Source organism: Lontra canadensis, unplaced genomic scaffold (assembly GCF_010015895.1).
Source record: "Lontra canadensis isolate GAN:19392208 unplaced genomic scaffold, GSC_riverotter_1.0 scaffold26, whole genome shotgun sequence".
Taxonomy (NCBI): Eukaryota; Metazoa; Chordata; class Mammalia; order Carnivora; family Mustelidae; genus Lontra; species Lontra canadensis.
Genome location: NW_022631020.1, coordinates 3,265,935 through 3,554,292, shown reverse-complemented (window position 1 = coordinate 3,554,292; position 288,358 = coordinate 3,265,935). Strand labels below are relative to the sequence as shown.

The 288,358-nt window shown below is 44.3% G+C and overlaps 3 protein-coding genes, 2 long non-coding RNA genes, 2 other non-coding genes and 1 pseudogene across 11 annotated transcripts in view; 5 read left to right on the top strand and 3 right to left on the bottom strand.

The window, feature by feature from the left end:
* The first annotated feature begins 25,705 nt into the window (after window positions 1–25,705).
* Window positions 25,706–25,812, top strand: LOC116871559. The gene has a single exon (XR_004383430.1). It is a non-coding gene; the product is annotated as a U6 spliceosomal RNA (small nuclear RNA).
* Window positions 25,813–73,447: 47,635 nt separating this feature from the next.
* On the top strand, window positions 73,448–198,486 carry CLDN10 (claudin 10). Of its 3 annotated transcripts, none has more exons than XM_032864148.1 (5): window positions 73,448–73,868; window positions 182,739–182,900; window positions 182,989–183,070; window positions 197,367–197,474; window positions 198,154–198,486. In XM_032864148.1, exons 1-5 carry the CDS (start codon window positions 73,655–73,657, stop codon window positions 198,275–198,277), a joined length of 690 nt encoding a protein of 229 aa, XP_032720039.1. In that variant the 5' UTR covers window positions 73,448–73,654; the 3' UTR covers window positions 198,278–198,486. The 3 variants fall into 3 exon arrangements, with proteins under 3 accessions (XP_032720039.1, XP_032720040.1, XP_032720038.1); XM_032864149.1 differs by having other exon boundaries at window positions 73,449–73,811; XM_032864147.1 differs by lacking the exon at window positions 73,448–73,868 and adding an exon at window positions 173,929–174,191.
* Window positions 164,970–165,076, bottom strand: LOC116871556. Its single transcript, XR_004383427.1, has one exon. It is a non-coding gene; the product is annotated as a U6 spliceosomal RNA (small nuclear RNA).
* Window positions 197,044–248,265, bottom strand: DZIP1 (DAZ interacting zinc finger protein 1). 3 transcript variants are annotated; one of them, XM_032864145.1, is made up of 21 exons: window positions 248,087–248,264; window positions 247,420–247,980; window positions 240,599–240,683; window positions 237,788–237,912; window positions 235,519–235,680; window positions 231,678–231,815; window positions 229,951–230,013; window positions 224,315–224,455; window positions 223,794–223,842; window positions 222,567–222,623; window positions 220,132–220,188; window positions 214,964–215,023; window positions 209,744–209,886; window positions 209,145–209,307; window positions 208,646–208,772; window positions 207,989–208,042; window positions 206,261–206,454; window positions 204,392–204,522; window positions 203,353–203,527; window positions 201,466–201,564; window positions 197,044–197,148 (listed from the first exon to the last, which is right to left on the bottom strand). In XM_032864145.1, the coding sequence occupies exons 1-20, from the start codon at window positions 248,120–248,122 to the stop codon at window positions 201,488–201,490; spliced, it is 2,598 nt and encodes an 865-aa protein (XP_032720036.1). In that variant the 5' UTR covers window positions 248,123–248,264; the 3' UTR covers window positions 197,044–197,148; window positions 201,466–201,487. The 3 variants fall into 3 exon arrangements, with proteins under 3 accessions (XP_032720036.1, XP_032720035.1, XP_032720037.1); XM_032864144.1 differs by lacking the exon at window positions 197,044–197,148 and having other exon boundaries at window positions 201,221–201,564; XM_032864146.1 differs by lacking the exons at window positions 197,044–197,148; window positions 214,964–215,023 and having other exon boundaries at window positions 201,221–201,564; window positions 248,087–248,265.
* Window positions 244,372–259,567, top strand: LOC116871462. Its single transcript, XR_004383408.1, has 3 exons — window positions 244,372–244,452; window positions 244,791–244,792; window positions 259,549–259,567. It is a non-coding gene; the product is annotated as an uncharacterized LOC116871462 (long non-coding RNA).
* LOC116871461 lies at window positions 248,639–250,743 on the bottom strand. Its single transcript, XR_004383407.1, has 3 exons — window positions 250,430–250,743; window positions 249,646–249,743; window positions 248,639–249,278 (listed from the first exon to the last, which is right to left on the bottom strand). It is a non-coding gene; the product is annotated as an uncharacterized LOC116871461 (long non-coding RNA).
* On the top strand, window positions 256,446–256,906 carry LOC116871460 (annotated as a pseudogene).
* A 10,379-nt stretch (window positions 259,568–269,946) lies between the features above and the next one.
* Window positions 269,947–288,358, top strand: part of DNAJC3 (DnaJ heat shock protein family (Hsp40) member C3) — a 58,807-nt gene continuing 40,395 nt past the window's right edge. Inside the window, exons 1-2 of the mRNA XM_032864143.1 lie at window positions 269,947–270,163; window positions 286,500–286,610. Of these exons, the coding sequence (XP_032720034.1) occupies window positions 270,082–270,163; window positions 286,500–286,610 (193 nt within the window). The 5' untranslated portion in view covers window positions 269,947–270,081. The remainder of the gene's footprint in view (window positions 270,164–286,499; window positions 286,611–288,358) is intronic.

Below are 288,358 nucleotides of genomic sequence, written 5' to 3'. Positions count from 1 at the left end.
AACCTGTGACCTCGGCCAAAAGCAGGATTTAGCACAGATTAAACTGGTGGAGCTCCAAGACCTAAAGAAAGGTGGCGGGATTGCAAGAACAGCTCTGACTTGGGAAGATGAACGCACGCCATCGCTGGCCGCAGGCGTTTTCCATCTCACAGGTTGCACTGCGCCGAGGAACACCTGTGGGCTTTTTACTGCCCTCCGAGACTGGCGAAGGGGCTGTGGAAAGAAGAGAGCCGGCTTTATGATTCCTTTCATCGTGGCCTCAGAGCCTAGCACAGTAGAAGTGGCCAACAGAGCCTGCCTTACCGAACACCAGGATGTGCACTGCCGGGACCTTACTTCACTTCCGACTCCAACAAGGCCGGAGTCAAGGAGGTGTTATGACCCCTGTTTTCCAGATGGGAGAGATAAGGCTTAAGGACAAATCTTTTACACCGTCCTAGAGTCATTAATGATGAAACCCGACGGGGACTCAGAGTCCAACCTGGTCTGTCCCACTGGTGATGGTCAGTGTGTGCAGAAAGTGCCAGGGGGGATGAATGAATGATTGCAGGGCTTCTAATGAACAAAATCTCGGACTCCTGCTCAACGACATCGGTTGTCCTGTGGCCCTCATTGCCAGTGTTCAGCAGCTTCTCTCCCCTCCACCCTAAACGAAGGGGGGGGGGGCGGAGAGAAACAAGGTTACATGGTATTTATAGCAACATCACTTTGTTTTTAAGATTTTATTTGAGAGAAAGCAAGCACAGGTAGGGTGAAGGTCAAAGGGAGAAACAGACTCCCCGCTGAGAGGGAGCCCCTCGAAGGACTCTATCCCAGGACTCTAGGACCATGACCTGAGCCACCCAGGTGCCCACAAAATCACTTTTTTAAAAAATATTAGGTGAATTCTACCCTCAAGGGGTGACTCAAGCTCACCACAAGAGATCAAGAGTCACACGCTCTACGGACTGAGCCAGCTAGGTGCCCCAAGATCATTTTATTTTTTGGTAATTTCCCATTTCCCGTGGCTAAAATGGTGTTATTGATCATGGCTTTTTGGTTACCTGAGGTGGAATAGGTAAAAGGAATTAAGAATCCACTCACCCTGATGAGTATGGAGTAATGTACAGAATTGTTGAGTCACCATACTGTGCACCTGAAACTAATAGAACACCATGTGGGGCGCCTGGATGCCTCGGGCGGTTAAGCATCTGCGTTCTCTCAGGTCATGATCCCAGAGTTTTGGGATTGAGTCCCCCCTCGGGCTCCCTGCTCATTCTGGAGTCTGCTTCTCCCACCCCCTGCTCATGCATACACGCTCTCGCTCTCACTCTCTCTGTCCCTCAGGAACCAGATATTCCAAAGGCCCATGTTTCCACCAATTTAAAAAAAAAAAAAAATGGCATTTGGGCGCCTGAGTGGCTCAGTCATTAAGCATCTGCAGTCGGCTTAGGTCATGATCCCAGGGTCCTGGGATGGAGGCCCACATCAGGTTCCCTGCTCCTCGGGACGCCTGCCTTGCCCTCTCCCACTCCACCGGCTTGTGTCCCCAATCTCTGTGTGTCTCTCTCTGTCAAATAAATAAATAATCTTTTAAAGAAATGGCTTTTTAGTTTCAGTTATGCAAGATGAACAAGTTCTGGAAAACTGAGAGAGCAATGTGACTATCGTTGGCAATACTATGTTGTATGCCTGAAATCGGCTGAGAGCGTCAATCTTGGGTGTTCTCAAGAAAACAAGGAAGATGGTTAAGCTGTGAAGTGATGGGTATGCTGATTGGCTTGGTTCAAGGACCTCACACTATGTGTGCCTAACGAGTCATCAGGTTGTACAGCTTAGAGAGATACAATTTTTGATTTTCAATTATACCTCAGTAAAGCAGGGAGGGCAATGGCTTTTAAAGAAAGCTTTACTGTCTTCAAACATTTTTTATAAGTCAAATGTGTAAGAATGGCAAAATGTTGATAATTTTTAATTGATAGGTGATGGGGGTTTATTATGCTATTTCCTTGATATTTCATGTATGTTTCAGAATTTCTGTTACAAAAAGGAAGACTATTAGGTCTGAATATTGTAAGAACACTATGAGTATTCAGTTACTGCCTTTCCGTGTGAGCTTTCTCAGATAATGCAATCTATAAATCTAAACAATCAGCCCTCCCCTGATTACAGTTCTCTTTGAAACTCCGTGAATTTTCCAGCCCTGTAAATGCTCAGCCACCAGGTCTAGTCAAAGATAAAGACCTGGGGCACCTGGGGCACACTGTCGGTAAAGCCTCCGGCTCTTGCTTTCAGCTCAAGCCCTGAGATCAGGATTGTGAGATCAAGCCCCAAAGTGGGCTCCACACTCAGTGTGAAGTCAGCTTGAGATTCCCCCTCTTTCTGCCCTTCCTTCTCATTCTCTCTCTCTAAAATAAACACATAAATCTTTTTTAAAAGGTTGGGAGGCACTGAGTGGCTCTGTCGTTTAAGCATCTGTCTTCAGCTCAGGTCATGATCCCATGGTCCTGGGATCCAGCCCCGTGTTGGTCTCCCTGCTCAGTGGGAAAGTCCACCTCTCCCTCTCCGTCTGCTCTCCCCCTGCTCATGCTCTCTCAAATAAATAAATAAAAATCTTAAAAAAAAAAAAATGAAGACCTCTCACTAAAGTTAGAAGCCTAATGACTTCCTTTGTCACCCTGCCCCAGGCCACTCTCTCCAGTCCCTGCAACTCTCAGAATGACAGCAGTCTCCAAACTGCCAAAAACACCCTGTCCCTTTAGCTTCTACTGAGTTTTGTTTTTCGGTTTGGTTTTTTTTTTTTTAACTAAGATCTTTTGAAACCTTTTACCATTATTTCCTGTCAGTGAGCTAATACGGTATTTAGAAGGTTGACTGAGATCCAGTGTTGAATTGTAGAGAGAAGATTAGATTTGGAGCCGGGGACCAAGGATCTAGACTTTTCACTCGTTACCTAAACTTCTGACCCTTATTTTTCTCAGGTCTAAAACAGGAATCAAAATTCTCCAGGCTTCCTACTTCCTACAGAGTTACTGTGAGCCTCATAACTCATGAATGTACTTCATGAAACATAAGACAGCATGCAAATAAAAGGGTTTTGGGGGGTGGGTGCATAGGTAGCTCCGTCCGCTAAGCGTCTGCCTTCGGCTCATGATCTCGGAGCTCTAGTTCTGGGATGGAGTCCCACCTGGGCCTCCCTGCTCAGCGGGGAGTTTGCTTTTCCCTGGGACCCTCCCCCATCTCATACTCTCTCTCAAATAAATACATAATTTTTTTTTAAATTTTTTGTTTCACTCATTCAACAAATGCTCAGTGAATGCCTTTCAGTATATGACAGGCACAGGCACAGAGTTTGCAAAGCTTGACCTGCACCTGTTCGTTGATCTTAAATAAACAGTTCAGTACTATAAAGAGGCAGTAAAGTTGGAGAGGAAGTGGAGCAGTTGAAAACCTCACACTTTGCTGGTGGGGATACAAAAATGTACAACTGCAAAATGACATTATCCAGGAATTGTACTCCTCGTATCCATGGGTTTGGAACCATCCCAAGAGGACCCCCCACCACCACCACCTCAGCCATGTAATCTGAATTTGGCTGTTGTACTTAAAGGGCAGGGACAGACCCAAGAAAGAGGCAGGTCATTCCAGCTGGAAGGCAGCAGTGGTCGCAAGTGAAGAGAACTTACATACAAAGCTTGTCTTGGGGGGCACAGCAAGACAAAAGCAACCCCACACCCACCAGGCAAATCTTTTTTTTTTCTTTTTTTAAGATTTTATTTATTTGAAAGAAAGCAAACATGAGGGGGGGAACGTCAGAGGGAGAAGCAGACCCCCTGCTGGCAGGGAGCCCAATGCGGGACTGGATCCCAGGACTCCAGGACTATGACCCAAGCTAAAGGCAGTCGTTCAACCAACTGAGCCACCCAAGCACCCCCCCATCACCAGGCAAATCTTAACTAATTTCACTCACATAGAACAAACAAGTTCTCTCAACACCACATCATTACATCAGGGCTCTGTCCTGGGGGCAGCCTCTGGCAGATTTTCAATGTTCAAAAAGCATTTGGAAAAAAGCAAGTGGAGCCCACATTCCAAGGACAAAGAAGTGGGTGAGCAGACTCCGATTGCTGGGGCACAGCTCATGGGTCAACTGGCAGTCATGTCTTTTCAATGACATACCGCAACACTCTCTACCCAAGATAAATGAAAACATGTGTCTCAAAACTTAAAATACAAAACCAAAAACTTAAATGCAAATGTCCTAAGCAACACTATCCATAAAAGCCAAAAAATATATGTTGGGGTGGCGGGCAGTGAGAACCAAATGTCCATCAACTCACCAATCGAGGAGCGGATAAATAAAATGTGGTCCTACACACAATGGAATATTATTTAAGGAAGGACACGGATGCATGCTATAACACGGAAATCATAACATTATGTTATATTAATTATATGTTATGTTAACATATAACAATTATAACATTGAAAATCGTACGCTGAGTGAGTGGAGCCCGTCATTGACTACTGAGGAGGGATAGTGAACATCTAGAGGGAGACTCCGTCTCCTCCTACTTGGTGATTTATTCCCAAACCTCAGAGACATGATGCGAATTTGTGCTTTTACAAACTATAAATTACTAGGTGGTCCTTGGGATTCCTCTCAAATACCCAAAGCATCAAGTGTGAAATCTGTAGTAGGTAGACGCGCTAATAATACAGTACTAAAATGGCCCAGCTGGGCGGCACCTGGGCTGTTCAGACTGTTAAGCGTCTGCCTTCTGCTCAGGTCATGATCTCCAGGGTCCTGGGATCGAGCCCCACGTAGGGCTCCTGGCCCAGCAGGGAGTCTGCTTCTCTCCCTCCTTCTGCCTCTCCCCTTCTCATGCTCTTTCTGTATCTTTCTGTTTCAAATGCATAAATAAAATCTTTTAAATAAAAAATAAAATGGCCCAGCTGAGACAGAGCTGCTCTTGAAACATTTTTCTCCCAAGAAATATGGGACAAATGGCATCCGCCTTTTAAACATACTCCAGTGAGCATACACAACAGGGCACAACTGCTCAATGGGTCCCCCTTCTAGTAAGTCGCCAGCTCCATATCCTCAGGGGTGGACGCCCAACTCAAATTTAGCCAGTCATAACACGCTATAGTCATGGCCAAAGGGATGGGCCCAGAGACAAGTTCATGGCCCAAAGCAGTCAACCGGTTTTTTCTCTTGAGATTTTTTCCCCTCCTGGAGCTAGAAAGAGAAAACCTCACTTTCCTTTTCTGACCGGGGAGTTAAAAAGATATGACCCATAACTGCTGGTAGCCATGTCTCCCACATACGTGGAGAGGCCTGAAAGAATAAAGCAGGTATCCATGGGAAGGTCACACAGTCAACAATTATTTAGTAAACACCGACTGTGTGCCAAGAAGAAGTGTTCCAGGAAGTAGAGATACCTAAGAAAAAGATGAATTAAAGAAAGAAAGAAAGAAAGAAAGAAAGAAAGAAAGAAAGAAAGAAAGAAAGAAAGAAGTAATATGAAGGACAGTCTTGGTGCTGTCAGATCTTTGGGGTTCCTGAAGCTGATAGAATCCTTAGTGCCATAACAGGAGCTATCGCTCTCCATCATAGTCTCTGTCACATCTTCAGGTCAAAGGCAGCTTTTTCTGCTTAAAGGTCTTTTTCTGGCTACAGAAGCACATTGGGCCCATTTGCAAGGCAAGCCAGGACCCTGTAATCGACCCCCAAATGATGGGGACCAGGTAGATGAATGCTCCAGTCTCCTCGTCTGACAGCTGAAATATTGTCTCCCCTTGCTGTCTAGCAGGATGGAGCCCAGCTGTAAGCCCCGGCTTGCCTGCTTAGACACCCCTGCTTGGCCTCCTCCTTTCTCTGTCTCACTTCTCCATTCCCTACAAATGTTTTTCTGGGATCACCTCCAAAATAAACTACACCCACTCAAGTCTTCACCTCAGGTGTGCTACGGTGGGAACCCAAACGAAGACACCGTAACCCTTGGGTTGTCCAATAGAACAGCACTCCTCACACGAGGATTCTGAAGCCTTAAAATGCATGTCATCCAAATGGAGATGTGTTGTGAGTGTAAAAAAATAAACACTTTCAAAGACAATATAAACAAATATTTACCGTCTCCTTTATGACTTCTTTTTTTTTTTTTTAAGATTTTTTATTTATTTATTTGACAGAGAGAGATCATAGGTAGACAGAGAGAGAGAGAGAGGGGGGAAGCAGGCTCCCCGCCGAGCAGAGAGCCCGATGCGGGGCTCGATCCCAGGACGCTGGGATCACGACCTGAGCCGAAGGCAGAGGCTTTAACCCACTGAGCCACCCAGGCGCCCCCTCCTTTATGACTTCTTACATTTGTTACATACTGAAATGCTAATGATATAGTTTTGAATATAAGTGTTGTCCAGAGCCGACAACCAAGAAAGAATTCTTGAGGTGTCTTTGGTGCAAAAAGGTGATTTTATGAAAGCCCGGGCACAGGACCCAGGGCAGAAAGAGCTGCTCTGGAGGCACCGGGGGTGGCTCAAGCAGTTCAGCCTCTGCCTTCGGGTTGGGTCATGCTCCCAGGGTCCTGGGCAGCAGGAAGCCTGCTTCTCCCTCTCCTGTTCCCCTTGTTTGTGCTCTCAGACACACGCCAGCTCGCGCTCTCTCTCTATCAAATAGATACATAAAATCTTCCCCCCAAAAAAGAGAGTTGCTCTTGGAGCAATTAATTTTAGACTATGAGTTTGAAGGAGGCAGACCCTCAGGATGCTGGCGGCCTTGCTATTATCAAGCTAAGTTTGGATTTCCCTCTAGCGAGTCATTAACAGTATGGCAGCTGGAAGTTTCCTGGAAGAATAACACCCATATCCCGACCCAGGAGTGGGGAGGCGGGAGAGTCGCGGTGTCAGCTTGCGTGTCGTCTGCCGCTGGCCTTCCACTTCCTCATCAGTAGTATTTTGGACACACTGGTTTAAAAATATCTTGCTAATACTGGTTTCAATTTCTCTCATTCTTTTTACATTTTTTTTTTTTAAGATTTTACTCGTTTGAGAGAGAGCGCGCGCGCACAGTAAAAGTGAGAGCGCGGCAGGGGTGGGGCAGAGGGAGAAGCAGACTCCCCACTGAGCAAGGAGCCCAGCGCAATGTGGGATCCATCCCAGGACCCTGGGATCATGACCTGAGCCAAAGGCAGACGCTTGACCGCTGAGCCACCCAGGCGCCCCTCCTCTTTACCTTTTTAAAGTGACAACTACAAAACTTAAAATTACAGATGTGGCTCACTGTGTATTTCTGCGGACAGCATTGCTGTAACCAATGGATAGGCTCTAACACCACTAACTGTTGTCCTACTTAGAAAGCAAATGAATAAGATTGGTGCTGTTTTACCAATGACCTTGAAAGTGCTCTACTTTGTAAAAAGAAGGCATCCTTAGGTTTCAGAACTTTTTTTAAAAAAATTTTATTTATTGGGGCACCTGGGTGGTTCAGTGGGTTAAAGCCTCTGACTTCGGCTCAGTTCACGATCCCAGGGTCCTGGGATCGAGCCCCACATCTGGCTCTCTGCTCAACAGGAAACTTGCTTCCTCCTCTCTCTCTGCCCTGCCTCTCTGCCTACTTGTGATCTCTATCTGTCAAATAAATGAATAAAATCTTATTAAAAAAATTATTTATTTGACAGAGAGAGTGAAAGAGAACACAAGTGGGGAGTGGGGAGGGAAAAGGAGACTCCCCTCCAAGCAGCGAGCCCGATGCGGGGCTCGAGCCCAGGACCCTGGGATCATGACCTGAGCCGAAGGCAGACCCTTAACCCACTGAGCTACCCAGGCGCCCAGAACTTTCTTAATAGTAATGAAATACTTGGGGCACGTGGATGGTCCACCCCTGCTCCCCCTATCCCTGGTCAGTGAAGAGTCTGCTTCTCCCTCTGCCCCTCCCCCATCCTTACACTTATGTTCTCTTTCACTTGCTCTCTCTTTCCTTCAAATAAATAAATAAAATCTTAAAAAATAATATAAATATAAATACATAGATATATCTGCTCTCACCTATCAAACCACCACAGAGTTTTAAAAAGGAAATACCCCATTTTGGGGCACCTCGGTGGCTCAGTTGGTTTAACGTTGGACTCTTGGTTTCAGCTGGGGGTCATGATCTCGGGGTCCAGAGATCTAGCCCCGCCTAGGCTCCATGTTCAGAGTGAGTCTGCTTGAGATTCTTGTTCCCTCTGCCTCTGCCCCTCCCCCCTCAAAAAAGATCTTTAAAATCATTCAATCATCTATCATCAATCAATCATGAATCACTTTAAATGAGTGCACACCTACTGTACATCAGATACCCTTCAAAGTACTGATGGTCAAGTGTAGAAGATAGACAGTAAACAGTAAGGTAGCAAGTAAGTAAATGAATGAGCAAGATAATTTCAGGTTTGATGAAGACTAGGAAGGAAAAGCAGCAGCGAACGAGAGTGCTTAGAGATGGCCGGCGAGCGGATTTACGTTGGGCAGTTAGGAACACTGCTCAAAGGACAGACTCGAGCTGAAACATGAAAACCAAGGAACCAGGCTTGTGTAAATCTGAGAGCAAAATACCAAAAACCCGAAATTAAAATTAAAAATCTACATCATTACATGGTATAACGTAGGGAGAGAAAGCAGCTTTAGACAAAGACGAGAGAGAGAACTCTTCTCGGATCCTTAAGAGAGGGGAGGACACACAGCAAACCACCCCTCCCAAGAATGGGGAGGCAGACAGGTGAATCTTGGGTACCCAGGCTCCCCTGGCCAGAAGGAGCAGGGAAGGGACCTGAACAGTAGCTGATTAACTGCTGGAGGCTCAGTGTGCACAAGCCTGAAAGTTAAAAAGTCCAGGGGGACCCAGTCATGGAGGGAACCCCACAATATGGTGAGATTTCCTTCATCTTACCAGGAACCTACAGTTCGCATCAGAGAGAAATCCCCTCGGGCTTCCCGCAGGGGCGAAGGGAAAAGGAACCATTTTTGAAACATACCAGAATGCTCAAATCTTAACAAGGCCTTGCCGCTAGAAGAAACAAAGGTAAGAATTATATCCAACTTCTCGGAAATCATGCAAACAAAGAGAGTGGAGTGCAAATGTTAAGTGCCGAGAGAAGACAAAGCGCCAAACTCTGTGCCCTGTGAAACGGTCTTTCAGGAGCAAAGGTGAAATAAAGACGTTCTCAGACAAACAAAAAGGGAGGCATTTTTTTGCCAGTAGACCTGCCTTGCAAAAACAAAACAAAACAAAAAATAACGTTAAAGGACGTTCTCTCGAGAGAAGGAAAATCATGGAGGTCAGAAACTCAGATCTACATAAAGGAGTAAGTGAAGGAACAGTTGTGCAAAGGGACAGATAACTGGTATATCATAAGCTCTGCACAGAGGGCTACAGTGGAAGCAGATCTTACAAGAGGCACGTCTTAAGAGCAGTGGTAAAAGCAACAGAGAAGTGGCCAGGGATCCTCGCAGACAGGGTGTTGCCCTCTGCTCCCCATTTTTCCGCTTTCACTTCTCGCCCATGGTAATCACGTGCTTACACCTCATCGATGGACTTGGGATCAGCCATGTCTTTGACTTGAATATTGATTCATTTTCACAGTGCTCGCTGACTCAACTATAGATTCTGCATTCCTAACAGCTGACTATGCCTGAGCCCTGGTGAATGAGACAATTTTTTCTTTTTCTTTTTTGTTTCCTACTTCCTAAAGCGGATTTCACTAGATTCTTCCTGGTAATGGTTATTTTACCACCGACCACAGTCAGCAAGAAGGAGGAAATGAGATTAAACTTGCAGCTGGGGATAAAAAGCCAGTGAAAAGGGACAGCTGGCCTTTAGCCCAAGGCTGGTAGCTTTGCTAAGAAAGCCTGATATGCCACCTTTTCAGATAAGCTGGTCTGTAAGGACGCATGTAACCCACGTCAGGTATCTCTGCCAACTTCAGAATCAAACTATGTGGTACGGTTTGCTGGTACCCAGGAAGAGATGCTGCTCTCTAAACTGAGACCAAATTCTAGCCCAGAAGTTACTACCTGTTTCACCAACTGGGGTGTACGTGTGCAATTTTTCATTCTTCAACAGCCTGACTGCTTAAGTCTTCACTTGTCAACCGAAACAGCCAGACTGGCTCCGTCTAGCCTCTATCTGCGTGTGCTATGGGACCTCTAACTTTACTCTGCTACCCTCAAGCCATTTTTCTTTTCTTTTTTCTTTTTTAATATTTATTTATTTATTTATTTGAGAGACAGAGAGCACACACGTGAGCAGGAGAGGGAGAGGGAAAGAATCTCAAGCAGACTCCCTGTGGAGTGCAGAACTCAGTGCAGGGCTTGAGCTCATGACCTTGAGATCATGACCTGCGCCGAAACCAAGAGTGGGATACTCAACCGACTGAGCTTCTCAGGCGCCCCCTAAAACCACCTCTCTTATGTGAAATTTATACTTTGGTCCAGTGACCGAATATCAAACATTGCCATCCATCCCTGCCTACCAACTTGTTCAGTTGCTATAAAACAACCATTTCTGCACTATAAATGAAAACACTGGTTTGCAGATCGATTTGAGTGTTTTATTATATTTTCCTGCAATGTTTAAAATAAATAAATGGCAGGTGGAGAAAATTAATATGCTAACATTAACTAGCAATAATGCAATTAAGGCAAAGACGGAGAAATCATGAAGTGGGCCAAGGGTGGTTCCTCTTCCGTCTGCTTTGGATACATATTGGAAGTACGCTGGTTGAGTGTATGTTTAATTCTCAAGATTGAGAATATTTTTTAAATCTTAGAAATACTTATAGCATCCTTATTCATAATTGCCCAAAGTTGAAAGCAACCAAGATGTCCTTCAGTAAGCGAACAGAGAAACAAACTGTGGTACGTCCGAGACAACAGAATATGATTTAACACTGAAAAGAAGTGAGCTAGCAAGCCATGAAATGACGTGGAAGAAACTTAAATGCACATAAGTGAAAGAAGCCAGTTTTCAAAGGCTACAGACTGGTTGGGTCTCACTGTATGACATTCTCAAAGAGGTAAAACTATGGAGACAGTAAAAATATCAGTGGTTGGCAGAGCGTATAGGTTGGGGGGGAGGGGCATGAGTAGGCGGGGCACAGTGAAAATGCTCTGTACAACACCATAATGGTGGAGACGTCATTACACAATTGTTGAAGCCCGAACAATGCACAACACCAAGAGTGAACCCTAAAGTAAACTAGAGACTTTGAGTGACCGTGCCGTGTCAGTGTACGTTCCTCCTGTGACAAATGCACCACTCTAGAACAGGATGCGGGTGGGGGGGAGCTATGTATGTGTAAGTGGGGCTGTATAGGAAATCTCTGTACCTTCCCCTCAAAAAAAGAAAGAAAAAGAAAAAAGTCTATGAAATACTAGTAAAATATTAGTGAATATTAGTTCACTAATTATTAGTGAAATTATTAGTGAATTAATTTAGAAAAATTATTAGTGAATAAAAGGTCAAGTGTAATAATAGAACAGGAAAGGGAGAGATTTTTTTTTCCCCAGGGTCTTGGGATCCAGCCCCATGTCTGGCTCCCTGCTCAGCGGGGAGTCTGCTTCTCCCTCTTCTCCCAGTTTGTGCTCTCTCTCACTATCTCTGTCTCTCTCTCTTAAATAAATAAAGTTATAGATTGATATTCCATATTAATAAAATGTTCAATGATCCCTTAGAGAAATTCACAGGCTTATACATCATCTGATAGAGATACAACTTTCTTTGACGCAATCAGAAATTAGAAAGCCAGACATAGTGTTTGTCCTGTCAGTTTTTGAAAAATAATTTATGAAACAACACCAAAGTTATCATCATCATCTTCTTTCCAACCCTTGCCAATTTCATCATGGGGTCCATTTTTTTCTCCATTAAAAAATTTTTTTTCAGTTTTTTAAAAGTGGTTTTAGTTAAACTAAGAGACATAGAATTTGAAGAAATACACTTATAAGATTAATTTGCATTGTCTGTTATTAATGTTCAATCATTCTGGATATTCAGATACATTGTAGGACATTCAGGGATATAAAAAAGCTGAAGTACTTTCTATACATAAAGAAATTTTGGAATTCTTTTTTTGTTTCCTGAGGGGAGACTTCCCTTCCTCCTCTTTGGTTGCCCTTTCAGTTGCACTCTGGGAGAAGCTGTACATATAAAAGTAGCAAGTTGCATCTAAATGAAGTTCTAGGGACACCTGGGTGGCTCAGTAGGTTAAGTGTCTGCCATCAACTCAGGTCATGATCTCAGGGTCCTGGGATGGATCCCTGCATCAGGCTCCCCAGTCAGGGGAGAACCTGCTTCTCCCTTTCCCCCTGCCTGCTGCGCCCCATGCTTGTGCGCTCTCTCTCTCTCTCTCTCTCTCTGTGTCAAACAGATAAATAAAATCTTTAATTTAATAAAATGATGAGGAATATATGGGTTCCTATTTGTAATGCACTTAAAATAATGCCTCAAACATAGTAAAAAAAAAAGTTTTTTATGAAACTTGGATTAAAATAAATATATAAATAACATATTTGTTATATGGGGGGAAAATGAAACTGTTATCTGTGGAGTCACACTTTTGGCTTAAAGCTTTTACTATAATGTGAGCAATAAAAATGAAGTCCATTATGTTTCAATATTAAAACAAAAAATGTTCATTTTAATGGGCATTATTCTAAAATACATTGTTGATGCCCTTCTAAAGGTGTGTGAGACAGAATGACAAATGTTATTTTTTATTCTTATTTTTTTAAAGATTTATTTATTTATTTTAGAGAGCAGGGGGAGGGGCATAGGGAGAGGGAGAGCCAGTCCCCAAGCAGACTTCACACAGGAGCCTGAGTGCGATCTCAATCTCACGACCCTGAGATCATGACCGGAGCTGAAACCAAGAGTCTGTCACTTAAGCGACAGAGTCACCCAGGCACCCCAACAAATGGTATTATTTTGTATCATTACCAGCATACATTATTACGCCATTTGGTACAGTACTATTAAGGCCTAATGAAACACAGGTATAGGGTTTTATGGGTTTACTTACACATATTTAATAAAAGCCATTTAACTCTTTAAAGTTACATTCCTGTTTTTCTCATATTTTTATTTCTTCCCCCTTTGCTAATAATATTTCACTTCTCACTATTTTTTTTTAAAGATTTTATCCATTTATTTGACAGACAGAGATCACAAGTAGGCAGAGAGGCAGAGAGAGAGGAGGAAGCAGGCTCCCCGCCGAGCAGAGAGCCCGATGCGGGGCTCGATCCCAGGACCCTGGGATCATGATCTGAGCCGAAGGCAGAGGCTTTAACCCACTGAGCCACCCAGGTGCCCCACTTCTCACTATTTTTAAGGTAAGATTTACTAGGCTTTAAGTAAGAATCTGAGGATCTCTGCTAGGAATAATTATTAGCTCGGGCAGATAATTTTGGCAATTTAGATGCTTCTTGGTCTCAGTTGTCTTCTTTGTGACTGAAATTGTCTGAAGAAAGATGCCTGGGTGGCTCAGTTGAAGGTCCAACTCTTGATTTCAACTCAGGTCATTATCTCAGCCCTGCGGGCTCTGAGCTTAGAAGGGAGTCTGTTCCTCTCCCTTTGCTTCTCCCCCTGGCCCCCTGCACACGTGCTCTCTTTCTCTCTCAAATAACTAAATAAAACTTTTAAAAAAAGAAAGAAAGAAATTGCCTGAGGAATGACAGCTGGAGAAATGAATGTCATTGTAATGTGCTTTGGTTTCCTAAGAGCTTCATGAATGTTCCCAAACGATTTGTGAAAGTTTCCTCTTCTTTAAATACAAACTATTTCAAGAATACTAAAAAATCCACAAAATTTTACTTTAACGAATGTACATATATCCCAAGAGGATTATATAAAATGATGACATTTGCCTAGATTTACTTAAGAATGTTTGTTAAAGAAGTAAGATGGGAACAAACCAAAAAACTAACGGAGGGAAGGCAAAGACTGAGCTCCGAGGCCCTCCAACATTTCCAGGCAGAGAATCCACCCAAGGAGACTGAAGGGGACAAAGATGTGGTCACGGACATGAGGACCGTGTTTCTAGAAGGAAAGGCTGGAACGCATGCTTTTGAGACGCTAGTAAGTTGACGACAGAGGAGTAATGATGAGATTGGGCAAGGCGGGGCTTTTTGGAAAATTAAAGCAGTACTTCAAAGAGAAGGAGACAGAAACCCCACACAAATGTATTGAGAGAATGGCATGTGAAGGTGTGGAGACCGTGATTATACACAACTCCTTTGAGAAACTTTGCTGTGAGGAGGAACAGAAAAGAAATAATTACAGGCGTGGAGTCCTTGAGAACATATTCATCGGCAATGTGGGCTATTTGGCGGCCAATCTCTAATAAGACGGTGTCGTAGATGCTGCCGCACCTGCCCAGCAGCCCTGGGCCTGTCCCAGTTCACAGGACCCTGACTTCCTGCGGCTGCGGCCAAAGCCTTTCTCTGTCACCCGCGTCAGCTCTGCCCAAGCAGGAGGCAAGCCAGGAGTCCCAGGGAATTAACATCTCCTTCTGCCGCCTTCTCCAGAAGCCTCCAATCAATGCACTGACCAGAGCCAGTGTACAATGTTAGCCTTAAAAACAAAACTGCCAGTTCTCTCACCAGCGAAGATGAGTTTATTTGGGACTAGCAGAAAAGTTGCAATCCAGCACAAGCAAGCTACTGCAAAGCCACAGGCAAGTCCCCAAAACAAAGCAGAAGACAGTCTTTTTTTTTTTTTTCTTCCATTTGATTTATTTATTTGATACAGAGAGAGAGATCACAAGTAGGCAGAGCAGCAGGCAGAGGGACAGGGGGAAGCAGGCTCCCTGCTGAGTGAGAGCCTAATGCGGGGCTTGATTCTAGGACCCTGAGATCATGAGCCGAGCCCAAGGCAGAGGTGGCAGAGCCACCCAGGTGCCCCAGGAGACAGTCTTTTAAAGAGGAAAACAGGAGGCTGAGAAAGCCTGATACAAAGGAAACGTCCATGAGGATGCCTGGGGGGTGCTCAGTGGGTTAAGGGGGGTCGCCTTCTGCCCAGGCCATCATCCCGGAGTCCGGGGATGGAGCCCTGCAGTTGGGCTCCTTGCTCAGCGAGGAGCCTGCTTCTCCCTCTGCCTGCAGCTCTCCCTGACTGTGCTCACTCTGTCCCTCTCTGAAACAAATACATTAAAAAAGAAAAAGAAAAAAAAAAAAAGGAAAACCCATTAGTGTGAATTGGGTGTTCCATGTAGAGCGGCTTCTGATTGGCTGCGCTGCGACTGCCTCCCATTGGCTCAGCTGTTGCCAGGGGAGGAGAAAAGCCTTCCTTCCTCCTGCAGGGGGAGAAAAGTAGTATCCAGAGCAAGGTGGGTCTCTCCCTATTGGGTCGGCCATTGACAAGGAGCAAGAAGGCAAGGGCACTCCGGGCGCCAGCCTCCCAACTCCATTCTAAACAAGATTTCCTTTGATTAATTTTCACATTTCTCCCTTTTAATCAAAATCTTTCCTTGAACGTCTCTCTAATGAATAGTCAAGTTCTTTATATTTAGTAGTTTTGTCCCGTAGTGACAAGAAGGACCTTTCCTGGTATTCCTATCTTATGGCAGGAGGAAAGTGCAGAGCTGCTGTAAATCACTTAAGGCCTCGTTTGAGTAACCAGGAGGGTGAGGAAAGAGAAAAATCTTAGGAACTTTCCATCTAAAAATCTATATCTTCTCAAGGCCGTAAGTGTTGGGGATCACCTCATTGTTGAGTCAACGTCACCTTCAAGGTCACATTGCTTTTCTTTTTTAAAACAAGTTTGACAGGCAACAAAATACAAAACTTAAATTATGATACATAAAAACAGAAGACGTAGCATAATTCCAAATTGTATGATGGTTCTAAACTAGGACTCTAAGTCCGAAAGTGGCCAACTGAAATATTTATTGGCACTTACTCTGACACAGGAGAAAGGTTCTCCTTGCGAAGGCAAACCATAGTCACGTATACATCCTGGAAGTCTCTGTGTAAAGCAGGTGTGAAAGCAAAATAGCGAGTATTGCAAGCACACACTGAAGGAGGTAACCAAGCCCTTCTAGGAAGGAACAGCATACACACAAGTATGAAGCAGAGGTTGATGAACATTTTGCAGAGGGCAGAATGTCTTAAAATGGCAAAGACGTCTTAGAACACTATTGTTATCTCAAAATGAGTATTTGGAACTAAATATGTTATTGCTAATTCAGCTAGTAGGGTTGCAAATTCAGAGACCATGAATTTGGAAAAGAATCCAAAGTCAGTTACTAGTTGGGATGAGGGGCGCCTGGGTGGCTCATTCGGTTGAGCATCTGACTCTTGATTTCGGCTCAGGCATGATCTCATGGGATGTGAGATTGAGTTCTGAGTTGGGCTCTGCACTCAGCGTGGAGTTTGCCTAAGATTCTCCCTCTCCCTGACCCCCTCCCCTGCTGCTTGTACACACACACACACACACTCTCTCTCTCTCTAAAAATAAGTGAATAAAATATTTTAAAAAAATAGTTCAGGGCACCTGGCTGGCTCAGCCGGTTAAGCATCTACCTTCAGCTCAGCTCAGGTCTTGATCCCAGGGTCCTGGGACCAAGCCGTGCATGGGGCTCCCTGCTCAGTGGGGAGTCTGCTTCTCCCCTCTGCTCATGTTCTCTCTCTCACTATCTCTCTCTCTCAAATAAATAAACAAAACCTTTAAAAAAAATAATTCAGATGAAAGAAGACTTTTGTGAATTCTGGACCTTCTTACCTTCAGAAAAAGCAATGAAAAATTAATTTGTCTTAGGATCAATGGCCATAATCAAAAGATTTTCCGCTTTCACAAGGGCTTAGGAAATGCAGACAGAGGCATTGTCTTCCCACGAGAGAGAGAAACAACAGCAAGAAAAAAGTATACAGGCCTGGTCTGAACATCTTGGGGAAGGGTCTTGTCAGATGCCATCTGCTTCAGTTCTGGTAAATCTTTGCTTTCAGGACACCAGAAGGAGTGCGGGTCCATTCAGGATTCGGTGCTTTCTTTAGAGGTGTTTTGTGAATTCAAGAGTCTCTTCCCTGGAGTTCGGCAGCTCAAGGGTTGGTTACCAGTTCCTGAAAAAGGGCCCTTCCAGCGAGGTTGAAGAGTCTCCCTGGAGGTATTTCTTCTAACAGTTGCAAGGTACGATGCTTAAGGTCATCTGTCTCCCAGGTGTGCACTGTGAAGATTGCTCTCCCAAGGTATAGCTACATTTAATAGAAGCACTTAGACCTTTACACTATTGAAATATATCTCCTTTATCAACGTTAAGTCAAAAGAAGCAGGGGCCAAGTATACTGGACATTCCATGGCTATCTCAGTGGGTGAGAGTTTATGAGTTTCCAAGGGGTAGGTCTGAGATCTAGAAGGACCAATGGCAATGGTTTAGGCCAACATATTTGGCAGCCTACAAACTTTGCCTGTTTAATAGGGCCATTAATTAGTGTGTTTGATTAACCCTGAGGATTGAGGACGACATGCACAATGAAGATGGTGTAAAACCAGCCAAACAGCACAAACTTGTTGAAGCATGTGACCAATGAAATGGGTTCCCTGATCACTATGAAGTTTGAGAGGGATTCTTCGAGTAGGGATAATGTTTTCTAACAGAAGCAGCATTGACTCTCTGTAAGAGAAAGCTTTGGTCCAGTGACAAAACATACAAACAATGGACTAAGACATATTTATCCATGAAAGGGGGAAGTTGTATGAAATCCAAACTGTTTGTATGGACACTTTCTCATGGATTATACTTTGGGCAGGTGGGACAAGAAAGGTCAGCACTTTTCGTGACCTTATTAATATTTTCCCACCAACATTGGTTCATGAATGCCAATAGACCAATAGTTTAATGCATGTACAGTGTTAATTAGTGCTGATTTTGGAATTTCTGGTGGGAACAGATTGTTATTTGATCCAACCAGAGTTTCCTTTTTAGCAGGCCAACAGTTATCAGATTTCCAATATTGCTTTTCCCACCCTGGGGTCAATTGTTGGATATCTCACTAATTTTTCTGAGACTATCTTTGGGAGAACATCTCTCCAGACCATGACAGAGGTCTGGCTATTGATTTCCTTGAGGGCAGGGTTCTGGGCAGAAATATCAGTGAAATGGTTTCCTTTGGCCTCCAGGATGTTGAGTCTGGAATGCCCATGGCCCTTAATAACAGCCAGAGCAGCCAGCAAAAGTGTGGCATCTGACATAAATTGTGAACATAGGAACCATTTTTAATGTTTTCCCCTCTAAGGTAAGAAAACCTCATTGTTTCTATAATATTCCAAAGTCATGAGCTACCCCGAGGGCATATCAACCGTCTGTATAAATGTCTACAGTTTTACCCTCAGCTAAGGTACCAGCACATCATTCTACCTCTTGGGCTGAAGTAGCCAAATGTAAAAGTGGTGTTTGAATAACTCCAAAAGGAGTTGCAATACTTCGCCATTACACTACTGGCCATTATCACTTTTTTTTCTTTTTTTTTGAGAGTGAGAGCTAGGGCAGAGGGAGAGGAAGAATTTTAAGAAGGCTCCACAGTGGGCACAATGCCCAAGAGCAGGCTCGATCTCACAACCATGAGATCATGACCTGAGCCAAAATCAAGAGTCAGATGCTTAACTGACCAAGCCACCCAGGTGCCCCTACCATTTTCATCCTTCAAATGAGAACCATCAGTAACCCACGAAAAATCTGTATTTAGTAGAGGTTTCCATAAACTGTCACAGGGATTCAGAAGGTAACCTGTCAGCATGAGGGGTTCACTTGGATCCAAATGTAGTCCTTGTTCTGAAATCAGATGCCTTAAGTATTGAACCTGAGTTTAAGCAAACTGTATTTTATTTTGAAAACTTTATGTCCTTTTAAGCCCCAAAGGTTTTTTTTTTTTTTTTTAAGATTTTATTTATTTATTTGAGAGAGAGAGAGAGCACAGGCAAGTGGTGGGAGGGCGGTGGCAGAGGGGAAGCAGACTTCCCACTGAGCAGGGAGCCCCAGGTGGGGCTGATCCTAGGACCCCGAGATCATGACCTGAGCTGAAGGCAGACACTTAACCAACTGAGCTACCCAGGCGCCCCAAGGCCAAAAGTTTTAACAGGTGTATTCTGTCTCCTGTGAGGTTTGAGAAGGGGAGCAGAGAAGCAAATCATCTATGTATTTTAACAACGTAGAGCCTGCCAAAAACTTGCTATCATTCCAGTCAGCTTTCAAGGTGTGTGTAAGGAAGGACTCTCTATGAAACCCTAGGGTATTACTATCCAGGTGTATTTCTGTTCTTCCCAAAGGAAAGCAAAAACATTGGCTGTCTTTATCAGCTGGAACATGAAAAATGCACTGTATAAATCATGAAATCTTGCTTTCAGTGGAATTGGATATCAGTAGAACATGGGGCTTAGGAACAACAGACTGTTAAGGGATAATAAGGTCATTTATGGCTTAGAGGTTGTGGACAAACCTCCAATCTCAGCCATTGGGTTTTCTCAGAGGTAAAAGGGATATTACAGGGACTATTGTAGGGAGAATGCGGCCCTGAGTTTTGTAATCTTCTCTCTTGGGCTCGGGCCTTAAAAAGCTTATTTGTAGAGTTTTGCTCAATTATGGGAAGAGGTTTTGAGGACCTGTTTGAATTTAGATGGGAGGCGCACTGGGGATTTTGCCATTATCAGTTGAGGATGCTGTCCGTAATGAAGATGTTCCTATGGTTTGGACATAGGAACAAACGACCCGTGTTCTTCAGACTCCACTATAGAACCATCAAAACATGGAACAAGGGGCCCCTGGGTGGCTCAGTGGGTTAAAGCCTCTGCTTTCAGCTCAGGTCATGATCCCAGGGTCCTGGGATCAAGCCCCACATCGGACTCTCTGCTCAGCAGGGAGCCTGCTTCCCCCTCTCTCTCTGACTGTCTCTCTGTCTACTTGTGATCTCTCTCTCTGTGAAATAACTAAATAATAAAATCTTAAAAAAAAAAACCATGGAACAAATAAAAGATGTCAAGGGGCCATTTAATTTACCTAGTTGGCTATTTTGATAATTATGGTCAAATTTTAACATTATTCCCCTTTTGGGGAGAAAGAAAATTCTAGCATGATTCTTTTCTAAGAAATCTTGGCCCAATAAATGAATAGAGGCAGAGGAACTACAAGGATAAGAGAGTGTAGCCCTCAAAGGGCCCCCACAAAAGGGAATAGGTTCAGACAGAAATCTGCTGAGGTTTGGGCCCCCACATGGGAGCTGTTTGAGAACTGAAAGAAGGGGTAGCTCTATGAGAGTGGAGTCAGACACTGAGAGTGTAGCTAGAGCATCTAGTCCTAATCTGGAGGGGATTCTTGGGGCCCGGTAAGAGGCGAGGATTGGGAAAAGGCTCTGTAGCTCCTCAGATACCCTGACACTGGAAATTAGGAGGACCTAGACAAACTAGAAAGCTGAAGGTGTCGGGGTGCTAAAATTTGTAACAATCTTTTTTTTCCAATGCCCTGGATCTTTCCAGTAACGGCAGAAACTAGATGGTTCCCTTCATTTGGATGCGAGGGAGTTGGTTTGCCAAATTAACTACATGTGAAGTGAACAGTTTCCCATTCCCATCCTGCTCCTTCTAACTAAAGGAGAAAGAACTGGGTTTAGCTTATTAATAAACAGAGTTAAATGCTGCCTCCTTCTCAAAAGAAGAACAGAGCTTTCTGGGGTTTTTTGTTTTGTTTTAGATTTTATTTATTTATTTATTGAGAGAGAGAGAGAGAGAGACAAAGAGAGACTGCAGGCTAGCAGAGGGAGGAGCAGGGGGGAGGCAAGAGAGAATCCCAAACAGACCCCACTCCAGGGGTGTGGGACTCAATCCCACAACCCTGAGATCATGACCTGAGCCAAACGGAGAGTCAGACACCCAGGCGCCCTAAGATCAGAACTTTGTTAAAAGACGATTTGGAGTTGATTGTAATTGTTAAGAATGGGTTCATCAGGCTTCTGTGTTCCAGCCTGAATTTTCTTCAAAGCAACAGGCTTGGAAAAACTACTGTAATTGCTCACTGGGTATTTCCAGCAAGTGTTCTAGCATCTTGCCAAAAGTTAGGTGTCTGTGTCTCTAAACCCCTTTCAGGATCTTCTCATTGGATTAGTTTTATCCAGTGTTTGGCCCGACCCTCACCAACAAGCATGTGAGCAAATTGATACGAATCTTGAGAAACCAGTTGCTAAATTTGAACAAGTACGCTAAATTCTTCAGCAAACTTACGAGGGCCCTCAGTCACTTTAGGAAACTCTCCAACTAGGGGCTCCTAATTTGGTCTTAGTCCAGGGAACATAACAAATATGGGGTTTAGTTAGATCCTCAGAAAGCTTAACTTCAAAGAGGCAGGTTTCAATAGGCAAAGGAAAGGATGCCTTGTGGGCTCAGTTAGTTAAGTGTCTGACCTCAGCTCAGGTCATGATCCCGGGGTCCCGGGGTCCCTGCATTGGGCTCCTTGCTCAGTGGGGAGCCTGCCATTCCCCCGGCTGGTGCCCCCTCTCTCTCTGACAAATAAATAAATACAATCTTTAAAAAAATATATAGACAAAGGAGAGGGGGATGAAGGGGAGAGGTACAGAGGCAAATGGAACTTCAGAAGAGAGAACAGAGGAAAATTGCAGGAGCAGGCCTAGCACAAAGTCTGCAGAGGAATGGTGGGGGGAGGGAGCAGAGGCCTCAGAGGACAGTTTGACTCCTTTCAATTGTGTGTCTCCGTTAACTTAGCAATAATGTTTGCGAAGGCTTTTTTTTTTTTCTTTCAAAGAGACAAATTTAGAATCCTGAAAACATTTGGAAGTCCCAAAGCACCATTTAAAATAGGCATCCCAGGGGTACCTGGGTGGCTCAGTTGGTTGAGCGGCTGCCTTTGGCTCAGGTTATGATCCTGGGTTCCTGGGATCCAGCCCCAAATCTGTCTCCTTGCTCAGAGGAGGGCCTGCTTCTTCCTCTCCTTCTGCCTGTCGCTCCCTTGGTGTTCTCTCTCTCACTATGTCTCTCTGTGTGTCAAATAAATAAAATAAAATATAAAATAAAATAAGCATCCCAGCCTTTCCCCCTAGAAGTTGCAGCATTCCAATTTAGAGTAAAACAAGTTCAAGATCAAAAATTTTCCCATCCTGACCTTTGAAGTTCTAATTTATTTCTCGTTAAGTCAGTCTATTTAGTTACAAATGTGCATGTGGATGGACATAGTTTTTAAATATAAAACCAACAGATTCTGGGGTGAGCTCCAAGTATTTTGACAACTGGGATCCCATCTCTTAGAGGCTTTTCTCTAGAGTAAGGAGGAACATTCTTATATAGCACAATTTCAACAGCAACAGCCTGGCTCCAGAAGGAATCAGACCAAAGTCCTATACTGACCCAGTACAAATAGTCCAGCCCCTAACAAGAGTGAAGCAAAAGGCTAGCACCACCCCAAAAGCACTGTCTGATCCCACAAAAAGAGTTGAATCAAAGGCCAACACAGTTCAAACCGGCACAGTTCCAGCAGGAACAATCTGATTGCAAAAGGGGTTCGGACCAAAGAGCAAACAAATACTGTCTGTGGAAAAAAAACCCAAAACAGATCTCACATAAATTTCAAAGAGCTCAGGGGTGCCTGGGTGCTCAGCTGGTTGAGCATCCGCCTTCGGCTCACGTCATGATCTCAGGGTCCTGGGATCCAGTCCTGCGTGGGGCTCCCTGCTTGGCGAGGAGCCTGCTTCTTCCTCTCCCTCTGCCCCCCCCCCCGCTTGTGTGCGCACGCGCGCTCTCTCTCTCTCTGACATACATACATACATACATGCATGAAATTGCCCAACCCAAGAACACACACGTAAAGTATATCTAAACTTCAAGGGCTAAAAACGGCACACACACCGCATAATTACCTATAGCAGAATAAATTCTTGGTCAGAATTAGATACTTCTGTCACACTTAAATGAAAACAATAGCTTTTATTGACCTACCTAACAGCAGCATTTGCTGAATATATATACTTACTACTCTATTTACATGTAAAATGTAAACGAACCTTCGGGAGATAAGGGGAAAAGAACGCTGTTGGTTCAATTTTCAGCCTTTAAAAAAATAAGCTCTGTAAAACCCATCTGAATATAAGTCAAGATTTAGATGAAGAAAATAAATGCACTCAGCAATGTAACCAAGTGTGGTGTAAACATACAATAGACTATTATTCAGCCTTAAAAAGGAAGGAGATCCTGACACGTGCAACAACATGGATGAGCCTTGAAGTCTGTGGTACTATGATTTATAATTAGAAATATCTATTTGGGGGGCGCCTGAGTGGCTCAGTTGGTTAAGCCTCTGCCTTCGGCTCAAGTCATGATCCCAGGGTCGTAGGATCGAGCCCCACCTCAGGCTCCCTCCTTGGTGGGGAGCCTGCTTCTCCCTTTCCCTCTGTTGTTCCTCCTGTTTATGCTCCCTCACACTTTCTGTCAAGTAAATTTAAAAAACTTAAAAAAAAAAAGACTTTATTTATTTATTCGAGGTCAGGAGGACAAGCACAAGCACGCACAGGGAGCCGAAGGCAAAGGGAGAAGCAGGCTCCACACTGAGCAAGGAGCCCAAGGTGGGGCTCCATAAGACCCAAGCCAAGGGCAGCTGCTTAACTGACTGAGCCCCCCAGGTGCCCCTAATCAGTCCTTTTGGAGTTGTTTTCCTAGCAAGTCCCTTTCCATCACACCTGAGTGCATGTTAATGAGGTGGCTTTTGGAAAGCCCCTAAGGATGGGGGCTGGTTGTCAGGGAAACCAAACACTGGTTAAAGGGTTGGTGCTTTCGCTCCCACCCACCACCTGGCGGATGTGACAGGGGCTGGAGGTTGAGTTCCACCACCAATGGCCAGTGACTTAATCAATCATGCCTATGAATTAAGCCTCCATAAAAAACAACAACAGCAATAAAAAAAAAAAAAAAAGCCCTACCTGAAGGAGTTTGGGGAGCCTCTGGGTGGGTGGACATGTGGACGAGCTGACCAGGTAGCGCACCTGGAGAGGGCTTGGCTGTTCCATGGTCCTTCCTCCAAACCTTTCTCTGCCTATCTCTCCCACCTGGCTGCTCCTGAGCTGTCTCCTTTTTTTTCTTTTTTAAGATTTTATTTATTTATTAGAGAGAGAGCACGAGCCAGGGGAGGGGCAGAGGAAGAAGTAGGTTCCTCGCTGAGCAAGGAGCCTGATGGGGATGAGGGGCAGGTGCTCAACCCCAGGACCCCGGGATCATGACCTGAGCCGAAGGCAGCCACTTAACCAACTGAGCCACCCGGATGCTCCTAGTTGTTTCCTTTTTGTAAGAAACGGATATTTTGGTTACTGAACTGTCTTTCTCTATTCTGTCAGCCACTCTAGAAGATTACCAAACCCAAGGAAGGGGTTCTGGGAACCCCGATTTACAGTCAGTGGGTCAGAAAGCCCACTGACAACCAGGACTCTCCATTGGCTTCTGAAGTGGGGCTGGTGGGGGGGTCAGTCTGGTGGGCCTGAGCCCTTAACCTGTGGGGTCTGGGACTAATTCCAGGTAGATAGTGTCAGAATAGAGTAAAGTTGTAGGGCACCCAGCTGGTGTCCAGACCATCAGAAAATTGGTTGGCGTGGGGAGTAAACCCATACATGGGTGGCCAGAAATGTTGGAGGCACAAAGACAGATACGGTGATTTCAGTCAGATGAGGTACCTAGAGAAGTCAGATTCACACAGACAGAAATTAGAATGGTGGTTGCCACAGCTGCGGGACCGTGGCGTTAGGGAGAAGTGACAGGAGACGAGGAGTTACTGTGAAATGGGGACAGAGTTACTGCTGGGGAAGATGAGAAAGTTCTGGAGACCCATGATGGTGGTGGGTGCACCACAATGTGAATGAGCTTAATGCCACAGGACAGTACACTTAAAAGTGGTTAAAAAGGATAAATTTTATGTTATGTATATTTTATCACATAGGGAAGAAAAAGAATCCTTTTTCTTCTGCACTTCTAGGTTCTCCAGCTGGGGCCTCAAAATTTCAACTGATAAAAGATAGATTAACAGGAGAGAAATAATTTGTTCATAGGTGTGGCACAGAAATCCAGTGATAAGTCACTCAAGGAGGTCATTAGAGTAAATATATGGAGAAAGCCAATGGAAGAGAAGATAAACCTGTCCCAAGGTCTGTTTACAGCCCCAACTTAGTGCCCACTTTCTATCTTCCTCATGGATTGAACCCTTCCTAGGAAGAGGATTTGTGACAGACCTCATTACTCAGAAGTTTCTGCTTTTAGGGATGCCTACGTGGCTCATTTGCCTTCAGCTCAGGTCATGATCTCAGGGTCCTCGGATGGAGTCCCGCGTGGAGCTCCCTGCTTTGCAGGGAGCCTGCTTCTTCCTCTCCCTCTGCGTGCTACTCCCTGTTTGTGCTTTCTCTCTCTCAAATAAATAAATAAATAAATAAAATCTTAAAAAAAAAAAAAGTCGCAATGCAGAGATTGTTTTACACACTCTCAGTGTGTAAAATTTAATGGGACAGTCCGGGTGTTTCTCTACAAGTTGGGGGTCTAATGTGCCCCAGTCACCCCCAGAGTGGTCTGCAGGGATAGTTCTGAGCTTTCTCCTCTCTGGACCGCCTCCCTTATGTGCATCCAGAATCCTCAGTAAAGCTCAAGGTCATGGAGGCTGGTCAGAAGAAAGGCGGGCATGGACCAAAGGGCCCGCCCTAAGAGGAAACCACCCTTAAAAGGACTCGACAGGTGCTCGCTTTGGCGGCACAGATGCTAACATTGGAACAATGCAGAGAAGACGAGCACAGCCCCTATGCAAGGATGACACGCAAATTTGTGAAGCGTTTCATATTTTTTTCTGGGGGATAAAAAAGGATTTTGCACTCACCCTGGAAGGAGCCCTCCACCCTTTCCCGTGTGAATAGACCAACTTGTTTGGGTGACAGGTGCCTGGAGGGTTAATCAGATTAAAACAGCTCCTGCCAACGAGCCCACAAAAATTTCTAGACTTAGAAACTCCAGTGACCACCCTACCCTCTCGGGGAGCTTTGTACTATCGCTCAATAAACTTGGCTTTGCTGCCCACGTCTCTGTCTAGTCTACACCCCTTCCTTCTTCGAAGCGGCGTGACCAAGAACCTCGGGCACTAAAGAAAAAATAAATCCGGCAACCAAGGTTGAGGTGACGGGGAACAGGGCCCATTTCTGCTCAGCCCTGCCTTCCAGCCGCCTCTTCCTGCCTTCTGGGCCGGCCCTGCCGTTCCCCAGCTGCTGAGGGGAAGCTGGAGCTCGGTAGCCTGTCCACAAAGTGGAGAATTAGAGAGATTTGGGTTCTGGGGAGCCTGTGTCACCAAGTCACTTAAAACGGGTTCTGCCCTGAGAAGGAGGGAGGCCTGAACCTCTGCCTCTGGGGCTACATTCGAGGCTGGGGCAGCCACTGTACAGAGATTTTGAAGGAAGACTTCTCGAAGTGAAGTTGTCCTCCCCCAAAGAGGCCTAGACCCAGATCACAGAGTAAAAGCCACAGGCATCGACGACGTAGCCTCACAATCCCGACCATGCCACCTGATACTGGCCAGTTTCGCAAGGGCTGGGTCTGTAATGTTCTAGAGTCTGGTGCCTCCCCATCCAGACCCCGCCCTTCCTCCTTCCTCCACAGCAGAGACTCGGAGCCACTCAAAAGAGAAAAAGTCTTGTTAAATTTTATTCCTGAGACATGGGCCTACAACTTCCATAACAATCCGTGTGGTTCTAAACTGAGCGTTCAAGGTTACATAAATCATGCGTAAGACTGGCCTATTTGCTATACAATTACAGAGTTCAGAGACTCCGGTTACCTGACTATTTTTCTGTACAAGGGAGATAATTTCAAGTTAAACAGTCTTTCCTCCAGAACAATGGAACCTATTCATTGACCTAAGAAGCCAGCCTTGCTCTGTGGGGCCAAGCCTCCATCCGAAACCAATGACCACACACGTCAGTAATCTGGAAGGAAATTTAGGGGAAATAGGAATCCTTTACATCACATAGACAGACAGACACAGGGTCTGTCTGAAAGAAATTTCTGTGAAGAAATTCAAAGGGCTGAAGGAACAAATGTGATTAAAGATAACACAACACAGAAGGACTAAAAGTGCGTTGGCACCTCAGCGTAGAAAGGCAAAAACCTATGCTAAGATCATTAAAGTAGTTCAGTGCCAGCAAAGTCATGAGACACAGTGCACTTGCATTCTGGACAACAAAGCATGACGGAATTTAGGATGGCACAAAGGCAGCGACTCTTGAAGACACGTTCTTCAAAAAACAGTGTTGAGGTAACAAGCCAACTATCTGAGAAAGAGAAATTTCGATACAAATTTACATCAAACATGTATATATGATTCAAAGATTTAAACATTTAAGAAATGAATCTATAAAAGTCCTAGAAATAAACATAGGTGATTTCTTTCTAATAATCTTGGCTTAGAGAAGACTTTCATAAGAAGGCATAAACCCAGCCATCTTCAAGAACAAGAGTATTACAGTGGATTCGGTAGAAATAAAAGTTGGCTGCACAGGGAAAGGAAGGGGAAAATTGTCTCTACCGGCACCGTCTTCCAGCTGGACTATGAATTAAATTTACATGAGGCATCTTAGCAGAGGAACAAAAGTTTTATTATGTGCACACAGAGGCCCAATAACCAAACAGAGACATAAAGAAGTGACCAAAACAGGCAGTTTTTTTAATACTTTTTAGACAGAAAGACAATAAATCTGTGAGAAATTGATAGGATGAGAAAACTGAACTTTAGGAGATCCGTTAGTAAGGAAATGTAAACATAATTTTGCTGGGCTAGTAAATTAGGAAAGAGTAACAAGGATTGTCTACACAGACTTTTCGGCTCTAAATTTCCCCTATTTGGTGATAAGGATGTCTCTTGACCTGCTGGCACAGTGAGGGTACGTTTCACATGGGAGATTTATTTCCTGCTGGGAGAGAAGGTGGTTCTCAGGACAGTCTGAATGTCCTTGCACAGCCTCTTAAGTAACTTTTATTTAAAATCATCAATATTCCCGGGGCACCTTGGTAGCTCAGTCGGTTAAGCGTCTGCTTTCAGCTCAGGTCATGATCCCAGGATCCTGGGATTGAACTCCACATCGGGCTCTCTGCTCGGCAGGGAGTCTGCTTCTCCCTCTCTCGCTTTCCTCCTCCTCCCCTTGTACTGTCTCTCACTTTCTCTTTCAGATAAATGAAATCTTAAATAATAATAATAAATCATTTGGTTTTATGATGTGCCTATAAAATAAAATTTAAAAACAAATCATCAATATCAGGGTGCCTGGATGGCTCAGTTGGTTAAATATCCGAATCTGGTTCATGTTATAATTTTGGGGTCCTGGTATTGTGCCTCGCCTCAGGCCGTACCCCCTCTGCACCCCTACCCCACTCCTGCTCTCTCAAATAAGTAAATAAAATCTTTTTTTTAACTTATTTGACAGAGAGAGAGAGAGAGATCTTAAGTAGGCAGAGAGGCAGGCAGAGAAAGAAGGGAAGCAGGCTCCCCGCTGAGCAGAGAGCCCAACACGGGGCTTGATCCCAGGACTCTGGCATCATGACCTGAGCCAAAGGCAGAGGCTTAACCCATTGAGCCACCCAGGTGCCCCAGTAAATAAAATCTTCTAAATCAATCAATCAATAAATAAAAAATAATCAGTATGCCAAACTGGTACATTTTGAGGCAGTCTGCCCTTGGTCCCAACAAGGGCAAAGATCACATAAAGAAAAATCAAAATGTAAATGATAGGCCAGGAAACAATAATGGCAGGACATACAGGACACGTAAAAGGGGTTGTTTCTTTAACTTACAATGATAGCATAAGAAGCAGAAAGTAAAATACCAGCAACCCAATTGAACATTTAACAAAAGATCCAGAAGGCCCTTCATAGGGGGAAAAAGGCAAACTGCTTATGAACCAGAGAAAAGATGCTCAACCTTGTTCATAATTAGGGAAATACAAATTAGAACGACAACAAGATACAATTTTTCACCTCACAGAATACATAAGATTAAAAAAAATGTATTTGTGTAACAATGACTATGGTGCAGAAATAAGCACCTTTATAAATCTTGGTGAAAGTATTTTGTTAGGGATTTACTTATTAATTAATTAAATTTAAAAGACTATTTATTTATTTGAGAGAGAGCACATGAGCACACAAGCAGGAGGAGCGGCAGACTGAGGGAGAAGCAGGCTCCACGCTGAACAAGGAGCCTGATGCGGGGCTCAATTCTAGAACCCCGGGATCGTGACCTGAGCTGAAGGCAGACGCTTAACCAACTGAGCCACCCTGGCATCCCTAACAAAGGATGAATGGTTTGGTTTTGGTTTTTGGGGTTTTTTTTTTTTTTTTGGTTTCTGGTTTTTTGTTGTTGTTGATGATGAAAGTTTTTAAAAAAAAAATCTATCAAAATGTTAAGGGTCATATGTTTCAACACAACTTTGTCCTTCAGGAATATATCCTAAAGATGTAGTCACATATGTGTGTTAGCAGCTCTGAAGAAAGATGTTATCACAAAATTGGTTGTCACGGTGCAGACTGAAAACAACACGTGTGCTCCTCAGGGGAGAAAGGGTGAAATTAACACGGGGCATTAACCCAATGCAATACTAGGGAAACAAGAAGTATGAGGTGAATCTCTGTGTGTTGACACAGAAGGCTGTCCAAAACACATCACGAAATGAGAAAAGCCAGAGGGAGGATAGTATTTCCATGTGTGCTATTTGTGGAAAACTAGAGCCACTAGCATACATCACCCACGCATGCATCTGAACAAAGGACCTCACAGCACCTAACAGTTGTTGCCTCTGGAGAGGGTGGCTAGGGGCTAGGATGCGGGAACACTTACCTTTCCTTAATAGGTTGTTGCTGCTGTTGTTGTCGTTTTTTAACGCACTCAGAACATCTGAAGTGAGCAATCTCTTTAATTTAGAAAGCATTGGCCACATGCTTTTCTGTAATCATCTTGTAGCAACTATCCAAATGAAAAATATTTTGAGGGCACCTGGGAGGCTCAGTCAGTTAAGCCTCTGCCTTTGGCCCAGATCATGATCCCAGGATCCTGGGATCGAGCCCTCCCTGCTCAGCGGGGAGCCTGCTTCTCCCTCTCCCTCTGATCCTCCCTTCCACTCATGCATGCTCTCTCTCTCTCAAATAAATAAATAAATCTTTAAAAAAATATTTTGATCATGACTTAATAGAAATGTGTGCGTTGATGGGGTCTGGGATGGGTGAGGAGTGGGGTGGGACAAAGGAATTTGGAACAGCTATTTTGTTGTAAAATATATAGATAACCAGACACCTACTACAGACACCAGATAACTCCTTCTAATCAGTCCAGTTTATCTGCAGCCCACAATATGTGAAATGTAATATCTTCATTTTTATTCAGATCTTATTTTAGAGATAAATATATTTTGCATGATATGACCATGCTTTCTTTTAGCTAATATTACCTGACATGTAATTAATGTTCCTGTTTTTTTCCCTTCCAACTTAATGGGTCCTTACGTCTTTGTAAACGGTATGGGTCTGGCTTTTGTTAGTCATCCAACATGACAATTTCTTTTTTTTTTCCCCCTAAAGATTATTTATTTATTTGGCAGAGAGAGAGAAATCACAAGTAGGCATAAGTAGGCAGAGAGGCAGGCAGATAGAGAGGGAGAAGCAGGCTCCCTGTTGAGCAGAGAGTCTGATGTGGGGCTCGATCCTAGGACCCTGGGATCATGACCTGAGTCGAAGGCAGAGGCTTAACCCACTGAGCCACCCAGGCACCCCTGACATGACAATTTCTTTCTCTTATTTGGTAAAATCAACTTGAACTTCTATGATAACTGATGTATGTGGACTTATTTCAACCATTTTATTTTTTACTATATTTTCAACATTTTCCATGATGAGCCCATATTACTTTTAAAGTAAAAAAAATTGGGAAGCAAATTAAAATAAATTTGATTTAAATCATAAAACTGATGAGGGTGGTGATGAAAAACACCATTCTCACTGGCCATCCTTGCTTTCATCCTGTCCAAAGATTGCACTAAAGACCTCTAGAGTGTGTTTGCCCTCTAGCCAGTCGTTAGAGTAGTGAGGTTTCCTTTTATGTCCACACATGGCGATGTCCCCACCTGGCCCTTGATTCCTTAGGGCGTGGGAGGAAAGGGGAGGGGTAAGTGTTGGAGTGAGCCTCCCTAACACTCAGGGCCTTATCCTGCTATTGAGTCTCCTAGGATATCAGCAGGATATGGCCCCAAGGTTTTTCCTCTCCTGGTTTCCCCAAACAGAAAATGCCATCCTTTGTCTAGACGGGACTTTGATGGATGGTGGATACAACCATTTTAAAACCTCATCTGAATTTGATGAAAACGTCCTGCAGCCACTTAAAATTTAATTTGTGGAGGTAATGTTTGTTCACTCTTGGTTCCTAGCCTAGATGCAATTTGGCCTCAGATACCTTTTGAAGTGCTTAGTCTGAATTTAATTTCGAAGTGCCCTTTATTTTTTGTTAAGTTCTTGGCGCTGTTTGCAATGCTTTTCCATGTTGGTCTCTGTCTTTGTTTAATAGAGTTTAAAACATTTTTTTTTCTAACATAGTATAATGCTTCCCCAACTTTTAAAATCTAGGCTACCCTGTAATACAAAAAAAATGTCAATTTTTTTTTCAAATAAATTAAGCCCAAGACCTAACAATAAACTGAAGCAAAGGGCAGCAACAGCTGTATTGTTTTAGAATGAGACATAGGTCTATCCAGGACGCTTTAAAATCTAATTAATGGGGAGCTAAGGATAGGGTGGCTGGGTTACAGACATTGGGGAGGGTATGCGTTATGGTGAGTGATGTGAAATGTGTAAGCCTGATGATTCACAGACTTGTACCCCTGGGGCAAATAATACATTATATGTTAATTTTAAAAATCTAAGTTTTGGACAAGTCCAGCCACATAATTTGTAGAGCCCAGTGCAAAGTGAAAACGTGGAGTTCATTGTTCAAAAAGCAAGACTCCCCAAATGATGACAAGAGAGCATTACACCAATCTCAGGGTTCTCCAAACATGGGACCCTGAGCTAATGCATAGGTCACATGTCCACAGAGCCAGCCTTGGCTCTGGATGCTTCTGGTGTGTCCCACCTGTGATTAGATCACTGACCTTGCCTCTTGGTCACAAGAAGGCTGCAAAACCTCCAAACATTACATCTTATCACGCTGTTGCAGGATTTGTTTTCCTTCCGTGCCCATGGTTCTTGGTCACACCTCCTGGAAGAATCAAGAGGTAGACCAGACAGAGGGATGGGCAGCAAAGCATGGTTTATTGAGTGGTAGTAAAGCAAAGTTTACTGAGTGACAGTCCAAAGCTCCCAAAGAGGGAGGAGACCTGAGAGGGTTGCCACCTGTTTTTAAGTCTAAGGGTTTTTATGGACTTCGTTGGCAGGCTGTTTTAATCTGATTAACCTCGACGCACCCGTCATCCAGTCAGGTTTTAGTCATCCGACTATCACGTTGGAAAGAGTGGGGGGGCTCCTTCCAGGGTGCCTGTAAAACCCTTTTAAGAGTGGTTTCCTCTGAGGGCAGGGGCTCCTTGCCCCTGCTTGCTTTCTTCCAACTATCCTTCAACACCAATATGTAGAGGAAGAAAAGGAAAGGAAAAAGCCCACTATCTCTGATTGATGTCTCTTTTTAAAAAATAATTGTTAAAAGGTTTCCTCAAGGGACACCTGGTTGGTTCTGTCCGTTAAGCATCTGCCTTCAGCTCTGGTCATGATCCTGGGGTCCTGGATTCAAGTGCCACATCGGGCTCCCAGCTCAATGAGGAGCCTGCTTCTCCCTCTCCCTCTGCCCGCTGTTCTCTCCGCTTGTTCTCGCTCTCTCTTTCCCTTTTTGACAAATAAATAAAATCGTTAAAAAAAAGTTTCCTCAAAATTGTCCCCTGTAACAGATTTATCTCCACATCGCATTGGGTAAGATTGGATCACACGTCCCTTCCTAAGCCAATAACTGACCAGGGAATAGAATTCCTGAAAGGCCTGAGATTCATCTCCGGAGGTTGTTGGAGGCCCCTGTTCTAAACCACAGGCCTGCAGAGCATTCTGGTATATGGATACCAGAACAGCACTGGAGCTGGGCCAGCAGGGCACAAGGGTGACCCCCCGAATTGCCTTCTCACCTGCCCCCTTGGCCAGGCACTTGCTCAAGCTCTGACAACTGAACTTACCTGCACAGGATTTTGACTCGGGAACTAACGACGCAAACAGGCAGTTTTGGTGGAATCCATTCTTGCCCAGGTGGTGTTACCAGCGCAGTTTCCAGGTGCGGGGGTAACAGCTCTAACGGGGTCCAGCATCCGGGAACGTGGGAGAGGCCATGTCTGTGCCTGGTGGCAGTAACAAGGGCAGCTTTACAAGCCCAGTTGTCTACAAGCCTACAAGTTGTTTACAAGCCCAGGGTCTGTTCTGAAAACAAAAGTTCCACAGTGGCCAAAGACAAGCTTTTCCTACTTCATAATAAAGCCGAGTTCCAGTAATCACATTGATTGTTCAGCAAAGATGTGGTAGCGCTGTCCTACGTATGGGTTACCTGGGGATGGGATGAATCTATGTGGCGGAGTTTGGATGTTTGGGCAACGTGTTATAGTCTATGCAGCCTGAAGATAACGTACTACTACTAGAACAGAGTAGAGGTCTCTACTGACCGCTGCCGCTTGCACCCGAGTGTTTCAGCCCTCATCCTCAGGTGATCCTGATTGGACTTCATAATGAATAAGGGACAGGTGGGGCTAGGTAGGGAGAGATAGATAGGGGCCTCCGGGATCAGGCTCACAGAAATCCCCAAAATGTGGAGGTATAAGGAAACCAGAGATCAGAGAACACACTGGAGCTCCCTGCCCTAAGTGTCTGAGAGGGGAAACCTTATTTATGACAGTCTCCTGTGGTCAACAGAAAATAACCAGACCCTAAAAAGAAGTAAGGCATTGAAGATGTTATCACTAGTCCTTACTCAACAATGCTGCCAGTAGCGAAGTCAAAAAGATTTAAGTTCCCTGGTTAGCTTTCTATAAAAGACCAACCCGAAAAAACCTCAATGACAACCCTTTGGGGACCCCTCTCACTCCTGAGAGCTTTTCTTCTGGATCCTTGCTTAATAAAACTCTATCTAGCTTTACCCACTCTCCTTTGTTCACAAAATTCGTTCTTCGACCCCGTGAGACAAAAACCTAGCTCTCCTGCTTCACTGAAAGTATAAGGCAACCCTAACCCATGAAGAAATACCCACATGGAAAAGCCACATGAACCTCCAGAAGGCTCAGGGCATCTTCAAGCCTTCAGGTGCCTACCGGTGATTATGGGATGGACTCTGATTAGAAGGACAAGGATACCTGCCTTGCACTCCTTCAAAATCCAGTTCATTCAGCAGAGTGATTTCCAAACCAGATTTCCACTAAAAGCAGGTGTCCACACATTGTCTGAACATGGCAGCTGTGATATTCTCTGTATCACGCACTGACAGTCCCTTCCTCTAAAGATGCTCATGGGTTTATAGTTTAACTGGGCCATGTGGGGGGACTCAAGACAGCAGCACGGAATGACAGCATCACCCACTGGCATGAAGACGGTGTGTTCACTTAGTGTCTGTGGACTGTGCTCGGTCTTGCCTTTTCAACGTGTAGTGACAGCTCTGTCCCCTTGTGGGCCACGACATAGAAACATGACCATGAGGCATTTGCTTTGTTTGAATGTGCCTGGCTCTCACACAGAGGAAGCCTAACGTCTTCCTCTACTTGCTTTCGCTAATTTTCCCAACACAGGAATGATTCCATGCTACAAGGAAATGTTTATCTTGAACATCTCAGTTAAAATCTCAGTCTCAAGACTTTAGGAGAATAATTTTGTAATAGCTACAAGCCACCTAGATCTTATATGAAAGAAATAGTATCCTGACATATGAATCACACCATTCCAAAGACTTCAGTCTGTCGTCACAAATAAATAGGCACTTTTTATTACTTATAGTAATTGTAAAGCTCTGTAGATCAGTGCCTTGCCTGGTTGTAATGTTTACACAGATTGTCTGGGAATCTTGTCCAACTGTTCATTCTGAAGTCGTAGGTCTGGCTGGTGCCTGAGAATCTCCATTTGTTACCATCTCCCAGGTGATGTTATTGCTGCTGGTTTGTGGGCTGTACAGGGTACACAGCTCTAATCTAGCTTTAAAGATTGTATTTGTTTATTTTAGAGAGAGAGAAAGAGAGAGTGAGCAGAGGGAGAAGGAGATAATTTCCAGCAGACTGCCCTGAGAGCAGAGCTTGATCCCACAACCCTGAGATCGTGACCTGAGCCAAAAACCAACAGTCAAGTCCTCAACTGACTGAACCACCCAGGCGCCCCAAGAGCTTTAATCAATCTTTCCTCATTATTTCAAGTGAGCTTTTAAGAACTCTCCAAAAAATTAAACCAGTGGCTATTAATGTTTTCCTCTTACTACGAGGACATCTTATTCTGTTTAGAATATAATAAATAAACATTTTGGTCTCTGTAGTTCTCCGTCTCTTTCTGAAGATGGACAGTACTTACTAGCACAGGAATCTGGAAACTTTATCTGATACAGAAAACCTTTGTGTACTCGAGCTCCAGAAATCAGGCCAGGGGCCAGAGTTTGTAAAACTGGCTGAGGTTTCCATAGCAGCTTCAAGGTTTTGCCACTTGTGCTGCTAGGTGGGATAGGAAAACTCCAGAATAAATAAACTTTCCAGGTGGCTTTTGTTCTGGTTTGGTTCCTTAGCTCCAGCTGGTGGGATGCCACTGGCAGACATCCATGTTGTGCCCACAAGCTCCCACAGCGCCAAGGTGGACACGAAAGCCCTTTGTGGGCTGAACCCTGTTTGACAGCTTCTGAACTCTTCCCTATTATGTGCGTGTTGTTCTAGTAGAGGATTCCTCTTCCCCTTCAACAGTTTCTGACAGGATCGTCTGCGTCCTCGAACAGCTTCTGAGGTCGTCGGGGCCTGTTGTCTGATCTTGTGTGTCACACGCTCATCTGTGTAATCCCTCTTATCTTCTTGAGCACCGATGGGAACGGCTGGTGTTGGAAACTTCCATATTACTGGAAGGCAGGGCGCCTTCATGTAACAGCCGGACGCCATTTTTGTGTCCCCGTCATGCCTTTGGTATGGGGTTGCCCTCCCTCCTTTACCTCTTGGCCTGGAAGAAATAGGAGGCCACACAAAGTGCAAATAGGAACGAGAGAACAGGATTCCTGACTTTTTAGTTTGAAGGGGGCTGGTCCTGGCATAGACAGTGGGGTTTGTAAGAATGGTCCACCAAGTTCTCCTCCACGGGACGGAAATGAAAACTCAGGCTGGAGGGGAGCCAAGGCTTGGGAACTCAAGGCAGAGAGTTGGAGAACCCTGTCACCCGCTGTCACCACCTCCAAAGCTCCAAAGAGAGGGCAGGGTGAGGGGGTGGGCACCAGAGAACCCCTGCAGGTATGGCTCCAACTTTGTCTCCTTGTAGGAGCAGGGTGGGCTGCCAGTGCTGCACAGCACGTTCCCGTGCCTTCAGCCTGTGTGATGAGTAAGTCATTTCCAACCTGGAGTCTGGTAAAATCAGGGGAGGGGAGGCAGCGGTCCCATGAGCCATGGTAAGTGACCCATGAGCCAGGGTAAGACAGCAGGAGAGAAGCTGAAGCACGAATTGTCCACTCGGAGAGACCCAGTTAGTGCATTCCTTTGAAATCCCATAGCAGACCTGATTTTTAAAACAAAATAAATTTTAATTAATTTAGTTTTTAGAGAGGGAGAGAGGTAGGTGGAGAGGCAGGGGGAGAGGGAGAGAGAGAATCTTAAGCAGGTTCCATGATCAGCCCAGAGCCTGACACGGGCTCAAGCTCACAACCCTGAGATCATGACCTGAGCCAAGATCAAGAGTCAGACATTTAACCAACTGAGCCACCCAGGCACCCCCAGACAAAATAAACTTTAAAAAACACCTACCCTGGGGGCGCCTCGGTGGCTCAGTGGGTTAAAGCTTCTGCCTTCGGCTCAGGTCATGATCTCAGGGTCCGGGGATCGAGCCCCACATCGGGCTCTCTGCTCCGAGGGGAGCCTGCTTCCTCCTTTCTCTCTGCCTGCCTCTCTGCCTGCTTGTGATCTCTGTCTATAAAATAAATAAATAAAATCTTTAAAAAACCACCTGCCCTGGAAAGCTGAAACAAGACTTTGCTAAAGTTGAAGGGACAACAATAGAAGATTAATGAATTCTTCTTAAATCTAGATCATCTGATTTATAATTAGGTTAGATTTATAATCTATTTTTTGTCCTCCACATAATACACAGAGACACTGTTTCCATATTGAAGATGCCGTCTTAACCCATCGCCTAGGAGCCCACCCGGTTCTCTATGCACCCTAATGTCTAAGCCCTTCCCCTCGATTTAACTAATATCCAATCTTCTTCCTCAAAGGGAGAATATGGGTCACCACTCATTTCAGGAAACATCACAAAGCAAAACAAAAAAATAAAAACAAACACAAAATATTATATTAATACTTTCTCTATATGAGGCCTTCTGGTATAAGGGAAGGAATGGGTCTCTTTCTTTTTATGAGGATTGCCTTATGGGATAACAAAGGAAACAGTCATTAAAGGTGAGGTAGTCCCTTAATATTCTATTTTTTTAAGATTTTATTTATTTATTTGACAGACAGAGATCACAAGTAGGCAGAGAGGCAGGCAGAGAGAGAGAGAGGAGGAAGCAGGCTCCCCGCTGAGCAGAGAGCCTGATGCGGGACTCGATCCCAAGACCTGGGACCATGACCTGAGCCGAAGGCAGAGGCTTTAACCCACTGAGCCACCCAGGCGGCCCATTCCCTTAATATTCTAATAGGGCCATGCTGTAATGGACAGGAAGAAATAAGACCCTCTTCTGCCCCTAAACTGGGATGTGACATTTCTTAGAGACCTAGGTGTAAAGGAGCAACACTGGGTTAGTTAAGGAAATTATTTGTTTCTTAAATATAAGTATAGTCTGCATCGTTTCCTTGAGGAGTGGTACCTACCGTTGGAAACTTCTGTTTTACCTCTTGATGGAAGCTAGGTGAGTTTTATAGACCTCCTTGTTCTATAAGATCAAAGACTTAAAGAAGAAGACATTCACAGACCTCTTGGGGGTGGGATTCTGGTATGGGGACCATTGTCCTGGAGACCCATACTCACATTAGATCCAGAAGCCACCAACATCAGAGCATTTGCTCTTTTTGACACCCCTATGCTACTGACTTGCGGCCTGAAAAAGTTCCCATCAGCCCAGACCAAGTGGTTTAGACTGGAGACATGTACAACCAGCTAGGGGAGTGGAAATTGATTTAGGTGATGATGAGATGTCTCTATTGGGGTGATGGGTAGAGAGTCAAAGAAGAGAGGTGCAGAAGGGCCCCCCATAAAAAACCAAGGATAAGGGGGAAATGTTGGCATGGGGAGTGCCCGCTGAGAGACCTTTGGCAAAGGGCCAAATTCAAGGATTTCCATTTTATACTCTGGGAAAAGACAAGTTGTCAAAAACTTCAGGCATTCTTCTCCTGCACTGAAATACATTTTTGAATTTATTCCAACTCTTGAGTTAACTAAATTAGAAGGTCCCTGCCTAGTGTAGTGTTGCAGTTTCAGGGAGGCTGAGAGGACAAGATGGTGACATGGGAAGGGAAAAATAGTGTCCCTCCTCTACTAACCGACCTGCGGGGAAGAGAGCATCAGTCTTTCAAGTGGACCGTGACTCAGAAACTCCAAGCCTTGACCAGCAGTTCCGTGAGAGGTGAGAGAGCAGGGAGGTGAGAGGAAAATTCCACACAGTATCAGGGAACTCTCCTTAGTACGCAACTCAAGAATTCTGGTAAGAATGAATCAGTTGTCCATTACTGCATAACAAACCACCTCAAGACATCAGTAGTTTAATTTTAATTTAATTTTATTTTTTTATTTGTCAGAGAGAGAGCAACTACAAGCAGGGGGAGCAGCAGGCAGAGGGAGAAGCAGGCTCCCTGCTGAGGAAGGAACCTGCTGCAGGACTTAATCCTAAGACCCTGACATCATGACCTGAGCCAAAGGCAGAGGCTTAAATGACTGAGCCACTCAGGAGTCCTAATATCGGTAGTTTATTTATTTTTTTTTAAGATTTTATTTATTGATTTGACACAGAGAGAGAAATCACAAGCAGGCAGAGAGGCAGGCAGAGAGAGAGGGAAGCAGGCTCCCACTGAGCAGAGAGCCCGATGCCGGGCTTGATCCCAGGACGGTGACATCATGACCTGAGCTGAAGGCTTGGGTTAACCCACTGAGCCACCCAGGAGCCCCTGATATCGGTAGTTTAAAATAATTACTTAGGGGTGCCTGGGTGACTCAGTCAGTCAAGTTTCCAACTTTTTTTTAAGATTCTATTTATTCATTTGAGAGAGACAGAGATGAGAGAGAGAGAGAGACAAGAGAGAGACAGAGAGAGCACAAGCATGGGGTGAAGAAGGAGGGGAAGAAGGAGACTCCCCACTGAGGAGGGATCCCGATGTGGGGCTCCATCCCAGGACCCTGGGATCATGACCTGAACCAAAGGCAGACACCCAGCCATCGGAGCCACCCAGGCACCCCTAGTACCCAACTCCTGATTTCAACGTAGGTCATGATCTCAGGGTCATGAGATCAAGGCCCACATCAGATTCCACGCTCAGGAGTTTGCTTGAGATTCTCTCTCCCTCTCCATCTGACCTTTTCCCGCTTGCATGCATGCAAGTACTTTCTCTCTCTCAATAAAAATAAAAATAAAAATAAAAACAAAATAAAACAAAATAATTGTTTGTTTAGTACCGTTGTGATGATTGGTTAGGCAGCTTTGTTGCTGGCCTCACATGGGCTCACCCATATGCCAGCAGATAGCTGGGAGCTCGGCTGGCCCCAGGTGTCCAACATGGCCTCCCGTACCCTGTAGCCTGAGCTGGCCAGGACAGTTGGAAGAGCAGGATGACCAGGTTCCTCTCTCCATATGGATCATCTCAGGCTACCTCACAGGATAGGGTTCAGGGAGGGACTGAGCTGAGGTCTTCTAAAGGATTAGGAGAAGGTAGTGAGCAGGTCAAAGGCGGAGAGGCTCATAAGAGGGAGGGACATGATTTATAAGAGGGAAGAACATATGAAAGACCCTGTCAGGCAGGAGGAAGTGCTATGCTTTCTAGAAAAAAGAAAAAGGAATAAAGTTAGTTTGGTTACTGCACAAGATACCAGAAAAGAGGGAGAGTGGGTGCCCCATCACAGTTCAAGGAGCTAAGGATCTTCTTTTTTAATCTTCTTATTAAGAATAATGGGAAACCACAGAGAGCTTTTAAGCATGAGCTGATTTGCTCTTCTTAAGAGCCTAGTTGGGGCACGTGGCTGGCTCAGTCAGTAGAGCATGTGACGCTTGATCCTGGGATCATGAGTTCAAGCTCCACATCGTGGGTAGAGTTTACTCAAAAAAAGGAAGAAAAAAAAGAGCAAGGTTATATACGTGAGATACTGCAAGGGAACTAGAAGCAGGGTTTCTAAACCTTGGCACTATTGACATTCTGGACTAGACAGTTCTTTCTGGTGGGGGTCTCGTACCATACCCTGCAGGATATTTAGCAGCACATCTGACCTCCTCGCCAGTAGCACCCCAGCCCCGTGTTATGGCAACCAAAAATGTGTCCAGACTTTGCCAGATGTCCCTGGAGGGCCAAATCGCCACCAGGTGAGAACCACAGGGAGTGAATGCAGGGCTCGTGTGGCCACTATTGCTGTGATCTAGGAGAGAAGTACTCACCTCTGAGACGTGGGTAGTAGAGGTGGGCCTGGCATAGGCAGCTGGGATTTGAGAGACAAGGAAACCAACCTAGAGTGTCTGGGTGGATGGACCCACTCCAAGGGTCCAGTCCTCAACCTGTCTCTCTGCCCCACTCCTTCAACATTCCGACATGCTCTGGCCAAAGAATCTGGTCTTGTTTTTGTTGGGAAATAGTCATGTTCAGATGGAAGAGAGAAAACATGGGCAATATGGAGTTGCTTTGCACCCCTTTGTAGTTTGGGGATGTCATGCTCATGGAGGGCTTAAGTCTCCTGAAGGAACTGATTGAAGATCAGCAATTCAGGGTATTTTCGGGTTTGTTTTTCAATGAGGTTTGGAGAGCAGAGCCCGAGAAGTGATGACAGTGGAGAGAAGATTCTGGAATGCAGTTGCAGAGGTCACCTGCACACCTTACCGGTGACGGCTGCAATGACTCCCGTCTAGCCATCATCCCACCTTTCCACAGAGGCCAGCTTGTTCCTTTTTTTATTATGAGTGCCCTCCTTCGCCTGGTTTTTACACAAAGACTAATGATTCTCTATCCTTTGCCTGCCTGCAAGGAAGTATTATGAGGGATTGTGAGTTCCCAACCCTAAAACACTTGGAATCCATTCACTAAAAGATCCTGCCCTTATTTCTCTACCTATACAGTGCGGTTTTCTGTAAGAGAGGAAAGGTTGTGTTTTCTCCTCCTACGAAGGAAAAAATAGATACCAAAATCCCTTTCAAATCAAAGTTTTGTTCTTGAGTCAAAGGCACCTCCTGAGCTTCTAGCCAAGTCCAATGAAAAGGCTTTGTGAGGTTATCTAAAGCTATTAGTTTCATAAAGGTCATGTCTCATTCATGCCGAGCTTGAGAAGCGTATCCTTTCTTTGCTTCCGACAAGCAGGGGAAATTGAATGCAAAATGCTCGTTGCGTTTCTCCCCTACTCTCATTCAGTAGTCCGTTGCATGTGGGCGATTTGACTCCGGAATTGATATCATTAAATCCATGGCAGGGCAATCATATCAAAATGCAGAGAACAATATGAAAAACCGAAAACCGATTCTTCTCTGCAGGGTCAGGAGGCCAGCGCCTTTTCATCGACCTCCAATTTCTCTTCTGGACAAAGGTGACCATGGAGCATCACCACCAGGAACCCAGCCGGCAGCTGGGACTCAGTCCTACCCCTTCTCACTGAGAAGGGAATGCGAGGCTCTTTTTTTAAAGTAAATTCCCATTAGTCAATGTGGAAAAGATGGCAGAAATTAGAAAATCACCACATAGCAAATCACAGTAATCATCGGTGCAGGCAAAAATAAGTGCTAACACTAGTGGGCACAATCATGATCAGAAATAGGATATTTACATAGTCTCAGAGGGTATCCGCACAAGACTCTTACTAAGCTCCATGGGAAAATAGTAAATTTACGGTGGAGAGAGCTTTGATCCAGGTGATATCATTTTACTTGATAAAATAGTAAATTTACGGTGATCCAGGTGATATCATTTCAGATATATCTGAAAGCTATCTAGATCATCCTGAAATTATCTCTATCTTCCAATAGGATTTCAACTTGAGGGGCACCTGGGTGGCTCAGTCAGTTGAGTGTCTGACTTCAGCTCGGGTCATGATCCTGGAGTCCTGGGATCGAGTCCCATACCAGGCTCTCTGCTCATCAGGGAGTCTGCTTCTCCCTCTGGCCCTCATGCTTTCTCTCTCTCACTCTCTCTCAAATAAATACGTAAAATCTTAAAAAAAAAAAAAAAGGAGGGGGTTGGATTTCAACTTGACTGGTCCCAGGGGTGCCCAGTTGACACATTGCTTGGAGCTAAGATTAGCGTCTGAATGGCTGGCCTCAGGAAAGTAGGCTGCCCTCCCCAGTGTGGGTGGGCATCACACAACCCTTTAAATGCCTGCCTAGAACAAAAGACAGGAAGGAAGGATTCACTCCTTTTCCCCTGCCTCACCACTTGAAGTGGACATTTCAGCTCATCCTCCCATGCCCTCCGACTGGGATTTGTGCCATTGGCTCCCAGGTTCTCAGGCCTTCAGATGTAGACAGAATTACACCTTTTCCTGGGTCTCCAGCTTGCAGAAGACAGACAGTGGGACTTCCCAGCCTCCATAATCGTGTAAGACAATTCCTCATAATAAACGCCCTGTTATAGGTGTGTATATATCCTCTTGGCTCTGCTTCTCTGGAAAATCCTGACTAACACATGACAGAGGAGAAGAACACAACACATTTCTACAGCATTCCCGCCAAAATTGCATTACCTGGATTTAATCACAAGAAGACATTTGATAAGCCCACAAGTCACCAATGACCTTCCTGTTGCAAAATTCAATAGTCATTTCTCATTCTAGGTTTTGCTCATCCTACCAGTGTCACATGGTTTTGTGGAACATCTATGTTTGGATCACCTTTTTCTCTTGCTTCTTATGGCATAGCTCTCTTTTGGTTCTTCTCCTACTTTAGTCACCTCTTCTGATTTCTGTTTATCTTCTTACCCATGAACTTCTCTTTCTCTCATCTGTACTGACCCCCAAGGTGATCTCATCCACTCCCGTGACTTTGCAACTTCAGGAAGGCCAGAGGTTACATGCTCGTTCCAGCCAGCAGGGACTGAAAAGGGAAGAGGGGCACCTGGTCAGCTCACGAGGTGGGCATGCGAGTCTCGATCTTGGGGTTGAGAGTTCCAGCCCCATGTTGGGTGTAGGGATTACAAATAAATAAATAAGTAAATAAACACACTTTTTTAAAAAGTTCTGTTATCGTGGAATGAGAGAACAAACATTAAGAAACAACTTCTGCTGGTGGCAAATCTTTTTTTTTTTAATTTTATTTTTTATGAACATATATTTTTTTCCCCAGGGGTACAGGTCTTTGAATCGCCGGGTTTACACACTTCACCGCACTCACCATAGCACATACCCTCCCCAATGTCCATAATAACCCCACCCTCCCTCTCCCAACCCCCCTCCCCCCAGCAACCCTCAGTTTGTTTTGTGAGATTAAGAGTCACTTATGGTTTGTCTCCCTCCCAATCCCATCTTGCTTCATTTACTCTTCTCCTATCCCCTTAACCCCCATGTTGCATCTCCTCTCCCTCATATCAGGGAGATCATATGATAGTTGTCTTTCTCTGATTGACTTATTTCGCTAAGCATGATACCCTCTAGTTCCATGCACGTCATCACAAATGGCAAGATTTCATTTCTTTTGATGGCTGCATAGTATTCCATTGTGTATATATACCACATCTTCTTTATCCATTCATCTGTTGATGGACATCTAGGCTCTTTCCATAGTTTGGCTATTGTAGACATTGCTGCTATAAACATTCGGGTGCACGTGCCCCTTCGGATCACTACGTTTGTATCTTTAGGGTAAATACCCAGCAGTGCAATTGCTGGGTCATAGGGTAGTTCTATTTTCAACATTTTGAGGAACCTCCATGCTGTTTTCCAGAGTGGTTGCACCAGCTTGCATTCCCACCAACAGTGTAGGAGGGTTCCCCTTTCTCCGCATCCTCGCCAGCATCTGTCATTTCCTGACTTGTTAATTTTAGCCATTCTGACTGGTATGAGTTGGTATCTCATTGTGGTTTTGATTCGTATTTCCCTGATGCCGAGTGATATGGAGCACTTTTTCATGTGTCTGTTGGCCATCTGGATGTCTTCTTTGCAGAAATGTCTGTTCATGTCTTCTGCCCATTTCTTCATTGGATTATTTGTTCTTTGGGTGTTGAGTTTGCTAAGTTCTTTATAGATTCTGGACACTAGCCCTTTATCTGATATGTCGTTTGCAAATATCTTCTCCCATTCTGTCAGTTGTCTTTTGGTTTTGTGAACTGTTTCCTTTGCTGTGCAAAAGCTTTTGATCTTGATAAAATCCCAATAGTTCATTTTTGCCCTTGCTTCCCTTGCCTTTGGCGATGTTCCTAGGAAGATGTTGCTGCGGCTGAGGTCCAAGAGGTTGCTGCCTGTGCTCTCCTCAAGGATTTTGATGGATTCCTTTCTCACATTGAGGTCCTGCTGGTGGCAAATCTTATCACACTCCCAGTTTAGCCAAGATAGAAGTCAGATACAACTAGAGTAGAAGTAGTGGATTATTATAAGGTTAATCAGATGGTAACTCTAAATACAGCTGCTAATCTAGATAACAGTTTTTCCCTGGAGAAAATCACTTTAGCACCTGCTACTGGATATGGATGTACTGAGCTATTTCATTCCTGTACCCCAACAAGCAGAGAACACCAAGGCAGTTGGCTTTTATCTTCAAGAGCATAGTATGCCTTCATAACGCCAGTATAGGCTGACATAAATTTCCGGCATTATGACACAACTTACTTAGCGGGGACTTATCATCTCATTGTTACACAGAGGATCCGTCTGGCCCACGACATTGAGAACATCATGCTGATTGGACCTGCAGAGCAGGAAGTAGTGGGCTTTGCACAGAATATTTCTATTCGGGAGAGGTCAGCGACTAGGACATAATGACAGCCACACTGAAGGACAGAACCAAATGAGTTGATGGGAAATCCTCCTCATGGGCAAAAATTTGAGTGGTACATACATATCGTTACCCACTTTGTCTGGAAATCTTGGCCTCAGAAAGATAACCCGAGATAAAAGACAAAGTCTTTGTCATTTCCCTTCATCCCTCCCTCCCTCGCTACCTCCTTCCTTCCCTTCCTTCTGTGCTTTTTCCTTTCTCTTTCTTTCTTTTTAACCTATTTATCTTGTCTAGCTATCTATCATGGCTAGACTTTTAGCTAGGTGGCGGGAATTCATGGTTGGAAGAACAAGTATAGGGAAGAAATACACAGGTGGAGGGATGGAACTTGGGCACAGTCCCTCAGAAAGATGATATTTTTGTCCCATGGGAAGACTCCCCTGGAAGTCCTTCACTGCTGAAGATGTTTGCTACTGGGGTATCTCCACTCCAGGACAGATCTTTGCTTGGCCACTTCAAGACTTGCTCAGTGAGTTCATGAACAAAGTGGCAGAGCTGCTAGAGATGGAAGCTATGTCTGGACTCAGTAACGCAGACTTCATCTCACCAGGCTGGGCTTGCTGCTGTGACTACTGAACGTCCAGCTTGCCCGCAGTGGCAGCAACCAGCCCTGACACCTCAGCGTGGTACCATACGAAGGGTGTGCAAAGCCGCCCCAGCCACCTCATGGCATGTTGGGCCTCGGACCTTTCTATCATCGCGAGAGCAGCAGTTTGGCCATGCATGTCCTGGATTTGGATTTGATTTCCCTCCGCACCGTACTTCTGCCAGCCCCACCACCAGTGAGATTTACTGAATACCTTATTCAAAGTCATGCATTACATTCCACAGTTGATCCTGATCAAGAAACTCACTGATAGCAAAGGAAGTAATGCAACGACCTGACAATGCCCTTTGAATCCACTGGTCTGACCATACACTCCATCCCCAGGTTGCAGTTGGACTTAAAGAATAAAGAATAGTCTACTAAAAACAAAACAAAGCCAAACCAAGAATAGTCTACTAAAAATCCAGTTTTGTCCTCAGCTGGGCAACACCTGACCCAGTTCTGTTGCACTTAGCACTGGCTTGCAAATTCTCTGTCAGTTTCACTACATCAGGTCTAACTGGCCCAGGTCCTAAATTCTTTCTTCCAGCTTCATCCTGCTGTCACCCAGACATTTTTTTCACGTAGTGGTTTTGCTTCCCCTTGTAAGGAGGACCTTCATCTACATACTACCTCCCCCAACCCCCAACCCACTGTGCTGAGAAACTGCTGCTGTATCTAGCCTTCAGAACTATGAGAAAACAAATTTTATATATGAATAGCGGACACACAACACCCAGGTTTGGTACTTTCTTATGGGGAAGCTAAAATAGCCAGAGTCATTCATTCATTTCTGAAATATGTATTGAGCACCACATACCACCAATCACTCTCAAAGACACTGAGGATACGGAAGTAGAAAGGACAGAGAGGATCCTTGCTCATATGAAGTTTCTAGCCTAGTAGAGGAAGACAGATATAAACAGGTAAACAATAACTTCGGATAATGGGGAGTGCTATGAAATGAATATAATAAGTAGGACAGAGTCCTCATAAGGATACCAGTCATTGAATTTAGGGCCCATCGTAATTAAATGTGACCTCCTCTTAACTTGATGACATCTGCAAAGACCCGGTTTCCAAATAAAGGTCGCATTCACAGGTGGGAGGATTGGTGTTTGAACTTCACTATATCTTTTGGGAATCACAATTCAAACCACAACAGGTCAGGACTGGGAGAGGATGGAATCTTTGTAGCAACAAAAAGTCTCAAGACCCAAATTATGAGCCAAGATACACAGTCCAACTGCAGATTAGCAACCGAGTTCTAACAGCTCTTGCAAACAACCAATCCAGTGTGAACTAATGAGTTTTCACTGGCAAAATGGGTATCTTCTAATTGGCACTCTGGGTGCTAGAAATGGACCCTCATTGGTGAATCAGAGGTATTTAAGGTACGTGGATAGACTAAAATAATTTGGACAGCGTCATATAAACCTTACATGAGCAGGTTGTATATAAGACTTTGAAGGAATTTTCCCTCTCTTCTTGCCAATGGATCCCGAGACATGGTTCTGAAATGTGTGTCCAGCCATGATTTCAGAGAATTTTGATTGTCAGTGGGTTAACTAATTCTTGTCTTTAAATTGCTGTCATCTGTCTCAATTCAACCTTAAAGCTGAGGGGTAATCCAAGTACATACGAGGACAGAGAGCTGAGCTTCATGGAGCTTATAGAACCGGTTAGGTGAACTGTTTTTATGCTCGTTTGCTCATAAATGTTTGCCCAATAAACGACATTACTTGTGGCAGAATCCCATCTGCAATCAGCAATCATTAAGATTTAGTAGAAGGTTGTGGGGGCAGGGGTTGACCTTCCTCTACATTTTGACTTGTGGCCGCTACACAGACGGAGTCAGAAATTCCAGGAATGAGGCCACTCCAGCAAAATCTACTCTGTGTTTCTCTTTGAAAATCCAAAGGTAAGGATGACTTAGCAAAAACATTTTGATAAAGAGGAGGGTTCCCCCCCCCCCCCCCGCTAGGAAAGGTGACCAGGATTTATTGATCTTTACTGAGTTCTTGGAACTCAGCCACTGTCAGACGTGCTGCTCTGGGGCATTAAGCTCAGTCACATTATGCAACCATCGCCACCACCCTTCTCCAGAATTTCTTCTTCTCCCCAAACTGGAACTCCGTATCCACCGAACACTAACTTCTGTTCTCCCCTCCCTTGCCCTCTGGCAACCGCCCTTCTCCCCTCGATCTGTGAGATGTCCCCTGGGGAATTTGCACAGCCGCATGTGGGGCCTTTCTTTTAAATTTTTAGCTCTGGTCACCCCACCTTTTTCATTTTGTCCCCTCAATTCAAGGGATTTCATGTGCTTCCTGCCATTATTAATCTCGGGGCTACCTTGGCGTCCCCATTTGGCGTTCAGATTCCCGCTGTCTAGGTCATCAGTTCTCTGTATTTTTCCGTATTAAGTCCCTCTGTTTAATATACGAGCATGGTCTCTGTTTTCCCAACTAGCTCCTGACTTCGACAAACTGAGAACAAAGGCATCAGTAGAGAAGGAGAGGAGAGAGAGGAAGGCAGGGCAGGGTGGGGGGGTATTTAATTGGAACCACTGACACCCTCTTCCACTCCACCCTGAACCTGCAGAAGCAAACTTAAAACCAGTAGATAAGGGGCCCCTGGGTGACTCAGTCAGTCATCATCTAACTCTTGATTTCAGCTCAGGTCATGATCTCGGGGTTGTGAGATCGAGCCCCGCATCAGGCTCTGTGCTCAGGGTGGAGCCTGCTTATGATTCTCTCTCCCTCTCCCCCTCCTCGCATGCCCCTGCTCTCTCTAAAACCAACCAACCAACCATGAAACATGGAGCTCCCACAGAGAAAGCAATCTCCACTGAAGACCATTACAATTTGTAAAACCTCAATTATCAGATTAAATAGCAATTTAGACATAGCTGAAAAATGGCTTAGGAACCGGGAAGGGAAATCTGAAGCCATCCAGACGATGGCACAAAGCAAAGGAGAGGTGGAACGTATGAGACCAGAATGAGAGGAAGGGAGGAGGATGGGCAGGCTTGATCGCAGGGTTCTGATTTCAAGCCCTACGCTGGCATACTTAAAAAAGAGAGAAAGAGAGAGAGAAATGGTGGCTAGAATGTATGAAATGTGAGGAGACATAAGGGAGAATATAGGTAAAGTAGGAATTTTTTAATAGAAATTGGGAATTGCCCAGAACTAGAGTAGCAGTTTCCATCTCAAAGAGGATAAAAAAAGGACAATAGAATATGGTAAGTGTAATGTTTTCTACTTATCATATATGTATTATATGTATTATATTATTACATTTATCAATCATAAGAAAGATTTTTCAGATTGGACAAGAAACACCATCTAACTATATGCTATTTGTGAGAAATCCACCCAAAATGTAATGAAATCAAAGGTTTAAAGTAAAGGAAAATGATATACCAAGAAATCATTCCCCCAAATAAAGTTGAGATAATAATATTAAACGTTACAGACTGGGTGGCTCAGTCAGTTAAGCATCTGCCTTTCGCTCAGGTCATGATGCTTGGGTCCTGACATGGAGTCCCACATCGGGCTCCCTGCTCAATGGGGAGCCAGCTTTTCCCTCTGCCTTCTGCTCCCCCTGCTTGTGCACTCTCTCTCTCTCTCTCTCTCTCTGAAAAATAAATAAATAAAATATTTTTTAAAAATTGTATACTGGTTAGAAATTAGAAAAATGTCTCCTCAAAATCTTGTTTCATAAAACTCTCCACTTTTCCAGGGGGTGCCTCCCGCATTTATCACAACTAGATGCATATAATTTCACCCACAGACATTCCAGAATGCAGCTTTAAGAAATAAAGACTTTTTAAAAGATAATCACACCTCCATTATCACACTTGATAATCACCTAAATATTATCTAATATCCAATCGTCCTGAAGCTGAATGTATATTTTCACCACGATATTCTCAAGAATATCTTGAGATGGGGCCCCTCAGTGGCCCAGCCAGTTAACCGTCTGCCTTCTGTTCAGATCATGTGTGATCCCGGAGTCCCAGCATTGAGCCCCAAATTAGGCTCCCTGCTCAGCAGGGAGTCTGCGGTCACCCTCTGCCCTTCCCCCATCCCCCATGCACTCACTCTCCAATAAATAAATAAAATCTTAAAAAATAATAATAAGGGCGCCTGGGTGGCTCAGTGGGTTGAGCCTCTGCCTTTGGCTCGGGTCATGATCCCGGGGTCCTGGGATTGAGCCCCGCATCGGGCTCTCTGCTCGGCAGGGAGCCTGCTTCCTCCTCTCTCTCTCTGCCTGCCTCTCTGCCTACTTGTGATCTCTGTCTGTCAAATAAATAAATAAATAAAATTTTTTAAAAAAATAAAATAAAATAATATTAATAATAATAATAATAATACCTTGAGGGGCGCCTGGGTGGCTCAGTGGGTTAAGCCTCTGTCTTCGGCTCAGGTTATGATCTCAGGGTCCTGGAATCAAGCCCCACATCCAGGCTCTCTGCTTGTCAGGGAGTCTGCTTTCCCCTCTCTCTCTGCCTGCCTCTTTGCCCACTTGTGATCTCTTTCTGTCAAATAAATAAATAAAATTTTTTAAAAAAGTAAAAAAAAAAAATCCTGAGAAACTTTGTCAGATGGTTTCTAAAGTCTTAAAACAAGATCTCACTATAGTTTTCTTCTAACCCATCAGCTTTTATGAGCAAACGTATTTAATTTGGCCTTGGATTTCTTTCTTTATTGAACCCAGGAAATTGTCCCAGTGATCACTGTTTCCTTTCCTAAATCGTTACAAGCCATCAGTTTCATAATGTACTTTGGAATTTTACAAGATAGATTTGTGGAATGATTCATTTCTTCCCTTTGAAACGCTGGAGAAATAGCTCAATACCTCCCCTTTTGTCATTATTATCCAGTAACATAATCAGATACTTTGTCACTCAACATCTGAGGTAGAAATTAAAAATAATTTTTTAAAAAGACTTTATTTCTCAGGGCGCCTGGGTGGCTCAGTTGGTTGGGTGACTGCCTTTGGCTCAGGTCATGGTCCCGGAGTTCTGGGATCGAGTCCCTTATCTGGCTCCCAACTCCGTGGGGAGTCTGCTATAAAATAAAATGCTCTCATGCTCTCTCTCACTTTCTCTCAAATAAATAAATAAAATCTTTTTAAAAAAATTTATTTCTCTATCTGACACAGAGAGAGAGAGCACAGCGGGGGGAGCAGGAGGCAGAAGGTAAGGGAGAAGCAGGCTCACCCGCCCCAGCAGGGAGCCAAATGTGGGGCTCGATCCCAGGACCTGGGATCATGACCTGAGCCAAAGGCAGCTGCTTAACAACTGAGCCACACAGATGCCCCTAAAAATAATTTAAAAAAAAATTTTTTTAAGTTTATTTAAGCAATCTCTACACCAACCTGGGGCTCGAATTTATGACCCTGAAATCAAGAGCTCCATGCTTTACCAACTAAGCCAGCCAGGTCCCCTAGAAATTAAAAATAATTTTGAAGAGAGGTATGAATATAGCAAAACTTGCAGTGTTGGGAGGATGCTACCAAGTGGAGGTCATGGGCCACCAAAAGCAACTTGTCCTACCCGTCACAGTTGTAGGGGACCTGGATCCAGTGAAAACGCTACCATGTTTGCGTTTGCTGCATGCTACATACCCTACTTTATAAAGAGATGTGGGGTACCTGGGTGGCTCAGTCGGTTGAGCGTGTGTCGTCAGCTGAGGTGATGATTCCTGAGTGGCAGGATCAAGCCCCACATCGGGCTGTTCCTCAGCCAGGAGTCTGCTTTTTCCCTCCACCCCTCACCCCTTTTATGCTCTCTTTCTCAAATAAATAAATAAAATCTAAATAAATAAATAAATGTCGGGCACGTGGGTGGCTCAGTGGGTTAAGTGTCTGCCTTTGGCTCAGGTCATGATCCCGGGGTCCTGGGATCGAGCCCCACATGGGGCTCCCTGCTCTGCAGGGAGTCTGCTTCTGCCTCTGCCCTTCACCCCACTCATGCTCTCTTGTGTGCCCCCCCCAGATAAATAAATAAAATCTTTAAAAAGAAGTAGAGAGATGTAACAGAGCAATACCTCAGACCCTTATGCCATTTGTATCCTCACCCACCTCCTTGCCCTTCTGAGTAAAGCTCCCTGAATATCAAGGAATATGCTTTAAACAACCTGTAAGTTGGTTTTAGAAAGATTTCAGCTCTGGGGTGCCTGGCTGGTTCAGTGGGGGGAGCACATAACTTTAGATCTCCGCGTTTGGAGTTCAAGCTTACTTAAAGATAAAAATCTGTAAAAAAAAAAAAAAAAAAAAAAAAAAGGAAAGAAAGAAAAAAAAAAAAAAGAAAGGAAGGAAGGAAGGTAGGTAGGTAGGTTAGGTAGATAGATTTCAGCTCTGAGACAGAACTCTGGGAGACCTGAATGGATTTGAGGGCAAAGTCCAAGGACAGATCCAAGGGCAGACAGGAAAGGAAGGGGTGAGACCCCGGAGGGCAGGGCAGGGGGAGGACCAGCTTGCGGTCCAGAGGTGACTCATTCGGACTCTTCATGACCTTCCCTGTCAGTCCTGGGCTCACTCAAAACTCAAGAGGCTCATTCTGGAGCCCGGGCAAGCCTTCTCCCGACCTCAGTGCTGCTCTTCTGGGGAAGCCGTGGGGGGGGGGGGGGAGGGGCGGGGGGGGTGTATGTAGGTGCCGCAGGTAGGGAGGATCCGGGTCAACTCAACTTCAGACGCATGCGCAGTGGCGCATCCGGAAGTCGGGCCTGCGCAGCCCTCAGTGAGGGCGCCAGGGAGAGCGTCTTCCCTCCGGCCCAGGCCTGGGGGCGGTCTGGGCAGACACCTGCCAGGTTGTGACAGGTTGCCCTGTGACCTGCAGGGCAAAGTTCTTAATTCATTCGCTCACCTTCCCCAGGGCCCTGGCCTGTGCGGCTCTGATCTGAGATCTCAGAGATGTCCCCATACCTTGTCAAACTTCGCCAGAGCTCACTTGGGCCCAGGCCATAGGGACTTCAATTAATCCCATCCTTTCCGTGTTCTGGGATTATCCTTGAAATCAAGACCTTCCTTCCACAAGGAAATTGAGGGCTCTGTTATTATGAGTGAAAACAGAAGCGGCTTGTTAACAACATCAGTTCTTAATTACCTGCTCTTTGTTTTATGGCTTGGCAAGCTTTCCTGATGTGAAAGAGAGGGAAAAAGGATGTCTTTGCAAAAAAAAAAAAAAAAAAAAATGTGCTAGTGCTCTGAATCGTTTAACATACAGTCCGTGTTTAAAGCTGGTCTGCGGGTGGAAAGAATCAGCTTTGTGGGTCTCCCGGCGGCAAACTGGGTAAACTCGGGACCAGGAGCCATCCGGGTGCGGAAGTGATCTGTGTGGACAAAACAGGGCCTACAGTTCGGTATTTTCCTCACCATGAATAAACTATCCTATCCAGGCCTTCTGGAGAGGCTCCACAAATTCATCCCTCCCTCCCTCCCTCCCTTCCTTCCTTGCTTTTAATTGTGATAAATATACATACCATAAAATTTACCATCTTAACCATTTCTTTTGTGTGGAGTGCAACGTGGGGCTTGAATTCACGAGCCTGAAATCAAGAGCCTGACACTTCGCGGGCTGAGTCACCCAGGCGCCCCCCAACTTAACCCTTCCTAAGTGCACAGTTCCACGGTGCTGGTCCTTTCACGCCGCTGTGCGACCGATCCCCACAGCGTCTGTCCCCTTGCGAACTGAATTACACACCCGTTGAACAACTCCTCCCCCAGCCCCCGGCCCCTGGGGACCACCCTTCTCCTTTAGGGCTCTATGAATTTGACCATTCTGGGCGCTTCGTGTGGGGGGAATCCTGTAGTATTTGTCCTTTTTTTTTTTTTTTTAAGGTTTATTTATTTATTTATTTGACGGACAGAGATCACAAGTAGGCAGAGAGGCAGGCAGAGAGAGAGAGGGGGAAGCAGGCTCCCTGCTGAGCAGAAAGCCCGATGTGGGGCTTGATCCCAGGACCCTGGGATCATGACCTGAGCTGAAAGCAGAGGCTTTAACCCACTGAGCCACCCAGGTGCCCCAGTATTTGTTCTTTTGCATCTGCCTTATTTCACTCCGAGTATGTACTCAAGGTCCACTCAAGCTGTAGTGTGAGCCTCCATAGATTTTTCCGTCATCCTTTGGACATTTTTCTGGGCTTTCTCCTTTCCTCCACGTTCATCCAGTTGTGCTAACAATGGATGACTCTGTTAATTAAAAAGTTTATTCTTGGGGGGCCTGGGTGGCTCAGTCAGTTGAGCATCTGACTCTTGGTTTCAGCTCAGATCATGATATCTCAGGGTCATGAGATCGAGCCCCACATGGGACTTCACACTCCGTGTAGAATCTGCTTGAGATTCTCTCTCTCCCTCTGCCTTGCCCTTCCCCCCAGCCTTGTGAGCATGTGCTCTCTCTCTCTCTAAAAAAAAAAAAAAAAAAACAAAAAAAAACAAAAAAAAACTGATTCTTTTCAAAGGGAGAAGCAAGAGAATTGAAGATAAAAAGGTATAATTGAGGTCTGAAAGCATTGATGCATCAGCAGAAATGGGATGGAAAGGGAATGGCAACACAGTACAATTGGGGGTGACAGAAAGGGACACTGGTCACCATGGCCCCAAGAACATTCTGAGGGGAGAATCGTCCTTGTCACCTGTTCTGCCTCCAAGTAAAGAAATGGCATTTTTATTTATTTTTATTTTTTAAAATATTTTAAAGGAATCTCTATGCCTAATGTGGGGCTCGAATCCACAACCCCTGGGTCAAGAGTTGCATGCTTTACTGACTGAGCCAGCCAGGCCCCCCAAGAAATTATATTTTTAAATTGATCTGTTCAACCTCTAATAATTCTGTAGTATTTTCAATTACTACCTGTCTCAGATGATAAAAACCTACTATTTTTGTTGCTGATAAAATGTTACAGACTCGGGGCGCCTGGGTGGCTCAGTGGGTTAAGCTGCTGCCTTCGGCTCAGGTCATGATCTCAGAGTCCTGGGATCGAGTCCCGCATCAGGTTCTCCGCTCAGCAGGGAGCCTGCTTCCCTCTCTCTCTCTCTGCCTGCCTCTCTGCCTACTTGTGATCTCTGTCTGTCAAATAAATAAATAAAATCTTAAAAAAAAAAGTTGTCCAAGTGAATTCTTCACAGAATTGCAGGAATATGTAAGTTGGAATTCCTATGTATGGGTAAGCCTTAGCCAGCTCATGCAGTGTTATAAATAGTTTCCTGACTTTCAGTAGCTTACAGTGATCAAGGTTTGAGGTATATTGGCTGGAGGTCAACTGAGGTTCTGCTCTTCCTTCCACAAGCAGTCCTCTCTGGGATATACTGGTCTCAAGGCAGATGGCAAAGAATGATGGAGGAACCAGGGGAAGGATCTTAAAACTTACTCTACTTAGAAGCAACACATATTGCTTCGACTCACCTTTCATTGGCCAGAAACCATATATGTCCAAGCTGGAGCTTGCTGGCCAGTAGTAAGGAACAGAGACAGAAATGCAACCTAGTAATCCCGCAAGGTCAAAGAATGGGGAGCGGATTGAGCGGCAAAAGTGGCCGCATGAACTATGTTATACCTTCTTTGCTAATAACTGTTTATCCAGTTAATTTTTTAAAGATTTTATTTATTTATTTGTCAGAGAATGAGAGAGGGAGAGAGAGAGTGAGTATACAAGCAGGGGGAGTGGCAGGCAGAGGGAGAAGCAGGCCCCCTGCCAAGCAGGGAGCCCAATGTGCAGCTCAATCCCAGGACCCCGGGATCATGACCTGAGCTGAAGACAGATGCTTCACTGACTAAGCCACCCAGGTGGCCCAATATCTGTATCTTTCATCCTAATTTTGTAGTGAGACAGTGTAGTGTGGTGGGGAGTAGGGGGCTTAGGAAGTTACAAAATACAAAAAGTACAAACTTCTGGTGATGAGAAAGATCAATCCCGGGGATGTGAAGTGCAGAACGATGACTGGCTAACCATACTGTGTTGTGTATTTGAAGGCTGCCAAGAGGGAAGATCTTAAAAGCTCTTACCGCAAGAAAACAAATTTGTAACTATGAGTGGTGATGGAGTCTCGTTGACTTTCTTTTCTCCCCCATCTCTTCTAGCCCATTTCCAAGCCCATAAGTTTCTACTGACAAACTGCTTCTTGACTCTACCTCTCCCTCTCTCACACCACATAATCTGCGCTGCCATCATCTTCTGCCTATGGATCCACAACCGTCTTCTCAAAAAAGCCTTGTTTTACTATTAGTGAAAGAGGATCTTGAAAACCCCAAGAGATCTGTTTTTGGCCATAATTTGAAGAGCTTAAAATGTCGTTATTTGGAATTTGTGATTTGAAGGAAGAAAGGATTAAACACGGTCGTGCTTTACTCAATAATTCCTAGTTAAGTTCCTATAAAACATTTTAAATACACAAACACACACGAAGACGCATAAACACAGCTGGGCGCTAAGTGTGTAGTTTTCATTGGACCAACTGTTTAAGGGGGGTGTTCTGGGTCTGCTGCATTGGAAGGGAGAGGAAGTAGTTCTGGGCTTTTCCAGGTGATCTGGGGTGCCCACTCCCACCCCAGCATGTGTCTTGGGATTCTGGTTTGGGTATCCCCCAGGACCTGAATGAAGCAAACTAGAGAGTGGAATTCTCTTCATCCATCATCTGCCTGGTAATTCTCAAACAAAACCCAGAGCACCCTCAGCAGAGACGACGAAGTATAAACAGATTTCTTTTCTTCCTGCCTCAATGACTACAATTTGATACTACTTTTCTCTTCCCTTCAGCAGACAGACAAGACCATGTCAAGCAGTCTAGCAGGCATTAGAGTAAATGAGCATCTCGACATATAAAAATTGTTGCCTTTGGGTGGCTCAGTGGGTTAAAGCCTCTGCCTTCAGCTCAGGTCATGATCTCAGGGTCCTGGGATCGAGCCCTGCATCGGGCTCTCTGCTCAGCAGGGACCCTGCTTCCCCCACCTCTCTCTGCCTTCCTCACTGCCTACTTGTGATCTCTGTCTGTCAAATAAATAAATAAAATCTTAAAAAACAAAAACAAAAAAAGACAAAAATTGTTGCCTTTTTATTGTCGAAAAAATGTAAACCATGCAAACAAAACCATCGCTTTCATTCGAAATGAATGGCATACCACAGGTCACCCAAATGATAGCCAGGATTAATTTTTCTTAGGGGTCCCTATTTCTGATCATTATTACAGCCTACAATACTGTTCAGTTGTTAATGGAAACAAAAATGTTTAAAAATTAATTTTAAAATATGAAAGGGATCTATAAGTGGTCCATGCTGCAAAGCCAATTGCTTTTTGCTTTTATCTGCATATATAAAGAAAGGAAAAAAGAAAAAGCCGAGTCATGCTGAGTACCACTCATGAACTTCCTTTTCTTTCTCCTTTTCCTTCCTCTTTTTCAAAATAAATACATCATTAAACTGATAACCTGGAACAACCCCCATCAAGTGCCTCCTTATCCTCTTTAATGCGTGTTAATCAGTGGTATTTTGTCTGGGGACAGGAGAGCAAAATCCAGTGTTAGCAATCCTGGGTGCTTGCTGGGGAATGAGCTCTTGTCTGGGCATTACTGCTCCGGCAGCATATCTGACAGGTACAGACAGAATAGAGAAGAACGAAATATTTCAAGGGCTTTATGAACCAGCTGTGGATAAGTCAGTTCAACAGTTCAAGAGATTATGCCTTCAGTTTCCCCTTTCTACAAAATGAGAAGTATTGGAGATAACTGAGTGACCGGTCCTTTGTGGAGCAGAATCAGACAGACCTAGAAGCACAGAGAACAAACTGATGGTGGCTAGAGGGGGACGGGTTGCGGAATGGACAAAGTGGGCAAAGGGGAGTGGGAGATACAGGCTTCCAGTTGTGGAATGGCTAAGTTATGTGAACAAAAGGTACAGCATAGGGAACATCATCAATGACATTGTCAGTGCTGTATGGTGACAGATGGTAGCTACACTTTGGTGAGCACTGCATAAGATACAGAGAAGTGGCTTTTTAAAAAATGGTATTTAATTAATTAGCATATAGAGTATTATTAGTTTCAGGGGTAGAGTTTAGTGATTCATCAGTTGCATAGAACAACCAGTGCTCATTACATCATGTGCCTTCCTTAATGCCTATCACCCAGTTACCCCATCTCCCATGCCCCTACCCTCCAGCAACCCTATTTTTTTCCTAGAATTAAGAGTCTCTTATGCTTTGTCTCCCTCTCTGATTTCACATAGAGAAGATGAATAACCATGTTGTATACACGTGAAACTAATGTAACATCGTGTGTCAAGCATATTCAAATTTTTAAAAAATTAAACGACCTTTTAAAAAAACTCTTTTGTGTATGCAAAGTCTCCTTGGTGTTCCCTTCTTTTTTTTTTTTTTTTTTTTTTTTTTTTTAGCAATCTCCACCCCCAATGTGTGGCTTAAACTCAACAACCCCAAGATCAAGCGTGGCGTGCTCTACCCGCTGAACCAGCCAGATGCCCCACCTGCAGGTCCTCTTATTTTCTCAATAAGAAAACTAAAGTGCCTGAAGTGGCAGAACCCTGGCTGGAGAGTAAGCTATGTGATCCCAAAGTCCGCATTATTAACCTCGACTCTTTACACTGTCTCCCTGTTCTCAGCCTTCATTCACTTCCTCTGCGTGATCATTCTGTCGGTGTCCCTTCTCAGGGTCCCCACCCCTCCATCCTACCTTTCTGCTGCCAACCCAAGCTTGCAGAAGAGCGGGACTGAGCGACAGCCGTGGTGTCTCACTGGTGCGTGCTGCCACCTCGTGGCCGAACAGGGCAACTGTACGGATGAACGGTACATCTCTTTGGGAGGCTTAGGGCTTTATTTTGGCGAAACAAGAGAGCTCTCTAGCCGATTTTTTTCCTTTTATTTAAAGAGAGTAACATCAATGTGAATTTTCGCAAAAAATTCATGTTCCCGTTTTAATGGACTCATACAGCACGAATAAATTCACATGTCAGTGGAAATAGAAAAGGGGAGATCGGAGGAGCCAAAACATGGCCAGGAGCATTTTATCATTCACGTAAGACTGATGCCTCTTTTCCTGGCATTAATCAGGGACACAGAAGTACAATCATGCCTGAGGTATTGGGATAGTAGCAATTCTTTTTTTTTTTTTTTTAAAGATTTTATTTATTTATTTGTGAGAGAGACAGTGAGAGAGAGCATGAGTGAGGAGAAGGTCAGAGGGAGAAGCAGACTCCCAGTGGAGCTGGGAGCCCGATGCGGGATTCGATCCCAGGACTCCAGGATCATGACCTGAGCCAAAGGCAGTCGTCTAACCAACTGAGCCACCCAGGCGTCTGAGAGTAGCAATTCTTAGAAGAATGTAGCATTGTGAGAATAGATCTCCCTGCATATGTATATTCCCAATTTCAATAAGCGTCAAACCTAAGACAGGACTATGGAAACCCAGCTACAAATGCGCTTATCCTTCCTCACACATTGGATAGAGTCATGGCCCCTGCCTGGGGCAATGATTTCAGGACAGTAGGAAGGTGCTTTGTTCTCTCCAAACCTTTGGTATGTGATTGTGAATGCTGGGAATGCCTTGGATAGAGACCAAAGCTGTCTGTCAAGTGTCATGATGTGTGTTTGCTATATTATTTGGTCATAGTCCCTTCTGCTATAGAAGACAAGACAAATAAGCAAGATGCACAAACCTCCCATGTGCTAGGTATGGCTAGTACATAAGAAAGTCACTTGTGAAATATTAACAAAATGAACAGGATATATTGAATATAGCTGGTAAGCTGGCAATCTGAAAGCTAGGCTGAAGATAAATAGAATAAAAAGAATATATAATAGGGGTGCCTGGGTGGCTCAGTGGATTAAAGCCTCTGTCTTCGGCTCAGGTCATGATCCTCCTGGGATCGAGCACCCATAGGGCTCTGCTCAGCAGGGAGCCTGCTTCCCTTCCTCTCTCTCTGCCTGCCTCTCTGCCTGCTTGTGATCTCTGTCTGTCAAATAAATACATAAAATCTTTTAAAAAAGAATATATAATAGAACAAACAATATTCATCGTAGATAGAAAGAAAAATCAAGTTACCATGCTCGCTCTAACCTGCCAGCTGTGATGTGTTCATGTTGCCCACACACCAGGGACGCCCAGGATTGTCCCACTGTGGCCCCATATGTGGCGGAGACAAAGTGCAGTGCTGTTCAACAGGCGAACTGGCGGCTTCCGCTGTGGCCGGGTGCGCACGCCCCTGTGTTTCTGATCCAGCAGGTGGCATATGGGTCCCTTGCACCTGCTCTCTGTTGGGCCGCTTGCTCTAGCGGCAACCCTGGTCCTCACATCTATGCTTCCAGGAGGCTGACACAGACCAAGCGTGGGTGGGTGGAGACAGAGATGGAGAGAGAGAGAGAGAGGAAGGCAGACGCAGGAGCGCAAAGGAACTTTGCTCAGGTAGTGCCGTCCATATATCCCCTTACACGCTGTCCCGCGCCTGTTGACTTTTCAGACCATGAGTCTGTCTCCTGGCCCCTAGGGCAGCTCACCTCAGAGACACTCTTGGAGGCTACCACCACATTCCAGGTAATTACCTACACAACTAGTACAGGTAAGGGTTAACCTGTCGGAGCACCAGAATTTCTACATAGGAGGGACAACAGGATAACAATTTGTCGGGAAAAGAGGCCAAGGGACTGTCTTGAAGGTGCATTTATTGGCAGATGCACTTTTTTATCCAGAGTGGTGGCGGGACGTGGGGCAGCTTTAAATCATCAGTCACTGAGCTTAAAAACCTTTATCCCTGGGAGGGGCGCCCCCAGACTTAAATCCACACGAACCCACAGATGATAACAGGTTCCCCCCCCTCCGGAGAGCAGCTTGGGGCTGGGGGGGAGAAGAAGAAAAGAGAGTGTAGGAGGGTGTTGATGATGGGAAAAGCCATGAAGGAGAAAGGAAAGGGTAAGGAAAAAAGCCCATCGTGAGACTCACATACGACTTGGACGTTTATTAGATGAGAGGTTTGCCCAGACAGCTCTGGGCTCACAGGACCCTGGTGACATCTCGAGCTACCTGCCAGATGGAACCCCGTTTGAAGACAGAGAGAGGCTGTGTATAGGGTATGACTGACTAGGGGGCCGCGGGGGAGGAGAGCAAACCATTGCTGGCTGTCATATGAGCCAAGCGCCACGCTTGCTTTGCACGCACACTTAGAAATGACACCGGGGAGGGATTGTATCTGCCTGGTTCGCAGCACCTGGGACAATGCAGGCATCACTCTGAGAGCCTCACTGAATCATCTCCACGGCCCTGAGAAGATCGGCTTTTCCTTCCCCGTTTTAAACAGTTTAAATAATTTTGATTACGAAATGAATCTGTGTTGCTGAAAGCTGGCCGAGGGGCGATGAGTGTGATGTTGGGGAGAGGCCGGGAGAGCGGGACAGGTGGTGCCCGCGGGATGCTCGTCCTCTTCCTGTGACCCAGTGCCCAGCTCGGGGAAACTCAACAAACAGCACACCTCTGTTTGTTTTCCGATAGTCTGTTCTGCTTTCATAATAAGCTAAAAATAGCCTTCTACAATGAAGCGTGGAATTACCATAGGGTCCAGCAACTCCTCTTTGGGCTACATACACCCAGAAGGATGGTAAGTGGGGGTGTTCCTGGCAGCATCACCCATCGGGGCTGAAACATGGAAGCAAGCCAAGTGGACACTGACAGACAAACAGATAAACAAAATGGGCCACATCCAGACCATGGAATAGTACTCAGCCTCGAAAAGGAAGGAAACTCGGACATATAACGTGGATGAACCTTGAGGATGTTATGCTTGGTGAAGTACGCCAGTCCCACAAGGACAAATACGGTATATTTCCTCTCTCTCTTTTTAGAAGCTTTTATCTATTCATTTGAGAGAGAGAGAGAGAGAGAGAGAAACAAGCAGGGGGAGAGGCAGGAAGAGAGGAGAAGCAGACTCCCCCCCGCCACTGAGCTAGAAGCCCGACATGGGGGCTCGATCCCAGGACCCCAGGATCATGACTCGAGCCCAAGGCAGACACTTAGCCATTGGAGCTACCCAGGCGCCCCGGTGTATTTTCTCCTATGAAGGGTGACCGGAGCAGTCAAATTCGAGCCAGAAAGTAGAATGGTGGTTGCCACAGCTGGAGGTGGGACACTTATGGTTTAGTGGGCAGAGTTTCGGTTTGGGAATACCGAGCCTCTCACTTATAGTGCGTTGCTACCCACGGCTTGACAGTGGGACCTGCATCAAATGCCAATCCATCTCCATTTAATATAAAATTATGTTTTTAGCTTCTAGGCTGAGAGTTGATTCACTACAAACTAATCAAGAAAAGACAGTTCCAACACCAAATGATGATACGGTTATGAAATTATCATCCCAAATCCTGTCTAGAATTTACTCAAATCCATATTAATTTAGAAAGCTGTGTGGAGAGAGGATGAGGTTTTGACAAGTAGCTTGGAGATGACGATTCATTTTTTGGAAGGAACTGTCCAGGGGTACAAAATATTGAACTAGCTTAACATTTGCTTTGAAGGAACTTTAATCTTCTTAGAGCAGCCAGGAAGTTTCTTAGGGGAAGTTAGGGAGGCTTGCTGTGAGGTAGCAGGCTGACAGAATTCACGCCATAACTCACTTTGCTTCTTCGTTGGTGCTGGGAGGTGTAGACGCTGCGTGTAGTTCTGGAATAATCTCATCAGGGTTCAGTCCTACTGGGATGCGTTGGAGGGGTCAGCCCGGAGTAAGTAAGGTCCAGAAATATGTTAACCAAAGAAGAAGGAAAGGGGTCTGGAAGGTGATTTTAAAAAAAGTTGGGGGGCACCTGGGTAGCTCAGTGGGTTAAGCCTCTGCTTTTGGCTCAGGTCTTGATCTCAGGGTCCTGGAATCAAGCCCCGCATCCGGCTCTCTGCTCAGCAGGAAGCCTGCTTCCCCCTCTCTCTCTGCCTGCCTCTCTGCCTACTTGTGATCTCTGCCTGTCAAATCAATAAATCATTAAAAAAAAAAAAGTTGGGGGCACGTGGGTGGTTCAGTACGTTGAGTATCCAACTCTCAGTTTCGGCTCAAGTCATGATCTTTGGTTCATGAGAAGGAACCCCGGGGCAGGCTCCACACTCCCCATGGAGTCTGCTTGGAATTCTCGGCTTCTCCCTCTCCCCCTGCCCCTCTCCCTGCTTGCACACTCACTCACTTGCTCGCTCACTCTCTAAAATAAATAAATAAGTAAATAATAACATATATATTTTTTTTAAGTTAATCCCAGACCCATATAGACAAACAGAGTCAGACACCTGCGCCAGGTAACTGATACCCACCAAGAATGCCAGTTTGGAGAGAGATGTGGAACCACAAGGAAGGGCTGAATACAAACGTTCGGGCCACTGGTGTGCGTCCGAGCAGAGCCCGAATGGGGACAGCCGGACCTCCCCTTCGTAGCCTGTGTGAGCTACACGGGATCGGATCCCGAGGTCCCGTGCGAGGCCCTCTCCTGCTGTGCGTGTCCCGTTCCACATAAAGAGAAGGGAAAGCGCACGGTCTCTGCGTGAGGACTGGGGTTTGTCATGTTCTCTGTAATGGTTCCCGCCGTGGCCGATCTTCAGCGCGCTGCATTTCATTTAGGGGCTGGAGAGGACACCGGTTGCTCTGCCTCAAGCTCTGCTTCCTCTGACGTTGCCGGGTGTGTGCGGCAATGCGTGGTTTGGGGACAGAAGCCGGCCGAGTTGGCACCCCTCTGCTCCGCACCCACCCTCCTGGGGACGTGCAGGGGGAATGTACCCGAAGGGTCTCCAGGCTGTGTCTCCCAGGGCAGATTCGGGCAACAACCAACGTCAAGAGAACCAGCCCCACTCATGCTTGTCTGGACCTGGAAGGAGCTTCCCTGACTTTATGGCCAACGAGCATACACAGAAAAACTCCTAATTTTCTTTGTTTATTTACAGGTATAAAGGCCTGAATCTTTGCGTCCTGGGTAAATGCCAGATCGAGCAGTTTGAGTCACTACTCATGGTGGCAACATGCCAACTTGAAGGTGGGAAGCGCAGGATAAAGCCACGGGCTGTTTGGAGAACCCCGTTCAGGGCTATAAATCTGGTTCTTTCTGTGGATGCCTCAGACTTACCGAATAAAGTGACAAATAATTCAATAACACTTTTTTAAATAAGCCACTACAATTCCAGATGACGTTGCTTTGTTAATTGACCCCAGTGCTGATTGCTTTAGCCGACGTCCATCCAATTTCCCACCTAGAATGGGTCCGTCATATCCGCTGGAAAGCCACTTTAAATGAGGGTGGCAAAGTGAAAACACAGTTGGCCGGACAATACATTTTACGATTTCCTGCAATAAAACCATAATCGTGGCTTGTGATTACATTACTATGATATCAGAGAGATAGATACGGGACATCAACCTCCTGATTTTAGATAATTTTCAGTGACACAGAACAAGAAATACAGTTATTATTGACCACGGGTTTCGCTAAGGGATTCGTCCGGAACATGCAAAACACCTCCTTATCTCCCCTTATCTGGGCAGGGTCAACATCTCACTCTTTCTCAACCTGACTTTCTTAAGAATATCTGCTGGCAGTGGTATCTTGAGCAAAGAGCTTAAGAGATTGATTTTTACCAAAGTCCAAGTAGAGAAAAAATTTTTCCAGGTAATTTAAGACCTAAAAATGAAAGTCTCTGTCTAGAGATCTGCCTTCTTTCCGTCTGCATAGTCCCCTTTATCTTACCGATGCCTAAGAACACTGAAATTCTATCGCACTATGATGTCGTGAAGAATTGATAAACTTACTCTGAAATGTATGTAGGGAAATAAAGGTCCACCTGAATCAAATGTTATATGGTTCTGAGAGCTTTCTTGAAGAAATTAGGTGTGACAGTGAATATTTTTAAAAATGAGAAAAGAAAGCACAACAAAATACTGGGAATCGTGGAGATTTAGGTCCCTTTCCTATAAGATTTTTTTCTCTTTTTAGATTATACTTATTTTTATTTATTTGGGAGAGAGAGAGAGCAGGTAGGGTGGGAGAGAGGCAGAGGGAGAGGGAGACTGAGGGACTTGATAAGGTGGGAAGGGGGCTCCAAGTGAGGGGCTCTACACGGGGCTGGATGCCAGGATCCTGGGATCATGACCTGAACCAAAAGGACACATTTAACCATCTGAGCCACCCAGACATCCCCCAAAATCAATCTTTTTTTTTAAAGATTTTATTTATTTATTTGACAGACAGAGATCTCAAGTAGGTGGAGAGGCAGGCAGAGAGAGAGAGAGAGAGGAGGAAGCAGGCCTCCCACCAAGCAGAGAGCCCGATGCAGGGCTCGATCCCAGGACCTGAGATCATGACCTGAGCCGAAGGCAGAGGCTTTAACCCTCTGAGCCACCCAGGTGCCCCCCCCAATCAATCTTAAAAAGGGACGGTGGGGGTGTTTGGGCCACTGAGGCAGGCTCTGGGGTACGGGACTTAGGTTTCTTTCCTATGCAGACGTTGTGGCTGGGGAGAGTCTGACTGACTGCTTTGTTCCGAGGACGTGGATGTCTTGACACACAATTCTCAGTAGGCATTGCTAATGTTTCTATGATTTCCTATTTCTTCTCCCCCAATATTTTACTATGAAAATTTTCAGGCCAGAGAAGTTGAAAGTATAACAGAAAGAACACCCAGACACCTCATCCCTACTCATCAAATATCAACATCTTCTTTTCCCCCATTAAAAAAAAATTCAATTAATTTAATTAACGTATAATGTATTATTGGTTCAGAGGTAGAAGTTAGCAACTCCTTATTCCTTAGATAACACCCAGTGCTCTTGACATCACGTGCCCTCCTTAATGCTCATCACCCAGTTATCCCATCCCCCCAACCCCCTCCTCTGCAGTAGCCCTCAGTTTTTTTCCTATGAGTAAGAGTCTTTTATGGTTGTCCCCCTTTGATTTCATCTTGTTTTCCTCTCTTCCCGTATGATCCTGTTTTGTTTCTTAAATTCCACATGTCAGTGAGACCATGTGATAATTATCTTTCTCTGATTGACTTATTTCACTTAGCAAAATATGCTATAGTTCCATCCGCGTCGTTGGAATGGCACGATTTCATTCTTTTGATGTGTAATAGTCCATTATATATACCACATCTTCTTTATCCATTCATCTATTGATGGACATCTGGGCTCTTTCCACAGTGTGGCTATTGTGGACATTGTTGCTATAAATATTGGGGTGCAGGTGCCCCTTGGGATCATTACATTCGTGTCCTTGGGGTAAACACTCAGTAATGCAGTTATTGGGATGTAGAGCAGTTCTATTTTCAACTTTTTGAGGAACCTCCGTACTGTTTTCCAGAGTGGCTGCCCCACCTTGCATTCCCACCAACAGTGTAAGAAGGGTCCCCTTTCTCCACATCCTTGCCAACACCTGTCATTCCCTGACTGGTTAATTTTAGCCATTCCATCAACAACATCTTGCTTCCTTAGCTTTATATACTTATTTTTTGAACCATGGGAAATTAAGCTGCAGATGCACATTTCATTCTTAAATACTTCCATCCACCTAAGAACAAGGACATTTTTCTATGTGACCACACGGACACTGTCACACCCGGGGAACCTACCATTGCCATACTAATGGTGTCAATATAGCCTAGCTTCAGATTTTCTGGATTACCCCTATAAGGTCATGTGCACCTTTAAAAAAAAAAAAATCCAATTCTTGATCTAGTCAAGGATTCACATCATGTTTAGTTTTCATGACTTTTTTTTTTAATTTTTTTAAAAGATTATTTATTTATTTATTTATTTGACAGAGATCACAAGTAGGCAGAGAGGCAGGCAGAGAGAGGGGGGGAAACAGGCTCCCCACTCAGCAGAGAGCCCGACCCAGGGTTTGATCCCAGGACTCTGGGATCACGACCCCAGCCAAAGGCAGAGGTTCAACCCACTGAGCCACCCAGGCACCCCATGACTTTTTTTTTTTTTAAGATTTTATTTATTTATTTGACAGAGAGAGAGAGACAGTGGGAGAGGGAACACAAGCAGGGGGAGAGGGAGAAGGCTTCCCACTGAGCAGGGAGCCTGATGCAGGCTCGATCCCAGGACCCTGGGATCATGACCTGAGCCAAAGGCAGACGCTTAACCGACTGAGCCACCCAAGTGCCCCATGACTTTTTTTTTTTTTTAAGATTTTACTCATTTATTTGAGAGAGAGTGTGCATACAAGAGTGGGGGAGGGGCAGAGGAAGAAGCAGACTCTCTGCTGAGTGGGAGCCCTGACATCATGACCAGAGCTGAAGTCAGACGCTTCACAAGCTGAGCCACCCAGGTGACCCTAGTTGTCCTGACTCTTAAGCCTACTTTCACTCAGGCTGCCCTTCTGCCTCGGCCTCACACAGACGTACGTGATGTTTGATCTGCTATAATTTAAAGCAATTTTATATCTTCAGAAACCAAAGAGAAGCAGTAGGTTCCACCTGAAGATTGAAAATTTTTAAGGTATGAGCCCGTATGTTTCATATCAAAGACTTTTTATAATATACAATTTACCATTCTTTAATAGAACTGATGTGCTCTAAGATGCTTTATTGAAGATTAGCTTTTAAAAAATTTTTTTCCAAAAAACTCACCCCCGACCCCCAAAATACATCTGGCTTTAGTAAAATTTGTCAAAAACCATCATGTCTTTATTGTCTTTTAAAAATTATATGTATTGGGGCGCCTGGGTGGCTCAGTGGGTTAAGCCGCTGCCTTCGGCTCAGGTCGTGATCTCAGGTTCCTGGGATCGAGTCCCGCATCGGGCTCTCTGCTCGGCGGGGAGCCTGCTTCCCTCTCTCTCTCTCTCTGCCTGCCTCTCTGTCTGGTTGTAATCTGTCTGTCAAATAAATAAATAAATCTTTAAAAAAAAAAAAAAAATTATATGTATATACAAAGTCTTTCTGATAAAACAATAAAAATTATTTGCTATTAAAAAAAAAAAAAACACAGAGAGGGGACTTTCCTACCAGATATTAGGATACATCTAGAAGCAGAAGTGATAAAAACAGGGTAGTGCCCACAGAAGGATACACACACGGAGCAGTAAATTAGAGTAGAGAAATGGGCCCACGGGCAGACAGGAGAACTTAATATGGGATGAAAATCACAACAATCATGAAAAAAGGTGTGGATGTCAGGTTAGGAGAAGAGAGAGGAAATGTCTAAAACTGGTAAGGGGTGTCTCTCCAGAGTATACAAGGAACGCCGGCAAAATCAAAAGGAATCCTAAAGGAAAAATGGGCCAAGTCAGAAGAGGAAAAACAAAAAGGAAACAAAAAGTTAAAAGCGTGCGAGAGATGCTCAAACTCTGGTTTCCAATGAATGCAAATGGAAACAGGAACGTCACTTTACACCCCTCATCTGGCAAAAACGTGGACATTGCATAATGGTAAGCATGGGCGGGGATGTAGGGACACATAGAAACTCCCGTGTCATAGACAAGAGGAATGGGGATTAAAAAAAAAAATCAGCAAGAGAGCAGCTTCCTACAGGGTAAAGAGGATGTTACCTACACCCGTGAAGGTGTAGGACTAGCCCAACGTTTCAGCTAGTAAGAAAGCAAAGGGAATCCTTAGAGGCCAAAAAAATGGGGAGAAAACACAAATACAGAAAGGCCAGTCAGCTACCCTGAAGTTCCTTGGTTACTGAGATTTTAATTCCCAGTTGGCCATCCCTGGGGATCCTAGCACTATGCAATACTGTAGTCAGGATCAGAGAACTCTGCATAAACTTGTTTCCACCCCCAAAGTAATAACTATAGGGGAAAAAATTAAAAAGCATTGCTTCACCATCCCCATCAATCATCTCCATCACTGCCCTCCTGGGTCATGGTAAGGGAATGTCCTGTCTCAACCATGGATCTGAGAATAGGGACAAACAGAAGTTACCTGAGAAGTCAGCCAACATTCACTTGGGTGTGGGACTAGAATTCACACCTACTGAATGGCTAGTAAAAGATGATAATTTAAAGTAGTCCTGGGGCACCTGGGTGGCTCAGTTGATTAAGCATCTGCCTTTGGCTCAGGTCATGATCTCGGGGTCCTGGGATCCAACCTGCTTCTTCCTCTCCCTCTCCCTGCTTCTCCCCCTGTTTGTGCCCTCACTCTCCCTCTCTCTCTGTCAAATAAATAAATAAAATCTTTTAAAAATAGTAACAAATAAAGTAGTCCTGGGTTGGGGTGCCTTAGTGGCTCCATTGGTTGTCTGCCTTCAGCTCAGGTCATGATCCTGGAGTCCTGGGATGGAGCCCCCAAGTCAGACTCCCTGTTCAGTAGAGAGCCTGCTTCTCTTTCTCCTTCTGCCCCTCACACCCCTGCTCATTCTCTCTCTCTCTCTCTCCTCTCAAATAAATAAATAAAATCTTAAAAAAAAAAAAAAGTAGTCCTGGGTTGATAGCTCACCTAAACAACAGGAAGAAGCAAATATAAATTCTATCAGGGGGAACAAATAGCCAACTCAGGCCTCAAAACATGTCCATGAAAAGTTGCCAGGAACATAAGCTTACAATCATAAATCACAAAGCACATGTTTTTAACAAACCACCATGAGTGAGAGGGTCAGTAGAAAAAAAAAAAAAAAAGAGAGAGAGACCAACCTCCAAAAACTATAGATATGAGAATAATGAGATATAGAATATAACTTAAGTATCTGGCAATTTGAATTATGACTAAAGAACAAGAGATTAGAAAAAGGAAACAGGAAGATACAAAAAGGATAACATAGAAACTCCAGACTTTTTTTAAAGGATAGTATTAGAAATTAGAACCTCTGAATGGATTAACAGCAAATTACATGCAGCATGGAGAGATAAAGTCATCAAAAATATTAAAGAGAAGTTAAGAAATAGGAAAAACAAACAAAAAAATCTTACCAAAGTTACAGAAGGAGATAAAGAAATAGTAGTGGCAGAAGTAACATCTGCAGAAGGAAGGAACCAAGAGTTTTCCAGAATTGATGAAAAATAAGAGTCATTAGATTTAAGAAGTTCAGTAAATGCCACAGGAGATTACCAAAAAATTCATACTTAGAAAGTCAAACCGAAACTGCCAAAACCAAAAAGAATCTTAGAATCAGCCAAAGGGAAAATAGGAATTAATCTACAAAGAAATGACAAATCCAATTCAGGATTTCTCTACAGCAAAAATGGAAGCCAGATGAAAATGGCATTCTATCTTCAAAGTTCTGAGTCCAAAAAAATGTCAACTTATAACCGTATACCCAGAAAAATTATCTACCAACTCCAGCACAGAAGACATATATTATCTGACAAACAAAACTAAGGTAACTACCAACAGCCCCTCACTAAGAAAGCCTCCCCAGGATAGATTTTAGGAAGGAGAAAAATAGTAAACTCACAAGGAAGTTTTGAGAAGCAAAATGGAATAGCAAGCAAAAAAAGAAAAATGACACATACAGTACTAAGTGTGGGGCTAACATCTGAGAAGAGAAAACTCTGATTTATGGAACTAAAAATCAAACAACATAGAAATAAATAACGTAAGCCAGAAGAGGAGTTATAAATGTTAAAACGTCTTAAGGTCCTTATATTATTCAGTGGGAGAGTGAAGACAATGATTGATTTTATTTATTATGTATGCACTAAAATTTCTAGAGTAACTCTTAAACAGTACAAATAATGTGTAACTTCCAATTTAATAGAGTGGAAAAAATGAAATGTGGAAAAAACTAAAACAACAACAACAACACAAGAAAGAAGAAAAACAGTAGATACAGTTGATCTTTGACCAACAAGGGTTTGAACTGAGCAGGTCCACTTACCTGTGGATTTTTTAAATAAATAAAGTAGCAGTATTATAAATGTATTTTCTGTTCCTTATGATTTTATTAATAATGCTTTCTTTTCTCTAGCTTACTTCATTGTAAGAATACAGTATATGATACATATAGCATAAGAAATATGTGTTAGCTGTTTATGTTATTAGTAAGGCTTCTGGTCAACAGTAGACTATTATTTACATTTTGGGGAAGTCAAAAGTTTTATGTGGATTTTTGACTGTGTGGAGGTTGACACCCCTAGTGACCATGCTGTTCAAGGGTCAACTGTGTACATAAGAAGAAAATCAGAAAAATCATATGTTAGGTAAAATAGGTGTTAGATTGAGTCCTAAGTTCAAGAATAAATCTAGCATGGGGCACCTGGCTGGCTTCAGTTGTTGGAGCACGTGGCCCTTGATCTTAGGGTTGTAGGTTTGAGCCCCATGGTGGGTGTAAAGATTATTTAAAAATAAGAATTAAAAAAATAATAATAATAAATCAAGCAAAAACTGTAATAAGACTTAAAGTACAAAATTTTACTGAAAGACACTAAAAATGGGTTAAATGAAGAGACATATGATACTCATTGTGAGGAAGACTCAACTTTATAAAGTTATTTTCTTTCTTCCAACAAACGTCCCAGTAAGCATATACATGTATAACTTTTTTTTTTAAAGATTTTATTTATTTATTTGACAGAGAGAGAGAGATCACAAGTAGTCAGAGAGGCAGAGAGAGGGGGAGAGGGAAGCAGGCTCCCTGCCGAGCAGGGAGCCGGATGCAGGGCTCGATCCCAGGACCATGAGATCATGACCCAAGCCAAAGGCAGAGGCTTTAACTCACTGAGCCACCCAGGCGCCCCATACATGTATAACTTGATAAACTTATTCTAAAATATGAAAGGAACAGCGAAGAGGTAAAAAACAAAACAAAACAAAACAAAGGCTCACTCTTGAAAAAGAAGAGCAAAGTAAGAAACATCAATAAGATCTCAAGAAATTTTTATAGAATTAGAGTAATTAAGGGATTATCGTATGGGTGCAGGAACAGACGAGATAGATGGAACAGATTAGAGAATCCATAAACAGGTCATGCAATTACTGATATCTGATATGGCTACAAATCTGTAGAGAAAAATGAGACTGTTTAGTAGGGACAGAGAAACTGGGTTCCCATATTAAAAAATGAAATAGGTCCTTAAATCATAAAACAGAAAAATCAATTCTGGATGATTTAAGAACTTAAATGTAAAAGCTAAAACTTTGAAATAGGACTAGAGGGTAATGAATTTGTTATCTCTGAGGGGGATTTCTGAATCAAGATCTCAGACGTAAAAATCATTTAGTGAGAGCTTGATAAATTCGACTACATTAAAATTCAGAGTCTTTATCAAGTAGCCAAATAAAGACAAAACACAAACTGGGGGAAGATATTTGCAACATGAGTAATCAATGAAAGATTACTATCCAGGAGCACCTGGGTGGCTCAGTTGGTTAAGGTTAAGTGTCTGACTTCGGCTCAGGTCATGATGTCAGGATTCTGGGATTCCTCCCACTGAGCATGGAGTCTCCCTCTCCCTCTGCCCAACTTCCACTCCCCCACTCGTGCTCTTGCTCTAATAAAGAAAATCTTCTTTTTTTTTTTTTAAGTTTACTATCAAGGATATATATAGAACTAAAAATAAATTAGAGGGGCGCCTGGGTGACTTAGCTGGTTAAGCGTCTGCCTTCCACTCAGGTCATGATCCCGGAGTCCTGGGATCGATCTACATCCAGCTCCCTGCTCAGCAGGGGATCTGCTTCTCCCTCTCCCTCTGCCTGCTGTTCCTGTGGCTTGTGCGCTCTCTCCTTCTGTCAAGTAAAAAAATAAAATTTTTTTAAAAATTATAAAAAGTCATGCAACTCAAAGGATTACATGAGTAAAAACTACAAACGTCTTTGTAGACGAAAACACAAGAACCAAGAAATACATGACAATATACTTAGCTTCATTATTAATCCACAAATACAAAAGTCATCCTAATGTGATACCTTTACACTCATCAGAGTGACAAACCCCGCCCCCAAAAGCCCAGCAATTCTAAGAACATCCCAATACCACATGTTATGAAGTGAGGCAATGGGGATTCGCCCACCAGTAGTGGGATGGTAACCTGCTAGAATTTCTCAGTAGAGCAATTTAGTATTGTCTGTAAAGTTGGAGGACTAGTTCGCTCTTATTTCCGACTCCCTAGCAGTTCTGTCTTTAAGATTACCCTGGAGAAATTCTTGTGCAGGTGCATAAAGAGAAATTCATTGAGAACCTTTACACCTTTTCCAGCCACTGTTGAGGGGAGGCGGATGGGGGTGGGGGAGAAGCAACACACAAGTTCATCTCCAGGAAAATGGATAAATTGTAGTGTATCCGTTTAACGAAGTGCTATTTTTCAGCTGTACTATTTAATGAGCGACAACTACATTCTCACGGACATAATGTGTGCAAAAACAAGGTTATAGAATCCGTGCGATACGATTGCATTTGTATGAAGATTCAGAAGCATGAGAGACTAAAGCAATTGGTCAAATAAGCCTTCACTGTTACTGTATAATTTGTACTTTGTAATATCTGGTTGTTGCATGGTTCGTTAAGCTTCAGGCTAACAGAAAATTAAGCATTAACTATGGTGCCAGGGGAAAAAAATCTGCGAAGTCAAAACGTTTAAAAATCCATCTACGAATTTTTAGTAAATCTCCGTGTAGGAAATTAGAGAGGTCATCTTAGGCTATCTTTAGAATGCCGTCGGTAATGCCGACTTCATCCTGAATTCCGTCCTCCCGCGGGCCACCCGAGCCTGAAATGCGGTCCCCTATGCGCGTTAACTGGCCGTGACACCTGTCCGAGCGCCAGGCGCCCGCTGCATGCCTAGGCCACCAAAGCGTTCTGTGTGGACGCTGTCACTGCAGAAGGCAGAGCGACATGTCCAGGGCGCAGATCTCAGCGCTGGTGTTCGGCGTCGGAGGGTTTGGAGCTCTCGTCGCGGCCACCGCCTCCAATGAGTGGAAAGTGACCACGCGAGCATCCTCGGTGATAACCGCCACTTGGGTTTACCAGGGTCTGTGGATGAACTGCGCAGGTAACGCGTTGGGTTCTTTCCATTGCCGACCGCACTTTACTATCTTCAAAGTAGAAGGTAAATATAATGGCTTTGTTTGGGGGTGCAAGTAAACTGTCACTTTTCCCCTCGCTGTGCCGAAGCGGTTGCATCCGGTCGGCTGTTAACTCAGTGAACACTGAGCATCTCAGTCAAGGGCCGGGCATGGCCTGGGAGGGGTGACGGGTCTGACCGTGGCCTGAAGGGACGTAATGGTGTATTGTGTGTGGCCCGGGAAAGGGGATCAGGTCATGGCTCTACTGCAGATACCGACTGCTTTGAGTGATAGACTCCAAGGGACAGGCTACAAGTGGCTGTTTTATGTATCTATTCTTAAAGATTTATTTATTTATTTTAGAGAGAGAGAGTGTGTGTGTGAGTGTGCGGGGAGGGGGGACAGAAGGAGAGAGAGAGAGAATTTCAAGCCGACTCCCTGTTGAGCCCCTGAGCACAGAGCCTGGAGCCTGACATGGGGCTCGATCTCACCACCCTGAGATCATGACATGAGATGAAATCAAGAGTCAGCTGCTTAACCAACTGAGCCCCCCAGGCACCCCGCAGAAATGACTGTTTTAAAAGCTCTTTTCAGTTTCATGGAGGATTTTATAGACAGGTGTGTGTACATCTAATACACACACATATACACATGTACACACATGTATTATCAGTAAATCCTGTTATCCCGTATTCCTATATTTCCTCAGCCAACTGAGCATGAGGTACTTACACACATGAGCAGAAGCGTATGTGAATATTCATGTACATATTTAGGGCGATAGAAGCTTATGACCTGAAGGACAGTGCTGAGGAAAGAATTCTGTTCACAGAAGGGTTTCTATTTTTTTTTATCATATTTAATGATAACATAGCAGAGCAAGAAGAATTTAAAAAGTAGCTCATGAACTTTGCCTTTTTGTTACTTGGTTTTATTTATTTAAAAAAATGTGTAAGCAAGCATTCATCATTTTGCCCATTAGAAACTCTATTACAAGTATATGATTCTTAGAGAGGGAGTTTTTTTTCTTTAAAGGCATTTTCATACCTCAGGATACCTCCAGGGAAACAACTGTTTGCTTTTATGTCGTTATAAGAATCACTATATGCCTCTGCTTTCTGTCTATTCGATGTGTTTGCAAATCTGCCGTAAGCTGTGGGTTTATTAGGTTAAAAATCGCCTGTTGATATTTTATGAAATAGAGTCTTTTTGCAGCCAAATGGCAGAACTGTACCTTGGCCCCAGTAAAGAAAATGAAAGAAAATGTTAACTAGGAAGTTACTAAAGCATAATGTTTTATGGGATTTTGTGTAAAGTATTCACGTCATTAGAGCACAATTCGTGCCAAAGGATGAAGAGAGAATATTTAGTTAAAGTCAGGAGAATTCTAAAGATAAGCAATGGACGGGGAGCCTGGGTGGCTCAGTGGGTTAAAGCCTTTGCCTTCGACGCAGGTCATGATCCCAGGGTCCAGGGATCGAGCCCTGCATTGGGCTCTCTGCTCAGCGGGGAGCCTGCTTCCCTTCCTCTCTCTGCCTGCCTCTCTGCCTGCTTGTAATCTCTGTCTGTCAAATAAATAAATAAAATCTTAAAAAAAAAAAAAAAAGATAAGCAATGGACATGTTCAGGCTCAGAGAGCCCACTTAGGCGCTCAAATAACAAACTTTCCTGAACACCCGTTCAAAGAATCAGGGTTATATTTCTTATAAATATTTATATTTATATTGTAAATATTTATATTTATATATACATATTTATATTGTAAATATTTATATTTATATATACATATTTATATTATAAATATTTATATTTACGAGTCCCAACTTGTAAACTTACTTTGGGCTATTTCAGAACTGCTCCTTCTCCTCTGGAAGGTTTCGCTAGGTACAAGGGGAAATTGTAGAAGGAGAGGAGGGTTGTGGGGACCACTGGTGCTATTCTGCACATCTCTGTGGTTCTTCCTTCTCCATGGCCCCTGTGGCCCACTCCCATCTTGGACAGCACGTAGAAGATATGTCACGTGGGTAAGTGTAGTTCTTTGTTCTTTACTGGGTTCTTTTTTTTTTTTAAGGAAAAAAAAAAATTTTTTAAGTAATCTCCATATCCAATGTGGGGCTCGAACCCACAACCTTGAGGTCAAGAGTCACATGCTTTACTGACTGAGCCAGCTAGGCACCACTACCGGGTTCATCTTTTTTTTTTTTTTAATATTCTAATTTTTTTAAGTTTTTTTTTAAGATTTTATTTATTTATTTGACAGAGATCACAAGCAGGCAGAGAGGCAGGCAGAGAGAGAGGAGGAAGCAGGCTCCCTGCTGAGCAGAGAGACCGATGTGGGGCTTGATCCCAGGACCCTGAGATCATGACCTGAGCCAAAAGCAGAGGCTTAACCCACTGAGCCACCCAGGCGCCCCTTTAATTTTTTTAAAGGAATTTATTTATGTGGGAGAATGAGCAAGAGAGGGAACACGAACAGGGACAGAGGGAGAGGGAGAAGTTGACTCCTCTGCCAAACAGGGAGCCTGATGCCGGGCTCGATCCCAAGACCCTGGGATCATGACCTGAGCCAAAGGAAGACACTTAACCTACTGAGCCACCCAGGATCAGCCCCTGGGTTCATCTTTAAAAAAAAAAAAAAAAAAGTTTGTCTTATTGCCCTTTATTCTATATTCCTTAATGAAACCCAGCTATTGGAAAAATTGACATTCAAAGTTAGCTCCAAAATGGCTAAAGAACAGTGGTAGATTTCCGTATGACTCCAATAGCTGCTTCCCCAAGTGTATCTTAGAAAACAGGGAGTAAGATATTCCAGATACTACATAGTTCCCCCCTTAAAGTTTTATCCACCTTGATTCTGCTTTTCTATATTAAAGACAATGTGTTCTCTATCTGCTGTGTACCATGCACACAAGAGGTAATTTGAAAATATGGTTCACTAACAATGCTGTGATGAGAACATGTAAAATTAATTTAACATAATCTCTCCCTGTTCTTCATCCTGAATCGAAATCTTTATAAAATAAACAAGTTGCTACAGACATCTATTTTCAATGCCAGGAACACTGATTCATGTTTCCAGAGGAAACAGGGGCTCACATCGGGATTTCCTTATTCACATGGAATCGTTGCTGCTGATTTTCCTTGACTCTTGTTGGAAAACAGAACAAGGGGGTGTTGGGAAAGCGTGCCAGTAGGCTCTCTGATGTCACAATAATTCCAAATCGGGAACAGAACTCAGAGCCAGTGAGGAATGAAAATGGGTATATCATGTTGTAAAATAAGGAACTACTTAAGCCTGCAATGTTAATCTGAGCAAATCTTCTTAGTCTTAGGTGAGATTAAGTCTCCTCAAAGAAAGAAAAACAGAAAATCTTTGAGCTGCCAGGGTTTTCGTTTGTTTGTTTTGGGCCTTGCTGTTATGTAACCTCACTGCCAGCGTCATACCTTCTTGCTACCACCCCTTCTCGGATGTCTCAGTACAGCTGCGGCGTTTTAGGGACTCGTGTAGGTTGATAGTGATGAGAGCCTTGAAAGATTGGCTGTGAGCCAGACGGTCTCTGACAAGAAGCATTTACAGTTACAGTGAAAAATACAGGCCTCTTTGACGCTCGTTCTGTGGAATGAATTTGAGGAAAACACCCCAGGGACACTTGTAATTCTGTCCCCATTGTGGCCTGCCAGCTGCTTGACTCAATTTCAAAAGCCTGTCGTTGTCTTGAGGTCCAGGACCCACCACGGGCTACATCTCTAGTTCTGTCATGTTTTGTCTTTCTCTCGTGTCACTGTTAATAGCGGAATTTCAACTGTGAAAGCCAAGTGTCTCTCCGAGGGAGGAAAGCAGTCATTTCTGACAGGGAAAGCTGGGTCCAGAAAGCACTGCTACAAGGAGCGGCACTGGGGTCACCTCGAAGACAGGGACCCAGACCATGAGGTTCTCCTTGTGCTCCTATCACCCAGGGGGCTCTGGATATTTGCAACATGGCTGAACAACAAAATAGTGAATGAGACAGATGGTTCCTGATGAGGGCAAAATTGTACTCATGGAGTGGTGTGACTGGAGTGATTTAGGACGTGGACTCAGGCAACAAAAAGGAAGATCACTGAATTGTGATTCAGCAGACCGAACTTCAAACTCTCTTTTTTTTTTTAAGATTTTACTTATTTGACAGAGAGAGCACAAGCAGGGGAGCAGCAGAGGGAGAAGCAGGCTCCCCACTGAGCAGGGAACCCAATGTGGGGCTCGATCCAAGATCCTGGGATCACGACCTGAGCCAAAGGCAGATGCTTAACCAACTGAGCCACCCAGATGCCCCAAACTCTGACTCTTTCATTAACTAGCTACAAGACCTTGACTTTGCCAATGAATCTCCGTGTCTCATTCATAAATTTCTTTCTCCATAAACTGAGAGCTGGACTCCCAGAGCCCCTTGAAGTATCTTCCAACCTGAAGTTCAATTCCAGGGCTTTGCAGGGCTTCACCACCTTGTGGTAGTTCACGGAAGAATTACAGCTGTAAAAGGCTCCTTTAATGTAATTTCTCCTGAGATTAGCCCTTCTTTTTCTCCCATTATCTATTATCTTAGCTGGCTTCCTGCGTTCTTGTTTAGAATCTTATCTGCATCTGGGTGGAGATAGGTTTAAATGACCTCAAATGACTCAGTGAGTAATGACCAAGTAGAGGTGCCAGGATTTCAGTGGAATGAAACCAAGCGCTGTTCTAGAAGCCAGCAGTCAAATGCTGGCTGCCTGCAGGGCCATGGACCTTTTCTCCTCGCTACCTGTCTCCTCTACCTCTCTCGCCCCCACCCCCATCCCCTTAACAGTCATGCCATAGAAGTGGGGGTAAAGAGGGCACGTGGGTAGTTCAATTGGTTAAGCGTCTACTTTTGGCTCAAGTCATGGTCCCTGGTCCTGGGATCGAGCCCCGCATTGGGCTCCCAGCTCGGGGGAGAGCCTGTTTCTCCCCCTGCTGCTCCCCTGCTCGTGCTCTATGTCAATAAATAAATAAAATCTTAAAAAAAAAAAAAAAAGAATGGGGGGATAAAGGAATGGTATGTGCTAGGGAAGTTTTCCGTGGGTGTTTATGCACATATAGAGAACAGCTGGGAGCCATCCGAGGTCCTAACTAGATTTCTTGCTGGTTGACATGTGTGACTTAGTCTATGATTAAGTAACAGTAAACACAATGCAAACAGTGGTAATAAATAGATGAAAACTGATTACCTTACCAGTGAGGGAAAATTGACTTCAGTAATTTAAATCCTTCCAAAATATTTCACAAATAACATGTTTCATAGATCTCTGCACTCTTGGAAGGCATTTCCCTTTCATCTCAGGAGAGGTATCCGTTTGCTAAGATTTTGACTGCTTTCTAAGCTTCAATTTCATTTGTTAAAGCTGAAGCTGGGGAGCCTGGATGGCTCAGTAGATTAAGGGTCCTGGGATCGAGTCCCATTTCGGGCTCCTGGCTCAGCGAGGAGCCTCCTTCTCCCTCTGCCTGCCGCTCCCCCTGCTTCTGCTCACTCTCTCTTTCTCTCTCTCTGACAAATGAATAAATAAACAAAATCTTAAAAAAAAAAAACTGAAGTTAATTTGAATTTTCAATATATTTTCTTGCCATATTCCAAGTATACATAAAGTTATTTAAAATCATATAGAAAAACTTAAGTTTCATCTTTGGCCGTTTTTACCCCCAAAATAAGCCCAAGAAACATTTGACATGTTTTGGCCCCAACAAAATATGACATAATTTCATGTGCATACTGACACGAGATAGGTGAACTGTATTTTCACAGTAGAATCTGGACACCATGAGCCACTATAAAATTGTCTCTATGCCAAGAGCAATGGAATGCGTAGTGCCGGAAGGAGCCCATGTTGTGGTGAAGATGGCCCTGGAGCCAAAGCAGCCAGGATTAGACGAGAATTCTATGTCCCTAGGGTGCAGCGAGTCCCTTCATGGAAGCCCCGGAGATTTCCTAACGGTTGGTCTCCATTAATAGTCTCCCTGGGGCCAGGACCTTATCTGATCCATCTTGGCGTCCTTGGTGCCCTTCGCTGGGGCTGGGTCCTAGCAGGACCTCAAGAAAGGTTTGTGGATGGAACAAAAGGAAGACGTTGTTCATGGAGTTAAATTGCAACATTTAATAGATGCAGAGGGTATCTCCTATCATGTCACCAACTCTGCCAAAGGGAGAAGGCCCTAGGAAGGTGCTTAAATGTAGAGCCGTGCATGTTTTTTATGAGATGCAGAGGCATTTTTCAAGACACATACTGATTTTTTTTTAAACGATTTTATTTATTTGACAGAGAGAAAGCCCGAGCGCACAAGCAGGGGGAGGGGCAGAGGAAGGAGAAGCAGGCTCCTTCCCTGAGCAGGGAGCCCAACACAGGGCTCGGTCCCAGGACCCCAGGATCACCACCTGAGCAACAGCACTTAACCGACTGAGCCACCCAGGCGCCCCAAGACACATACTGATTTAGATCCTTGCTTCTTCAAAGATGGTCCTCAGACTAGCTGCATCTGCATCACTTGAGAGCTTACTAGAAACTCGGGATCTTGGCTCTGCCACAGACCTACTGAATCAAAACCTGCATTTGAACAACCTCCGCAGGTGTCACTTATCAGATTAAAATTTTGAGAAATCCTTCCTCTTTAGGGCTTGAAATTTGGATCTAATGGACTCACTATTTACTAAATAAGGGTCTTAATTTCCCTGGGCTTCAATTTTCTTGCCTGCTAGATGGTGATTAACCAAGATAGCAGAGGCAAATGCCTTATCCAATGCCAGGCAGAGACGCTCAGTAGAGGGTAGCGCTCATCCCTGTGAGTCGGTCTTTCAGCACCGAGAGAGCTTACATCTCGATCCTGGTGCGGGGCGGGGGGGGGGGGGGGGGGGGGGGGGCGGTGACCATTACTTTTGTTCCATCAGTTTGCTTCCAGCCCGGACCCCTGTAGCTGCTTCCTGGGATCTGAAGCCTAAAAGACGGCAGCCTCTGAACCCTAGGTCGTATTTATAATATTACAAAGAACACTGTGCTCGCCAGACGCACACTGTTTATGCTTAGGATTTGTTAGACCCCATAGGGTGAGACCGGGCTGCATTCCGAAATCAGGTTCTCCCCACGCATGTGGGGATCTGTTCGTTACGACAGTCACAGGTTGCACCTGCTGGAAATGGGGAGAAAAAATTCCACTTTCTGCTCGCCTCATTGAGGAAGAGCTGCACCAAACCAAGGCTAGGAAGCCGAAAAAAGGATAAAGATTTACTCAAGTATTGCTAGCCTTGAAGACTGGAAAAAACTCTGTGACAGTTTAATATATTGATTTGAATCACATTCACATTTTACAAAGTGCTTTCACGTAATTATGTTTATTCAAAAGATGGCATTCTGTAGCCCCCATGATGTGGGCAAAATCACTGAGGCTCATAGGGGAACGTATTTATAGCTTTGTATGGTTGTCTACAGATTTTGGAGGGAAATATTCAGCATTTTGTACTAGCTCCCAAACCTGTTTGAGTCCTAACTCTGCTGCTAATTTTTTTTAAAGCATTTATACAGGTTTTTTTGAAAATAAATCAGTTTAGCATATACTCAAATGTATAATGACTTTCTCATAGGACTTTTTTCTTGGTCTTCTGTAGTTTTTGTTTTGTTTTGTTTTCTAATAGAGCGTCTCCTGCCCTCTTTAGTCCAGATTTTATAACTGCTTTTAGGAAAGAGATCTAACTCTATAGCATTCTATTGCTTGGTGAAAATAGGTCATTATTGCCATTTCTGGCAGAAACGGCTGACAGGAAACAGGACAGGAAATGATGTAATGATTCCAGAATTTTCTATTTCCCCTATGCCCTGCTGTTTGGGGAATGACCTTACAGCTAACGAGGAACTTGCCACGAATTCTTGTAAGACCTCGTGTAAATCACTGAAATTCACTTTGTTCCCCTTTCTTACCTACAGCATGAGGAGGGTGGGATGGAGGATATCTAGTTAATACTTCAAAAGTTTGTGGAATGATCAAGAAACATAGTCCTATTACATGAAATAGACTATTTATTTTATTATTATTTTTTTAAGATTTACTTGTTTATTTGAGGGAGAGAGAGAGAGAGCACAAGCAGGGGGAGCAGCAGAGGGTGAGGGAGAAGCAGCCTCCCTGCTGAGATCATGACCTGAGCTGAAGGCAGACCCTTAACTAACTGAGCCACTCAGACACAGACTAGAAGGTTTTAAAATGTACTCGGGGGCACCAGGGTGGCCCAGTGGGTTAGGTATCTGCCTTCAGCTCCGGTCAAGATCCCAGGGTCCTGGGTTCGAGCCCCAAATCTGGCTTCTTGCTGGGCATGGGAGTCTGCTTCTCCTCCCACTTCCCCTGCCTGTGTGCTCACACATACACTCTCTCTCTCTTCTCTCTGTCAAATAAACACTAAAATATTTTATAAATAAATAGATAGATAAAATGTTGGAATCTGTTTTAGTCCAGGATGGTAAGACACACAGACCCAGAATGCTGTCATGAAGGAAGAAGTTTTTAAACTCACAGATCCCTAGAAGCAGGAGGCCGGCTCCCCACACCGGGCCACTGGGGAAGCCCCAGCGCCAGTGGGGGCGGCAGGAGCGAGAGGAAAGCCTGGCCAACACCTTCACTGTTGTTTTCCCTGGGGAGGCTCATCAGGTTTGGGACTGACTAGCCTGAACCACCTCATTGGGCTCTGGGGTAGGGACGGTCCTACATGGTCTGTACCTGGCCCTGGGTGTGGGGGGGCGGATCGGGACCCAGGAAGAGGCTCGCTGTGTGTAAGCTTGACAGAGAAGCTTGGCATTGGTGTGGGCATTGGACGTGTTGATTTGCATTTGAAAGGTGACTTGTTTGTTAGCCCTGGGTTGGGGGAGGCAGTCTGGGGATGCCCAGAGCACAGCGAATACTCCTTTGGTGTTTGCACAGGTAGGGGAGCGAGGCGAGTGCTGGGTTCTTCCACATCTCCTTAGGGCTTCACTCGCTCATCTAATCTTCAGGACTTGTTTTCTCCTGTAAATATTTTGTGTGGAAAGGAGTCGGGTTTATTTTTCACAGGGTTCACTGCTCCTTGGTCGGCTTGTTGCCCAGCGGACCATACGTGCGACAAATCAGCTCCCCCCAGTGTCTTCTGTCCCTGCCTTTGACGACCTCCCCTCCCCAGGGAGACACACTCCAAGGACCCTTTCCGGGGACACAGTCTGCTGGAGCTGGTGATTTCAGAACTCCCTGCTGCTCTGCCTTTTTTGGTCATTCCAGAGCATTCAGAAAGCTCTACTGCTCTTAAATGAACTCGGGATAATTAAGCTGCCTTTCGGGAGCCAGCTGGTTTCCCAGTTAGGCTTTGGCCAGGTTTTTGTATGTATTACAGGAAAAATTGATTACCAAAGGTTGACAATTTGGCAAATGGCTGTGATGTCGTATTACAGCTACAAAGGAAGCCTGTAGGTAGTTAATTCAGTTATTCACTAATGAGTGCCTTCATCAAAGCATTCATTTAGGTTCCTGGCACAGAATATAGGTCTGGGGACGCAGTGAGGAAAAGGACAGAAGCCTGTCCTCCGTGGGTGTGCTGACAATCATTTAGCAGACAATCAGCTCGGCGTGGTAAGTGCTATCTGGTGGTAAAGTTCAGGGAGCAGGCGGGCTTCCCAGGAGAACTAGCGCGGGGTCCAGCTTGAAAGATGGGTGGAAGTTGGCCAAGGAGAGAGACGGGGAGGGCATTTCAGGCTCCGGGATTCATGCGGCTCTGCACTTATTAACTGCATGACTCTGGGCAGAATGCTTGACCCAGGAGCTCCTCCATCTGTAAAATGGGAATAATATCATCTCCTTCAGAGGGCGGTGGTGAGAATTAAGTGAGTCCCTCTGTGTAGAGCGTGTAGAGCCGTGTCTGGCCCAGAAGGCAAAGGTCTTAGAGCAGGAGGGGACCGAGGGCCTGAGCACCCAAGGGAAGGGCATTGTGTAGGGGCTCAGAGTTGTGCGGGGAGATGTGAAAAATCAGCCTGCAGGTGTCGGGAAAGGGGAGCTTGCCAAGGGACCTTTAAACTCTATGAAGAAGTTTTGACATGGTCTTAGAGGAGCTGGTGGCCCGCGTTTTCGAGAGATAGTGCTGTATTTCATGTTAGAACCAGAACCAGCGGGACAGCAGGGGAACAGGCAAGGAAGACGTTTAGAGGTAGAACTGGTAAGCTCGCAATGGGGTGACTTGTGAGGGATGAGAGGCATCAAGGACGGCCCTGAGCACCCCTTGCTGGAGACCTGATGAGCACTGACGGAAAGTTCCTTGAAGAACAGGAGGGAAGGTTAATTCCTTCTAAGGTACCATTAACAGCATGAGAATGTCAGAATGAGGAGGGCAGTAAGCCCCCACCTCATTTATTCTGTACTTAAATTGCATAGTGCTGGTGTCGGGCACCGTATTTTAAGGGACGTGGATATAAACCACATTCACTGATTCTTGAGGATGGTGACTTGGAGGATGAGGGGTCTTGAGTTAAATTCACATGAGCAGTTATTTTTACTTGGAAAACAAAGAGGAAGACTGTGGTCAAGGAGGGGGAGTGGGAAAGACACAAGTAGCACCATTGGGTAAACTTTGCTATGGAATCAGATTTAGGGGCACTATGAAGAAGAAACTTCTTTGAGAGCGGCCCCAGAATGGAGGAGGTTGTCTCAGAAAGAACCGCCTAGAGGGGCGCATACGTGGCTTAGTGGGTTAAGCGTCCGACTCTTGGGCTGGGCTCAGGTCATGATCTCAGAGTCCTGAGATCAAGCCTCGTGTTGGGCTCTGCACTCAGCGGGAGTCTGCTTGAAAGTCTCTCTCCCTCTCCCCCAACTCTTGCACATGCTCTCTCTCTTAAAAAAAAGAAGAAGGAGAAGAAGAAGAACTGGCTAGACGTATCCAGGGGAGGCTAATGATTCTCTGCTAAAACGGTAGTAGAAATAATCCTAGCACTGGTTGGGAAGATAGAATAGGTCATCTCTAAAGCCATTTCCAGTTTGAAATCTGAGTTCTGTGAACGTGTCAAAAGAGAAGGAAATATTTAAGCACCAATCTTCCTGATTTGCTATTGACTTAAATACTTTTGGGCAATGCTCAGGCTCTGTGCTGGGCACTTGGGAAGACAGCAATAAAGAGACTTTGTCTTTGCCCTAGAACGGAACACTGTTTAAAGTAGGAAATGTTATATATGTTGTATTAATGTTATTGTATTTAAACCAACGTATTAATATATGTTAGAGTGAATTTAATGAATATATAATTTACCATCTAAATTGATGTTTTAAATGGTCCTGAGCAAACCCAAGGGATGCCACCTAACCCTTGCCAGGGAAGGAATGACTTCTAAGTCCAGGCATAAAGCTGAGTGATGGGGGGGCTGGGGGATATGAGAGGTCAAGTCCTGCCTTTAATTAAATTTCTTTGGATCAATATTTTTGGTTCCCATGTATACCAAATATAGTCCATGTATAAAAACTAGACCAGCCATCCTGTTGGGAGACTGATTTTCTCCAGAACACAATATGTGGACTTTTGGCAAGAGAGGCAGAGGGAAATTAAGGCTGTTTTCTATCTTACTATAACCAGATGTTCTCATTTAATCCACCAGCAAATACTGAGCCAGTTTTATCTGGGAGTTTCAGCCCGCTCTGCAGGACTCCTACGACTGTCCCTGCTAAACTGATTCTCTGCTGCGCGGGACCCTTCCTTGGCTCTGCGCCCTGGCTCTGCTTTGCTCAGCTCCCAGTTCCTGGAGATCAGCTGATGCCCTCTCTCCTGTTTGAACTTGGACCTCAGACCCCTCGCTTTGTTCTGCGGGCTAAAGTTTGGGTTCCAGGCAGTAGATCTGTCTTAGTCATGACCTTCCTGCCTGCTCATTCCAGCCTGCCTGGCTGCTCAGCCCTGACCCAACGTCTTCCCTGATCCCTAAGCCCTGGACTCAACGGATCTGCCTCCTGGTTCTGCTCCCTCACCAGAACGTGCCCTTCTCCCACCCTCTTCCCCGGGAACAACTACTGGAGGGGGTCTCCAAGCCGTGAGCGTTTGCGGAGAAAGGAGAAGCAGGTGGGAAGGCAGGAAGCCCGAATACACAGCCTAGTCAGCAAACGGGAACGCAGACAGTTGGGCCTGGCCTTGGTAGGGGGGTGGAGCCGCCAAGAGGGACCAGCAGACACTATTATAGAATTATCTGAGATCCATTTAGGTCACCTGGGGAAATACCCATGTCATCCTACTGACAACCTACTCTCTCCCCGATTCAAGTTAGCACTGGCGGAATTCTGAGCCTGACAGGTAGGTAGTGCTTTTCCCCTTGAACTTCCTATTCCGGCTGCAGCTCCGATTCTATCCTGTAGGGGGCGCGCAGGTTCTCGTGGGTGCAATGACGGCGCCTCCGCTTTGCCCTGCTCTTCCTGCTTCTGCTTCCCATCTCTCCATCTCTTACTGGGAGGGGTGGGGGTGGGGGTGGGGGTCGGCCCTTGCCCAGGGCGGCGAGCCGTCCAGCCTGTGGTCCAGCTCCACTAGCGTTCTAAAGCCGATTCCCACTAGAGGGCTCACACCGCGTGGGCGCCCGCGTGCGGACGCAGCCGGTTCTACAGGTCACCACGCATCTGCCCCGTCCTCACCGGGCAGGCACCTCTACACATCTCTCGCTCACGCACACAGACTCACGTTCGCCATGCAGGTGCACACGCACGGCGACACCCATACGCCATGGACAACCGCAGGCCCCGCACCAAACGCCACACATCCCCCGCTCACCATGCAGGACCCGGCACATACCAGACACCACCGCTGGCAGAGTCAGAGGCCGGACTTGGAGACCAAGGTCTTCACGGACAGAAATGCGGGTCCGCAGGGCCGTCGGGGGGCGGGGGGGCTCAGTTGGTTAAGCCTCCCACTCTTGATTTCGGTTACGGTCATGATCTTGGGGTCGTGCGATGCAGCCCTGCGTGGGGCTCTGCACTCAGTGTGGAGTCCGGTTCAGATTCTCTCTCTGTCTCTCTCTCTCTGTCCCCCCACTCTCTGCTTACGTGTTTCTGCGCACACACACTCTTTCTCTCTCAAAAAGAAAACAAAAAATGTGGATCTCCTGCACAGAAACGGTTGAAGATTCCTGCTCCTCAACACCAGAATAAGGAGCATTTCACCCTGGAACAGGGTCAGCAGAGAAAATTTAGTTTCTGACCTCGGCCTTAGTGCCTCTCACAGCCCGGGAATATGAGCACCCTCCATCACACTGTCCTCTTTGTCCACTAGATGGACTGGAAACTGCCTTGCCTTTTTCACATCTTCTCTGCTTGCTGAGTGTTCCCTCAGGTGAACTCTGGGGTCTGGCACACATTGAGTCCTCCATAATGACCAGTTCCCTCCTTTCCTGTCCTTCCCCATCCCCTTTCCTTTCCCCCCATCTTTTCAGAGTGCAGACCTTGAAGCTTGACTTCCTAACCAAGTCCCAGATCTGCTCTTAGTAGCTGTGTGACCTGGGTCTATTACTTAACCTCTCTGTTTCAGTTTCTGTATCTTTAAAATGAGGCTGATGACAGTATCTTCCCTATGAGAAAGGTTAGAGGAGGTGATATATGAGTTAGCTATTATTGTCATGTGCTCCAAGCTACAATTCTAGCCTTCTATTTTTTATTTTTAAATTTCATTGAAATCCTTATTTTTTTTTCTTTGTAAAGATTTTACTTATGTATTTCACAGAGTGGGGGGAGCACAAGCAGGGGGAGTGAGAGAGGGAGAAGCAGGCTTCCCGCAGAGCAGGTAGCTGGATGTGGGGCTCCATCCTGGGACCCTGGGATCATGACCCGAGCTGAAGGCAGAGGCTTAATTCTAGCCTTTTAAGACTGCTTTGAATCCTGACTTGGTCATCTTCATAATAGCCACTCTCCCAGCTTAGCATCTTCTAGAAACCTGCATCCTGTGGTCTCTGTGAGATTCTTTCTGGAGAGATGAAAACACCTGTCACCCTCCCCCTGCCCCAGAATTCCAGGTCTGGGAGGATGGCTGCACAGCCTCACTTCCTTGCTTCTTCCAAACGGCTGACTCCGGGCTTTCACGGAGCCTGCCTCTTTGGAATTCCACGTCATTTCTCTTGTATCTTCCCGATACCCTCCCTCCCCCTGACTTTCTCCCTTGTTTGGAGGAGACCACCACCCAGCTGGTCCCCTAGGCTGAAAACCTGGGGTCACAGAACGCTCGCCTGCTGCTTCTTCAGACCTCACATCGGGTCAGTTGCCGAGTTCTGTAGAACCCGCCTGCACGGCCCTCCTCTTCTCCTGGTGGGGAGGTGCTTCTTCTTCTTCTTCTTTTTTTTTTTTTTTTAAGATTTTATTTACTTATTTGACAGAGAGAGAGATCCCAAGTAGGCAGAGCAGCAGGCAGAGAGAGATGGGGAAGCAGACTCCCTGCTGAGCAGAGAGCCCAATGCGGGGCTCGATCCCAGGACCCTGAGATCATGACCTGAGCTGAAGGCAGAGGCTTAACCCACTGAGCCACCCAGGTGCCCTGGGAGGTGCTTCTCGTCTCGGGCTCAGCCTCCAGGGGCTCCCTGCTCAACTAGATTGGGACCAGACATTAGAAAGATTGCTCTGCCACTTGGTGTAAGCAAGGCGATCCCACACTGCCCCAGAAAACCTGCAGAGGCCGAGCTTGGCCAGCTTCATCCTGGCCTTTATTCGGGTGCTTTCAGGGAGCACTTAATCCATGCCAAGCCCCACACTACACAGCACCTCATTGAACCCCCAGAGTGACCCTCTGAGGTAGGCTCTATAGTCACATTCATTCTAGAGTGGAAGCAACCAGAGTTTAGAGAAGTTCCGAAACTTGCTCAATTTCACGGCTGAGCTCAGCCGTGGCAGGATTCAAATGTCTGTCTGTGGCTCCCGAAGCCAGCGGACTGCCTACCCACCAAGGACACCCTGTGGCGGGTTCCTGGCGAGAGGAATGCCCCACAGCGGTGCTCACGCCCTTCCCAGTCTCCCTGCTGCAACCAGATTGGACTCTGTGCTTAATCTTTTTCCTCGTCTGTGCCTCTGCTCATGCTGTTTGGGGCAAATGCCTTTCCTCCCTACCCCCTGCATCCTTTTCCCTCCAATCTCCACTTCAAATGCCACCTCTCATACAAAGCCTTTTTCATCTTCTAACCAGAAGGGACCTTTGTCTCCGTCCACCCGTGTGGCACTTGGTACTTTCCTTATTGTGATGTTGTCTCTCTGGCTTTTGTTGCCGTTACTCATGCACTTGTCCTCTCCCACCATGAGCTTATAAACCCCCCGAAAACAGAGACCGAGCAGTGTCTCTCTATCCCTTGCCTAGAAGGGGGCCCTGCACATAATCTCCACTGTCTAGGTGCATGCTGAAAGAGGGAATAATTTGTTGGCTTGAATGAATGGTTGCAAGCCTAGGACCACAGGGGCTGGTTCACCATCCTTGGTGCCGTAACTGAGTCTATCTGGATGGTTGCCAGGCCCACATTTCTCCTTCCTGTCTACGAGCACAGCGTGGGAGAAGTTGTAAAGCATCTTAGTAAACTGCTCCAAAAAGACTGGGTCCAGTATGGTGTTTCTCGTTCTCAGGAATCATGCTGGCTCCTGGTGGGGGCTTCTTTCTTTAGGAAGCACTTGAACCCATCTCTTCAGTGATCTATTCTAGAATTTACCGGGGGTTTGCTACCATGCTCACCAATGGCAATTTCTGGCATGTACCGTTTTGAAATCTGGGACTTTTCCTTAATCCCTACGCTTCTCCCCAGTCTTGTTTTCCTTCCTTCTAAGATCACATCTGGCCCTTTCATTCCGATGTTCACATCATGAAAAGTCTTGGGACCGTTCCCAGTGTTTCTCCTGGACCATAGAAAACAGCCTACGTTTGAGAGGTGAACTGAGAAATCAGAATGTGATAAAAATGACTCTGATTATTCTGATCACTTGAAGGATTTTCTGTCCTCTGAGTGGTTCTGGGCTGAGTCCTCCTCTCGGTAATTAATGACTTTGAGATATGGATGTGGCTGCTGGTCTTGTCCATAAGTCATCCAGCCATGCATGACCACAGTCAGCAGAAAAAAACAGCCTTTCTAGCTCTCATCGGCCGGATTCCGAAGAGGGGCCAGACTGCTGGCCATTTCTGCGAGGGCTCAAGTCTCTGTGTGTTATGGGCAACGCGGTAGAAAGTGCAAGGTCGACATAACGTGCCATTCACCGAAAGCAGCCTGAATTATAAGCGCCAACCTTCTCTAGATAGCCGGGTGCCATTTGGGTTATCTGTGTTACAAAACAGGTCTGAGGATGATTGCTTTGGGAAAAGTCCTGCTTTTAGGTGTCTAACTTTAAGTCAAATGGTCGCGATGAGGAGTGGAAATCGTTTTCTAACAATAAGTTATTTCCTTCCTAGGATTTTTTTTTTTCCTGTCAGGATTTTCTCTTAGTCACCCGGTTCCCCGACCACACCCCGCCCTCAGTTTCACTGCCCCTCCTTAGCTTCTTAAAATACTTGGGACAATCTTTTATTACTAACTTAGCTGACGGGTCTTCTCTTCCTGTGTATAAATCTTGACTCTTCCCGTAATCGGTATGCATGTATGCAGGTATGTATTTCTTACTCTGTAACCTCTCTTAGATCTCATATCTTTGATTTTATTTTTCCCATGTGTAAAAGTTATGCTCTGTACTACAGCAAGCTGTGTGGACAGATGCTATCATCTAAACGTTTATGCCCCAGTTCAAGTGCAGTCCAGGCAGGAACCAGACTTATTCAGGGGCCCCGCTCTCCATATTTCTGACGTTTCCTGGTGATACTTACAATGATCTCCTCAGCACCTGCTGTTATCCTATGTTTGCTATGGGGATATGGCTTCTAGAAGGGACCCCCTGCATACCTCTCCCAACAACACTGCCGGGCATAGGCTCCTCCCACTTAGAATTCCAGGGCTAGCGGTTCTCCCTGAAGGTCATATTTCCACTACTGCTGGCCTCGGATGTCCCTATCTCAATGCTGTCTCCTTCTCTCCTCCCTGTGTTAACTGCAGATAGACTGTCCCAAGGATCCCAAGCCTGGGAGCAATTTCAGTTCACCTGTGGGTAGGTGTTTCCCACAATATGCGTGCTCAGCCAGGATGGTGAAGTCAGGATAATGGTTGATGTTGGTGCCATACTGGGCCAGGACTGCACAGTCCTCTCTGACACTTTAAAGAAGGCTGATTCTGGGACTGGGTCATGGCCTCGGGCTCCTCTCTCTCTCTCTCTCTCTCTTCCCACCCTTTTTGGGGATTGATTGCAGGCTGGGAAGGAAAATGGTGGCCGTTCTGCAGTCTGGCTTCATCTCAGAGGTTCAGGGGTGATGGTAGTAGAGGGGCAGTGTGGGCATGTGGACAGACAAGAGGGGATGTAGGGATGTAAGGAGGCTGTCAGGTGCCAGTTCCTTTCAGAAAACTCAGCTCCATTGAGAATTTGTGAATGTGAATAGGTATTGATGACAAAGATGTTATCCAGCTCTGTAGGCACTATGTGATTTTCTTTTTTTTATTTTAAAGATTTTATTTATTTATTTGGCAGACAGAGATCACAAGTAGGCAGAGAGGCAGGCAGAAAGAGAGGAGGAAGCAGGCTCCCTGCTGAGCAGAGAGCCCAATGCGGGGCTCGATCCCAGGACCCTGAGATCATGATCTGAGCTGAAGGCAGAAGGCTTAACCCACTGACCCACCCAGGTGCCCCAGCACTATGTGATTTTCAAGTGCAAAGGGATATTTGGGGGGAAGGTGTGGTGCCTAATTCCATCCCCCCTGCACAATAAAAGTTTAAATTCTAAGCCTTCAACTTCAGTTTAAAAAAAAAAAAAAGTCCTTTTACAGAAATCCCTGGCTAGTTGATTTTTTCTGCTGGTGGGACTTTCCTGCTGTCTCTGCCGTTTGCTCTGAACTACCTGGTCCCTGGAGCCACCCAAGAAGTTGAATATTCTTTGAGGCACCAGGAGGGCTCAGTCAGTTAAGCAACTGACTCCTGGTTTTGACTCAGGTTGTGATCTCAGGGTCATGAGATCGAGCCCCACATTGGGCTCCATACTCAGTGGGGAGTCTGCTTGAGATTCTCTCTCTGCCTCTCCCTCTGTCCCTCTCCCACTAAAATAAATAAATATATCTTTTTTTAAAAGATTTTATTTATTTATTTGACACAGAGAAAGAGATCAGAAGTAGGCAGGGAGGCAGGCAGAGAGAGAGGGGGAAGCAGGCTCCCTGCTGAGCAGGGAGCCCCATGTGGGGCTCAATCCCAGGACCCTGAGATCATGACCTGAGCCAAAGGCAGAGGCTTAACCCACTGAGCCACCCAAGTGCCCCAATAAATAAATATATCTTAAACAAGTTGAATATTCCCATTTCTGGAGGCTTTGATGATTCCTGGGCTCCCCCTATCTTCCATACATCCTTTTGTGGTTCTTGGAGCCTGTGTTCCATGCTGGTTCCCAGAAAGTAGACCAGACGCCCCAGCTCAGGCAGGCAGTAGCCTCATTAATACTAGAAAGGTAACTCCTCCCCACCCCCCAGGGACCAACAAAGCCAAGGGGCTCCAAGGTCATGGTTCCCTTGATTTCCTCTGCCTTGGGCCTCTGCTAGTTCTCATCCCCACCATGAAGCCTGTGATCTCCTAGGACACCTGCTCCCCTCCCCCATGCTTTCACTTCTTTGCTGTGTTTGACAATAATTCTGACTATTAAAGGAATAGTGCCACAATTTTTTGTGCTCTTCACAGTACAATGACTATAGAAATGACAAGCTCTTAAGTTTGATCTGCATTTTTAACCTTTTCTCCATCATTTTCTTAGCCTTGGTTTGTAGCATTTGCCAATGTCGGTGGTATAAATGGTATAAATACTCCTCTTGGGGCAGTTTCAAGCTACCTACAGGACGTCCCTGAACACAGAGTTGGGAAGATATATCCACTGGCACACAGTTGTGTGGATATAACAGACCTAAAATCCTCAACAGCATAGAGAATGATTTAGGAAGATGAGTTTTTAGTATTTCAATCTATTTATTTCATTATATGTTCAATCTAATTTATTTGTCTTCAACACAATTTATTTCATTGTATGTTCACGTATTTCTTTTTTTTTTTTTTAATGGTTGTGTTTCAAAACAGGTATGCAAAATTCCTGAAAATGTAACAATTGGCTCTCAGAGCTGGTATGAGCCATTCCAAGTCAGCCCCAGCATAGGACTGGTTACGGGTGCATGTGTTCTAGCTCGCCTGCTAGACCGCAGATTGAGGAAGGCAAGTTCCAGCCTCTAATTGCCTTTGTTTTCCCTTCAGTGTCTTACACGTGTCAGGTGCAATATGACAACAGGGAAGCCAGCGAGAGAAAATATGCTTCCTCCTTTGATTCAGCCTCATAGGTGACCAGACTTTTCCTATGGCTCCAGCTTCAGACAACTCTCTCCTATCCCTAATATATTTGCTTCGTTTCTCCTGCTACATTTTAACTTCTTAAAGCTTGGAACTCAATCTTACTCGTGGTCTTGGACCGCCGGACCGTAGGCCATACTAGACCTCATCATTTCTTGATCTTTTCAACAGTGGAGAGTTCACCTTTGTCCAGTCAAAATTCACCTCACTTGCTGGGGGTCTTTCATATTCTTCCCTGTCCAGACAGCCTGCTAGTTCTGTGTTTCACATTTGGGAAGTATCTCTTCCCTTCTCTTCTCACCTTTCCTCAGACTCCTCTCTTAGAACTAAGGTCATGTTCTCCTTGAGAGCTTGGACCTTATTCTTTTTATCTTTATAATTCCAACAAGTAACAGAGTACCAGAAGAACAAGACTGATCCTGTGCAAAGTGCTGGATGGAGGGATGGATGGATGGATGGATGGATGGATGGATGGATAGATGAATGGATGGGTGGGTGGATGTATGGATGGATGGATGGGTGGATGGATGGATGGGTGGATGGAGAGCACTGAGGGGACGTCAGAGCTCACCAGAGTCACTGATGAAGCAAGGAGTTTCTCTCTTTTTGGTCTTTAGCACTGGATCCGATATTTCTCTTAGCCAATGCAGGAGAAACATTAATCTATTCATTCATTCAACAATATTCATTGTTCAAGGCACTGGAAATGCAGCAGGAAACAAGACAAAGTCTTTGTCCTCATGGAGCTTAGGTTCTAGTGGGCACAGGAGGACACAAGGAGGGTGCAGTGGGCTGAATGTTTGTGTCCCCCACCCCCAAATTCATATGTGGAATCCTAACCCCCAGTGTGATGGTATTTGGAGGTCAGACCTTTGAAAGGTGTTTAGGGAAGAGATTTGAAGGGATTGGTGCCCTTATGTGCCAGGAGCTCTCTGCTCTCCTCCACGTGAGAAGTCTGCAAACTGGAAGAAAATTCTCACCAGACCCGACCGTGCTGGCTCTCTGACCTCAAAATTCCAGCCTTTAGAACAATGCGATATTTCTGTTTACAATCCATCTTGCCTGTGGCACTTGGTTAAAGCAGTGGGAACGGACTAAGACATGGGGACAGCAGAACAGCCCGTTACATGCCATGGAGGTCCTAATCATCCTGTCTGCATGGGTGTCTGCCAGCCTGCCCTGCCTTAACCTTTTCGGGAATATTCTATCGTGGTCTTTTGCCTTCCGTACTGTGTTTCATTGAATCTTAAAGAACTACAGTCCGACAAACAAGGAGCCAAGTTTGGGGCAGTGATGGATTAAATGGAGATTTTCTTAATGTATTTCCGGACTATAGGAACATTTGGTTCTCCTGGTCCATGAGTTTTTACTAAAGGTAATTCTTCCTAAAGCTACATAGGCTCATGGCAATGCTCCAAGGAAAATATATACTTGTCCTACTGTACTAAGGGTGATTTCCTGCGGCCCCTAATGGAAACATATGTCTTAAACATTCTCTTCTGTAGCCTACTTTGGCTAGTGGCCATGGATTCAATCCAACCAAACACACATACTCACCCAGCGATGCCATGTCATCTGTTAGCCTTTTCCCCTCACAGAATATTCAACATCTTCTTAAAGGTGCAAGGAAATTGTTCATGTCTATTTCTTTGTGAGGTCTTTTTTTTTTCAGTTTTTTATTAGATTAAACACCAATATATGTTGAATTTAAACTGTCTAATGATAAATTTTTATAAAAAATAAAATTCTAAGCTTCTGGAAGACAGAAACAGCAACTTATTTTTCTCCTCTATTGCACGGTACTTCTCTAGCTCAGAGCATGGCAAAAATAAGGGCTCTGTAAGTTCATTTGTTGGATGAATGAATTTATTTATTCATGAATAAATTCTTTATTCATGGATGAACTTACTTATTCACTCATTACTTTTCTCCCTTCCCTTGCATTTTATCTGCTGTTTTCTTTATTCTTTTGACTCAGTAATACTTTTCATATCATTTTCAATAAGGGAGTTGAATAAATTCATATTGACCTGAATTGAAAAGAGAAATGGAAACAGACAGAAAATCTTTAGCAAATTGGACCAAACCTCTCCCAGGGAGTTGCAGATGAATCCAGTGAAATGTTCCGGATGTTTTGGATGAGGGAATTCTCTCCCAGACAGGTCACACTCTCTCACTAACCTCAGGTCTGGTTGAAGGGAGATCCTCTTAATCCAAAACATCCTGCGACTTTAATTTAATTATGAAACAACATGTTGTGCCAGTGAAGTTGGACTCCAAGATGACTTGTGGAAAGTCTCTGGTTTGATACTTAAAACAGATGCCATTTAACAAAGTAGAAAGGACAGCGTCAGGCCAGACCGTCTGAGACAGGTGCAAACAAGCTAGAGGAGGCTGCTTTTAACATGATGTTAGGAGCCATGAAAGTGTGTGTCATCTGGGGTTAAACTTTAATTTCACATCCTTTAAATATAAGCTACACTTGCTGGTAGGCAGACCATCTAGCAGGTAGATCATCAAGCCACCTCTACTCACTTGTCTTACTTTTTTGGTTGGGGCGGGGCAGAGGGAGGGGGAGAATCCCAAGCAGGCTCCACGGCCAGCACGGAGCCCCAGGCGGGGCTCGATCTCACGATGCTGAGATCATGACCTGAGCCCAAATCAAGAGTCAGATGTTTAACAAACTGAGCCACCCAGGCACCCCTCGATTGCCTTACTTTTTGAAATGCAACTTGTTTTTTAGGTTCCACCAACTCTTTTTTCTTATCTTTTACATTTCTCTAAGTGTCTTAAATTTGAAGGCGGGACAGAAGCAGAAGGGCAGGCATGTAAAGACGAAGCGGATATCAGTGCTTGCAAGCCATGCAGAGGCCTGACCATGCCACAAACAGCAGGTCCCAAACCAAACACGTCATGTTCCCGCACAAAATCATGTCCTGTGTTTGTGCTGCCTTACACCTGCTCCTGCCTCTCGGGAGCATTTCAGTGTACCCATCTTGTCCAGCTCTATTGTTGGCATTCGTGTGTTTGCCTAGTTCTTTTTTTTTTTTTTTTTTAGATTTATTTATTTATTTATTTGTCCGAGAAAGAGAGAGCACGAGCAGGGGGAGCAGCCGGCAAAGCAGGCAGAGGGAGAAGCAGGCTCCCCACTGAGCAGGAAGCCTGATGCAGGGCTCGATCCCAGGACCCTGGGATCAGGACCTGAGCGAAGGCAGCTGCTTAACCGACCGAGTCACCCAGGCGTCCTGAGTTTGTCTACTTCCCGAGGAGGACTCCATCTTGAACCTGGAAGAGGACGGTAGATTCCTGGGGATTACTCTGGTTTCCTGCTTAAATAGGAGCTCAAAACATATTTGTTGAGCTAGATTAAATCCTTATAGTTTCACAAAACTTACAAAATCTGCTTCTGATGAAACAACCACCTTGTGCCTTCTGGAGTTAGTTTTGAGGCAAATGAATCCTCTTCTTCTAAAAGGACAGCTGTGCAGTTCAGGGAAGACCAAAACAAAAGTGTCTGGGGCTCTGTGTTTTGCACATTTTTAAAAAAGATTTTATTTTTAAAATTTTTAATGTAATTTCTACCCCAAATGTGGGGCTTAAACTCATGACCCCCAAGATCAAGAGTGGCGTGCTCCACGACTGAGCCAGCTGGCACCCCTCTGTACGTCCTTCATAACATTCCTGACCCTGCACTTGGTCAAGCGCATACAGATGTAGGGGGATTCCCTGTTGCTACCACTGTTTGTTCTATTCTACTCTGGCTTCAAATACTCTGCAGGTGGAGATTACCCTGGTTCCCCCCAGTTACCACATACAGTTTTGGGGCCCTCCGCTTTTCCTGGAATTTGAATGGTTTCCCAATAAAAATCCCTCCCAAACAGGAAAGCCTGGATTTGTAGTCATGGTCTCTGACCCTTTTCTCTCCTGATGACCTCATAGGAAGCCAAGCTCCCTAGACTGAAGCCATTAGTGTAGAATATTCATGGAGATCTCTCTCATCTCATAAGGGTCGGATAAAAATGGGACGATGTATGAGATAGCCATGGTCAGAAAATCACTGTGTAACAGACAACCATAGATCCTCTTGGTCAACAACTATAAAGATTTATTTTCTGCATCTGTGACATTTAGCTGGTCTAAGCTGGGCTCAGTTGGATGGCTCTGCTGATCTCGGCTGGGGATCTCACGCATCTGGGGGTCTCCTGTGGGTTGGCTGATCATAGGTGGGATTAGTTAGGGTAACTTAGTTTTTCCTCTACCTGCCCACCCCCTAGGACCAGTGGGCTACCTGGGCATATCTTTTTCATGGCAAAAACACAGCAGATATCTGGATCCCATAGGTGGTTTTGTAAGCCTCTCCTTGCATCATGTCTTCCAGTATCCTACTGTCCGAAGCAAGGCACATGACTGAACTCATAGTGATAGGATGGAGAACTGCACTCCCCATTTTGATGGAAGGAACTGCAAAATGAGAGATCCAAGGGCTTGGTTATAAGAAGTCACAAACTGGGAATGCCTGAGTGGCTCAGTGGGTTGGGCGCCTGCCTTAGGCTCAGGTCATGATCCCAGGATCCTGGGATCGAGTCCCGCATTGGGCTCCTTGCTCAGTGGGAAGCCTGCTTCTCTCTCTCTGTCTCTGCCTGCCGCTCTGCCTGCTTGTGCTCTCTCTCTCTGACAAATGAATAAACAAAACCTTAAAAAAAAAAAAAAGAAGTCACAAACTGGAGCCATCCATGCAACATGTCACAGTTGGAATATCACTTGGGCAGTGACTTCCATTCAGTTCCTCTCCTTTCCTGATATTTTGCAGAGAACACGTTTACATGTGGGACTTAACTCTCTTACCCGGCTGGGCCCTTTCCCTTCCACATCCTTGTAAAATGGTCACAAGCTCCCCAACATTTTCATGTCATCCATGATAAACATAGAAAACATTTACCCAGGCCTGGGATTTCTTATGGGTTGGGGAAGGGAGCCAGGGGAGCTGGGGAGACCTTCACAGATGATTGCAGCTGGGGGAACAGTTGGGAAGGGTATGGAAAGGGCAGGAGGGTTACCAAATATCTCTTCAGTGGAATGTTGGATTATGGTCCTTTGCAGGACTGGGTTTTCCTACAGAGGTGAAAGCCCCTGTGCTTCTAGGCTATTCTACAGTTCTGGGAAGGCAGGAATTAACTTGCGGGAAAACTGACAATAATGCAGGTGATTCCTGCCCATAACAACACAAGCAACCCCTGCTCAAGGCAACAATACAAGCAACCCCTGCTGAAGTCTCTGTCGTGTAGAGACTATGAAAACCAGTCTTAACATCTTACTGATTCCTCCACAAACTAATAACAATTAATAATTTTAAAAAAACTCATGGGTTAATGATGGCCATTTAGTATTAGCTTGAGAGTCACTATTTGACCTTTTTAAAAATTACCCTTTAATACGACATTGCCGAGTTGTTCTCAGATTCCCATCCCTGTAGTCACTTCCAATAATTTCGTTCATTCAGCCTGTAAAGCAGTGTGTTTAAGTTTATCAACCCCATAACTGGCTTTCTTGGATCTTTCTCTAAGTATTTTTTAATGAGTAAATAACTTTCTTAAAGGTGGAGACTTTGGTATCATAGGAAACCAAGAGGCTGAGAATGAGTCTGTCAGTAGCACCGAGGGCCAGGATCTAGATGGTTCCCTCACACACTCTGCTTCACAGAGGGTTGGGGGGCGCTGCTCCAGAGACGGATGTGAAGATGAAAGAAATCAGTGCCCGCTGATGGCTCAGCGCAGGAGTCAGCTTCTAGGTCAGGACACTGGGAAGTATTTGAGGAATTAAATGCTCAGAAAAGAAGATGCAAAAACCAATAGTGCTCAAATACCACCCAAACAGCAGCCAAATTGTAGCTAGAGGAAAAGAGAGGAGGGTTTGAGAAGCCGGGGAAGGCCACCAGAAATGGGGAAAATGTAAGCAACTTGGAAGATTCTGTGAGCTCACAATTCAGAGCATTTAACCCTTCGGTTCCTGCGAGGTGTGCATCTGACTGAACGGGAAAAAACAATGCACGGGTTCAGGGACAAAAGAGAAATTCCTAATCGATGCCTGTTGCACTGATCACAGAGGGCTGCTTGCCGAGGACGGTGGCTTCAGTCTTTTGTCTGGCTAGCTGGTGCTTCTGAAATGATGGGAATCAAAATGCTCTTCAGACAGACCATGGCCTCCGATAATAGGCCCTTCCCTGTACTAGCCCACGCGGCCTCTCTTGGCTCTTTTGCCCATGGAAGCATCTGAGTTCGCACCCTTGACTCATAATTGTATCTCCAAGCACTTTTTGAAACCAGTGGCACAGATTTAATGCTGTAACATTATTTACAGCAGTAAGCCAGCGCTGAAGTGAGTTCAAACTCTGCTTCTGCCTGAACAGTCACCCTTTGGCAGTGACCCCAGAATACAGGCCAACGACTTATCCTGCAAAATTCTCTATTTTGGCAACGCCCACACAGCACTGTCTTTTCTTTGTGCCATTTATATGTTTACTTTTTTTTTTAAGATTTTATTTATTTTGTGAGAGAGTGCTCACGTGAGTGGGGGGAGGGGCAGAGGGAGAAAGAGAAATCTCCAGCAGACTCCACGTTGAGCGCGAAGCCCCCAACACGGGGCTCAATCCCAGAAGTCTGAGATGACAACTTGAGCTGAAATCGAGAGTCGGATGTGAACTGACAAGCCATCCAGTCCCCCCTCTATGTTTACCTTAGATGCACAATGGCTGAAGTTGTCTGAATGAAATTTCATTCTGCTGCTGTTTTCAACAACAAATCCAGTTCTTAAAAGAGAATATTCGTCCCTTTAACTTGGTAATATGAAATCTTTTAGAGGCAAATCCTTTGCCTGTAAGTGGCAAACATAATAGTCGAAAGACAGACCCCATGATTTACCCAGTCTCGGACGTTGTTTGAGATGGCTAATACTTCCGTGGCCCATGCACCGTGCTACATACGTCATAGGTATTATCTTCTAAAATTCTCATTCTATGTGTTGGTTTCCTAATTTCAGAGGTGAAAAAACTAACACTCCCAAGACTTAAAGTTTTAAAAACTTGCCTACAATCACACAGCTAGTATTAAGTCGAAGTCTGAGACATTTGCCCTCAACCTCCAAACCATCCAAAGGCTTCTGAAATATGGCACCCCAGAATACTCATTGATGATGTAGCAGGTGAATGATTATAGACTTTATAGGCAGCAAAGAAGGAACACATACACTTCCTAACTTCAAGAGTTTACTCTCAACACTCCTCTAAGATCTTGGTAAAGTCATTCTCTCTGTCATTGTTCATGATCAAGGCAGATTCAGGAAAACATTCTTCCCAGTCTCAAACCCTGGGATCCACTCACCTTCTAGCCCAAGGGTCTTCCTTCTCTACTGTTTGTCATCTGCTATGGTCAGAGACCATCTAGAACAGGTGTTCTTTTTTATTATTTATTATTTATTATTTATGTTTTAATGTAATGGGCATGTAGCCTAACAGGGGTTTGAACTCATGATCCTGCAATTAAGACCTGAGCTGAGATCAGGAGTCAGGTGCTCAAATGACTGAGTCAGGTGCCTGTAGAACAGGTGTTCTTAATCTGGGGTCTATGAATGTGGATTTTGTCAAATGCTTTTCCTGCATCTACTGAGACGATAATGTGATTTTCGTCTTTCATTCTGCTGATAAAATGCGTTACGTCAGTTGATTTTCTGATGTTATACCACCTTCACATCCCTGAGATAAATCCTTTTGGTCATGGTGTGTAATTCTTTTTATTATTTTACTATGTTTAAATTGTGGCAAAATGTATGTCATACAAAATTTGCCATGTTGAAGCTTATAAGTCTTATACATTAGCTGGATTCAACTTGCTAGTATTTTGTTGAGAATTTGGGGGTCCATTGAATATAGATATTGGTCTATAGCTTTCTCCTTTGTGTGATGTCTTTGTATGGTTTTGGTATCTGGTCATATAAAATGGGTTGAGATGGGTTTCCTCTCTTTTGGTTTTTGGAACAGTTCATGTGACAGGTGGGGTGGAACTTGATTATGATGGGCTTAAGGTGTCAAAGCAGGGGGTCTCTGCATTTTACCCCAAGGTGATGAAGAGCCATGGGACCTTATATTACAGAATATGCATTTCAATAATTATTTTTTAAAAATCACTACAAGTAAGGAAATATGACTTTAAACAAACGGGAACCCTCTTCATGAGATAGAGGAGAGCTAAAATCTTGTAGTTAAGAGCAAATGGAAATACATTTGTAATAGACAAAAAGGGATATGGGTACCTTGAAAATAAGTCTAGGGCACCTGGTTGGCTTGAACCTGTGACTGTTAGTCTCAGGGTTGTGAGTTTGAGCCCTGTGAGGATGTAGAGATTACTTTAAAATAAAACTTGAAAAATATATATTATATATATGTGTATATATAATATATATTTTTATATATATATAAAATATATATATATAAATCCAATGTAGAGATCACATTTGAAAAAAAGCACTTAGTTATAAAAAAAACTTATTATGAAAATAGTATACAAAGTGGAGAAAATAGGATAATGAGCCCCCATGTTCTGATGATCTATTTTTCAACAGTTTTCAATACATGACTACTTTATTTCTTCTGTACTCTCTCTGCTCCTCAGTGCAATCCCTGCTAATTTTTTTTTGAGAGACGGGCGGGGAGAAAGGGAGGGGAGAAAGGCAGAGGGTGTGGGAAAGTGAATCTCAAGCAGGTTTCATGCCCAGTACAGAGCCCAACGTGGGGCTCAATCCCCTGACACTGAGATCACCACCTGAACCAAAATCAAAAGTCAAACACTCAACTGACTAAGCCGCCCAGATGCCCTCTGCTAAATTATTTTTAAGCATCAGATATTGAAATTATTTATTCATAAGTATTCCAACCTCTATGTGAAAAAAATAAAGACTTTTAAAAGCACCGTCTCAAATATCATTGCACCCTTCACATTTATAGTATTTTTCCATAACACTATCAAATATCCAGGTAATGTTCTGAATAGCGCTGGTTCCCTCATAAAAGTGGTTTGTTTTTTTATAGGTAGTTTGTCTAAATCAGGATCCAGATAAGGCTCCTATATTGCATTTAGTTACTACATCTCTTATATCTCTTTTAACCTACAGGTTCCCCAGCCTTCCTTCTTCTTTATGCAATTTATTTGTTGCAGAAAAATAATTTCTACAAGCCTGTAGAATGTCCCATACTCTTTTTTGTTGTTGATGATTATATTTCTGTGGGGAGGTATTTCCTAAAACCATTTGCCTTGATCCATTATTTCACTAGAGTTTGCAAAATAGAGGTTTTCCAATTCTAGTATCCCTCTGTACTTATTAGTTTGAATTCTTCTTTTTTTAAAAATTTTAAAGATTTTATTTATTTATTTGACAGAGAGAGAGAGATCACAAGTGGGCAGAGCAGCAGGCAGAGAGAGAGAGAGGAAAGCAGGCTCCCCGCTGAGCAGAGAGCCTGATGCAGGGTTCGATCCCAGGACCCTGAGATCATGACCTGAGCTAAAGGCAGATGCTTAACCGACTGAGCCACCCAGGTGCCCTTCATGCAATTATTTTGTCTTTCTTTTTCTTTCCCAGTTTTTAAATTTTTTATTTATTTTTTAAAATATTCTCTTTTTAAAAATTAAAAAAAAAATTAACTAATCTCTATACCCAACGTGGGACATGAACTCACCATCCTGTCATGACTGTGAGATCAAGATCTCTAACAACTGGGAAGCTAGGTGCCCCTCCCAGTTTTCAGAATAATGAGTTGGATTCCCAGTTTCCTTCAAAGCGGTGTGTATGGTAATTGTATGAACTCACAGATGTGTTTCAATCTTTTGCAGTCGTTATTCTTTTTGGTGCTAAAATCATGTATTCTCTGGCCTATGGGCTCTTCAGCTTGGTTCCTAAGTCTTTTGGGCATGATTCTATGGTCTTTTATAACTTCCTTGCTTGCTGGAATGACAAGATAGTCCAGGCTCCTCCCTGACCCTAAATCACCCATTTCTCCAAGGAGCTCTGTTCTGTCTCATGAAATGGTATTTAGAAAGCATTGTCTGGGTGCTAAGGGTGCTCATTGTTATGAGTTAGTCAAGTCATCTAGGTCTTTTCAACAGAGAGCTAAAAAATAATTTTTTAAAACTACAAGTACATATGTATTCTTACTAATATTTCTAATTCAAACTTAGAATACAGGGTTTTGATCTGATATTTATATCTTTGTCCCCCCCTCACTGAAAATCTTGGCACCTAATTTAAAAATACTTCATTTCTTTTGCTACTAAATCTATTTTTCTTTCATAATAACTGTACCTTACTATCCAAAAATATCATAATATCAAGGAGGGAATCATGTTAAAAAGTAATTACTGAAAATAATTTGCGATTTCTTTGCAGTTTTCGGGGTTGTTTCTTTTTTTCTTTGGTATATACCCTACAGGGACTGTACAGTCTCATTGCTGCGGTTTAAAAATAGAAATATTTAAAAAGTCCAGATTCAGGGGCGCCTGGGTGGCTCAGTGGTTTAAAGCCTCTGCCTTCGGCTCAGGTCATGATCCCGGGGTCCTGGGATCGAGCCCCACATCGGGCTCTCTGCTCAGCAGGGAGCCTGCTTCCCCCTCTCTCTCTGCCTGCCTCTCTGCCTACTTGTGATCTCTGTCTGTCAAATAAATAAATAAAATCTTGAAAAAAAAATCCACATTTAAAAAGAAAAAAAAAAAAAAGTCCAGATTCAGCAGACAGCCAGGGAGTTTTAGCCAATACTGAAGGCAGAAATGAGAGCTTACGAGCTGAGTGCTGTAGCCAACTATTAACTCAAGTTTCTATTTATCCGGGGAAGGATAGGTACATAATTATATTTACAATAATTCCTTTAACTTAACCATCGGTCTTTAGGAGGAGTTCGACCTTTGCTAATGATCAATTACCCAGCTGACTGAGAGTTAATTTCACTCATGAGGCCAGTCTTTAGGAGGAAAGAGCAAAGTCCTACAGCCAAGGAGTGTTAGTGTGCTACTGAACCTTACAGGTCACCTGATTCAGTCACCTCTGTTTGCAGAGGAGGAAACCAAGATCCACAGATCTAGTAATCTGGCTAATATGACACAGCTGGTTAGTAACAGGGCGGGACTGGAAACCATCTGCCATCCCCATTCCATGACACTGCACCCCGCTCCCTTGCTCTCCTGTGTGAATGCCGAAGGGTATGGTCATTGCTGCAATGAGCAAGGGAGATCTAGTCTGAACGTTTAGCCTCAAGACTCAAGATACTCAATAAATGTTTGAGAATTTGCTCAGTCATTTGGTAAATATTCAGTAATCGGGTCGAAGTACATAGTGAGACAGAATTTATTGTCCCCTTTTTGTTTTTGCTTTTTTACTTGTGTAGTAATAAACTGATGAGAACATGTATTTGCATGTATCTGGTACAACGTGAAGACTGAAGACGATGTCAAACATTTAAAATGATTTTCCCACAATCTTTTATCAAAAAACAACACATTACCTTAACATAATTTCTACTGTCCTGATTATTTTTTTAATCATTTTTTTTAATTTTCAACATAACAGTATTCATTGTTTTTGTACCACACCCAGTGCTCCATGCAATCCGTGCCCTCTCTAATACCCACCACCTGGTTCCCCCAACCTCCCACCCCCCCACCTCTTCAAACCTACTGTCCTGATTATTAATGTTCCTTTGGATTTATTTATCTAATTCCATAAACCATGACCACCTACAGAGCACTGGGCTTAAGAGGATTTTCCAACAATTGGAATCCAATGTTGTTACTGTGTTGTGAATTGTTATCAGAGATCTACAGAGGGAATTCCTGCAGAGGTCAGAGGAGGGGATGCAGTGATATCCAGTGTCCTTTCTATCCCTGAGATTGGATGAGAAATTTTCTTCTGTAATTTGTGTGATGTCCCAATGACCATGGCTTGTTTGGGGGTAGAGAGTAGTAACCATTTATATAAAGACACACAACCTGTGTTTCCCTCCAAGCTCAATTCTGTTTACAACATTGCCCACAGAGACAACATATCAGACAATAAGAGGAAGTAGGCCCTTTGGGGAGAGTCTCCATGCCATTCTCATCTTGGGGGCCCTCCTCACAAATGAAAGGACAGGCTTTGTGGGAATCACAGCAACTTGCCGTTAGCCATGCACTTCCTGGTGAAGTGAACTGCCAAGTTCTCTTCCTTCTTTCTCCAGCTGTCTTCTGTTTAAATCATACACATCTCTTCTATACCCTCCTTCCCCCTGAGTTTTATTAGCACCTAAGTTCCTAGTCCAAGGATAAAAGAAGCCAAGTGGACTCACTTGGAACTTGGAAAGTTATTTGCCTAAAGCTTGCGAGTTTTAAAATTTCTCCAACAAATACTTGAGTCCCTACTGTGTGCCTCGCTCCAAGATAGGTGCTGGGAGTCCAAGAAGGAGACTCTGGGGGTGTTCTTTCAGGCTAACAGGGGAAGGAAGAGGAAGAGCAGATGAAGGAAAATTGGTGAGGGGGAGGTCAGGGAAAGGGAGGATCCTAATCTCATGGAGGAGGAGGAGGAGACTTGCTGGGCAAAGGGGTATTTCCCTTTCCTCCCAAAAGGTGAAGAAAGAATTAGTCAATAAAAAGCAGGAGAGAGGGGTGCATGGGTGGCTCTGTCCATTAAGTGACTGACACTTGATTTCGGCTCAGGTCTCAGGGTCCTGGGATCGGGTCCCAGGACAAGCCCCATAATGGGCCCCACAAGCAGCTTGGAATCTGTTTCTTTCTCTGCTTCCTGTTCCCCCACTAAGGTTCTCTCTCTCTCTCTCTCTCTCTTGCTCTGGCTCTCAAATAAATAAATAAAGTCTTTGGGGAGAAAAAAAGGAGAGGGGAACTCTCAAGCAGGGCAAAGTCTAGTCCAAAGGTCCAGAACAAAAGAGAGCTTGGTAAATTCGAGGACCTGAAAGAGTCTGAGACCTGTTGAGTGTAGGCTGGAGAGGGAGAGTGTCTTGAGGAGAGGGAAGCAGGCATCAGGTGGTGGAGGGGCTTCTCCCAGAACCTCTCAGCGTGTTCACAGCATTTCCAACCTCACATGTGGATATATTCTTCAGTCCTAAAGGAGTTCTTTCCCAGCTTCTTAAATGGCATATCAAGGTTTCTTATTGAGAAGTTAAAAACCAACATTTGAGGGGGTGACTGGGAGGCTCCGTTGGGTAAGCGTCTGACTCTTGATTTTGGCTCTGGTCATGCTCTCAGGATGGTGAGATCAACCCTCACGTGGGGCTCTGTGCTGAGCGTGGAGCCTGCTTGGAGTTCTCTCTCTCCCTCTGCCCCTCCCCTGACTCATGCTCTTTCTCTCTTAAAAAAAAAAAAAAATACACACACACACATATACACACACACATCCAAGAATCAAGAGACAAAAGATTAAAGGCTAAAAAATCCCCACATCGTTAACTCCCTCAGCCTAAATTTTAAATGGATAGGATACTCATTACTACAGGTAATACGGTAACTCTGAAGCAATAGGGTTCTAATGCCCTTGACAGAATGCTTATTTTAAAACATTGAGATGTAATTGACATGTAATGTTTCTGGAATGAAACATAACAATTCAGTATTGGTATACATTGTGAAATGATCATCACCATGAGTCTTATTAACATGTACCATCACACAGGTACACAATTTTTTTATGGTAAGAATTTTTAAGATCTTAGCAACGTTCAAATACACCCCATTTGCCCAACCCCACCTTTGGCAACCACCAAACCTCTCTGTATCCACAAGCTTTGTTTTGTTCTTTGGCTTTTTTTTTTTCTTTCCCCTGGGTGGGAAGTTGACAAAACGTTTTTAAGTTAAGAATGCGAGAAGAGAAACCGGGCACCATGACCACAAGAATTGAGCCTGACAATAGTAATCATGGCGCTTGGAAGCCCAGGTTTCCTGTGTGCCTTGGGCTTCTGCTTGGGACACTCCTGAGACATTAGTGTATATTACCACGGCCCCCTCCCCCCAGAAGGGGATCTAACAGAATACATTAGAGCAAGGGCTGAGGGAGAGATGGGCAACGGGCACCCCAGGCTGCCATAATGCCCAGAGATTAGGCAGTGATGAGGAGCCATCAGCCCTCCTGTCGTGATTCAGTCTAGGTTGAATAATAATACCAAATTCCATACACACCCTGTTTCACTACGTTCTCATTTTTTAAATTCCGTTGATCGCAGACTTGAGTGTCTATCAGAATCCTCTGGAAGGTGTGTGAAACCTGGAAACCCCCCCCCCCCGAGGTTCTGACTCAGCAGGCCTGGGCTGAGGCCAATGTCTGTGTTCCTGGTGAGCCCCCAGGTGACGCTGCTGCTGCTGCTGGTCCGGGGACCACACTTTGAGAACTCCTGACGAATTCATCCCACAAACACCGTTGAAGGGTCTGCTCTGTGCCATTCAGCTTTGGAGGACACAAGTCTCTGCCCTCAACGGGCTCACCCATTCATGGAGAAAACAAAGGAAAAGAAAGAATGATGACATAATGTGACAGAAACTGGCTCCAATGGAAGGTAGCGGGGTTTCCGATGGACACTCGGAAGACGAGGGGGTAGGTGAGGGCAGGTTAGCTGGCACAGAGGGGCATGGGCGAGAACCAGGGGGAAGGAGCCACTTGTTCACAAAAGGAAGCAGACCCCCGGGCTGTGTCTCGGTGGAACTGGAGAGGGAGGTGCGAGTAGACAGCGTGCAGGGACGAGAAGGAAAGAGGAGATCAGAGACCCGTGCAGGGCTCTGGGCTGGGGTGAGACCCTATCGGAATGCCTTTGGAAAGAGCATTCTGGTGGTGGAGGGGATAAGGAGGCGTGGGGACAGGGTGGGGTGGAGACCATTTGGTGGCGCAGATGAGAAAGAAGAAGTCCCGGGCAGGGCAGGAGCAGGCAGGTAGAGACGGTAAGGTTGCTGGTCTCCTGGGGATGTATTATGGGGGTAAATCCCAAGGCCTGGTAGAGAAGAACATTGGCTTGTAGGACGCCTGAGTTTTGGGCTGAGGGTAAATTGCTGTCCGCTAAGCGGTCCAGGACACACCCCGAAGCCCACTCCCTGCTCCTTCACGTTCTCCGTCTTCGTAGGGACAGGTGACAGGGACTATCCAAGTGATTATGGAAGCTCCCTAGTGGGAGAAGTAACCGGTTAGAAAGACGGAGTGCCCGTGGCTCGGCGGGGGCTCCAGCCTGTGCTCCTGGGGAGCTGAATGCATTAGTTTCCTATGGCTGCCGTAACAGACACCACAGACGGGGTGGCATCAACGACAGGAATGTGTTCTCTCCATCCTGGAGACCAGGAGTCTGAAGTCCCGGAGACCAGTTCCCCGGGAGGGCTGTGAAGATGCTCTGCTCTGTGCCTTCCTCCCAGCGTCCGCTGGTCTGTCGACGCCCTGGTGTGCCCTGGCTTGTAGACCCAGGACCGCCATCTCTGCCATCCTCCTCACATGGGGTTCACCCCATGTCCAAATTCCCCCCCTTTTTTGAATTTGTTTATTAGAGAGAGAAAGAGAGAGATCATGAGCAGGGGAGTGGTAGAGGGAGAAGCAGGCTCCCCACTAAGCAGGGACCCCAATGCTGGGACTCGATCCCAGGACCCTGAGATCATGACCGGAACTGAAGGCAGATGCTTAACGGACTGAGTCCCCCGGGTGCCCCAAATTTCCCCTTTTTATAAGGACACCAGCCATGCTGGGTTAGGGTCTAGCTAATGACCTCATCTTAAGTTATTACATCTGAATCACTCAAGGTCACGTTCTGAGGCAACAAGGATTGGCAATTCAACGTTTGAATCTGGGGGCGGGGAACACAAGGCATCCTATAAGGGGAGCTGACACATGGGCTGATCCCGCCTTCTGCTGAGCGGCTAACAGTTGGGAGGGCCTGAGCCTCTGCGTTTGCCATCAGACCCCCCCAGCCGTTCACAGGGACGGGGGCCAGAACCTGGGCCAGCCCCATCTCAGCTGTCCCTCTGCACTAGTGTCATCTGTGGGCTTCCCTGCTCCTCCGGGAGCCCAGGGAAGGGGCCGGCAGGGTTTAAAAGGGTTTGGGTGCTCTTTGCCCCCAAAGGTCTCGTGGCCTCTGTGAGGCTGTGCTGCTTGCTGCCCTGTAGGGCAGGGGCACCCCGATGGGAGCTCCAGAAGGTGTCCCCTTGTCCATCTCACGTCTTCCAGTTCCATTTCTGTGGGTGGGGTCTCAGCTCACTGTCCTCGTGTGCTCCCGCCAGCCCAAGCCCACTTGTCCAGATCAGGGGACACTGATTTTTTTTTTTTTTTTTTTTGCCTGCCAGGGAGTGGGGGGAAGGAATGCCATACCTCACTGTAGCTTGACTAATGTTTGATGTCTGCCGTTCTGAGGGGGGTGATTGGTCTTCTCTGCTCACTGCAAATTTCTGCCAGCTTATCCCAGGCCCCCGCCAGCCACCTTCGGTCACGTCACCTCTCCCCCTCTCTGTGTGTCCCTCCCCTTCTGGGAGTTGATGGCAGGAAGATAGGAGAGAAGGCAGTGTCTTGGGAGATGCAAAGGAATGATAAAGTGACTTGTCCTGGGTAAATGTGGCTCGTGGATGGGTCAACACGCTGGACACGCAGGATTCCTGCAGGAAATGCAGGCATTTGGTGGACTTCCTGAGCACAAGAGGGAAGTCTGAGTTGGGGGTCAGGATAGGGAGGTTCGGAAAAGATACGCTTTTCCAGGGAGCGTGTGAGGGGCAAGGCTGGCCCCCCACAGGGCAATGGTGACAATGCGAGACCGAGAACGGAGGATGCCAGCCAACGTGTTGATGAAAAGGAGCTTTAACGCCGAGTCTCTCCTTGGTCGTCACGGTGAAATGACAAGGTCAGTGAAGCAGGTCAAGTGACAGAGTCTCGGGGAGGCCGAACCTTGGCCAAGCTCTCCTAGATTCTGGGTGGCAGAGCCCAGGCTTCAACGCCAAGTTCCGAGCATTTCTCACTCCACTGGTTCATTGATCCCTCCTGGAGTCACACACGGGGTTTTTTTGCGTGTGTGCAGGGTCTCGGTCCACACCGCCAGCAGCGTGGTGAGGACCAGAGTGGAGGGAGGCCAGGATGGGAGATGAAGCCAGCCCCTCTTCCTGCTGCAGCAGGAAAGGCGGAAAAGGGACACCAGGGAACAGTGGCCAAGGCCCATGAGCAGAAAGAGGCTGCGGTCCCACCGACCCTGCAGCAGGTCGCCCGTGCACCAGCAGGGCCAGCACCTGGGAGCGCACTTAGACGCTCAGAATCTCAGCAAATGTGAATCTTCGGGGACCAGTACCCCCAGGGGACCTATATCCCATGCAGATATGAGCAGCGCTGGCACCACCTGCAGACAGACTCGTGGACGGATTGAGGAGAAGAACGTGTGGCTTCTTACGGACGAGGCTTCTTGGAGGCAGCCTCTGGCATGGAAAGCCAGTGGCCACTTGGGAAGCAATGAGATCTTTTGTCCGCGACAGCGGTTCGCAGAGTGGGCTGCAGAGGGGGATCACCTGTGGTGCTTAAAAAAAAAAAAAAAAAAAAAAAGTATTGATCCCTGGAGCCCCTGGCTGGCTCAGCTGGTAGAGCATGCGATTCTGGATCTCAGAGCCCTGAGTTCAAGCCCCATGTGGGGCGGACCCTATTTAAAGAAGAACAAATAGGGGCACCTGGGTGGCTCAGTGGGTTAAGCCTCTGCCTTCAGCTCAGGTCATGATCTCAGGGTCCTGGGATCGAGTCCCGCATCGGGCTCTGTGCTCAGCATGGAACCTGCTTCCTCTTCTCTCTCTCTCTCTGCCTGCCTCTCTGCCCACTTGTGATCTCTCTCTGTCAAATAAATAAAATCTTTAAAAAGAAGAAGAAGAAGAAGAAGAAGAAGAAGAAGAAGAACAAATAAAGATGAAGGCACTAAGATTTTTAAAAAAATTTTTTAAGTGCTGATTTCTGCCTCCCCATCCCCGAGATTCTGACTTAGTGGAGAGAACACCGCGCTGGGATCTTACAGAGCTCCCAGGGGACTCGCGTGTGCAGGCCAGCTGGCGAACCCCTGCCTTCTGCCGTATTTAAGTAACGGACCACACGCAGATGAGGAAACTGTAAACAAAGATCATCGGGCGGTTCCAGTGCAGAACCAGGAGGGTGTGTTTAGGGGTTAGAGGGTGGGGCTGGGGGAAGGGGTCGCTCGCTCCGGCCGCCCTTCCTGCCCTTCGGCTCTCCTGGCGCCCGCAACCCCACATCCCATCCTTCCGCGCTCCTCACGCGATGCCTGGATTCTGCTCCCCCCTAGTGGTGGTTTTCGGCATGGCACCGCCGTCTCGGGTTTTGTACAAATCGAGGCCATACAGCCTGCCCGCCTTAGCGGCAGGACCTGAGCCCGCCGGCGGGACTGCATGGTCTGTCCCAGCTGCTCCTAGGTCCCCTGCATGACCCGACTGCTCTCACCTGCCCAAAACTTTGCACCGTGGCTTCAGCACCAACTCCGTTTGGGTCCAGAGGGCCCCTCCAGGCGACTCTAGCTCCTTTTTGCTCCCTGCTGTGCGTTGACTCCTATACTTTCCTTTGCAGGGCAGCCCCAACGTTTGGCAGGAGGACACCCTTGCCTTATTCTAGCGGAAAGCTGCTCCCTACAGCCAACTCCTGGCGGGGTGGGGGCGGGGAACGGTCTCCTGTCATAATTTGAAGAGCATTTTCCCTCCTCCCTCTTGTCTCCCCTGAAGCTTCTGGCTCACTCCGGCCAGCTCCTCTCTGCTCTGTCTTCACTAAGAGCGCTTCTAGAGCTCAGGTGTGGATCGGAATCATCAGGAGGAGCTGGCTGGAATGCAGCATCCCAGACACCAGCCCCACGATTCTGATTTTGGGGGGCGGGAGAGGGTTACAAGTGGGGCCTGGGAATCTGAACATTTTAAACAACCCTGTTGTGGTCCTCAGAGCACACTTTGAGAAGCATTCAGCACAGCTGGCACTGACATTTGTGGGGCCCAGATCAAGAGCATAAAGGAAGGCCCGTACTACATGTTTAAATATTTAGAAGTTCTACATCAAGCTAACAAAGGGTCAGATGTACCTTCATGAGAACCTGGCAGGCTAGGATTCCTGGAGTCTGGAGCTCTAAGCCAAAAGGTGGACAACAGAGAGCCTACCCCAGTGCCTGTTTCTCCCCCCCACCCCATCTCTTCCCCCCTCTAGCTCTGACCCTCTTTGTGCTCTGATGAATCTGCTGCTTAAGCAAGAGGATGACCTGGTGACCTACCTTCTTCCCACCCCATAAACAGCTGTATTTCCACCACCTATCTGGCAAGAGATGGACCCTGGGGAGAAGGTCTGCTTTGGCCCTGGAAGCAGGAATTCGAGAGTTCTAGGTACTCAGAGTATGGCCTAAAGGGGGGAGGGGAGCTCCAGGTAGACACATCTCCTTGTCCTTATTGGCCACCTGCATCCTTGGGAGGGTGTGGCCAGAGGACCACCCAAGCAGACCCCTCTAAACCAGCGCTCCTCAAACCTTAATGTGAGTAGGAATTGCCTGGGGTCTGAAGATCTTGAATCTGTAGGGTCTGGAGCACAGACCAGGACTGTGTGTTCCTAACGCCTCCAGGCAAAGCCAGTGTTGTTGGCTCATAGGCCACACTGAGAAGAGGAAAGTTCTAGGGCAGACTGGGCAACGTTTTTCTGTAAAGGGCCAGGGAGTAAATCTTTAGGCTTTGTGAGCCCTACGTTCTCTCTGCAGCACAAAGCAGCCAGAGACAAAATGGAAATGAAGGAGCATGGCCATGTTCCAATAAAACCTTATTTATGGCCACTGTAATTTGAATTTCACGTAATTTTCCTACAGCATAAATCCTTCTTCTTTTGACTCTTTTTTCAACCAAAAATGTAAAAACTCTTCTTAGCTCATAGGCTAAACAGATAGTGGGTCAAACTTGGCCCCAAATCTCTGAACGATCAGGATGTTTTAAGGTAACCCAACGCCAACATCACACCTAAAAACGATTAGCAGTGATTATTTAATACTTAAATACCCTTTAAGTGTTTGAACTTATAACTGTCTCATAAAAGAGAGATTCACCACCATTCTTAAATACAGAATGCCTGTCTAATCTGTCTTTTCACTTAATTCCTTGTCTCCCTAGTAACTCCATGGCTTGTACCCGGAAAACGTGGTCATACCACATCTCACCAATAGATGGCACTAATAATTGCAACATTTGCTAACCTCCCTTGACATTTATAAAAGAGAGAAAACATCATTTGTATGCAATTTACAATTACAGGTGAATAGAAGAACACACACAAAAAAGTGAAAATAGTCTGTTTGCTCTGTGTAACATGTAGAAAACCTCAATACATTCCAATTCCAAGGAAAAATCATTGATGTCAAACAAACTCTCAATTTGTTTTAAATGAAGAGCGAACGGCGAGCCCACGGCTCTATATTGAGGCTTACTGCTACTGTGTCAACATTTTCAGTGTTAAATCATTGAGGCCACTCGTGTTTTTATGTTCTTCTGCTCACAAAAAAAGCAAACAATCTATTTGCACAGTCCATCCGTGCGTGGAATATTCATTACCAGAGAGCTATTTGGGTTGTATTAAGTGTGCGCACCTCTGAGCAAAAGAGTTTCTTTCCCAAACTTCCTCTAGAATGTTCTGAAGAACCAGGAATCGGGATGTGCTATGTGGATGGAATGTATAGAGCCCCCTCAGCCTGAGATCTTACGATGCAATCATACAGCAATTTGACGGTGTTCTGTGCACATGTGCCATCATTCCGTCAGCAATCTCCCCTTCTTCTCTCCACCCCTACCTACCCTGCAAGAAGCATAAACTATTAAAAATATCTAACTACTCAGTTAATTAACAGTTCACTTTAAGGACACAAAACCCAAATTGTGCGCTTACTCCTCCCCTTTTCTGTCCTTTCGGTAACTTCGGAGCAATTACTGCATACCGCAATGGCCAAGCAAGATCTTTCTGCCCAAATGGGTCTTCTCTTTGAGGTCCCATCTTGTAATTCCCTAGAAAGAAATCAAGACAATGTTAGGACATCCGTCCGTATTAAATTTCTAATGGGCATCACTGATGGCTCTTTCCTGCAGATGATACAATCATTCTGAGATTTGTTTTCCTCTTCTCCTATATTCAAATTTACACAATTCGGTAATGGCCTTTCTGTTCTTAAAGTCAGATCCTCTGTCCAGGGAAGGCCCTAAACTTTTCTCTTGAAAGTTAGTTCTCACCAGATTTACCTGAGAACAACTTCCTTGTAGTAGATCTCCCCACTCACCTTCCCCGATGTTTCTGGAATAGCTGGGCTCTTCCTCTTCAAGAGACACTCACGGCCTGCATTGGATTTCCCATCTTGGTCTGTGCTACTAAACCTTTCCCTACACCAGCTGCTTCTTCTTCTTTTAAAGATTTTATTTATTTGACAGAGAGAGAGAGAAAAAAAGAGAGAGAGAGACAGCAAGAGAGGGGACACAGCCAGGGGGAGTGGGGGAGGGAGAAGCAGGCTCCCCAATAAGCAGGGACCCTGATGCCAGGACTCGATCCCAGGACCCCGAGATCATGACCTGAGACAAAGGCAAACCCTTAACAACTGAGCCCCCCAGGAGCCCCCCTACACCAGCTTCTGACTTCACTGGAAGTTACATTCACCTGGAAACAAGCGCACCATCGTTCCTGAGACATTTACCTCAGGAGCACCTTCCGAGTGTGTCTGTGAAGTATTCCTAAGTGGGGGATTTCCATAGTCAATAAAGTCTGAGAAGCAACTGGTTAACAAATTAAACAAGTTTCTTTGCTGTAGGACTTTCCAGAGCTTTTGATTTCCTGATAGTCATTGTGAGTTCTTTCAGACAGGGAGCGAGTAGAGAACATTTCCCGAATTGATTTGGTTAAGGAGCGCGCTCCCCTGGGTTAGTCAGCTCGGGTCGCTCTTACAAAATCCCACAGACCCAGTGGTTTAAGCAGCTGACCCTGACTTCGCACAGTTCCGGGGGCCGGGAAGTTCAAAGTCAAAGTGCCAGCAGTTTGGGCTCCCGGTGAAGGCCCACTCTGTCTTCTCGGGGTGTCCTCACAGGACAGCGAGGGGAAGCAAGCCTCCTCGAAGCCTAATTGCTCCCTCAGGCTCCATCTCCGAGGACCTTCACGCCAGGGGTTAGGGGCTTCAGCATGAGAATTTTGAGGGACGTTCAGTCTGTAACACCCGCTTTCATGTTTCTCGCCGTGTTATCTGCAGTGGGTTGTGTGGAGTAAATCCTGGGACACACACTCCCCAGCGAGCTTTGGAATCAGACCCCCGGAGTCGGGAGCCAGGCCACCTGCTTTCCCTCCCAGCTCCACTTCCTAGCTGGAGGCCTTTGGATGAGTTTCTCCAGCTCCTCTTATATTACCTTTTTTTCTTTTTAACTTTTTAAAGATTTTATTTATTTGAGAGAGAGAGAGAGAGTATGAGAGAGGAGAGGGTCAGAGAGAGAAGCAGACTCCCCACCGAGCAGGGAGCCCCATGCGGGACTCGATCCTGAGACTCCAGGATCATGACCCGAGCTGAAGGTAGTCACTTAACCAACTGAGCCACCAAGGCACCCAATATTATCTTTTTTTAAGATTTTATTTATTTATTTATTTGTTTGTTTATTTATTTATTTATTTTTAAAGAGAGACACAGAGAGAAAGGGAACACAAGCAGGGGGAGTGGGAGAGGGAAAACAGACACCCTGCGACGCAGGGAGCCCAGATGCGGGACTCGATCCCCGAACCCTGGGATCAGGACCCCAGCCCAAGGCAGATGCTTAACGGACTGAGCCACCCCAGCCCCCCAATTAATAAACATAACTAATAATGAAGAATGATTTTTATGAGGTAATATTTGATTTCAGCTTAGGTTGAATGCTGGATTTCACAGTTGAGTCCGGGTCAAGCCTCTACTTTAGGTCCCGGGCTTCCAGAGGGCAGTGCTGTGCTGGAGAAACAAGAAGGGCCCCCGCAGCGTGCCAGGCATCTCAAGTGGAGGGCAGGGAGAGGGGGACACGGATCCTGGGGCCAAGGCTCGGTGCCAGCCGCCACAGCCCTGGCAGGAAACGGAACTGTGAGTCTGCAAAGGACAGGCCGCTGGCACCACGGAGGCACCGGGCCTGCCCATCACCCCCCCCCCCACTCCACCCCAGCCCTGTACAGACTCGTGGGTCTCATTGTAAATAACAGGGCCGTTCACGCGTCTTTGATCCGGGGACAGCAGTCACCGGCCCGTAGGTACCTGACCCGATCGCCTGAGAACAGGGAAACTCCCTCGCAAATGTTCCCTCGGAGTCTCAGGGGTGTAAGGGACCCTTTACGTAACAAGGGACTCGCGCCAGCCAGGAAACCCAGTGCTCCAAACCTGTTCAACGTTTTTGCTGCCGAAGAGAAAGCTGCCGAACATTTTTCTCTCAAAAGAAAACAGGCCACCGAATGAATACGAGATGGGGGGGTTCTGGGAGGAAACTCAAGAGAGGGAAGGGATGTCTCTTTTCTTTTTTTAAAAGAGTTTATAAATAATCTGAGAGAGACAGAGACAGAGGGCACTAGTGGGGGGAGGGACAGATGGAGAGAGGCAAGCAGATGCCCTGCTGAGCAGGGAGCCTGACCCCTGGGCTCCAGGCGCCTGCTGGATCCCAGGACACGGAGATCGTGACATGAGCTGAAGTCAGGTGCTTAACCCACTGAGCCACCCAGGCACCTCGAGGGAAGGGATGTCTTAAGAAAATGTAAATGATGCTGAATTTAAATTGAGACGATAGTGAACTTGAATATGTTTTTAAAAATCCACCCCAAGAGAGAAACAGAAGGCAAGCTGATTTTTTAAAAGCCAACCAAGAGAAAATTTTACAATCTAAAACAGAGATTCTTTGTTGGAGATCCTGGGAGCACTCAAGGAATTGTGGAGTCACGCTCTTCCCAGGAAAGAACTTAAAAAGTCAGAGTGATGGTCTGAGGCAAGTACTTCTTTGGAGCTCACAATCCATCTCTCATTGCCTGACATCATCGGTGCCTCCCCCGCCCGCAACCATTAGTATTTTACTGAAGTCTCACCGGCTGCACAGAGCTGATCTCCAGATCCTTGTTACTTAAATATTCCTTAAGTAGAATCAGAGTAGAAAATGTTCCAGGGGTGCCTGGGTGGCTCAGTGGGTTAAAGCCTCTGGCTTCGGCTCAGGTCATGATCCCAGGGTCCTAGGATCAAGCCCTATATATGGACTCTCTGCTCAGCGGGGAGCCTGCTTCCTCCTCTCTCTCTGCCTGCATCTCTGCCTACTGTGATCTCTCTCTGTCAAATAAATAAATAAAATCTTAAAAAAAAAAAAAAAGAAAAGAAAAGAAAATGTTCCAAAGAGAATTTAAGCTTCTTTGGTATGTATAGGGGTGGTACATTTTTTCCCTTTATAAAAAAAAAAAAAAAAAAAATCAGTTGTAGTAAAAAAAGCATGTAAAATTTAAAAATGACCAAAAAGCATGTAAAATTTAAAAATGACCATTTTAGTCATGTTTAAGTGTACAGCTCAGTGGTACTGAGTTGGTACTGGTACATGAGTATTCATGCCATTGTGCAACCCAGCTCTACAACTTTTTTTTATCTTGCAAAACTGAAACTCTGTACCCGTTACACCCTCACTCCCCACTCCCCCTTTCCCCAGCTGTGGCAACCACCATTAACCCGTCCCTCTCTGTCGGTCTCTATGAATTCCACCACTCTAGGGACCCCATACAAGTAGAATCACACTACATCTCCTCTTTCGTGTGTGGCTTCTTTCACTGAGCGTAATGTCCTCAAGGTTTATCTGTTCATCTATTTCCTTCCTTCTAAAAGCTGAAAAATATTCCATTGTATGAACACACGTCCCTTCGTTTACCCATTCATTGCTCAATGGACTAGGTAGAGCATTTTATTTAACAAGTTCATGAAAATGTGTGGTGTCCTGCTAAAAAGGCTTCACAAATTACCATCAGCAGCAATTACTACAGCCGCAGGAGCCCCACAGTGACTATGTACCCTGGAAGGCCCTGACAAGCACGCCTGAAACCTGCAGGAAATTTGACATTAGAAAAAGTTTCCCCGTACCAAATATCTCCTCACCCACCTACCATCCATTCATTCCTTGTTACTGACTGCCTACTATGTGCCAGGCACTGTTCTAGGACTTGAGGATACACTGGTGAACAAAACTCATGGCATTCCCATTCTCATGGAGTCTACATTCTAGGGGGATGGGGAGACACAATAAACGAATAAATGAAAAAAGTATTTGAGGCAATAAGGAAAAGTGTGGAGGTGACAGCACAATGCGTAGTGAGTGAGGGGGCGGGGGGTTGCTGTTTAAGAATGGAAGGTTGCAGAAGGACTCTGTGAGGAACAACCTGAATGGCTCAGAGGGGTTACTGTGCAATGAGCAAGGATAGCATGCCTTGAAGAGGGAACAACAAATGCAAAGACCCTAATGTGGTGTATTTGAGGCCAGTGCAGCTGGGATTCGGTGAGGGAGGGAGGAGGGGGGAATAACAGGGGCCAGTTCAGGTACAGTTTGTAGCCAAGTACAAAAGGATGCATAATTGATGTGTGGAGGAAGTGAAAGGAGGGGCTCTTTGACAGGTGGAGGAAGTATGTTCTGAGGGAAAGCATTGTGTGTTCTGGAACAGGAGTAATTGCTGTGAATGGGGTCAAGGTTGAACAATGGTCAGTGAAAGGCAAACTGCTGGATAGTTGGGTTGGGACAACTGTAGCAAGATAAGGAAGGGATTTGAACTTTATCCAGCTCAAGACTAGGAACGATTAGAGATTTTTAATTAAAGGAGTGATCCTATTTTTGTTTTAAAAGTGAACTTGCAGGGGCGCCTGGGTGGCTCAGTGGGTTAAAGCCTCTGCCTCCGGCTCAGGTCATGATCCTAGGGTCCTGGGATCAAGCCCCGCTTCGGGCTCTCTGCTCAGCAGGGACCCTGCTTCCCTTCCTCTCTCTTTGCCTGCCTTTCTGTCTACTTGCGCTCTCTGTCAAATAAATAAACAAAATCTTAAAAAAAAAAAAAAAGTGAACTTACAACCAGGATGGATTAGAACAGAAGATAGATAAACATCATCCTGCCAGGGAACCAACCTAAGCCAAGAGATAAGATGAAGTGGAGAGGAGGTGGCATGTGAGGCAGATCCTATCAAGGGCAGATTTACTTTGTCTTCTTGAGGAATTGACGCTTTACCTTATAAAATGACCCTAATCATCTCTAGTAATTCCCTTTGTCTGGAAACCTTCTTGGTCTGAAATCAATACAGCTACCTTAGCTTTCTTATGATTAGTGTTTGCATGGATTTTTTTCCCATATTTATACTTTCAACTTGTCTGTGTATTTATATGTAAAGTGCATCTCTCATAAACAACGTATGATTGGGTCTTATTCTTTTTAAAATCCAGTCTAATAACCTCTGCCTTTAATTGAAATGCTTCGTCCATTTACATTTAATGTAATCACTGATATGGTGCGGTGTAAGTGTACGTCTTGCTGGAGTTTTCTTGATTTCTTCTGTTTCTTGTTCTTCCTTTCCTATCTCCTTTTTGGTTAATTGAATAGATTTTAGTAGTCTATTCTAATGGCTCTACTGGCTTTTTAGATATAACTTTTTTTCAACACTTATTCTAGGAATTACAGTACACATCCTTAACTTATTACAGTATACTTTTAATTTCTATCACCTAATGTAAGAATATTTATTTATATATTTATTTATTTAGTGCAAATGGGAGGGGGGGAGAGAGAGAGAATCTCAAGAAGACTTCCGGCTGAATGTGGAGCCCAAAGCTGGTTTTGATCCCCTAACCTGAGCAAAATCAAGAGTAGGACACTTAATCAACTGAGCCACCCAGGCACCTGTCACCAAATATAAGAACTCTATAAGAGTAATCTCTCCCACTGCATCCTTTGTGCTATAGTATTTTTCTTCTGCACAAATTATAAAGCATAGATTTACATGGTACTTACCAAATTTCAGAGATGAAGAAAAAGGAGAAGTTTAGCTCAACTCTTAGGTTCCTGACTTGTGCCATTGTCTACAATTCATCTAGGAAAAAGTGCTTTAAAAAATCATCACTCTGACAGTATAAATGAGGTCACAATTACCGTAATATTTCAAATCTCAATATTCTGCTTCCCACCTGCTGGATTATGGAGAGTCTTGTCTTTTGGAAGTTCCCTCTGCTCCTGTCTGAGAAACCCCAGGGAGCATTTTCTTTCTCTAGAAATTTGCCCTGATGCTCATAGTGTGGGCCAGCTTAAGGGCATGTTTTAGGTCAGGGAGATGCATATTTTCCAGTGCATTTTGTCAGTAAAAGTGGTCTCTCAACAAAGAGCTCATGCTCTTGCACACACGCTCTCTCAAATAAATAAATAAGATTTTAAAGAATGTATCTTCATATAGAGGCAAACAAAAGGCCACTGTAAAAAGGGGTGGTTATGGAAACTTTTTGGAATTACAAGAAAATGCACGTGTTCAAATACACCTGGATATAGAAATTGGGAAAACACTTAAAGAAAGGTTATCAAGAAAACCAACAAAGTAAACAAAAAGGATTCTTGAAGTATGGCAACTAAAGGAGACAGAGAAATAGAGGGGGGACTAGAGGATTTCCATTTCCAGTTCACATGTAAAGAGCCTGGAAGTCACCACTCCTCCTAACAAGGAAAAAGCTGAACACACTGAAAAATCAACACTTTTTCTTGGCTCCATAAGAGATGGGAGTACACAGGGCAAATCCTATGTCTTCCAAGACTGGAGAGACTAGCAGGCCAATGCAGGGAGTGCCAGCTTCCTGGAACACACACTTAAGGAGCAGAAACCACTTCAGGAACCAGTACTGAGGCAGGAAAATCAGAAATTTAACTGAGGACTTGCTGGAGGCTCAGTGTAGACAAGTCTGAGAGTTGAAAACTCCAGGGGGACCCACTCATGACAGGGCCCCTGCAGTTTTGTGAGATTTACTTCCAGGAGCTTAACCACATTCCCACAGTAAATGTTGGAGAAAAATCCCCTCTTGCTTCCAGTACAGAGAGGGGGAAAGAAGAAGCCATTTTGAAATACATCAGAACACTTAGTCCTTCTCCTTCCTCTTCTCCTTCCTCCTCCTCCTCTTCTTCTCCTTCTTCTTTTTTAAAGATTTTATTCATTTGTCAGAGAGAAAGAAAGAGAGAGCACAAGCATGGGGAGCAGCAGGCAGAGGGAGAAGCAGACTCTCCACTGAGCAGGGAGCCCGATGCGGAATTCAATCCATGGACCCTAGGATCATGAACTGAGATGAAGGCAGACACTTAACCGACTGAGCCACCCAGGCGCCCAACACTTAGTTTTTCTTAACAAAGCCTGTGCTCAGTGGAAACTAGTTGACCAGAGCCTACCCCACTGGGGCATTATCAGAAAGGGAAATAGAGTGAACTATGTATTATGGTAAGATATGGAAGGCCATATGTGGGCATACTTACAGACAGAAGAGAAAGAACATTCTCTTCTGTCTGCCTATATTTTTAATTCTCCCACAAATCCTCTGTAAGAAATACTAATCATGTTTACCAGAACACGATGTGACCTTCACACATTCTTTAAAAGCCTCCATTTGTTTATCTGCGTAAATCCCTGTTGAATATTATTACATCAGATATTCTCACCAATTTCAAGGTGCCAAAAATATAAAATCAGATTTTCTGGATCCAGTTCTCTAGAAATTTAGCACAACCCATGAATTTGACAAAGCAGGCATTGTTATAGCCATGTGGTTTATTCCCAGCTTCAATGCGTAGAAATCTAAACAAGGATATCTTGTGATGAGCGCTGTGAGGTCTTCTGATCGTTGACTGACTCACTTTCTTCAGTGCACTGTCATCAGCTCGCATTAGTATAAATACTGTGGTCTTTGGAAGTTGATTTTGGTTCCAGCCTGGGCCAGTGTCCTCTTTGTGGCTTATCTGAAGGATATTTTTGGCGCTTAGAGAGAAAACAAGATGGCGGTTGGCAGCAAGAGAAGCAGATACCATTCAAAATCTCTCAACTGTTTGTAGATTACAGCCACAACACATTTAACACGCTAATGAGGGAGTGGGCAAAGCACATGTTTGCAAAGTGAGGTTGACCGGTATGAATGCTTGAGTTAAATATAATCGACACATCTGTGACTTCACTTGTGGCCAGCCCCATCTTTCAAGGCACCGTCTTAAAAAGGGGATGAGTTCATCCTTGGCAGGGAAGGCACAGGGAATTCGGCCTCACTGCCTAGAGTTTCAAAGGATGTTCTCCCCTGCTAGCCAGCCCAAGGGGTCTCTGTAGCTGCTGGGGTGTGTGTGTGTGTGGGTGTGTGGGTATGTGTGCACGCGCGCACACGTAGAGCCTACAAAATGTTAGGATAATCTCTGTCCTTCTCCCAAGTCCCTCATGCCACATTAACCTTCCCTTTCCTAACACACAAGAACTATGATAGAGTTTTCTTCAGAAGGGTCAGGCAGATCTCAAAAGAGCAAACCCACTTGGTATAGGAAGACTAAAAGGTAGACCTTCATCCTTGAAAATTCAGGCATCTGGAAGGAAGGTGCCCTCTTCGTGGATGTTTCTCTCTCCCACCCAATCTTTCTTGCGTTACTCTCACTGTTCATCTTATCTCTGAAATCTCAAGTTTTACATCCCATCTGCTGCTTCTCTCCTCAAGAGACTCCACTCCCTCTGCCTCCTGGGGAAGTTCTGCCTTCTCAGCCCCACTTGGTGTCTGAAAAACCCCAACATTTCAAGCTTCAGCCCTTGGTTAATAGCGGCTCTTCTTGCTCAGTAAAGAGGAATATGGACCTGGTCCTGTCGGCAAAGACAAGGGTCAGTGGGCCAAGTCCAGTGCACTCTCCCAGTAGCTGATTTCTTTCCTGTTTTATCCAGGAACAAGAATGTCTTGCTAACATGAACACTTTTATCTTTTCCAAAACAAGGAAACACCAGTTTCTTACGAGCTGGTCAGGGAATCTCACATTTCCTTGGCACAGTAAATTGCCTCACTATGATATACTCCCAGGTTCACCATCTCTCCACTCCCAGGAGCACTGGTGCCCAAACCACCCAATGCCAAGCATCATTATGGGAAGAGATGGTCATCTGTCTCATCTTGATGAAAGTCATGGGCTAGGCTCCACCATTCTCGTAAGAAGATCACTGGAGGGATGCCTGAGTGGTTCAGTTGGTTAAGCGTCTGACTCTTGATTTCAGCTTGGGTCTTGATCTCAGGGCTGTGAGTTCAAGTCCCATGTTGGGCTCCATGCTGAGCATGGAGCCTACTTAAAAAAAAAAAAAGGAGAAGCTCACTGGAGAAACCAGGTCAAATCTCCTCTCCCCACAAAAGGGAGGTGAGGGGAAAGGGAGGGTTTCTATGCACCCCCCCAGAAGGTGACATCCATTTTCTCTCCCAGCTGTCCTCTCATACGGATGTGTAGAGTCGAGTCAGGGGCCATAGAGCTCTTGAAATGGAGTTTTCCAGCAGGGTGTGGAGGATGGGGCAGGTCTGTCCAGACAGCGGCGAGTACTCTACTCCTTATTTTCTCCCATGGGCCCCGGACCTGATGCCATCATGTCACGTGTGCTCGCAAACCTCAGCACAGTGTTAGTTACCCCAGTGAGCACTACTGTCCATGCGCATTAAAAACATATGTATGGGGGGCGCCTGGGTGGCTCAGTGGGTTGGGGCCTCTGCCTTCGGCTCAGGTCATGATCCCAGGGTCCTGGGATCAAGCTCCACATCGGGCTCTCTGCTCAGCCGGGGAGCCTGCTTCCCCCTTCCCCTCTGTCTGCCTCTCTGCCTACTTGTGATCTCTCTCTGTCAAATAAACAAATAAAATCTTAAAAAATAAAAATAAAAATAAAAATTAAAAAAACCTTTCTCAAACAAAACAAAAAACCATGTAGGGAGATGTGTTTGCCTTTGAAAACACCCAAGTCTCTCCATTAGGAAAAAATGCTCCATCAAGCCAGATGTGAATCCTAGCTATTATCCTAATTTCTGGTCACCTTCCGTGGACGAATGTTTATGAGTCAAGGGAAGGCTAGGGTTGGGGCTTACGTTAAATTCCACCCCCTTTATTCCCACATCCTTTTCTATGTCAGTCAGGAGTGTGGTGCAGGGAGGTGTGTGGTCTCACGAGGGAATGAACCAGGGTTTGAACCCAGAGCAGCTGTTAAGAAGGTCTGACTCTGCATTTGGCATTTGAACCTCCGAGTTTCGGCGTCCTTGTTGGCAATTACCCTTAGTTTCTTAGAGATAAACCTATTCCACAGAGGGGTTGTGAGAATGACTTAAATGATGTGTGTCAAGCGTCTGGCACACCCAGAACTACAAATGTGCAGCCTCGTCCCCACTTCCTAGCCCCCCAGGTGTTTCATATTACTCCTGTGAACCTGCTGGCCTGAAGCCACCATTAACGTGCTTGTGGCTACATCCAGCCTTACTGCCACTCTCAACCTCTTCTCTGCGTCAGGACCATTGATGAAGCAATTGCCATGAAACATGTCATCTTTGTCTTTCCAACCCTGACATTGCAATGCCACACAATTAAGCCAAGTGCGTATTCCACTCCGTATTGTATGCCTCCTGCATCATATGTAACCCCCACACTCAAGCTACCTTCCCCAGCTACAAGGAAAATCAAGTCGAGGACAAATAATTATGCAAACACGTTTCCAACATCAACTAAGTGCCAGGGGAAGGAGACACAAGGCCAAAGAGGACATGGTTCCTGCCGTGTAATAAGAAATGCTGACGGGTACCCGACTGTATGACAGCACAGTGATTGAAATGTACCCAAGTGCAGAAGCAGGGAGCCCAGAGAGGGGTCGGGGACAGCCCCCTGGATCCATCTGGTGTCATGGACAATTTCTTTTGAGAGGCAATTCTGAGCCGTATTCAGAATGAGTAGGAATGAACAAAATCATGAAGTAGGTGCAGAGCTTAGGGGAGTCTGGTGGAGTTCCAGGCTAAGGCACAGGCCGTGCAAATGCACTGGGGTGCAGCACAGGGCAGCAAAGCTGACTTCCAAAGAGCAGGACTGAAGGGTGGCTGTGCGGGAGCTGAGAGCGTCGTGGTACGGAGTCGACCACCCCTCAATTAGACAGAGAACACTCTCGATAATGCAAGTCACACAGCAAGGTTTATTTCCAGCTAGCTGGGGTCCAAGTATCTGCCCGGCGCAGCGGGTTTCAACAAGGACCCCGAGCACTCAAAGCCAAGGGTTTGTATAGCACGTTCAAGGCTCTTTTTCATAGCTACATACATATCTTGCGCCCCACTTTGACAGTTTAACTTTGTTTAACCTTTTGCCACCCCGGTGTCACCCTGACGCCATCCTGGTGGTTAAGTGAGATTTAGGTTTAAAAGAAATTTAACTTTATTTACATTTCCTTCTGCCTCAGCCTCCTTCAGTTTTATGGTGGGGAGGGCGACCTTAGGCCTTGAGGAACTGAGCCATTTGTCTCTGGAAATTGGGCCATTGAAAAGATAGCCTTTTTGTTGTAAATCACCAGGACATTTGCAAACCAAGGGAGACTCCTGTCTTGCAGGATTGTGATCTCTGCAAGTTAACTATTTGTTTTCTTTAACATCTGGTCCCTGTGGCACCATCCCCTAACCGCCCTGGTGGTATATGATTAAGTTGTTTTTTAGGTTTCAGCTAGTTTCTCTTATCTCAAGTCCTGTACGCCGTGTGGCCTGGTTAGGGACACTCAGTGAAATGGCTTCCCCGCCTTCAGGATGGCCACTCTGATGCTAACCCACTCTTACAAGAGAAATACTGAGACTGAAAGAGTGAACAAGCCTGTTTCACGAGGTTCTGCGGACTGATATGAGGAACTTAAACTTTATTGTGAAAAATTCTAGAAAACTTTTGAAGGAATGGGGAAATGACATGATCAGATTTGGGCTTTCTAAATGTGACCCCACTATGGAGCAGAGGTTGGAGGGCAGGCAGGCTAAAGTCCCAGACCCCATATAGGTAGGAAGTTTCTGTGGGACTCCAGAGAAAAAGGGGTAAGAACCTGATGTAAGGCAGCGGCAGTCGAAATGGGGAACAGGTGCTAACGACAGTAAGTCGACAGATTAGATGTGGACAGTGAGGGAAAGAGAAAAAACAAAGATGATACCAAAGTTTTTATTTGGGCTAATTACTTAGAGGATGATAAACAAGTTTGGAGTGCAGGAGAAGAGGCAAGTGTTGGGGGAGAGACCACGAAGTCCATACTGGATGGGCTAGGTCTGTCCAATGGTGGCAAGTATATGAAGGTCTGCCACACCATGTGGCCAGTCAAATCTGGACATGTACACCCTACAGGAATCAGGCTGGGGGGACACAGCTGACAGTCTTGCATGAAAATTGAGTGTAATGAGATCATGTCTACCTCAAGCCGGAGGGGACCAGCAGGGGTATCTGTAGGCGGGGCCAGAATTCTTTAGGAATTGTTCAGAATCTGCTCCAAAGACCTATGAACCAAGGGGTCAAGCCACAGAGCAAAACCACAGTAATTTTAGTTTCATAAAAACATTAGGAGTAAGGCAGACTGTTACCAGATGTTTAAAGAAATCTTAACTCAACCCTCCTATAATACACAGCTCTAAGCGACTCGACCCTCACCTGAAGATATAAAGTAAGCGGTTCTATGCTTGTGCAGCCACGGCGCTCTCCTGTTGCTTCCTAGGTCCTGCACGTATCTTTCTGGAAAGTCGTTGTGGGTTTTCAGGTTGGGGGAGAGGGCGTCTGAGCAGTAGCGTCTGCCATTTCTGGGGTGTAAAAGCTCCCAGTTGGGCACGTTGCAAACTCCCCATGGACATGTTGTGAATGGCCTCTCAAAACCCCTAAAATTTTAGCAACAGGAAAGCCTTTGCAGTGGGCTTCAGCTCACAGCCGCCGAAATGGAGACAAGTCACCTTGAATGTGGTGGCTTTCCTGCCACTTCCTCTGGGGGTGGAGGCGGGGAGCTGGGACGAAAATGGATGGTCTGGCTTACAAGTGACGGCATCTCTCAACAGATGAGGTTTGGAAATTCCTACTTTTCAGTTTGGCTTCTGCCTATCTTCCCCTTCCCTGCCAACATAGCCTCCTTGAGAAGCCTTCTGGGGTCATCCTGTCTCTGAGCAGGTGTGCGAATTCCTTCCTCACTTTGCCGTTTGGCAGAACTTCCTATTTTGCTCCAAGAGTCTAATTCTTTGTGCTATCCTCGATTAGAGGATGTTTGTTCCCCGTCTTCCCAGGTAGTAAACCTTTTAAGGGTAAGGATCTTATCTCTAGGGGTGCCTGGGTGGCTCAGCGGGTTAAAGCCTCTGCCTTCAGCTCAGGTCATGGTCTCAGGGTCCTGGGATCGAGTCCCACATCGGGCTCTCTGCTCATTGGGGAGCCTGATTCCCCCTCTATCTCTGCCTGCCTCTCTGCCTCCTTGTGATTTCTGTCTGTCAAATAAATAAAGAAAAATCTTAAAAAAAAAAAAAAGGATCTTATCTCTACACACAGCTGATTCTGGAACATTTGATTGACTTTTTATTTGTTAAGCCCTTTTCTGCTTTGCCCTGTCCTAATCTTTACTATGCCCTGCATTTAGAATATTATTTTTGTGGCTTAATAATAATAACAATATGTGTGAGAACGTATACATATTATCTGTGATAGGTTATGAAAATTCAACTATGTTTATAGTAACGTAAAAAGTCTTTACCCAGTCAAGAAATCATTCAATATTGATAAATTCATAAATTATGCGTCTAGGAAATTTACGTGATAAGATACGCAAGTGTGTTGGAGATGAACCTCTGTGACCGACTTCCCTGCTCTTGGAGGCAAGTTATTCAAACCTCAGGCCTTCAAGTATAAAACAAGGGTAGTAAGAAAGCTTTCAGGACATTGGAAAGGCCACGTCAGCCAAAAAACTTAAAGCAGTCAAACTCTAAAATAAAAATACCCTATGAATGTGACATATTTGTCAAGCCTAAGAATTTTTTAGAAAATAAAGCATTTTGCACTGCACGGTTCACTTTTTAAAGCTCTAAGATTCTTGGAACATCTACAAAATTTAGCATTTGACAACCAGTTTTGCAAGAACCTTGTCCAATCTTTTCATACATCCGAAAGTCAGTCAGCTGTAAAAACCAAAAACAGCTTTAAGTAAAATAAGATACTACAAATACAGATTAGTATCATTTGTCCAAGCTTCTGGGGGATTTTCTTGAGGTAAAAATAGCAAAACCTACAACAGAGGGGCAGAGAACAAAAAGGAAAGAAAAAAAAGACTCCTGAAACAAGACTTAGGTCTTTCAAACCTACATCTGTTTATTAACAGAAACAAGTGTTGAGAAACTTGCGTCATCTGAAGGGAACTGGCTTCCCAGAGAAGCATTCCTTTGTGTAGGAGTTTTCTGCAGGAGGCCTGGGTGAGAAGAAGAGCTGAGGATTCCTCTCCGTGGTGTTCAGACCCAGGCCAGGGGTATAAAGAGGAAAAGCCATTTAATGTAAAGATTCTCTCCCTCCCTCCCTCTCTTTCTTTCTTCTTGCTCTCTTGTAAATGGGAGCAATGTGCTGGATCAACCCATCATAAGGTCTGGAGGAAGAGAGATGGGTGAACCAAGGCCTGGTGAATGTTTTCACTTCCTTTGAGGTAGGCGATTTCATCCAAGGACAATCACTTCATTTCTGCCACACAGATTGCTGTCCTGGAAATATCCCCCGGGCCCAGGGCAGCAACAGCCCTGTGCCATCCACCCCCAGACACCTAGTGCCATCTTCTCTCTGCCATCTGTGATTTCAGGTGAGCTGGGAGGTGGTGTCCCTACACCTGGGTTTCATGTCCTTACAGGCTTACTTGGGAAAATGGGCTGAACCACAACGCAAAAACTTTAGCTCCCTGCCCATCAAGGTTTTTACCAATGCCTCCTTCTCACTCAAGAAATCTTTTATTAACTTGAATTTGGAATTTTTCTGTCATTTGGAATTTCTGTCAATTTGGAATTTTTCTTCAGTAGAAAGACCCTTATAATCCAAAGTCAAGAGCTTCTACATTATTCATTTCTCAGTAAGCATTTGCCTACCCGCTATTTGCCAGGCACTGTGCTAGGCAGTGGGCACATAGCGGGGGAATGAGAAAGTTACATTTTACATAACAAAAAGCAGGATTTGCTTATTTTCTAAGTAATACAAAGGCTAGAAATCCTTTCACTGAAGGAGTTCAAGCTATAAACTCATTCCAGTTCATACCATACCCCTTCCAGCTCTTTCTTCCTCTGTGCCCTCCTTAGCCAATACCCTGTCTCTTTCTTGGCCTTCTGAATTTTAAAAACAGTGCATATGAGGGGTTCCCCCCCGCCAAGTAAGGAAATTAAAACAAAATTTTAAATACAGAAAACCTAAGAAAAGAAAAGGGCTTTGAGGGACGCCTGGGTGGCTCAGTTGGTTAAGCAGCTGCCTTCGGCTCAGGTCATGATCCCAGCGTCCTGGGATCGAGTCCCACATCGGGCTCCTTGCTCGTCAGGGAGCCTGATTCTCCCTCTGCCTCTGCCTGCCATTCTGTCTGCCTGTGCTCGCTCTCTCTCCCTCTCTGTCTCTCTCTGACAAATAAATAAATAGAAAATCTTTAAAAAAAAAAAAAAAAAAGAAAAGGGCTTTGAAAAAGAGAACTCTTGTGTGTGAGTGAAGCTCTTACCACTAACTCATAAATACTTTTTAATTTTTAAAAATTTATTTAAGTAATCTCTGCACCCAGTGTGGGGCTCAAACTCACAACCCTGAGGTCAAGAGTCACATGTTCTTCTGACTGAACCAGTCAGGCAGCACACCTCATAAATACTTTTTAAAAACTTACTGCACTGTGAGGAATCAGGCTGAGGTTGAGATAGACCATCCCTCACAGACCTGACATTCCGGTCTCTGTCCATACGGTTTAGAGACAAACAAAACAACAAATGTACAAACAAATATACACTATTACCGCTTTTCTCGGGTGCCAGACAGGGAACAAGCAGGCATGTGTGACACACAACAACACCCTAGAACCTGGACCAAGCTCAGGTCCGCTGACAGGAGCTGACTGTTGATCTCAGGATTTCTGTCAGCTCCAGGACTCATGCTGGCAGCTGAAAGGAAAAAGAGGAAAGTCGTCCCCTTCACACCACAGAAATGAGCAAACACTAGCAGTCAGGGATTCCCTCACTTCCCTCAAGAGCCAGTGGTTGAACATCTCGCCATTGATCATGGAGTAGAGGAACTGGGCGATAACATTTAATTGGAAACCTGAAGTTTGAGAAGAGTCCAGTTAAACCCGTCAGACCAAGGTTCAAGAAGTACAAAGGCAGTAAATAGGGAAGCTGAAGGGTCTTCTATGACTTGTCAGCGGGTGGGGGAGCTAGAGACGATTGAGTGATGGGGGGCCCAGGCCACGAGGTGCCACGGATCACGTGATCCCGGCCTTGGTAATTCAAGGCAAAGCATGTGGGTGTTCTTTCAAGAGAACTGGAAAACCACTGAAGGGTTTCGGGCAGTCAAGGGGCGTGTGTGACATGATGAGTTTTATGTCGGAAGCTGACTCGGGCCACGCGGCAAGCGTGGAGGCCATTCCAGTGTCTGAGGTGTGAAGTGCATCATGTGGACTCATGCAGGGGAGGCACCAAGACGAGGGGAGCAGACAGCAGGAGACAGACTGTGGAGGAAGAGCGACAGCTTGTACCCATTACAGCACTTTTCAAGAAAGGAAAGGGCCACGCACCAGAGCAGAATGACCACTTTTTGTGGCAGGAACATGAGTCTCTCCATTGCGTGAAATGAGGCTATGAGTCACCATCCCTGAGGAAGAGAAGTCTGGAGGACTGCAGAAGCCTTGGGTTCCCCTCAGAGCTTGTCTTCTCTGCTGTGTCAACCAGACCCGTCCTTTGGATTGGAGGCACCAGAGAAGAGGGTCCCTGCGTGACTCCTTTGAAGCCAGCTTGCAGGGCACCACGTGGAAGGGACAGGACCACCCGCTGAAGCCCTGGGCCTCAGCCGCTTCAGAACAGAAGTCCTTTCTAGTCCTCCACTGAACTCGTGCCCATTTGGCTCCCAGTTAAAAGTCTAAGTTCCTTTCAATTTTCTGAGAGAAACTCAGTTCTTTTCTTTCTTTTCTTTGAAATGTAGGCACTGACAAGGTGCTCTCAAATCCCCACAGTGAGCAGACTTACTTGCAAAACGGATATTGAGTTCTTTGCTCCAATAACCGAAGTGATCTATTTGGCAATTTAATTCTTGTGGTCCTTAGTGGCCATAATGCAGACGACCATGGGTCCTATATGGTATTTGACACATTTTTAAATATTCAGCTCAACGGAAGAAAAACAGGTCAAGGAGAGCCTGGAGTTAGTTGTCTTTTTGTTGTTTGTTTTGGGTGAGGAGGGTTTGGCAGGGTGTTTGGGGGAAGATTCTGTAGTGGTGTTTTTATAAGGCTCTTCTTTTCAGGAATACTAAGGAGTTTTCTGACAGATCAGTGCATTCTTATAAACTATGGGAATAAGTTTGTAAGGTGACAGATGGTAACTACCCTTAACATGGTAAACACACTGTAGTGTGTAGAGTTATCAAATCACTATGTTGTACACCTGGAATTAATATAATATTGTACGCCAACTTCACTTCCCATTAAAAATAAAGAAAACAGAACTATTGGATGGGAAGGAACATGGCAGGCATCCCAAGCTGGCCTGTTTTAAAAAGTTTTTAAAAAAGTGAAGATGTTTTATAATTTCAAAATAATACAGGTCAAACTATCCAAATAAAGAATTGTTGTAAATGTATACCAACTAAGCAGTAGGAAAGTTCGAGAACCTCACAGGGATAGGATATTTGTGTTTCAGGCAGGGTGTGAGACATATTAATATATTATCATGTGTTACAATAATATAGTATATTATATACTATATATATATGTACACAATAATATAGTATATACAATAATATAAGATAGTATTCATGTGTTTCAGGCGGGGTGTGAGACATGATATTAATATAGTATCGTCCCAGTCTACACCTTCAGACAGATTAAACAGTATTATATAATGCAGGAAACACTGTGCCAGTCCTCCCCTCTGAGAACTTTAAAGATCATGTAAGGCAGAAAGGATTCACAGGGAAGGAGCAGTAGATCTCAGGTTTGTGTTGCCCAGAGATCTGGATCCAACCCAGAGAGGACCTTCCAGGAAGTGCCTGTGTCTCAAGAGCACATTACTTAGTGAATGCTCTCAAGCTTTCCTTTAAAATCAAAAAACAAACAAACAAACAAACAAACAAAAAACTTCCTCTGAAATCCGAGAGGATAATGTTTTCACTAAAAATATTTACAAGGAAACGGGAAACTTCAATGATTCCCAGAGAAAACCAATTTCCGAAAACCTTGAAAGCCTCTATTATTAGGGAAAACAGATGCTATACAGAGCTTCTGGTCCCTCTGCCTTCCCAAAGACTTGTTTGGGGTAGGGTGGGGGCAGCAAACCTGCCCAGCAGGGAACAGGATGACTTTAGATCTTGGTGTATGCATAGAGGGGTGACGAAGGAAGCAATCCTATTCTCTTACAGTCTTCACACTTATATCATGAATCCTGTACTGTATAAATTAAGAAATTAATCAGGACTTACGGTGGGAGGGGAGGTTTCTTCCTGCCAGACACAGGACTAACCACATCCACTAACCACTGGCAATGTTTAGGCAGAGTTGCTTGTGCTAAAGCCATTCTCCCTCCCTCCTTCCCTCCCTCCCTTCCTTCTTTCCCAGCTTTTTTCTTGTCTTGCAGGGACTTCTGCTGGGCACTTACTCCTATGCTGTGCCAGGGGCTGGAGATACAGATGTAAATGAGGTGGCCCTTGCCCTCTGGGGGCTCTTCTCACAACAAACAAATAATAGGAAGGAGATGGGATGAAAACCTACTGACCTTGGGGATCTGGCCGGGGGAGAAGGGGGCAGGGGAAGATTTTACTCATACAGTCCTGGATCTAGTCTAACACCCAGAAAAATCAATGAGCTAGGTCCCAAAGCTCTGTCTTAGATCATACCCCTAATTATTTACATGAGCACATCTACCAAACCTGCAATTACTGATTGCAGCCATTAAGTGGGGGGGGGGGGATGCTATACATTGAGTGTCTGATTTTAGGAAGTACAGCTTGCCAATGACTGCTCTGAAACAGAGTAGCCACTCAACGGAGCCTACGTAACTCAGCTCTAACTGATGTCCCCAGAGCTATAGATCTGTCGGCTGATGTTGGTCACAAGAAAAATATTTGAGTTTAGGCTGTGATCTTGTGTCCTATTTCTGACAATAATTAAATAACTCGATCAGAGATCGAGGCCTTCGAGAGTGCATGACAGCCATCAGTAAAGCCACGTGACCCGGGGAAACCTGGTTAATTTCTCCAGGAGTCAGTTTCCTGGAGAAGGGCTGAGCTGGGGTTGGAGAGTGTCACGCATGTCAGGTGCTCGGGGCAGCTCTGGGCCCATCCTGCAAGCTCACTGGAGGGGAGGAGGCCGGGGGAGTTATTTTTCTCTTGCCCAACAAGCAATCTGAAGGTTGGTAGCCCAGGGCTGGTCCAGGGGTTCGAGAAGGCAGAAGCAAGGTCTTGGTGACTCTGGGCCTTTCTCTCATGTCTTGTCGCAGGAGGGTTGCTGCAGCCACTGATCTAGGCTGCTTGCTTTAGGCAGGAACGTCAAAGTCTGGGGTCTGTTAGTTGTGTTTTGTTTTAAGATGTATTTATTTCAGACTAACATTCTGTTAGTCATGGTCCACTTTATCACACCAGATCTTCATAATCGCCCCGGAGGTAGAGAGGGGAGGTATTAGCTCCATTTTGCGGATGTGAAAACTGAGGCTAGAGAGGCAAGATTTGTCCGGGGCTGTATGGTAGTGAGGGGCAGAAACAGGCTGCTAAGTCAGGCTACCATGCTTCTTGCTCTTGGTTCATCGCTCTCTCCAGAACACCAAGCTGCCACCGAGAACAACAGTTTGTTGGAGGCACAGGAATGCGTTTTAAGACAGAAAATAAAGGGGTTAACAGAAGGCAGTATCATTAAATGTAAATTAAGATGATGTGCTGTAAAATACTCAGAGGATCTCAGGGTCTAGGTGAAATGGAAAGCCAGGGGAAATGTTAGAGAGTAAGAGGGGATGTAAATGAGAGTCGTGTATGGAAATCCTCTGTGCAAATCAGATATGAAAAGCAGATGAAAATCTAACGTGCAAAGCAAGAGTTGCTCTTATAATTATGACTGTTTTCCTTCAAGCTGTTGTTTGAGGAATATACCATATGAGTCTGTACATACATGAACAGACATGGCTCAGTTGAGTATATCCTCGTGCCGTGAGAGATGTTATGCCCCAATAATGGGTCCGTGATTAAAGGAGCGAGACTGATACAAAGTGAAGGTCAAGCAAAGCTTTATTTCATGCCAAGCATCAAGAATCTAACCGAACGTTCCCGGCCGCACCTCTTACAAGAAGAGAGGGCGACCCTTCTCTGTTTCACAGTCTAGCTTTTAAGGGCAAAGGCCGTGCGGTTGGGCCTGGCCATGCACAGGTGGCCAATGAGATTGTAACACACAGGAAATTCCACAGTGATGCTAGGTGACAATTGAGTTACAATTTACCCTAGTAGACATTTGAACCAGCCTATTACACCTTGATTGGGATTGGCGCCCAAAGGGCGGGGCCCATGCTCCTTGGTAACCAGGGAGACAGTATGCATCCCCCACTGATCGGATGTCTCCTCCTGGCCTGACCCACCCTTGTATTAGGGCTTTGTTACCTGAAACTGGTTTCCAAGTAAATCCCCTGGGGGAAGGGGAGCAGGGACAATTTCTAAATAGGTCCTTACATTCCCCCCTTTTCTTTGGAGACTAGTCAAATCTTTGACTTTTTAGCCAGTTCTATACCCTCCTTTTTTAACGGCTGCTAGACTGTTTTAATGACTCTAGTGTGATTTACCCAGAAACAGTATTTCTCTCCTAAGGTTATGCAGAGCCCCCCCTCCTCCTTTTATCAGAAACAGTAAGTTAAGCCCCCCTTTTTTATTCGCAATTGCTTATACCTCCCGCCTATATCTTAACAACAGGGCCAACAATGAATTTAATGAACTCATTGTTTTGTTTTGTTTTTTAAGATTTTATTTATTTATTTGACAGACAGAGATCACAAGTAGGCAGAGAAGCAGGCAGAGAGAGAGAGAGGAGGAAGCAGACTCTCTGCTGAGCAGAGAGCCCGATGCGGGGCTCGATCCCAGGACCTGGGATCATGACCTGAGCCGAAGGAAGAGGCTTCAACCCACTGAGCCACCCAGGCGCCCCGAACTCATTGTTTTTTGAGTCTTAGTTTTAGTCCATGATCGGCGGGGTCCATTGGCAGCGGCATCCACCTCTGGGGGGCGTTCTCATCCTCGGCTCGTTTGACGTGACCTGTGTGAATGCAGGCCCTGATGCCTTCTATTTTTATTGCCATGGGGGTGGTCAGGATGACAGTAAATGGTCCCTTCCAGCGAGGCTCCAAGCCTCCCACTTGGCGGCAGTGCATCCAAACTAAGTCCCTGGGTTGGCGAGGATGTGGCTCCACCTCCAGTGTGGGCAGTCCGGATCCCTGTATGGGCTCTTTTAAGACAGACTGTAATGCCTGCAGTGACTGGAGTATAGACTGAGCGGTCGTTCCTGCTATAGCAGCCTCTTTCTCTTTTCCCTCTTTCCATTCTAGTTCTTTCTGCATTTACTGCCTGACATTGAACACATCTATCAACCATATCTTGAGCCATATGCCCTAATTTAGAAACCTAGAACTGCTTGCCCATAAGCTCTTTAAACTTGCGTGTCCCCAGATGAGTGCCCTGATGTATTTGGCTTACTAATTTTCTACTATTCCCACTAACTCAGTCAGATTTTTCCTTTCAAATCCTTCAATTTTCTGAAGTTTCCTCCTTATATCTGGCGCTGACTGACTTGCAAAAGCAAGATCGTTTACACGAGTTATCGTGCAACTTTTCTGAAGTTTACCTTAAGTTATCTAGCTTTGGTAAACAAACATTTAATAACAATTTAATCTAGAATTTGACACCCATAAAGGCATGTTACTAAAACATAGTTTTTCTCTCTAAAATAACCCTCATTTCCAGAGATAGCCAAATCAGGACTATTTCACTTGAGAAACTAGTCCAGTTTTTAACAAACTTGGCCTATTATTTACATAAGCTCAGCAAGAACAGTGAGAATTCATATAGATCTTTTAGAATCTGCTTTGCTGGAACTTTTTTATAAGGAATCTCTAGGTTGAACTTTTAGTAGCCTCTCTGGGCCAGAAGCCAAGCCACATAGTTGCCATCAGACATGCCTGCAATACCAGTCGACTTGGGCGAATTCTTCTCTCTGAGGCTCTGCACCTACCAAGGAGTGACATTCTTTACTCACCTGGTGAGGTTGCTGGGAACTCTGTAAGCAAGATATCAGGCCAACAGTTCCAAAGGGCTTTACGGCTCCAGGTTTTACAAAGTCAACCTTAGTTCCTTTAAGCTGGTCCTATCTGAGTCTTTTCAAATAAGACGTTCCAGTCAAAGCCTTGGTAAAATAACCAGTGTCCAATGCTGTCCTGTTACAAGGAGAACAGATTCTTATTGAACGTATGCAAATGACTGATTGCCAAGGAAGAAAGAATACTTATTGAGCCCTTTTGGTTTCAGAGGGTTCAGATAGAAAAGTTGAATGCCTTGATTGGTTTACAAATGAACACCTTTACATCTCTATAAAAGTTACAGGTAACTTAAGAAAAAGTTTCCCTAGTTTAGAGGAGCAAACATTACAGAACCAGTCATGTTTAAAACATTAAGAGACACAACATTATAACCTTTCAGTTCATCTAGTCCCATGTTATTAATTCTGGTTTAGTGCGAATGTAGCCCTTACTTCTGTAAATCTTTACCCATTTCAGTTCCCAGGATTTTAACATATCAAAGACCTGTATTTGTCCTGAAAGTCTTCCCAAATGAATTTCCTTTAAGGCGGAATTCATCTTACAAGAGAAGTAAAACTATTACAAATGACAAAACTCAGAAGAGATATGGTTAAATATCAAGTGATGACCCTTATCAAAACATTAAAACTTCAGGAAATGTATAGAACCTCTAGAGTAGTTACCAAATGTAACCCAAGGTTTATCAGTAACTTAGCATATCAAGGAAGCCTTATGAGCCAAAGAGATCTCATTTACCACTCTGGGCAGGCCAGGAGAAAACCATTTACATTTCAATTAACCAAAGAAAACTTCGCCCTTTTAAACAGAGAGAAAACCAGCTTTTCTATACCAGTCTTTCCTTTTTTTATTTTTAAGCGTGCAGTGTTAAGATTTGAGTTTTCTGGGTTTCCCTCCCATCATGAATGATGTCACAGCCAAAGGGAGGCGGATCTTTCAGATGCTGTCCTGCTCGCGTCCCTCGCCGGAACTTAGGAGCATCTTAGCTAAAGTCTGTCCGTATAAACCCCGAACCAGGCTACTCCGTGGAGTAGATGACCGTTATGCCATATGACGCCTCGTGAGACTGGGAGTGCAGCCCACTCAGACTCCATAGCCGAAGCAGTGGAGCCATACAGACACTTTCACACAGTCAGGCACTCTTCTGATTCAAACAGGATGGACACTTCCCCCCCACCGGGTCTCCCCTTCTGTTCTTTAGGAATGGATCTAGCTCCGACAGTGGCCCCAGGCCTGTTTTTCTTTCTTATTCAAACAGGATCAGGCATCTGGTATTTTTCCTCTCCTTTTTGCCTATTTCCTACTTTTCTACAGAGTTGTTTCCCTTATTTCCATCAGTCTTAATTATAGTTAACAGAATTTTGTACTCTTAGAAATACCTTAACCTCTACTGAAGATTAAATATAAACCAATTGTGAGCTGTTACAACAGAATTCTTAGGATGGCAAAATTATCAATCAGTTAAGCACAAAACATGTTTACCAACAGATTTCAAAAGCACAAACCTACTTCCAGCAACCAGCGCTCTAGCATTTTATCCCATTTGGTTGAAGTTTCAGGTTAGCAAAGACTTTGAAAGCTACTTTAACAACTACCCATTAAAACTTTGAGACAGACAATTAGCCATCAGTTTAGTCATCTCTTTGCCAAAAGTTTTCAACAGATTTTAACGCAGATTTTTTTTGACCTTCAGTACATACTCTGAAGTTTCACATTTACTACTGTTAACTCAAAAGACATGTTTATCCTAATTAACCCAACAAACTTAACTTAGTTCAAATACTGATTTATGTTCCACCTGGGCCCACTCCATTTTAAATGTTTACCTGAGACCCGGGTGGGAAGATCCGGAGTGGGGGGTGTTAGGTCCAGGGGCTGCTCTTCTTGTTTCCCGACAGTGAAGAACAGAACAAAGTGCCACCAGAAGGCAGAGAAAGGGTTCCCAGTTCCAGGGCTCATCAGCTCCAAGAGAGGAGCACACACCATGCTTTCCCACGCTAGGCAGTCTCCGTCGGGCCAGAGAGGGCAAGGAATGTCCCCAAAACAAAGCTGTTTCTGCAGCTGCTTGGGAATATTCCTTAAAGTCTCTGTCTTGAGTTAGACTACCCCCAGTTGGCTCCAGTTATAGCCATTAAGAGTCAGAGTCCCCTTACTCTGTTTGCCCCATTCCTTCAAACACAACAAACAGCACAGGAGACAACAAAAGACAAGACAAAGACAACTGCAGGCCCAGCAGTTCTTACCCAGAACCTGCCACCAGTGGGGACTTTCTGATCTTCTGGCCGTCCAGAGGGACTCGAACCCCCTGGCTGCCTGGGGGACTCGAGCCCCCTGACTGCCTAGGGGGACTCGAAGCCCCTGACTGTCTAGGGGGACTCGAACCCCCTGACTGTCTAGGGGGACTCAAACCCCCTGGCGATCTACCAATGGAGGGAAGGGGCGTCCCTGCATCCTCTCCAGCCCTGGGGAGCATGGCCGCGTCCGGCTTCAACCGGTGGGCTATACCCGGAGTTCCACCCAGACATACCAACCGATACACAGAGCACCTGGAGATCGGCAGATCCCACAGAGTAAAATCTGTGAGATCTTACCTTGAGGCTTTTCCCAGAAATTCTGATGCTGGCTCAGTTCTCATCGTTTAATCCCGGACGAGCCCCCATTGTTATGCCCCAATAATGGGTCCGTGATTAAAGTAGCGAGCCTGATACAAAGCGAAGGTCAAGCAAAGCTTTATTTCACGCCAAGCATCAAGAAACTAACCAAACGTTCGGGGCTGCACCTCTTACAAGAGAGGGCGACCCTTCTCTGTTTCACAGTCTAGCTTTTAAGGGCAAAAGCTTTGCGGTTGGGCCTGGCCACACACAGGTGGCCAATGAGATTGTAACACACACAGGAAACTCCACAGTGATGCTAGGTGACCAACTGAGTTACAATTTACCCTAGTAGACATTTGAACCAGCCTATTACACCTTGATTGGGATTGGCACCCAAAGGGCGGGGCCCATGCTCCTTGGTAACCAGGGAGACAGTATGCATCCCCCACTGATCGGATGTCTCCACCTGGCCTGACCCACCCTCTTATCGGCGCTTTGTTACCTGAAGCTGGTTTCCGGGACTTGTCTCCAAGTAAATCCCCTGGGGGAAGGGGAGCAGGAACAGTTTCTAAATAGGTCCCTACAAGAGACACAATAGTTAACAAATTCAGACATGATCCCAGATTAAGCATTCTAGATCAGTAAAAGCTTTCAGCCCATGTAGATCAATTTATGTAAAAATCCTGTATTGGGTTTTTCCATGTTGTATATTACATATATGCTATATTTGATATAATTTAAACTTTTAATGTTTAAATACCTATTTTCTATCAAAGGACCTGACAATAAGAAAACTCATTTTTGTGTTTTATTTTATTTTATTTTATTTTATTTCTTTTTGGTGTTCCAAAATTCATTATTTATGCACCACACCCAGTGCTCCATAGAATACGTGCCCTCCTTAATACCCACCACCAGGCATTTAAAATGGCATGGGAGGAAGATGAACATCATTGTTAGAAATCATCATAAAAATTAATCTTATTAGAAATTAAAGTTTAATTGAAGCATTTCTTCAATGATAAAAACAACTAGCATGATAGAATTACGGATTTGTAGTCCAAGAGAGCTGCCTGGATCAAAGTCATGGTTCTCTTCTTTCTTTCCTCATCTGTAAAGTGGGAACGTATCAAATTTGATACAGTGCATAAAGTGCTTAACACAATGCCTGATGTGTAGGGAACATGTAGTATTAGTAAATTTTCTTATTTCAGTAACTGGATTTTAGCTTCTTTTATCTTTATTAAATTAGCAAAAAAAATTCTTTTTTTTTTAATTTATTTTTATTTTTATTTTATTTGAGAGAGAGCGAGCATGCATGTGTCCAAACGCAGGGGGGAGGTAGAGAGGGAGAAGCAGCTCCAGCCCAATGCAGGGGCTGGGATCATGACCTGAGCTGAAGGCAGACAGTTAACGGACTGAACCACCCAGGCACCCAGCAAAAAAATTTCTAATACCGACATTAAAGTTTTTATTTCAAAGCTTTAAAATTTTTATTAAGGTTAAAATTCCAAAACATGTACCTTCTTACTCAAACACACAACTACTGAAAGCATGCTAGGCAGAGAAATAATTTCACAGACCTAGCTTATAAAATTAAAGGGCAACATTATTTATCTAAATTTCAAAATAAAATTATTTTAATGTACAGAAAAGGCTTTAGAATTTAAACTTTGTCATCCATCTTTTAAAAGTAAGAAACCTAGACTCATTTCCATTATGAACTCTAACACGCTATCCCTGCCTTGGCTGGTTGCATCCCAATGCTTGGCTGTGCTTAAACCCAGTGGGCCGCCATCTTGACCTCACAGTCGTAGGGTCCCTAAGAAACTTTTCAAACTGAGTGGATGTGAAGATTCAACCAATTTCTATTACTTTATACAACAGAGGGAATTCTGTTCCAGTGACAGTCACATCCCCAGAGATTTCCTTTAATCTCCATAGTAAATGCCAGAACTTTAAGCTTCCCAAACTACAGAAGCATTTAGCTCAAACATGAAAGACTTAATTCCTCAAGAACCAGCAGCTGCACAGTTCCTCTTCTTTTGTAAGACTCCTTCCTCTGTGAAGGAAGGGGCTGAGGGCTACAGGTTAACCTCAGGCCTTTGAAGATTTTGAAAAGCTGGAGGTAAAGTCTTGGAATAATTTTGACCTAGTTTGGGCTTTATGATGCCATACAATTACACACGATTGTGCTACCGTTTTATTTTAGATTTTTAAAAAGTTAATTTATTTTTTGTATCATCCTGATGCCATATTCATACATAACAGAATCCAAAGACGTCCAAAAAATGCATTTGGTTGATATTCCTCTTAAAGTTTTTTGAACATTTCCCCCACCTTTTTTTTAATGGCATTCATTTGTTGAATAAGGCCATTTGTCTTTTAGAATATCCCACATTCTGGATTGTTTTGCCATTCACGTAAATTACACAACCCCCTTGGAATTGGTTCGTGTGTACCATGTGGTATGGAGCGCTATTGCGGTTTTTTCTACGTGGCTATCCTATTGACCCAGCAGCATTTATTAGAAGATTCGCTATCTAGGGGCGCCTGGGTGGCTCAGAGGGTTAAGCCTCTGCCTTTGGCTCAGGTCATGATCTCAGGGACCTGGGATCAAGCCCCGTATCTCAGTGGGGAACCTGCTTCCCCGCCCCCCTGCCTCTGCCTGTCTCTCTGCCTCCTTGTGATCTCTGTCTGTCAAATAAATAAATAAAATCTTTAAAAAAATTAAATTAAATTAAAGATGTTCTATCTAGAATCAAGAATCAGTCAGTCTATCTATCCATCCAACCATCCATCTACCCATCTATCTGATGTGTTTTCTGGAGCAGTGTTGTTGGGGTTGGGAGCCGATGGCCAAGAAAGAATTCTTGAGCCATCTTCGGTCCACAAAGGTGATATTATTAAAGCACAGGGACAGGACCCATGGGCAGAAAGAGCGGCTGCCCTGGGATTATGTGGAACAACTCAAATTATATACTTTTTATAACTACAAATTATATACTTTGGGGTTGGGGGGAAGTAAAGACAAGGGGAAGTTCCAAAAGGATTCTCATATGCCAGAGAAGACTCATATGATACTGGAGACCTGGCTATTGGGAAGCTGAGGTAGTTTTTCCCTCTTAGCAAAGCATTAACATTAAGACAGTTGGGAGTGAGTTTCCTAGAGGAACATTCTACTCTGCCTGCCTCAAATATTTGTCAATGGGCTGCAGGTTATAAGGACATTTAATTTTATCTATGTTTTCTTCTGCCTTTGTTTCCCCCATCATGTCCATCTATCTCTCTCTGTGCAGGACTGTTTTTAGGCTCTGCATTCCTTCCTATTGGACTATTTGTCTAATACCACTCTGTGCTAATTCCTGTGTATTTGTAATGAATATTGTTACCTCGTAGAGTAAGGAGTCCCAGCTTGGGGCTTCTTTAAGAGTATCCCGGCCATTTTGGACTTCTGTGTTACCATATGCATTTTAGAATCAACTTGTCAGGTTCCACAACAACCTGTCAGAATTTTTATTGGAGATAACATTGAATTTATGAAACAATTGGAAAGAATTGCCATCTTTATAATATTGAATCTTCAAATTAACAGATGACGTATGAATAAGTATAATCCTCAGACCAAGGAAATGGGGTCTCTGCCATGGACCCCAATTTAAGTTTTTCTGTGGATTGTGCCCCTTTCACATCGACTAGTCTGCTGGGTCAACAGGATAGGTCACTCAAAGCTATCCCTCCCTCTCTAGACTACAATCTGGGTATCAGGATCCTGAAATTCCCTGCCCAAATGGCTTCAAACCCACTTCTAGGACCTGGACAGCCGTTAGGGTGTCCTCCTGAAGCCAGAGAAACCCATCCACATAAGCTCATGAAATTCCCCTCCTGGTGCAACATTAGGTAGAGCCAGGGCTGGAAAGAGCCATGGGATTAGGGAGAAAGAATCTCAGTCAGGCTCTGTGCTGAGCATGGAGCCTGACATGGGGCTTGATCTCACAACCCTGAGATCATGACCTGAACTGAAACCTACAGTTGGACACTTAACCAGCTGAGCCACTGAGGCGCCCCAGTTTACTAACTTTTTAGTGGAGTTTCGGGAGGAAATAAATGTCAATATGCCTGTCTATCATATGTGTACCCAGAAGTCTATCTTCTCATTTCAAGCGCTGAGCTAACATGGCCAGTCTGTGGTCAGTGTCTATCACCATATGGCTGTGTGCCATTCTGTGTTTCCAAAGGCAAAGGACATCTCAATCCAGTAGCAGTTATAGCCATTCACTCTAAGAGGAACGTGTATCGTAAGGGAAAGTTTTGTGCTCATCAACTGGAGTCGAATTGAATGTGTGCTGAAAGACTGACTTTTAGATTCAGCAGCAACATGGAGATTTTCGGATTCTGTGATCAAGTCCTGTGATCTCAAAGTGTGTTTGAGGGGGGCCTGGGTGGCTCAGTGGGTTAAGCCTCTGCCTTTGGCTCAGGTCATGATCTCAGGGACCTGGGATCGAGCCCCATATCTCAGTGGGGATCCTGCTTCCCCGCCCCCCTGCCTCTGCCTGTCTCTCTGCCTCCTTGTGATCCCTCTCTCTGTGTCAAATAAATAAATAAAATCTTTAAAATAAAATAAAAGTGTGTTTGAAGGTTCCATGAAGCGCTTATTTGCATACTTTGTTCAAAATCTTTTTTCTTCCCCCCTGTGTGACCGTTTCTCTCAAATGTCATTATATGCAAATGAGTCACACATTTTGGTATCCAGTATTTCTTGGTTTACACATACAGTATGAGCAAAAAGGAAAAAAAAAAAAAAAAAAGGTAGCCACTAAAGGAAGCCAAGAGCTAGATGAATGAACTACCTGCTAAAAAATTAAGTTCAGATAAGATATTGGCAATGAGTAAGATCAAATAGAGATAAATATGAGGACTTGCTTCTCTCAAAGAACTGACACCCTAAATGAGTGACACCAACTCTAAGGAAAGGGAGCATGTCCCCACCAGTCCAGTGTGGAGACTCATGGCAGCAGAAACAAGAACAGAGACCATAGCAAAAATCAGTCAATGAGATTTAACTGCGTTCATGGGCCATTTTATTAAATGGGTAGTTGGCAAGGGGAAAAAAAGTTCATTCAAGAAGTTGGTAACTCTGAGTTCAAGAGAGGAATTGGCTGGGTCATTAAGACACCACAAGGCACTGATCTCTAGAGCTTGAACATAGCATGAATGGATTGTTTACAGAGAATTAGAAAAGGAGCCAACATACATGGTTGATTGATGGCCAATGGATGTTTTGTTTCTTTTTAAAACAAAGCTGGAAACAAAGTTTCCTGCCCCCCTCCCCCACCTTGAATGTGAAACTGGTTGGGTCAGTGAGATGTGCCTGCCCAACACCTACTTTTTTCTAACATATATCTTTGTGTGACTATGATCATATAGATCCATGCTATTATCTGTAGGTTTCTAAATTGAAAACCAGTAAAAATAATCAGGAGAAGAACATTCAACTGATGCTATTGCAATCTCTTCTTGCTTTGCGTATGGATTTATTTCTTCTCCGGGTAAGTCAGGAGTACTTTCTTTTCCAGTGATTAAGAAAGTTTTCATCAGAGCTCCTGAAATATTTCTCCCATGGCAAGCGAGATTTCCAGCTAATTGAAGTGAATAAACACGCCTCTTTCCAAAGAATGTGCCATGTTACATAGAAAACAGGACTTGAAAGGAATTGTTAAGAACCATTAGCCTTATTAACATGTTATTTTTTTTATTTTGTCAAGGGCATAGGCAACTAGTCCTTCACATAGAGTTCTTAGCTTTTAGGTGAGCCTGCCCCCAGGCTAGAATGATTTAGTCACCCGGCTTTCCTGTAACTCTTATTATTTTTGGCTTCATGAGGCAGCATTCATGCACGAGTGGTCCTTTTCCATTCCCCAAAAGTCTTTTGTAGGACACTGCTAGTCTTTTTTCTTTCTCCACTTCTCTGCGTGAAGTGTGCCAAAACCCCTCGTTGTACTCAGGGCTGATATACAAATAACGGATATATTTGCTATTTTTCTATTTTTTTGTTTAACATTATGGTTTCTTGGTTTAGCAAAGATTGCTGTCCCTCAAAACTAACTTCTTATATATCTGATCACTTGATACTGCTCCTAATAATTACTGTAAAGAAACCACTGTAAATTGTCCGAGAGCCAATCAAACCCAATATAAGTGTTATGGAAAGTCACTTTTAGTATTTAAAACACCGAGTTTGTTATACTTAAATTAAAACAAACAAAAAAAAGATACTCAGAGTATATAAACTTCATGTACTGAAACACCAGGCCACATTCGTATGATGATATTTAACGTACACTGACACCAACTAGAAAGAAAGATCGTTACTCTGTTCACATTTCTAAACACTCATACTTGTTTATTCTTGAAACTAGAGGGAGGAGAGAGCATCAGAAAGTTTCCACAATGCCCCATGAATTATTTAAATCCATTTCCTGTGCAGTGAAATCCCTACGACATTTCCAGAGCTGCTGTTTATTTTGGGATGTGAAAGATGTTACAATTCTTTGTGCTTAAACCACAACATTGATGAGTGGCGTGGGACAAAGACTCAAGTCGGGCAGTAAGTGTCCGGGCGATCCCTACCGGAAGGAAAGAAGCTATTGAATTACCGGGAGCAGGCAAATTCGCCCGGGTTGGCAAGCTCAGCGGAGGCTGCGAAGAAGACTGACACCCATTGTTCCTCTCACCTGCTCGAGTGGATTTGGTCCAGCAGCAGTTTTCTCTCTCGCTACCTTCATGAAGTGCACAGACCAAACGCCAAATCACACGAAGGAGAATGTTGATACACTGGTTGTCAGCTTGTCCACCGAGAGGAACACGGGCTTCCCAGATGCTCAAGGAAAACACCTTGTATTTATCAGCTAGCCCACACCATATATGTTCTGACTGTCTGTTTTTACTGAAGTGTTTCCCTGAAATTCACTAATCTTTACAACATCCTATCATCATAAAAACAGTCTAAAAATGACTTTTCTTTCTTCTTTCTTTTTTTCTTCCTTGCTTCTTTTTTCACTCAGTTTTATTTGACACAGAACATTATGAGAGTTTTAGGTGTACAATGTAATAATTCAATATGTGTATGTGCAGTTGACCCTTGAGCAACATGAGTTTAAACTGTGCAGGTCCACAAATAGGTAGGATATTTTCAATAAATACAATATAGTACTGTCAATGTATTTTCTCCCCCCATGATTCTCTCTCTCTCTCTTTAAGATATCTATCCATATAGATAGATAGATAAGATCTATCTAAGATAGATAGATAGATAAAATCTTATCTATCTTGTATATATAGATCTTGTATATATATATAGATAGGTAGATAGATAGATGGATCTTGTATATATATAATCTATGTATCTATATATATCTTAAGATAGATCTTGTATATATATAATCTATGTATCTATATATATCTTATCTATCTATCTATATCTTATCTAGATAGATAGATAGAATTAGAAAGAATTAGAAAGAATTAGAATTAGAAGCAGTATCAAGTGATCAACTTGCACAAGTGGCAAGGCAGGGATGGGGCAGAGGAGAGAAACTCAAGCAGACTCCATGCTGAGGGTAGAGCCTGACTCACAGCTTGATCCCAGGACCCCGCTGACCTTACGACCTGAGTGGAAATCAAGAGTTGTATGCTTAACCAACTGACTCATCCAGGCGTCCCCCTTATGATTCTCTTAACAACGTTTTCATTTCTCTAGCTTATTTTATGCGAATGTGGTATATAATATACATAACATACAAAATATGTGTTAATCGACTGTTCTGTTATCAGTAAGGTTTCCTGTTAACAGTAGGCTATGAAGTTTTTCAGGGATCAAAAGTGGTAAACAGATTTTTGACTGTACAGGCATTGGCAACCCTAACTCCAGCATTATTCAAGGGTGAAATTATCACCACAAATCTAGTTAACATTTGCCTCCATAAATGGTTTTCTTTTCTTCTTCTCTTTCGTATTTCTCTTTCTTTATGAAATAAATAAATGAAGGAAGGAAAGCAGGAAGGAAGGAAATCATTAATCTAAATTCATGTTCTAAAGTCCCTGAAATACCTCTTGCCATTCAGCTACTTTAGACTCCATTAACAGGAAATGGGTTATCTTTATTAAAATATGGTGACCTTCAAATTGGGATATAATAGCAGTAACATAGCTCTTTATTTTGCACTTTTGAGGCCCCCTTCATTTTCAAATAAGGATTCCAATTTATTCAATTAGCAAGATAAATGTAAAATCCCTGAAAGAGAGAGAAGTTGATTGATACTTTAAAAAAGTTACAAGTTCTCCTTTTTCCTAATGGGCTATTAGAACCCATTATATCCCATTATATCCTCCTTATGAAAGTCTCATCCAGAGTATGATGTGTAAAGGTTAAATAAGGAGATGATCTTCAAGAAAGAAACTTCTAGGGGCCCCTGGGTGGCTCATTCAGTTAAGCATCTGTCTTCAGCTCAGGTCATGATCCCAGGGTCATGGGATCAAGCCTGGTGTTGGTGTTGGGCTCTCTGTTCAGCAGGGGGTCTGCTTCCCCCTCTCCCTCCTTGTGCCTTCTTTCTCTCTCTCAAATAAATGGATACAATCTTTAAAAAAAGAAACAAACAAACAAACAAACTTCTGGATGTCAATTGCTCTGTACTGACATACTGACATATTTTTTGTCCCGATAGATGGACCTGCACGTACACAAGTGTTTCATATCCAGCAAAGGCACCAATGCAATCTAATGGGAATTTAAACAAATGGTGCAAAATACCTCAGAGTCTATGAAAAAATGAGCCCTGATCCCTAACTCTCACCAAACACAACATTAATTAGAGGTACATCATCGGCTTAAATATAACAGCTAAAACCATAAAGCTTTAGAGGAAGGTATAGGGGCATATTTTCATGACTTGGAGGTTGGCAGAGTTGTTTCAAATAGGTCACAAAAAGCAATAACCATAGGGAGAGGAGCAAGTAAAATGTTAATGGTAGACTCTAGATGGTGGGTGCAATATACAGGTATATGAGTCAGCTTGGGCTGCCATAACAAAATTCCATATACCAGATGACTTAAATATCCAAAAATTTTTTCTCACCATTCTGGAGACTGGAAGTCCAAGATCAGGAGCCAGCATGATCAGTGTCTGAGAGCTCTCTCCTTGGGTTGCAGACGGCCACCTTCTCACTGTGTGCTTACTTTAAAGAGAGAGAAATCACTCTTCATCTTCTTTTAAGGCCACCAATTCCATCAGATTAGGACCCACTTTTATGACCCCTTTTAATCTTTATTACCACCTAAAAGCCCTTTCTCCAAATATAGTCACATTGAAGGTGAAAGCTTTAAAATAAATTTTAGAAGGGGACACAATTCAATTCATAGCAAAGGGTGTTCACTATAAAATTCTTGCAACATTGCTCTATATTTATACCTTTTCATAAGAAAATGTGGAGAAAAAGGAAGACATTAAGAGAAAGAGTTGGTCTTCCAGTGATCTTTAGATACACCATTTTCCTAACACTATTTTTCAGAATTGTTGTCTGCTCAGATTATTTTTAATTTGTTCAATCCATTAAAAAATAAATCAGGTTGGTACTTTTGAGCATCTTCTGGGTACAGAGGTATAAGAAGGTAGAAGGGAAGAGCCTTGGGGCACCTGGGTGGCTCAGTGGGTTAAAGCCTCTGCCTTCAGCTCAGGTCATGATCCCAGAGTCCTGGGATCGAGCCCCACATTGGGCTCTCTGCTCCGTAGGGAGCCTGCTTCCCCCTCTCTCTCTGGGTGCCTCTCTGCCTACTTGTGATCTCTGTCTGTCAAATAAATAAATAAAATCCTTAAAAAAAAAAAAAAGAAGAAGAAGAAGAAGAAGAAGAAGAAGGGAAGAGCCTTAGGTCAAAAAAAATAAGAAGTATTCATTGAGCACTCATGATCTGTGCACCCTGTGAGATACAAAGACATGGAAGACCTAGGTCTTACCTGTAGGGGCCATACTGTCTTTGGGCAGTCCCAACAAATGGAGAAAAGTTCAGGTCTATAGGCAATCCAAGTGAAGGATAAATATCCAGGGCCCAGCCATGCTGATGGCTAGCCCCAGTGTGATGCCTCCCTCCACACTCACTTCCCTCTAACTTCCTCCTACTACAGGTCCCTACACAGTCTGCTGGCTGTGTCTGCAAGCCTTTCCCCCTTCCACATGCCTGAGTATCCCCCCTCATTCAGCAAGCCCCAGACCCAGCTCCCTTCCTCAGAGACATTCTCCCTGACACGGAGAGCACAGATCAGCTTCTTTGTCATATAGCTTCAGAGTACAGTAGTTCTTTATTCGTGAGCATGGGATTCAGTTCATAATTATATGGTCACTGGAGGGATCATTTGAATAATGGGTAATCTCTACTAGATTTTAAACTCAATGACACATAAACTGTATTTCCTTTTTAATTCCATTCATATCCCCAGCAATTCACAGCATCTGTTGTGTAAGAGGTAACACAGGAAAACACATAGAAACTGTTAGATTGTTCGTTTGTTTTTTTCCATTCTCAATAGGAAAGAAAAAAAAACCCATATTGTTATAACCATATAAACTATTGCCAGGATAGCTTGTTAATAAAATAAATTTATCAAAGATTTTTTCTAAGTAAAAAGAAAGAAAATGTTTGTAGAATTATAAAGTCTTGGGTTGGAAAGGAGATTTTGGGTCATCTGGTCCACCTGTTTAACTATATTGTCAAATTTATGAATGTCTCTAGTAAGTCTCTTAAAAAATAACTATATATATATATATCAAAATGTTAAAGAATTGAAATGAAATCAATTCTGTATTCTTTAGAAACTGATTATTATATAAATCATTTAGAAGAATTCTTGATTCACAGTAATAATTACAGTACTTATTATTGGTATGAGCAATGTTACCAGGAAACCTCTAATTGGCAGTGCATTATTTTAAAAGAGCACAGATTTCAGACCTAAAAACCCCAGGATTAAGCCACAACTCTGCAACTAACTGGGTATGTGGCTTCGAGCAGTTCATTTAATATCTCTAAGCCTTATTTCTTTTTTTTTTTTTTTCCTCCTGGCATTCAATGAGTGGTAGTCAATATGGTTATAATAAAAACCACAGTGAGGATAAATCAGATTCTGTGTTTACTCACAAAGAGCTCACACTCCAGTGGAAAATAGGTGAAAACTCCAATTCTGTGTAGTAGATACAACAATGGAAGGAGGCCACCAAGAAGAACAGAGAGTAGCTCTCTCACCTGGCCTGCTAGAGGAGGAAAGACTTTGTTTAAAAAGTTAATGAAAAGCAATTCTCCAGACGGATTGAGGGAAAAAAGACAATCTGGGCAGGGGAACACTGTGAAGTGGTTTTGGTATGATCTCAACAGAGTATTCCAAAATCAGATGTGGCAGAAGATGGGCAGCAGATCCTGGGGTATGTTGTATGTCATGATGAAATTCATGGGTTTCACACTTTGCGTGCTGGAGAACAAGTAGAGGGCTTTAAACGAGAAACAATCAGATTCATCTTTTAGGAAATCACCTGGACAGTCATATGGTGGATGGCTTAGAGGGGCGAGGCGAGAGGCGGGGAGACCAGTTACGAGGCCATTGTGAGAGTGGAAGAAAAGAAGGCCTAAATCGGGAAGAGTCTTGAGGGCAGAAGAGGTGAGAATGATTCAAGAGATGTTTCAGGAATAGAGTCAGCCAGATGGGGTGACGTGGAGTACAGAGATGTGAGGGGTCCAATGTGATTCAAAATGAGTCATGACTGGAGCGCCTGGGTGCCTCAGTTGCTTAAGCATCTTGCTTTTGGTTTCAGCTCAGGTCATGATCTCAGGGTTGTGAGATCGAGCCCCCATCAGACTCCACTCTCAGTGTGGAGTCTGCTCAGGAGTCTCTCTCTCTCTCCCTCTGCCCCTCCCCACCCTAAAATAAATAAATCTTTAAAAAAAAATAATGACTCATGACTTGCTGGTAGAGTGGGTAGACAAAGAGATATTCCATCAGTCAGGATGGAGGATATAGAAGGAAGAAGGAGGGGCTGGGAAGCTTAGGAAAGCGGAAGTGAAGATGAGCATTTGATTTTGGACATAGTGTGCGGTACCAAGGAGCTCCCAAGAGAAAGGAGGTATCCAACAGGGCATGGGAATCGGGGCTGGGTAAGGGAATCCCCATTCTGGAGCCACTAGTTTGCCTAGGGAAAGGGTGTGATGTGAAAATGAGTACGTGGCAAGCACAGAATGCTGGGGAGGCCAGGCAATAAGCAGGAGAGAAAGAACCAGGGTCAGGCAGAGAGACAGAAGGGAGAACAGGGTCATAGAGACCAAAGGAAGAAAGTAGTTCACAAAGGAGAACTGGTCAACCATTAGAATGTGCAGAAAGGTCAGGCAACAAAAGGAAAGGGAAATATCTACTAAATCCCTTTGTATGAAACCACATGGCACCTTGGCTGGTGGTGTTTCACCGGAGAGAGAAAGGGGAGGAGACTGCATTGCATTGGCTTTGAAGTCAATGGGGTGACGGGGAGAGAGAGAGGTCACGATGACAGACAACTCTATCGAGATGTTTGGTTGAAAAAGAAAAAAGAAGAAAATTTTCAAAATGTCCCCCAAGGTATCTTTAAAGATATTTGTGTATTTCCCTAAACTGGAAAGGAACAACTCCTCTGAGATCTCCTTCATCCAGGCAGGAAGTTCACCCAGGGGACGATCTGTCCCTAACCCTGCAAAAATTACAGTCTCAGGAGGAAGATAAGTGCTTACTACTGTTGTCTAGAGAAGACTGTTCCTAAGAAGTGCTACTTTGTAATCTAACATAGGGCAAAAATCCCAAACAGATTTTGATTTAAAAGAAAACTGTAGATTCCTAACACTGGGTCCTTCGTATGGCCCTTTTTTGCCTCTCAGTGGCAAAAATCTTTGCTTTGCCGCTCGCTAGTATTATCTTTACCATGCCTCTAACATCTATTCTTTCGCCTTCTTTCCCACGGTCTTTAAAAACAAAACTGCAGGGCGCCTGGGTGGCTCAGTGGGTTAAAGCCTCTGCCTTCAGCTCAGGTCATGATCCCGGGATCGTGGGATCGAGTCCCGCATCGGGCTCTCTGCTCAGCAGTGAGTCGGCTTCATCCTCTCTCTCTTTCTTCCTGCATCTCTGCCTACTTGTGATCTCTGTCAAATAAATAAATAAAATCTTTAAAAAAAATAAATAAATAAAACAAAACTGCATTTACTTTTAAGCCATCGACTACATTTTTTTAAAGTTCACGTTGAAATGTCTTGACAATTGTTACCCAAAAGAGGGCGCAAATTTCTCATGAAATATAGTGCAGTATTTCACAAAATTTGCTGGCTCCTACTAGTATTTAAATTTCACAGCTGCTGTAATTTAATGCAGAAACATTATTTCTGTGGCATATGCATATGAATTAAGCCCCATTGTGTGAGTGCTAATTAAGAACCTTTTGCATCTTCAAGAGCAGTTCCAGGAAAGAGCCAAACTTAGTTGAAGCCAACATTTTTCTATTTTGGGTATCCAAATCAAATCAAGATAGGCATTTTAAAATTAAACATTCAATGGAATTTTAAAAACCCAGTTTGTTTACAATCTTCTAATTTTAGGGTGTATTTCCATTCTACCCCTGCTCAAAGAACAATTAGTAAAGTAATACAGTTCAGACCTTGTTTGTGGGCGGTTAATAGTGAATCAGGATTTTTTGTCTTGTTTTGATCACAGCTGGAATTGTTCACATTTTTTTAAAGGTTTTATTTATTTATTTGACAGACAGAGATCACAAGTAGGCAGAGAGGCAGGCAGAGAGGGAGGAAGGGAAGCAGGCTCCCTGCTGAGCAGAGAGCCGGATGCGGGGCTAGATCCCAGGAGCCTGGGATCATGACCGGAGCTGAAGGCAGAGGCTTAACCCATTGAGCCACCCAGGTGCCCCTGGAATTATTCACATTTTAAATACCCAGTACGTATGGCTGTTCTCACATACAAGAAGCCATATGACTGGTGAATAGAGGAGATAATGTGAATTCTGATCTCAGCTCTTCCTTTAGGTTGAACCTCACCATGACTTGGATACATTTTCTGAGGGAAATGATATGCCAAAGGTGTCCTGAACTTCTGGTGGACTTCCTACATGCAAGTTACGCAAATGGAAGAAAGTGGGAAGAGGAAGTCATTTTTTCTTTTCTTTCTTTCTTTCTTTCTTTCTTTCTTTCTTTCTTTCTTTCTTTCTTCTTTCTTTCTTTCTATTATCATTATTATTATTAAGTAACCTCTTACTCTGGCTTCTGTAACTGGCTTCTCTATCTATAGTACCTGTCTGGTAATTTGCTGGTAGAGGTAACAATGAACACTTATCTGGGGAAACACCACCACTTTGATTGTCTTCTAACCTTCAGAATGAAACCAACTATGAGTAGAAAATCACTCAAACTTTATTTGTGAACTGATTAGACACCGAGGACTGCTAACCAGGACCCTAACAACTATATCCTCTAGTGGCAACACACAAGCAGCACTAAATGAGAGCAAAAGCTAAATTCGTGGTCCCTATTTATGCACCAGTCTACAATAACATTGCCAAGTGCATGTGCATAGGGAATCAAGATGACAACAAGAACCTAAGCATTATTTCCAGTTTTCATTTAATTATACATCTAAGACCCATTGCTAAAAGATTTCTAAGAATTACCAACAAGTGCTTGTACCCACCCTTCTTAGATGATCACAGAGTGCTATAATTTGATTTACCACGTTGAGTTCCTGCTTGTGCCTGACCAGAACTTACCTTCATCACACACACCATTCAATGGCAACATCAATGTGTGGACCCACCTGGAGATTTCCAGGCTATCTTGTCCAGCTTCCTCCTTTTGTGACTCTAAGATCTAATCTCATCTTCTTTAGGGCACAGCCCAGACCACATTTCTTTTCTGGATTTGGGCGGCCCGTGACTCCTTTTCCTCTACCCCTGCAATAGCCAACACCCTTGTTCTGTTGTACCCCTTTTGGCAACACCCTGAGCCCCCTTAAATTTCACTCCCTGTAGACTCCACCAAAGTGTTCTTAAAATACTCAGCTTGCTGGGTGATGCCAAATTTTGTTACATTTCTGAAACTGTCTTGCTTTTCAGTAATAGAAACCAGGTCAATCAACCACCGAAAATGTTTAAGGATAGCTGTGGGAGAGCGGAGGGTACAGAAGGGTCAAAGACACAAACACATCCTGTAACAATACAGAAGAGAGACTGAGGGGGCTCCTGATAAGATTGGATTTTTGACTCTGTTTTTGCATTCAGTATTTATATTGGGACATTTGGGAATACAGCATTTTTTCAAGATGTCTTCTCTGAAATGGCCATTTTCCAGTTGGTACATGACTCTTTTTTTTTTTTTTAGGATTTTTCTTAAATTTATTTATCTGACAGAGATCACAAGTAGGCAGAGAGGCAGGCAGAGAGAAAGGAGGAAGCAGGCTCCCCGCCAAGCAGAGAGCCCAAGGAGGGGCTCGATCCCAGGACCCTGAGATTATGACCTGAGCCAAAGGCAGAGGCTTTAACCCACTGAGCCACCCAGGCACCCCATGGTACATGACTCAGAGGTTTGCCACATTTACTGGTATAAAACTCATAATGAAATCAATTAGTTTAGAAAATGGATCTGATTTTATAAAAGTTTTTTAAAATATCAGTTAGAAACATGTAGCCGGAAGGAAGCTATCGCATTAGACAAGGGCTTTAATAATATATAAAGGTATATGGGCAATAAGGCTAACCACGAGATAGCTTAATTTCTTATTGATGTTATATTTTCTGCTTTTCCAGTATATTATCATGACAACACTTGCATATTCCTTTTTTTATTTTTTAAGGAAAACTGTGAAAATAAGATGCTCATTGTTTTGAGCTCAAGTGTTTATGATTCTTTTGGTTCTTATTCAGCTTTCAAAGGATAATCTTGATGCTTTAACAAACATTTACCTTTAAGAATTGTCTACCACTGAAATCCAGCAGGATACATAGTAAGTTACGAGAGAGTACCTCTTAGTTGTTAGTCTGGATTAGACGGGAAACACGTGGCATATTTGAAAATATCAGAAAAAGCTAAACAAAAATTAGGTGCTGGCTAGTGCTTCTGCATGAGAAATGATATTAATTCTTAAAGTCGGCTCCCTTTGTTACCTGTAAAAATATCATCAACCGTAACTTGAGTGTGAGTAATTGAGTTAAACTTTGTGTTTGTTGGAATATTGCTTCTTTCCGTGGACACTGACAATATCCATTTACTACCTATGACACTTTTTATTTAGAACTGAAAGTGATATGCAGTCCTTCTAAACGTTGAAGGTTTTCTCTCAAATAAATAAATAAAATATTTTTTTTAAAAAAAAAGTAAAGTTTGGAGGTTTTGGCACCTAGGCTCTTTTTTTTTTTTTTAAGATTCTTTTAAATTTATTTATTCATGAAAGACAGAGACAGAGACAGAGGCAGAGGCAGAGGGAGAAAAATGCAGGACTCGATCCCAGGATCCTGGGATCATGACCTGAGCCTAAAGCAGATGCTTAACCCACTGAGCCACCCAGGCACTCCACTTGGGCTCTTTTGAATGTGTTATGCTTAGTAAGGCTTGTTCACAACCATGGGCATAGGAAGTTCCTTGCAGTTGACAAGTATGGGATTTGGAACACCAACTGGAACGGCCCCGTGGCTCTGTGGCCCTGTGGCCCCGCCCTCACAGTGGGAACTCAGCAGCTGTCCATGATAAACCTGGTTCCAGCAGTAATCTGCTGTGGGACCTTCCACAGGTTGCTTAATTCCAGCCATGAGAATAAACACTGACACGAATGCCCAGCATAGATCTAAGGGAATCAGGCTGTTTGCCCATAAAACTGAAAACTCGCTCTGTCTTTCCTTCTAACATCTGGGACAGGGAAGAGTTTGGAATGATGGGGCTGTCGACTACTGTTCTTTGCTTCCAATTAAAAGGCAAATATAAGCTAGTGGCCATGAGTAGGAGGGAGTGGGGCAACTGGGGTAGGGATGAGCAAAAGGTAAGCAAAATTAGAGAATGAAGAGTAAATCTCTGGGGGTGGTAAGGGGGATTTCTCTGTGTTTCTAACTCACCTGCGGGTTCCCGACGTGGATGGACCACAAGTACGTTACACTCTAGTCACTTGGGTTCCGTTTGAATCTTCCTTTCTCTCCTATCCCTCTTTCCCTTTGCCTCTCCCATTCCTTCCTGTTTTCCCTTTGTCAACACTGTTTGAAGGGGAGGAGGAAACAATATCCTCCTACTGAATTTTTTATTTCCTGCTTCTATGTTTAGAGCCAGGCACAATTGTACGGAATCTCTTCAACCCATTCACAATGGGCCAAAGTAAACGTAAATTAACAAAGTAGCAACAGCTGGTACTGGGGGCCAGGTCCTTGAAATGCCACTCTCAGGCTACTTCCATACCTCGCACCCAACTTTGATGACAAAAACAAAACATGACCAAAAAATTTCCAGCACTGCACTGACTTTATGTGTTTCAGATGTAAGAATGATATTCTGTTTGTTGCTTTACAATCATGGGAATTTGGACAGGAGGAAGATGTGATTGTGTTTCAGCTCCATTATTTCATCTATGCAAGGATTATTTGATTTAGAATATGAATGTATGTGCTTTAAAAGTCAGTTTTAAAATGTGGTCACAGGGATGCCTGGGTGGCTCAGTTGGCTAAGTGTCTGCCTTCAACTCAGGTCATGACCTCAGGGTCCTGGTATCAAGTCCCATATCAGGCTCCCTGCTCAGCGAGGAACCTGCTTCTCCCTCTGCCTGCTGCTCCCCCTGCTTGTGCTCTCTCTCTGGCAAATAAATAAATAAAATCTTTAAAAGATAAATAAAATAAAATGTAGTCACAAATGTGGTTCATCTTTGGCCCTACTTGGCCTGAAATAAAATATCATACTCCTTGAAGGATGCATGTTATATTCAGTAAATAATGAAAAAAAGTTGTAAAGTTAAGAGTCATAATCATAACCATAGTTTTTTTGTTTTTTTTAGAAACCATAATCACTAAGGACCCTCATGCACATCTGTTCACCGGTTAGGTTAAGCAAGCACTAGCATATGTATATGGGGGTCTCGTATTCACCCTTTGGAGAAGTCTCCTGCCCTGGGACTGAGAGTCAGCCAGAGCTTCCCAGGTGGTGAGAAGAGTGCCGTTTCAACTGGGGAGGACTGAAGAGATGTATGCTACTTAGAGCTGACCTTGGTTTTCCCTAAACCAGTAAAACCAAGTGTCATGAAAGTCAAAATTAATCGGATGTTGGGAACAAGGATACAAAAAAGTGGTGATTCTGATCTGTGGGTCAAGTTGCCAAGTGGCAATTCCTACTACATTACAGGTAGTTAACTCAGCTTACAAACGGAGCAAAGCAAGGGTACCTCGGGGGCTCAGCTGGTAGAGCGCGCAACTCTTTTTTTTTCAAGATTTAAAAAAATTTTTTTAAAGATTTTATTTATTTACTTGACAGACAGATCACAAGTAGGCAGAGAGAAAGGGGGAAGCAGCTCCCTACTGAGCAGAGTGCCCGATGTGGGGCTCGATCCCAGGACCCTGAGATTATGACCTCAGCCAAAGGCAGAGGCTTAACCCACTGAGCCACCCAAGCATCCCAAGAGTTTTAAATTTTTAAAGAAGATTTTGTTTATTTGAGAGTGAGAGAGAGAGAGAGAGCACCAGCTAGGGGGAGAGGTATGGGGGGAGGGAGAACTAGGCTCCCCATTGAGCAGGGAGCCTGAGATGCTGGGTTCGATCCCAGAACCCTGAGTTCAGGACTTAAGCTGAAGGCAGAGGCTTAACTGACTGAGCCACTCAGGTGCCTCAAGATTTTTTCATTCTTAAGTAATCTCTGTACCCAACATGGGGTTTGAACTTACAACCCCGAGATCAAGAGTCACATGCTCTGCAGACTGAGCCAGCCAGACCCTCCAGGCATGTGACTCTTGATTCTGGGGTTGTGAGTTTGAGTCCCATGTTGGGTGTAGAGATTACTTTAAAAAAGCAGAACCAAGGGGCACCTGGGTGGCTCAGTGGGTTAAGCCGCTGCCTTCAGCTCAGGTCATGATCTCAGCGTTCTGGGATCGAGTCCCGCATCGGGCTCTCTGCTCAGCCGGGAGCCTGCTTCCCTCTCTCTCTCTGCCTGCCTCTCCGTCTACTTGTGATTTCTCTCTGTCAAATAAATAAATAAAATCTTTAAAAAAAAAAAAAAAAAGCAGAACCAAAAAACAGCAAAACAAAGGAAAAAACATACTGCATTTTCCTAATTTCGTATTGTGTGCTTCCAAATCCTGTATAGGAAAACTTTTTAATGATGAATATATTATCTATATATGTATATACAAATGGGTTTTGAGAGACAAAAAGATCAATCATTTGACAATTAATTTGATCATTTGAAGTATAAACTAAGGCCCCATATTTGCTGCAAGAGTATAATTTGAAGGAATATGACTTTTTCTTCATTTAAAGATTATTAGTTGAAAGAATAAAGAAAAATTAGACATTTACAGATAGTTGAGAGTATGCTTAACATTCCATCCAATATTGTAAGTTGTCCTTTTTGACCAATAAATTCAATGACTATTTATCAAATGTCCATAGTATTGTATATACAGTTTTATAACATCAGTGCTTTTGTAAAAAATTAAGTAATTTTTTTATTTTTAAAATTAACATGTGGCGTATTATTTGTTTCGGGGGTACAGGTCTGTGATGCATCAGTCTTACACAGTTCACAGCGCTCCCCATAGCACATACCCTCCCCGGTGTCCATCACTCAGCCACCCCCTCCCTCCTACCCCTTCCACTCCAGCAACCCTCAGTTTGTTTCCTGAGATTAAGAGTCGCTTATGGTTTGTCTCCTTCTCTGGTTTCATCTTGTTTCATTTTTCCTTCCCTTCCCTTATGATCCTGTCTTGTTTCTCAAATTCCCCATATCAATAAGATCATATGATAATTATCTTTCTCCAATTGACTTATTTTGCTTAGCATAATAACCTCTAGTTCCATCCATGTCATTGCAAATGGCAAGATTTCATTTTTTATGGCTGCATAATATTCCATCATAAATATGATGGAATATTTTATATATATATATATATAAAATCTTCTTTATCCATTCATTTATTGATGAACATAGTTCATCATAGTTCATCTTTCCATAGTTTGGATATTGTGGACATTGCTGCTATAAACATTGGGGTGCATGTGTCCCTTTGTTTCACTACATCTGAAACTTTGGGATAAATACTCAGTAGTGCAATTCCTGGGTTGTAGGGTAGCTCTATTTTCAGTTTTTGAGGAGCCTCCATACTGTTTTCCAGAGTGGCTGCACCACCTTGCATTCCCACCAACAGTGGAGGAGGGTTCCCCTTTCTCCACATCCTCGCTAATCTGTGATTTTCTTACTTGTTAATTTTAGCCATTCTGAGTGGTGTGAGGTGGTATCTCATTGTGGTTTTGATTTGTATTTCCCTGATGCGGAGTGATGTTGAACACTTCTTCATGTGTCTGTTGGCCATTTGGATGTCTTCCTTGCAGAAATGTCTGTTCATGTCTTCTTTATAACATTAGTGCTATAATTTATTTGATCTTATCCCTCTCACCTGGAAATTAACATGAAAATAATGGGAATTCGGGCGCCTGGGTGGCTCAGTGGGTTAAGCCTCTGTCTACAGCTCAGGTCTCTCAGGGTGCTGGGATCGAGTCCCGCATCGGGCTCTCTGCTCAGCAGGGAGCCTGCTTCCTCCTCTCTCTCTCTCTCTCTCTCTCTGCCTGCCTCTCTGCCTACTTGTGATCTCTCTCTGTCAAATAAATAAATAAAATCTTAAAAAAAAAAAATAATGGGAATTCTATTATTTGCTTTTCTCCTCAATGGTATACAAAGTCTAGAAACTAACAGACAGAATATCATTCACATTACTTAACCAAATTTCATTGACTGCTTTATGTAACATGTCAAAAAATTACAATATAATCTTTCATGTAGTGTTTTGATTGGGAAACAAAACATTGGTTAACTCTATAGGATTGCATGTGTGGATGAATTGCATGGTGGGGAAGGAGTTGACTTAGGGCATATTTGTTTGTCAGAAAGATTTATGTCCCAAATCCTAGAGGTGTGGCAGTTTGTAATAATCGCAGGTAAAACATGACATCAACTTTGTTCTTTAGATCTTTTTATTAATTCTTTACAAACCCTAAATCAAACATAGAAATAGCTATAGCTTTGAACCACGAAAAGAGGTGTGTCTATTATGTCTGCTGTATTATCAGCATCAATTCAATTGTTACTTCCTTTCTTTTCATGTTACTATTCAAAAGTCATTTATAAAAATGACGCTGCATTAACCTGAAACAAAAACTTCCTAGCAATATACTCATAGATATTTTATCAGCACAGATACATCATTGAGGAAAACCTGTATTAAATATGACAGTTTTCAACTTCTAAGTGGTCAAACCATGCTTGTAATTCCTATTTTTCTTCCGCACTAAACTTGGATGCTTTTTCAAATTTACTATTTTGGGTTTTTTTTTCTTTTTTTTTTTTTTTTGGTTTTTGGTTTTTTAAAGATTTTATTTATTTGTTTGAGAGAGAGACAGTGAGAGAGAGCATGTGCGAGGAGAAAGTCGGAGGGAGACGCAGACTCCCCGCGGAGCCGGGAGCCTGATGCAGGACTCTATCCCGGTACTCCAGGATCATGACCTGAGCTGAAGGCAGTCACCCAACCAACTGAGCCGCCCAGGCGCCCCAAATTTACTATTTTTGAAGAGGAACATGCACAAAATGTTATTCCAATTGATACGGGTACTGCAATATTCACTTTATACTTAACATACATTAAGAAATCACTTATGGGGTGCCTGGGTGGCTCAGTGGGTTAAAGCCTCTGCCTTCGGCTCAGGTCGTGATCTCAGGGTCCTGGGATCGAGGCCCGCATCAGGCTCTCTGCTCAGCAGGGAGCCTGCTTTCTCCTCTCTCTCTCTATGCCTGCCTCTCTGCATACTTGTGATCTCGCTCTCTCTCTTTCAAATAAATGAATAAAATCTTTAAAACAAACAAACAACAAAAAAAAACTCCTTCAACTTAAAAAAAAAAAAAAGAAATCACTTATGGATTCTGATTTCCTCCTCTACAAAATGTTGAATTAAGTAAGTTTTAAGTGCTTTCTAACTCCAGTATTCTAGAACTATAAAACGTGTGTACCACTGTTTTTAAATGATACCAAACTAATTATTTTAGCACAAAGTAAAATAGACATAAATATAGAAGAACTAGATTGTTATAGAATTTTTTAAAAAGATTTTATTTGAGAGACAGAGAGAGCAAGAGCTGGGGGGAGGGGAAGTAGAGGGAGAAGGATGAGCAGACTCCCACCTAAGCAGGAGCCCAACATGGGGCTCAATCCCAGGACCCCTGGGATCATGACCTGAGCCGAAGTCAGAGGCTTTAACCCACTGAGCCACCCAGGCGCCCCCAAAGCGTACTTTTTAAGCCTGAAGTTCTGAAGCCTGAAGGTCTCCCTCAGCTCTGGACTTATATATACAACTTGGCTCCTCCTCCTCCTGGAGGTCTTCTGGGCATTGGAACTCAGGGTCTCTGATACTGAACTCTTGTTTCCACCCCTCAACCTGCTCCCTGAGAGCTTTCCTCATCTCAGGAAACAATCTGCCCTTCCAGTGCCTGAGGCCAAAACCCTGCTGTCTTCCTTGACTTCTACTTTTCCGCTCATACTTCCCAGCCCATCAGCAGCAATCTCACCAGTTCTAGCTTCAAAGGAGACCCAAAATGCAAAATCTGAGCGTCTCTCACAACTGCACTTCTACCCTCTTGGTCAAAGCCACCAGGGTCACCCAGCAGGATTATGGCACTAGCCTCCCAACCAGCATCCTCATTCCTCTACCGACCTCCCGGTTCTGACTGATCTCAGAATGGAAATTAGATACCTCTTCTCACAAAACCAGCTGGCGTCTCCCCTTTGCAGTCGGAGCAAAAGCCAAAGTTGTTAGGATTTACAGAGCCCTGCATGAACGGTTGACACCCACGTGTATACACATTCCCAAACACATCAAGAGGCATGGGCACACACACAGACCCAGAAAGACACATGAACACACAGATAAGCACACAGTAGAGACACACAGACACTCAGATGCACACATGGGCCTACAGGGTCACACACACAGACCCTGTTCTCTCTCTGTCCTCATCACCCCCACCATGCTCCCCTTCACTCCCTCTGCTGCAGCCGGGCGGACCCCTCCACTGTTGCTCAGACAAGTCCGATGCGCTCCCCGCTCCGGGAATGCTCTGCAGAAAACTAGCCGCATGGCTAGCTCCCTCTTTCCTTCAGGTCTCTGCCCAAAAATCATCTTCTTGGGGAGCCCTCCTTTGGCCATCTAACTAAAATTTAAAAGCCAGCCTCCCCCCGACACACACTTGGTAGAATGCCCCCGTGCGCACTGTCTTAATGTCTTTCTCCCTAGCATTTATCGTCTGATACACTAACCATTTCTCCAACTTATTCTTGCCTCCGCCGATGGAATGTATGCTGTGTTCGGGTGGAGATTTTGTCCATTTCACTCGCCTTTTCTACAACGTGGGAAAGGATGCCTGGAGTGTGATAGGCCCCCAATAAGTACACTTTGAATTGTTTCAATGAATGCGTAATGCCGTGCTCACCATGAAAGCAAAAACTGAGCCAACCATATAAGCTGTTTGAGCTTCTCGTGGCAGGGAACCCTCAGCTCTTACAACAGCTTCCCCAAGGGTTTGGAATCCCCAAATGTCAGACCGACCGCCTGGCTGGAACTTTTTCTAGCCACTATTCCCGCAACAGTCATTGGTTCCTCCCAGGTTTCAGGGATGTTCCACAGTTGCTGGCTGCCTCTGCTTTCTTAGTCATATCCTCAAAGCAAAGGGACCTTCCACAAGTTCTGTGGCAAGTTGGGGATGCCCTCAAGCATATGGGAGAAGAAATGCAGCACAAAGATCAATGGTCAAGAAAACTTGTCTTTGGGTCACATCGAGCAAATAAAACATCATGTTGGGGCTAGGTGGCTCAGTGGGTTGGGCCTCTGCCTTCGGCTCAGGTCATGATTTCAGGGTCCCGGGTTCGAGACCCATATCGGTCTCTCTGCTAGGCAGGAAGCCTGCTTCCTCCTCTCTGCCTGACTCTCTGCCAACTTGTGGTCGCTCTCTCTGTCAAATAAATAAATAAAATCTTTTTAAAGAAATTTAAAAATTAAAAAAAAATAATGTTTGGTGATAAGGCGCTTCTGGTTACAAGTTTGTTTTCTGAAACTTGGACAGTCTGTTCTAAAAGGAAAAAATAAAGAGGAAATTGGTTGCACTGACATGACACTAATGCTTAACTCAGTCATCGTGTTCCACCTTTTCTCATGTCCCCAAACATGAACTATTGCTTTTCAGATGCATTAACTCTCCAATGTTATAGAGCTAGATATCTGAGAGGAAGAGAGGGCTGAAGCAGCCCAGGGAGGGAGAAATCAGTCAACGGTCCTGCCTCCCTCCTCATTCCACACGTATATATAAGCTCATCTGAAAAATCCTCTTTGTCATCTTTTTTTTTTTTTAAGATTTTATTTAATTATTTGACAGATGGAGATCACAAGTAGGCAGAGAGGCAGGCAGAGAGAGAGCGGGAAGCAGGGTCCCCGCTGAGCAGAGAGCCTGATGCGGGGCTCGATCCCAGGACCCTGGGATCATGACCTGAGCAGAAGGCAGAGGCTTAACCCACTGAGCCACCCAAGTGCCCCCTCTTCGTCATCTTCTACCCTTATCTCTTTCACTCCCAATCCAGGTGTTTTTTGTTTTTTGGTTTTTTTTTAACTTATTTGACAGACAGAAATCACTAATAGGCAGAGAGGCAGGCAGAGAGAGGGGGAAGCAGGCTCACTGCTGAGCAGAGAGCCCGATGCAGGGCTCCATCCCAGGAATCTGAGATCATGACCTGAGCCCAAGGTAGAAGCTTTAACCCACTGAGCCACCCAGGTCCCCCCCAATCCAGGTTTTAAAGAGAAAACATCTGAGGTGCCCGGGTGGCTCAGTCAGTTGAACATCTGACTCTTGATTTCAGCTCAGGTCATGATCTCTGCGATGTGGGGTTGAGCTCCGCGACCTGGGGTTCGTGCTCAGCAAGGAGTCTGCTTGGCATTCTCTCCCTCTGCCCCTACACACCCCCCACCCCCACCCCATCCCCGCTTGCATGTGTGCATGCGCAAGCTCTCCCTGAACTAAATAAATCTTCAAAAAAATTAGAGAGAAAACATCTTCCTTTGTTATTACGCATCACTCTTGTTTCCTTTTTATTTCCATCTCTTTGTTTCTCTGATACATACACATCTGCTTCCCTGATATCTCAGTGCAATATTCCAAATTTCTCTCTTCCCACATCCCTGTTTTTCTCTCATAATCAGATAAGAGGAGGTAATGTCTGGAATTTTTTTTTAGTTTAGTGTAGTTCTTTTTTTTTTTTTTTTTTAAACACAGAACGCTTCAAGAATTTGTATGTCATCCTTATGCAGGGGTCATGCTAATCTTCTCTGTATCCTTCCAATTTTAGTATCTGTGTTGCTGACGTGAGCACTTAAGTTTTATTTAAACAATCTCTACACCCAACGTGGGGCTTGAACTTATGACCCTGAGATCAAGAGTCACATACTCTTCCGACTGAGCCAGCCAGGTGCCCCTGGAATGTTTCAGTATTTTGTTTTTTTGTTTTTTTTTTTAATTTTTAAGCATGTATCTTTAAACGCCTTCAGAATTTGAATGACTAGGATATCATTTAAACATAATAGAACGTGAACTTTGAAAATGAAGAAACTTGGGTTTCTTGAGTAATATAATAATTATAAACTTGAGTAATATAATAATTATATAGTCAGATGGAACAAGTATTGAGGATGTGAAAAAACAAGATCCATCCCGCCCTGCTGTCCGTGAGCCCATGAAATATAACCCTCCCAGAAACAACTCAGAAGTACCTAGTGAAAAAGGGAAAAAAGCAAAAACAAAAACAAAACCCTTGCATTTTACATCCGAATGGGACCCTTTTCCTTTGTTTTATTGCAGCTTGCAATTTTCTTTAGCTACTATGGGTCCCAAACGTCATCAGAAAACAAAATAAACATAAGAAAGACAGTCCATAGCAAGGGGAATTCCATACACCACAGAAAACCCCCAATTCAGGACAGTGAGGGAAAAGGGCTGTAAGGGAAAATTATTGAATTCTAACTGGCTGAGAGCATGGCTCAGGACCCAAAGCATGGAAAAGACAGAACAGAGTACTCTAATGAACTTTTTATAATGTGTGTGTGCACATACATATACGTACATACACATGCATGTACATTTCTTCATCTACACATGCCCAAACACGCATACATTTCAAGAAAAGTGCTCCAGACACCAACTGTGATACAATGAATCAGCATTGCCTGGGACTTTCATGAACTCCAATTCATCTCTTACAAGACTTGATCGCACAATGAAATTAAATAAGGAAATTAGGTATCCTGTTCAAATACTTCTGACTATAAAAGTCACTCTCTGAAAAATAAAGATAAAAACAAAGTATCTAGAATTGTTTTTGATTCATTATATGTGTGTATTTGGTCATATACCCAGTGGATTTTTTTTTTAAGATTTTATTTATTTATTTGACAGACAGATCACAAGTAGGCAGAAAGGCAGGCAGAGAGAGAAGGGGAAGCAGGCTCCCCGCTGAGCAGAGAGCCTGATGCCAGGCTCGATCCCAGGACCCTGGGACCATGACCGGAGCCGAAGGCAGAAGCTTTAACCCACTGATCCACCCAGGCGCCCCTACCCAGTGGATATTGATGGAATACACAACTTCATAGAGTTGTGTTGGTAGGAAGCAACATAGTACAAAAGACTGTGACTCTAGGACTAAACCCGCCTTCCACCACCTCCTTGAGTAAGTGACTTCGCCTGTTTGTTGTTTGGTTTCCTCATCCCTACAAGGGAATGAAAACAATGCACTTCATGGGGTTATTACTAAATGGGTGACTGTACCTAAAAGGTACCCATACAAGTTTTAGTAGATAAAAATAGAAGAAAGCCTACATTTTGGAAGGAATCATCATTAATTATTTGCTTCTGGGTATGTTTCTGTAAGAATTTGCATTTTTGACCCTTAAAAAATTCGTTGTAGGGCGCCTGGGTGGCTCAGTGGTTAAAGCCTCTGCCTTCGGCTCAGGTCATGATCTCAGGGTCCTGGGATGAGCCTCACATCCGGCTCTCTGCTCAGCAGGGAGCCTGCCTCCTCCTCCTCTCTCTCTGCCTGCCTCTCTGCCTACTTGTGATCTGTCAAATAAATAGAGGAAAATCTTAAAAAAAAAAAAAAAGAATTTGTTGTAAACGTCCAATAATGTTTGCCATGAAGCGAGCCAAACAGTAAACATGGCGCTCCTGAGTACTTTGGAAAAAATTCTCACCAGCTGTATTTAGAGGACCACCAAGAGGGAAAATCTCTTCATGTGTAACGGACACTGGAATGTTCTGCTTCCCCCCCTTACACACACTCATGTGGGAAGGTGAGGGCTGTGGATGCAATTCTGCATCCTCTCTTGGGCCCATCCACCTCCTTTTTCACCGCAATGTTACTCTTCCTGACCATTGTTTAGTGGTCACCCGGCCCCCTCCCCTACGTTTCTGTTACCCTTCTTCTGTCATGTAGCTGTCCATCCTCTCTGACCTTCAACTGTTGTCTAGTTAAATTTCCTACCGTTGCCACACTTCCCTTTGGACATCCCCCACCCCATTTCTTTCCCTTGGATTAATCTCGCTCTTGCTTCCTAGTTTTTCTCCCTCTGCTCCCGCATCGACCTCTTCTTTGTTGACATGCTACTAAATACTTTCTCTTGCCTGATTGCTCATTTGCCTTCTGTCCCCTACATTACCCTGTTTCATTAGTGAATTCAACTACCCTGCTTTAATCACATGTTTTTCATAAGCAAAAATAAGAATTGAAAATAAAATAAAATAATATTATCTTCATGCCCAACCCCTCCCCCGCAACACATGCACCCATACATATACAGTCCTTTCAATAAAGCAAAGGAGGGAGAGCAATGGCAGGAAATGGTTGATAGAAAAGAAAGCATGGAAGACAGCAAAGGAAAACTCTTGCCTTTCTTCTCTCCTTGTTGATTTGGTCTGTGGCTGGTCAAGTTCATTAAGAATCAGACTCAGAGACTTTCAGAGTTCATAGTGGTCTTGGAGACCACCCAGAATAACTCCTTCATTTTATAAATGAGGAAGCTGCAACTCAGAGGGAAAAAAAAACCTTGCTTGTCTAAACATACAGATTTACTTCCTGCCCAATCTGAGTGGGTAGGATTTATTAGGATTCATGAGATGCTTATTGACTAGCGAAACACAACCAACCAATCTGCAAGCACTGGAAGATTCTAGCATCCCTGAGTGAGAGTCCTTTCGGGCTGGAGAGGTATTCACCAGGAAAGCTGTGAGCTGCTGGGGGCCAAAACTTACACCTCCAGGGGATCAAGAGGAATCTAGATGGCCCCAAGTACCTCAGAATTGGGATTGAAAGCATTTTTTATATTTAAATTCAATTAATTAACAGAGTATTATTAGTTCCAGAGGTAGAGTTCAGTCCTTCATCAGTCTTATATAATACCCAGTTCTCATTACCTCACGTGTCCTCCTTAATGTCCAACACCAGTTACCCTCCCTTCTCCCTCCCCTCCTACAACCCTCCGTTTGTTTCCTATGATTAAGAGTCTCTTATGGTTTGTCTCCTTCTCTGACTTTGTCTTGTTATATTTTTCCCTCCCTTCCCCTATGATCCTCTGTTTTGTTTCTTAAATTCCACATACGAGTGAGATCATATGATAATTGTCTTTCTCTGACTGACTTATTTCACTTAGCTTAACAGTCTCTAGTTTCATCCCTGTGGTTGCAAATGGCGAGATTTCATTTTTTGATGGCTGAGTAGTATTCCATTGTCTATACATATCACATCTTCTTTATCCATTCATCTGTCGATGGACATCTGGGCTCTTTCCATAGTTTGGCTGTTGTGGACATTGCTGCTATAAACATTCAGGTGCACATGCCCCTTCGGATCACTACATTTGTATCCTTAGTGTAAATACCCAGTAGTGCGATTGCTGGGTCGTAGGGTAGCTCTATTTTCAACTTTTTGAGGAACCTCCATGCTATTTCCCAGAGTGGCTGCACCAGCTGCATTCCCACCAACAGTGTAGGAGGGTTCCCCTTTCTCCGCATCCTCACCAACACCTGTCATTTCCTGACTTGTTACATTTAGCCAGGGATTGAGTGCATTTTAAATGTAATGCAGGAAAAACAAGTTCACAAAATACATGCCACCAACTTGTAACAGGTCCATTGAAACAGTCTTCTTCTTCTTTTTTTTTTTTTAGATTTTATTTATTTATTTGTCAGAGAGAGAGAGTACAAGTGGAGGGAGCAGCACACAGAGGGAGAAGCAGGCTCCCCGATGAGCAGGGAGCCCGATGGGGGACTCAATCCCAGGACCCTGGGATCTTGACTCGAGCTGAAGGCAGAGGCTTAACGGACTGAGCCACCCAGGCGCCCCCCCCCACAGTGAAATGTTCTGATACAGTACAGCCTTAGGCAATACCAAATGCCAAAATAAAAACACTGTTTCCTCATAATTTACAGAAAAATTATATATATATACATACATATATACACACAAATATATGATTAATGATGCAATGATAAGCATGAGTGTTCATTCCCATAATACTATCACTCTGTAGCTTTCCTGCTAAGGAGATTATAAATATCATAGAATTAGTGTAGAGCATTAAGATAAACAGAGTCTTAGGGAAAATAGGAGGAAAAAGAACACAGATATGCTATTTTACTCTCTTAGTATCGGCATTAATGTCTTCTCTAACATGGTGTAACAGTATTTGGCTCCTGGGTAGTTGTTTTTCTAGTTAATACTACTTTATCAGAACTTAGTTTCTTCCCACCTGATTAGCAGCACCCACTTCCCTGGCATCTAGGAAGGAGCTAATGTCTACTGAAACCAAATTTGATGCCTAGAAAATCCTTGAGTTGTTAAGAGGCACACCTGTGTTGTTTGGCAGGTGAGTTGAATCTCAAGTAAAGAATTTCTGCAAATCTCCTGTTAAGTCGGCTAAACTGGTTTCACTCCTATTAAACAACCCTGGGGCAGGGGGTGGGGGGAGTCCTCTATTTATCCTTAATAAGCATAATAATGCCCAAGAAATAACTTCCAATGCTAATCTCAGTGGTGTAGGTCTCAAAAGGGGGAAAGTTCAGAATATATTTCAGGACATTCGATGGCTCCTTGTCAAATTTATTAATTTATAGATAAATTAGCATTTTCATATTGGAAAAAAAGCCACGGTTTTTTGTAAAGGCCAGAATATTGTTAGTTAATTAAGATGTTACTTTGAATAATTTGGAGAAGCAACTTTCTAGCTGTATTCACACAATATTCAAAGTAAGGATGGGGGCACCGGGATGGCTCAGTGGGTTAAAGCCTCTGCCTTCGGCTCAGGTCATGATCTCAGGGTCCTGGGATCTCGAGCCCCACATCGGGCCCTCTGCTCAGCAGGGAGCCTGCTTCCCCCTTTCTCTCTGCCTACTTGTGATCTGTCAAGTAAATAAATAAAATCTTTAAAAAAAAATTAAGGATAGATCGTCATGAATAAGTAAATAAAAATTTCAGTGAACTGAATCCTGAAGAAAATAAGGAAGCATTTATCAACGGAAAGGTACTCTGTAAATAGGTTTGCAGAAAGGTTATCTGGGAATCTATAATCTTAAAGTGAAATAGACCATTTATTTAGAGATTTTAAAAAAATCTCTATTCAGTCTCTTTCTATTTTTTAGATATTCTTATGTTGAAGTATGTTGTTGTCTAGTCTAAGGTTTCTTCTGACTGAATAGGTTTTGAAATGCTTACAATATAATACGTTTTAAAATAGATGCTTGATTCATTACATAATACTCTTTAGGTACTGAAGGAAGTTAACATTTTCATCTTTTGGTCAGGCACTTGTGGGTTCTAAAATAGAACTCTTTGGCAATTATGCAGTACGTGCCAGTGAAGAAAAAGAAAGAGTTTAGGCTGTCCAACCTCATACAACGGACAAAGGATAAAAGTAAAAGAAATGAATCAAATCCACAGGCGTGACGACCCTAGTCTGTTTCAGCAGGCAAAGGAGCTAATAGCATTGCCATCCAGGTCTTAATTTATGGATCCCTTGAGGTATTTTCAACTGCTTTGAAGTTTTAATTGTGGGCCACAGTCTCTTTTTTACTCTTTTACAGAATAAAAGAATATTTCTTTTTTCAAAGTTATCAACCAAGAGATTCATTTTCTTTCTCTCTATAATGCACACCATCTGTTTTACTAAACTAACAGTTTATAGGCATATATATATCTATCTCAACCAGTCAGAGCTGTGGTTCCCAGCCTGATTATACACTAGAAGCTTTGGAAAACTTACTCCCGGCATTACCCCCGGAGATTCTGGGCTTAAATAAATGGTCTGGTGATGCAGCAGGGAGAGAGAAAGTCTTTCTTGGAGTTCCAATTTGGAATTCTTGGATTTTTTTTTTCCCCTCTGGAAACTATGTTGCAATGGTGATCCAGGTTTATGGATTCTTTTTTTAAGATTTATTTATTTATTTTAGAGGGAGACAGAGAGAGTGAGCCCACATGAGCTGGAGGAGGGGCAGAGGGAGAGAGAGAAACCACAAGCATGCCCACCGATCATGAAGCCTGCACAGGGCCTCGATCCCAGGACCCTGAAATCATTACCTGAGCGGAAATCAAGAGTCCGCCACTTAACGGACTGAGCCACCCAGGCACCCCTGGGTTTATGGATTTTTTAAAAGTACAATAGGGTATAAAGTACAATAGGGTACTGTTAAATAAACATTCAGGGGCTGGTCTAAAACACCAAACCATTCCTCATAGTTCTTTCTTTAAAACAAACAATGAGATTTGATTCCAAACAATGAAATCTACAACCAACCTATTATTAAATTAGGAACTGCTTGAGTTTTCAGAGCACAATACTACACTTTTTTGTATGTCAAATGACTCAGGGTTTTTTCTGGGAAAAAAAAAAAAAGAAAGAAATAATAAATTTAGTACCTGCCAGGAGGAAGACACAAAGAGACTGTCAAACAAGGCTAGAAATAAAGTACAAAACCCAAATGCGTGCAATTTTGAATTTTAGGAAACGCCGTAGGGAATGTCCTGGTTCGTGATTTTTTTGTGTTTTCTGAAGAGTAAACTGGGTTAGAAATAGATCAGTCAGAAAAGAATATGGCAGAGAGATCATAATGGAAATACACTGGAGGGCAAGAAAAGAGGTGATAAAAGCTCATTAAAAGGCAAATCATACAAAAAAATAGTGGACAGTTTGTAGTCAATAGAGAAAGGTGATCTATTCGAACAGCAGCAAAGATGAGAAGGATGAGGGGTACCAGGTGCTTCCCAAACTGTTTTGAAGCTTGACACACCAGGACAAGGTGGGACCAAGAGCAGTACAGAAGTGGAACCATGTCTGCGTCCCACCCGTGTACACACCATCTGCACCCTTATTCCCCTTCATACAAAGCATGACATGACCGTGCACACACAACACAGCTGCTGGGGCTGCTGCCTGGCTCTAGAGTAGGACTTACCTTGTGTTGTCTCAGCACAGATGACTGCATTTATGTGGAAGAAAAAGAGACAGGTTTGAGCTCATTATACAGAAAAACTTTCTAAAAGGCTGTCAACCCAATACAAAACAAAACCAGAACATATGCACCGAACCCCATGGGCCTGAAATTGTAACATGAACCAAATACTATCTCAAGAAATAGACTAATTGGGCTGAGTGTGGAGTGTGTCCTAACGGTCTCCAAAGGTCCTTCCTAATGTAAATTTTGGTAATTCTATAGTCCAAACCTCTCTTTTCTTCACAGACATCTAATCACTTCTACTTTCATTCTGTACCAATTTGGTTGAAACAAAAAGTGACAAGAGCCCACTTATCGCGATGAGCACTGAGCAACGTATAGCATCGCTGAATTCTGTATTGTACACCTGAAACTAATATTAACACTATATGTTAAGTATACTGGAATTAAAATTGAAAAAGATATTAAAAGACAGTGACAAAGAGGCATTGAGAAATTCTTCACAATGAGTGAAAGTGTGAAGCAGAGGGTTAGCAACTAGCTTTATTGTAGAGGACTGATCTACAGGTTTTTAGACCTTTGGTTACTTTTGGCAGGAAGTGAATCCTGAAAGCTCATACCAAGAACCGCAAGAACTTTAAAGGGACAAATAACCCCATAATAAAGCCAGTGTCTTTGTTCTCTCATTTACGCCCAGATTCATGACCTCAGAAACTGAAAGGACAACTTGATCTTTATGTTTAATTCGATACAGCAATGAAGACACGAATGAGCTTATTTTTCATTTAGGTGCAAAAGGTGGCAGTCCCAAAAAATAAAGTAAAACAAGATACGGAACAGTGTTCACTGTGACAGAGCCATCAGCTGATAGAACAGACTCGCAGAACTGGGAGCCAGACGGGACGTCCAGGGAAAATGTCTTAACTGCTTGTCCTACGCGTACTGCGCGAGCGCAAGCAGGCCAGCCTTGAGGCTGGAACATTCAAGATCAAAATTGCGAGGAAGGCTGCCACTGAGCTCGTGCGCTCCACATGCTGCGGTCTTGAATTTAAGCCTGTGCCCCACACCTCTTACCATGACTTTCTGCATATCGCGGGGCCAAAAAAGAACTGCAGGGATTTGAGAGCAAGGCCTATTTCAAGCCCAGAACTGCAGTGGTCCCTCCGTGACAGGCTGAACAGGGTCACGCAGAGGAGCGTAGCGTGAAAACCTTTAGAGTTCAGCAAGCCTAGGGCTGCGGCGTGATCAGGCAGGCCGCGCCCTTTCGGAACTCACAAAAGGCTTTTTCGGCTCTGCTTCGGCACTCTAGAAGCCGAGCTACTTGCCAGGGGTAGGACGGGGGAGGAGGGGGAGGCTGGGCGGGGAGGAGGGAGGGTGTGGGTGGGACGAAGCGGGCTGTCCACGTCCTGCTGCCAGTCTGCCCAACAGCATCGCCGCTCTCCAGGGTCCCGGCCTCGAGATACACGGGCTGGGGGCGAGGGGAGCGCAGGCCACGTTTCCCCCAGCCCCCCGACCCTGGGCGCCCAGCCAGCTGGCTGGAGAGAACCCAGGCAGCGAGCGTAAGAGCTTCCCGCCAGCCCTCTCCGCCCCGGAGGGAGCGTCCTGTCCTCCGGCCGGTTCGCGCCCCCTAGCGCGGGTCCGCGGACGGGGCGGGGCGGGGCGGAGCGGGGCGGAGCGGGGCGGGGCGGGGCGGGGCGGAGCCCCGGGGCCGGGAGCGCGGGGGGTCGTGGCGCCCAGTGGAGGCGCGAGCGCGAGCGCGGCTGCAGCAGGCGGCATGGCGAGCACGGCCTCGGAGATCATCGCCTTCATGGTTTCCATCTCCGGCTGGGTGCTGGTGTCCTCCACGCTGCCCACCGACTACTGGAAGGTGTCCACCATCGACGGCACGGTCATCACCACCGCCACCTATTGGGCCAACCTGTGGAAGACGTGCGTTACCGACTCCACGGGCGTCTCCAACTGCAAGGACTTCCCCTCCATGCTGGCGCTGGACGGTCTGCATCCCCTCGGCCCCTGCCCCCGGCCCTCGCTCCAGCCCGGCGGGGCAGCGGGGCGCCCTCTTGGCCCCCTGACCCCTCCCCCCGGCGGGACTCCCTCCGAGGCCAGGGCCCGCTTTACCCCCAGAGCCTGAGGGAGCCGCGGAGAGCCCCATGCCCTTCGCCGCCGTGTCCGGACGCGTGTCCCGCGGGGGCGCCTGCCCGAGCCCGGCACCCCGGGGCGGGAGAGGGGGACACACCTGGTGGGGAGGGTGGGCGACTCAGGAGTCGGGAGGGGGGTGCGGAGGGAAGCACCGTTGCAGTCCCGAGAGTCGAGGACACGGTTGGGGGATCCCCATCTCTCGGGGACTGTTAGGACACGGAGTGACGCTGGTCTCCTTCACCCGGCACTCCCCGAAAGAGCTGGATCCTGAGTAAAGTGGTATCATCCACATGTCAAAGCCAAATTTGCTTGTCCTCAACTCCCTTTAACCGTTTTGTCAAGTTCTTTTAAAAATAGGCAAGGGGGAAATAAACATATTGCGGGGAGTGTCAACCGGTTCCCGCCTCTCCCCACCCCCCTCCCCAAGGGAGAAAGAAAACAACCCCACGCTTCAACAAATGTGTCCTCCTGGGCTTTAATGCTTCCTCCAAGTTTTAGACAAATAAATAGGCCTTGCCTGTGCCGCAGTGGGTAGAGAATCCTGGCTAGCAAGAATCTTGTGCCAGAGACTGCCAAGGCCTGTATCGGTGCCTCCCTCATCTGCTCTCAGGGTCTCTCTCCTGTGGTTCTTTTGTAGATTGTTTGTTTTTAGTTGTGTTCTCTATTGTATTGCATTAGAGCAACAGGTAGATGGTCACATAGAAAACTGGTGTTTTAGTTTATTTTTTATTTTCTTGGAGATTTTATTTATTTATTTGACAGATCACAAGTAGACAGAGCAGCAGGCAGAGAGGGGGAAGCAGGCTCCCTGCTGAGCAGAGAGCCTGATGGGGGTCTTGAACCCAGGACCCTGAGATCACGACCTGAGCCGAAGGCAGAGGCTTAACCCACTGAGCCACCCAGGCGCCTCTCTGTTTTAGTTTTGGGAGGAGTGGGTGTCAGCCCAGTTACCATGACTGCTCAAGTTCTAGGTTTGCCGGGACTCCGTAGATCCAGGCACAAATTGAAGGACAGTCATTTGCATTACCTCTAGTTTCGAGGTGTTTTCTTTCCTTCTTTTTTTTAAATAAAAAAGTTTTGTTTTATTATTCCATGACAGGTTTTTATTTGAATGGCTGATTCAATAAAAGACAAGAATTAATTCCCCTAACACAGTGTTTGCCACAAAAAGCAAACTCTTGCTCAGTGTGGTATTTGATGGAACCTCCATACATGCCTGGTTTTAGATGGGTGACACCCAGGTCTTGGTCCTGATGTGTAAAAGAAGTAGCTGGGACACTGTTGATGCCCTAGAATTACTGGTGAATTTCCCGTGCTCTGTAGAGCACACATTCAGGTAGATGCTTTGAACAGGCAGGCTCTTGTTTCTGTGGTTTACATTCGGGAACTGGGGATTGATGGTTACTGTCCAAAATGCATTCTTCTGCTGTTACCTGTACTGTTACTTGAGATAGTGTGCCAGATCCGATCTCTTCTATAAGACAGCTGGGGGACAAGAGAGAGAGGAGTGAGGAAGAAAGGCTCCGTGAAGAGTGGCGGGGTGCAGAATGGTGAGGTTGTCGCCTTATGAGAGTGCAATTAGCATGGAGACTTGAGGGGCAGGTTGGGTAGTGAGGAGGGAGGGGGGCATAGCCCTCAATTATGAGGCTTTGGAGAGAGTTGAGGTTGGAGAAAAGAAAGGATTGACATTAATGTACAACCCAACTTGCAAAATGGCCTTTCATGTGTGCTCATGTGTCTAGGAAATGACTTTAAAAAAACACAAATGACTTCATACTCCCTGTTGCTCTGCAGTATTCTAAAATTAATAACATACCCTTCCCAGCCAGCACATATAGAAGTAACTCTTTCTAACAACTGCATAGGGTTCGTAAGTCTGGACAGACTGGTTTGCTGAACTATTTTCTCATTGTTGGACGAAGGGCCCTTTCCAGCGTGTCGTTGGTGGTGGTGCTGCACTGAAAATCTTAATATTCAACTCTTTGTGCACTTGTGTATTTCTGTAAAGTAGATACTGAGAAATGGTACTGTCAGGGGGTAGATGATACATTTTAATGTTCGGTTTATAGCGCCAAATCGCAGTCCACCAACATACGAGGATGCCTGTTTCTCTGCATTCTCACCACTAAGTTTTTCATCCAGCATCGTAGGTGACATAGTATCCTGTTATCATTTTCATCAGTATTTCCCAAGTTTTTGCCAATGATTTTTACCACTTTATCATGTATTTATTGACCACTTACTTTCTTTCTCTTTCATACATTGCCTGTCTATATCTTATGCCTATAGTCTCTTGTTTCCTCTCGATATAAATGATTGTTTTTTTTTGTTTTTATTTTATTTTTATTTTATTTAGTGTTTCAAAATTCATTGTTTATGCACCACACCCAGTGCTCCATGCAATACGCGCCCTCCTTAATACTCATCACCAGGCTCACCCATCCCCCCACCCCTCCCCTCCAAAACCCTCAGTTTGTTTCTCAGAGTCCACAGTCTCTCATGGTTTATCTCCCCCTCTGATTTCCACCATCTCACTTCTCTCCATCTCCCCATGTCCTCCATGTTATTCCTTATGCTCCACAAGTAAGTGAAACCATAGGATAATTGACTTTCTCTGCTTGACTTATTTCACTCAACATAATCCCCTCCGGTCCCATCCATGTCGATACAAAGTTGGGTATTCATCCTTTCTGATGGAGGCATAATACTCCATTGTATATATGGCCCATATCTTCTTTATCCATTTGTCCGTTGAAGGGCATCTTGTTCTTTTCACAGTTTGGCAACTGTAGCCATTGCTGCTATGAACATTGGGGTGCATGTGTCCATTCTTTTCATTACATCTGTCTCTTTGGGGTAAATACCCAGTAGTGCAATTGCCGGGTCATAGGGTAGCTCTATTTTTAACTTTTTGAGGAATCTCCACGCTGTTTTCAAAAGTGGCTGCACCAACTTGAATTCCCACCCACAGTGTAAGAGGGCTCCCCTTTCTCCACATCCTCTCCAACACTTGTTGTTTACTGTCTTATTAATTTTGGCCACTCTAACTGGTGTAAGGTGGTATCTCAATGTGGTTTTGATTTGAATCTCCCTGATGGCGAGTGATGATGAACATTTTTTCATCTGTCTGTTAGCCATTTGTATGTCGTCTTTGGAGAAGTGTCTGTTCATGTCTTCTGCCCATTTTTTGATATGACTATCTGTTTTGTGTGTGTTGAGTTTGAGGAGTTCTTTATAGATCTTGGGAATCAGCCCTTTGTAGTGTCATTTGCAAATACCTTCCTCCATTCCATGGAAAGTGATTGTTTTTAAGATTTTATTTTTAAGTAATCTCTACACCCAATGTGGGGCTCAAACATACAACCCCGAGGTCAAGAGTCTTAGGCTCTACCAACGGAGCCAGCCAGGCACCCCTAAATAATTTTTTTTTTAACTTTATTTCTTTATCCACACAGTTTCTACACCCAGTGTGGGGATCAAACTCACAGCCCCACAGATCAAGAGTCTTCTGACTGAGCCAGCCTAGTGCCCATAAATGATTTTTTTTTTAAATTTTGGAGGTCAGTCCTTGACTTGTTATATACGTTACAATTTCAGCCCATTGCTTGTCTTTACATTTATGACACCTGTTCTTATACAAAACTTTGACATGTGTACTATGATCAAATTTATAAATTTCTTCCTGCCACCTCTGCCTTCTGTGGCTTAAGACAGCATTGCCAGAGTGTTAAGCCTTACTTTTCTGTGTCTCTCAGAATAACATCTTGGGGGGTTTAATCACATAGCTTTGTTTTCACGTAGAGGAGTTGATCCCCCCATCCTACAAGCTGACCTTCCCAGAGCAGGCCCCTCCATAAGGTGTCTGCTGTATTCCCCAGGGCAGCTGCATCTGGTGGAGGCTGGTTCTGAGAGGTCCAGCCAACATCGCACGGCCCATTGGACTCCCTGACACTCCTTTGAAGGGGCAGAGAAGGCTGCATTACCGTAGGCCTTGGTGATCACAGGCCTGAGCAAGCCGGTCCTCCCCTTAAACCAGGCAGAGGCTCTAGATTGAAAAAAGAATCCAGAAAGGAAAAGAGAAGGCCCACAACTCTCTCTAGTCTTAGGTGGAAGAAGGAGCTTCTTGGGTATAGATGATGGTGACATTTTTCCCAGCATCATCCCTGTAAGGAAAATGAGACCAAGAAAAGCTAAATGTGTAGATTTAATTTTACATTAAGATGCCAACTCCAAGTTCTGGTTAGAATCCATCTTAGTATGGTGGAAGGGAAGCTTTGGTGAGTTTCTTAAAACTCACCGGACGCTGCTTGTACCGTTCGTCTTGCGAAGGAAGTGCTCTTATCCCTGTTTTACAGACGAGAACACTGAGGCTCCAGAGAGATAAGGTCATGTAATCAAGACACAGAGAAGGTAAATAAGTAGAAGACCCAGAGCTGAGCCTCAGGCTTCATGCCTTCCTCCCATTCCATCTTCTTTCGGAGGATTTGCAAAAGCCACACAAAGCTACCCACATAAGAAAAGCACGTTCTTTTTTCTCCCCCCTCTCTACCAGCTCACAAGAGTGCTATTAGGGAGTTGTCTCCACCAGGTGGATGTTTTCATTTTTGCTCATTTGAAATGGAAAATAAGGCACACATCATTTGGAAATCACTTAACTTTTAAGGGACACCTTGAAGGTTTCCTCCAGCGGAATTCGTTAAAGTCTCTGTATTTTACTAATTGAAAATTTCACGGTGGAACAAGCTCATGATTTCTGTTTATCTCCAGCTCCCATGCCTCTCAAAGCACCGCACGGTCTTCATCTAAGAATCATTTTCAGCAAAGTTGTTTTTAGTACCTGCTATCTATTTGTGTTAGTGGGAATGTTTGCCATTTCTTCCAAGAGAGTTAACTATAAATTATACGGCAGAGAACTTCTAAGTAAATATGTTCATGCCTCAGCACTTTAATGTGTTAATTAGCTATTAAAGGTGTCAGTAAATTAGACCTGTCAAAAATAATGGCCTCCTTGACTGGGTTTTACTGCCACTTCACTTACTTACAAGTTTTGCCCTCTGGAACTGTTAATAAGCAAAGCTGTAGAGGTTAGCCTTGCAGAAGATAAACTCTTGAGTTTGTTGGAACTCAACCTGAGGCCTGCGTCTGTGGGTGTTTTAAGGACTGTTAGCCCCAAATTTACACAATCCAGGCTTACCAACACCTGGATTCCATCTACCACCAGCAGCCAGGGTGGTCTTTATCCTGCGGAGAACCCCGGTCCCTACTCTTTGTTCCCTCTAGCCAATGATTGTATGGTCAGGCGCCTTCCTTTGTTCATACAGCAAATTAGCAGTTTCCCCGCTGCTGTTGGAGGCTGGAGACAGGTACTTTTCCCTCCAGGTCAGGGTTCTTCTGGTGGTTACTGAGCAAGGACCCGAGCTCATCAGGGACTGTATTTCTCCTCTCCTGCTTGTGCCAGGAGACGAGTCCTGCTGCAGACCCGAGGGCTGAGACAGGAGAACAGGAGGAGAACCTCAGAAAGAAGTATTAGGAGTAAACGGTTGAATACAGTTTAAAGACTCGTGGTGTTTTCATATGAAGTCAGATGAAGGATAGAACGCACCAGCCTGAGATTCTTGCCCCCATCTACATCTGGGAAAACTCATCCTGTGTTCTAAACGATCAGATTGTAGGATTTCGCCTTTTGCCAGGCTCCTGCTTCTGCTCATCAAGCCTGTATGATTGCGAAAGTAAATGAAGTTTTCTAAGATAATATTTATGCATATATTATAGAGGCTACCTCTCATACAGACTGTTTTCTCTGCTTTGTGATTGCAGCAAGTCAGCTAACATACCTCTAAACCAGAGATTGCAATAAATCTCCGAAAAAAAATGAAACCACACTGTCCCAGGAGTTCTGGTGGTAAATGATGAGCCAGTTGTGGTTATCCTGATAGATGTTCTCCAGTCTTTTGAGGGCAAAGGGCCTTCCTCTCCATCTGTGCTTCTGCCTGCCTCTCTGCTCCCCGACCACCCCTCTCCCCAGGTCTGGCTGGGGGACTAAGGGTGGAAATTAAAAAAAAAACAAAAACAAAACCTGGCTCAGTCTTATGCAGCAGAGACCCAGATAGCCTTGCAGCATTATAATTGCTACCAAAATAAGCCTCCTTTGTCCTGTTGCGCTAATAATAAATTTGTTTTGCTGTTTTTGATAACCTCACTACCAGCAGAACTATTTTGTCTGTGGAAGTAGTTCACATTATAAAATAGAACATTGTCACTGCTGTCTACCTTCATGGAGGCCTAAATGTGTTGCAATTAAACTGAGCACTTTTAGAGTGCTATTCAAAATAGATCCTAGCAATGGAATTGAGGCTTAAAATTTCATTTCAAAGCAACGTGGGCTGGAAGTGACCTGTCAGCCTCATTTCTTGAATTTATAATTACCACAGTATTAGAATTATTACTTATTGTAGGCTTTCCCTGGATACTACCAATAAATGACTTGCTGTATTTATGAATCTTTTCAAATTAGAAAACTTAATTCCATATGTAAGCCTGACGTACACATATGTTCATTTACTCAACAAACATTTACTTACAGCTGGTATATGCCATCGCTATTTCAGGTTGAAATATGGCCCTGTTTCAGGCTGAAATGAAAATGACCTTATGTGCTTAAAATGTATGGGTTTCAATTCTGTTAATTTAAAATTTGTTAGTGTCTGGACAAAAGCCACGTTGAAGTTGACCCCCACCTTGGCTCTGCAAGTAAGAACAGGTGGTTAAGAAAATGGGTGGTGCCAGGAAATGATCAGACAACCCAATAGAATGAGGTTTTGGGGGGGCTTGGAAAGCATCCATTTGTGTGTATGTAGTTAATTTCATAATGACAGAGTATTCTTTTAGTAAACAACTCTGCTTTTTAAAAATTAAAAAAAAATTTTATTATGTCATGTTATTTACCATACAGTACATCATTAATTTTTGATGTCACATTCCGTGATTCATTATTTGTGTATAACACCCGGTGCTCCATGCAACCCATGCCCTTCTTCATACCCATCACTGGGCCAACCTATCCCACCTCTCTGAAACCCTTAGTCTGTTTCCCAGAGCCCATAGTCTCTCATGGTTCATCTCCCCCTCTTGATTCCCCCCCCTTCATTTTTCCCTTCCTTCTCCTAATGTCCTCCATGCTGTTCCTTATGTTGCACAAGTAAGTGAAACCATATAATTGTCTTTCTCTGCTTGACTTACTTCACTCAGCAGAATCTCCTCTAGTCCCATCCATGCCGATGCAAATGGTGGACATTCATCCTTTCTGATGGCTGAGTAATATTCCATTGTCTACATGAACCACATCTTCTTTATCCATTCGTCTGTTGTAGGGCATCTCAGCTCTTTCCACAGTTTGGCTATTGTGGACATTGCTGCAGTGAACATTGGGGTGCATGTGGCCCTTCTTTTCACTACATCTGTATCTTGGGGTAAATACCCAGTAGTGCAATTGCTGGGTCATAGGGTAGCTTTATTTTTAACTTTTGAGGAAACTCCACACTGTTGTCCAAAGTGGCTGCACCAGCTTGCATTCCCACCAACAGTGTAAGAGAACAATCCTGCTTTTCTTTTTTTTATAAAGATTTTATTTATTTATTTGACAGACAGAGATCACAAGTAGGCAGAGAGGCAGGCAGAGAGAGAGAGGAGGAAGCAGGCTCCCCGCTGAGCATAGAGCCCGATGTGGGGCTCGATCCCAGGACCCTGGGATCATGACCTGAGCCGAAGGCAGAGGCTTTAACCCACTGAGCCACCCAGGCGCCCCCCAATCCTGCTTTTCTAAACCCGGTTTTCCTCTGTGTGCTCCGAAAATAATAAAATGTCATTAAAATACTTCTTGATTTAGACTCATCATGGTTTCTGATGGGATTCCAGTTGGCCTCATTTATGAGGTTCCACTAATATCAGAATGCCATGCTGTCCAATTATAAATTTTTATAATCTCAAAACCATGAAAACATCCATCTCAAAGGTCAAATGTGCAAAGGAGGAGAAGGGTTGAGACAGTGGCAGACGATGTTTCTTACGGAGAAGGATTTTGTAGTCAGAACAGGGTGGAATCTGTTTTAGTCTCTTACTGACTCATCTCTGGTGTATCCTATAACCTCTGGTGCCTCCGTGTCCTCACCTGTGAATGTGGGAATACCAGTGCTCAAGGGGTCTATCCTGAGGACTCTGCACACCCTGATCCTAGAAGTGTGATTTCCTGGCTTGCTTGTCTTATGATGATGGTTTTTGTTTGTTTGTTTGTTTTTGTTTTCCAGAAAACAGAGTGATCACTCAGAAGGACAGTGCAAAATGGGGATTTCTCCCTGGACAGCCACATGAATTCTGTTAATGGAGATGACCTATTCTAATTGCAGGTTATATCCAGGCATGTAGAGGACTTATGATTGCTGCTGTCAGCCTGGGCTTTTTTGGTTCCATATTTGCCCTGTTTGGAATGAAGTGTACCAAAGTCGGAGGCTCAGATAAAGCCAAAGCTAAGATTGCTTGTTTGGCTGGGATTGTATTCATACTGTCAGGTAAATAGTAACTTTCTCTCAAACAAGGTACTTCACGATGTTAATGATAGGACACTAACCACGATTCTTTCCTTCTGATACCTTGTAGGGTTGTGCTCAATGACTGGTTGTTCCCTGTATGCAAACAAAATCACAACGGAATTCTTTGATCCTCTCTATGTTGAGCAGAAGTAAGTACTCTTCTCAGTCTGTCTGTTTCTAGCTTACAGGAAATGTACGCAGATTAATCTTCTAAATTAAGTTACATAAATTCCTTACATGGTGCATTTAAGTGAGACAGGCTCATCAGCAGTGTTCGATGACATCATTTCAAGAGTAAACATGTTCTGTGCCTCATTGGCAAAAGATGCATCTAATCACTGCGTGGGTGTCACGTAGTGTCTTGTCTCTAAAAAGCTCAAGGCATAGGATTTAAAATTCTAAACGTCATCCACTGGACATCATTCATTTGGGGTCAAGTAGAGGGAAAGTGGAAGAGATGTGGGGGCAGGGGAGAAAGAATGATGCTGTGTGATCACAGGAAATGAAGAGCTGGCTTTGACCGATAGCCATCCGGATTGACAGCTGCCAGCTGCTGGCATCTGGGCCAGGGGCCATTGCCGTTTCAGATGCTGATCTGGAAACCGCGACCATGCTCCCGAAGATTAGGGGTCTGTGAAGGAAGTATCACTTTTTTCATTTTTACTTAGCCTTTTAAACTAGCTCCTTGATGAACTGCAATCAATCAACCTTTATTTTAAAAAATGTACATGATGCAGGGTTTAAAAAAAAAAAAATGCTCCCGCAGTGGCGCAGACACCACCCAATTGTGACCGGTGTGGGTTGCAGGTGAATGGTTTGGCATTTACAGATGAGTTTGTTGGAGGGGGTTGGTTTTTAACTATGGGCTATTGGTTTTTATAGTTTCCCTAGGCTTATTTCTTTGCCTTGGGAAAACCCCAGGGATACCAAATTAGAAACAATGATATATGCAGTATTTTGTCTCTCACAAGAATATGCCCACATAGCCCTGTAGAAAGCCACATCTGTACGCATGTGGATAATTAGCAGCTGGGCTGGTGATGCTTTCAGTCTTCAGGTCAAGTGTTACTGAATTTTCCAAAAAAGTTACTAAAATTGCTGGCTAGGTGTGCATTCCTTTTTTCTGGTGGGTTTCAGAATCTTCAGGGAATTGATTTGTTAGTTCTGTCTTTAGTGTCTGTCTTTTATTCATAAATAACAGGTGCTTAGATAATGAAATAGAATGAAAATAGTCACTACTACGTGTTGGGCCCCTACCATGCACCAAGCAGAGCATTGCAAATATTCTTTTATTTTATTCTTGCAACAATCTTATAAAGTAGGTTCTCTTGGTACGACCTTTTTGAAAATGGATGTATGCAGTTAATGTGTACAAGGGAACCTGGACTAAACCAGTACTGTCTGATCGGGCTAGGAGTCAGACCATGCATGCTTGCTCTAAGACGCGTGGTTTACAATACTTGATTTCATAATTTTGGTGACCGTATCCTATACATATTTTTTTCATCATGGGAGTTTCTTTTGTATGATTTTAATAACTATTTTAAATTTTATTAAATGGGAAACAAAATGACTGTTTTGGACCCCAGTATAATTTTTACTCTCCTGCCTATGTTGGAAAAATGGGTTCTGATTTATAAATTTTCTCCTAATGTTTGATAATGAGATTTGTACAGGTGTGCATGACACCAGACATTGAGATGAAAACTGAGACCATGCTCCTGGAGATAGGAAGCATGTTAATGATATTTAAATGAAATATAATTTTCCTCAAATGATACATTTTTATTTCAGGCTTTGGTATCCTAAATGTATAACAAAACAGTATTTCTCATGATTTACTGTATTAAAGACATTGCTCACATTTCTGGATTAACTCTTCTAATTGCTGTCTTTGTTTTCCTGGCAATAATTAAGGAAGTCTTTTTCAGAATCTTAAAAATCATTTTTGTCCTTTCTCAGAAGGTCAAGGCTAATTCATATATACCCTGTAACTTAAGCCTGTCCTTTGTGTGATTTTTTTTTCCAGTACTTGCTGTATACTCAGTCACCTAATTCAGTTTTGTGCCATCAGAATTTCTGATTTTCTTTTAGATTTTGGCTAAACTCAGTTCAGTGATTATGGACTATGAGATGTTTTCTTCATTTCCACATTCTTGGTGCAACATTGAACTATCCCATTCCCTGTAATAATCTGTCGGCATTCCTCTCTCTACTTGGGCCTGCTCCGTCTACATTCTCACCCATAAAATCAGGATAATAATGGCACTCTATTCGTGGAGTTACTGTGGGAATTTGGAGAGTGTGTATATATATATGCTTAGAACTGATTAGAACACAGGAAACCCCGTGTACCCTATTACTGTATTGCGTTAGCTATTATTAAGATAACTTTTAAAATTGTGTGTAGTATTTAAGATGTGGCTTATCTTTATAGATGCTTTGATTAGCTCTCTTCTGAAGTGACTTAAAAATATAACACCTGCATTTGGCAATTTACCTCACGTAATTAAAAACACAAGAGCGAAGCACTTTTTGAAAAGCAACAGGGCTTATAAACCGGTAATATTTACAAATAACAGCCCCTTCACACAACACACTGAGAGAAAATATAAACTTTACTAATTATAACCGCTGCATATTGAGAACATGTTAGCTCCTTGAGATAAGAACTCGCTCACGTCTGCATCTCCGACAGTGCCTTTGCGCAAAGGCAGACAGTCCATTCAGATGAAGGAATTACCAAGCCCTGAGAACTGTAAATGTGACCAGATTCTGATTACTCATCATGGTAGAAAAGAGGCATAAAGGACAGGTGACATCTTCTGGAATTCTCAGGCTTCACTGAAACAAACTCCCTTCTCTAAAAGCCAGCAAATCAACCCTCTTGGCTTCATCTGTTTTCCTCTTATCAACAGCCTTAGTAGAGGACAGAGAGTTGAAAATTAGAAAGATTAAGAAGCTAGAAATTGGCTCTCCACACGAAATTCTTTTTTTTAATTAATTATTTTTATTAACATATAATGTATTATTTGCCCCAGGGGTACAGGTCTATGAACTGTCAGGCTTACACACTTCCCAGCACTGACCATATCACATACCCTCCCTAATGTCCGTAACCCAACCACCCTCTCCCTAACCCCTTACCTCCCAGCAACCCTCAGTTTGTTTTGTGAGATTAAGAGTCTCTTATGGTTTGTCTCCCTCCTGATCCCATCTTGTTTCATTTTTTCCTTCCCTACCCCCCACAACCCTCCACCCTGCCTTTCAAACTCCTTATATCAGGGAGATCATATGATAATTATTTTTCTCTGATAGCCTTATCTCGCTCAGCGTAATACCATCTAGTTCCATTCACATGGTTGCAAGTGGCAAGATTTCATTTCTTTTGATGGCTGTATAGTATTCCATCACATTTATATACCACATTTTCTTTATCCATTCATCTGTGGATGGACAACTAAGTTCTTTCCATAGTTCAGCTATTGTGGATATTGCTGCTATAAACATTCAGGTACATGTGCTCCTTCGGATCACTACATTTGTATCTTCGGGGTAAATACCCAGTGCTGCGATTCCTGGGTCATAGGGTAGCTCTATTTTCAACTTTTTGAGGAGCCTCCATACTGTTTTCCAGAGTGGCTACACCAGCTTGCATTCCCACCAACAGTGCAGGAGGGTTCTCCTTTCTCAGCATCTTTTCCAACAACTGTTGTTTCCTGACTTGTTAATTTTAGCCACTCTGACTGGTGTGAGGTGATATCTCACTGTGGTTTTGATTTGTATTTCCCTGATGACGAGTGATGTGGAGCACTTTTTCATGGGTCTTTTGGCCATTTGGATGTCTTCTTTGCAGAAATGTCTGTTCATGTCCTCCGCCCATTCCTTGATTGGATTATTTGTTCTTTGGATGTTGAGTTTAAGTTCTTTATAGATTTTGGACACTACCCCTTTATCTGATATGTCATTTGCAAATATCTTCTCCCATTCTGTCAGTTGTCTTTTGGTTCTGTTGACTGTTTCCTTGGCTGTCCACACGAAATTCTTAAAGTAGAATCTTTATTTATTTATTTTTTTTAAAGATTTTATTTAGTTATTTATTTGACAGAGAGAGAGAGAGAGAGCACAAGTAGACAGAGAGGCAGGCAGAGAGAGGGGGAAGCAGGCTCACTGCCGAGCAGAGAACCCGATGCGGGGCTCGATACCAGGACCCTGAGATCATGACCTGAGCCGAAGGCAGAGGCTTAACCCACTGAGCCACCCAGGTGCCCCAAAGTAGAATCTTTAAAGCAAGATTTTGATTTGGCCTCAGCCGGCATTTGCTAGAATTTCATCACCGGGGCTGGTGACTTAGTTTATGCATGAACTTAGGGATGTGTTGCAGAATCGAGGCTGAAGGCAGGGAAGCCCTAGGTGGGCTGGGGTTTGGAGAGTATGGCTGCAGGAAGATTCTGACTTTCGTTGGCAAGAGTTAGTTCCTTGAGGTCAGAAAACATGTATCCCATCACTGCCTAGCACCGTGCCTGGTAAGTGAAATTCTTATCTGTAGAACTGATCCTTTCAGGATCAGTGGGAAAGCTTGCCGTTGTCTCCCACCATGGTAGAGAGGAGAGCAAGAAGGCAGGCACGCTCACTCTCCTCTTCCCATCCTTATCTCATACCCTTCTTCCTAAAACCAGTTACCTCCAAGTGACCGCTCCCCCCACAGCCCTGGAAGCCATGGCTGAGGCACAGGTGGGTGTGTGTGTTTGATCTTCAGCAAGGCCGTGGGCTCTAGTTTCCATCTCTGGTGAGCAAATCGTAGCCGTCCCACATCTACCCCCTAAAATGCACTGGAAAATGGTCTGGGCTCAGAACCTACTTGTGTTGTTGTTTTGTTTTCCTTAGGATGCTGTGCTATATTAATTGAATCTTCTGTGGATTTCCAGGACATTCCTATGTAAGGTCTACCTTGGTGGCCTAGTTAGAAACACATACCTAAGCTCCTCAACAAAGTTCCTACTCCATTCCTTCTGTGTGCAAGGAACTCAGTAGGCACTTTACTGATGAGAGAAAACGAGTAGCTTCAAGTGTAGCTGGAGAAAAGATCAAGGCCGTAGCCATGCCCCCAGCATCCTGCTGTCTGTTCTGTGGCTTTGCATTCCGAAACCTGTCCTTGTTGGGAAGTTCTTCCTCCCAGGCTACGACACTTGACACAGTGGCAGTTCTTTAAAGAGTTACATCTGAAAAAAAATAAATAAATAAAAAAGAGTTACATCTGACTGTGTGTAACAGAGTTACATGTTACTGAACATGACTGTGGTCATGTTCTGCTATTTCCCCATTTTCCCTCTTTTGTTTTGCTTCTTTGCTCTCATTCAAGTTGTGATTATGTTTCATGATGGCAGGATGGGCTCCCACAAAGCCTTGAAAATGATTTCCCAACTCTCCCCTTTGGGCTATTTCAAATCAACTTCCTCCTTTTTATTAAAATAAAGCCTATCAAATCCAAAAAAAGTTTACCTTCCTGCAAGGTTATGGTAACTGGTACCCCCAGCATGATTCATCCTACCAGGGGGATGAAATTTAAATCAGTTTTTCCCACCACCACTTTGTCATCCAAACCACGAACTTCCTAAAGGTCTTGATTTGTTTTCTTAAATAAACTGTTCCAAGAAAGAATTTATGGACACAAAGAAACTTCTTTTCAAATCCGTGCAAGGTTGGAGCATTGAACCATTGCCCTAATTGAGGAAACAGGGCGTTGTGATCTTAGATTTATTCTCTTTTAGTATACGAGATTTATTGTTAATATTTTGGCTCAGATAGTCTCACATTTGGGCCTTATCCTCCGGGCTTACCTATTATTTTCAGAGTATTTAAAACCATAGATGTATTTATCCCTTGCACTCACTCTTGGCATACATTAAGTTTCCACCTTAGGGCTTAAGCTTTACTCGGGTCAAGGCTTTTCAGCACTGTGGTTATTTAGTAGTTAGAAATAAACAGCTGTCTACACTCTGATAAAGTCTCTCTTCTTGTTATCTGTCCAGTTCAACGAACAATGGATAATTCAAAGAGTCCCTCTCTAAATTACACATTTTCCTGGGTGTGTTTCAAAGGAGTATCGATCTCACTACATGACCTTGCCAAGATATTTGACTTCTCTCTTTTGTCCTCATTATAACTTAATGAATTATGAATGTTTGTTTATTTAAGCATACTCCACTGATGAGATTATCTGGAGAGTGGTTTAATATTGGTAAGCAGCTCACAGATTCTTGGACAAAGGGTTCCATGGATGTGTCAGATATCAAGAACAGAAACAATTCAGCGGTTAAATATTAAGAAGGGCAATTCCATGCCTTCACTGCGTTTAGTAGGAGCCCAGGCCGCTTCAGGTCACCACAATGGCTCTGATGCTTTTGGTAGGCTAGCATGACTTAAAAATACACTTGGAAACCAAATGTGTTTTGTTTTTACCAACCTGCACCTAAAGTCATGATTTCTGCCAGCTTGGTGTGCTTTCAGATGACTCTGCTTTCTGCACCCCCCCCCCCCCCCCACTCCCAGGCCCCCTTCCCTCTCCTTCTCACATACTGGCTAGCTCCTGCTTATCCTGCAGGACCTGTGTCCTGGGGAGGTGCCCCCCTGCGTGCTTCTGTTTGTTGCCCGCACTTGCTGCTCCCTCCCCCAGGCCAGACCAGCAGCATCTCCAAGCAGAGATCACATCTGGCTGATTTTGGAATCTCTTGTGCCTAGCCCATGCTCCATGACGTTTGTAGCAAGGATGGGCTGACAGCCGTGGTGTGTGACTATCTGTCTGCCTGTCTGTCTGCCTGCATCTCTCCTGCAGTGGAAAGACTGAGTACGTTTGTGGAGCTAGGCTGAAGGGAATGGGGACAGTATACATATACTGTTTCAGAGTGAGGACCTGGATTCCGTCCTTCTGGAACCCCAGCTCTGCCACTTATGCGTCGTGTAACCTTGAAGAAGATCCTTATCTTTTCTGGGCCCTGTGTCATCGTCAGTAATGCGGGGATAATAAATAAATATTCAGTGATTTAGAACCGTGCATCAGCACAGTAAGGACTCAGTAAATGTTAACTCTGATTTTTAAGGATACTGATGCTTAGGCCAGGTACCTTAATGCCACTGTTCCTTACTTTATGTGGTATGTTGAGGTTAGCCGCAGAGAGATGGGTCTTGAAATGCTGGAGACATTGAAATGATATCATTGAAGTGGTAACGCTTGGCTCTCAGATAGGAGGCATTTGGAAGGGGACCTAGCATGGAACCATTTAAAAGAAATAAGGGTTGAATACTTTCTTCTTTCTTCCCGATCACCTTGGTCATAGCATTGAGTTAGAGACGTGCAACCGCTTGAAACTGTCCAGTGCACAGACGTTCTGGAGGCCCTCCTCATGAGACCTGTCCTGCATACTTCTCCCCCAACACCCGGCTGATTCTAAAATGCTTCCAGGCAGCCCGTGGATGATTCTGAATAAAATGTGGGATACGTGTTCTGTTGACCCAGGCTTTTTGCTGCAAGTTCATCTGTGTATTTTTTTCTCAACACAAACAAATACACACATCCACCTGCGCACACACGGATTCTTGACCTGCGCTCAGTGGCGCAGGCTGTGCCCTCAGGGGTCCCAAGGCAGCATCAATTGTTCTAGGAATTTCCTGTCTGGAATCACAGCCTCCTCTGCCGTGTCCGCTATGCGGACTTCACAGTTGGTGTGCAAAGTTGTTACTGTACTGGCTTGAGCAGCAGGACTCAATACATCATTTCTCACCTGAAATCAAAGAAAACCCAGTAGACCCCCCCAGCCATCCATATGCATGGAGCTTAATGGCATGGACATTGCCAAACAACAGATTTGGTTTTTTTTTTTTTTTAAAGATTTTATTTATTTATTTATTTGTCAGAGAGAGAGAGAGAGCACAGGCAGGGGGAGCAGCAGGCAGAGACAGAGGGGGAAGCAGGCTCCCCGCTGAGCAAGGAGCCTGATGCGGGACTCGATCCCAGGACCCCGGGATCATAACCTGAGCCAAAGGCAGACGCTTAACCCACTGAGCCACCCAGCCTTCCCAACAGATTTGTTTTTGAAGTGAACTATGAAACTTTGGAGACAGGAGATACTTCTTCTAGATTGTAAGTTACCTTGGCTAATATTATATTAAGTTACACTGTGGATTTTTTTTTTTTTTTAATTTCCCTGAATACTTGGCAAGAATTGGACTTCTGTAAAGATACTCTGTGCACTTTACAGGATGTTGGAAAGGGAAGGCAGTAGAGAGGCGAAGAGGCAGTTAGCAGGCCAGCTCCTGCCCTCATCTTTGCTCCTCTGGGATCTTTAGGGAGATGAAGTTATCTGTCTGGTTAAGAGCTCTACTCCCTCCTGCTTCTCCATGTTAAGAGGATTGAAGAAGAAACATATATGCACCACAGTAGCATGTAGTATGTCACCAATAAGTGTTACCTGTTGTTAATATATGCCATTTGTAGGATTCTGAACGACCTTGTTGGTGAGTCATAACACAGAGAAAGATAATGCATGCTTGTCTGTTTTAATCTGGCCACAGAAGAACAATTTAGAATTGGCATCCAAAAAAAAAAAAAAATCAGTCTTTATTTTGTGTTTCCTAAATATGAGGATTCTCCATGAAGTTTCCATGTTAGTGGATGCTTATTATTTAAGTTACCCCTTCCTATTTATTTATTTATTTATTTATTCCCTTTACCCCTTCCTATTTTAGCCAGCATTTGGAAGGCACCTGCTACTACTTTGTAAGCCTCCTGGGAAGCCATGGGTGATGAATCCTGTGGCATCTCACAGGCAGTGGGAGGGAACTATTCTCTGAGGGGTTTGTGGAAGGGAAACCAGACTGGGCCCAAGGCGGGGAGATTCACAGGCTGGGTGGGCGCCCCACAGCCTGTCCCAGTAGCTGGCCCCCAGAAGAAGAGTGTGGAATAATGGGGGTGTGTATGTGTGTGTTTGTGGATCATACCTCTAGAATACTTCTTTAATATAAAATCTATTCATGTATTTATATAGACCTTGGATTATATAAGCCTTTGAGTTGAAAGTTTACTTGAGGTGGTCATCTTTAATTTAATTTAATTTAATCTTTAATTTAATTTAATTCCATGCCAATGGAATTCAGTTTTAAAATATTTACATTGATAATATATGGTATACTTTCTAAACTCTAAACGCAAGGAGAGAGAGAGAGTGTGTGTGTGTGTGTGTTATTTTCAGGTAACTGGAATATTTATTTTGGCTGCTATTACTCCTGGTGAAAATGAGGAGTAGGACAATACGTTTGAAGAAACACACTGTCTTAGATGTCAAGGGCTTGGACCCTACCTCTGTGACCTTCAGCAAGGTCATGTCATTCCTCTGGGGGTCTTAAAGGAGGAGACTTTTTTTTTTTTCCATTCGCAACCCAGTTTTTGTTTTGCCGGGGCTGCTGCGTTTTTTTTTTTTTTTTTTTTTTTCCCAGTCCAACATGCCCTGATTTTCATTACTACACTCACCTCTTTTTGTGTGGGGTGAGAAGACAGCCTGAGGGGAATTCAGAAGAAATTCCATACCCTGGAGCTCGTGAGCCACGGAGAAGGCAGTGAGCTGGGGAGAGAGAAAACACCCTCCTCTCTGGAATGACAACTAGAAAAGTACATTGCTCTGATTGTATTTTCTCAGATTGATAAAATCTTTTATTTAGCTAAAGTATACTGTAAAGGGAAGAAGGAGAGGTGGTGAAGGGCTCAAGGTTTGGAATCACGGTTCTGGGCTTTAAATCCTGGTTTTACTGTTTACTGAGCTGAGGCCCGAGGCATGTGGTTTCATCTCCCTGAGCTTCAGTTTCCTCATTTGTAGAACGGGGTAGCAATACTCTCAGGATTGGAGTGAAGATCGAGTGTAATTATGCAAAGAACGAAATGTTCACACACACACACACACACACACACACAAACACACACACACACAAATCCTAGTACAGTGAGCTGACACTAATCGTCGCTATTGTTGTGGGCGTTTACTTGAACCACGTCTCTGGATCTGGGAGAACAGATAATATTTACTGGGCAAAATCATGCTGTTCTGATGCTGCTGTTAAATTTCATTCCACTCTGAGGCTGCTATTAGTATCTGCCTATCCCCGCAGGACCCGGAGATCCTTGAGAGCACAGCTGTATCTCTCTCATCCTCCTCGAGATACAGGATGCGCACAATGCCTGGCATGTCGTTTCTGTGCTGGTGACCCCAGTAGGCTACACGAGCACCCTGGGGGTGGCCGATAAGTCATGACAGGGGTTTGGATGCAAGGAAGATGGAAAGTGGAGGTGCCAATAAGAGGTGTTCTCCATTCCATGCCTTTGGATTACCATGAAGGTTACAGGGCTGAAATACGAGTTGAAGTGTGAGATGATCGGAATTAAGGCCTCCGGTGTGTTACCAGGCACAGCCAGGTGCGTGAGAATAATTTCACCCAGTAGTGTGGAGGACATTTGAATGTGTTCAATCTTTGTGGTTCTTTTGGGGGGAATTTTTAAGGAATTAGTCTTTGTTTTCATTTCTCTGGATGGAAGTAAAGTTTTCCTCTATTTACTAAATTTACATTCAATGACATACATGAATTGAAGTCAGGCAATTACATACATGAATTGAGTAGTCCTGCCAACTGAGTGGATTATTTGAGGTACTCCAAAAACAATGTTTTGATCCATGAAACGAAATTCTGTCCTCTCCTTGACAATCTTGGATCTGTCTGGTGCTAAGCAGATTTATAGCTTTTCAGAATAATGAGAAAACACCGGCAATCGTGGCAGCCCAGTAAAGAGGGCATGCTCTGAGTGGGGAAGCTGCTCTGGGGCCAGGAGGGCATGGTTAAAAAAAGAAAGACCTACAATAGAGCACCTGAAATTTGCTGATCTTCTGAGGTGTAGAAGTCAGCTTCTTAGCATTACCCAAAAAAATGAAGAAAGATTTCTAGGCAGAGACTAAGCTTCCCAGTGAGTGTCAAAGGAGACATGCTCTGGAACGAATCTGAGTGGATATTATATTGCTCTCCCTCAATCCCGTCTTTCAGTAATACCAACCAGTTTTTGCCAGATCACGCACACTGATAGGTGTGAATTTGAGTCCCTGCTGAGTTAGTCAGCTCTACGTGTCTTTTCACAGAAGGAAGAAGAAAAAGTCTCGGCGAGAGAAAGGACCAAGTCACAAAAGCCAGCTTGTTAAAAATTGCTGGTGTAGACATGGAGTCTCTCAGAGACTTCCGCTCTGAGCTGGTACTATTTATTGTCTCTGACAGAACTCACAAGGAACTCAAGTGGAAATGATATTTTTCTTGGAATAGAGTCTATATCTACAGACTTAAAGAAAAATGAAAGTATATTTAAAAATAGGAATACACGAACCAGTTTTTAGCCTAAGACAAACCCACGATTCCTCAGGAAGTTTCCAGATGAGCGTAAATGAATATAAAGGCATGTCCTGACATTTGGCCCGCCTGAGTAATTTATCTTCTGATTTGTGACAACACTGTATACATGTTTGCGTGCTCCTTTGAGTGAATTCACAGTGCTGAGCCATGGTTTATGATTTCTATCACCATTGCCATTGATGGACTATTATTAATAATTAGAAGTTTGTTTTTAATCAATCGTGGTAGCCAGCACTGGAATCCTATTTTAGAAAGCTAAATATTTTTTTAAGAAAAACCTCTGGCTGTAGCTTCAGGGGGTAGTTGCACGAAGAGTAATATTAAGGCATAGTTTCAGGAGTGAAGACTGTCTGAACTCTAGGAGGACAAAAAAGAGAGAAAAACAGAAAGTATCATTGAACAGTAATCCCACGATAATGTCCTCCAAGTAGAAATGTTCAGTGTGCTCACTTGTGACTGTCTTTGCGGTGACAGCATGACAGGGGGCGCTTGGCTCCAGCTTACTACCATAGCACGTGCAGAATTTTGTTTGTTTCTTCATTTTAAGATTTTACTTATTTATTTTGAGAGAGAGCATGCGCATATGTGGAAGGGCAGACGGGGAGGGAGAGGGAAAGTATCTCAAGCAGACTCCACTTGGAGTGCAGAGCATGACCTGGGGTCAGTCTCGTGACCTTGAAGCCATGACCTGAGCGGAAACCAAGAGTCAGACACTCAACTGAGTGTGCCATCTGGGCTCCCTAGGACTTTCAGATGTTTTAAAGAGGTTGGATGACCTGCACTTAACCACCTGGAAGGCACTCTTCTTTTTTTATGTGCATGATTGTGTTCAGACATCATAAAAGGGCTGATTGTGGAAATTCAGGATATCGTTTAATGAAGGCATCTTTCACAGAACTGTGGATTTCACGCTCTTGGCCTGGCCAGCTCTTTTAACCAGTGCATCTGAGTCCTTTGGGGCCAGTTTTTGTGTGCAGTTTGAGGGTGTTTTGTTCCCCTTTACAGCAATCTTCTGTTCCTGGTTTTTTTTTTTTTTTTTTTTTTTTTCTGTTCCTGTTCTTGGTTTCCAGAACGTAGTTGGTGCTCTACCACAGGGCGAGGTCTTACCCCCTGGTTGTTCTGCTGAGGCTCTTCCTTGCTTCAGTGACCCCCTGGGTTTCCCAGAAAAGGCAACACAAGAGTGAGAAAAAAAAGGGACCCCGCGGCAGCAAATGCAGGCTGTGAGAATGCCACTGTAGCCAGATCTGCAATGAGCAAGAAAACTCAGGATGGGCCCAGGCAGGACATGCCTCCTGCTCTCGATGGCGCAGGATGGCCTTGAGACCTAAGCCTGACCCGCCACACCTGGCTCAGGGGACTGGCTGTGGAGGGAGCCTGCCTTAGCCCTGCCTTGGCCCTTGTCACCCTCTCTTCTGACTTTCCTGTCTCAGCTCTTCTGCAGATTCTGCGTGACCAAAAGAGACCCCTTCCACTTGGGGTCTCCACTTCTTTTTATCCCCATTAGGTTGGGGGTAGCGTCCATCAGTCGTTGCCTTGAGGCAGAAATCTATGGGCCAAAAAAACTTGAGAATCACTTCTTTGTTTAAAAAAATCCCTATTCTTCAGAATAAGGATAGGCAAACATGAAAACATACAGCCCTAACACTTTGGTATACTTTTGTCTTTCCTTATTTGTTTTTCTGGGTGAGTGCTCCTCCCCTAAAAGGATTTCCTCTAGTCCTCCACAGCAAAAAGTGATTTCCTTTTTTGTTCTCCATAGCATCATTTGTATCTTTGTGTGGGGACCTGCCCAGTGCAGGAGCTGACTTGTGTATCGGGTGGATCTTTACATCGGCTTGAGGCATCAGCAGAGTGCTGTGGATAGCCAGATGGCAATCTGTCGCTAAATGATGTTATTTTGTATTTATCTCCCACTAGATGTGGTGATAAGCAAGATAGTGCTGTATCTAGCACTGACTTTGTATGGGCTCTGTAGAGGAGGAAGAACTTAACTTTCTTCCCCCCTCTACTCTCCTGGGTTCTCAGCTGCACCCGATAAATTAGACTGACAAGAGACAGATTAACCGGAGAAAAATAGAGTTGGTTAACACGCACATCATGGAGACATGTAGGAGTCCTCAGTGATGAGTAACTCAGGGCTGGTTAGAACTTGGGCTTATATGGTATCTAAATAAAAGAACAGTAAGCTCAGAGAGAGGTGACAAGACCAGAGAAAAGGACTTTGACCTACTGGAGCAGCAGACTGGGAAGGCAGATCTATGGGGGAACTAATGGAAGATATGGTTGGTTAGTTGAGTTTGTTATGAAGATCCCCCTGGTGTCTTTGTGTGCTCACCACCCCCCCCGCCCCCGTGTACTGTTGTCTCTGGTGATTAACTTCCGTCCTTCCTGCTAGGCAGGGTAGGGGGCTGGGAGGGACATCTTTACAAATCGATGTCCTGCTTTAAGACAAATGGGGATGGGCGGAAAGCTTTTTTGGAATCTGCTTCTCCGCTGCTGCCTTCAGCTCAAAATAACCCTCATGCCCCAGTGGCCTGTTTGGGGATTGCACCTCGTACATGATTTGCAAAGAAATGTTTATTGAATTGAATTAAACTGAAAGCAAAGGGAACCCGCCGTTTTCTGACCGGACTCTGCGAAATAATTTTACCCTGCGCAGCGGACCAGTTTGATGGAACATTCTGTGAGCTTCAGACGGGCCCAGAGAGAAGGTACCAGCCGAGCCGGGAGGCCCGGGCTCCTCAGCTGGCTTTGCTTCTGCTTTGCCTGCAGGGATCACCTCTTCTTCCTTTCGGGAAGTCAGGAAGATATAATCAAGAGGTGGCTAGAAAAACACGTCGAGGGAAGTTTAAAGCGTTATACAGATACAAGGTGTTGGTACTTCCTGTACAAGCTGCGGTAGCAAACGTTTGCGATGAGCATTTAGGCAATCTTGGCTCGTTGGTCTTAAACACTGTTTATGCCTCAGATAAGTCCACCATAACACCTGTACGCACTCCCTCGCAGGTACGAATTAGGAGCTGCTCTGTTTATCGGATGGGCAGGAGCCTCGCTCTGCATCATTGGTGGAGTCATATTTTGCTTTTCGATATCTGACAACAACAAACCTCCCAGGTATGGAAAAGAGACAGGAATGACCTGTTAAAATTATTCCAGGTGGGGCAAGTTAGAGATCATTCACACGATTCTCAGAAATGTCCAAAAACTAGGACTGGTAAAAGTTTGGGACATATAGTGAAGATAATATTAACTAAAATCAATACAGTGAATAGAACAAATATACGGTTAAAGTTAATTTAAAAAACAAAAAACAAAAAAAAACCCAGAGCTCTGCCTTCTTATACTCCAGAGCCCTTTCTGTGAGCAGAACGATAGGGCTTCCTGTGTAAACTTCACCGTTTTTATAATTTATATAGAATTATAATTTATATATTATATTTTATTGTATATATTATATTTTATAATTAATATATAATTAAAAGCCTCATCACTTTCACATAGAGAATCCTGACGAAGGTCCTTCCGATCCCCAGGGTCCAGGAAGATGGGTTTTAAAAGAGAAAAACTGAGCAGATGAACAAGCCCCGAGTGTCTTCTGCTGAATTCGCACTAACTGTTCAGAAATGACAGTGAGACAGTTGGGTGGGTGGGGAGTGGCGGCGAGAGAGAGGAAGAGAGAAAGCCCCCTCAGAGTCATCAGGGAAGGTCTGAAACTGCTGGGACAGAAGCAGGGGGTGGCGGATTCTGCTCTCCGTGTACACGAGGATCTACCAGGCTATGTTTTGCCTTGCAGGATGGGATACTCCTACAACGGGGCCACGTCCGTCCTGTCTTCTCGGACAAAGTATCACGGCGCAGAAGGAGATTTTAAAACCACAAACCCCTCCAAACAGTTTGATAAAAATGCGTACGTCTGAAAAGAGCACTGCTGCGAGCTGTCTCGAGTTATTGTAAAAGTGAACTGTTCACAGAATGATGCCCCTCCTCGAGGCCCTCCTCTAATTCACACTCCAAACTATTTTTAAAAACATGAATTTGGAGAATTTGCTGATTGTGTGGATGTCAATGTTCTAATCATTTTCTGTTGTGGCTTTCTATAAAAAAAATAAACAGGTTATTTACAGGATTTGTACATACTTTGTACATTTATAGAACGTGAGAAGAATTTAGCACCAGCGGATCAAGCATGTGTAATGGAGCCTTCTTGATCATTCAGACGTGGCATCCTTTGTCCCCATTCCTGGTTTCTCTTCCTTCCTATATTAAACAGAAGGTGTGTAAGGAGTGGTGTCTTATGAACAGTGTGGGGCAAGTCTGAGGCTGTTCCTCAAAAGCTGTTTGGGTTGAATGGACAGGTTACTGGTTGTGTCGCGAGGACTTCCGGTTTCTTACACCTGTTTGTCACCAGTGTGATTCGCAGTGACCGCTCAAGGAAAGGCTGATGGGGCCAGGACATTGCCTGGCACGTCCACCTTAAAGAACCGCTTTAGGCTTCTCTGATACAGAAAGCAGATTCAGGGCTGAGGCGTCAGCATGAACCTGGCTAGAGACGCTGGTCATGGTTGACTCTGGGGAAGGTTCCAGAGCCTGCGTGGCGCCTGCCTCGCTCACAGTGATGGGCGAGTTCCGGCGTGTCTCTCGGGCCCTGTGTGCACAGCCACTCTGGGTAATGGAGAGACCTACCATTTTTCAGGGCATGTAAGTTGCCCCAGTGGTCTCTGAACAGCATGAAAGACTTAACAGGGAAAAATCATGTTATTTGGAAGATGCTCAGTGGGAAGAGGAAATGAACAAGTTTGTTACTAAACAAATGATCTCTGTATTACATATATACATATAGAATATGTAGAAATATATGTGAAAATATATAAACATGTAATATATAATTAAAATAAATATGAATATAAGATTTATACTATATATATAATATTTATAAATATCTCTTCTAGGGATACAAATGCAGTGAAAGCCACAAGGGGGTATTAGGTGCTACAGGCCAATGTGGGGGGCCGGATTTTATGGGTGTGTGTTTAGAACCGAGTTTTTTATTTCAGAGCTGTGCTGAAGGTACTAAAGGTAATGTTTAGATTGTACTGAAGTGTTCTAGCTCCTGAAGAATTTAGGGAGAGGAGCGGGTGGTGAAAACACAGAAAAGCTCTGTTGGGAACCACAAGCGTGTTAGCTGCGTATTGGTGAAGGGAAACACAGGATGCAAAGACAACTGGAAGGAACCACATCTCCGAGGACAGCATGGTAGGTTGAAAGAGAGGAGTTCAAGGAGTGGCTTTTGCAACACAGATGGGGCGACTTAATTTAAATACCGGGTTTGCATAGCAGAGTTCATCCCATTTCCGCACCCCTTTCCACTGGGAGTGGAGACACAGAGCACAGAGACCCGAGTAAAGCCTGCTCTTGTCACTTTCTAGTTGTATGGCTTTGGACAAATTACTTAATAATTCTACATTTCTCACACCTTCAGGATGAGGATTATGATAAATACCGTTTCCCAAAGTTGTTCTGATTAAATGAACAAATGATGCATGTTAAAAAAGCAAAATAGGGGTGCCTGGGTGGCTCAGTCAGTTGGGTCAGGGCTTGGGTCATGATCTCAGGGTCCGGGGATCGGGTCCCACGTCAGGCTCCCCGCTCAGCAGGGAGTTTGCTTCTCCCTCTCCCTCTATCCCTCCCCCTGCTCATGCACTCGCTCTCACTCTGTCTCAAATAAATAAAATCTTAAAAAAAACCCAAAACGCAAAATAGACCCACATACTTCAATAAATATCTGTTGGAAAAGTGACTGAATGAGTCCAGTGGCCTGTGTGCCTTCTCAGGCACCGTGTGGCTCTGGTGTGTTGCTTATCTCTGTCCTCCTATATGGAAATTTGATTTGGCATTTATTAAAGTGCTTACATAGAAAGTGCATTTCCATAAAACGGCCCCTGTGGGAAGTGCTTAAAATGTGCAAGTGTACAAGTGAAAAGGACCCTTGGGGGAGGTGGGGGAGGGGCAGAAACACAAATGGTTGTGGCTTCAGATCAGGATGTTGTGTGGCACAGCTAACAGGGTGAGCCGGACCTCCCAACAAGGTAAGTTTAGCTCCGGAACTCATCCTTAATTCAGCCGCAGTCACAGTGAGGTAAGGGAGGGCTTTATTTGAAAAGTTGGCGAACTGAAAAGAGATCCAAAACCCAACAGACTGTTAGTTAAAATGTTACTTTGGGCGGGGGGGGAGACAGAGTACAGATAGTACCACAAAGTAAAAAAGAAATGCAAAAGACAGCTTATATGAACTTTCTGACCACTGACAATTGTTAAGAACAGAACTAATTAGTTTTGAGGTATTTTATAATATGCGTTGGCATTTGAAAAGAGTGGGGAAAAAACCGGACATAGACGTATGAATTCAGTAATGACTCAATCTTTGCATATACTGATAAATTGACATTGAAAACAGCTATATTTTATTCATAAAATATCCAAGGTAGAGATTATACTGCAGAAATGGTATTTAACGTTCTAAAATAATTGTTTAATAACAACATGCTTACAAGGGCTCAAGTCAGAGTATGGTATACATACTTCTGGAAAATGTATTTAACTTAGCCCAGCTCTATTTTTATAATTCTAAACTTATTTCTATATGAAAAGTAACCAATCTACTCTTAAGATTTCACTGATTCCACTAATTCAATTTTAAGCGTATTAATGGAATTTTATAATAAAACACTTCCAGTGTGAAAATGGACATAAGAAAGATATATTAAAAAAAAAGTTTTAATTCAAACCGAAACCTGCTATAAAGTTTAAAAAAAATTCACTTAAAAATTAGTTGAAAAAATACACTTAAACACTAGAGTACCGTTCTGAAGGAAAAACTTTTTATGACTTCAAATGACATATTAATTTTAAGCAGCAGAAGTCAAACACCTCTATATGCTTCAAAATACTGTTGACAATTTTTGTTTTCTGACACTGAATTAGGTGCTGTTAAAGAGATCCTTGTTCTTGGAATCAGCTTCTGTGTCCTTGTGGGAAATACTGTAAGGCAGGAGCGGGGGGTGGAGGTCTTGTGGGCAGGTCGCTGGAAACCTGCCGGTATCTTCACCTTGACCCCCCTGAGGTGGTGGTTACACATCTGAAGAGTCGCTCCAGTCAGTCACCGTCACTAAGCTGCTTTTCAGGGTGCTGGATTCGTCTTGAAGTCCTGTGGAGGGAGAGAGAGGAGGAAGAGGAGCTCCAGTGATCAGACGAGCCTGTAAAAATCGGTCATTTGTCGCTCAGTGTCCAGGTCTGTTGGCTAATCCCCACGCCCCCAGCTCCCACAGGCTTGGAGGAGGCTACAGGGCCACGAAAACGGCCACATCTCCAGGGAACCATGAGGGACCCTTGTCTAGAGGCTTCCACTCAGCATCTCTCCTCTGTATTCAGCCCAGGGTCAGGATCCTTAACCGAGCTCAGGAACGTTCTGTTGCTGCTACTGACTCTGAGTGACAGGTGTGAAGAAAGGAGGATAAAATTATAATAAGCCAAGGAGGAACTAAATGGTAGATATGGGTTTTCTAGGGTCGATGGGCTTCACTAGGAAGCACAGATAAGCTAGTGATGGGCACCGTGAGAGAGCAAAGGCCCGGCTCACGTTCTGGGGGAGAGGAAAGATGACTTGGAGGGCTGGCGCAGCAATGGCTCATCTTACAAAGTGATGTGGCGAGAGATCTCGCTGAAAATGGGAAGGGCAGGGAGGTTTGCACGTATAATTTAAAGTAACAGATGGGGTGGGGCGCCTGGGTGGCTCAGTAGGTTAAGCCTCTGCCTTCGGCTCAGGTCATGATCTCAGGGTCCTTGGATTGAGTCCTACATCAGGCTCTCTGCTCGGCGGGGAGCCTGCTTCCCTCTCTCTCTCTGCCTGCCTCTCTGCCTACTTGTGATCTCTCTCTGTCATATAAATAAATAAAAATCTTAAAAAAAAAAATTAACAGATGGGGGCAGGAAAACACCCAACAGGAGTCCTGAGAGCTGTCCTGAGAGCAGAAAATGAGCCACACCCCCATCTGTCTTAGCAGGACATCAAGAGTTCAAGACTAGGGGCACTTGGGTGGCTCAGTCATTAAGCATCTGCCTTCGGCTCAGGTCATATTCCCAGGGTCCTGGGATTGAGCCCCAAATCGGGCTCCCTGCTCAGCGGGAGGCCTGCTTCTCCCTCCCCACCACCCCGCTTGTGTTCCCTCTCTTGCTGTCTCTCTCTCTCTCTCTGTGTGTCAAATAAATAAACAAAATCTTAAAAAAAAAACAAAACAGTTCATTTCTAAAGTTGATGAGCCTGGAATCTGTAGTCTGACTTACTACCAAGAGACGTGGTGGACCTCGGGGTGCCACACAGACCCGAGGGTGGGCACTGTAGCTGGGGGAAGGGCGCAGACAAGCCCTTCTAGATGACCTTTCACCACGTGCAAGAATTACTTTGACAAAAATTACAAATCACATTTTATAATTTTAAAAATGAACTATATTGGGAGTTAAGTTACTGGACTTAGCCAGACGCTAGGACTCATCCAGAAACAATGTCAGCTCCTGGCCTCCTCTCTAATTCCTCCCACTGGCTACAGTGTTGCAAGAGAAATCTTTCCTCAAAGAAAATAAAGGGAAACATTTAATATGTAAACAGATTAACACAGGAAGACTGCCAGAAGAATGGCCCCATTCCGGTGTAATATCAGAAATTTTAATTTCCGCGAGGCACCTGCATGGGGAGAGTATCTGTGTGGGCATTTTCAAAAATAACATTAAAATTTAAAGACTAAAGTTTCGGTCCAAATTAAATACACCCGGGCGAAAGGACTCTGAAGAGGAGTAAGTGTGCACAAAGCACATGGTATTTGTTACACCAGCAGCGTTTCTGACCGATGCTGGTTCAACGCAGCTTCGTTAGATATTTTTAAAGAGGACACGAGTAACTGGAAAACGGACAGCGCTTCAATGCGCTCGAGCAGCCAACCTTCTGCATGTGGCCCCTTCAGATGAGATGTGCCCCAGGCACTTGGCACTTGAGTTGAATTTGCCTCATTCTTCACAAGGAGAGGTTCCTTCCGTTCTCTCCCGGTTTTCTTGCCCAGAGATCCTTCCTCCTCTGAGGATGACAGGTCCCAGTCGTCATCATCCACGTCCGCGCACTGAAAGAAATGCACAGAAATGCACGGAGAGCCGTGAGCGTTTCTTAAAGATGCGGCACATGCGGGCGGCCCTTGGTTATTCTCTTGGCCAGACAGGGCCGCTGACACCGGATGATCTGAAGCTGGGGAACCTCGGAGATTCTATGTCTAGTGATTTCTGGAGGGCAAGGAAATGGATTTGGAAATCTGCGTTTTGTAGGACGACAGAACCACCTCCTTGTTTCTTGCCACGGAATTTCCATGTTTCCTACTTACTCTACCAGCCATGACTTTAGAAAATCTTGGAAACACTACGTTGTAGCAGTAAAGCTGGGCTGGTCCACAGGCAGGAGCTCTTACGAAATCTGGGATAATCTGACCTTGAACCTCAGTTTGGAGCTGCTGGGAAGGTTGTTGGGGCCTTTCCTCCACTCTGGGAAGAGAGCTCGGGCTCTGCCCTTGTCTCTCTGATGCCTTTCTCTGCACACTCAGTTCCCAAGTGGGGCTAAGCCCCCCAAAGTCCCTATCTTACTGTCAGGTCCTGCCGTGGACCCGGAGCCGAGGCCCAGGTTCTAGCCAGTCCCAAGCATCCGGGAGCAAACTCGCTAATACTTGGCCGCGTCAAGCCAGACACGTGATGGGAGTTCGAAAACCTGTAAAGCCTGAGAAGCACGTGATGCCTTCTTACCCACTGTCATTCCAATATCCTGGATTCTCTACAGAATAGAAAGAAATGCAACCATCCTGCAGACAAGGTACGGTATACATCTCATCGGCTGCCACTGAATATTTGTTTGACATTTTGCTACAAGAAGTACAGTTATTAAGGTATATTCATTAAAAGATGAATTTCTTTGTGTGTTTAGCGAGCAAGGGTGATTTTACCTTTAGTTCTTCTTTTAATTCTTTTTTGATGAAGGCCTCAGCAACGTTAATCCCACCCGCTGGCTTATTCACATTTCTGTGATTTGAAACCGTCTTTTCAACTTTTTCGGTTAGTGTTTTAATGGCGGTTCCTGTGTGACCAACAGAAAATAGGTACAGTTTTTAAAAAAATTATCTTTTCCGATCCCAAAATATCTTGAATAAGTGACTTTGAAAGAGTCTGAGCATTACAGACCATCATGTTTATTAAATTAAAATCAATTGATATATTTTGGGGGTTGAAAAAAGTTACATTAAGACATATAACTCCTTTTAGAAAAATCATGATCCCCTAGACCAGAAGCAGTAACATATTCTTTTTTTTAAAGAATTCATTCATTTATTTGAGAGAGAGAGAATGAGAGAGAGACAGCATTAGAGGGAGGAGATCACAGGGAGAAGCAGACTCCCCGCCAAGCTGGGAGGCCAATGCGGGACTCGATCCCAGGACCCCAGGATCATGACCTCAGCTGAAGGTGGTCGCTTAACGAACTGAGCCACCCAGGCACCCCGAGCTTTCATTTGAAATCAAAGAAGGATGGTCTCATTCAAGCTGTGGTCAGAAACTTTAATTTCAGTGAGGTAGTCTGTAGGAGTAGAATATTCATGGGGGTATTTACAAAAATAATATTACTTTAAAATTAATTAGTTATATCTTATGTAATTATATAAATCTTATGTAATTATGTAAATTATATAAACAAAAACAAATTTTATATAATTATATAGTTATAATTATATAAAATGATAATTATATAAATATAAATTATATAGAGTACAATAAATTAATCATATCTGGTATGTTTAAAATATATAATTTTTTGAACTGCATTAAACAGAATTTCTTTTTTTAAGAAATGACCCTTCAGGGGCGCCTGGGTGGCTCAGTGGGTTAAGCCACTGCCTTCGGCTCAGGTCATGATCTCAAGGTCCTGGGATCGAGTCCCGCATCGGGCTCTCTGCTCAGCGGGGAGCCTGCTTCCCTCTCTCTCTCTCTCTCTGCCTGCTTCTCTGTCTACCTGTGATCTCTCTCTGTCAAATCAATAAATAAAATATTTAAAAAAAAAAAAAAGAAAAAAAAAAAAGAAATGACCCTTCAGCCCCATTTCTCTTCAGCACACGGTCAGCAGCCGCACACTTGGCTCTTCTGCTCCTTTAGAACCAACCCGTCTCCCCAGGCGGCCCAGGGTCTGAGAGCAGCCCTTTTCACAGACACCCAGTGTGTGCGTTAGTTGCGTCCCTCCACGGTCATTTGATGATGTTCTCATCCCCAGTATCTCACAATGTGACCTTATTTGGGGAGAAGGCCTTTGAAGAGGTAATCAAATTCAAGTGAGTTCATGAGGGTGAGCCCGAATCTGGTACCACTGGTGTCTTTATAAAAATGGGAATTTTGGACACAGATGCATGAACCGGGGAGGGTAATGGTCCCCTCCAAGCTGAGGACAGAAGCTTAGACCAGATCTTTTTCTCATGGCCCTCACAAAGAACCAGCCTTGCAACCCTTGATTTTGGCCTTGTAGCTTCTGGGATGGAGACAAGAAATTTCTGTTTTGAGCCACAAGATATGTAGTACTTTGATCCTACAGTCCTCGGAAACGAACATACCTAGGCACCCCCAACTGCTTCCTCTCCTTCCACCTGAGCGTCAATTAGCTGCTAAGCCCTGGGCATCTTCCTTGGGCAGCCGTGGCTTCTGGGTTAGCCCCATCCTTTCCTTGAGCACTTTCTCAGCCTCTCCTCCCAGTGCTTGGTGGCCGCCCCCCCACTCCCCAGGAACCACTATTCCAAACAAAATTTCCAGAAGGATTTTCAATGACCAGAGCTCACCTGCGGGCTTGGGAGAAACATCGGAGTCCTCGATTTCACTTCCCTCGGTCCAGTCCGTGTCGCTTCTGACCGTGTTCTTCCCAAAGCTACACCTGTTGCTTTTGGAGGACGGCGCAGGAAGCAAGTCCGGGGATGCGCATGCCTGGATGACGTCATCACCGTCCAGCTCTTCCTCCGAACTGAACGGAGGGGTCCTAAATGAAAACCCAAGGATTTGGGGGAAAGAAATCTTTTCTGTGGTAAAACTACCCCATCTTTTAAAATAGCATCATTCCTTATAATTTACCTCCATGCTGCACTTTCCGGAGCGCTTTTATAGACACAATCCCACCTGCTTCATCACATGAATTAGCACCCCTTTTTAAAGTGGGGGGGATGGGCTAGAAGGGGGATGGGGATTAAGGAGGGCACTTGTTGCAACGAATCACTGGATTCTACTCCTGAAACCAGTATTGCACTGTATGGTAACCAACTAGAATTTAAATAAAAAATTTAAATTTTTTTTTAAAAAGGGAATTGCCTATGCATAATGTACAATGGCCGACAATAGTAGGTACACTTGGAAATTGTTGGGTGAGTGTTTTTTTAGCCACAATTTAAAAAGAAAAATTAAAGTTATTTAAAAAAAATAAAGTGAGATGTTCATAGCAGTGTTCATTCATTCAAGAATATTCTTTGATTACTTAAATTTTTCCAATGTTCAGTCATACTACGTCCCATGAAATAAGGTTCCTATGAGATTTTTGTACACGAAAAATGCTTTTGAAAGGTCAATCATCTTATTGTCTCTATTATATTCTATTTATACCATCGTTACTATCTATATAATTTATTTTGTCTCTATTATATATACACAATGCCTCAAGAAGAGATATTTATAGCAGTAATACCTCTAGAAAAAGTTGATGATGAAATTCAGTTATGATAAGATTAGTTTTACTTATAATTAATAACAATAATGTACCTATAATTTATTAAGTCCCCATTAAGTGCCAAGCCCTGAGGTTAAGCTCTTTTCTTTTCTTTTTTTCTTTGTAAAATATTAATCTTCTAATTTTTGTCTATTTTATTTTTTTTTTAAGTAGGCTCCATAGCCAATGTGGGACTTCAACTCATGACCTTGCAAGACTTGTGTGTTCCACTGACTGAGCTGGCCATGCACTCCTAAACCCTTTTCATATATTCTTAATTTATAGAACTGTGTTGTGAAAAAAGCAGCATCACCCCATTGAACAGATAAGAAAACAGGCCTAAACAGGTAAGCAAGTGAATCAGTGTTACAAGTTCATGAGTGACGGAGCTAGGATCCTTACTATCCTAAGAGGGCCCAAGAGAGTAAAGTCTAGCGCCATTCTTAATGTCTGTAAGAACACCACAGTATCATCTGATTATACTCTCAAAGATCCAGCCACTAAAAGACGACATCATTCATTGAATTCATTGTGCTTATTGAAAATCATGGGACACAGAGAGGGGAACAATGGAAATGACTGGGGGTGGCCTCACTTCTTAGTGGAGGCCACAGGGTGATAAAGGCTATTGACTTACAGAGAATCTGATGAAGACACAAAGACATGTCACAAAGGAGTAATGAATGGTGACAAATGAATTGCGATGTTTAATAGTTAGGGTTTTAGTTAATCACAGGGCACATACCAATTTACAACAAAATGAATATTCAGGGGAAAGAGCTTTTTAAACGCCCTCTCCCCACTCCCAAGTACTCACGTAATAGTTGAAGACTTTCTGGGAAAATGATCTTCTATGATATTTTTCTTAATTCTAAAACACAAAAGAAAATGATTTCTAAACGGCACAAGTGAATAATGTAATTTTCAATATAAATTTCTATGGAACGGGTAATTTTTGCTTTTGAACATTTGTTAAAGAGAATAAGCTACAAGAAATGGGCTGGTACCAAGGACAGGCATGTAGGAACTGTAAGCGTGGCACTCTGCTGGGGCAGATGTTACTGTGGGTAGAATGTCTGCATGGCCCTACAATCCACGTGTTGAAGTCCTAACCTCCCAGGGACACTCTCTGAAGGTTGGGCCTTTGGGAGGTAATTATGTTTATTAGAGGTCATGAGGCTGGGGCCCTCATAAAAGGATTAGTGTCCTTTTAAGAAGAGGAAGAGGGATCAGACCTCTCTCTCTCCCTGCCACAGGGGGACACAGTGAGAGGGTGGACCATCTACCAGCTTAGAAGCAAGCTGTCACCAGAACCCGACCATACGTCATGCTGATTTCAGACGTCCAAACTCCGGAAGTGTGAGAAAATAGCTTTCTGTTGTTCAATCCTCCCAGTCCACAGAATTTTGTTATAGCAGCCCAAGCCGACCGGGATAAACATGAGTACAAACATTTTAGGGTCGAAAATACTCACTTTGGGACAGACATCCTATCGGTAAAAACAGGTCTTTGTCTTATCAGCTGTCTGCTTCTGGGAGGAAGCTGCACAGCCTTGGGTATCTCTCCATTGGAAAGGGTATCCACTTGAGGAACGTACTTATCTGGAAGAGTACCATCATTCATGAATCTCCATTGCCTTCGTGATCAGTGAGTGAAAAGCACAAGAAAATACTACGATGCTGTCTACGCTGGCTCTTGAAACCAAAAAGCTCTTGGCTCTACAGATTCCTGCTGGGCATGGAGCCCGATGTGGGAGCCGAAACCAAGAGTCAGATGCTCAACCCACTGAGCCACCCAGGCGCCCCACCATCTTTTAGTATTAAAATTAAATCCAAGACTCAACCTATAACGGTCCAAATAGTATGAGACTTGCCAATGAAGTTCCAAAGTCTGCAAACCGTTTAAAATTATTAAAGGCAACAGGACTTCTTTCCTATGTGCAGAAATGAAATGGCGGCCAGTGACAGGCTTACCTGAGGTCAGTAAAGTTCTTTCCTCAATTTTACAGCTGACCTCATGTTCAAGGAAGTCTCGAATTTGCTGAATGTTGGGTATATGTCTCTCTCGTTCGTGTCTTGCTGATTCCACAGTTCTTAGCACCCTGCTGAAGTGATCGCTTGGAATTCCACGTATATCCTGAAGCAATACAACGTTAAGCTTATTAGCCTGGGACATTCTTCATTTCATGAGCGTTTGTCAGCATCAACTGTGCCGACCTTGTCCTTACTGCTGCATCCGAAGGAGGGGACGCCCTGACATAGAACACAGCATTCTGGCCTCAAGAGGAGTTCCCAGGGCAGTGGGACATAGAGGGGTGTGTATGAGTGCACAGGACTTGTTAGTGGTGCTAGGCGGTGAACGCCAGGACCAAATGCACAGAGAGGGGTGTGTGTGTGTGAGAGAGAGAGAGAGAGAGAGAGACCATCTAACCAATAATGCAAGCTGGGCCATCAGGATAGAATGAGTGCACAAAGACAGAAGAGACGTGCCTTCTTCTCTTCTCTGATCCTCTCCTATTGAGAAAACAAAATACAACACAACCAGCAAACGTTCCCAAAATGAATGAGCTTACCGCATTAATCCCCAAGGTTTCCAGCTTCTCTAGCAAACTCTGCTCCAAGACGCTCCTTATTTCCTTGGTGAGGGAGGGGTTACTCTTCAAAGCTTTCCTTAGGTGGACCTTGCTGTGATTTAATTTCTGTTCATTCTCCCTTCCTGAAATAAGGTTTACAAAGTGTGTTAAAATTTTAAATACATAAAAGCGCTAAGTAGAAAATGGCAAAACACCGCTTTTAAAAATAGCAAGCAAGCATTTTGTAATGTGATAAGGTTTTTGGATTGTTTAATCATTTATATGGTGCTGAAGTATCACAACTTTTAAAAGTATCTTAAGTTGTGGGGCACCTGGGTGGCTCAGTGGGTTAAGCCTCTGCCTTCGGCTCAGGTCATGATCTCAGGGTCCTGGGATCGAGCCCCGCATCGGGCTCTGTGCTCAGCATGGAACCTGCTTCCTCCTCTCTCTCTGCCTGACTCTCTGCCTACTTGTGATCTCTGTCTGTCAAATAAATTAAAAAAAAAAAAAAAAAAAGGTATCTTAAGTTGGCCTCAAAACTTCCGTGTCTTTAAAGACTCTTTCTTGGGCGCCTGGGTGGCTCAGTAGTTAGGCATCTGACTTCAGCCCTGAGTCAAGAGATCCGGGGTTCCTGGGATCCAGCTTGCATCAGGCTCCCCGCTGGGCAGGAAGCCTGCTTCTCCCTCTCCCACTCCCCAGCTTGTGTTCCCTCTCTCGCTGTCAAATAACTACATAAATAAAATCTTAAAAAAAATACTCTTTCTTGACCCCTTAACTGCATCATTATTAGATGAATAATGTAAAAGAAAGGTCTCTGCAGAAGCACGGTAGAAAAAAGGAATTCTTTAGACATTCAATGGTCCATCCTGAAATTATTTTACTACTTTCTGAAGAATTCATCTAGCCTAAATCATTAGAATTTATGTATCATTTTTGAGGAAGCCCGATTTATATTAAGTAATAAAGTTTTGATTTAATAAGTTCAGTAGAACTTATTAATTTGATATTTTGAAATTGATATATTTGAAATCGCTAATTTGAAATTGATACAAAATTTCAAAGTGTGAAATTATCCCTCCCAAAATATGTACCAAGATGAAAAAGAGGTTAACAAGAGTCTTAGGAAAAGTATATTCTGTTTAAAACAACCTATCATTAAAAGCAAAGGAAAAAACAACTGGCCAGATTCTCCTAACTTTTCCTTCTCTGTTCCTCTTTCATTCCCCAACTAAAACAGGTGGGGTTCAAGAGCGTTTGGGAAAGGGGAGTGACTACATGACCCTGAATGGAGTCCTATGTCCAAGCAGAGGGAGGGCTTGATGGAAGAGGCTCCTTCCTGGGCTCCTCTGACCCTTTGTGAAGGTGCAAAGCCAGGTCTGGGAGAACACGATGACACTGCTGTCAGTTGGAGTCTTTCCCTGAACAGGAGCATTTCACCCCCACAAGGGTGGTGCCTAGTGCCTATGCCAAGCTGGTCTGGGGCTGCAGGGGCCCAGCCTCACCCACCCCGCTAGATGGGAGTTGTAGGGACCCACGATGTTCAGACTGACAGAAGATCCACAACAAAACGCCGCAATGTCTCAGACTTTCTCTAAACTCTCTAAAATTCCAGCAGTAAAGAATATTTCTGTTCATGAATCCACACTTTTCCTGAGGGCAAAAGTAGTTCAATGAACTGTATGTACATTAGGTAAGAGGAAAAATCTTGCATGTTAATGCTGTTCTATAATTTGGAACTGCAGTTTGCGAAACCGAAATTATGAAATTTTGTAAGATGATGCATTAGTAAAAATCAAAAGTAATCCTGAATTTTTCATTCTCAGCATTCATGCTGTTTTCTCACCAATGTTTTCCAATATTCTGGAGCCTCCTTAGAAAAAATGCTTCTGGGGGCACCTGGTGGCTCAGCTGGGTGGGCATCTGACTCCTGATTTTTGGCTCAAGTCATGATCTCAGGGTCATGGGATGGAAGCCTCAGAGCGGTCTGCTTGTTCCACTCCCTCGTGCTCCTCCCCACCTCACCCCTGCCCCGCTCACACTCTTGCTCTCTCTCTTTCGAATAAATAAAATTAAAAAAAAAAAAAAAAGGCACTTCTGTCTTGGGAACAATACAGCAAAATCCAGAGGGCTTAGCTGCAGCCGTGGCCGTGTTGCGGACTTTGGCGGCTGGCTGGCCATCAAGTGTAGAAAACCATCTAGGGTGAACAACGAGAAGAGGTACCGAGAGACTGCCCAGGAGTCATGGTGCTACCACAGGGAGAGACACAACTCCCGCCTGTTCACACAAAGGGAATTTTCGGGCCAGTGCCCAGGATATAAAAAAGAACTACACAGAAGCACAGCCAGAGAGACTCCAGGCTCTGTCTGCTCCCCAGGACCCGGGTCAAGAGAACTGAATTTGTTTGCCGACTGGGTTGGGTTCACCCTCAGCCCTGATGATTAGCTCCTTCTGGTGACCGAGTTTCCCAAAATGACTGCAAATTAAACATTTCCCCTATTCTCAAATTTGCATTATATGTTGATGCTTGCTTTGGATTCGTTTATGGATAATGAGAAAACTCTTGGTAGGAAGGACTCACGAGGCTGGGGCTGGTCAGGGGGAACCAAGAGAAAGAATGTAGAATGGACAGGAAAAAAAAATGAAGTTTTTAATGTAAAGGTGGAATTCATCGCTGGAAAGCCAATCACAACGGAAGATTTTAATCAAAGCACATATTGTTCACCAAGATCAGTAAGACAACACTTTCCCAGGCAGGTGGCCCAACATACAGCAGCCCATACAAGTGATCATTTCTAGCAGACGTACAATGTACCAGTTTGGTGAACAAATAGTTATAGCACAAACCAAAGAGTGAAAAACAAACACCAAAAAACAATTTCTGAGTCAGAAGGGACATCAAAAATCTAGCAATCAGTCTTCTCATTTTTCACGTGAGAATGAGAAAACCAGAGAGGTAAAGACACTGCTCCAAGCCCCCCGCCGCCCAAGTCCTGGACCAGCCTGCCTCTGTCCCCTTTGTTCTTCGCGGTAAACTGTGGAAAGCTGGAACCTGGGCTTGAGTTCCAGCCCTGTCACTAATTAAGCTCAACAACTTGGAGCACGCTCCCCGTCCCCCTGCCCATCCCCCTGTGTTTCGAGTTCCTGAACAATGAAATGGCCTCTGAGACCCCTGCTGGCCCACATTCTAACATCCTATAGAAGAGCAAGATCAAATACGCCGCTCCAGGATTGTCAAAAGTGTTAAGGATGCAGAAATGGTCATGCACGCTTCTGGGTAACAGCCCCCGTGCTGTGCACGCCACTGCCAAAATCCAGCTGTACAGGTATCATCTGCAAAATGTTAGCCCAGCCGAGGAACTTTCTGATGGCAGTTTACGTGCTAGCGGCTTGCTGACTCCACAGAGCTCCTAAAGGATTCGTGTGGTCACTGGCTTCTGTAACAGCGTGCTGGGGACTTAGGCCTGTCTGGCTTCGGCCCTTGTCTCTGTCCCACTAGAGCTGTGTCTAAACACATGGAAGGTGGCAAAGGTTATTTTCTTTCCCAGTCTGGTTCCCTGCATGTGGCAACAACAAATGAGGGCGTTTGCTGGCAGTGATCCCAAACTCACACCTTATGCGGACTGGGGAGAAGAATTCTACAACACAACCAGAAGGATGTTGTGGGTCTAAGTGGAGGCCCCGAGGGGTGACAGTGGACTAAGTAAGGACGGTCTCCAGGAATCTAACAGACTTGTTTTTTGTTTTTTTAAATGAGTGTGAACTTGAGACTCTGTATAACCTCCTGGCGCATTTCATGGATTCTGCTGAAAATATCTGGTGTTCCAGACATCAATAAATAACATGTAGGAGGGAGAAAGCACATTACTTGAAAGCGAATGGAAAATAAACATCGCACAGATACAATGGACGTGCCTGAGTCACGTCTCGATTTGTAGCTCTGTTAAAAATAATTTGCAAAGGGATGCCTGGGTGGCTCAGTTAGTCAAGCATCTGCCTTCGGCTCACATCATGATCCCAGGGTCCTGGTATCAAGTCCCATATTGGGCTCCCTGCTCAGCGGGGAGCCTGCTTCTCCCTCTGCCTGCCGCTCTCCCTGTTTGTGCTCTCTGACAAATAAACAAAATCTTAAAAAAATAATTTGGAAAAAGTCATCTAGAGAACACAGAAGTTATAACAAATATTAAGAATTTACAAATTGGAATGTATCATTTTTAATTCTCTTCCTAACACAAAGAGTAAAACCCGAGTTCATATAAATATTAACAATTTGCTTTCTCCTAAAGAGATAATATAGGGTGTCGATCCTTATCATTGTTAAGGAGAAAATGATGGTAAACAGATTCAAGTATAATTGTTTCAGGATCTACAAGTCTGGCATCAGGAAATACTCTAAATAATGTGCAACGATTTTCATAAACTTCAAAGATTAATTGACAGGAAATAATTTTGAGAGCTGCTGAATAAAATGAATAAGCCACAATGACTTTAATTTTCTCCCCAAACTTTGAACTGTTCCCAAGTTTCACCATAAAGACATTATCCAGGGGTCCCTCGGGTGGCTTAGTCGGTTAAGCCTCTGACTCTTGATCTGAGTTCAGGTCATGATCTCAGGGTGGTGGGACCGAGCCCCTGCATCAGGCTCTGCACTGGGCACGGAGCCTGCTTAAGATTCTCTCTCTCCCTCTCCCCCCATCGACCATGTGTGCACTTGCTCTCTATAATAAATATATCTTTTTTTTTAAGACATTCTGCCTACAAATATTCTACATTGGGAGCTTGAACATGCTTTTCTTGCTATTAAAATAGCATGGAAACGGGCAGCTCACCCTCTCATTTCACAGATTCAGGGTGTGAGAAAGAACTCCCGTGCGAGGAATATTTTTGTCTCATCTGGCACACAATGCATTTGTGTTGACTTGCCCTCTGACCAGAAAATATCTGCATTGACATAAAGACTTCGGGTTTTTTCCCCCAAGTTCCCTAACACAGGAAGGTCTTAGTCACATGCTAAGAATACAGTAAAGCAGGGGAAAATATAACAGCATATTAAAGGAATAAGATCGTAGAATACTACGGATGGATTGAAAACGTCATCCCCAAACCTAAATGTCTTCCCTAACTGGTGTGACAAAACCACTGGATCGTCAATTTCAAGATCTGGGTTTTAGCATCTCAATAGAATCTATGCAGGTAGAAACCCTGAGCGAGTCCTTGGTTACCTTTTTCTTCCTCTGAAAGCTCTTCTATGGTTTCCAGTATGTGCGATGAGAATGCCTGCTCTATTAACAAGGAAAAATAAGAATAGTACAAACAGGACAAACAGCAAAGTAAAATTAGTTTCCTTTCAAACAATTTTGAAAGATACAGTTTCACGGTATTTTAATCATGCCTAAAATAGCAGAATTTGCTGGGAAGAAATATGGAGGTGGTCAGTTAAAGCTGGTCCCTTTTTCATGGTATCTGCTCTTTCTGTGTATTTTCCATTAATTCACCCCCCCACCCAGGAAATTACATTTTCAGATAATTACATCGTTTCTCACTCAGCAATCTCGTGCCTAACGGGATTCTTTTAAGACACAAGGACACAACTGCAAAAGGTCTTCTTCACTTATCCCCCCCCACACAATACCTTCCTTATACAATATTTTGATGAGGTGGCTAAAGAGAAAATCAATGAAACTATTTCAATTCCCAAAGATTAAAAATATAACAAAATGCTGAGGCCCTGGGATCCCCACTTCTCGCTAGCCCCAAGGTCTTCAGGTGGGAGGACCAGGATGGTGAGAGAACAGGTCAACCCAGGGTCAGCAGTAGGATGAGGACCCCATTCTTAGACATGTCTGTGTCCCCATGTCCCCATGGTTCACACTTCCTTCTGCTCCCAGAAAGCCACCAAGGCAAGGCTGTAGACAGATGACACGTGAAGAGGGGCTGTTCTCAATCCCACCCCAGAACAGTGCCCTGGGTGGGTGGGGGTGGGGGGGTAAGGTCTCTCAGTGACTTCCCAGGTAACATGACTGGGGCTCAAGGAAACCTGTGGGCAGCCTGGATAAAGCCAAGCCCCATCCCATTAAGAGAGGGGAAGTTCCTTCTTGGGGAAGGTCAGGTTTTTTGGGGGGGGGGGTCAGGAAATCAGGCTTCGGACACTGGGATAAAATGCAACCGGAAGTCTAGCCAGCAAGTGCGTGTTTCACTCACCTTCAGCTTGGAGAGTACCACAGGGCACCTCCCCAGGGAGCTCTCCCCCTGCGCCTACAAGGTGAAGGCCATTTCGGTCCACACCAGACCCCAGAGCGGGCAACCAGCAAGGGTAGTCACGGCTAATAATTACTGAGCGCCCACCAGCTTGTCGGGCACAGATCTACGTGCTTTCCAAGTATTAGCTTAGACTTAACACCTCCTACTTGGAAGTCTAAGCTTTTAATTTGCCAAAGCGTATTTCTGATACTCTGTTTTAGGTACCTACAAACACACACACACACGCACACACACACACACACACACACAGGTATACACAAATAAATATATATTATATTTAAGTACACGTAAAGAGACTTTTCTAGCTTGTTAGCGACGTAGTCAATCCATCTAACACTGAGTGGGAGAAAAGCGTTTTACATTGCTTTCCAGTGAACATTTGGAGCATGGCTTATTAGGAAATAATCCCACTCAATTTTGAAACATGAACATGATCTCACAAAGAAGCATTTAATTCTATCCATGCACAACTCCTGAACATCAAAAATGTGCTTTCAAATGTGTTATTCAGCATCAAGATTTTAACGTTATCTAGATAATAATAAAAAAACCCTGTAGCTATATGTGGTAATGAATGTTAACTAGATCCTGTGGTGATCATTTCACGATACATATAAATATGGAATCATTGTGCTACACACCTGAGCTGATGTTATAGATCAATTTTATCTCAATAAAAAATTTAAACAATTAAAAAGTCAAGTTCTACAAACAGCCTACTTACTTGTCTGAACTGCTAAAAACAGGGATTTTAGGAGGACAGCTAATTTCAGTTTTTTAAAAGTCACATGATTTATATTTTATTGCCCTTTATGGAAATGACAAAAATAAAGTTATGAGGAAAAGCTCTATAAAATCTCCCCAAACCATCATATGCATCTTTGTTATCATTATAAGGACAGTCCTAGGACTTACTTGAGTGGAGAAAAAGCTTCAAAATTGTGACCTTTGGTGCTGTCAGGCAGAAGGTGGGGTTCTGGGGGGTGGGGAACTTGGGCTCCTACTATACAGGCTAAGGAAATGAGGGCCACCAGACCCCAGCTCTAACCCAGCCGACTGACATCCAATGTGGAGTGAAGGGCCTGCCGTTCTCATGCTTTCTAAGCCACGGGCCCAGCCTCCAAATGACCCAGCTCTTGTCTTACACTGAGATATCCAGGCTGAGCTGACATACTTGAAGACCTGAGTCTCTCTCCTCTGAACTCTCCAGAGGCTTCCAGAAAAATCCTTATGTCAGTCTCCTACCATTACCTCCAGAGGATGAACTCCCAGGTCTCTACCAGCCCTCTCTGGCACGGGCTGGCTGTGTCAGACTTTGTCAACCCGACCCCCAAAGCTAACACTGGCCAGTGTGTTCGCTCACTGGCTCCGGTTCCAAAGGTGCTGCTTCATCTGACCTTACCACAGCCCGCTGAAGCAGCCATTCCTGTTCTCGCCATTCGGTAGGCAAGAAAACCCAGACCTATGGCTTCATGAGTCACCTGTGAATCCAGACTGCTTACCTCTCTTCACAGTCCAGGCCCTTGGCCACGATACCGTAGTGCCTTCCTACTGGCTGTTTCTGGGTTTGTCTTCTGGACTCCTCTAAATGGCACTGTCTAGTGAGCTCATGGCGGTCTTGACCCTTCCCTTGCCCTTGCTCAAATCACCCGCACCTACACCTTTCCAACAGTTCCACGGAACAGCTGGTATGTCTGCCCCCCTCTTGTCTCAAAACCTCAACCCCAATTCCTAGGTGAAGAGTCTCACAGAAACCCCCTCCTCGATCCCCAGCTGGTCTGTCCAGTTCAGTTCTTGGAGTACACTCTGGTGGGACTGAGCTTCCCCAAGCTCCAGCCCTCCAGCCTGGCCATGCCCAGCCTCTCAGCGGCTACATCCTGCCCAAGGACGGCCCGAGCGTCTGGAGGCTGGCACCCGGGGCTCACCGCAAACAGTCTCAACCAGCCAGGCTTCCCTCAGATCTCTTCTGCATACCCTATGCTCAGCCAACTAATTCATCTGCACCACTCGTTCCCTTCTAGTGCTTTCCTCTGACCTTTGGCTTCTACTTTTTGCTTTGTCTCAGTGGAAAGGAGCAGCCTACACCCTTGACCCCTCCCTGGGGCAGCCCACATCTGGTAACTGATGGCTCTATCCAGGACAAGTCTGAGGAGCCCATGCCAGCTTTCCAGCTCCCAGTGAGATCTGCAGAGGCCCCCACCACAGTGAGTTCGGGTTCCGTGTCCCCTTCTAGCTGCTCCTGCTTCTCTCACAGGGGTTGTCTGAGAACACTGCCCAACAGACCTCCCGCCCGCAAATCTCCACCTCAGAGCCCGTTTCCCCAGGGAACCCAACTGAAGACAGTGAGTGATCATGACATTTTTCATCATAAAGAGCTTCATCGAGCTCTAGAAGGAACAACAGGAAAGACTGAGAGGTAATCGGGTTAAATAACGTTACGCAGTACAGACTAAGGCTCCCTGCCCCCTGTCCCCCTGCACCCACCCCCTACAGCTGGGGTCACTGCCATGGCTGTGGGGGGGAGCAGGTCAGTGGGCCCCGTTCAAGCCTCCTCCTTGCTCCTGCCCATTGAGATGCTCACAAATCAGCTCAGATCCCGAACCAAAGGCATCAGGCCTCATGCCAGGTCTGGCTGGCATTTAAAACTAGCATTTTAATCCCAGCAGATGCCAGCAAGGGGGCATGGCTGTTCACGAAGCCCAGCTCCAATCAGGGCAAAGTCCATAAGGAACACAGTGCTTTGGAACTGATGGATTTGTCAGGACTCTTGAATCAACTCCAGACGGCTAAACGTACCTACTATAGGAGTTCTTTACTGGGTGCCAAAAATAGGAAGCAAAGAAAATGTAGTCCTCTTATATTGTCACACAAAAGGCTAATGATAACAAAGTAGCAAGAAACAGAAAAAGAAACTCTAACACACTGAAGTACAGAGAAGTGACCAGCAATGTGTTAGAAAACTCAACTCTGAAAAAGAAGGCAAGAGAGAGGTTTTTGACCTGACATAAAGAATACGACTAGGGAATACTTGCCAGGGGACTTTTTCTTGCCTATTCAGTATTAAAGCAAATTTACATAGGTCCCACACATATTTTACCTCTGTTGCTGGTCCAGAAGGAGGACACCTGCATGTTCTAAACACCTATAAATACTAACACCTAGTAAGTGGGGAGTTTATGCATTACATAGTGTGAACACACGCTTAGGGCGTACTGACCTGCCTGAAAGGACCTCAGGAGAAAAAGTAAGGGGCACCTTCATGAGTCTGTTCAGTGAACAAAAATGATGGGTACAGAAGGCCATGCTAATGTGAAAAATATTTCTGAACACACGAAGTCTGACTTGACTGCCCATCATCGATTTAAGTCTAACTCAAAGGCTAAAAAGCAAAATGGAATGAAGTAATCATTTACATTCCAGAAGCATTTATAGGTAAGACAGAAGAAACTTGGTCCCCCTCCCATCTTTTAATTCAGTGAATATACAGCAGACTGTAGGCAAACAATGGACTAAAAACATATTTACAAAAACTGTAAGTGCCTTAACACTATAAAAATAAAATATGGTGACTGATATTCACCTATCGGCTAGACCACGTAATTAACAATTATCACCCTCGCACCCTGGTCCAGGAACTGACTCCTGGCAGTGGTTTCCTCCTGAGGCTCCCAATTTTCCCTTTGGTTTCCATCACATGTCTTTTCTAGATTTTTCCAACCAATCACTGAAACTGTTTGTTTAAAAAAGGTGACTTGCTGCCACACTGAAAGTTATAAAAACAGTCAGGTATGCCCTGTGGCATGTGCTGGTTGGCTGGTCTAGTAGAAAATCACCTTCTTGCCCAACACCTATCACTCTCCACCCAAAATCATACACAATCAAAGTACCACTCCACATTAAAATCTCTGCTTGTAAGTCTAGCAACACACACATTTTTTACTTTATGACTTTGGTAAGTATATATAGTTTATGATAGAGTGACATATGAAGACAGCAGTATTATTAACTTCTCCGCATTCACTAAAACGTCTTGTTTTGCATAGTTACCCCACAGAAGCACTTGTGGTTAATCAGTTCTCTGACTCAGGGCAGAAACTGCACATAAAATGCTGAGACTTGGCTGACTTACCGTGGGCCATTGTGAGACCTGATTTAGCATCCACAGTCTGTACGGGCGAGGCACTCACTGAAACAGCAGAAAGAGAAAAAGCTCACAGCCTTCCCTAACGAAAACATGAGCATCTCAACTTCATGATGATCGAGTCCTCCTCAAATTAGTCAAGCTACATACAGATCGTAAGGGACAAATGTTTCAAATGACAATCAGCAGCTAACCTAAACTAACACTCTTTGCTTTATTAAAATATAATTTGCTCCTTTAAAATATATAATCCAATATAAAATATACAACTTTAAGAATACAATTAGTATAATAAGAGTGGTGCAACCATAACCACTACCTAATTTTAGAACATTGTCATCACACGCAGTAAAATCACCCATTAGCCGTGACTCCCCGCGTCTGCCCCCCCTCAGTGGACCCTGGCAACCACCGATCTATTTTCTGTCTCTATGGATTTGCCTCTTCTGGACATTTCATACAGAATGGACTCATACTTTGTGGTCCTTTGTGACTGGCTTCTTTCACTTAACATCACGTTTTCAAAGTTCATCCATGACAGCCTCAGCATGCAGTTTTACTAATTTTTTTAAGATTTGATTTATTTGTGAAAGAGAGAAAGAGAGTGAGCACACACAGGGGAACTGCAGGCAGGCGGAGAAGGAGGCTCCCCGCTGAGCAGGGAGCCTGACGTGAGGCTCAATCCCAGGACCCGGGGGTCATGACCTGAGCCGAAGGCAGACGCTTAACCGTCTGAGCCACCCAGGCACCCCCAGTAGGCAGTTTTATGGCCAAATAACATTCCACTGTATGATCAGACCACGTTTTACACATCCACTCGTTAGCTGACGGAGATGTGGGTTGCATCCACTTTTCGGGTGTTATGAACGATGCTGGTGTGAACACTCGTGTCATGGTTCCTCTCCGGACTATGCATTTGTTAGTTTTCTTTCACTAGCTTGTTACGATAGATCTTTAATTCTACTCCTACTCTGAAAGCTACTGGCCACAAACCTCAGCTTCCTCCATAGGCATACCTTTTTGTCTTTACGATGATCACCGGCAAAGGTGTTCAGCTCCTAACTGTGCGTAGGTTGCTAGCTATTCTGGTAATGTAAGACCCTCAAAGCCATTTGCAACTTACATCACCTAGATCGAGGTTTGCAAAAGTATAACCCATAGGACATAGTAGCCCACCATTTGTCTTTGTAAATAAAGTTTTATTGGAACCCAATATTGTTCCACTATTGTGCCGAGTCTAATTAAGGTATGAACAAGAGCAATTTAATGCCTTTTAACCTTCCCATCCTTCTATGAAATGTATTTTTTTCCATAAGATATAAGCCCAGCTTCTACTATTCCTTCAGACCTACTCTTGGGACTAAACTTCCCTTCCTTCCTCACACCTTTTAACCTCTTCAGCTTCCAGAAACAACATCAAGAGGCCTCCAGAAATCAGGTGTCTTGATGGGTCAGTCGGTAAAGCATCTGGCTCTTGATTTCGGTTTGGGTCATGATCTCAGGGTTCTGGGACAGCCCGTGCAGCGGGCTCCTCACTCAGCAGGGAGTCTGCTTGAGAATTCTCTGTCCTTATCCTTCTGCCCATCCCCCTGTTTTCCCTCATAAACAAGTCTTTAAAAAAAAAAAAGAGAGAGAGGTCTCCAGAAGCACTTGAGAAGACCGAGCAGTTAAAACCAGTAGCATTTTCCAGTCAGTTGTGCCAAATTCCCAAATCTGCTCACCTATGCCCTTTCATCATTGCAGTCCTGGGCCCATATGAATGGTCCCATCACTGAGGGCTTACCCTCAGCCTGGACCCTCCCCCGGTACTCAGATGCCCGTTCACACACACGTCCTCTCCTGCCCAGGACCGTCTGCTCCCTAGTTTCCTCCACCCTGCCACTTTCCTGAATGGAATAATAAAATAATCAAAATATCTCAACTATTTAACTATTATTAGGGAAACAACCTTTCCATTTCGACACTGTCCAGATGATGTCTCTGTGGATTACAGCCAAATCCTGACAGCTCCAAGAGACAGACGTGCTGAGTCCACCTCAGGTGAGCGGCTGACAGAACATTGGGTCAAAGCCTGCAACCCTGAGTCTCAGTGATGCTGAAATGTGGCGGCCACCACAAGGTCACGTCGTCACACAGCGCCACGCCTTGGGAAACCCGCAAGTACAAAGTGAAGCAATGCCGAAGAATTTATAGTTGTCCCTTGATTAGGTGAACTGAGACATAATAGGTATGGCTAACCAAAATCACCACAAAACCACAAGGATATTTACAGTGTTGGGTTTTTAGATCTAGGACAAAGCCAGGAATCAAAATAGATCATCATGTAATCTCCAAACACACTGGTTTTCGAAGGCAAGGCTCTAAAAATAATAAGTTGTCTATTGGTTTAGCACTTCAAAAGTATCTTTAGTATAGAAACTTACTAGGTACAGCTGGGGCAGTTGGCTTAGATTCGAAAGTTTGCCAGATTACAGGATTCCCTGAAATTAAAAAAAAAAGAAAAAGTTAATGACCCAAATCACAAGCTATGGGTTATATTTTGTCAGTGCTTATCCTAACCTTTTCCCCCAGAAAAAAAATAAACAAAATTTACCAACATATGGTGATTCACCCAACTAAGTAAAGATGTTTAACATAAATCCTTATAAAACTTTTTCCTAAAATTATCATCACTCAAGTATTCATGCTGAGTAATTACACAGCTCTTGCTCACTACCTGAACTCTCACTGTTTCGAAGAGAAGTTATAGGGAACCTCGGCCCTTCCCAAACCTTTATCTCAAAACAAGAAGGAACCAAGTATGTAGGTCATTGAACTCCCTCAGGGGGCCCCTAGAGATAAGGAGGAGATCCAGCTCAAACAGCCATTACCACGCCCCAGTCAGTGCCCCCTCAAGTAGACAAGGATCCTTTAATGACCTGAGACGGGCAGGAGGCAAGACTTCTCTTATCTGAGAGGGGTCCAGGCAAAGGCGAGCTGTGTGCATTACTGGGAGACCCTGCATGCACTTCCGGGTGCAGCCTCCCTTCTAGACTCGCTCCTGAGGGAGAGGAGACGGGTGGCTATCGCCACCACAGACAGTAGGCTGGATGTGCCCCCACTATGCTTAGAACAAACTTTTATCCCCCAACTGCCTCAGCTGACAAGCCAACAAACAGCCCCTACAGTACTTTGGAGTAACTGAGGCCAGGGTCGTTCACAATGGCGCATCCCCACGAGTGCTCAAATGTGCCTTTTTTATACGTGTTCCCCCATTTCATCCTCATACGAAGCCTGTAATATGGTTACTCTGAGTGCTCCAACTCCACAGCTGAGGAAACGGAGGCAGAACTCACAGGGCTTCACTGAGCCCCGTGTGTCTCCAGACCTGGTGCTTTTAGCAGTCACTCCCCTGCCATCACTCATCAGTCCAGAGGTATGGTTACTAAGCATGGATTTTGTGCCTAACAATATTCTGATAAAACCTAGGTGAGACCATTCAGTGATAGTCAATGTATTTAAAAATTCAACTCTCTGGATCAAGGTGACAGATCTCTCAAATTAAAATCACCACTGGAATGCCATGTGGGTGCCCAGAAGCCCCCAGGGGCCCCACATTCTTCTGAGGGAGGCCCACCTCACCTCCAACACTGGGATCCTGGTCCACTTACCTTTGGGCTCACTGATGCTGTTTAATGGTTTACTGGTAAACTCTTTAATCTGCAAAGAAAAACCGTTTTTTGTTTTTTGGGTTTTTTTTTTAGTGATACAAGTTTGAAACCAGATGGGGACATACTGGATGACGGACAGATACTGTATTTAGTAAATTAACCTTTTCATGAAGTCCTCCAAAAACAGAGGACAGATGGATTTTAAAGATACAAAGGCAAAAATTGTATAAAAGTAGCCTTTGGATTGGGCTGCTTCTCAAAGTAATCTCAAGAAGAAATTTTTCTCTACCTTCAAGTTTATTCCAAATTCTAATTGAACCAATTTTTGCTCTTCACAGTTTAAAAAAAATACCTTGAAAAAATTATCTTATTGGATTTACTTTTACAAACAACCACAGGGAAGAAAATATTCTACCTCCTTTATCTTATCCAACTTACAAATGCTCTAAAATAAAACAGAATGTTCTTCGATGAATTGCACTGCTTGAAGAAAAACAGTGCCAATATGGAGCCAAAAATACCTGTTGTCTCTGTGTGATGATCAATTCATTCTGTTCCTGGAGTCTCTGCCCTAGCTCTTCTATCCTTTTCTTGTAGAAAACATTACTTGCATTGAGATCGTCTATCATGGAGGTCCGAAGTTTCTCTATATGTGACAAGAGCTGGAAAAAAAAAAACAAGGCGTCCGTCTGCAAACTGTGTGCACAATGTCTCCATCCCGCCATCTGTAAGCACACGCCCCGTGTTCTTTGCTGGCCTCAGATTATCTGTGCACTTCAAGTGACCGAATACATCTTTGGTAACCGTGTACCAAAGCCTCAGCTGTACAAGGGCTTCACTTGTGCTCCCGGGGAGCTCATGACCCAAGAAACAGCACGGAGAAGGTGAACGACGACATGCACTCGAGCACAGCACAGGACACGCTGCCAGGATGAGCACTGATCCAGCATCGGGGAGCTCCCACTGAGGGGCCATAACCCCACACCGTCCTGCCCCTCAGGTGCGCAGAGAGCCCACCTTCCTTACTTGTAAGTCCAGTGACTAAGTACAACCTCAATAAATCCTCGCTGAGAAAAAGAAGGTGGAAGAAGGGAGAAGGGATGGGGAGGGGTGCAGAAAACAGAAAGATCCAGATTCTTAGATAGATCCGTCTTCAGAGACTTCGTGTCGGAAAAGATCAAAAAATTCAAGAACGATTTGTTTTCAGTGATTTAGGCAAAGATTCTTAAAACAATTTCAGGAGTCGCTTACATAGAGGGGAAAAATCCAGGTCACTGGAGCTAAGGACAGTCCCAGCCTAGAGCCTGGAAGGAGAGGCGATGTGTGGACCGAGCAGGGCGGGTGGTGAGGGTGCCTCAGCATAGACAGAGTAGAGAGCGCAGGTGAGGCAGCCCCTCCCGACTTGCTGGGTTCTTCCCAACAAACCCTCATCAAGCACTTAATCCTGTTGTGTCCACACCACAACCTTACGGATGCATGTTTTGACTCCACAGTACGGAAGGGGGGACTCGGGTCCAGACAGTGTAAAGCAGATGGTCCGAACTCAGACGGCTGGAGGGGAGGAGCCCAGACCAGAACTTTCCAGTCTGGCTTCAAAAATTATTGCTCTCAAATTTAGTGACTAAGGCACGGAACATCTTAGTAAACAGTACTTGCAAACAACCAAGAAGCCCCCCAGGCCTTAAGAAATAAGTCACCAAAGGGGCTCCGGGGTGGCTCAGTTTGCCTTCGACTCGGGTTGTGATCCCAGGGTCCTGAGATCGAGTCCCACATCGGGCTCCCTGGTCAGTGGGGAGCCTGCCTCTCCCTCTCCCTCTGCCTGCCTCTCTGGGCTGGTGCACGCTCTCTCTCTCTCTCTCTCAAATAAATGAATAAAATCTTTTAAAAAATTAAAATTAAAATAAAAAGAACCTTTCATAACCTAGAGGATGCCAAGAATCTCCCCTAGGAGAACACTGTTAAGAACCTTCTCTACATTTTTACAGACCATGGGAAGAGGGCCCCAAAGCAGTTTGAAAAACACTGAGCTAGAAAACAGAAGGAAAAACCTGTGAAAATGTCCAGGGCTTTGGGTGGAGGATTAGGATTGACAAGTCAGTCCAGGCCCTCCAGAGGAAAGGGACACAGGAAACACTAAAGGAGAGCAAGATTTTGGTACTGGACTTGAGAATTGACCAGAAAAGCACAGAAAGGAGTTTGCAGAGAGAGGAATGTGATCATCTAAGCACTAGATAGCCAGAAATTATTTCTGAGAGTTTGTGGCCCTTGAGCCCATTTCTTGTGACCTCCTGTCCTTTCAAGTCCCTGCTCTTTCTCTCTGCCAGAGCATAGGACTCTGCCCTCTCCCTCTGTTACATGAGCACCCGACAGCCTCCCAGCCTCCCTGGAGTCTTCTGTCAGGTCAAAAGGGCATCCCATCATTTATCTGTGACTCCCTTTGAACTCCTACCAATGTTATTTAAAAAAAAAAAAAAAAAAAAAAAAGATTGCCAGGAACCTAGGTACGGCAATAAAAAGTTGGCAATCGCAACTTCCCTTAAACAGAGAAACACAATATGTGCATTGTAGGACCAGTAGGCAGCAATCATGTGGAGTAATTAATAGTTAGGTCTCAGGCAGAGATTACCAAACCTGATTGAATTCTCCCCTCTGTTCGGGTTTAAGAGAAATCAAGGAAGAAGAAAGCAGCTTCAGAGCGAACAAAACCAGCAGACAATGGAGCAGCGTAGCCTAGCGGCAGCACGAAACCCCCACACCCCCAGGGCAAGGGGGAAGGGGCGCCTCACTCAGAACCAGGGAAGGCCTCACCCGCCTCCTCCAACACACCACTGGGCTGTCCTTCCATCAGGACTTGCGGTAGCCAAGCGTGCAGATGGGCCACTTGCATTCTGTCCCTGCCAGAGGGCCACTGAACCGACGGTTCCCGCGCAGGTCTGGGACACCCGAGGCTTTAAAGGAGCCAGAACTGAACACCAAGCCCTATTCATCCGGAAGCCCGAATTCTGTCCCTAAGTACCAATGCTAGAAGACGCCTTGAAGGATTAGGGTAGAACGTCAGACGATAAGGACGGTGGTTCAAACCGTGGAAATCATCGGGGGCTCTGGTGCCCCCCCCCACCCGCAATACACACGCCCCACCCGAGACCGGATCGGGATCCCGGGCAGTGCAGCTGGAGTGTGTGTTCTGGCAAAGAGCCACTGGTCGTTCTGAAGCCTGTCCCAGGCTCGGAACTACTACCTTAGAACCTCTCCGGGGGACGCTACGTTTCCCCAGAAAAGCAACAGCTCTGAGTCATCCCTGCCGGTCCCCCTCGCGAGCTGGCTCGGTGCCTGACGGGAGGAGCAACGCGACGAGGCTGACAAGCAGGACCCCGAGTTTAGGAGGTTCAAACCCGCAGTCATCCCCACAGACGACTCTTTGAACCCGGCCCTTCCAGCCCAGGCCCTACGCGCAGCATCTCTCCACCCAGAAAAGCGAGCTTGAGCGCTCCCCTTGCGGGCCGACTAGCCACCCTCCACGTGGGTTCCGCAAATATTTAATGAATGCCAGTCACACTGCGGGTACGTTAGTCGCACCCAAAACACAACAGAGAATGAAATACACGGAGCCCCTTCCTCCAGGGGCTAGGGATCCGGCTGGAGAGACGCACAGTAAACAAGTGAATACATCATCAAAGAACCACGTGAGACCATGTGGTGGGACCAGCGAGGGAGGGGGCTACCTACCTACACGGCGTCGGGTGATCTGGAAGCCAAGGGCAGAAGGGGCTGTGGCAGACAGAATTCTACACGGCCCTCAAGTCTGCACCCCCAGAGGGCATGCCCTGTATAATCCCTTTCCCTTGGCGGAGTTAAAGAACTGAGTGTTTGTGCCCCTCTCCACCAAATTCATAGCTTGAAGCCCTAATCCCCTACATGGTGGTTTTAGGAGGCGGGGCCTTTGGGGGGTGATTAGGTTTGGATGAATTAGGTAGGGTAGGGTCCTCATGATGGGATTACTGCTCTTAGAAGAAACCAGGGCGCAGGCTTTCCTTTTCTCCCTGCCTGTGAAGACACAGAGGACAGCTATCGGCCACGGGGATCTCACCAGGAGGTGAACTGCCCAGCACCTTGACCGTGCTACTTCCCCGCCTCCAGAGCAGTGAGAAAGAAATGTCCGTTGTTTAAAGCCACCAGCGTGTGCAGACCAAGACATGGGCTGGGTGGGATCAAAGATGTGCTCCAACAATACAATACAGCAAGCGTGCACGAGGGACTTGACAGATGGAATTGAAGTCCCTAGTCCACTGACTCTGAGTTCAGGAAAAGAAATATCGTCCTATGTGGGCAAGTCTCATTCAGGCCAGCCCCTCCCCTGCTGGCCGTCACGAAGTCAACAGCCGGGTACTGAGCTGTGGAGCTAAGGGTCCTGATCCTACGGTGAGCCTGAAGGAGCCACATATTGCCTATAACCTGACCAGGCTTGGTTTGACCCTGAGCCTCGGATGACAACACAGCCCGTTGTGAGATCCTGAGCACAGGACCCAGACAGGCACCTGGGTGACATGGATACTGTGAGATAACCAGCCGCTGGTAATGTGCGACACCCACAGAGCACTCATACAGAGGGAAGGAGCCAGGCACGTGGAGAGCAAATGGAAGGACAGCCCAGCAGCAAAACCCCTGGTGGAAAGAGAAAAAGGTCAGCATGTTCTCGAAGTGACCAGAAGGCTATTGTAGTCAGAAAGAGTTAGGTCCGGAGAGAGGATCGGGATGGCCGGCTGCCAGAGGGATTCTTCTGCTCTCCGGAGAGCAAACTGGGAAAGGGGTAGGTTGGAACTGGGACACCAGTTGCGGGGTCCTTTTAGAAAGGGCAGGGGCTCAGTGGAAGGGAAGAGCAACGGAAATGAAATGGGCAGAACACCACAGATATGAGACACGTTGAAGGCCCAGCTGATGCCTGGGAGCTGGGCACTGAGGGACAGATGGGGCTCACGGCAGGCACCAGATCGCCCTGACCAGGATGACACTGGACGAAGGAAAACACATCGTCTGAGACCTGTTAAACTCAGGAAGCCTGGAGATACCAGGTCCAAAGCTGGCTCGCCCCTCTGCAGCTCAGAGGGTGGTTTAGGCTAGAGAAATAAACAGGGGCCTTACACCCACACACAGCCACACCCTCACCACACGAACTCTCTGCTCGATCCCTAGAGCCCCAGACTATGAGAAATACATGCCTGTTCTTTGTCAGCGACCTGGTCTACCGTATTTTGTCATAGCAGCCAAACAGGCTAAGACACAGGGGACACAAAGGGCTACAAAATACATACAGAGTGAAAAAAGAAACAGAAGTTTTCCTATCCTAAAATCTCAAATGAAAGTACTTTAGGTTTTCTGCACCAGCGTGAACACTTTCCCATTTAGATCTGTGTTACTCTCGGCTGAAAAGCAGTGTTATCATCAAACTGTTTTCATTAAAATGATTTTAACATGCGCAATCCCTGCTTTTCTTAAAAAGTATCTAGACGGCTACGCTAAAAGATGGAAAAGTCAGAAACGATGTGTTCAACAAGGAAGGAATCACTAAATAACTTACGAAACATCCTTAAGAGCCTTCTCCAGCCATTAAAACATCACGATTTTGATGACTATTTTAAAACAGGAGAATGTTTGTGATATATTAAGCAAAAAGCATATACAGTTATAAGGCATGATTCAAGATCTGTAAGACTATGTGTATGGGTTTCCATATTACAGAAACACAATATTTATAGCATAGAACACAGACTGAGAAAAATTATAACAAAGTCGTGGCAGGGGTTATTGAATTTTAAGTAATTTTATTTTTTAAAAGATATATTTATTTGAGAGAGAGAGAGAGAGAGAACGGGCAGGGGGAGAGGTAGAGAAAAGGGGAGAGGCAGACTACCCCCGACCCCCCCATGCAGGGCTTGATCCCAGGACCCTGAGATCATGATGGAAGCCGGAGGCAGATGCTTAACCGACCGAGCCACCAAGGTGCCCCGAATTATTTATATATTTTATAATTAAATTATAAAATTTAAATTTTGCCACACATTTCTCCACAAAGTCTATGAAGTGGACAAAGACTACCTTTGTGGTAGAGAAATAATATATATATTCTTTTCAAAAATGACCCATTGCCTTTTAGTCTTACCCGACCCTTCTCTTTCTTGTGTTCTTGATTAAGAGCTTGAACTCGCGCGGTCCACTTGCTTTCCTACGACACAGGAAAACCAGAGGAATTCATGTGCAGCCGCAGCAGTAAAATCCACTTGAAATGCAAGTTTTTGGTGGGTCCTGTGGAACCCAGTTACCCCCTTGGATTCATTGTAGAGGCATTTTTTTTTTTAAACTACAAAGACTCAAAAATGTTTAAACACATTTGCACTTGGTTTTAATCTTAAACTCTATGGCAGGGGTCCGCAAACATTTTCTGCTAAGGGGCTAACAGGACAACCTTAGGCTCTGGGGGTCACATGACTCGATCTTTACTACTAGCAGTAGGAGAACATCCTACTAGGAGTGGGCATGGCTGTGCTCCAAAAAATTATTTTCAAGAATACGTGCTCGTGTGCCAGTCTGAGGAGCTAAGAGGCAACACCGAGGTTTCTGAGGCCTGCGGTTCTGATCTGACACCAGAGCTCACAGGAAGGAAATGAGAAATGTAGGCAGGATCTTGGGATTTCATAACTGGGTCCTTCAATTCCTGAGACCAGCTGGCGGGGTGCAACTATCAACAGCTCAGTAGGGGACACGATTCCTGGTCTCCTACCATGTCCCAGGGACCTCACTGCCATGGCCCGCGAGGGGAGGACGCACTCTGCCCTGCCCCGGAGGAAAGCCAACTTAACAACGGAGAGTCCCCCCGCAATGTGTATGTGAGCAGGTCCCGCCTGGGGGACTACAGACATGCAATCACCCAGAGTCCAAGAGAACACTCTGGAAGAGGTGTCACACCAGCTGAAGCCAGGGGTCCTGAAACTCCGAGAAGGGCATGACAGAGAAAGCCACAAGGGCCAAAGCAAAACCCAGAAAGCCGTGTTTGGGGAGCCATGAGCTCTCATGTCTGGTGCAGCGGGGACCTTCAAGGTAAAGCCAAGAATGGTGGGGGATGGCTCAGGGTCCAGATCCTCAGGGACTCTGACAACTGGTTAAGGATTCCAGACTTGAAAGAATAAGACGGGACAGTGACGTGGTCAGCCTGGCTGCAGGATGGAAGGTGGACTGTGGGGAGGGAGGCAAGACATGGGCGGCAAAGTACGCAACAGGAGCAGTCGTCTATGTTTCAAAAACACACTTCCTTTTTTAAAAATGTTACTGGTTTTTTTTTGTTGTTTTTTTTTTTTTTGCTTTGTTTTGTTTTTTAGCAAAATCCTGAATTCATAAACTTGGATCTCTATTTACTTCCTGGTAAAAAAACAATGTTCCCCTAAACTAATATGACCAAAATTGCCAAGCTGGTTACAGAGGGCCACTATAATTAAGTTGGATAAATGAAAAAGACCATCAGTACACCAATGTAGCCTTATATTTAAGCTCTAAAAATTAAGTTGGTGCTTCAGCGTGTCTTTCTGTGCCTTTTGAAAGTGAGACCTACATCTGAAATATGAAAAATAAACTCTTAAGGTAATCCCAAACAATTCAGGGTGTTACCATGTTAGCAAAAAAGGCAACAATTTTGCCAACTGTTCTAGATCTGCATCGATTAGTCAGTCAACAAGCATCTAATGAACACCCATTATTAGGTATCCGGAGACAAGAGGAAGAGTCAGCTTTGTGGCCACTGACAGACAATTCCCTTTTCTGTAGGTAAGGCCTGCTGTAAACTGCTTCCCTAATTAAAATCAGACCCTCCAGCAGTGACTACCCGCGGGTACATACCTGACTGTCAAGAAACTGCATCACATTTTGGAAATCTTGGGGATACTGAGGACGTTCCTCTTTAAATTCATGGGCGTCCTTTAACGTGCCAATGTTGGACTTGATCTGCATGTTGGACTTCTGGATTTCTGACAGTTGCTAGAAAATAAGATACAAACCAACTGGTATGGATGTTTGTACTTTTGTAAGATGGAAACAGAGAGTGAAATTGGGGAACAATGGAGCCACTGTGAAATCTGACTGTCCTACTAGAGGCTCCCTGTGCTTCTCCTACTTCTCTCACCTAATGGTTTTCCAGTGTTCTCGCCACTGCTTTCCAGTTTTCCAACAGAACATGTATGGGGTGAAAAAGGGAAAGGAAAAACCCAACTTTCTAATCTTATACCATAGGTCTTACATTTTCTGATGTGCACATAACGGTTGCCAGGAACAGAGGAACTGGGGGCAGCTGGTTCTCACGATAACTGGGTGCCAAGGCCAGCCTCATTCAGCAACTGTGCCCATGAATCCGTGAGGGACGTGGGGTTTTTAATTCTTTCCTTCACTTGTTATATTATTCCCCAGGTCGCCAGCAGTAAAAACCCCCAGAAAAGTCACAGCAGGTAACATGTTAACTGAAAAAATAAAAGGGTGGGGAGCATAGCTTTCCTGCCTAACTGAACACAGCAACTTCTTTTCAAACAGTACATCAGGAAACGGGGGGGCGGGGGTGACTTTTCATTGGAGGAACCTGACAGACACTACCTCAGCCAGGTGACCAAGGTCAACACTAACAATCACATCATGAGGAGAGTATTCTCTCTGGTATGATGTGATGAAAACTGTATTTTAGCTCTGACGATTTCATTCCTCAAACCCATAAGCCCAGTCTAGGCATGAGAAGACTATGGGATAAATTCCCGTAAAGGGGATCCTACTGACAAGTACTCCTCAAAATTGTCCAGGTCACTGAAAACAAGTCAGAGACACTATCCCAGACAGGAGCCCAAGGGGACGGGACAACTACATATCAGGTAGCATCCCGGATAGGATCCTGGAACAGAAGAGTGACATCAACTAAAAGCTCAAGAAGCTGGACTGAAGTACAGAGTTTGGCTAATACTACTCTATCAATACGGATTCCTCAACTAAACAAATGGGCCATACTCATTTAGGATGCCAGTAGTATGGACAACTGTGTACAGGGGTAGGCGAGGAGGATTTCTAAGACATTTTCTGTACTCTGTGCTCAATTTTTCTCTCACTACTCTAAAAATGAAAAAGGCAAACACCCACATGTGGTCACCTGATGAACAGACAGAGGAAATGTGACACGCATGAAATGGGACATCAGGTGGCAATGACAAAGGCATGACACAGTGTGACAGAGACGTCCCTTCCTCATGACACAGATGAGGCTTGAAAACATGGCACTAACTGGGAGCAGCTGCTCATAAAACCTCACATGTTATATGCTTCAATTCATAGGAAACGCCCAGAATAGGCAGATCTGTAGAGGTAGAAAGTAGACATGTGGTCGCTGGGGGCTCGCGGGAGGGAGTGCCAGAGGGCACAGGGTTGCTCCCCGAGAGTGATGAGATACTCTGAAAGGATTGTGAGGATGGCTGCACAACTCTGGGAACATACTAGAAACCACCGAACTGTATACTTTAAGTAGGTGAGTTTTATGGTCTATAAGTTAAATCTCAATAAAGCTGTTTTTTACCCAAAAAAAGTAGGAGTGGTAAAAATATAAGTCCCATGTTGGACAAAGTCCCAATCCACTATTCGCCTGGGGGCAGGACCATGGAGGAGGGACTGTCAAGCAAAAGAACTCTAACTGGCAGCTTATCACAAGGGAAAAAAAATGAGTCTGGCCTTGATGCAGATGTGAGAAGCCAGTTTTTTCTTTTTTTGGTGGGGGGGTGTGTAGAAGAGAAAGACTCTTAAGCAGGCCCCACTGTGCCCAGTGGGGCCCAAAGCAGGACTCGAACTCACAGCCCTGAGATCATGACCTGTGCCGAAATCGTGAGTCAGACGCTTAACCGACTGAGACACCCAGGCGCCCCTGAGAAGGTAGTCTTAAATGGGTAGGTACTGCAATCCACCAGTGGGTGACGTGGCACCCTGCTTTGAGCCACAGTTAGGAGTGCAGGAGAGGCCCCTGAGGCACGAGTGGGAGAAGAAACCACGGACAGAGAAATGACTGCTGCCTCAGTGCTCTGATGCTCAGGACCAGCAACAGCCAAGAACAGCTGATCCAACGGGAAGATGCCTGAAGGAAGCCCTACGAAACAAGACACAACGTGCCATCCACATTTATCTCCCTTCAGCTTTTAAATTTGCAAATTACCACTTAGAGAAAAATGGAAAGAACAGTATAATGAACAGCCACTTCAATTGTTAGCATGTTGCCACATCTGCTTTATAAAGATATGACGGGGCTGGCAGGATTTTTCTGTAAAGAGCCAGATAGTATTCTGGCTTCGGGAGACACGCAAGGTCTTGGTCATGACCACCCAGCTCTACAGGCCCCGCACAAAAGCACCGGGACAAAATGTAAAGGAACACCTGTGGTTGGGTGCCAATAAAACTTTATTTGTGGACAGGGAAATGGGAACTTAATGTAATTTTTGTGTCCTGAAATATTCTTATGACTCTTTTTAACCATCTAGAAATATTAAAACCTTTCTTAGCTCGCTGGCCATACAAAAATGGGTAGCATGCCAGACTCGGCTCACAGGTGGTGGTTTGCCAACCTCCGTGCAAAAGTTCAAGGTGTTTTTAGAGAAGGCCCTCCTTAGCCGTATTCCAAAAATACCCCTCCATTTTAGTTTACAAAGCTTGTCCCCTAGAGGGAGCTCAAGGATCTTGTTTTCTTTCCCCAAGGGTGACTCATGACTGAGCTGCCCTTCCAGCTGAAGTCATTCTTAGAGGGAAGGCAATGGCCACGGTCACAGAGTTTGAGGTCCCAGCCCAGCAAGGCGTGTCTCTGTCTATGCGTGAGACCAGGGCAGTGTGGACCAAGGTCGCTCCCACAGAGGATGAAGGCTCATTTAGCCACATCCTGCTTGTTCAGACCTCCTGTCCTCCTCACTGACCAGGCTGGAGATCTGGAAGGGAACTGGTAAGAGGTTCTACTTCTGTCTTTCTGGGTTGGCTTCCACAATGGTGACCTGTGTCAGCCTTTCCAGAAAGTTCCTTCGGAACTTTGAAAGCTTCAAAACTCACGGAAGGGTTTATGGTTTATGGCTATCTAAACCTCACCAGCTAAGAAAAGAGAGACCCTGTTCTATGATCTGACCAAAGGTACTAAATGTACGAAGTGTTCTTTTTTTAAGATTTCTTTTAACTTTTGGGACACCTGCATGGCTCAGTCAGTTCAGCTCAGGTCATGACCCCAGGGTCCTGGGATTAAGTCCCACATGGGGTTCCTTGGTTAGCAGGGAGCCTACTTCTCCCTTTGCTCTTCCATTCCCCCTGCTTCAACTCTCTAACAAATACATAAAATCTTTAAGAAAAAAAAATTATTTTTAAGTAATATCTCCCCCCAACGTGGGGCTTGAGCTCCAACTCTGAGATCAAGAGTCTGCGTGCCAGTGACTGAGCCAGCCAGGTGCCCCTCAAATGTACCAAGTGTTCTGCACATGCGTTTGGGACCAAAGCTCCCACTCTCAAAGACAACTTTGCTGACTTGCTCTGTCTTCTGTATGTCTCGGGTTCCCTCACCACTCTCAGGAAGAGAGGTGTCTGGGCACAATGAAGTAATTTCTAGATCTGCTGGCCATAATGCCATTCTAACACCACCTCTCAAGGCAACAACCCTACCAATATTATGAGGACTTTTTGGCTTAATACTTACATATTCTAATGCTGAATTCTTGGAAGTCAATTCTTTAAACTCCTTCATAAACATTTCCTTGACTTTTTCCATTTCACCAACCAGTTTCTCCTTTTCTTCTTCCTTCCATCTATCAAATAACTTGAGAAATTCTTCCTCTTTTGTTTTTTGCATTTCATATTCCTGAAATTATTTTAATGCATGGCTTTAAAAGTTCCGATATGAAGCAAATATGTAAAATTTTAAATAAATGGACATAGCTTCACCTCCAGTTGTGTGGCAGCTAATACTGTGTGTATCCGTTAGGTTTGCAATCTCACTTCCTATCCTGGCCATGTGCACAGTGATTTTTTCTAAACCAAAAACAGCACACAGCATCCTTCTGTCCTTACATCTCTTAAAGTACAAACACAGACGCCCAAAGTCTCAAGAGTAGAATTCTGTGATCTATGAATTTGCATAGCAGATATGCAATAATATGTAAAATGTAAACATACTTTAAAAGAAAATGTCTATTGAGCAGAGGAACCACTCTCAAGACTGTATCCATTTAGAGAGAATAGCCCCATCTCATCGCCCAAAAACACAAATTCATATTTATACAAGCTAAATTCAAGGTCTAGTCAATCAACCTTTGATTTCTCAATGACTTAAACTTTTTGGTTTTTTTTACCGAACTGGGGACTTAACATGATGAATAAACTTAGTCTGACACAGACAACACTGCACCCAACAACCCCAGAACATACCTTCTTGCTAAATGCACATGGAAGATTCACCAGGATAGACCATACGTGGTCATAAAAGATTTTCAATAAATTTTAAAAGACTGAAATCATGCTAAGTGTATTCCCAACCACGAGAGAATGAAGCCAGAAATTAATAACAGAAGAAAAACTGGAAAATTCATGAATACTTGAAAATTAAACAATGTACTCTTAAGCAACCAATGGGCCAAAGAAAAACTCACTAGGACAAGTAGAAAATACTTTGAGATGAATAAAAATCAAAACACAACATACTGAAAATTAAAAAAAAAAAAGAAGAAGCCAAAGCAGTGCTCAGAGGGAAATTTATAGCTGTAAATGCCAACATTAAAGAAAGAGAGAGAGATCTCAAGAGACAAAGAAGGTTATTATGCAATATAGAAGACATAAGAATTGTAAATATTTATGTGTCCAATATTGCAGCACCAAATTTATAAGGCACATACTAACAAAAGAAAAATGAGATATAAACAACAACATGGTAATCATAGAGGACTTTAATACTCCTTAGACAGGCCATCCAAACACAAAATCAACAAGGAAACACAGATCTGAACAATGCTACATACAAAACGGACCCAACAGACATACACTATCCAACAGCAGCAGAATTCACATTCTTTTCAGTGCACATGGAAGAGGATAGATTACACGTTAGGTCACAAAACAAGTCTTACCAAACTCAAGAAGACTAAAATTCTGTCAAGTATCTTTTCTTACCACAATGGTATGAAACTAGAAATCAGTAACAGGAGGAAAATTGGAACATTTACAGATACATGGAAATTAAACAACACACTCCTCAACAACCAATGGATCAAAGAAGGAATCAAAAGTGACGTCAAAAATATCTCGAGATAAACGAAAATGGAAACACAACCTACCAAAATGTACGGGGTGCAGCAAAAGCAGTTCTAAGAGGAAAGTTTACAGCTAAAAATGTCTACGGCAAGAAAAAAAGAAAGATCCCAAATAAACAATCTAACTTCACACCTCAAGATCTAGGGAAAAAAAATTAAACACAAAGTTAGCAGAAGGAAATATAAAGATTAAAGCATAAATAATAAAATAAAGAATAGAAAAACAATAGGAAAGATAAACAAAACTGAGAGTTTTGTTTTTTTTTTGAAAAGATAAACAAAACTGACAAACTTTTAGCTACACAAACCGAAAAAGGACTCAGGCAAATTATAAAGGCGAGAAGAGACATTACAACCGACACTATGGAATTACAAAGGATGGTAATAATCTACTGCGTACAGTTGCATGCCAACACATTGGACAGTCTCAAAGAAATGGATAAATGCCTAGAAACAGGCAACCTACCAAGACTGAATCGTGAGAAAAATAGGAAATCTGAATAGACCAATAATGAGTCAGGGCATTGAATCAGTAATCAAACACCTCCCAACAAAGAAAAGCCCGAGACCAGAGGGCTTCACTGGTGAATTCCACCAAACGTTTGAAAGGAACTCACACGGGTCCTTCCCAACATCCCACCCGTTCAGAACTCAGTACCCTACCTTGGAGAACCTGACGGCGTGGGCGTGCTGGGCAGCCTCCAGCTGAGACCTGGTGAGCTGCAGCTGCTCCTTGAGCATGTCAATCTCACTCTGGAGCTTATCAGTCTGTGCCTTTTTCTTATACTCTGTTGCAACAGAAATATGCGGTTAAAATACCACCTCTTCAGAAACCTAGCTGAAAACTTAAGGGGTACAGCCTCATTGACAAGACAAAGACAAAGGAAAGTGCTCTGTCTTGGGCTACTACTACTTTTTCATGCCATGCGAGCCAATTTTGCTCGTGAGTGTTTACTTGCAGCCCTTCACCTTATGGGGCGCTGAATTACTTGCAGCAGATTATTTCAGCCACTGTGTTGGATTATCCTCCAGGGACAGTGTGAGAGCCCGTTCAGGGAAAGCTAATGGTAACAAAGAATAATCCTGAGCTCTTCTTGGAGATGCCAGTCTCAAGAGAAGGGAAGCCAATAGCTTCCACTACAGGTGGCGCCATATTGGAAATCTCTACAGTCACTGTCCCTCTGGCTCCCACCACACACTCTCCTGAGAACCCCGGTGCTAAGACAAGCAGAGGCTGGTATTCAGGATGCAAACTGGGGCCATATGCTGTCCACAGGGCCAAAACGAGGTACCAAAAGGTTGTAAAAGGAAGCAATAAGTGAAGGGAAGGTACTTATTATGTACATGTACTTACATGAAGATGTGCACATGACTGAATGGATATACATATGTCTGTGAGTGTAGACATGAAAGGTATGGAAACCAAAGTAGAAAGTCAGAATCTCAAAGATGACCTGAAGAAATAATACTCATTTCAGAGTCTGAACCACTCTCTGAAACGAGTATGAGATAGAATAAGATACTGAAACAGAAGAGAAAGAAGGTCAGTTTCACACTGAAGAATGGTAGTTTAATTAAAATGCTTAATCTTCCCAATTTCTCCAATACACTGCTAAACTCTTATCCGGAGTCCAGGACTTACAAATGGAATTTTCCGCTGTTGGTATTGTTTATACAAAGCTTAGCTATTTCCTAAATAAATCTATTTGTCTGAAATAGGCAGGAATGGAAACGGACTGGCCCAAAAAGGAGACTAGAGCAAGCACTTAGGAACAAGCTAGCAGCACACACATTTAGATGCTAAAAGCATTTAAGACCATAATGAGAATTTCTGTGGGTTACCGGTCTATAGGCAGTTGGCAGAATGCTTTGTCAGCTCATGAAGAAATGAGGCCTGGCATTTATTTTACCTTAAGAACCTTTATTCCTGGAGAAGCCACAGAACCCCTGCCCTCTCTTGCTTTAATTTCCCGCTCTATACATAGTTAATTCACGTCAAGGACCCAAACACACTTTCGTATCTCCCACATCAATGGAAACAAAAATTTTCCCTTGGTTCCACATTTCCCTCCAGACAATGTTCATGTCTCTTGCTGTCCCTCCCAGCAAATGTTACTGACCACTGCTCACCTGACTCTCAGCTCGGCTCACTCTCTCTGGGCTTTTGTCCCACCAATCCACTGAAGCTGCTATGTCAAGGTCAGCAGCAGCCATCGCAACAGCAATAACCAATCCGTGGTCCTCATCTCACTCTGTGCCTCAGGAACATTCAATAAACTGACCACTGCCTCCCTCCTGAAACCCATGTTTCCCTTGGTTTCCATGACAACACACTCCCAGCTCTCCCTCCTGCCTCTGTTAACTACTCCTCACTGCCCTCAGCTGTGCTTCCTGAGCTCCCCATGTTGGAAGAGCCTTAGGCCTGGCCCTCAGCTGTCTTCCCTTTCCCATCTAGGTGAGCTCCTCCAGACCAGCTCTGCAGCCTGGGCCTCTCCCTTGACCTCCAGACACCCCACATCCCCACCTGGATGGCGATCGTATGTGTGACTCAAGTTCGCCCTGATCAACACGAACTCTCATTCTCCTTCCTTCCTCAATCCACTTCCGCCCCTAGATCCCCATCTGAGTCAACACCGCCGCCATTCCCCCAAACATCTAGGACAAAACCCCAGGACTGTTTTTATCTCTTGCTCTCATGCCAAGTCACACGCCTCTGCGGTCTCTGGGTGGAACACGTCCTCTCCATCTTCACTTATCTGGTTTTCCCTGGTACCGCCCCTGTCCCACTGCCATGTCACTTGCCTGGGCTACTCTGGCAAGCCCCCGTCACTCTTTCACCTGCTTCCACCACGGCCGCTATGCTTTCCACCAGGAGCTACTCATACTCCTGGCCGGCCAGGAGCGGGGGCTGGGGGTGGGGGGTGTCCTCGAGGTCCCACGTGACCCAGCCTCCTCCCCTCCAACGCCCCGCCCCCTACTGCCTTGCTCCCTCTACTCCACTAACCTTCTATCTGTTCCTCAGACTTGCCTGTGCCACCTCTCCCTCATCCCCACCCCCCACCCCGACGACGATCATCGCTCGCTTTGCCTGGGATATCCATTTTCCAGATTTTCCCCAGGCTGGGCCCCTTCCTCATCATTCCGCCTGCAATCAACTAGCATCTCCTCAGGGACGCCTTTGCCGACCACCCCCAGCCCATCCTCCTGTTTTATTTTCTTTGTTGCATCTGCCACATCTGCAAAGAACCACTCATTTATTTGTGTGAGTGTGTCTCCTCCGCCCCTCCTGAAAGACCCCAGGCCTGGTGCCGTGCACGGCACGTAGGCGGGGCTCAAGTGTTACTTAATGAATGAACAAAGACCATGATACTTTCTTGTCAAAGGACTGAGAGATGCGCTGGACCACGTCTCCCTGAGAAAAAGAAACAGGGACCCGAAGGAAAACCGCTCTTTGAGGTTAAGCCTGTGACTTACCCAGGTGAGAATCTTCGGGGTGGCGCCGCTGAATGTGACTTTGTAGGAAAGCTTGGTTCATAAAGGCCTTGTCACAGAAATGGCACTGAAAAGGAGAGAGCAGCAAATCCCAGGGTCAGTCACCAGTGTCCTCCCACCTAAGTTCCATTAAAATTGGGGTCCCTGGGGCGCTTAGGTGGCTCAGTGGGTTAAAGCCTCTGCCTTCGGCTCAGGTCATGATCCCAGGGTCCTGGGATCGAGCCCAGTGTCGGGCTCTCTGCTCAGCGGGGAGCCTGCTTCCCCCTCTCTCTCTGCCTGCCTCTCTGCCTACTTGTGATCTCTGTCAAATGAATAAATAAAATCTTTAAAAAAAATTGGGGTCCCTAAAGCACCACCTCTGGGGAATTTTCTACCCCCACAGGGATATGTAAAAGCAGGACTAAAAGGACAACTGTAAACCAGGGTGTTGTCCCCAAACAGTGAAAACTATCTCTGGGCAGCCACGGTGGCCCAACCTGGTGCTTCCAAGAACCCCGGTTGCAGCTCCCATTAGACAGGTGGTTCCTAGCCGGGCACCAACTTGATCGGGACACTCCAGCCATGCCGGTCTTCTTTCTGTCCTTCAAGCAGGTCAACTTCAGCCTCTGCCTGAATCTGCCCCAGACCTTCCCCGCTGGCTCCTTCTTGACCTTCCCTGAAGCATCTTCCACACAGGGGAGGAATGGCGCGTCCTCAACCAGACCCTCGCGGGCGGTCCTCCTGCCAGTCACCGTCCCATCCCGCTGCCTTATTTTCAACATTGCACATCTCACCGGTTACTATTTCCACATGTACACACTTCACTTGTTTATGGTCTCCTGCCCAATGACTCTGGGTTCCAGAACATCCTATTCCTGACGCCATGGGCTCTTGTCTATCTTACTCATAGCATTATCCCCAGCCCAGCATTAATGAATGACTGAACACATGCTTAGAAATGTTTAGCTTCCTAAATAAATTTTACTGGAAAAAAAAAAAATCAGTGCTGCCAATATCTCCATTTTCCACTTTAACACTGATTCAAATTTTAAGCAAAAACTCAACTTGTTTCATCGTACCTGTATTATTCTGAATTAAAATGTGAATATTAAATGTTTTTATTTCTTAGTATTTCAGAGTCTATCTCTAAAAGGGCTTGCTTTTAACACAGTCATAATAGTATTATTCCACCTTTTAAAATGTGAAAATTAGGGGCACCTGGGTGGCTCAGTGGGTTAAGCCTCTGTCTTTCGCTCTGGTCATGGTCTCGGGACCTTGAGATCAAGCCCCGCATCAGGATCTCTATTCAGTGGGGAGCCTGCTTCTCCCTCTCTTTCTGCCTGCCTCTCTGCTTACTTGTGATCTCTCTCTGTCAAATAAATAAATAAAATCTTTAAAAAAATAAAAATAAAATGTGAAAATTAATTCCCTAATGTCAACACATTAAAAATATTATTTTTCTCCAATATTTCACATATTGCCTTAGAAAAAAAAACGTTACAGTGTTTTGATTTGAATCAGGATCCACATAAGGCCATATCCTGCAATGGCTCATCATGTCTCTCAACTCTCTTTTGATCTAGAAGGTGACCCTCCATCTCTCTTTTTCCTTGCAATTTGCTTGCCAAAGAAACTGAACATGTGTCCTATGGAGTTTCTCCCAGTCTAGATTCTGCAGTTTCATCTCCAATGTGCTATTAACCTATTCTAATTGCACACGGTGTTGCCTTACTCTGAATCAGGAAACCTACATGGCAAGCTCTGATTCTCTTTCCCAGAAAACCCACAGGATGCCCTATTTCCTGGCATCGTGTTTCAGGGAACCTTGAACATATCTTTCCAGCCTTCTCTGCTGCTGATGACTGCTTGAGTTTCCTCACAATACTTTATGGACTGTCCTCCTGACTCAGGGGTCAGTGTGGGCTCTAATGTTGTGCACAACCCTGGAGAAAGGAAAGGATGAAGAAACCTAAAATATGGGGCTTTTAATTTCTGAAAATGGAAAATAGGTATTTTAACTATTTGAATAATACAGAAAAGCCATGAGCTCAGGGTAAGAAGGGGTTCCTACTCCCCAAAAAAGAAGCCTGACATTATGACTGCATCAAGATGAAAAACTTCTGGGGTGCCTGGGTGGCTCAGTCCATTAAGGGTCTCCCTTTGGCTCAGGTTATGATCCCAGGGTTCTGGGATTGAGCTTCACGTTGGAGCTCTCTGTTCAGTGGGGATTCTGATTCTTCCTCTCCCCTGCTCCTTCCCCCCACTCATGCTCTCTCTGCATGCTGTCTTTCTCTCAAGTAAATAAATAAAATCTTTAAAGTAAAAATAAAATTTAAAAATTATGAACTTTCATACGACAAAAACATCAAAACGAAGTTAGAAAACTTTCAGTTTGAACAACTTGAAAGTTGCCATTCCGTACTAACAATAAGTAAAGAGCTGAACAGACTAAAAAATCAACAACTCTTCTTGGACCCATAAGAGAAGAAGACACCGGGCAAACCACCACCTGCAAGCTTGTAGAGACAGACATTGTACTGGAAGTCGTTGCTAATGTAATACAGCAAGAAAAGGAAATAACAAATTAAAAAAAAAAAATACAGCCTAGGAGGGAAGACACAGAATTTCTTTGTTTGCAGATGACACTGATGTATATAGAAAATCCAAAAGAATTGACCAAAGAAAAACCTTAGAACTAATAACAAAGTATACCAAAGTTGTAGGATATAATGTTAATATACTAAAGCCAACTTTCCTATATTCCAGTAATGAAAAATTGGAATTTGAAATTAAAAACACACCACCATTTACATTAGCACCCCCCCAAAATGAGTACTTAGGTATGAATCCAACAAAATATGTACAAGATCTATATGAGGAAAGCTTCAAAGTTCTGAAGAACAAATCAAAGAAGAACTAAATAAATGAATATCCATGTTCATGGATAAGAAGACTCAATATTGTCAATAATTCTCTCTAATTTGATCTTTAGATTCAAAGCAATCCCAATCCAAATCCCAACAAGTGATTTTTGAGTAGCAACAAACTGATTGTAAAGTTTGCTAAAAAAACCCAGAATAGTCAACACAGAATTGAAGGAGAAGGACAAAGTTGAAGGACAGATATCTCAACTTTAAGACTCACTACTTAAAGCAACAATAATCAAGACAGTGTAGTACTAGCTAAAGAACAGACGAACAGATCAATGGAGGAGAAGAGAGAGCCCAGAGACAAACCCATGTGAATATCACCTAATCTTGGACAAAGGAGAGAAAACAATACAATGGTACAAAGATAGCTTCTTCAACAATGGTGCTGGAACAACTGGACATCCACACGCAAAAAAAAAAAAAAAAAAAAGGAACATCAGCACAGACTTCACATCCTTCCCAAAATCTAACTCAAAACGGATCACAAACCTAAATGTAAAATGTGAAACTACAAAACTCCTAAAAAACAACATACGTGAAAACCTAGATGACCTTGGTGATTTTTTTTAATTTTTATTGTTTTTAAAAGATTTTTTATTAATTTATGAGAAAGAGAAAGAGATGGATAAAGAGTGTGTGCAGGAGCAGGGGGAGGGACAGGCAGGCAGAGGGAGAAGCAGGCTCCCTGCTGAGCAGGTTGGTTGGGGGGAGGTACATGGGGAATGAATTGGGTCACATCAGAGGCATATCTTAAACTATGTCTCTCTGACTGCAAAATGCATGCTTTTGCTACCCCCAACATATATCTCTAACTCAAAACACTGAAAAACTGCAACGAGGGTCAGAAATTCACTGGCAGATTCCCAAATCGGCCTGGGGTGCTAAAGCATGGAGAGGAATCTAAGTCTTCCCATTACGAGAACAAAAGTTCTTCTTAGAATGAGTCTAGGTCCTGTTATGATCCACTGGTATTTTTAATTTTTTTTTAAGGATTTTATTTATTTATTTGACAGACAGAGATCACAAGTAGACAGAGAGGCAGGCAAAGAGAGAGGAGGAAGCAGGCTCCATGCCGAGCAGAGAGCCGGATGCAGGGCTCAATCCCAGGACCCTGAGATCATGACCTGAGCCAAAGGCAGAGGTTTAACCTGCTGAGCCACCCAGGCGCCCCAGTATTTCTAAATTTTTAATTAAAAAAAAAATTTGATAGATCATTGGTACGCACTGGCCTTTACCCATGGCCACGAGACTTCCCCAGCTGTCAGTGGTCTCTACTTAAACACAATTTAATGACTGAGGGGAAGGTCCAATAGCTATTTCAACAAAACCAATCGCATTTCTGCAAATTTTATCATAGGCCAAATATCCCCAAACACGGGAACCTGAAGTTAAAATAATTGTAACACCTTAGAACCCAAGGCTAGTTTATGCGTCAACTTTTCTTAGCAGCAATCTTGACTTCCCCTTCCAGAGTCACTGATTCTCACGGCATCAGCACAGCAGCTATATTCAGCTCCCAGGAAAGATGTAAAGATTTGCAGAGATCATGGGCAACCACGGTTCATTACCAAGAGAAATCCACATGCACATGTCAGATGCCATTTCCTCAGACCTCCTCATGCCACACATGCATTATCTCATGGAATTCTCAGAATAGCCCTAATAGGTGTCCCTACCACCAACCTTCTCATTTTCCAGATGAGGAAACGGAGGTCTAGGACTTGCATGGTGGAATACTTTGGATTTAAATCCACGAAGTCTAACTCTAGGACTGTCACCAAACAGGGCTTAACTGCTCAAAGACACCATCAAGAGCCCCCCAAAACAGCAGAGTGTATTTATACTACACTGAGTAGGAAAAAGTGGTCTGGTCTCCTCTACTTTTTCATGGTCACACCTGGGCACGCCATACACCTGACATTGTCATTCAGGGAGTCTGCTGAGTGGCCGAGCAGGCAGGTGTCACTCCATAAAAATGAGCCATTACCTTTATTTATGTATCTCATTCACACTTGAAAATCTTTACTAACAGCTATTGCTATGGTAACTAAAAGAATGAAAAAACCTTCATAAATCTAAAAATGTCTGTATATTATAGGTTTTAACATTTCACAGATTACTGCCAAAGCTAAAATATTTTTTTTTAAGATTCATTTATTTATTTGAGGGAAAAAGAGAGAGAGAGAGCGTGCGTGTGCTCACCCAGGCTAGAGAATCTCAGACTCCCCACCCAGTGCAGAGCCTGATGCAGGGCTCAATTTTAAGATCCCCGAGATCATGATCAGAGCCGAAACCAAGAGTATGGTGCTCAACCAACTGAGCCACTCGCGCCCCAAGCTGAACTATTTTTAACGTCTAAACAGAATCCATTCCATTCATTGTATAATAAATATATTTATTAAAGGCCATATCAACACTATTTATAAATAAATTTATGAAACAAATAGGCAATGAATTGTTATTTGAGGGCTATACCTCAGGGTTGTGTACCCAAGGCTAGCCACTAAGGCTTTCTAATGATATTCTCTCCTAACTGTTCACCTATTTTTTTTTAAGGATTTTATTTATTTATTTGACAGAGAGAGAGAGCAGGTGCACAAGCAGAGGCAGCAGCAGGCAGAGGGAGTGGGAGAAACGGGCTTTCCACTGAGCAGGGACCAAATGCGGAACTCGATCCCAGGACTCTGGGATCATGACCTGAGCCGAAAGCAGCCGCTTAACGACTGAGCCACTCTGGTGTCCCAACTGTTCCCCTATTTTAAGTACACTTCTCCCAAGGCTCCGGTGGGTTAGCCCTAAGCACTATGAACCACACCATTATCTGCGCCTATGGCCAGTCTTCTGCAGTCACTCACACCATTAGTACCTGAACCCACTGAGGCTTTTTTTTTTTTTTTTTTTTAATAAACTCTACTCCTACCATGGAGCTGGAACTCATGACCCCAAGATCAAGAGTCCCACACTCTACCAACTGAACCAGCCAGGCGTCCCATTCACTGAGACCTTTTAACTCATATTTAGCCAAAGTGACTACAGTGTCAGGGAATGAAATCAATCTTGTCAGCCTGTTGCTTACTTTAATATCTTTACCGAAGATATCTTTATCAAACATTGTTGATTAAAAAAAATAAGTACGTTGATTTTTGTTATACTAAAAAATTACAATATTTATTTGAGCTCAATGTCTAACCCATAATAGAGATTAAAGGCAGAAAAGCAAGAGGTTTTACTCTTTTAAATCCTGTTGTTTTAGTAATAAAATATATTTTAAATACTACCCGTTCAATCAAAACACACCGTTGTCTTATATCACTAATATTGTTATAGTAGGCAGTGTTCTTGTTCTTAGGAAATATACACACTGAAATATTCAGGAGTCTGAAACTCACTGTCAAATGGTTAAAAATAATAGTATGTATATAGATACTGAGGAAAGACAGCAAAGGTGGCAAATGTTCATAACCAGAGAATTTGGGTGAGGGGTTTATGAAGTTCCCTGCACTATTCTTACAACCTTTCCGTAAGTTTGAAAATATTTTGAAATCAAACGCCCACAAGTTTCATCGTACGACCTCATCTGGGGCAGACCTCAACAGCAGTTTGTAAAAGGTTTATTTTTCATTCCATCGATTAGAAGAAGGATGCAGTTTCTCAAACCAGCATTTAGATGGCTTCCATAAAGCGCCGTGGACACTGTTTAATTATTAATCCCGTGGTCGTCTACGGAAGGTAATGAACCATGTCACCTGTTGGTTACAATTACTATTTTGCTTAACTATTGGGGAAAAAGCGGGGGCGGGCAGTGATCTAGGAAAGGGCTCTCCACATCCTGGCCGGTGGGACCGAGGGATTTTTTACTGGATTATGAATTGGAATCACAACGTGTAGTCCCACCTGGTAATAGCTGGCTTTGGCCTCGATCATCAGCTGCTGGGTCGAGATCATCTTTTTCCTGCGTTTACACTCTTCCTTGAGCAGCTTCATCTCCCCAGCCTGCTTGGCGAGGAGCTTCTGGCTCTGCTCGCTCTCGGCCACGCTCAGGCGCAGGCGCTCCTCCAGGCCGCGCAGCTGCGACGCGAGGAAGTCCTGGGAGTGCAGCAGGTACTCGATGGTGAGCTGCGCCAGGCGGATGAGCTTCAGCAGCACCGGGTCCACCCCCGACTGGCAGTGCGGGCACTTCTCGTCCTCCAGCTTGCAGAAGGTGATGTTCATGATGTTCTCCTGCAGCGTCAGCACGTCCACCGCCCCCGCCACCTTGTCCACGTCGATGGCGCTCAGCCGCCGCCAGTCCACGCTCTCCAGCCGCGGCCGGAACTGGAAGAAGGGCAGGGGGCCCGACGCCGCGCTGTAGGGGCCACTGGCCATCGCGGAGCGCGCGCCCGAGGCAGCTGCGGGGGCGTCGGGGCCCTCCAGGCCGCCGCTGGCCAGCGGATAGTAGACGTGCTTCTGGAAGGGCTGTGGGAAGGAGACAGCGTGGCGGTGGTGGGGGAGCTGGGAGTCCCGGGAGCCGCGGCCCCCGCCAGCCCCACATGCCCAGGCAGCCCGATCTCACCGCTCTTACCATGCTTGGAAGCAAATCCGCCGCCTCCGCCGGCATCCGAGGAGGGGGCGGTTCCGTCTACCCGGCCCGGGCCGCCTCCCGGGCCGCCGCCGCCCCACCCCTCGGGAGCCGGAGAGGGCCGGGTCTCCCGCGGCGGCGGCGGCGGCCTAAGGTCCGGGCGTCCAGGCCGTTGCTATGGCAGCGCCCCTGCCGGGACCTGAAGCTAAGGGCGCGCCTGCCGGGGAGCCCTGCGGGACCAGAAAAGACCTCGTGGGCGAGCGCGTCCACCCGGAGAGGGGATCTCCTGGGCGCTGGCTCCGTGGGCCACTCCCCTCCCTGGCTCTGGGGCTGACACTCCCCAGGTCCTATGGAGTAGACAGCCACATCCCCCCCCACCCCCCACCCCCACCCCCGGCACTTTCGGGCTCAGCTGCCAGCCTCCAGTTATTTTACTCCCGCACTCGCCCTTGGTTTTGAGATTAGAAATGCTGTTCATCCTCATCTTTTACACACAACTTAACGTTAAGCAACAAAACTGTAAAATGAAATGGGATGGAGGGGAACTGGCTGCAAAAGAGCAGAAAGACACCTTTGCGGTGTAACAGGAATATTCTGTACTTTCGTTGTGCTGTCTGTTGATTACCTGGTACACACATTTATCAAAACTTATCGAATTGGACATTGACAATGAAGGGTGCATTTGTTTATTATACCGCAATGAAATAGTTTAAAAAATTAAATTAGTAGTTCATTCTATTTGATGGCACCTTTTCTCAATTCCTTATACCCAAGACCCTTTTTAAAAATGGAGTCTTTCTTCCTCTATGAGTTACCTACCTAAATATAAGATACTGATAGAAGTACAAATGAAGGAATTTCCCCAGATAGTAATACTTCACTTGTCTTTCCAAATGGATACACTCTCAAAATGTTAAGGTTAAAAAAAAAAATTATATGGAAGGGAACATTACCCATCAGCTTTGTACCATCAAGTTTTACCTTAAGAACTTGTGTGGCAGCTGCATTCTGTTATATGGAGAGGCTAAAATATCTCTAGCAGCAACTTGCAGGCCACAGGCCTTTCATTCTTGGGGTCCTTTGGGTGCTGCCCGTGGCTACCACAGGGATCAATGAGCTGAGGAAAAGCCACACATTCCTCAATCCACCGGGGAGTCCCTGCTTGGAACAACCATCAGGAAATTTTTTTTCTTTCCTAACAGCCAGATATGTGAATAGAAGAAAAGAAAATACAATTCAGGGTAACTTAATGCAAAGTTGTAATGTCAAATATTTTTAGCACTTTCCAGATACTGCGAACTAGAAATAAATTCACATAAAAGCATCCAGGGAAGAGAGAACACACTTCATATGACTTCACATAAACTGTACATGCAGATAACTTTTAAGGGGTCTTTGGGGGAAAAAGAACTATTAACGGTTCACTGCAGCTGGCATAAAAGACTTACAGACCCAGGTTCAAAGTTTGAGTCTTCCATTTACTTGCTGCTTGACCTAAAACAAGTTATGTCAGCCCCGGGCCTCAGTTTCCCAACCTGTGTAAGGGACGTCAGGATACCGACCTGGCAGGTCTGTGGGCTGTGGGCTCCATCCACCGGGCCACAGGATCAGCGGGAACAAGGGCTGTGATTTCTCTTGCTCACCGTTATGTCCTCAGCACCTGGCAAAGTTCAGGCACAGAGAGGGTTGAGAATTTGCCAAATGGACACGTGGATAAGGAATAATTGAATGAATTCGGCGTTTTGTTAAGTAAATGTCGGATCCCGGCCCGTATCCCTCCTATTTTCTCTGCCTCTGGCCTGTTAGAGTCACCCATGCTCTGGACCCAGGCCCTCGGAGCTGAACGTGGGGGGCTCTCTGCGCGCCCCCACTGCGGTCGGAGTAGGAGGCGGCGCGCGGGGCCGGAGCGCCCATCTACGTTCGCTGCCGCCACTCTGGGCGCAGAGAGAGCCGCTCGGGGGGCCACCCTTGCCCCTGGGCTGAATCACGGCCCCAAGATGGCCGGAACAGGAAAGAAGGGGACACGCTTTCCCGTTCCCTCCGCCCCTCCTGCGGGCCTGGGCGGCAGCCCCGCGCAGCGCCTCCAGTCCCGGGCGCACGGCGGGTGGCCCGTGGAACCCGCAAAGACAAAGGCCAGCTTACACGGGCTCCGGGGAGGCCCCGGCACTGTCCGGGGGAGAAGGGAAACGGGGAGTGGGGGGCTGCCGCAGCCATGCCAGCGGGGTCTGCAGTGCCTGGGCTCGCGATGGGGGGAAGTGGGAGGAGGCCCTGGCTACGCCCGCACAGAGATGCCGGGTCGGCCGCGGGCTCCCAAGGGCTCCAGGCGCATCCCGGGCCTTGGCTCACCCCAGCTGCGCGCTCCTTGGCGGGCGCCGGGCGCTGCAGGCGGACGGGGGCGACGCTGGGGACCCAGACCCCAGAAGCGCTGCGGGCGCAGGCGGGGCTCACGGAGGCCGAGGAGCAGCCGAGCGGGAAGCGGCGGGCCGGCTCCTTCTTCCAGGGCGCAGAAGGAAGCCTGTCTGGTTTGGGCAAGTCGTGGCGCGGCGGGCCTGGCGCCTTTCGGGCCCTCCCAGACTCCCGGCCGCGGGCTCCTCGGAATCCCCCACCCCCCTCCCGCCCCCCTCCCCTGGACGATCTCCCTCCGGTCTCTCCTCTCCGCGTCCCAGTTCGTCTGGCAGCTGGGCGGGACCGTGCGCGTCTAGACCGCAGCGCTAAAATGCGCTCCGCCAATCCCGCGGTTGGTGCAGACACGTGGTGCCGGGGCGCGCTCTGTTGCTGGCGGGGGTGTTCTCCCCGGGAAGGCTTTTCAAAGAGAAACCAGATTCAGTCCAACCCTGCGGCTGGCCTGGCCCTCGACTAGCTAATTTACTATGCGTGCTTTATGTGAATTCTCTCTCAAGAAGAGATGCATTTTAATCGCAGAAGTCTTGCAGATGCAAGGAGCCTTGAAGAGGCTTTCTGCTGCAGCTCTGCATTTGAGTGACGTGGAAAACGGGGTTAGGGATTCTGCCTGCAAGCACGCAAGGATGAATCCCACGTAGGTTTCCGCGTCCCCTTCGGTTACGTCCGTTTCAGGACGCAAAGCACGATTCTCTGTTGGTAGAAAGTTTGACAGACGTGGGGAGAGGTGATCCGTGGGACGAGTAGTGTGACTATATATATATATTAAAGACTTTATTTATTTATTTGACACAGAGAGAGAGACAGCAAGAGAGGGAACGAAAGCAGGGGGAGTGGGAGAGAGAGAAGCAGGCCTCCCGCTGAATAGGGAGCTCAATCTGGGTTCGGTCCCAGCACCCTGGGATCATGACTTGAGCCGAGGGCAGACACTTAACGACTGAGCCACCCAGGGGCCCCAACTATATTTTTAACCTAAAATTGGAACACTTGGTCTGAGAATTGGGCAAAATTCAGTATTTTAAAATAAGGAGTAACCCAGAAAGTATGCGTGTATCATTTTAACAACCATGAGATTGGCCCAGATTGAGGAATTTGAGTGCCTTGAGTACAAAATATTAGTGTCTGCTGTAGCAAAAATTGCTTTTCACTTAGAAAGGGGTAACTAGGGCGCCTGGGTGGCTCAGTGGGTTAAGCCGCTGCCTTCGGCTCAGGTCATGATCTCAGGGTCCTGGGATCGAGTCCCGCATCGGGATCTCTGCTCAGCAGGGAGCCTGCTTCCTCCTCTCTCTCTGCCTGCCTCTCTGCCTACTTGTGATCTCTCTCTGTCAAATAAATAAATAAAATCTTAAAAAAAAAAAAAAGGGGGGTAACTATAGCATCTTTGCTGGATGGTAACATGTTAACCTAAAATGCCTTTCCTTGTGCTTCTCCCTCACCCAATCAACATTGTCCCATACTTTATTTAGCACAAAGCTTCAAACATCATAATGCTTTAATAAGGATTTATGTGAATTTCTTTCTTTAGTTTTTACTTGAAATCATCAGGCCTAGGAGAGCCTTGGTAAGATTTTTAGACTTGTTGAATTTTAAAATGCTTAAATTTGAAAGTGAATCCAAGATCCCATAAAAATCCTCTAAGGTAAAATGGGTAAATATCTCCAGGTAGAATTTTCCGGCATTATAAAGTAGAAAGGCCATTGCTTTGCGAAGTCTATACTCTGGAAACCTTTGTGGTATGTGAGTGAGTGAGTGAGTGAGTGTGAGTGTGTGTGTGCAGGATGATGTACAACATTATTTGATGATACACCATTTGAGTTACTTGTATCCTCCATTTCGCATTGTCAGTACATTACCCGGTGTATGCAGAGTTGGAAGAAATGAACAGGTTGACTTCGGCCTGGCACAGCAGCAATCATACATTCTTGATCCTTTCAAACCTCTTATACCAATTAGCACAGCCCAGCAGGGAGTGGCTGTGATAATTAAATAATTCAATTTTATGAAACTATTTAGGGGCATCAGGCTTTGGCTCAGGTCCTGATGTCAGAGTCCTGGGATGGAGTCCTGCTTCAAGCTCCCTGCTCAGCAGGGAGTCTGTTTCTCCCTTTCCCTCTGCCCGCCACTCCCCCTGCCACTCCCCCTGCTTGTGTTCTGTCTCACTCCCTCTCTCTGTCAAATAAATAAATAAAATCTAAAAAAAAAAAAAAAGAGAGAGAGAAAAAGAAAGGAAAGAAAAGAAAGTCATAAGGAAGGAAAAATACATTTACAGTACTGTCCTGTACTTATTTTTTTTAAAAATCAGTGTATAAATGGACCTGCACAGTTCAAACCTGTGTTGTTCAATGGTTAACTCTGCTCCGTCCAACAACAGAAGAATACATGTTCTTCTCAAACTCGCATGGAACATTCAGGAAGATAGACCACATTCTGGGCCATCAAACACACCTTAACAAATGTAAAAGAATAGAAAGCATACAAAATATGTCCTCAGATAACAGAATTAAATTAGAAATCAATAGCACAAAGATAGCTGGAAAATTTCAAGATATTTGGAGATGAAACAACACAGTCCTATATAGTGCATGGCTCAAAGAAGAAATCTCAAGAGAAAAAATTAATTTGGAACTAAATAAAAACAGAACTTATCAACATTTGTGAGATGCAGTGCTAGCAGGGCTTAGAGAGAAATTTGTTGATTAGAAGCAAGTTGCTTTGACTCACACCCAAGGGGGCAAGCACTCAGGTTTGCCTTTTGAAGAGAGGAACATCGAAGATTTCCGAGTCTGTATTTTGAAACCACCACAGCAACCATAACTCCCTTTGGTGGTTCCTGGTGGCCCAAGAAGTGAAATGGCCTGGTGGCAATTTCAACTTACAATTCAACTGAAACATTAATGTGTATAAGTAACTCGGATCTGGAAGATAGGCTAAAAACAAATACAAGGGGCGCCTGGAGGGTTCAGTGGGTTAAAGCCTCTGCCTTCGGCTCAGGTGATGATCCCAGGGTCCTGGGATCGAGCCTCGAATCGGGCTCTCTGCTTTCTGCTCCCACCACATTCTCTGCCTAACTCTCTATTTGCGATCTCTGTCAAATAAATAAATAAAATCTTTAAAAAAAATAAAAACAAAAACAAAACCCCAAGCCTAACCGTCAAGGAACGTGGCTCTGTCCTGGCCTTTGTGGTAGGATGGAAGGGATCATACAAATGAAATAAGGACTTATAGTTTCCTGACATGCCACCCTTTGGAGCCACATGATTCATCTATCACAACTGGATATTCACAAGGGTTGAGCTACTTCTACTGGAACCTGATTACCCTGGCCACCATACTTCCTGTGAGGATGACCAAGCTCCGTTTACCTCTGGTGGTTAGCACTACTTCGTGGGCACATACATCTTGAGCTCCCCCCACCCCTGAGATCTGGGAGTGACAGCTCTCGCACCCAGCATTCCGAGTCTAGAGAAGGCTTTTTGTACAGAGCTGTCACTTCTCATCTTCTCATGAGAGCCGGGTACAGAATTAGTTCACCACCCCTTCACGCATCCTTCCTGCTCTGCTGAAGCTGGGAAGTGAAAAACCAGGCTTCCCCGACTCCTTTCCAGCTCATATTCTAGAAGCAAATTGTTTTCTGCCAATTAAACACATTCTTGAATGATATGAAAGAGAGATGTGAGACAGAAGCAATTCTCCTGCTGCTGTCTTTGCTGGCAAGCAAGGCCATGTAGATCAGAGCATTAATAGGTAAAGGCAGCCACTGACCTAAGCGTGTCTAATCACAACTTTCAGCACTGCAAAAGGGTGGTTGAGACAGTGGTGGCTTTTTTTCTTATCAGAGGATCAAACTCCAGAACTTCACGACTATGGTGCTGCTCCCCTCCATACCCTCCCCCGTCTCTTTCAGTGATTTTGCAAGCATCTAGTTGTGTGCAATTATTTTATTACTTAAACTATCCAAAGTGGCTTCACCTTCCTGCCATAAAGCCATACTGATACCCCTTAATCTATACTTTTCGTTACTAAAATGAGAGTCTATACCAAAAATGTGGTGAAGAAGTGCCTAGACTCGGTGAGCATCATCTATCCTACCTTTTATTCCCTCTTCCTCAAGTGTCTGAATTCCTTCTTTTATACTTATTAAGGGATTTCTGACTTTTGGGCTATAATTTGTTGTGAGACAAAGTTCAGTGCATGTTTACCTTGGACAAGCTTTCCCCAGCTGGTTACACTCTGAATACATTGTCTCTGGGAGGTACCCATATTTGTACATCCCCCCCCCCCCCCCGATAGTCTATAGGGACCACGCTCCTGACCTAGCAACCTCAAAGTCTGTTCCCACATTCTTCCAATTTGGGGGGATATAAGTTAGCAAATTTCTACAACTCCTTCTAGGCTCCTAACTCTAATGTCCACATAATCAGGATTGCCTCCCCCTCCCCCTACCAAGGCATAGCTACTTGCTGTTGCAACAGTGTGACTGGGCTTCTGAAGGAAGTTATTAGTTCTCACATGCAAAGGTGGCAATGTCTCCTATCCTCCGTCAAAGAAAGCAGGGTGAGGAATTATTTCAGGATGGTTTGAGAACTTCAGTTCCTTTATGTCAGTTCCTCTCAAACTCTCATCAGTGTCCCCTGGAGGACATGCCAAACCCCAGACAGCTGTGCAAGCCCCTAGAGTCTCTGATTTAGTAGGTCTGGGGTAGGGCTAGGAAATTTGCATTTCTTTTAAAGTTTTATTTTTATTTCTTTGAGCAAGAGCGAGAGAGATCCCACAGGAAGAGGGAGAAGCAGACGCCCCGCTGAGCAGAGCCCAATGTGCAGCTCAATCCCAGGACAGAGAGATTATGATCTGAGCCAAAGGCAGATGCTTGACGGACAGAGCCACCCAGGTGTACCGAAAATTTGCATTTCTAACAAGTTCCCACAGGATGCCAATGTCCTTGGTCTGGGGACCCGTGTGTCTCTGAGCTGTACTGCGTTCAGTCTTACAGATCCTCTTAAATGTTGCCTTTTCTGCTTGCCAGGATGCACTGCCTTCGGATCACTTCTCCAACCTCCATATGAAAGACTTAGAAAGACTTGCGAACCCAACTCTCAAAATCAGTTTCTGTGTTTGGTTTGTACATCCTCAGTCTCACAGCTTTAGATTGGAATCCCTTTTAATTTTATTGTTGTTGTTTGTTTGTCAAAGACAGAAAAAACTGGACTATCACCAAGGTGATAGTCTCCTTCTCTTGTTTTAAGTTAGACGTTGAGGGGAGAAAACAGCCATCATGCCTCGTTGTTCGCCATCCTTCATCATTTAAATTGGCCCGTGCAACAACTACTAGGCTCCCAGAGCCCCAGTCATAGTGAAAGAACAGTGCCTGTGAATATTAATGGAATCTCACATTCTTTTGTTTCCTATTAGTCAAGTAACTCATTCCAAACACCCCACATTTCCCCAAGGATGTCCATTTTCTGCCACCAATTTCCATAATAATTAAGGTTCTTTGCTTGTCAATAACAGAAACCGATTCTGCTAACGTAAAGGGGTTGGGTGACTGGCGGGATAGTGGATAGCTCACATGACCAAAGGAGAAATCAACCAGGCTTCACGAAAGACAGTAACCAGGTAAGCTCCAAAGTTTCCTAGAACTCAGGTCACTCCACTGCTACAGGATCATTGATCCCCTTCTTCCTCCAGCACTTTGGAATTCCACTCCAGATTGCGATTCCTGTGAGAGGGCGTGAGATGGACCTAGTGTGGGTCATGTATGTGATGTGCTCTGTGGTGGTGGCAGCAGGAGGCACTGTGATCGTGATACAGTCAGTAGTTCAGTACCCAGCACAACTCTGGGAAATGGGAGGGAAACTTCCCGAAAGGAAGATATTCCAAGCAGAAGGTTAACATACCTAATACAGGTGGGCAGGCATGTTGCTTTCCTTTCCCATCCGCCATCTGCGGGGGAAGCGCCGCCAAGATGCAGGTTTTCGTGAAAACCCTTATGGAGAAGACCATCCCTCTCGAGGTTGAACCCTGGGATACAATAGGAAATGTAAAGGCCAACATTCAGGATAAGGAAGGAATTCCTCCTGATCAAGAGAGACTGATCTTTGCTGGCAAACAGCTGGAGGATGGATGTACGTGGTCTCACGACAACATTCGTGTGTTGAGACTTAGTAGTGGTGCTAAGAAAAGAAAGAAGGTGCCAAGAAAGAAGAAGTCTTATACCACGCCCACGAAGAATAAGCATAAGAGAAAGAAGGTTATACTGTCCCGAAATACTATAATGTGGATAAGAAAGGCAAAATCAGTTGCCTTCATCGGGAGTGCCCTTTAGATGGGTGTGATGCTAGAGCTTTTATGGCTGGCCACTCCCACAGACATTGTTGTGGCAAATGCTGTCTGAGCTACTGCTTCAACAAGCCAGAAGACAAGTAATTGTGTATGGGTTAGTAATAAAAGACATGAACTAACATTAAAAAAATAAAAACGTCTAATATGGACATTGTCAACTCTACCCTTCAACACCTAGCTCTAGGACCTTTCTTCCAGGAAAGGTATCCTGATGCTTTTCTTCAAAATATTCTCTCTCCCTAAACTGGAGAGTCAAGGTTTGAAGATGCAGGAATCACAGAACAAAGGATAACACCTTTATATTCCTTTGAATAATTTGGATTTTTGTCTCTCAGGGAGATACGTCCTTTTCACCAGATACTAGGATCCTAACCAGCTCAAGACAGGACAGTCACTGCTGCTTAGAAAAAGATAGAAGGGTCACCTGGGTGGCTCGGTTGGTTGAGTGTCTGACTCTTGGTTTTGGCTCTGGTCCTGATCTCAGGGTTTGAGTTTGAGCCCCATGCCAAGCCCTGTGTTGGGCTCCCCGAGGAGTCTGCTCGAGATTCTTTTTTTTTTTTTTTTAAAGATTTTATTTATTTATTTGACAGAGATCACAAGTAGGCAGAGAAGCAGGCAGAGAGAGAGGAGGAAGCAGGCTCCCTGCCGAGCAGAGAGCCTGATTCGGGGCTCGATCCCAGGACCCTGGGATCATGACCTGAGCTGAAGGCAGAGGCTCTAACCCACTGAGTCACCCAGGCACCCTGTGCTCGAGATTCTTTAACTCTTTCCCCTACCTCACCTTCCCCTCTTTCTAAATAAATAAATAAAATCTTTAAAAAAAAATAAAAGATAGAAAAAATTCATAGGAATTTTCCCATTCTTCTAGGGATATAAGCTATTGCTTGGTGTTTCCACCTTTCTTGTTCTCCTGCCTTCTAATTTTACTTTCACCTGGAAGAGTAAGGGGAGACAGGGTTCAGAGCTGGCTTTGTTCCTTGGCCTGTTCCTTGTGAAAGCCAGTCCTTCTCTCTCTCAAGGACACATCAAGTCGTTATTCCAAAGGGTAAGAAGACTAACAGGAACCAATGCACAGACGAGAAGTCCTGGAGTGTTAGGCAACCAGAAATCATATGCGTTGGCTTTCACCATATTACACTGAAGTATCCAAACAATCCCCAAAATATCGCTATTTATGATAGAAAAGTCTGTTGTTTATGTTTTACATCAGTTTTATGTTTGGGGCGCTTGGGTGGCTCGGTGGGTTAAGCCTCTGCCTTCGGCTCAGGTCATGATCTCAGGGTCGTGGGATTGAGCCCTGCATCTGGTTCTCTGCCCCGCAGGGAGTCTGCTTCCCCCTCTCTCTCTGCCTACTTGTGAACTCTGTCTGTCAAATAAATAAATAAAGTCTCTAGGGGGAAAAAAGTTGTATGTTTGCTGTGGTCTCCTTATGGGACCCAGACTGAAGAAGCGGCTCCTTTCTGGGATGTGCTTTTCTTTTGGCAAAATAGCCAAGTCACATATTGGTTCATTAAGTCTCTGAGAGAGAATGAGATACCGAAAGTGGCAAACTGGGCAATATGGATGAAGGGTGTATGAGGATATTTTGTGCTATCTTTGAAACTGCTTAGGATATAGGCTGCCCCAATATCCAAAAATAGGGCATTCCTATAAAATCCTCTGTAAGCCGAAATGATGGAAAGCCAAGAAACAATTACATTAATTTATATGGAAAATGTTTTGAGTACTCCCAGACCCCCAAACTTACCTCTCTTAGGCTTTTCTGATACCTTAGAATGCGTGTTGCACAAAACAACTTGAGATAAAACGCCAATGCTCAGAGACACGTTGCAACGCCTGTGGTTTGTGGCTGCAACGCTGCCTGCCACTCCCCCCGCCACTCCCCCTGCTTGTGTTCTGTCTCACCCCCTCTCTCTGTCAAATAAATAAATAAAATCTAGGTTTTACTTCTCCCGTGCAAAGGGAGAGAGGTAACCATAAAGCCAATCATCGTGTGAAGTTTCTCTTCCCTCCTTCTGCCATGGTGGTAAATTGCATCCAGGAAACGATAGTTAATAAGTAAGTGAGTCATGTTTCAGGTCCATATCTTTGGCCTCTTGGAATCAAACTGTGTCCTAAGTAGCTTCTGTTGCCAACAAATGTATCTCATTCTTCTTGCTGCAAACAAGATATTTGGGCTCTGTACTGTAAGAAATGCCACTGAGTTGGAAGAAGTATCTTGCCACGTTTTTTTAGGTGTGCATTCTAAAGCAGGCATCTCCTGTCTGATTCTTCTGCTGTGTGGTATCCCTCCCACTGACTGAGTTGGAGACTCACCATGCTCCTACATTTTGCTAAGGTTTTAACTAGCTTTTCTGTTTCTTATTTGTTGTGGTGATGGTGGTGACCTTGGGCGATTCCCAAGAAGGAAAGGAGATACTGTCTGGACACTACCATCTTCAAAGTAGAAGTTTTGATAAATATCAATTACCAAGTTAAAGCAGTTTGCTTCCATGTTTTGCTGAAATTATTTTTTCCTTGAAACATGAACAATAGCTATATTTTATTTAGGGATTGATTATATTAGAATGATTTTTCATCCACCTGTTAACTTGATATATTTCATTGAAAGATGTTCTGATGTTGATCTATCCTTGTATCCCTGGATCCCATCTTCTTGGTTACCTTTCATTTTTAGCTGCATGTATTTGGTTTGGAAATATTCCACTTAAGACTGCTTCATCCAGGGGCACCTGGGTGGCTCAGTGGGCTAAGCCTCTGCCTTTAGCTCAGGTCATGATCTCAGAGTCCTGGGATCAAACCCCACATTGAGCCCCACATTGGGCTCTCTGCTCAGCAGGGAGCCTGCTTCCTCCTCTCTCTCTGCCTGCCTCTCTGCCTACTTGTGCTCTCTCTCTCTGTCAAGTAAATAAATAAAATCTTTAAAAAAAAGTGCTTTATCCATCCTCATAATTTACTTGATGATTTTTTTCTTTCCAATTTTAGCACCAAGCCTCTTAAAATGAGTCAGAGAGATTTTCGTCTTTTAAAAAATACTCTGAAATACTTTGTGTAAAGCAGGAATTACAGTCTGTGGGGGCCAGTGGTTTTTTTTTAGAAAGAGACCTATAATTACTAATTTACTATCTTCAATAGCTTACTCAGTCATTCTATTTTTCTTTTCATCTCTATGTTCAAATTTGGTGGCATAAAGACATTCAGTTCTTATCTTAAAAATCAAAACATTTACACCATATTTGTAGTTATGTGCTTTTATTTATTTTTTTAAGATTTTATTTATTTATTTGACAAACAGAGATCACAAGTAGGCAGAAAGGCAGGCAGAGAGAGAGAGGGAGAAGGAGGCTTCCTGCTGAGCAGAGCCCGACATGGGGCTTGATCCCAGGACCCTGGGATCATGACCTGAACTGAAGGCAGAGGCTTTAACCCACTGAGCCACGCAGGCGCCCCATGTGCTTTTATTTTTAAATTAAGTTTAATTTATTTAAAGAGAGAGTGAGCATGGATGGGGAGGGGCAGAGGGAGAAGGAGAGAGAATCTCAAGGAGACTTGGCGCTCAGCACGAAGCCCACCCCGGGCTTGATCTCATGGCCCTGAGATCATGACCTGAGCCAAAATCAAAAGTCAGCCACTCAACTGACTGAGGCCCCCAGGCACTCCAGTGTGTGCTCCTTTTAAATTCTAGTGTGTCTTTTCTCGTTTTTCTTTTGTGGGTTGTTTTTGTTTGTTTGTTTGTTTTTTGTTTTTTTGGTTTTTGTAAGCTTGCTCCATTTTTGTCTGTTTTGTAACTTTTGTCAGTAATGACCTTTTTGGTCTAGATCCCTCATATTTCTTTGCTACTCCCAATATAGTAATTTCTGCTCATTTTTTTAATTATTTCTTTCCTTCTGTTTATTTATTTGTCTTATAGTGTTTTAGCATCCTGAGCTGAATACATCATTCATTTCACTTGTTTTAGCAGCATTCCACAAATTATGATAATGTAGCGTTTTCATTATCATCTTGCTTTGGGTAATTTGGAACTTTCCCAAGACTAATTTAGAGATAGTTTTTTGTTGTTGTTGTTGTTGTTGTTATTCTGTTTATTAGTCTGTTTATTGTGGACTTTCATTTAACTACACTAAGTCAGGGACATGAAACATATGATAATGATTCTCAGGAATTTGTACTTTCTTTGTGAACTAGGATTTGGTAGATTTTTAGAAGTATTTTATGAGTATTTGAAAAAAAATGTCCTATTTCGTAGGCAGAGTATCCTCTCTCTCTTCATATAGAGCTGTTAGATTAAGAATTAGATAAAGCTCATTAAATTTTTGCTTGCATTTACTAAGATTTCCTAGGAGTTTCCACTCCCTACTAAGATTTTTTATGTGCTTTGTGTAAGAGTTTCTGATGGTGATATGTTTTGAAATGTCGTCTACTATTAATTCTCTCACTGTGTTCTAGAGGTTGTTCAATCTAGTAGGTTTTGAGTGTGTGTGTGTGTGTATTTGGTATTTCCTGGTTTTTTTTTTTTTTCAAATTTCAGGGGCTAATCTTTTTTTTTCTTTTATTTCTAAGAGTTTTATTAGTTGTTGTGATGTGTTAAATAATTCCCTTCACCCCAAAATTCAAGTCTGAATTTTGAGAGCCTCAGAATGTGACTTTATTTGGAAATAGGGCCTTTGCAGATGTAATTGGTTAAGAAGAGGAGAGAACACATAGAAGAATGCCACATAAAGATGGAAGAAGAGATTAGAGCGGTGTACTACAGGCTAAAGGAATGCCAAGGTTTGTTAGGGGCCACCAGAAAGGAGGGAAAAGCAAGGAAGGTTTCCTTTCTAAAGACTTCAGAGAGAGTATGGCCCTGTCAACTGCTTGACTTTGGACTTCTGATTTCCAGAACTACAAGAAAATAAATTTCTGTTGCTTTTAAATAATACACTCTGTTGCGATTTATTATGGCAGCCCTAAGAAATTGATACAATTATTTACAACTACCCATTATCATTTTGTTTATGCCTATTTTGTTCTGTACTTCCTTTCTTGTGTTTATGGATGTATTATATTGGATGTATTGTACGGGTGTTCTTATATTTATGTCTATAAAGCATCCTTAGTCTATAAAGTTGATTTCTTCTTATGTGAGCTTAGGTTCTGTTGTTGATTTGTTGCCTGTCTTTCTTAGCATTACAGTTCTTTTTTTTTTTTTTTTAAGATTTTATTTATTTACTTGAGAAAGAGTGTACAGCAGGTGGGGAGGTGCAGAGGGAGAGAGAGAAGCAGACTCCCCACTGAGCAGGGAGCCCGATGTGGGGCTTGATCCCAGGACCCTGAGATCGTGACCTGAGCCAAAGGCAGCTGCTTAACCGACTGAGCCCCCCAACTGCTCCTGTAACATCACAGTTCTTGATATGTTTTGAACTTTTATTTTGCAGTTCCATTTTGAGAGGTGAGGGAAGTTTTTGTTTATCTGCTTTCTTGTTTTTCCATTTTTCTTTTTTTCTGTACTCACCCTCTCTTCTCTTCTCATCGTTGGTTCCAGTCTGATGTTGCAGAGCCCATCAGGAGCAGCTAGATTCCTCTCCCGGGTTTCTACAATTCCATGTAAGCAAGCAATCATAACAGAGCTGCTGGTGGTGGTGTCAGCGCCAGGGAGAATGGGGAGGCTGTGTCTTTGGTCCCTTCCTAGATCTAAAACATGGGCTAGTATTACCATGGCTTCTGCTTACCTGTGACTTTGTGGGTTCTTCCCCCACTACTTTTAGTCCAGGGAAATGTTTATCATGGCTTAGGCTCTAGCTAAGACCTTTTGTTTGCTTGTTTTCTCATTTTAGTTTCCATACCACTGCTCCAAATTTGAAATAGAGGCTCAACGAGGGGACCTTTTGTGTCTTCTTGCCAGTTGGCCTTTCCAGAGCCTAGAGAGCTATCAAAAATATTTTAGGGGTGCCTGGGTGGCTCAGATGGTTAAGCGTCTGCCTTCAGTTTAAGTCATGATCTCAGGGTCCTGGGATCAAGCCCCGCACCAGGCTCCCTGCTCAGTGCAGAGCTTGCTTTTCCCTCTCCCTCTGCTATTCCCTCCACTTGTGCTCTCTGGCTCTATCTCTCTGTCAAATAAATAAATAAAATCTTAAAAAATATATATTTTAGGCTACACTATTTCATATTGCAATTGAGTAGAAATTAACCAAATGAATGTAACCTGGTTACTTACCTGGTCCTACCCCCATCTGTCCCATCTATTATCCTCCACCATACATGCCAGATTTGTTTGCTTCTCTCCATCTCTATTTCCGCCGTTCCCACCATACTTCAAGCCCCGATCACTTTACATCCGGAATGCTGCCTAAATCCCATCATGTCAGCCCTTTGATATTTCATTGTTCAGTAGAATAAAAGCAAGCCTCCCTTAAAGTGGCCTAGACAGCACTCTATGATCTAGTTCTCATCCTCCTCCTGACATCATGTCATCCTGCAGTCCCTCAAGTTTATCACATTTCAACGTGTTATTCCTAAAACACACTAGGAATGTTTCCAATTCAGAGCCTTTGTATTTTCTAGTTCCTCTGTCAGGCTACTAAACTGGCTGGCTGCTTTTCCTAAATCTGGCCTCATTCGTTGTCCTCCCCTGACCCCCACCCATCAACAGTCTTATTGGCTCTGCCTCCAGTATATTTTCCAAATCCTGCCACTTCTTTCCATCTTCACCATTACCATCTTGGGCATAAAACCTTCTAACTGGTTAAGGCTTATTGACTATCAGGGTGCCCCAACAAACTCCCCAGTGCCTCTGAAGTTACATACAGTCATGTCACTAATTATGGCCAATGGAAATGTAAATGACATCTGTCACTTTTGGATTCAAGCTCTATTTTTCTTTCCATGCCTGGGCAACCACAGGACATTGGCTATGTTTTTACATTATTCACTACTTGTAGGGGGCTGTGCAAGAGTTGCCTTGTAGGGAGGGTCACGGTAACCGTGTTGGAATTTGTGTGCCTTGATTGTGTCCCTGAAATTTTGGTAAGTTGTATTTTCATTTTTATGCTGTTCTAGTATTTCCTCATTTCCCTCAAGACTTCCCTTTTGACCCATGGGTTACTTAGAAGTGTGTTATTCCCAAGTATTTGGATGTTTTTCCTCTTACCTTTCTGTTACTGATTTCCAGGTTCATTGTAACATGGTCAGAGAATATACTTTATATAATTTAAATTCTTTTATAATTACAAATATTTTAAATTGGTTAAGGATTGTTCTATGATGTAGAATATGGTTTATCTTGGTGAATGTTCCATGTGCACCAAAAGAGAATGTGTATTGGGTAGAGTGTTCTATAAATCAATTAGATTCAGTTGGCTGATGAACAATTCTTCTATTGATTTTCCTTGCTGATTTTCTGTCTACTCATTCTAGTTATTACTGAGAGAGGAATGTTGATGTCTTCAACTACAACTGGAATTTGTTTCTTTCGCCTTTCAGATCTGCTAGTATTTTGCTTCAGTTATTTTGAAGCTCTGTTGTTAAGTGCCTATCATTTAGGATAGTTAATCTTCTCATTGAATCAGTCCTGATCCTTTTTTTTTTTTTTAAAGATTTTATTTATTTTTTATTTGGCAGAGAGGGAGAGATCACAAGCAGGCAGAGAGGCAGGCAGAGACAGAGAGGGAAGCAGGCTCCCCGCCAAGCAGAGATCCTGATGTGGGGCTTTATCCCAGGACCCTGAGATCATGACCCAAGCTGAAGGCAGAGGCTTTAACCCTCTGAGCCACCCAGGTGCCCCAATCCTGTTCATTTTATTATTATGTAATGTCCCTCTTTATCTCTGATAATTTTGCTTTGCTTTGAATTCTATTTTGTTTGATATTAGTCATTCTAGCATTCTTTCTTTTTTAATGTGTGTTTGTTTCCACAGCTGTGCAGAGATCTAGTACATTTTTAAAAAATTGTGGTAACAAATGGATAGCAAAATTAGCCCATTAACCACTTTTATGCATACCTTTAGTACAAGTATATTCACATTGCTGTGCAATAGAACTTTATCATAATGTACAAATGAAACAATAACTCCCAATTTCTTCTTCCCTCAATCTCCTGGGGATCACCATTCTACTTTGGTTCTATAGGATTGACTACTTCAGATACCAGTGTTCTTTAGATTAGTGTCTACATGATAAATATTTTTCCATCTCTTTATTTTTTTTTTTTGTTTGTTTGTTTAAGGAGAGAGAGAGAAAGTGCACACACATGAGCAGAGGTGGGAGGGGCAGGGGTAGAGAGTGTGGGGCTTGATCTCATGACACCGTGATCATGACCTGAGCTGAAATCAAGAGTCAGGCACTTAACCCACTGAGCGACCCAGCTCCATCCCTCCATCCCTCTACTTTTTTTTTAAAGATTTTATTTATTTATTTGACAGACAGAAATCACAACTAGGCAAGAGGCAAGCAGAGAGGTGGGGAGGAAGCAGGCTCCCCACTGAGCAGAGAGCTTGATGCGGGGCTCGATCCTAGGACCCTGGGATCATGACCTGAGCCTAAGGCAGAGGTTTTAACCCACTGAGCCACCCAGGCATCCCTCCATCCCTCTACTTTAAAAAAAAAAAAAAAGAAGAAGTTTATTGAGTTATAATTGATATGATTTACCCATTTAGAGTGTACAATTAGGGGCGCCTGTATAGATTTACCTATCTTGGTCATTTCACATAAATGGAGGCATACAATTTTGTGATCAGTTTCTTTCACTTAACATAATCTTCTTCAAAGTTCATTCATGTTGTGGCATGTATCATTACTTTATTCCTTTATTTATTTATTAAAGATTTTATTTATTTATTTGACAGACAGAGATCACAAGTAGGCAGAGAGGCAGGCAGAGAGAGAGGAGGAAGCAGGCTCCCTGCCGAGCAGAGAGCCTGATTCGGGGCTTGATCCCAGGACCCTGGGATCATGACCTGAGCTGAAGGCAGAGGCTTTAACCCACTGAGCCACCCAGGCGCCCCTCCTTTTTTTAAAGATTTTATTTATTTGAGAGAGAATGAGAGAAAGCTCCCGGCCCTCTTGCCCCCCAGCACAAGTAGAGGAAGGAGCAGAAGGAGAGGGAGAAGCAGACTCTCCATTGAGCAGGGAGCCCAATGAGGGCCTCAATCCCTGGACCCCAGGATCATGACCTGAGCCAAAGGCAGACAGACGTTTAACTGATTAAGCCATCTAGGTGTCCCACTTTGTTCCTTTTTTATAGTCAAATAATATTTTATTGTATGGATCTAATACAGTTTATACACTCTTGTTGACAGACACCTGAATTGTTTCTCCTTTGACTATTAAGAACATATAATAACTAGGAACGTCTGTGTAACAGGATCTTGTGTGAAAATGCTTTCAATTCTCTTAACTGGAGAGGAATTGCTGGGTCATATAGCAACTCTATATTTAAACACTTTGATGTTTGTTTTCTAAAATGGCTGTGCCATTTTACAGTCCCAATAGTATTATGTGAGAGTTCCCATTTCTCCATATCCTCATCAACTCTTGCTATTGGTCATCCTGATTATAGCCATCCAAGTAGGTATGAGGTCCATCTCACTGAGTTTTTGAGTTGCATATCTCTAATGGCTAATGATAATGGAGTATCTTTCTATGTACTTACTGGTCATTTATATAAATTCTTTGGGAAAATGCCTATTCATATTCTTTGCAAATTTTTAAAATTGGGTTGTCTTTTTATTTGTGAGTTATATACACACACACACACACATACACACATACACACCATCTGGATATGAGTCCCATATCAAATATATGATTCGTGTTTTTTCTCTCATTCTATGTATTGTCCTTTCATTGGTGTCTTTTGGAGTATAAAAATTTTTAAATTTTTATGAAATCCAGTTTAATTTTTTTTCTGTACGTGTACTTTTGGTGTTGTATCTAAGAAGGCTTTACTGAACCCAACAATAAGATTTACTACTCTTTTCTTCTATGAGTTTCATAGTTTTAGATTTTATAGTTAGGTCTATGATCCAACTTGAGTTAAGTTTGTGTGTGGTCTAAGGAAAGGGTCCAACTTCATTCTTTTGCATGTGATTATCCAGTTGTCCCAGCATCATTCGTTGAAGTGACTACCTTTGTCCCATTGAATTGTCTTGGCATGCTCATTGAAATTAATTGACCATATGTAAAGTTCATCATACCATGTAGAGAGCTTATAATTGATTCATGTTATTTCTTTTATTATTCATGTTGACATTATCTGTCATTTAATTTTTTTTATAACATTTACGTTTAATGCAGTTGTTTCTATGCTTGGATTTAGATGTAAGGATATAATTTAGATATGAGATCTGGATATCTAGATACCTAAATCTATAATTTAGATATAAGATCTGGAAAATAATAGTAGAGTCCTATGATTTGTGTTTTTATAAGAACTTCACAAGAAATCTTTTTAAAGACATTGACTATTAGAATTTCACTTAATTTAGAAAGTTTGTTTTGAAGAGTTTACCCATTGCATATAAAACATATTATATTATCTGGGGCGCCTGGGTGGCTCAGTGGGTTAATGCCTCTGCCTTCAGCTCAGGTCATGATCTCAGGGTCCTGAGATCGAGCCCCGCATCGGGCTCTCTGCTCAGCGGGGAGCCTGCTTCCCCCCTCTCTCTCTGCCTGCCTCTGCCTACTTGTGATTTCTGTCAAATAAATAAAAATAAATCTTTAAAAAAATATTATATTATCATTAGTTTCATATAATCAAATCAGAAGACATAGAGCCTTCCCTAATTTAAAATTTTTATTGAGATATAATAGACATACATTGTATTAGTTGTAGGTGTACAATGATTTGATACATGTACATATTGTAAAATGATTATAAGTTTAGTTAACATCCATCACCACAGAGTTACACTTTTTTTCTTGAGATGAGGACTTTTAATATCCATTCTTTTTTTTTTTTAAAGATTTTATTTATTTATTTGACAGAGAGGCAGATCACAAGTAGGCAGAGAGGCAGGCAGAGAGAGAGGGGGAAGCAGGCTCCCCACCGAGCAGAGAGCCCAATGAGAGCCAGAGATCATGACCTGAGCCGAAGGCAGAGGCTTAACCCACTGAGCCACCCAGGCACCCTAAAAGGAGCTTTTTTTTTTTTTTTTTAAAGATTTTATTTATTCACTTGACAGACAGAGATCACAAGTAGGCAGAGAGGCAGGCAAAGAGAGGAAGGGAAGCAGGTCCCTGCTGAGCAGAGAAGCCAGGATGGGCTCAATCCCAGGACCCTGAGATCATGACTTGAGCTGAAGGCAGAGGCTTAACCCACTGAGCCACCCAGGCACCCCTAATATTCATTGTTTTAGGGGTGCCTAGGTGGCTCAGTTGGTTGGGTGTTTGCCTCTGGCTGGGGTCATGACCTCAGTGTCCTGGGATCAAGCCCCCACTTGGGCTCCCTGCTCAGCCAGAGCCTCCTTCTCCCTCTTCCCTGCTTGTTCACTCACTCTCTCAAATAAATACATAAAACCTTAAAAAAAAAAAAATCCGTTCCTTTAGCAACTTTCAGTATACAATATAGTATTAACTACAGTCTCCATGTTGTACATTATGTCCACAGGACTTGTAACTGGCCGTTTGTTTGACCCTTTTGACCACCTTCACCCATCCCCCCCTTTCCCACTTTTGGCAACCACCAATTTGTTCTCTGTATCCATGAGTATTTTTAGATTCCACACAAAGTGAGATCCTACAGTATTTATCTTTCTCTGACTGACTTACTTCACTTAGCATTAATGCACACAAGGTCCATCCATATTGTTGCAAATGGAAGGATTTCCTTCTTTTTTTTTAATGGCTAAGTAATACTTCTCCGTGTGTGTGCACACTTGTGTGCATGTGAGCCACATTTTCTTTCTCCATTCATCCACTAATGGACACTTAGGTTGTTTCCATGTCTTGTAAGTCATGGTGCAATGAACATGGGTGTGGACAAAAAGCAATTTTAAAAATCAAGTATTCATTCCAACTGTCCAAAGATACATCTGCTTATCATAAACATTACATGAACGTTTTATTCAACACTCATTTTTATACTTATTGGTAAATTAGTAAGTTTGCATTTGACCATAAAGACAGAAAAGCATTACTGTTTAACCCCAGCTAAAACGTCACTGGGGTATGGCATGCACTTTGGATTGTGTTGCGGACGCCAGAGGAAATGGTCTTGAACACACTTAACGGTAGAGTAACTTGAATCTCATCTTGTTCAAGTTCCCATCTCTCTTGCTGAATTTCCTCTGATGAACGCAAGATGCAAGATCTGTTCTAACGGGTACCACTCCCCCCGCCCCCCGCCCCGCCCGGGCTGACGTGGGCTGCACTCCCCAGAGCGCCTTGCTCTCTTAGCTGCTGTGGCTCCCCGGTTTCTTCTTCACAGAATCTTCCAGAATTGCTCTCTTTCCTGGGCACGCTGGCCCGCGATGGGGGGTGGGGTGGGGTGGGGGCGTCCCAGGCTTCCAAGCCATTCTCCGGGGCCTTAGGACACTAAGGTACTTCCCGGCTGTCACTGAAATGCTTCGAGCTCCATCGGCAACTGCTACTCCACGGAGCTCCGGCCTCTGGCCGTTCTGCGCACTTTTCCCTGGAGTCTCTGCTCCTTCCGAGACGCTCGACTGGCGGTAGCAGGCGCTGTGCAGCTGCTCACCCGTCCATTCCGAGGCCCGCACTCCAGGCGCGCGGGCTTCCTGGGAGAAGGAAGCTTGGCCCTTTCACCGCGAACGCTGCGGCTTCACCCTCCTCTGTGAACAGCGGACCGGAAAAACCTCCTCCCAGCTAACCTACCGCTCCGGGAGCGACCCGAAAAGGCACCCGCCGCCTGCGCATGCGGACTCGGCAGCCGCCACACAGGCGCCGGGGCCGCCTCCCTCCGACCGGCAGCGGCCGTTTGGAGCTCCCTGACAGCTCCACGACCAGCGGACGCAGCCTCGTCTCGTGCCTCCACGTTGTCCTATCAGAGATGGGGTGGGGCAGCGGTCCCCGCAGCCTATCAGCGCGAACCACGACCCCGGCGAACCCAGTAGGAGAGCGGCCGGGAAGAAGGCGATTGGGCGGCGCCGGCGCGCGGGGCGTAGCGTCGCCCGGGCCCCGCCCACCGCTGCCTTCCTCTGCTGGGCGCCAGCTGCTGCTTAGGCCTGAGCGAGAGCCGACGGCGGGCGGGCGCAGCTGCAGCCTGAGCGCCGGCGGGGCTGGTGGGCCCCGCACCCTCTCTCCTCCTCACTGCCCGCGCCCTCGGACATGGTGGCCCCCGGCTCTGTGACCAGCCGGCTGGGCTCGGTGTTCCCCTTCCTGCTGGTCCTGGTGGACCTGCAGTACGAAGGTGAGCCCTGCCCTGCCCTGGCTGGGGGAGCGGGCGCCCGGCCCAGGCCCCCTGGCGCTTCCCCGCCTGCATCCGGGCGCGAGTCTCGGGGCGGCCCGGGCGGCCGGGCGGGAGCCGGGGAGTCCGCGCGGCAGGACTGGGCCTCAGCCCGCCCCTGGGCGGGGGCCGGCGCCCGGTTCCGGGTTCGTTTGGGGAAGAGGTGGTGGGACCGGCGGGCCGCCCGGCTGGGACGGGCGGGTTCGGAGGGAGGAGCGGGGTCGTAGGGGGTCAAGGGGGAGTGCGGGGGGCGCGGGGTACCCGGCAGCGACTCCTGGAGTGTCCTGGGACGCGGAGACCGGAGCAGCCGTCGGGTGCCAGCCTCGCTCGGGACCCGCGCTAGGCGCCTGGGGACACTGGGTCGGTGGTGGTGGGAGGCAGTGGAGGTGGGCGAAGCGGAGGCTTCTTTCGCTCCGGAGTTCCGGGGAAGGGGGGAGCGTGTCCCGCCGCGCTTAGTGGAGGGTCAGCCGTGTTGACTGTTAAAAGTTGAGTAATCCTCGCGTTGCTGGGTGTCGCGGATAGAAGTTGTTAGGTTGGTGCGTTCAGGAGCCGATGCTGGAATTCAGGCTCCCGGAGGGCAAGGCGCGAAGTTTGTGGTTTTACTACTCGCAGCGTGGTGTCCTTGAACTTACGGCTGACTTTCCTCTTCCGAGTTCTCTGGAAAAAGGTCCCCTGAAAAAGTTCGGAACGCCTGAATTGCGCTGGAGTCCCGCAGATTGCATTGCTGGCTCCTCTAACAGAATAGCAAAAGCAGAGGGCTGTCCCATCTCAGATGTCCCCGGGAGCCGTAGGAATGAAAGCTGAAAGTGCCACCTGAACTAATGTTCCCAGCCTGGTGACTGCAAGAAATATGCGAGTGTGATGACAGATCACATGCACTGATCTACTTTCATTCCTGTGAAAAGGGCTCGTTAGTCAAGGGGGTCACACATTTCAGTATGAGGTTTAATGTTAGATGTGGAGGGAGTGAGGAACCACAGTTGGGAATTGTTGATGGTAAAATCCCCTCGAAATTCTCAACTTAAAAGTAATATGCTCCACATTTTAGGTCTCATTCATGGCATTGTTAATATTGGTGTTCTCCTGATGACCCCATATTTTTTTTCTTTTTCTTTTTTTAAGATTTTATTTATTTACTTGACAGACAGAGATCACAAGTAGGCAGAGAGGCAGGCAGAGAGAGGGGGAAGCAGTCTCCCCGCCGAGCAGAGTCTCCAATGCGGGGCTCCATCCCAGGACCCTGGGATCACGACCGGAGCCGAAAGCAGAGGCTTTAACCCACTGAGCCACCCAGGTGCCCCCAGTTATTTGACTCTTAAGGTCATCTTGTGTGCAGGTGGGAGGCAGAAATGAACTGGTTGATAGTATGACATGGGCCCCAGCAATTGTAGTAGTGGCTGCTGAGGGGGAAAAAAAAAATAATAATAATAAAAAAAAAAATCGGCTTTTTTTTTTTTTTTTTTTTTTGGTTTGTTTGCCACTGGCAGTAATGAGGTGATTTCCTGGCATGTTTAATACAGTGGTTCTCAAACTTGAGTGTGTATCAGAATCTTAACTGGAGGGCTTTTTAAGACAGAGTGCGCTTTAAAACAGCGTTTCTGGGTCAGTAGGTGTGGGTGGGACCTGAAATTTCGCATTTCTAAAAAGTGATCACTGGTGAGAATCACTGGTCTAATAAGTCATATAGAGGAGTAAAATTAGGTATCTGCATGTACTAGACACTAAATTTGGTGATGCGGATATAAAGGTAAGAAAGAACCTTTGACCTGAATTGACAAACTGTTAACTTCTGTTTTCCAAAATAAGTTGTGTTTGGTTTCAGGATCCTCCCAGTCCTCTAGGGGGATATAGGTCTGAGGTTCAGAGGGAAGGGAAATGAAGGAGAAGGGTGTGAGAATAATGAGTGTGAAACACAGAGTTGCATGTGACGGAGAGGGTCACCAGCAATTAGCTTAGTTGGCCTGGTTTTTTTCTGATTTAAAAATATTCGTCTTTGGTTGTCTTCCCCCCACCCCCACCAGGCTTTTCTGTTAATTGTGATCCAGACAAAGAGACTATGTAATAGTCTTATGAATTGAAAGATTACATCTTTTAGCACCCTCTTTCAAAAAGGCCTTTGGAAGAAGTCCAAAGCACTAGGTTAGGAATAGAATTTTTGGAGCAGAAAGACAACTTTAGTAGTATCTAGTATTCTCGTGTTACAGATAACGTAGCTATTTTAATTCTTTGTTAATGGTTTGTTCTGTTTGGTGCTCTAAGTAGGAGCACAGCCTGGGAACCAGACCTCCTTTTATCTTTTTTTTTTTCTTCCTTAACATGCTTCCTGGACCCAGTTTTTCTTTATTTCACTGAACTGACCTGACTAAACCATTTGTTTGGCCACAGGTAAAGAATAGTTGGAAATCTTTAGGTATAAATGATATTGATCATTTTTATGTTCATCTAACCTACTTAAAATTTCTTTTTTCTTTTCTGGGATTTTTCTGACATTATTTAAATTTGTGAAGAAAAAATAAAGTAGGAAAAATGAATGACTTTCTGTAATTTATACACACAGAGTGTTTTAGCAGATGGTTAGATAACTTTTGGGGTTCTTTTAATGTGTTAGGCTATAGTTAGTAGTATAAATGTTCCAGTTCACTTGACTAGCTAGCATTTGCTGAACAAGGGCCTGAAATGCAGTAATTTTGATTCTGTGGGACAGGTTGTTGTTCTGCGAAGTGAACTAATTGTGGTTAAGATTAATTAATTTTGTCATGGTTTTCTTTTGATTAATGTCCTGTGGTCTATCTTTGTTTATATAGAAATATGGGAACCCAGTCATCTGCTCTTTAGAACTAAGACATTTCTTTCTTTCTTTTCCCTTTCTTCCTTCCTTCCTTTCTTTCTTTCTAAAGATCTTATTTATTTATTTGAAAGCGAGAGAGAGGGAGAGCACGAGAAGGGGAGAGTCAGAGGAAGAGGCAGACTTCCTAAGGAGCAAGGAGCCAGATGCAGCATTAGATCCCAGGACCGCAGGATCATGACCTGAGCGGAAGGCAGTTGCTTAACCAACTGAGCCACTCAGGCGCCCCGAACTAAGACATTTCAACTGCAGATTTATTTTTCTTTCAAGGTCTTTAGAAAGCTGGTTTTAAAAGATGGTTAATTTTTTTGTTTTGTACATCTGATAAGTTTGTGTCATTTGGAGTTCTGGAATATGAGAATCAGCAGAGTCTTACTCTACAGTGCTTTCTGGTGAGATGTAGTACAGAACTCATGGTTTTTCAAGTTTACAGACCTCTTAGACATGCTTTGCGAGGCACGCGTGTCCTCTCCCCTCTTGCCTCAGTTTAGATTTATGGGTCCACCCTGTAATCTCGCCACTGCAAACGCCCTTTAATTTCCTCGCCCCTGTATGCTTTTGTTTTACTCATGTGGCACAATTCGACATCCGTGAAACCCAACTTGGCCAACTTGCTTGTTATACCTCAGAGTTGAACATGGCTGGAGAAAAACGCAGATAACCTTGCTGACTGGTCGCATCGTGAGCACATCATCTCAATTTCAAATGCACATTCAATACTGCCAGCATTCCTATAATTCCCTAGTATATCTATTCCTGAAAATCAGCATTTCAGACCTCTTTTCTTCTTAAATCTCCAATGTAACCCCCTTTCCTCTCTCTCTACCTCATTCTTTTAGACCTTGTCTTTATTCGAGAGAATGAAAGCCACCACTGGGCGGTTTCCTTTTCTTTCTTCCACTGAGGTCCCTAGTCTACCTATATTCATACCCAGTCTGCTAGTTTTCTTATATTAAAATAGATAAAGCATCTCTATTCCTGGCAAAATCCAGTACCTCTACTTATGTCCTGGATTCCATTTTCTCTCATCTCTTGAAAATATTGTTCCTATAGTTATCATTTCTCTCCTGTGTCATCACTTTGTTTCTCTCTGTGGGATTGTTGGCATCAGCACTCCAGCATGCTGTAGGGTTTCCATCCTAAACTACTTTGATGTCATGTGTCCCTTCAGCTACTGAACTGTGTCTTTGCTTCTCTAGAGAGCAGGACTTTGAAGAGTTGATAGTCTCTATTTCCTCATCTCTGTTCTCTTTCCATCACCTACTGCACTGATAACTGCAAAGCCTTACTCTCTGACTCCTACCTACTTACACCTCTTACCTTAGTCTTCCTTCTCACCCACCACTTCCCACTGCACCAACTTCTTTATTATTATTATTGTTATTTTTTAGAGAGGGAGAGAGCAGGGGTGGTGTGGGTTGGGTGGGGAGGGGCAGAGAGAGGGAGAGCGAGAATCTCAAACAGGCTCCATGCCTAGCGTAGAACCTTTTGCTGGGCTCTTGACCCCAAGATCATGACCTGAACCAAAATCGAGAGTCTGATGCTTAACCAGGTGAGCCATCCAGGTGCCCCCACACCAATTTCTTTTACTTCCAAATGCCAGCCTCATTTCTGACTGATTCTTGCTGTCCCCACAGTCTGGAAAGTTTCACCTGATGTCTTCAAATGAACAGTCATATTTCAGAGAGGCCTTTCCCGACACACTGTGTAAAAAGGACTTTCTCCTTCGTTAATAGTCTGTTTACCTTTTTGAATTTACTTCATACAACTTCACATTGTCTGAATTATCTCATTTACTTTCTTTCCTGTCTGTTCTCTCTAGAATATAAGATTTGTGGAAAGAGCTCTTGTCTGTGTACCTGAAACACATTGACATGAAGTGGATGTGCATAAATATTTTTTAAATGAGTGAGTGAAGTTGACTGTTTAAGCTGTTTTTTTCCCACATGGACTCTTCTAAATTTATTTTCTATGTTGAAACTCAAGGGATCGCGTCACAACATTTATGCGTTCACAGTTAATTGAAGCAAAGACAAGTAATGCCCACTGAAATTGACCAAACCTGGTTATAATAGGTTTTATTTTCCTACTTCACCCGGGAAGATTTGAGTGCAGACATTTAGTTCAGATGTACCACGCAAGTGCTCAGCCTTTTCTTCCTTGCAGTTTGGCTCAGCCGCTTTTTGGGTCTTAGTGACTAGAAAGAGATACTTAGGGTTTCCAGCTCAGTGTATTTTTCTTGAAACGGTTTTGTCATCGGTCCTTGGTAGACTATGGAATTACTAAGATAATGTACTTCTTGCTCTTTCTGTGGCTGGTTTCCACTTTTTCTCTATTTTTGCCATGAGACTTCTTTTACACTCTACCCCATCTTGCTTGAATCTTGGATTCAGATCAGATCTTTTATGGACAGTATTTTGTCTTTTTTGTCTTATATGCCTTTGTAGGATGATCTTTGGGTTCTCCTCATCCATCACAATCTTCCCTTTTTTTTTTTTTTTTTAAAGATTTGATTTTTAGTAATCTCTACACCCAACACGGGGCTCAAACGCCAACCCCAAGATCAAGAGTCGCACACTCTACTTACTGAGCCAGCCAGGAGCCCCTCCTGCCCTTCACATTCTAAGTGCTCCAATCTGAATAACGCCCCTGGGCTTGCTACCTGCTGTGTCACCTGGCCTTACCTTGAGCCTTAGTATTTTTGACCGGCAGTTCCTGCCTTTTTCATTCTTGTTCTTTGACTCTTGATTGTGACTCTCACCACATCATATTCTTAACCCCTCAACTTTACATTTCTTTTCTTTTCTTTTTTTTAAGATTTTATTTATATGCAGAGAGAGAGCACACAAACTAGGGGCGGGGGGGGGGGGGGGGGGGGGGGGGGGGGGAGGGGGGGGCCGATCCCGGTAGAGGGAGAATGCAGGACCCGATCCCAGGACGCTGAGATCATGACTTGAGTGGAAGGCAGATGCTTAAACAACTGAGCCACGCAGGCATTCCTCAACTTTACATTTCTTTAAATTATTTAATTCTTGCTTGCCAAAATGTGGTGGATTCTCGTATACTAACTTCATAAAAAGACTTGCTATTCCACCTTTTTTCTTACACGTCCTGTATATTTTGTTGATCTATGGTCATGCTCATCTAAGGAGAAACGTACTGTTCAATGCTGATTAGGTATAATGTTTGGTTGCTTTAGCTCTTAGAAAGTAGGAGATAGCTCTTGCCACTGTCTCCCAGCATGTGGCAAAGGAATAAAAAAGTATCCATGACTCAGAATAAGGTTGAGATACTATAACAGCCACCACAACTTACAAATAATTTTTTCTTTTTATATATTAATGTCTTATGAATCTTTGGTAGGATGTTTGATTTGATAATTGTTATTATGTATCTTGGATTCTATTCTTTTTTTGTAAACTTGTATTTTATTGTATGTTGCTCTCAGTGTATATAAAATAATTACCCTTGTGAAACAGAAATTTATGAGAATTCAGAGAGGTAGATATAAGGACTGACAAAAGTAGAAGTTTCATGTGGGACCTGTTTAGGGATAAGCTTTTATACAGGCTTTAAATTTAGTTCTCCTTTGAATATTCACCGGTTCATGAAAAGTGGTTTAGAAAACCATTCAAAGATTCATTTTACTACAAAAAGAGACTTTCCGGGGCCTGAAGGGATTCCTACTTGAAGTTACTCCAGTCAACAAGGGGTTGTATTGAATAATCTGCAGCCAGAATTGTTTCAGATCTGCAGCTGCCTGGGAAACCTTCAGGTAGTTGAGCCCTCGCTGGAGGAACCAGACCAGCCAGACATCAGTTCTGATATTCGGATGACTGGTGATACTTGTAAGTAAGAAGGAAGATAGTTATATTCGTTCAGTGACTATTGAATGTCCACCTTGTGCAGGGTACTGAACTGGGTGATACAAAGAAGAAAAGATGATTTCTAATCTCAAACTCATTTTTTGTCTGGATTGGGGTATCAGGGATGGCGAGAGGCTGGCAAACTGCGAAGGTCAATATGTTGAGGTGGTGTTGCAAAGTGAAGTCATGTGCTTGTGAGTGTGGAGATGTCATTGGAGCCCAGAAGGCGCTTCCCCACCCTCTCACTGCAGTAGTTAGGGGAGGTCTCACAGAGGAACCAGCATTTGGGAGCAGAATCCTGATGGAGGAGTAGAAATTTCCCAGGGGGACAAGAGCGGGGAAGGTCTTTTCATGGAACAGCAAATGCAAAGTGATGTGGCGTGAGAATATAGTCTGTTTAGGGAAGTACAACCAGGTCATGATGGTCTAGGAGTGCAGAGTAAGGGGTGGAGGAGTGAGGGGTGATGAGGTTGGACCCACATGAGATCTGATCACGAAGGGTGTTGTTTGCCCTTAGATCTAGACTGAGTGTAGCCAGTGATGTGAAAATACTGCCTAATTTTTATTCCGAGTGCATTTTGGGAGATTTGCTCCAGCAGCAGCATGGGAGCTGGATTTGCAGGGACGTGGGGGGAGCTCCCAGTTAGGAGGCGCACCTTCTCTTGCCGGGAGAAAGGAGCCTGGACGACAACACTTACACTGTGGCAGAATCTGTTGTGGACATGTGCTCTGAAGGAATAATTCTTGCTGGATGATTGGGGTAGGCCGTGGAAAATTTTCTTAGAGGAGGTTGTATTTACTTATCACATTAAACAGAAGTTATATTGGATACAATTGTAATGTAATAAAGATCTGAGTTTTATTCGGAAGGGACAGAAAGGCTGGATACCTCTTTTAATCCTAGAAGGTGAGAGAAATTTAGTTTGAAGAGTAATTTAACTTTTGGGGTGACAGTATGACATAACATTTTGGGGGATCATACCAAATTTTATTTGAAGGAATAATACAAATGAAATACCTTTAAGTGCATGTTTTGGTACAATTTAGAGAAAAGTTAAAAGTCACCCCAGCGTGCATGCCTGGCCTTGATGACCAGAGATGTCCACCCCATGGCTGATTCCTGTCTGATTCATGGCCGATTGTCCTACCTCCCAGGATATGCTCATCAAAGAGATACACTCTGCCATACCGGATTCCGGGGTCCCCATTCTTTATGGATTTCACCTGCTGATTCAAGTAATGAATGCCAATGAATGTGACAAACGGGGTCATTTTTGTCAGTGACCAGTTGGTGCGGTTCCAGTAGTGACAGACTGATGCTTTTTTCCAGTGGTAACACTTGCACCCACCATTGCATTTCGCCTGCTCTCCCAGTTACCATGGTTTGGTTTCTTGATATCCTGAAGAATTTGGGATTTGGCCACCTTGTTGGTCTGCAGCTTCCTCGCTTTCTCAGGCATGTCCCCTCTCTTGAGGTTGGTGAAGAAAATATTTGGCAAAGTTCTTCAAAGCCACACCACTGGGGGTCAAAGCAGCAAGACATGGACAGGTGGATGTAGGAGGCATAGAGTTCCAGGTTGATCTGGCAGTTGATGGTGTCTCTGATTCCTGGTTACAGTTTTGGCGCATCTGCGAGAGGAATGCGTGATTGTGGTGGGTGGCCAAGGAGGGGGCCTCTGAGGGCGCTCTGAGGAGGTGGTGGAGAGCCAGTGGGTTGAGCTCTGGTTCCTTCCAAGCATTGTGAAAGCAGGAAACCACGATGACTCTCAGTGAGGAATGTCTGTCTTGAAATAGCTTGATCTGACAGTTCAAAGAACTTGGCAAATGCTTTCTTCCCTCCCACTAGACTTAGGTTCAAATGAACCTCGGAGGTTGCAAACCATTCTGCTAGAATGTTCTATTAAATGATGGGTTGAATGAGAGAAGCATACACGGCTTAGTAACTTAAGCACCTAGCCTGGATTATAGGGGAAAGATCATGGGCTGTGCTAAAAACAAAGTTGGGCTTTGGAATTGAATCTTGTTTTGGCAGTTACCATGAGTGTGCCAGCGGGATGGGCTGGAGTCTTAGTTTTCTGAGTTACAAGAGTGTGGAAGATGTTTACTTTCTATGGTTATTGTGAAAATTAAGTGAAATTATGACACTGAAAGTATCTAGCACACAATAGATTCTTAATTTCTTCTGTGTTACATTTTTCCTGTCCGACATTTTCATAGTTAGATAATGAAAGCATTTTGACTAATAGTTTATCTCATACCAAAATTTCTTCCTTCTTCAGGCAATCTGGACTCCTCTATTCAGTGCATTGATCTGATGTTTCCTTTGAGAAAATGTAATAGGGAAATGTTTGAACGCTTCATGCTATTTTGATCACTATTCTCTTCCTACCCCCTGAATTTTGAGAATACACAGAATCCCGTCAACATGCCCCCGTGATTACTTGTACCCCCTGTAATAGGCTGGATTGTTCCGGAGATCATATATAATGCTTTCATCATTCTTACTTGATTCTTAGTCATTCTATAGTGTAATTTACCATAGTTTCCATACACGTTTCTCTCAACATGAGTAATACACAGATTTTTGTTTTTATACTAGGAACTATAAATGTTTATGGATGGATAGTTCATATTAGAAATTATCTTTAAAAAATAAAAATGAGCTATCTTTAACTCTTTTAATACCCCCACCCTTAGTTCCTTAAGGAGATTTAATATAATTTTATTATGGAAAATGTCACACATTTACAAAAGGAGGGAATGGTATATGAACCCCCAGGTCCCATCCCATCTCCTAACTTTAACAATTACCGACTCACGACTGATCTTATTTTATCTATACCCTTGAATTATTTTGAAACTATCATATATGCCGTCAATTTATTCATAAATATTTTAGAATCTGTAAAGGATAAGTATTGTTTATCACCCATATTCTCTGCAGTATCTGATTATAATGCTGTCCCATTGAACTATAGTTTAACAAAAACATTTGAGTCAGGGTTTTGTTGTTTTGGGGGCATAAAGCCATTTTATCGGGATGCTTTGGAGAAAGTTCAGAGGGTAGGAGGCAATGACATCTGGGCCCGAATCTCCCCAGCTTCACAGTTGCTGAAAGGAGAAGAGGTTATTTTGCTTGTCTTTCCTGACTTAATTGCCTGCTTAATTGTAAAATATGTTATGTCTGTAGAGTTTACACATATTAAGAGTTTTTAATTGCAAGTGATTTTTCAATCAGGAACATCGTTAACAAACACATTCTTCAGTTTGCTTTATTAAATTTTTACTGTATTAGTAGCACGTTGATACATCTTTGTGGAAAAAGTTAATATAGAATTACACCATATGTGTATATATAGTTAAAGCGTAAAGTCAGAGTGCCGTACTGTTAGGCCACTTGCTACTCTTAGTTCACACCCCCACCCTTCTTTCCATCCTGGCCGGCTTTGAATCTCTTCCACCCTGTGGCCACACAGCCCCATGGGATCTTTTTAAAATGTAAATCACATAGTGAGTTCCTTGATAAAACCCATTCTAATGATGTCTCTTTTTACTTAGAATGAACTGTAAGTTTCTTACTAGGGCCTGAAAGGCCCAGTGTGATCTACCTTGCCCGTATCCTCTATCTTTCCTAACATGCTGGAGCCTCTTTTTGATTCCTTGAAGATGAGCTTGCTTTGTACTTGCTTTGTGCTCTTTGCCTGGTCGTATTTTGGGTTGCTGGAGGTACGGGTCCTTCGGGATCCGCCGCCGACATCCCGACCTCCCACATCCCCCTCCAGCTCTGCTGTCTTTTAACTCAAACATTATCTTCTCAGGGGAGACTTGTTTGACCCTCTGTCTATATTAAGTCCTCCTCCTCCTTTCCTCTGGCAGCTTGTCAAGGCATTTAGAAATTCCTTTTATCCACTGCAGGAGCAGTAAGTGCGTAAATACTAGGTCTGGTTTTTATGAGTGCTACATTGTTTGAAGTTGTAAGAATGTCGGTTATATTCATTTTTAGAATTTTTTTAACTATTTGTCCCACGAATTTTTCCCCCTTAATTCTCTTATTTGGTGTTAGTTTCTTAAAGATTGATTTTGTCATCTTTGTAAATTTCAGAATTGCCCATTAGCCAATCTGTGAATACTGATTGTGGGAGAAGACCGATTGCCTGGCTAGAGGCTGGGAAATCCAAGGGTCTCTTCCTTTTCCTTGTATGGGAGTTTGGAGCACTCGGAGAACTGCATCCACCTCCATGGCATGCTTCCCCCAGGAAGGTGTTTGGATGGGATTTTGCCCACTAACCCTATCCAGTCCTTTATGTGTGTGTTCCCTACCCCACCCCCCAACCTGAAATTTCTGTTTTTCTGATGGCCCTCCTCTTTTGGAAGTCGTCCCCACCGCTCTCCTATGAGGTGATGAATTTATTCTTTAAATAACTTCTGTCATTTCTGGAATTTGAGCACATTGGGAGGTAGGCTCATGTTCTCAGTTGGCTGTCCTGATCTAGTCCCTGTGGTCTACTTCAAAACATTTTTTTTTAATGTATGAGATTTTTAACTGCTGGTTTTCTTTTAATTGAAGGGATTTGAATTTTTTTTTTTTTTTAATTTATTTATTTGACAGACAGAGATCACAAGTAGGCAGAGAGGCAGGCAGAGAGAGAGGAAGGGAAGCAGGCTCCCTGCTGAGCAGAGAGCCCGATGCGGGACTCGATCCCAGGACCCTGAGATCATGACCTGAGCCGAAGGCAGCGGCCCAACCCACTGAGCCACCCAGGCGCCCCGAAGGGATTTGAATTTTTAAAAAAATCTTGATTTGGGAAAATCTTAAAAATATACCAAACTAGGGAGAATAACTAAAAATTATCAACGTACGGCTGATCTCGTTTCACCTACACTTTCATTTTCCTTTTGAGATTACTTTGAAGTCAGTCCCATTCTTCATATTATGTATTCTGTAAAGACTTCAGTGTGCTGTGGAGAGGTCAGTATAATGCTCAGAAACAGCCTGTCTTCCTCCGATCACTCCTGGGAACCCCGCTTCCTAGAACATTCTCATAAATGGCTAAAGCCTGGTGGATTCTCCTCATTGCCTCTTTGGAAAAGACCACCCTATTCATTTCTGTTATGGCCACAGTTTTACACATAGTGTATATTCAGTATCTTTTGTTTAATGAAATCCATGGGTTTCCATAATCTCCATTATGAAAAGCAGGTTATATTTTTGGATGGTATGGAATTATGTGGGATTACAGGTGACCTATCAGAATATAACTGATTTCTGAATCTTTCTTGCATAGTGAAATTTCAGAGCAAGAGCCTATATTTGCATTTTAAACCCATTGAAAATTCCAACTAGTTTCTCTGAATGTTACCCATACAGTCTTAAATAGGTTAGACGTCTTTACGCTGTTGCCCCAAACAGAACCCTAACTTTTTGGGGCCATCAAGTTAAGGTTCCCTCCTTGCCTCCCCCACTCTTCCTCCCTTTCTTCCATGTATGGAAGGGTCCATCCTTGGTCCATCCACCCAAGGAAATAAAACATGGTACAGAAACTAGGAACACTGAAAGCTGAAAAAGCTACTTTGTTTAGTAGGACAAATAGCAAGATAAAGTAAATTTCTTTCAGCTCCTTGATGTAGTAGATGGGTGACTAAAATGGCAGGTCCCCTTCGGTGCTCACATCACTGCCGTGGGCATCCTGGACTCCTGTTCTTGCTTCACTTGGCTTCCACATCCAGACGGTCGCCGTAAGCCGTGTGTAGTCTTCTTTCTCTCTCCTGTTTCTCCGAGCAGTCTGTTCTGTGTTTCCGTAGTCACTCCACAGTCAAATCACCTTCATGTCACCTGGCTCTGGTGACTGTGGATGCCTTATGGTTCCCCTCTCCCTCCGGTTGTTTATGAGACTCACCTAACGCCTGAAGCGACCCACTCCAGCAAAGTGAAATCATGATGGAGAGGAGAGCTACCCGAGATGTAGGACTTCAATTTCTCTGAAAGCCTCATTAATGCTCTTACTACTGGGCATTTAAATGTGATGTTCTTTGTGTTTGGAATGTTGTTTTTTTCCCCCCTGTTAAGACCTTTTCACGTTGGCTGTATTCCCTTTTTTCCTTCAGGTTTCAGGAGAGAGACCTCAGGAAACCCCCTCACTGTTGTCCAGTAGAACTTTCTGTGATGACAGGAAATACTCTGTGTTGTTTGCCGTGTGTCCTGTACTATCACGAGCTTTCCAGCACTTAAACTGTGACTAGTGTGACTGAGAAATTGCATTTTAAGTGTTATTTAACTATAGGTGTTAGGTGCCCTAACTTGTGTCCTTACAGCATCCTCTGTGTGTTGCCCCATCATAACACTGTATTACATATCTTCCTACGTTTTTATTATTAAACATTTCACAAAGTTGAAAGAATTTTTAAGTGTACATTCCTGCATCTGTCTCCTGGATTCTGCCATGAATACAATTACCATACTTGGTTTTAACACATATCCATCTAGGTCTTCTCTGTCCATCCATTAATTCTTTTCTTAAAAATACATTTCAAAATAATGCCAATACTCATTCCCCTAAATATGTTAACATGCCTGTCATCAACAGCTTTTTTAAATGTAAAATTTATAATTATCCATATTTTTAAGTATCTGTTTGCTAAGTTTTGATACTTGCACATCCCAGTGTACACCGTATCTCTGTCAAGATTAGCGCATTATCATCACCCCAGGAAGTTCTCTCCTGCCCCTTCCCGGGCTGTCCTTTCTCCCACCTCCCCAAGAGATGACTGTTCTGATTTTTTTGTCCGGCAGTGTTGTTTAGCAACTGGAATAGCTTAATATCATGCTTACTGTAAAAGAGAGATGTTTTGGCTTCTTCGTTTCCATAGGCATCCTTCTATACACATTAAATTAAACTTGTGTTTGATTTTCAGCTGGATCAGCTCTTTGGCTACCCAAAATAGGAGATTGTGTTAGGGCTGCTGTGGAAGCTCACAGAGGGAAACTTGAGTGGAGTGTTCACGCTAGTTGGTTTTGTCCCTCTGTAAGTGTTCTAGTGCACTGCAAAGAATCCCCCACACCACAGTCCTTACCTTCATCACTACTTTCACTGGGGTCATGTGCAACATCCTTGGTTTTCCAGTTAGCTTGGTTTTCCAATTAGCAAGTGACTACTGTCAAGCACAAATGGTCTCTTGATTAACTCTGATATTAATACCTGCTATGGATTACTGACCTCTTACTTCTCATTGACAGTGAGCTCGGACTGCACTCAAGCTCAAGGGCATGACTAAACCAGTCCTCAAAACCTACCTTTGTCTGTTTGCTAGGACCACTCCCTAGTGTCAACAGTATAAAAGTCTGGGTCCATTCAGGAAACAGAGACCACAGAATAATTTAAAAGAGGAAAGTTAAATATAAAGAATTGTTAAGTTATGATAGGAGAATACCTATAAAAATGTAAAGAAAGGTCTATAGGATATTCTGTGATTAACAGATGGTCCCCCAAAAAAGGCCAGCTGAGAGGGGAGCCCCCTACTCAAGTCTGGGGTTTAGATCTTATTAGAGAAGGTATAGGTGCAACCTAAAGCTGCTGATAGGGAAATTGACTGAGTTGCTGGGACTAGAGCTGGTCCACGCTAGATGAGCGAACAGGAAATTACTTTCTCAGGTATGGGTCAGCCCAGATTGGCTGTGTGTGTGGGAAGTTGGGGTGCTCTTGTAGGCATGCAGCCTGGAGTGTATAAGGTCCTCCTTGGGAGATAGTGCTCAGTCAAGGCTGCCAGGGTGCTGAGGGACTGGACCTGTAGGCATATGGCTAGGATAGGGCACCACTGGATATCCTCCCCATATGCACCATGCAGCAGGAGCCAGAAAAAAATAAAAAGAGCAACAAGATCCAGAAAGTGTCCTTCCTGCAGTGCCCCTTTGGTACATTTTACTGTGACAGAGTGTAATATTGTGCACAGTATGAAGAAGATATGCTTAAATACCAGTCCTTTTTTTTTTTTTTTTTTTAAAGATTGTATTTATTTATTTGACAGAGGAGACACAGCCAGAGGGAACACAAGCAGGGAAGAGTGGGAGGGGGAGAAGCGGCCTTCCTGCTGAGCAGGGAGTCTGATGTGGGGCTCGATTCCAGGACCCTGGGATCATGACCAGAGCCAAAGGCAGATGCTTAACAACTGAGCCACCCGGGCATCCCCAAAACCAGTCCATTTTTAAAGCCAGATACTGAAGGATGAATTCAGAGCAGAGAGGTAGTACACCGATAATTGGCATAGACGGTCAGATCATGTTATTCTACTCAGAATTCCTCATTAGCCCCCTGTTTTACCCAGAGTGAAACCAGAGCCGCACACAGTCAGTCCCTCTACTTCTTTGACCTCTTCTTACAGGACTGTCTTCCTTGGTGCTCTGGGGTAGCCATCCTGGCCTCCGTGCTCTTTTTGGAATGTAACCTGCCATGCTCCTGACTTAGGAACCCTGCACTAGCTGGTCCTTCTTGGAAAGCTCTTTTTTCTACCTAACTGCATGTGAGTTCCTCACTTTGCTTGGAGTAAGTCTTTGCTCAGATGTCAGTTTCTCAGTGAGACCCACCCTTGACCACCTTGTTTAATACTGAGAGCCCCAGCACTCCTGATGACCTCACATGGCTTGACTCTTTCCATGACACTTTTTACCTACCATACTCTATAATTTATGTATTTCTTAAGTCTGTCTCCTCCCTCCGTAATGTCCAGCGCCATGAGTGGCAGAGGTTTTTGTTTGTTTTACTCACTTACCCCAAATACCTAGATTAGTGCCTGGCACATTGTAGATGCTCAGTAAGTACTTGGATATTAGACTGCACTTGATAATGCTCATTAAAATGCAATTCTGGGGGGCACCTGGGAGGCTCATTTGGTTAAGTGTTTACCTTCGGTTCTGGTCATCCCGGAGTCCTGGGATCGAGCCCCACGTCTGGCTGTCTGCTCAGTGGGGAGCCTGATTCTCCCTCTCCCTCTGCCTGCCACTCCCCCTACTTGTGCTCTCTCTTTCTGTCAAATAAATAAATCTTTTAAAAAAGTGAAATTCTAGTTTAACAAAGCAATTATGGTTTTGTTGTTTGACCTATTTTTACTACTACTGTGGTGGGCAGTTCCCTTCTATTTTGGAGACTGGTTCCATTCTTCTGATTGACCAGGCTGATAATGCGTATGTTTTGGGGTTGCTTGCACTCTGTAAAACGAAGCACTGGGCTTTGTTGTTCCCTTTTCTGTGTCACTCTTTAGCTTCTGTGACTCATCTGACCAGATTCCTGAAGCAGATAACTATATATATATTTTAAAGATTTTATTTATTTGAGAGAGAGGGAAAGAGAGAGCGCATGTTTGCACCTGCGCCTGCTAGGTGAGGGGTGGGGCAGCGGGAGAGGGAGAAGCAGACCTTCTGCTGAGCAGGGAGCCCAACACAGGGTGATCCGAGGACCCTGGGATCATTGACCTGAGCCAAAGGCAGATGTGTAACCAACTGAGCCACGCAGGTGCCCCATATTTTTAACATTTTATTCTTCAGAATTAAATCTTGGTCATGGAAAGTTAACTTATTTTTTGTTATTGTTGTTTTTAGGTGCTGAATGTGGAGTAAATGCAGATGTTGAGAAACATCTTGAATTGGGCAAGAAGTTACTTGCAGCTGGACAGCTAGCTGATGCTTTATCCCAGTTTCATGCTGCAGTAGGTTTGTATCTTGGAATCAAAACCCTCGGGGCCATTCCAATGAAGTCTAGTTAACAGTACCTCCTTTGGATAACATTGAAAATAAACACTTTAATGTTTAAAGAAAACAGTTAAAAAATATTTGCAGGATTCTGGGTGAAATAGATTAATAAACACATAACACTTAAATATGTATGTGTCTAACACGAGAGAATTTTCCAGATAACTTGGACTTTCTACTGTAAGTACCAAGAATAATTCAAGGTAATTTTGACAGAAAGCTTTCCTCACTGTATTACATAGTTTTTTGCCTCCCTTAAAGATTTCACTGACGATGGTTTAATGATGACTTGAAAACATTGGTATGATTATTTTACATTGAGGCCTTTGGGGGTTCCTGCCGTCCGTTGCCTCTTCTGTGTTGGTCAGACTTCCATCTCTTAGGCTGTTCTGTTGCTCATTTGTTTTTGTGTGTAGTGTCAGCAGTCTTTGCACCTTTCAGTCTGTTGGCACTGAGAGAAACAAGGTGGCCATAATAAATAGGTTCTAAATGAGGACTTAAAGGATTTTCTTATGAGTCACTGTATATGCTTTTGTGTTAGGACTTTCTGACATTGACTTTTCTGAATCCTTTTTTAAATTAATTTATACACTCTTACCTATATTTGGGGTGGTTAAGAGTGACAAGTTAACTGCGAGTTAATAATGTGGTGGGGTTATTTTTTGTATATTTTTAATAAGATAATTATTAATTATCTGGTTTTGCTCACCAGAAAAATTATCATCTTACTCTTAAAATTTACTTTGTAAACAGTACATGATTGGATTTTGGTTTGGCAATATTTTTCTTCATGCTTTTTCGAAAACTCAGATTTTCATTACTGATGCTATTAGCTCTCTAGAATAATAAGAAACCTAGATTTTAATCTTGGCTCTGCCACTTGATAATGCTATGTTATTGGTCAAGTTATGTAAGTAAATTTTGGCTTAAACAAGTTGCCTGCATATTCTTAGCAGTTTTCACTGTGCTACCCCAAAAGGGATTTCTTTGTGAAGGTTAGGTGAGAATAATGTATATAAAGATTTTTTTGAAAATAGGGTACAATTACACATGTAAGGTATGTAGAAATACAATTTTTGTATCTTTTAAAATTAACACTTTGAAAAAACAGACTTGATGTGTTAATAGGATTTTCTTAACTATGTGAAGTTTCTGTTGGGAAATTTTTTTCATTTTTGCGATTAGCTTACCTTGGGAAGTGGTGGGTAATTGGCACAATAATTCGCACAAGTTACTTTTCAACAGAGACCGAATACTGTGTGACCATGTCATTACTGAGGCCACATTTCTCTGGTGATTTGAACTGTCTTCAGTGCTGCAGCATGATAATGAAAAAAAAATTTCCATTATTGTCTTAGATAAAGCATGTCTTAAAAAAAAAACTGATTCTTCCCTAATAGTGCAAGAGTATTTGCAGAAACGTAGACCTCCTACCCACTTTATACTTTATTATTTGCTTCCTTTAATCTCAATTTAGCAGAACCGTTAGGGCCATGTAATATTGTTACAGTAGTTTAAAATGACTGCCCATTTCTCTTTTGCTTCACTGTCGTGCAAGAATTGTTGAGATGGCTCTTTCCCAGAATACCCAATAAAATACTACTGTATTCACCGAAAGATGTAAATTAGGAAAGCTAGAACGTGGTAATTGATTTGTGGAATTCAGTGAAGGGAGAAAGTGAAGCCCTACTGTGCATTCGGAACTCGCG

Coding starts and splice junctions, on each gene's coding strand:
- DZIP1 (XM_032864145.1), bottom strand. CDS start 248,122: ATGCCGGCGGAGGCGGCGGATTTGCTTCCAAGCATG. Junction 203,528..204,391: donor AATTAAAAGAAGAACTAAAG/GTAAAATCACCC, acceptor CATTTCTTTCAG/TGCGCGGACGTGGATGATGA. Junction 201,565..203,352: donor GAAGGGGCCACATGCAGAAG/GTTGGCTGCTCG, acceptor CTCCCTCCACAG/GACTTCAAGACGAATCCAGC.
- CLDN10 (XM_032864147.1), top strand. CDS start 173,972: ATGGCGAGCACGGCCTCGGAGATCATCGCCTTCATGGTTTCCATCTCC. Junction 174,192..182,738: donor CTCCATGCTGGCGCTGGACG/GTCTGCATCCCC, acceptor TTCTAATTGCAG/GTTATATCCAGGCATGTAGA. Junction 182,901..182,988: donor GATTGTATTCATACTGTCAG/GTAAATAGTAAC, acceptor GATACCTTGTAG/GGTTGTGCTCAATGACTGGT.